This window comes from Idiotropiscis lumnitzeri, chromosome 7 (assembly GCF_059441095.1).
Source record: "Idiotropiscis lumnitzeri isolate Australia: NSW breed Sydney's pygmy pipehorse chromosome 7, RoL_Ilum_1.0, whole genome shotgun sequence".
Classification (NCBI taxonomy): domain Eukaryota; kingdom Metazoa; phylum Chordata; class Actinopteri; order Syngnathiformes; family Syngnathidae; genus Idiotropiscis; species Idiotropiscis lumnitzeri.
Window position 1 is genome coordinate 12,370,076 of NC_142397.1, and position 256,798 is coordinate 12,626,873.

At 39.4% G+C, this 256,798-nt stretch overlaps 10 protein-coding genes, 3 long non-coding RNA genes and 1 other non-coding gene across 27 annotated transcripts; 9 read left to right on the forward strand and 5 right to left on the reverse strand.

Annotated features, from left to right (window-relative positions):
- Positions 1–4,762: 4,762 nt before the first annotated feature.
- Positions 4,763–38,044, forward strand: LOC148333589 (uncharacterized). The gene is made up of 3 exons (XR_015844228.1): positions 4,763–4,821; positions 4,957–5,192; positions 37,784–38,044. It is a non-coding gene; the product is annotated as an uncharacterized LOC148333589 (long non-coding RNA).
- Positions 31,329–53,182, reverse strand: LOC148333590 (uncharacterized). Of its 2 annotated transcripts, XR_015844226.1 has the most exons (6): positions 52,976–53,182; positions 46,845–46,987; positions 45,152–45,255; positions 35,540–35,575; positions 33,340–33,379; positions 31,329–32,591 (listed from the first exon to the last, which is right to left on the reverse strand). It is a non-coding gene; the product is annotated as an uncharacterized LOC148333590 (long non-coding RNA). The 2 variants fall into 2 exon arrangements; XR_015844227.1 differs by lacking the exon at positions 35,540–35,575.
- scn2b (sodium channel, voltage-gated, type II, beta) lies at positions 40,665–50,394 on the forward strand. Of its 2 annotated transcripts, XR_015844225.1 has the most exons (6): positions 40,666–40,929; positions 45,306–45,466; positions 45,542–45,758; positions 46,866–47,058; positions 47,745–47,811; positions 48,337–50,394. XR_015844225.1 is itself a non-coding variant. In XM_088300418.1 (4 exons), exons 1-4 carry the CDS (start codon positions 40,848–40,850, stop codon positions 47,060–47,062), a joined length of 657 nt encoding a protein of 218 aa, XP_088156544.1. In that variant the 5' UTR covers positions 40,665–40,847. The 2 variants fall into 2 exon arrangements, 1 of the variants encoding a protein (XP_088156544.1); XM_088300418.1 differs by lacking the exons at positions 47,745–47,811; positions 48,337–50,394 and having other exon boundaries at positions 40,665–40,929; positions 46,866–47,062.
- Positions 53,183–57,205: 4,023 nt separating the features above from the next.
- Positions 57,206–147,759, forward strand: LOC148333592 (sodium channel regulatory subunit beta-4-like). 2 transcript variants are annotated; one of them, XM_088300128.1, is made up of 6 exons: positions 57,206–57,806; positions 63,234–63,409; positions 63,495–63,714; positions 63,798–63,927; positions 64,651–64,761; positions 147,702–147,759. In XM_088300128.1, exons 1-5 carry the CDS (start codon positions 57,746–57,748, stop codon positions 64,742–64,744), a joined length of 681 nt encoding a protein of 226 aa, XP_088156254.1. In that variant the 5' UTR covers positions 57,206–57,745; the 3' UTR covers positions 64,745–64,761; positions 147,702–147,759. The 2 variants fall into 2 exon arrangements, with proteins under 2 accessions (XP_088156254.1, XP_088156253.1); XM_088300127.1 differs by lacking the exon at positions 147,702–147,759 and having other exon boundaries at positions 64,651–70,438.
- On the reverse strand, positions 71,597–92,312 carry LOC148333593 (BICD family-like cargo adapter 1). 2 transcript variants are annotated; one of them, XM_088301287.1, is made up of 10 exons: positions 92,262–92,312; positions 85,577–85,804; positions 84,179–84,398; positions 78,904–79,016; positions 77,982–78,128; positions 77,070–77,240; positions 75,150–75,308; positions 73,432–73,544; positions 73,079–73,199; positions 71,597–72,649 (listed from the first exon to the last, which is right to left on the reverse strand). In XM_088301287.1, exons 1-10 carry the CDS (start codon positions 92,310–92,312, stop codon positions 72,440–72,442), a joined length of 1,533 nt encoding a protein of 510 aa, XP_088157413.1. In that variant the 3' UTR covers positions 71,597–72,439. The 2 variants fall into 2 exon arrangements, with proteins under 2 accessions (XP_088157413.1, XP_088157412.1); XM_088301286.1 differs by lacking the exon at positions 92,262–92,312 and having other exon boundaries at positions 71,601–72,649; positions 78,904–79,020; positions 84,183–84,398; positions 85,577–85,917.
- On the forward strand, positions 86,894–90,977 carry LOC148333594 (tRNA-splicing ligase complex subunit FAM98B). The gene is made up of 8 exons (XM_088300687.1): positions 86,894–87,076; positions 87,247–87,359; positions 88,169–88,294; positions 88,432–88,682; positions 88,763–88,843; positions 88,946–89,062; positions 90,337–90,483; positions 90,561–90,977. Exons 1-8 carry the CDS (start codon positions 87,021–87,023, stop codon positions 90,711–90,713), a joined length of 1,044 nt encoding a protein of 347 aa, XP_088156813.1. The 5' UTR covers positions 86,894–87,020; the 3' UTR covers positions 90,714–90,977.
- Positions 91,099–94,097, forward strand: chchd2 (coiled-coil-helix-coiled-coil-helix domain containing 2). Its single transcript, XM_088301288.1, has 4 exons — positions 91,099–91,287; positions 91,914–92,157; positions 92,499–92,673; positions 93,895–94,097. The coding sequence occupies exons 1-4, from the start codon at positions 91,238–91,240 to the stop codon at positions 93,903–93,905; spliced, it is 480 nt and encodes a 159-aa protein (XP_088157414.1). The 5' UTR covers positions 91,099–91,237; the 3' UTR covers positions 93,906–94,097.
- LOC148333596 (phosphorylase b kinase gamma catalytic chain, skeletal muscle/heart isoform-like) lies at positions 94,579–101,243 on the forward strand. 3 transcript variants are annotated; one of them, XM_088301347.1, is made up of 11 exons: positions 94,579–94,753; positions 95,273–95,376; positions 96,965–97,100; positions 97,802–97,980; positions 98,143–98,197; positions 98,307–98,372; positions 98,469–98,632; positions 99,444–99,534; positions 99,755–99,908; positions 100,007–100,132; positions 100,364–101,243. In XM_088301347.1, the coding sequence occupies exons 3-11, from the start codon at positions 97,018–97,020 to the stop codon at positions 100,628–100,630; spliced, it is 1,185 nt and encodes a 394-aa protein (XP_088157473.1). In that variant the 5' UTR covers positions 94,579–94,753; positions 95,273–95,376; positions 96,965–97,017; the 3' UTR covers positions 100,631–101,243. The 3 variants fall into 3 exon arrangements, with proteins under 3 accessions (XP_088157473.1, XP_088157475.1, XP_088157474.1); XM_088301348.1 differs by lacking the exon at positions 94,579–94,753 and adding an exon at positions 96,354–96,418 and having other exon boundaries at positions 94,980–95,376; XM_088301349.1 differs by lacking the exons at positions 94,579–94,753; positions 96,965–97,100 and having other exon boundaries at positions 94,978–95,376.
- LOC148333597 (uncharacterized) lies at positions 102,057–103,765 on the reverse strand. The gene is made up of 3 exons (XR_015844298.1): positions 103,492–103,765; positions 103,082–103,151; positions 102,057–102,749 (listed from the first exon to the last, which is right to left on the reverse strand). It is a non-coding gene; the product is annotated as an uncharacterized LOC148333597 (long non-coding RNA).
- LOC148333598 (small nucleolar RNA SNORA15) lies at positions 103,239–103,368 on the reverse strand. The gene has a single exon (XR_015844554.1). It is a non-coding gene; the product is annotated as a small nucleolar RNA SNORA15 (small nucleolar RNA).
- Positions 103,839–107,645, forward strand: psph (phosphoserine phosphatase). The gene is made up of 6 exons (XM_088300511.1): positions 103,839–103,978; positions 105,163–105,300; positions 105,382–105,516; positions 106,405–106,550; positions 106,851–106,999; positions 107,110–107,645. Exons 1-6 carry the CDS (start codon positions 103,908–103,910, stop codon positions 107,218–107,220), a joined length of 750 nt encoding a protein of 249 aa, XP_088156637.1. The 5' UTR covers positions 103,839–103,907; the 3' UTR covers positions 107,221–107,645.
- Positions 107,626–116,034, reverse strand: nipsnap2 (nipsnap homolog 2). 2 transcript variants are annotated; one of them, XM_088300507.1, is made up of 10 exons: positions 115,866–116,034; positions 115,378–115,514; positions 115,257–115,302; positions 113,732–113,826; positions 113,381–113,451; positions 113,139–113,279; positions 111,789–111,820; positions 111,264–111,358; positions 110,175–110,258; positions 107,626–109,429 (listed from the first exon to the last, which is right to left on the reverse strand). In XM_088300507.1, the coding sequence occupies exons 1-10, from the start codon at positions 115,955–115,957 to the stop codon at positions 109,365–109,367; spliced, it is 858 nt and encodes a 285-aa protein (XP_088156633.1). In that variant the 5' UTR covers positions 115,958–116,034; the 3' UTR covers positions 107,626–109,364. The 2 variants fall into 2 exon arrangements, with proteins under 2 accessions (XP_088156633.1, XP_088156634.1); XM_088300508.1 differs by lacking the exons at positions 115,257–115,302; positions 115,378–115,514; positions 115,866–116,034 and adding an exon at positions 114,567–114,808.
- Positions 141,981–194,156, forward strand: LOC148333601 (uncharacterized). Of its 5 annotated transcripts, XM_088300126.1 has the most exons (63): positions 141,981–142,199; positions 152,933–152,992; positions 153,763–153,858; positions 154,037–154,063; positions 171,969–172,034; positions 172,165–172,227; positions 172,938–172,985; positions 173,782–173,817; positions 173,912–173,986; positions 174,603–174,650; positions 174,738–174,800; positions 175,069–175,101; positions 175,182–175,247; positions 175,575–175,613; positions 175,705–175,791; positions 175,879–175,929; positions 176,028–176,225; positions 176,371–176,406; positions 176,511–176,669; positions 176,759–176,905; positions 177,021–177,134; positions 177,600–177,773; positions 177,835–178,017; positions 178,140–178,229; positions 178,615–178,740; positions 179,348–179,473; positions 179,619–179,765; positions 179,920–180,066; positions 180,222–180,368; positions 180,519–180,689; positions 180,852–180,986; positions 181,133–181,267; positions 181,386–181,595; positions 181,758–181,880; positions 182,027–182,161; positions 182,280–182,408; positions 182,502–182,630; positions 182,725–182,859; positions 182,933–183,064; positions 183,138–183,272; positions 183,843–183,962; positions 184,074–184,196; positions 184,308–184,430; positions 184,542–184,664; positions 184,776–184,898; positions 185,010–185,132; positions 185,244–185,366; positions 185,485–185,607; positions 185,705–185,782; positions 185,874–185,999; positions 186,083–186,118; positions 186,390–186,440; positions 187,378–187,410; positions 187,935–187,994; positions 188,236–188,283; positions 188,792–188,872; positions 189,005–189,064; positions 189,660–189,695; positions 189,894–189,962; positions 190,837–190,884; positions 191,677–191,712; positions 192,248–192,322; positions 192,828–194,156. In XM_088300126.1, the coding sequence occupies exons 1-63, from the start codon at positions 142,124–142,126 to the stop codon at positions 192,875–192,877; spliced, it is 6,165 nt and encodes a 2,054-aa protein (XP_088156252.1). In that variant the 5' UTR covers positions 141,981–142,123; the 3' UTR covers positions 192,878–194,156. The 5 variants fall into 5 exon arrangements, with proteins under 5 accessions (XP_088156252.1, XP_088156247.1, XP_088156248.1 ...); XM_088300121.1 differs by lacking the exons at positions 141,981–142,199; positions 152,933–152,992; positions 153,763–153,858; ... (7 more) ...; positions 174,738–174,800; positions 175,069–175,101 and having other exon boundaries at positions 175,185–175,247; positions 176,374–176,406; XM_088300122.1 differs by lacking the exons at positions 141,981–142,199; positions 152,933–152,992; positions 153,763–153,858; ... (8 more) ...; positions 175,069–175,101; positions 189,660–189,695 and having other exon boundaries at positions 175,185–175,247.
- A 1,404-nt stretch (positions 194,157–195,560) lies between these two features.
- On the forward strand, positions 195,561–234,953 carry limk1a (LIM domain kinase 1a). 3 transcript variants are annotated; one of them, XM_088300706.1, is made up of 16 exons: positions 195,561–195,741; positions 197,950–198,049; positions 213,618–213,756; positions 225,455–225,564; positions 226,826–227,041; positions 227,208–227,313; positions 227,588–227,808; positions 228,215–228,401; positions 228,958–229,044; positions 229,915–230,046; positions 230,163–230,222; positions 230,452–230,517; positions 230,795–230,963; positions 231,071–231,126; positions 231,781–231,938; positions 232,213–234,953. In XM_088300706.1, the coding sequence occupies exons 1-16, from the start codon at positions 195,684–195,686 to the stop codon at positions 232,379–232,381; spliced, it is 2,034 nt and encodes a 677-aa protein (XP_088156832.1). In that variant the 5' UTR covers positions 195,561–195,683; the 3' UTR covers positions 232,382–234,953. The 3 variants fall into 3 exon arrangements, with proteins under 3 accessions (XP_088156832.1, XP_088156833.1, XP_088156834.1); XM_088300707.1 differs by lacking the exons at positions 195,561–195,741; positions 197,950–198,049 and adding an exon at positions 204,196–204,362; XM_088300708.1 differs by lacking the exons at positions 195,561–195,741; positions 197,950–198,049; positions 213,618–213,756 and adding an exon at positions 220,036–220,284.
- Positions 234,954–256,798: the final 21,845 nt, after the last annotated feature.

A 256,798-nucleotide genomic window follows, 5' to 3' on the forward strand; every position in this document is an offset into this window, starting at 1 on the left:
GAATACTGTAAGGGGAACATATCTCTCTCTCATAGGAATGGAACCATAATTAATGTCATTGGTAACCCTTATGCAGCCCCGACTATTTATTCTTATTACGCCCAAATGACTGTGAACATCTCGATATACAACAACACTGCAAGAGGCCTATAGAACCTTCTCACAGTATTGTGTTTTTTCTTTTTCAGGACATAAGATGTTTAACCCCCGAGAGACGTGTAGTATAGTGCCTTAAGGAACTGGCTGCAGCTTTCTTCTATAATTCATGATGTCCACATGTGGCTTAAGACACCCAACTGCAAATGCGCAGGGACCTGCAAACGGTAAATTCATTCACAAGGCTTTCCAAATCATCAAAAAAAAAAAAAAAAAAAACACCCTGGAGACAATTATGTTCTCCAATTTACAAGAAGATAGGGAGGAGTAATTGAGGCTTCATTTCCACATGGATGTCGGCGTGAAGGTGTAGTTAAATGCAAGGTGAAGGGGTAGAGGGAAGAGAAAGAATTGGATTTTTAGAAAGATGGCAGCTAAATGAAGCTGTGGAGTGTGGCACAGATGGAGAATGGCTTCAGACACAAGGTAATTATTTTGTGGCTGGTGGAATGGAAGGAGCAAGGGCTCCATCATTAACTGGCTGTTCATTACTGATGGCTCAAGGGATGGACACACACTCATATGTGCACACGAGTGCACTGCGCACACAAATATTCAACATTCACCGCAAAACATCGGAAGCATTACATTTAGAAATCTTATACATAATTCTATACTAGATGACATGAATGTGGGGGTTTTTTTGCCCCAAAATTATATATCAAAACATTTGTTAAGTTATATACAAATTCTAGCATAGACATCAAACATTGGCCATAATTGTATACGGACACTTTCAGTGTTCACATTTTGGAGTAATATTTAGGACGAATGTGACTTGTGCTGGCAACTTCTTGTTGCAGTGAGTTATTACACACAGGTTTAGCCATAAATCTATAAAATCGTCAAAAAGCTTTTTCAGTAGCCACTGGCCAGTAATCATTTCTTGAATTTAGATCGGAGTTGAACAAATTAATCCCCTCATACAGCTCATTGAATAGAGTTCGTTTTACCATTGATCTAAATTGAGTATAATTTGAATGTTGGATAATACAGTTGTGGTTCGCAAAGTATTGTTTTGATCATGCTTTGATAACACTGGCCAACAGCAATTTTTTCATCAGAGATGGCTTTATGTCTCCCTAAATGGAATGTAAATGTATTTTTGATGATGATTTCTGGACCAGAATATTTTTGACGTATATTTATTTTTTTGTTTTTAATTTTGACCGACAAAAGCTTGGGCTACGGATTTTGCCATGCATTGTAATTTATAGCTCAGATGTTTCAGAAAAAATCCATGTGTTGCTCAACTTAACCGACAATTCAAGAATTTGTCCAATATATTATTATTATTATTATTATTATTATTTTGGGGGGCACAGTGACCGACGGTTCAGCGATGCAGGCTTTGATTTCGGCTCCGGCCATCCTGTGTAGTTTGCATGTTCTCCCCGTGCCTGCATGGGTTTCCTCCGGGTACTCCGGTTTCGTCCCACATTCCAAAAAAGGCATGGGTCGTTGATTGAACACTCTAAATTGTCCTTAAGTGCAAATGCTGGTGAGGAATGTCAATAACAAGCGTCCAGACTACATTAGGACTGAGTGTCGAACATAACCAATTGGTTCCAGTTGATGAGATGAGAGCTGCACCTAAAAGGTTCAAGTGGTTCAATAATTTTAGGATTATCTATGACTTGGGTAAATTCTGCCGTCAACTTCAGCATTTTCTAGTTAGATTTATGCTCAACTACAGACATTAATGGCCCCTGCTAGAAGGTTTAGGGAGAATATATCACCACACAAACCACACATTTGGTACCTTGCTGGCGTAGTGGTAGAGATGGCCTTTTTACACAGACAGAAGCGGGCATTCCCAAGCCTGTCGTGAGTTCTCATTAAACCGCTGTCGCTTCACGCATTCAAATAATTAGATGTGTGGCGTCATAAGCACTAATCTCTACAATACCGACAGTTTTTCAAAAAATACATAAATAAGAGGAATGGAGTCTTGGGTGTTTGTCCAGATTTGATGTGCAGCGTCTTCTGAGCACCCAGCCGGGTAGAGTCACATTAAGTTCATTAGTTTCAAAAAGGAGGTTTTAGCTTTATGTTGAGAGATGAGAGAAAGAGTTGGGAGGGGCGATGGTTGCCATGTTTATGCCTCTCATAAAGAGCTTGTCAGCTCTGTCAGCCCAAAGGAGACAAACCAATTTGCAAGCTGACACCATGTGATGTGTGTGTGTACTGTGTGTGCATTGCAATTGCCCGAAACTATTCAACCAATATTATTTAAATTGCCACCACATATGTTCACACATGAATAATACCAGATATAAAATGACATACCAGCTGCATAGTGTATATAAGGTGCAAGGAAACCTGAATGTGCACGCCTTCCCAACGTGGTGACACACACAAGCACACAAATAGACAAACAAGTTGTGAGCCTGAATGCAAATGAGTGTCAGGATGAAGGATGCTGCAGGCTGTCCATTTAGAAGAGTCATCACCTCTTTCCCATCTGTGATACCTGGAGACAACATAGTCAGTTCTCATCTATCTCATACCAACAGAGGTACATACAGTGCATAAACAAAAGGAAAAATAAAAGAACAGAGGAAGATGATTTTATTTGCACATGCAAGCCTCTTTCACATGTTTTAAAAATATCGGTTTGAACAACGGAGAATGAATATATTGTTGTTTCCTCATTTAATTTTATTTAATTTGTTTTAATGTATTTATTGTGGTGAAAAGTTTGAGACGTCACTGTGGCCAACTGGTGAGCAAATTGCTCTCATGGCGCCGAGGTCGTGGGTTCGTATCTGGGCTCTTTTTTTTTTTTACATCGCACTTTGTAAATGAATACTGAAGTCACCCAGGCTATGCAGCATCACATAAAGAATCACTTGATTTCAACTTTGCACACTCTTAGCTTTTGTCTCAATCAGTTTTATGAGGTAATCACTTGAAATGATTCTCCAGCAGTCTGCTACGTTCTTGAACTCCTTGCTCCCGGAGGTGCTGAGCACTTGTTGGCTGCTTTGCTTTCATTCTCAAGTCCAACTCATCCCAAACCATTTCAGTTAGGTTTAGATCACGTGAGTGTGGAGGCCACTGCACGGCATCACCCTCTTTCTTGGTCAAATAGCCCATACGTAGCCTGAAGTTCTGTTACGGCTCATTGTCCTGTTGAAAGACAAATGATTAGCCCACTATGCGCCCAAACTGGACGGGATGGTATGTTGCTTCAGAATGCTGGTGAACTTATCCTATGCAACTAAGTCTTGATGAAAGCCAGTTTCATCATAATCTTGGATAGTCTTTGTGACTTTACCTCTGCGTACTTTAAAAGTTCTTGACATTTTCTAAGTAGTTTTTGCCATAATGTGGTTTAGAACAGTACTCAAAAAGGGCCATGCACAGTAGGCCACCTCTACCACATCACAACATAATTCAGGGTCTCAAACACATTAAGAGGTCAAGAAATTCAAGTAATTGACACTTGATAATGCACAGCTGTGGAATGAAAGTCATTCCAGGTCATAAAGCATCGTCCACATCATAAATCCGACTGAGAAAACATCAAGATGTGCAAAGCTGTCATCTAGGCTTAAAATCTGAATTGTAAAACATATTCTGGTTTGATAAATAGTTTTGGGTTAATGAGTAGACCCATCCATTATTCTTCATTATGTCGATGACTTTAGTATTAATTCGGGAAATTGCAAAATAAGGAATAAGCACAGAGTTAGAGGATGTTTCCAAACTTTTGACTGGTAAACTTGGACAAATTCTAAATAATGATGGAAAAATAATAATACAAACCTTATGAATGGAGAAGCTGGTTTGGTCAATGATTAAATACAGTAAGATGCGGACAAAGATAAGGTAATGGGTAAAAAAAAGTACAAGATGAACTGAAAGAATAAAAATTAGGTCAGAGCTGGAAAAAAGATGAGAAGGTTGTTGCCTGCAGGAATGTTAAAATGAACAGATGGAACAATGGCGTGAGGCACTATCACATGTACCAAGTCAAAATTGTAAGTTCTTGGTCTTTGTGCGCCCAGTAATTTGCAGACGACCAGTCCAGGGTCTAGCCCACCTGTGGGATCCGTTCCAGTGGCCTAAAATATCAACTGAGCATGCACACAGGTGTGATTAATGAGTACATACGAACATTCCCACACAAAGTATGGGCTCATCAACTCGGACTCGTGCGTATCAATGTGTGATAATTGTATGTACGCACATAATCTAGTGGTTGAATAATGAAACTACATTTACAATAAAAGCTGCTGTCCAAAAACCCAACCCCACACCTGATTCGACTCTAAAATAACACCATGATGTGATATCCTGAATGGGTAGTGTGGTTTTCCTCTGTGAAAAATGTCACCCATGTGCTCAAAGACTCCCATAAATAGCCGCGTATGAGTCTTAAAGGGGATCGATTTGTTTCTTTAGGGCAGCATGGAGCGAGCCGCGGGCATTGGTGTGCATTGTTTTGGCCGTTATTATTTTTTCAATTGTTTATACTTAAGAGACTGTTGCATGCCATTCCCCTTTAAGTCCCAGTTTGGTGGTGCACTGTCCCTTTAAGAGAGTGTCAAAAGTCAGCGCGAGAACAAACGCTTCCTGCTCACACAAAGTCTGTTATACACGAAGCCAAGTAGCAGTTAGGTTGTGTCTGATGCTTAAGTCCATAAAACGGCATTCCCTGTAAGTGTTTTCCAAATATTTAACCATTGATTGATGCTAATTAGTAGAGTTTGTAAATCGCAAATTAGGTTGTGAACTATTTGCAATGCCGACTGTGCCGCCATTTTATTTATTGTTGTGATGTATTTGTTACAGTTTCACACCTGCCATATAAAGAGAAGGTCTAAACCCATCCTGCCGCCAGTGACTGATTGTGTGGAGGTGTTTAACTAACTGGTTAGCAGAAAGGTTCTGTGAGGCCAGTACATGCAGGTTGTGTCATCCAACTTCAACAGCAGTTTACAGCGGTACATGCAGCACATGGCAAAGTCTTCAGTCTCTGCAAAAAACAGCATTCTGACTCAATGAGGGTGAATTTGGTGAATTCGGAGGTGAGAGCAAGGCCAGCAATTGATTATCTCATAACTCAGCGTCCTCTTTCATATCTGCTTCTATAGCTCTAATTTAAATATTCTAGACGACTATATTTCTCTATCTACCGTCAGTGTAATGAGTGCACACGCGGCTCACTGCATGTTGCATATCATGGGCGAACATGCACCTTCGCAGTGACAAATGGTACACACATAGAAGATGACTAATCTCTATGAATAATGATATTAGTACTGTAGCTACAGTAATGATAATAAATTAGAGAAGCAAATACTTGCCTTATATTCTATCAATCTTATTTTCTTTAATGTTAATAATTCATAATATTAATCAAATATTTGTTTCCGTGTGAAAGTGGGGCTTATAGCTTGTGAAAGTTGATCAGGCTGGTCACAAAAGGACAACAAAATAATGAGCAATGTCAGTGTGGATTGCAGCTCTGACTGTTGAAGTTCACCTTGGTTTGACTTAAAATAACGTAAACACTGTCTGCTGCCCTCACAAATTTATTCCCTCTAATATTCTCTCACATCTCCCTCCAGTCTATCGCAGTGTTCTTACTATCTCCTGCTCGAGTCCAAAATGTTGTATTTCCACCCTTAGGATAGTGTTCATTAGTATGATAAATCACTCTGGCCCTCCATAATATTGCAGTCACTTTCTAATGAGACAAACACGCAGACCAAAACAAATCTTAAGGCAATAGTGTAATGATCAAAGTTTGGCAGCAGCCAGAGAATGCAAGGTAGCGCCCTAAGGACTTGTCATAAGAATAAATAAAAAAACATAGACCTTGAAGTTTGTATCAAAAGTTTCCCAATTTGGAGTTCAACCAAAAATATAGTAGATAGACCGACTGTCTCTATATGTGTGTGTGGTTATTCAATAAGTTCTGTGACTGTCCTCTTCAGTGAGTCTAGAGAGTCTGTGGAGAGTTGACGCTTCTTCAAGGGTCACTTCTAATAAATGAAAGAGTCAGAATATATCTTTTTGCCTCTCCTCCCTTGCTTACCTCTATTGCCTTCTTCAACCAGGAGCTTGACCCTTCCCAGCCACACACATTTACGAAATGCTTTATACTGTAAGTTACCTCCCTGTCACGCACACTTGAAACATCCTTTCCCTCAACTGACCCGGAGCTGAGGGACAGATTAACTGTGACATTGTGTTGCCCTGTCACCTGCGACCTTGCGCAAATTTCAGAAAGGGCATACCCTTAACTGTCTATTGAAATAGAATTACGAGATGATGGGTGACAGGAGATATGAGTGTGTGGTCGCGTGGGAGGGTGGGAAATAATAATCAGCTATTTTCTGAAGCTGAGCCGTTATTGGTCGTTATTTGAACCCTGAACAACTGTGATGTCATTTTCAGTCGATTGCAAGTGCCAAAATGGCCGCTACCCAAGATGTACAAAAACGGGTGGGTTTTACTGCTTAACTCAAATTCCACAAACGCATTATATTTTAGACTATTGAGGCTGTATTGGTCATATTATTTTCAAGAATTTTTGGGCGGGTGATTTCCCCTTTAAGACAAACAGCGCTGTATACAAAGTGCTGTACATGGAGCAAAAATAAGTCATACAACAACAAGCAATAAAAGAAGAGGGTAAAAACCACAAAAAAGTAAAACCAAAACCAATTCTCACGCTGTGTAAAAAGCCAAAGAACAAAAATGAATTTTAAGACGAGTTTTAAAGACGGGAAGCAACTGAAAGGCTTTTGATGCTGTGGCTTAGATCAATTGTGATTCATTTGTGTACCTCCAACCCTCCCATCCAATTGTTGCACTCCCTGGTTGTTTCCTTTGCCAATATTTACCATCTATTTCTGTCAGTGTGTGTTTGTTTCATAAAGCCTGCAGCAAAAGACAATACCAAGAAAAGTGTGGCTAAGTGTCACGAGTTCCGCAGAGTCCGCTAATGAGCTTTGTCATTAAATACAAGCCATTGGAAGATTTTTGGTTTGATTCAGTTTACTGATGGCTTACACCAAAATTAAAGTGTTTATATAAGTTTCTGTGGACGTTAAAACTTTCCATTATTACATATTCATGAATATCATGATTGCTTCTTTAATCCTCCTTTTGAAGGTTGTAAGAATCCCCTTTTTATCTTATCTCTTTACACATCTATATCGATTGGTGAATCGTAGTTCAGGTAGCTTTTATCAAAGGTGTGCAGAGACTTAGATGTAAGCCTTGATGTCACATTTTTCTCCCCAAGGGCCCACAGCACCTTGATAATCAGCATTATCAGCAATAAGATCACTTTGCCTGCCATATGGTATCACCTGCAATGCTGTTCACATTAATCTGTGTAAATTAATATAGGGCAGGCGTGCAGGGTTACAGCTACACAGATTGGCGTAACAGTATTTTACAGAAAATAAAATATGCCTTGACAAAGAAGCAACGTTGAGTTTTGATTGACAAGGAGTCCTAATATATATATATATATATATATATATATATATATATATATAAACCCTTTCAGATGTCTTTCAATTACATCAGCACACATCCGAAAAATGTATTTTAGTCTTCCGCATGGAGGGATATATAAATTATGTGCAGACAAAGACTACAGCTCCTCCGAAAATGCTGATTTCTTTCTTTCACACAGGCAAAACATTCTTGTAATTCCTCTTATGTATTAATCCATGCTTGTTGTGCCTGTCTGTCAGGACTATCAGTGTTTGTGTGCAAGTGCCAGCACATTAGCAGATATAGGACGTACAACCAAGGAAGGTTTTGTATCCTGGGGACATAATCTGACTTTAATTCCAATCACTTGCATGACTAGTTTAAACACACAGAGACACAGACACACACGCACACACTTCAATTAGGATTTGCTACTTTTTTTTCCAATTTCCTTTGCCATTCTGTATAGCTTTATTCAATAAGCTTTTTTTATTTCCTGTATGTTTCTCTTTGTTTTATTTAGGGATAATGCACATTAAAAAATGTTAAAATAATATGCTGTCTGTTGTCCCAATTCAGCAACAATCACACACATTCGCATATATAAATCCAACGAAAATACATCTTAATTTTTTTCTTAAATTCACCAGTGGGAAAAATAAAATCCTCTCAGCATCCCAAAAATGGACCCTACTCAAAATGGGGTTTCAAAGACTTTATGAAAAGAAAAAGCATAACTTGAATACTTGAAAAAGGCAGTTTTAGCCAAGTATAAAAAGTTTGAGATATTCCCGATAAAAAAAATCCCCGACATACAGGTATCAGTATAAGGATGAAGGTTCCCTTTTGCTAATTTCATTTTTAATTTCTAAGTCAATTTGAGCTCAAATTAGGCTTGTATTCTGCAAGATTTTTTATAAATATTCTCCAGTGAGTACATTTGTTGCTTTGCCGGAGTTCATGACCCCAAAACATTTCCTATGATTGGCCTATAAGCAATATTGGAGTCACGTGCAGTGATGACTTCGGAATGCGTCTCTGATCGGATTTAAAACATTCGGTAAAATTCTTATATGAAGCGTTGTACCAAAATGGGTCTTTCTCAGGAGCGAAAAGGTGCTGATTGTCTCAATTAGATGTCGTCTTGACGATTTACTCAACATGGTGCTGTAGCAACGGACTGTTCAATGTCAATTGATACAAACTGCTAGTATTAAATTCCGTACACAAATACATAGAATTTGAAATCACTTTTCCTCATTTCCAATATTATCAACAATATGTCTGCAGGTCCGATGGCTCCTGACCCTTGAGAAGTTGTAACTCTGTTCTAATGGTTTGAATCGTTTCATCTATATTTCAATATCAGTAAGAACAAAGTCACTGCCTGACTATAGCCCGAGAAAAAAAATGGATTGACCGCAACCTAACTTAGCTTGAATTGCTTGTCAATATTTCTTTTTTCAAAACTCACTCTGGCTAAAAAAAATTCTGACTGTCCCGGTTTGATGCTGAGCGTCCAGGCTGTGTTGTTTTCTCCAAAGGATTTTCTAACTGAGGAGCAATTGGTTTGATGATTCGATGACAAACATCAGAACGACTTGTTTAAGCACTCTACACCCCTGCAGCTTTGGCCTTAATGTGCCTCATGCCAGAAAACTAGCAGAAGAAAGTGATAATCATGAACCATTGGAAACTGCTGTGACTCAAAAGCGTTGGAAAGTCCACAAGTAAAAAATTCATTGATTAGTGGACAGCGCTCGCCGCTCATGCTTGTGTGAGACGGCATGTACTGAAACCGTCTGTTGTCAGTTTAGTGAAACTTTCTTGTCTATTTTCCACTTGAGATACTTTGAATTGTTGAATTAAATTTTGATTTAATATTATTTCATTTCATACATATATGTATGTTTGCATGCATTTTATATGTTTGAGGGAATGAGTGATTTTTTTTTTTTAATATTCCTTTTGGCTTTTCCCCAAGCGACAGGAGAGGGCCAACAGTATTTGCACTTGGGCAATTTAGACTGTTGATTTATTGTGACAGTGTGAATTATTGAAGGATGTCTTGATGATATTTGTCTTGTTTTATGTTACCTGCCAAGGCACTACGAATGTAAATTAGCTATTGCTACCTTCTGCAAATTTACACAGGTATTGTACCGGTGGTTAGTCATTAATGTGCATTGTCCTTTTCAAATAAACAATGAAAGGAAATGAAAATAAAAATTTTAATTGAGTATTTGAATTGCAAATTCTTGAAACGAGGTTACAGGGCCGGCTGACAGCATTTTAGGCAGGTTTAATCAGACTTGTATTCCGTGTACTCCCGATGTTGATATGTACTCCTAAATTCATGCTGGTTGAAGCAAATGACGCTTTTTCAAAGTGATTATAAGATGGTGAAGGTAATGCAAATAAAACGTACGTTAAATTGTATGTATGTATGTTCTGGGCTTCTGAGCCAAATTTGGTGGTTGTCTGCCGACATGTAATATTGTTTGCTGAGGGCATGTGAAGGGTTGTTGTAAAAAATGTTTATGCCGTTTCCCCGAATCCATTTTCTCCTATTTCTGAGAATCCGAGATACCCAGACCACTTCAAATATCCACTTGAGATATCTCAGAGATGAAACGTTATAGCCCAATGGTATGTCATCGGAAAACTCAGCTAAAAAGCTTGTCATTGAAATTTGGGTCACTTTGACTCATATTGCTCAGGCGGGTCACATGTGTGACACTTGCACAAATTTGGTACTTCACCAACATGTTGAGCTCAAAATAATCCAAGTTTTCTCATTATCTCAGCAATAGAAGCCAATTAATTAGGAACAATGCATCAACAACTCAGGTCATTAACTACAATTACAATTCAATAAGCTTTGATTTACTTTTGTTTTAATTAGCTGGTGGCACATGTTAACATCGACAACCACGTCCTTGTTGCTGACGTCTGTTGTCATCGCAAATGCAGTTGATATTGTTTGTCGGGTGATTTTGCTTGGCTGTGAAGAGTGTTCTGAAGAGGCCATCAATCTCCCCCTCCTCGCCTCAGTGTTGACTCTCAAAGTCCCAGTACAGTCATTCATAACAAGTGCGACTTTTGAAAAACAAGTCGAGCCTTTATTTATGATACTTTGTCCTACAAGTTTTTTTTTTTCTCTCTCTCGATTTGTGATTGTTAGAAAGTTGTGTAGGGAAACAGGAAAGAGTCATTTCTGCCTTGATAGGACATTCATTGTGAGCAAGCAACACAAGTTAGAAGCAGATTCACTGTATTACAAAATGGCTTTTTCCTCACTGGACCTTAAAATGAAAATGTTGAAGGAATGTGGATTGGATATGTTCAGGAAAGTTGGGCAACGGTTTGGCGGGAGGAATGGATTGATATTGACGGCAAGTGTAGGGGACTGAGGAATCTTCTGACCACCCACATGTAGTTTGCGCATTTTAGTGTTACTCATGTCTTCTCTTCGATTACAAATCCAATTTTCTCGCGTTTGTTTTCCTTGAAAAGGCAATCAGTTAAGTGTTCTCGCTTTGATTAGAGCTAAAGCTGCTGTCCTCTTACTTCATTTACACGCTTTGCTTCTTCTATTTTCTGGCTTTATTTTGAATAGCAATCTGTGGAAGTTACTGAGAAAAAAAATGCTTGACCCAAATACTCTAAGTTATTTTTAACACAATGCCACTTTTCCTGCTTATGCACTAATTGCCCAAGTCTATTCAAATGAAACCAAATTGCCATCATTAGCAGATTAGCCTGTGTTTCCATATGGTTTGTGGTCTAGACTTGTGTACTGGTAAATCAACATTATCCTTCTCATTTTAAAGGCCACCAAGTATGAGCAATATTTTTTTGTGAGGGACATGTTTTTGCATTGGACTTCTAGTTACCCCAAGATGCATTGCTTTACATTGTCAGTTTACACTCCAATTTGTCCATACTCTGTTGCGCTGTTCGTGATCTTAAGTGACTAAGACTTGTCGCAAGTCAGTTCTTGCAGATGTTACAGATGGCCTATGAAGTTTTGCAAATATTTTATTATAAAACTCTTAATGTTTAGTTCTGCAGCTCAGAAAGGTGTGTGTGTATTATAATAATTGCAATATGAAAGTAAATGAATAAAACCAAAGTACTGTTATTGGTTGCTGACCAACAGTAAGTATTCGTTTTTCATGGAGCCTGACACATCTCTATATATCTGAAGATTAATCTCATTACCTGTGGTGGGATCAGAGCACGGAGGGCATTTATTGGAGAGGATCATTAAGTCCAATTATGAGCAGTGCCTATGAGAATGAAAGTCAAAAAAAGAGAAATCTGAACTGTTAATTTACCACAGCTTCGTTACTGGATAAACGTGTCAAACACCTCACCTTTATATATATTTATCTTTTCTTGTGTTTTTGTATCTGTCCTGCAATTTCGAAAGGATGAGGATAAGCGGCTCGGATAAACGGATGAACCAAATGCAGAGTTTATGCAGTGTCAAACTGATTAGTATTTATTATGATGATTATTAATTGGTAACAAACGTGGTATAACAAATAAATATTCTGAAGCTGTCCGAAATAACAGTCAGTGATTTTATTTATTTTTTTATATTCCCAAGTCAGGTCAGGTCAGTTGAGAACCATTTATCATCTACAATAACCATAATTAACCAAAATGCCTGTGCGAGGTTGCTGCCAATCTGTTAAATATTAAGTACGGGTGAAAAGAAATTCAAATATAACGGTGTCTTTAGAGTTACTATAATCAGCGTGTTTTTATTTTTAACAGTACGTTTTGTTCATTGTATTGAAAACCAAATTCATGAAATTCATCAAGCGTTGAGCATTCCATGGCGAATAATCAACAGGGAGGAGGAACTAATGAGACAAGCAGGCCTGACAAATATGTAGAGCCAACTCTAAAGGATATTTTTGTTAAATTAATTGCCACTGATGGACACTTGAGAAAACGAATCAATGCAATAATCAGCATAATGAAGTAAATTGTGCCAATTAATTGAAGACACTGTAGTCACCTTTCTGTCATGGAGAACAGTTTAGCTTGAAAGGATACGTTTTGTAATTCTATATATCCAGATCTAATTTGGGATGTCCACTGTGGATTGATTTTTATTTATCTTAAATAAGCACCAAACTAAAAACAGCATCCTAAAGTGTTGGGAAAAAAAAACAAATAAGATATCATAAAATGATTGGGAAGTGGTGGAACCTTATCAAGTCCACCTCCCACCCCTCTTTCCATTATAACTTCAAAATTCCACATCATTGTTTTGTCACACAGCAGTGGCGATTCTCCGTTTACCATTCAAAAGATTGGATTTGAATATAGCACTCAAAGCTCCTAGCAGACCTTATAAAACTATGTGCCTCTGTCAGCTTTAACATTTTTCACACTTGGAGCTGTAGTTTGTCTGCCCATCTTTGAACTTGTTTTCCTTTGGGACTTTCAGCTTGTTACTCAATGCCCACACTGATCATAGTCACGCTACTTGAGGAGAAACAAAATCCCGGAGTGGTACAACACTCTTAGCTCAGTGTGACTAATGATGAATGCCCTGTCAGGTTGAATTAAAGTCTTTAACAGCACCACATACAATTTGCCTGGAGTACCGCCCAGTATGAGTACGGTAGTTCTGAGAGAGAGGGAGAGAGAGAGAAAGAGAGAGTGAGTGAAAGAGAGTGAAAGTGGGAGCGAGAAAGAGACAGAGTGGATGGCAAATGAAAAAAGTAGACACATTGGTAGGGCAGTAAAAAAATACAAAATGTGAGAGATAAAGGCAAACAGAAACAGAGATCAGCACTTTTGCAAAATTATATTACAAAAATAAATAGCATAAAAATTGTATTTCTATTTTAGTGGATACAACATTTTAATTTGCAGATATTTTTTTATGCCTTACCCCGGTACACAAAACGTACGTCCGTGGGCGTGTGTGTCTCATTAATGATTGAGTTTGTAAAGAAAGCTCCTCAGATCAAAAATTTAGCTGAATCAACAACTTCTGAGTGCATCTCACATACGGACGATGCAAACGCACACACACACATGCAGACGCCCTCTTGGTGTGCGAGCTCCTTTCATGTCTATCCCCCTGAAAGACCAACACCACTTTTAATGCCACAGTCCAACAGGAAGCGCTGATTCTGTTTGTTCAAGTAAATACACACACGCACACGTACCGGACCATATTAAAAAAAAAAAGGATAATCGTGTCCCGGCACATCCCGGTGAAAACAACTCCCAATCCGTCCTACTCTTGTTCAGAATGACTCCAAGACCCGTACTGCTCCCATTTTGGATGTCGGCTACAATCATTTTTTTTTTTGTTTGTCGCCCACTCTTCCAGTCCCAGCTGCAGAAAGAAATTACTTGAGCGCTCATTACATTTATTTTGGTGAAGTCACACTTCTTCAATCTAATTTGGATGTGTTTTAGGCTGAACAGTGGCGTTATGACAAATGTAACAGTACTCAAAAATATGATGTCACTTCAAAGTGTCAATTCAACCTACAATCTAAAGGACAAATGAAAAACTATGACGTAGTTCTGTGTGTTTTTATTCAACTCAAATGTTCTGCTTCAGCAGAGACATACGCACTAATAAATATAAGAAGTAACATCTAGCTGAGCAGTGAAATATAACATTCATGCGTGACGAGGCAACTACAGCAGCTGAAGAGCAGCATAATGCAGAATTCTGTACTCCCTTTGTGCTGTAGCTAACCCTCCAAGCATGAACGCTTACTTCAGTGTTCAGCTCAACATCAGTGTTTAAGGACTTTCTGTTCGCCGTCGTCACTTCTTGTTGTCCTGTGTTTTTTTTTTAATATAAAAATCTGAATGTCCATGATCTATTGGCATTCCTGCAGACAATCACGTCCAAATGAATGACTCTGTGACACAACACCTCTCCCTAGCCATCCGCTTTGCTTCTCCTAATCGCTCCCTATTCCGGGCGGGCATAGTCTGTGTCCTGGAATTCCTTAAGAACCATCGAGACGTCCTACAAATGTTTCGTGCCCTTGCACAATCATGCTCACAATGCCGATAGTGAGCTTGGTTAGGGTTCGGTTTGGGTTTTGGGTGTCATCCTCCGGTAGGATGATTTGCACGGATAGGACATTTTTAATGTGACAAGACGTGACACTGAGGGTGCATCAGTAGCTCATATGTAAGGACTTGGACTTTGGAACAGGCTTAATGTGCCCTCGAGCATTGCATCGTCCCCTCACCCTCCAGCTCAAGTGGTGCAGGACTGTTTGCACATCGCTTTCACACTGACATCTTTCCTATACATTGGAGTGTGAGGTGAATTTCCTCTTGAGGGATTTTAATGAGTAAAAAAAAAAAAAAACTGACAGCTCACTCGTTTGTCAAAGGTGAAAGCAATGACCTTAAAACCACTAACATGAGTTCCAGTAGCAGCACAATCAATCGGACTGTTTCAAGCACCAAGTGTGACATGTCTACATTGATGAGTATGTGTGTGTGCTGTGTGAGACACAAACGGACTTTGAATTTGTCACAGTTATTGACTCCACTACATGAGCAGCAAAAAACAGACCAGTAGGCTCATTATTTTGACAGTTACAAACTGCCTCTTGAGTACACACACACACACACACCCGCACACACGAGACACGTGGAAATAGGGCTTCAAAAAGAAATTTCCACAATTACTCACCAAGACCTTGATGTAAGATCAGCTTCCTTATGACGGCACAAACACCGCAAACACACAATGGCATAATTAGCTCCAGAGTGCCAACTTTCACTTTATTTTACTTTATTGAAGACGTGAACATTTGGGGTGTATCCAGCTTTATACTTGTGACATCTCTTGAGACAAAGACATTGGATTTCATTTGCTTGTGACAAACAGACTTTATGGAGACGAATAGTGAGTGAAGTGAGGAAAACAATCAAGAGGAATCACATGGTTGAGATTATGGGAACATCTGATTTAATAAAAGGGGGTGAAGATTCTTCATAAATGCAAAGGAGGGAATTAGATAAAGAAATATTAAGGTGTGAATTTCAGAAGATAAACAAAAAGAAGGATGCAAATACAAAAAACTTTGTTGGAAGACTCAAGAGCTTCTGTGTGTTCTTCTGGTTGTGTTTACTATTCCAAAGAGAATATAATCTGGAAACAATTTTCAAAAGAGGCAACTGGCATTTCTTATGTAATGACACTTAATGAGTGTTGGTTGAATAACAATTAATAAGATGTCAATCAATCAGCAGTAAGATGCTATTTTAGGTTCAAGTTCAAGGGGTTTATGAGTTGCCTGGATTTCCCTGTCTCTAGGCAACAATTCTTTGGAGCCCTTATGCAATTAAAGGAGCTTTTGAGGTCGTCAAATAGCGGTAGAAGAGCAAATCATATATAGTGGACAAACTGCCTGCTTTGTTTGGAAAACTCATTAGAATTTTTTTTCAGATGGGTACTGTTTGCTGGATTTCACAAAAAAATATGAGCTGATTTTAATTCAAAGTTACTTTCAGCATTATGAATCTCACAGATGATACATATCGTTGGCTCATTCTGGAGCTTCGTTATGTTTAAGATATCAAAGAGACAGTGATCAAATGAACATCATTGTGCGGGAACGTGTTGCAATGAAGAATTCAAATGGCCTAATCACATTTATGAGTCATGTTTATTCATAACAATAAATGTTCATAATGAATCATTCTCTATATTAAAAATTATATATTGCAATATGAAGCGCTGTATGTACGTACTCGTTTTATATAAATTGGTCTTATTTTTAGACCTGATGATGACTGTTCATTTCACGCAACAAAAAAAGGTCTTCATGCTGGGAAAAAAAAGTGCAGTACCATTAAAGCCATAATAATAGCAATCCATGTAACCATTGACAATTTCAGCAGAACAGCTAACATTTTACAATAGCACACAAGGCTACCAGGATTCTTTCAAGACACAAGCAAATGTTCTTTGCTATTTCTTGTCTGTGTGGAATGAGAAGAGAATGAGCAATACTGTCTAATCTTGCGAGCTATCCCCCCCACACCCACTTAGCTCTCTCAAACAGAGCAAAAATACGAACGTTGACAGTACAAGCCCAGTAGGATTGTGTTTCCTCACTCCACTGCGTTGGCTAGATTGTAGATGAGGAGTTTGAGTCACTTCACATTTGTATGAAGAAGTCCACAGGGGAGCAGCATTGTAAAATGATCCCACTGGCAGTAGATTAGTTCCTGCTTGAGCAATGGGCCCCGCTTCTGCTCACTCTGCTGTTCTAAATCAATTATACTACCTGCTAAATCAGCCTCTTACACCACAACACGCAGGTTTTCAATGCCAACGTCTTTCTCTTTCCCTTCCGGAACGGCTCCAGAATTTTTTTTTTTCTCACTGTGCGAAATTGTTGCTTGACCAAAACATACAAGGCTGAGAAAATAATTTGTAAATATGTATTAGAATACAAATAAAATACAGGCTGGCCCAAACTAGGGTTACACTCATATTTAACGGGGCTACAATGCCCCCTAGCCATGGTTCCTACCCTCTTATAGTATGTACAATGTTTGTTTTTGTAAAAAAAAAAAAAAAAAAAGGATCAAATAGCAATGGACCCAAGTTTAACTGTCGTTCTAGTGCCATCCACTGGCGTAAGACCAAGTTTGTGCTCGTGTCAATGGCAGTGAAAAGTTGTCTCCTTAGATCAGGAGCAGATCTAAGAGGGTGATCATTCACCAACCTGCTTCCTACATGACATTTTTACATTTCTCTGTTTATATTAGTTTCCCCCCAGAGACGGCTGAGGAAAACTTTTCATTCCGTTTGTGCGAAGAACTACATTATGATTGGTGTTCATCCCCTTCTGCGGGCACACTCAGTCATTTATACTTCGTCTAGACTGTCTCACTGTCCCTTTTTTTTCTTCCTCTCACACTGTGGTTTCTTTTTTAACTATACACAACAAAGCAAACACATTTTGCTGTGTAGTGGAATTTATTCAACGTAATATAGAGTACATTGCACCGTAAATTGATTCGCCCTTCAGGGAATGAAATCAAATCAAAATAATGATTCTTGAAAATATGTTAATGCGCTGCTGCATCTACACACCCAAACGTACAGAATAATTAGAGTAGCAGGGATATTAATGCTAATAGTGCATTAGAAAGTTTATCATTTCAATCTATTCTATCGCCACTAGTGCGGATAATTGAGATTGTGTTGTGATGTGTGAACACAACAGTCATCCGTTTGGATCAGTGATCTATATTCAGACAAAGTGCTGAGATAGTATTCATTTGCTTAACAAATGCAGACGAGCATGCTCAAACATAAAGGAAATGAATGCTAGCCAAGATGAAATGATTCTTTTGTTCTTGTGATTTTATCACACGTCAATATATTCTGCACCATTTTTCGTTAATTTATAATACTCATCATTGTATCTACAAGGGATAATAATAATAATGAATTAAAAAAAATGGAAAATTGACAAAATAATAAATAAAAAATATTTTTAAAAACTAATATTTTTTTAAATAATCATAAAAGAAAAACAAGGCAAAGACTAATCAGCCATGCCTTGGAGAACTTTTCTTTGTCCAATCAACATGTAACATGGATACAATGATAGGTTACATACATCTTCTTTTCTTTCTTCTTTTTTCATCACCTGTAAATTGTCTGCCAACAATTAATTTATTTTAAAAAAGATTCCGTGAGCTTGATCAATTTGGATTTCAAAAGGCAAAACGACTAACTAATGCAACGATAAAATGAATGGGAAATCTCGGATTTTTGGGAGTGAAATGGAAGCGTCTCAATGTCACCTTATGGCGACACTGACTCAACTGGAATATATACTCTAATATATAAACACAATTGTGTTCAAATCATGTAAACAGTATGATCTGAAAATTTTCTTGTTTGGGAAGTCAGTTATTGGCATCCCAAGAATGTGATTCTTAGTGACTCACATAGATCCCTTAATGGGTGGTTTGACCCTGAAAACACACACATGCAAACACACCCCTGCACACGCACGCTTACCACAAGCAAATATGGAGCTTAACCTTACACATCAAGAAGAGAGTAATCAATCTTTCAACTTAATAGCACTTCCCTATTTGGATCCAAATCACCTTGAAGGTCAGCAATGACAATAGTGTAATAATGTCTCATACAAACAAACATGTACACGTTAGTGGTGTAAAGTGAGCACATCTACATAACACAGACTGTTAAAAATACACGACTGCATGGTTTCTGCTTTGAATTACTTGGGAGACCTGATGTGAGTCGATCACTCAAGACAGGTGACGTGCCACGGTTGAAGTAATTGATACTGTCTATTATTGCCTGAAAAAGCAGCGTAGATTGCAGGTTGCAGTGTGTCCACGTTTGTCCCTTTGAAATGTTTTTAGATACATTAGTTGCATTAGAGAAGCAAGTTAACGGTTAGTTTATCTCAGGGATCACCAACCTTTTTCAAATTCAGAGCCAATTCTTGGGTATGGATCAATGCAAAGTGCTACCAGTTTGATATCCACTTCTGACATAATGTTTTGGCTCAAAATAATAAATAATAATTATATTATTATATATTTTTTCATGATCACCTCTGTATCATTGCTCGGATATCACATTGTCCCATCACTGATGAGCTATTTTTAGAAAAGGGTTGCATGCTCCTCATGTGGTCCTCAGTATTTTGTTGCCCGCAGGTGTCATGTTGGTGACAGCTAGACTTCTGACTCTTCAAAGAATCTACCGCAAGCTGAAATGAAAACATTAAAACACAACAAAACTTTCAGAATATAGCCCCATTTGCTGCCCCGTTCACCTACAGAGTACTTTTCTTATTTTCCACTTTTTCAAAAAAATCCTCTCACCCATAGGCATGGATGAGCACACCCATTAACTGACAGGAAAATAGCACCCTGACAACAAACAGACTTGGCTTCATCAGTTTCAGCCAGTAATCGTGTAAAAACACGGTGGGAGACCGTGAGCTTCAGGGTTTAAGCATCGAGAAGGAGCCCCTGATAAAGTGTAACACTTAATTGAGTTGAAAGAAAAATGAGCTCTTTACTGTTGTTTATCTCTCCGTCTTTTGTTTTTCTCACTTGTTGCACACTATGGGGTAACACTCTCACCAAATTCCAGATGAATAAGTAATGTAGATTTTTTTTTTTTTACTTTCAGGCATGGAATTGCTTGTATTTATTATTTTTTTGCATTGATTATTAAAACACTAAACAGAGTTGAATATCTACGGTTAGTTTCAAAGTTTTGTTTTGTCTGTGAAGACTGCATTGTTACTTGTTAAGTGGTGTAACCAACAGGAAAACATATGAACTAACCTCTGTCATTATAAAAGACAGATAAGCAACAGTTAAAGCAAACTAGTTGTTGGTCAAACATTGAAAAGAAGAAAGGTAAACAACACCCGTTGACGCAATATTTTCACGTCTGTAAAAAAAAAAAATGTTTGTGACATCAACAGGAATGTTTGTAGGGCAGAATTGACCGTCAGTTTTCAGTCTTTATCTAAGTTGCATGCAGTAACTTTTAAAATCCAACAGATGTCGCCAGAAACAAAACAACACAGTTGCAGCACAGTGTCGACACAGTTTGGGAAATGTGCCATAAACCCAATGAGGCCTTATTTACACTTGATGCAAACCATAAGAAACACAAGAAGAGTAGGAAGGCAACTCTGATATTTAATCAAAATAACAGGCAAGTACAGTTTTATGGACTGTTGAGACAAATATTAACCCAAAACATAAAGGCATTCAAGAAGTGAAAGGTTTTGACCCAGCGAAATCAATCCTCCAAACAAACAACCACTGAAAGAGGCTGCTGTGAAAGCCTGGAAAATCATCACAAAAGGACATTGCAAAGGTTTAGTGCTGAAGGCTTGACACAGTTACTGAAATATATATTCAAATATTCATGCATATTTTTTTTACAAGTGTATTTGATACAGTATTTTTTACTGCTCCAAAATGATGAGACCACGTTACAAAAAATGTTATATTCCAAGATGTGTGACACATTCAAATGGGTGGCAGTTCTTCTGTTTTAAATTCATCTTTTGAGCCCAAATGATTTCAGTCGACGGAAAATATCAAGGAATTTGCCTCACTATTCCAATACTTGAGAGTAATGTAAACATCTAAAACATGAACATAGCTGGCTTTGCAGACATTACGTCAAATTTATCCCTCTTTTCTTCCTCATTATCTTTGCTTCTATTGTGTTTTGATATCCATGCCAGTCCCAAATTCAATAACTCGGCCAAAGATTTCTCGACAAAAAAAATAATTTCCTATAAAGCCATGAACTTGTTGTGGGTATTTGTGCTGTTGTGTCTGTGAGAGGGAATGGAGAACATTGGGTTTGACTCAGGTGTATTGTTTTTCTCTCGAGAGCACAATTGTGAGTCATGCACATCATGCCTCAAAACACAACACTCATCTCTTGACTGAACTTGCGACCAGTGAGAAAGGAAAGAAAGAGAGGAAAATGTACTTTAGAAAGTCTTGTTTCTTGCCTTGGATTTTAGCCTCCATCCTCACACACTTTTCCTCTCACACACACACACGCACACATCCCAACCCAGCCTGATTCCATTAATGCACTTGGACCTCAGTCATTGTCCCGTTTGCCGAGCTGCAAGGCAGCAGCCAGAATCGCTAGAGGAAGGCAGCCAGTGCCCAGCACGTCTCAGACAGATTGTTAATCAGGATGTGCTACGTGATGTTTTCCACACTGATACATCTCCGTCCCTCATGGAATAATCACCCTAACACTGTTATGCTGATGACGCACAGGGTCAAAGAGAAGATCTTCTCAAGGGACGAGGCAGACAGAACCATGTGCATCAATGTAAATTAGGCAGAGTAAAAATTGGTGCAGAGAGGAGTGTTGTGAATGAGAAATATAATGTGCTATTATTCCACTTGATAATTAAGAACACGGCTTATTAAGTGATATTATGCCACTTAATTATATTATGTTGCTTTACTTACCTCACCGAGTTACTTTTCTTCCCTTCCACACCGAACAGTACAAACACAAGCACACATGCTTTTTCACAGTATCGGGGGCAGGCAGCAGCAATTAACACCTCACTTTTCCTTTGTTGAAAGGAATACAGCAAACGTGTTACATTATCAAATATGCAGCGCGTCACACACAAGCTGTTTTTCGTGTGTCGTTTGTTGTGTACATCTAGTCTCCGAGCACTAAATGATATTTGATGTTTTCTCTGTTACAAAAATAGAATGGCATTGTTGTTTTTTTAAAGGCCACCAATGTATTAAGGTTAAATGTCATCATTTTGGTGGAAGGAACAGAATTGCAAAAGCAGAAAGCAAGATTGTAACGCAAATCATTACTGTTCAATTACATAAAGTATCCATGCATCCATTTTAAGAGGCGGGATACACCCTGGACTGGCCTCCCGGGAGAAAAAAGCATTCACATTGACATCAATGGGCACTCTCAGTCTTGAATTAACCTTAAATGTGTGTTAGGTTCATTAACACAAGTAATTAAAGACGAGCAGAAAACATGCAAACTCCATACCGGAAGATTCAAACCTATTCCACGTTAATATGATAAGTTTTGCAGAAAAATTCTGGACATGCTGGATCAGCATCATTATTACAACACTGGCAGTCAGCACCTCTGGTAAAATGTATTTTTCAGATTATCACCATTCCTGAGCGCATTCGTTCTCATTACGCGTCACCACTCAAATCTTAGAATGCACTAGTTGTTCTATGATCCTGCACAAACCAAGACACAAACAGAACAAGTCTGGCCCTCATGCTCTTGCACGGTTCAGGCAGACTTATTGTGGTGGTATAGTAGATTGCAACTTTTAACTTTGTCAGAACACTTCACAAGACAAGGAAATGTACATGTCTTGGAGGACAATGCCATCATATTCCAAGCGCTGGACATAAATGACATTTTAAACTACAACACTCATCATACAAGCAAAATCATGACAATGCATCTTTATTAGAGGCATTAAAATTCTGAAGATATCAGTAGAGCGGATAGAGCTCCCTCAGCACAATCACTAGTAAATTGCTTAGCTATAGCATTTGGACAGAAAAGCTGCACTGCTGCGTAATACAGTTTCATAAATGGGCGTGGCGAATCTTACATTTCCATTTCCAGTTCTTGGATGTTCACGGAAGACTTCTGAGCTCCTCAACAAACTGGACGATGCAGCACCACTGTGTGACTTTGACACTCATGCATCTGACAGAATGTAGCTTAATTAAATCCTGTGGACATTTGGGACCTCGTACTTGCATATGCTAACTTCAAGAAGGATAAGGCTGTAGTCAAGCAGTGTTAGGATGCACTCTGGGAGAGTTGAATCACTTTTGGTTTCTTGCTGACTGTCTGGAGTATAATCTGTATAAAAGCACATTGGTGTTGGCTAATGGGTTCTTGGTCTGAGAAACTCAAAGTGGAAATGACACACAGTGAAAAGGCAGACTGGGTGAGTGATACTAGCAAGAGGAAGACTGACAAACTCTCAGAAAGACTAAAAAGGGGAGTGGTACATGATAGCGACTGATAATGGCTCACTTGGCGATCACACAACTGACTGTGTCATCTCCACTCAATGTCAGAGGCCCCCCTATGACCAGATGCACATGTCAACCATTAGACGCGTTCGCTCGCCTGATTTCCCCCCCCCCATCCATTCCATGCCCTTGCATACAATATTCAATGCTCTGTCATCATGTCAACCTCTGAAATCACATCAATATCAGACTCTTCCTACAATTTTCCAGCCCAGTGATTACGGTAAACAAACTAAAGAAGATATATTTATTACAGTGCAAACATTCAGGTCAGACAAAGTCCATTGTGGGATTAACACAGAAGGCTTTATTTTCGTAGACAGTTTACGTGCGCACAGCTGTAAAAACTATGGCATCTTGATTTTCATGCCAGTGCAAGCCTCCTTTAGCGCGTTAAGGAATTTCACGGACCGTGCCGTGCCAGGTTGGGCGTTTCTCTTTTGCCGCTGCTTTGGTGGGTTTGGGGGGGGGTCACGCATGGACACAAATGATCTGGTTGGAAGGCGGTTTCCAAGTGCACACTTCACGGCAGAGATCTGTTACTTGGACGAATTCAACAACAAGTTCATTGTCATCTTTCTGCAGTTCCTTATAAGTACTTATTTTGCTCGAGTCCAACACCTGCATAGCCTTCATCGGGTCAGTTCTTCCTCTGCCGTGTAGACCAATGCACCTCTCTTGTACTGAATTTAGAGGGAATGATAGCAAGTCAACAGTGGTTACGCCCGCAGCGGCGCAAACGGCCATTCCAAACTGCGTGTGTCTGTGAAAATACCAAAAGAATGAAAATTCCTCCAGTGCGCCCAACCTGACACCATACCATGCTCCCCATCACACCTGAACTCTGTTGCTTTTCTATTACAACAGGTGAAAATCAATCCAGACAAGTTTGGAGAGGTATCAACTGAAACGTGCAAGCTTCCACTGTACAGAGCACACACACACACACAGCATTTGGGTTTCTGCCATGCCAAGATTTCACCAATGTCCCGGCTTCTGGTTTTTCACCACAGACTGGTAAACTCGTGCAAGATCAGCACTGAAGTATTTGTTGACTTCACAAGTTAAAAATAAATCTTTTCATCATCCAACTATATAAACTAGATGGATTTTACATTAGTTTAATAGCTGCTATTATTTCCAGAGTTAGAAACAATTATTTCAGAGATAATGGTATAATCCTTAACTACTAAGCTATTTATACATTCATTTGCTATTCCGACTGGATGTGCAGAGACAATAATGCAATGATATAATGGCACAACATACATTTAGGGGAGACTTAAAGAGAGAACCAATTAAAATGAGATTGACGCCACTGTCCTAAATCGTGTTATGATCTGTCTTGCAGAACAATTCAACTGACTCCAGTTTGAACTGACTTGTAAATGGAGGCAGAGCAACAGTATACTCATGAGATTGAGTAAGAGGACGACTGCCGTTCCACTTTATTTATCTCTGTAAAACCTCTAGCACTCATTCAAAGGCAGTGCATTTTCAGGGTCACACTGTCACACTTCACAGAGCATGTTCACCCACAGGAAAGCACAAGGATGCATTTTCTTAGCCTCCACATACTTTGTCAAAATTATGGAAGCATGTTAAGGCTAGCATGTCCTTTCTGAATGAATTAAACAACACCGCTACTGAGTTGAAATATGACAGCCCATTCATTTTCATTAAAAACTGCTGAAGTCCCACAAGTTTTTGTGTGTGTAGAGTGCATACGTGGCCCACACTGTTGAGCGACTTCATTTTGACAGGCTGCTTGGACAAACCTGCAAAAAAAAAAAAAATGCCGGAAGAAAATAATGTGTTTCTAATAACACCACAGGGTGCTGTTCAACAGTTTATAGTTGATTTTAGGTCTTAACTGTGCAAAGGTGTAAGGTTTGGGGGGGCTTTATGTGAGACATAAATGAACTATTTGTAAAGTCACAATAATTGTGGGATCACTTTTGTAGGAATAATTCCCAATATTCAAATTGCATTAAAAAAATACTTGAATTACATACAGCACATCTTTGTTTTTTTTTTTATACATATCATTTCCATCCAGTGTATGTTAGTTTGACAGTCGACACCTTTAGCCTTCAAATCTGCCTGAAATCGTCTTCATAGATTCATATTCTGATGATCAATTATGAGAATCTCATTTTCTGGCACATCCCAAACGTGTCGAAATGCTTTTGAGAATGAAGATTGTGGAGGTCACATCATTACAAAGAATTCATTGTCATGTTCAAAATCTGACAGAGATCATCCAAAGTTTGCGACGTGGTGTATTATCATGCTTGAACTACAATAAAATGTCAGTCTGCTGTCAGAAAAGGTTGGACCAGAACAGTAATAATATTCAGGATCCCGATGTTAAAAGTCTAATTTAGCTAAAAAAAAAATTATTATAGTGGTTAGAGACCCCAAGTGTCACATTACTATGCTAACAGTCATGTTAATTGGTGATAAGAGGCGCCAAGTAACCACTTTTTTCATGTTTTTTTAGCATCAGATTATGGCCTTGTCTTCTGATCATTTCATCTGAAATCAAGACTCATCTAGACCAAGCAAGGTTTGCCCGATCTTCTCGCGTTCAATTTAGAGGTTGCTACAATATCCTGTTCATGGGCTTCACTTTGAGTTATTTAAACATACTACTTTGTATACAATGTGTTACTGTAGCAATTTGTCTGACAAGAGTTCAATTTTATTTGTAACCAATATCAACCTATTCCAGGATTTCTGAAAATATCATCTTAATTTATCACTGCACTACATGGACACTCCACTGTAAATTCCGTGTGAATCCCTTCTGAGGTATTCATCCAGAGATGTTTTACTTTGTGGGGAAACATAGAGGAAGGCATCAAGGTAATTAAAGGCCAGCACGTTGGCTCGGTTGGAGGAGCTATTTTCCAAATAATACTCATGACATCACAATTGCAAGCCAGCAAAGTGCACCTAAGCTCTTTCTCTAATTCTGGCATTCAAACCAAACAATTCCCCCATCAACCATTCAAGACTAAATAAGTTTGACCTTCGGACCAGAGAAGCAGGAAAAGTCAAATGCACCCTGTGACTGTCACCACATCCCTCAGCACTGCACCCACCCACTTCCTCACTTTCCGTCACCGCCAGTGTGGTACAAGAGGGACCTCTACAGGTCACTTGCGATAACAATATAGTAGATTACTGGCAGGTCAACTCACACCACGACAACCCACTCTGTCACTGTCTCTTTGAGTTTTTCAAGCTGCTTCTAGCTCACTGTTTATATGGCTTGTTTTGATTTCCAGAACACACAAAAGTGTCCCTGCCATGAAACCAATTGCACAATCCAGGATGGATGTAGAGTTTTATATCGATATGAATGCATGGGAGGATGGGGTCAGACTCCAATTGCCCCATTAAATATCAAAGGTTTAACCTTGCAGAGAGATGGAATCAATCAGGGGCTGTCTGTGTGTAGACAGTTTAAAGAGTTCACTTGCAGCTTCCAAGATTAATCAATGATCTATTTACGTGGAATAGTGCAGACACAGTCGTACGCCGAACGTCTAATTAGTTGAACCTCTTCAACACCGCTCCAGGCCGAGTAATATACGATAAAAGTTGTGTTGATACTTTGGGGGAAAACACAATGGGAGGAAAATATATTTTATTTCATCTGTCAGTGGTAAATTTTTTGAGGGAAGTCATAAGGTGACTGCTACTGCTGCTAAGAATAAATAAATATATTTTTTTTTTCCTTTGAAGAATTGTTTTAGTATTTTTTTTTTTTTGCTCTAAGAATTAAAATCTTATTTATAATTCACATCAATGGAGCAGGACAAAACATTTTTTATGGATTCGTTTTTTAATTTTAATTTAATTTTATGCATTTATTAGTAGTAGTCGCCAGACTTTGGGTGTGTCTAAAGTTTTGTGAGCGTTTACCATTTACACGCAGGACATGATCTAAAGGAAAAAAATTATTACTCTTTGTAACAAGAAATAAATTGTTAATGTGATGTTAGAATGCAAAATATTGACTACATATCTGTGTGGGAAAACTAAACTCAACCTTCACACTCATGTTGTTTTTGCTGTGATTGCTTATATCTTTTAGTGCGTTTATAAGTTCTTTTTTTTTCACATTTTTAAAATGCATTATCCTGAGCCAAAATATGACCTAACTTACAAAAGCAACACTTTCAGGCAACACCAGAAAGTCACAGCAATTACTGAGGTCCCATTTAACCTTGGTAACAACATCTTCCATACACCGTTTTTGAAGGGAATCACAATTTCCTCACAGAATGTATTTATAAAAGATAAAGATAAAAATGTCCTTTATTAGTCCCACAATGGGGAAATTTGATTTGAAATTTATCTTGTTAAATGTAATTTTCTGAGTTGAATGTGGCATTTACCTTGAATGTCTATTCATCTTTTGAGATATTTGTCTTGCAATAATATACTTTCATATAGCAATAGTGCTGCTTTGAATAAGCAGTCAATACATTGATTGCACAATTTCTAAGCATAATGAATTTCCCTAATGAATTAGTGTGTTCTGCCTTTGTCCTGTTTCATGACCTTGATATAATTCGCCTACCTATGACAAATGTTTTCTTAAAGTGTTGAAAATTCGAAACAGAGAAAAACAATCAGCAAAAGTACATTCACTTTCAGTCACATTTTACAAGGTCAACAAGTACGAAAAGTACAAGTATAAGAATATTTGGGGGGCTCGAGGCTTTCTGTCTGACTTGACTCGAGTCAGAGACTAATTTTTAGGATTTGCTTGCCAAAAACTTGGGAACAGCCTGACTTGACTTGAGACTTGAATTAAATGACTTGCCAAGTCAACTTGCTTCGACGCTTGACGGCAGCTGTCCACACTAAATACTGAACCCCCAGTTGCTCCTGAAACCTGTGAGATCAAAAGGTGAATGAGAACACAGTGTTAAAGTACCTCAAAGGTAGAAAAGCCGCATACAAATCTGAGCCCATTTCCGATCATCCGATTTTTTATTTTTTTTTTGTACTAAACTATTTTGTGTTACCGGTATTGTATCAAACATTAATGAATTGTTGCAATGTGGAAAAAGCATTAACAATGTAGGCTGTAGACTTCAGCAACTGCTAAGATTTAGTCATCAGAAATTGATGTCAGTGGAAGGACTGATCGTAGAATCCCGTGGTTGATTTAGATGTACGGGAAAATTATATTGGCATATGTAAAATAAAGCTTCAGTATTTTATTTTCTTGACTACTTGTTGAGCTTCATGCTTGTCGCTAAGCTTTTTATGTTGCTGTAGACGTGAACAGATCTTTCAAGTATTTGTGAGCGAGAACACGTTGCAAAGTCTTGCATCAGTCGTGATGACTTTGTGGGAAAACAAAACAGCCCACTTTGATTTTAACTCGCCTGTTTTTGCCTTGAACTCCAATTTCATAATTTCTAAAACTGACAACATCTTAATAGTGCAATATTAATTACCACAATCATCCGTTTGATGAAACTATTTCAGTAATACACAATACCCAAGTGCTATTATTCAGTTAATAGGGATAAGAATATTCAACATTCCTAGCATAGCTGAATTTATGATTAGCATTTGCATTTGCTCTGGCGTCACTGACGCCAAAGTGGTTAACTTACCTGACTTTAGTACAAGCAGCATTGGTTCAATTCCCACTTAGCGATGATGTGCATGTGAGTTTTACAGGCTGTCTATTTCGATGTGCCCTGTGGCTGGTTGGCTCAGTCAGCAGGGACGGGATAAAACTTCCTGCAATGTTTATCAATTTGAACTTGAAATAGCTTGTCTTTGTAGCTTATTCAGTTGAATATAGGTTGAAAAGGATTTGCAAATCATTGCTGGAGTTGCCCTCCTCCGAGGCTAACGCCCGTCGTCCATTGCCAGCGATGGGGTGGGAGTCTGGAAGCCAAACGAACACACAGACGTGGTTGCACTGCTGAGATGGCTTTATTTGCCGCTGCGATCATTCCTTGATGATCGTTAAAATCAGTATTTCTTTTCGTCCGCCTTTCGGCCAACGTCTGATAGGCTCAAGCGCCATCCTGTCATGCTGTCCAGGATGAGCGGTGTTGATGGCTGTCGTATAAACCTACCCTCAACATCTGACAATATACGTTCCAGCTTATGATATATTTGCCTGAACTGAATGCAATTGCTGCGTCATGGAGGATGACTGGTTAGCACAATGGCCTCACAGTGCAGAGGTCGCGGGTTCGATTCCGGCTCCGGCCTTGGGTTTCCTCTCACATTCTAAAAACATGCATGGCAGGTTGATTGGACACTCTAAATTGCCCCTGGGTATGAGTGTGAGCGCGGATGGTTGTTTGGCCCTGTGAGCCTGCTTGCGATCGGCTGGCAACCAGTTCAGGGTGTACCCCGCCTACTGCCCAAAGATAGCTAGGATAGGCTCCAGCACCCCCGGTGACCCAAGTGAGGAGAAGCGGTACAGATAATGGATGAATGGAGTTGTGATAAAAGATGATGTAATAAATAATTGTAGTTGACAAATGACACTTGTTACACGACGGACTCGACAAAGTGAAAAAAATTTGCAGAAACACCCCATCTGGGACGCGGAAGGTTTTACTTCAATCCACTAAATTTAAATTTGTTTCCTTTAAATTACTATCTTTAATAACTTTGTTATATGTGCCGGATGTAGTGTTAAACTTTTTTTTTTCTATTCCCACTTAGTATGCAAGTCTGCCACTGTGTTTTTTGTTCACGTTGATTTAGTGTGATCAGGAATGCCCTCAATCATTTTGCATTAATGAATAGTCTCCAGCATCATTCAGGATTATCAGGTACTGTATGTTCTCATCCCACTATCGATGGTGTTTGTGCAAAACAGGAGGATTAGCGAGCCCGGGGTTGCCAATACCAATCGTCATTCTTCATGTTGAGGAATCCAATCGTGCTCTCCTTTTCAGCCAGCAGGATGCGTTATGGATCAATATGCAATTCAGCACAGTCCACGACCCAGTTAGGAAGTGTTGTACTGATACTGCTCTTATCTTTCAGATGAGAAGCTACCTTGGAATGTTCTCTCCGAATGGCTTTCCTGAGTTACCATGTTTACTCGCAAAAGGCTGATATTTTTAGAGAATGGTTGTTCATTCCATTGTTTACTATTGAGAACAATTTAAAAACCGTAAGTGCTCAAAGATTGAATTGGTGCAGTCTACCTGAAGTTGAGCATTGTTAATTATATATTGCCAAATAGATGATGCTCTGATTGATTTCGTTTACCTCCATGTTTGCTCTTCAGATGTCTGACATGGTCTCACAGTGATTGCCGTGTTTTCTGATTGCTTCCGGGCTGTTTTAAAATGGAGCGCTGATATGCCACTTGTCCTCACTCCAGGTAGCGTTGATTATCTCATTCCGAGCACAAATGACAGTTCTTCTCAGCAGGAAGAGGTTTTGGTGCATTTATTATGATTGGTCTCCCCCTTCCACTTGTGTTTACTATTAAATGAGTCTTCAAGTCTCTTTTGATTAAATGCTGTTTATTCCTGATCAGAAGTAGAGTGATCTTTCACTGCTGACTCCGGATAGCTACTTCTTTTTTTGCCTCTTCTCCATTATGCGCCATTCAGAATGTTAATCTGACACATTGATTTGATTTCATGAGCCATCTTTATATACTTTTTTACTTTTATTAGTCAATCCATAAATAGTCTACACAGCAGTGTTTAAATGCAATTTTTGTGTGATGAGACCAAGATAAATAATTTCAAAACATTTTCCATCTTTCAAGTCACCTGTAACTTGTACATCTTTTTAAAAAATATATATGATTATTATTTGAAGGTGCCTTAAAACTCACTGAAATACGTTTGTGTTATGTCACCTGTAGCCCTCCGGACGTTAACTGACTGATCCCGCGAGAATTTGTTTCCATCGCCCCGCTGGCAGGACTGTTGCGAATTTGGCAAGCGGAGGATTTACAATAGCAGTAATAAAATTTGCGTTTTTCAGTCAATTTTACGTCCAATATAAGTCACATGCCCTTTTGATGAAAAGGACATAAAGAGATGCATGTGCGATCTGTGGACAGTTTATAACCACTGGTTGTTTTAATTTTGTCATCCGGTCAGACATTCTTGAACATGTATTGCTTCAAACACAGTTATAACAGTTTGATGCGAAAAATGTAGACATTTTTACATATTCGCATTTTCCCCAAATGAAAAGAAAAATCAAATTCACCGTACCCTGTTCCAAGTTCAGGTTGTTGTGAAAAATAAAACCTTTATTGCCTGTACAGGACCTACAGCCAATGTTTTTAGCAGCATTTTAGTTTATCTTAATATTTAATACAAATATAAAAACATGCTTTGCCAAACCAAAACAAATTCCAAAGGAATAAATCAATTCACCCGTTGATGTCATCTGGCAAATATTGTACATAGGGTAGACGAAGACGAGTGTTGCTTACAAGTGCAAAAACAAGTTGATGTATGATTAGTTAGGATGACAGCGGTGGAAGATTACTGCCTGGGAAGTAAGTCTCCTCACACAAAGATTAAAAGCACATGACTTTGAGTTGACTGTTGCATTTTTCTTCTTTTATTGACAGTTACTTTCTCTCACTTTGGCCATACTATACCGAGCAACTAGACAGAGAAACCTATACCACTTCATCACTACTACAGGCAAGATATATATTTACATAAATCTAAGACAAATATAGAGGGGTTTTTTTATCTTGAAATCCATGTTTTAACTAATTATTCACAAAACACACCAAACACGCAAAGGAAACATCCATAAAAACTGCATTTTCGACGTTGCTTCTTTTCACTGACATCATCACGACTCGTCAATCCTGATCACGTTCAATCCAACTCATCTTGACAGTATCATCTGCTTTGTTTTCTCACGCACAAATGTGCGCACATTTGTTATTTAATACATGTTGTTTGATCAGACAGAATGCTTGATAAATCTGTATGTTGAAGGCTAGAAGTGAGACAACAACATAAATAATTAAATCACTAACTGCTAATAGCAGAAGGATGATGGAGGTGGCAGAGTTGTATTGCAGGGTCTCTTCCATTGTCTTGTATTGTGTTGACTGGATAATGGGACTATAATAACACTGTTATTATACAAGTATAGAAGCTGGTGGTAGCAGCATTGTTGTTCTTCATGATTGTTCTTCTTCAACTGGAAGAGTTACTTTCAAGTCAAGGTGAAAGTATAGTTGAAAACCTTCACATCTGCTCTGGAAAAAAGTGTACTGAATAAACAAAGGTCTTTACATGTTCAAAGTTGACACTTGGGTCTCGTTCAATGCACAGCTGTGCACAAATCTGAAAAGGTAAACCAGAGTTAAAAAGTAAGGAGAGATTACTTCATTATTTAAAAAAGTGCATATATATATATATATATATATATATATTTATTTATTTATTTTATTTTTTTTAATTTATTTTTTTTTCTACAGGCAGGCTAATGCAAAGTTGTTTGGTTTAGTGCCAGTAGTCCTCATGAAATATTTATTCATTGCACACAAATTATATTGGTGTTAAAAGCTCCTCTAGTCTCCTCAGAAATGAAAACGATGGAAATGGATAAATGTGCAATGATGACAACTCGTGAGAGGCTTTTTGTGAAATTTGGGAGTATAATAGATGTCAGCGGTAGCCAACTGCTCTCATTCCACTCATGTTATTTCATAGTGTGGGAGAATTATACAGCTATTAGACTACAATTTTAGGTTACACTTTATTTCAAGTTGCCATAAGACTGTCATAATTATGACATGACACCTGTCATGAATGATTCCTTATGACAGATAGACAGTCATTAAGTGTCATTTGGTAAATTATGTCACTTTTGATGCAAAGTATGGTTTGGGTTAGGGTTAATGACATATGTCATAAGGATTCATTCATGTTCATGACTGGTGTCATATCATAAATATGACAGTCTTATGACAGTCCTACGAACAACTTCAAATAAATTGTTACCCAATTATACACTATTATAATAACAGACATTACAAAAATGTTCTCCCCAGGAAAAAAATCTTAACTCTGCCAGTGCCCGGACTCCTACCTCGCATTCAGTTGGAATAGGGTTCATTTTTCCTACGACCCTGAAAAAGATGAGCAGTTAAAAGGAAAAACATGGGATTTCTCAATAATTTTTCAATTCTTTGTAACCACAGAATAAAAGTCAATGAACAGATGAACACTGCATGAGTCAAAGTTCCATCGTCTTTTTAGTGTGACTGGGTGTAAATATAAACGACTTTTATGTAGACATTTTAACCCCATCTGAATTGCGCATCTAACGGTGCCAATATCACATTAACTCTGCCCTATAGCTGTCACCAAAGGGCCACAGTAGACACACTACTTGCTAACACGCCCACAAATACACGCTTCATTGTCTTTCGTCTCCTTGACTAATCACCAAACAAAGCTTTGAATGTTGGCTTCTGAAATTCTTTTCCTTTGAATTTTGTTGAGAAAAAAAATCCCCGGAGAAGAATAAGAGAAGGACAAAAGAAATGAAGAGATGAATGCTAGCCAATTCCTGCTGAGACCTCTTTGATAGATGCAAGAGTTTTCTGAAAGAAAAAAAAAGGAAAGGCGTTCCGTTGAGCTCCACTGAAATGCTGTAGGCACTTCATAATGTATGTTATGTATGCATGTGGACCTATATACACGATGTTTGTTTTGTTTTTAGCACTGTAACTGCACTGTTGTCAGAATGTATTTCTTTGTGTAATATGGATATTTCTAGGAGATAGCAAATGTTTTGTTCTCTCATTCATTTCATTTGATTATTTTAGGCAATCCATGTGATCTGAGTCCTGGTATCCTCACTGTGTAATCTGGCATGTATTCTTTAAATAGCAGCAAGACTCCCTTCATGTTTTACAATACAGCAAATTAGGCTTAGTGGAATTCAACCACTAATAAGATTACGCCACCCTTTTCATAGTTAAAGTGTAAAAAAAATGTGCGATTGTGCAGTCCTTATAAACTGACAAAGATGAGGATTTTTGGTATTACCCTTGTTGAAAAATAATTAGATCCAGGACTCGACATTAACACCGTGAATTTCACTGCCCCTATAGCCACTTTGGCAGGTTGTATTTCAAATCAGAATACTCAGCAAGATTGGGTGACTAGTCACAATTACATTGACAAATCAAAATCATCGACAATTAATTTAACAATAAGCGTCATTGATTAATTTTTTTTTATTCTTTTTTTTTTCCCCTCAAATCTGCCTCAGAAACCTCCCGCTGATGCCACTGTTGGCCACCGTTTGTTCTTGAGATACATGCACAATAATGGTAATCAGGGTGATGTAACCTGAAAAACCTACAGCTAACTGTATTAGAACGTGGGAATTTGAGCTCAAAGGTTTGAGCATTTTACCAAAAATTCTACCGGAATGTGATGTAGAGACGGAACTTGCCTTTCATGGCAGCATGACACGGTAACACAAACATTTAAAAAGCAAACAATTTATGGCTGATTAAGTTTCTGTCAAATAGAAACAGTCATCTGGATCAGCTATTTGGCCAGTTGGAAATATTAACATTAAATTAAGGATAACAATGACGATTTCATTTGACTTGGCACACAGGCAGAGGTGGCAAATCCAGGTCCAGAAAGTAAAAATCCAAGTTCATTTACCTGCCAGTAGAAGCACCTGGGGCTAAATCCAAACTATGCCAGGCCAAGGTTTTTACTTTCTGGACCTGGATTTGCCTCCTCTTCACACAGGTTATGAGTTTGATGTAACATTATTACCATAGATATGATTCGAAGACTGTATACACCAGTGTGCTGTGTAGCACCCCTGCGAAGCGACATGGTTGTATGGAGCAACTTTCCCATTATGTGCACATGACAAATAAAGATGATTCAATAAAACACGTCTAGATTGCTGGTACAAGCTGCAAAGTTTATTCAATGTTCAATGTACTATGTATGAAGCTGCTTGCTGTGCGATAAACTGCCATTTACATGTGATCCAATTCGTGGATTAATTCACAAAAATAATTTGAGACTTGTTGATTTTCAAAATGTCATTAAAATTTTAAAAATATATATCAGAAAAATTATATTTCATTTCCCCTCAGTTGACAATTGAATTTCACACAACAGCAGAACCACACCACCCCTCACCCCAGGTTGACATTTTTCTTAAAGTGAAAGTCAATATGAGTGTGACTGTTGACTTCAAATTACCACAGAGAAAGAAAATAAAGGGAAATACATTTTTCTTCACTCACCTTGTCTCATTGTTCTCCACCTTGTCATGTTATTCACTGCAATGCAATATGAAAAACTGAGATTTAATGAATGTGTGTCAAATGTATGAAGGGACCAGAAGTGTCTCACAGTGAGTCTAGTAAGACATTGGAAAATGCAATCCAATAGTATCTCACTGGATGACCTCCGGGTTTCTCACATCTGCTTGCATCTGCTTTGTGAGCTCAGTTGCCCTCGTCATTGTGTGTAGGTGACTATCTGACATGCAATATTGAAAAGCTATTGGCAAATAGTGGAAAGGTCAGTCTGAGGTCAGCCTAATAACCAGTGAAATAATTTAGCACTAACTACTGCCATCTAAAATGATGGCGAGTCATTCATAGGGAAAATGATCATATAAATATAACAAAAAAATATATATTTAACATAGTTATGCAACAGGAAATTAAGAGGAATATCTTTTTATCACATTGTCACTGAAAAGGTCACAAAGAATTTGTCAACAGAGATAAATAGAAGATCATGACATTAAAAACACCATATTTACCCTTACCTATCTACAAAGGTTGTTTTCTTTGGTATGAATGTTCATATTGGAGCAAATGGTGGAGTGTAAAATAAAACAATTGCTTACATTTTGAGAGATACTCGTTCAAGGATTGTGGTGTTGTGAACATAGAGTCACAGCACCATGCTCTGGCTCCATAAAGAACTACAATAAAAAGAAGCATGTGGCCACTGTGGTTTTTGCACCTACTTACTCAAAACACTGTACACGTGGGTGTCAAAAAATGATATCAATGGACATATATTCTAGCCATTTATTTCAATAATTTATTTGAATAAAAGTAAAACGAAGTGAAATATGTCAGCCTTTATTTACTGCAATTGTGATGATTATTGCAGGAAGACACACAAAAAAAATACTATTTCACAAAATTAGAATATCATGGAAAAAGTTCAACATAGTAGGCTGCCCGTGTCCTAACCTTGTCAGCTAATTAACTCAAAACACCTTCAGAGGTTTTCCTCTGTTTTTAAATGGTCAGAGTCTGGTTTAGTAGACTTGAGAATCATGGGGAAGACATCTGAATTTATGGTTGTAAAAGTGGCCTCAATGAGAAAGAATGAGAAAGCATCTCTTTTGCTCAGCAAGACGGACATACAGTAGATCTAAGGAAATACCAAGTTTCCTTGAGATGGTACCCAAAACGAGCAGATGCAATGAAAACAAAAGAGGGCACATAATTCAACCCTGTGGAACACCGCATGTTCAGTGCAGGACTCCAGAGTCCAAGGTTAACATAAAAAAGTTCTGTCAGCCAAAGAGGATCTTAATCACTAATGCCCACCTGGTGCGACAAACAAGCCAACAGAATACTGTGATCCACTGTATCAAACGCTGATGTTAGGCCCGACAAAAAAATTAAAGGCATTTCTCAATGAGTCTAAAATTTGAGAGTACATCTTGTTCTCGATCATGGTTTGGGCAACCATGTTGGTGATGCGGATCCAATGTCTTTTATCAAGAACACAGTCAACGCTGATGTCTACCAGGGAGATTTTAGAGCACTACATGCTACCTACTGCCGACAAGCATTTTGAAGAAAATCATTTTATATTCCACCTCTTGTCCACAAAGCCCAGACTACCTAAACTAAAGTTGCCTGACTTTCACCCTGTTGAAAATTTATGGGGTATTGTCAAAAGGAAGGTGAGGGAACAGAATCACGATCTGAAGGCCAATATCAGAGCAACTCGGGCTACAATAACACCTGAACTGTGCCAAAGGCTGATCGCCTCCATGCTACGCTGCTTTGATGCTGTCATTAATGCAAAAGGAGTAAAAGTGATTTAAAAAAAAACATAATAATAATTCTGAGGACATATTACTTCAAAGCATTGGTATCATGCAATATACATTTTTTCAGCTTTTAGCCATGTTAAAATTATAATGCTAAAAAATTCCCATAGTGGTGTTTTGTTTTCCTCCATTCACCCAGTTTAACGCATTTCTGGGGACCGTTTCACAAAGCAGGTTTAGTGAAAACTCATAGTCTGCCAACGCTGAAATGAGGGAAACACTCAAGTTTTCCATTTAAAAAAAACTTGAGGAAGAGAGGTCATTTTAGCCGGTATCAGAAAGTGAGACAACTTAAGCTCTCAGTCATTTACTGCCATACGTAACAGACTCGAGGAATCAAACCTGGTCAAGACCAGGTTTTTCTCAATGAACCATGAGGTTTTTTTTACGTCTTTTTCAGAGCCATTCACTCCACACTGCACAGTAATGCTGCACCATCCATGGGATTATCAACAGGAAATGTCACGTTTATCTCCACTGTGCCTGTCAGAGTCATCAAGCATGTGTTCCACAGAATTGCAGGTGAATGATGTAGAGTTCTGTTAAAATATTTTTAAATTATGTTCTCTTAGTGGCATCATGCTGTAACCTCAGACTTGGATTATTGATTTGAATTTATTTTAGTATTTCCCAGTGTGTTTGGCTGCATCGGTGGCACACACATTCCCATCATGGCTCCCTCCCATAATGACTCAGATTATGCAAATAGAAAGTCCATTCATCTTGACTAATATTTCAAAATGTTCGACTCCATCATAGTTCAACAAACATCTGTCATTCTCTGAAATGTCAGGATCATATGTGATGCTGGTGCGCTTCTCCCCTGCGAGTGTGCACTGAAATGAAATAAATGAATAAGGTTTCATTCAAGCAGTTTTCCCCTGTTATATTATTGCAAAGGATTACATTGAAATTTACGCATTAACCCAAGCACCAATGTTCTCCCACACTGTCTCTCTCTCTGTAGCAGCTGCAGCGGTGTTGCATCTCTTCCTTAAAACGTGTTCAAACTCGTCATATGAATGCATTAATATTTCAACTTCTAGTGGGATGAAAAACGCAGCCCTCCTCTTCCCCGTTGCCATGGTGACTGTCAAATCGGGGCTCCATTGATGTTGGCTTTTTATAGTTCACGCTCTTAACTTCAGGTGAAGACACACCGAGTTCGTTAAACGTATTTAAATCAACTGTTCTGGAACCTGGAACTAAGAGTTTCCTGTCTCAGAGGAGATCAACTCAGAGTTCAGGATTAGACTCAGAGTTCATTGAAACTGCTGTGTGAAACGGACCCCACCTCACAAAGCAGCAGCCCCTCCCAATCCAAGAAAATGAGTGGGCCCTCAAACTTTTACATAGAAGATAGAGGAGCCACCCCCTTACTGCCCCTGCAAGCTTACGACACTTTCTCAGAGGTACCGGAGTGAGTGAGTGAGCAAGTGAGTGAGTGAGAAGTTTGGTTAGTTGGTCAGGAGTGGACATTTGTTTGTCCGCCTGTGTGTTCTCACAACTTTCTCTCAACAGTGTAGTTATTAATGGTATCTTTTTATCTCTTTGCATAATCAGTTTATATTTTTGTCATTGGTGTCTTTTTCACTACAAAAAAAATCTTTAACCTATTTTAACCACAACCATACATAACTACTGCGTATAACACTGTACAATAAATATAAATCTGTGTAAGGTAATGAGGAATAAAGGAGTCATCCATCCATCCATCTTCTGTACCGCTTCTCCTTACTAGGGTCGCTGGAGCCTATCCCAGCTGTCTTCGGGCAGTAGGCGGGGGACACCCTGAACTGGTAGCCAGCCAATTGCAGGGCACACAGAGACGAACAACCCTCCGCACTCACATTCATACCTAGGGGTAATTTAGAGTGTTCAATCGGCCTGTTTTTGGAATGTGGGAGGAAACCGGAGTATCCGGAGGAAACCCACGCAGGCACAGGGAGAACATGCAAACTCCACACAGGATGGCCGGAGCCGGGATCGAACCCACGTCCGATGCTATCTCTCACTGTGAGGCTATCGTGCTAACCAGTCGCCCACCATGCCGCCATAAAGGAATCAATATTATATAAAATTATTTAAAAGGTTTTCTGAAAATAAAAATTTAATGCTCTTTAATGACACATTTAATGCAATTTAAAAAAAAATAACTTTCTCTAATAACACACATCCTATTGCGCATACACGGACACACACACACGCACACGCACACGCGCAAGCACAGTACGTACCACGTTTTGCCTTGTGTTCCTTTGTGTCTTGTCGGTCTCGTCATGCTTATTGAGTCCACCTGAGCTCGTTTACCCAAGCCCTTGTTGACCAATCGGTTCCCTCCAACCCTTTGTGTCCAGGTGTTCCTTGTCTTGTCAATTTGCCTGTATTTAGTACCCTTTTTCCTTTCACTCCTTGTTGGGTCATTGTCAAGCTCAGTTGTCCATACATGCTGTCGTGTTGGTGCCCTCCATCCCACATCCAAGTCCTTCTCCTAGTGTTTGTTTGTTTCTTTAATCATTGTTTTGTACTTTTGATATTTTTGGTTTTCCTAGTTCTTTGTTTGCCTTTTAATTTTCTTTTGCTAATTAAACACTTTGACTCATGACAATTTAGCGAGCAAGATTTGGGTATTACCGTCTCACTTTTTAATGGTTGCAAGTTCTAAGAAACGCTTGTACAGCACATCACCATGCCGCGAACGTAACCAAATAGCTGATGGTAATGTGAAGATCTGAAATATAACATCCAATCATTACCATAATTCGTTTTATATTTAATTCCAAAATAAGATGTTGTCCTTGACTGATCTGAACCATTAATGATGACTCTGACAACAAAACGTCAAAAAAATAAAACATTTTATTTCCAACACACATGGACAATATATTGCGAAGAACTGAATTGGGGTAGATTAATTTTTTGTTTGGTTTGCACGACTACTTCATTTATTACAAACAATTACAACCAGGGCTCTTTTGCATGATACCGTTTACCTTCCATTTTCTACCAGTATGCACAATAAAACACTTCATAAATTCACACATACAGTCACACTTCTTCTAATCTGATTTTACACTCACAGTCAGTAACAGTAAACCTACTGGATTGGTGCGGTGCTTTATATTATATTTTCAGTTTTGAAATATTAATATAAACGTATGCGGCTTGTGCAAAATCCTCATTAGGGGGAAAAAATCTTAAAACATCGTGATTAAGTTCATTGCTTACGTGCCGATGCTTTCGCCCTCCCGCCTCTGTTGCAAACAATCGGGCAACCATGAGACCAACCGTCATAAGGCTACAGACACTGCCAGCCATTTCCTGCCTGTAAACATATGCTGTGTATTTTTTAATTTTTTTGTTGCCGTTTAATTCACCCTAAATGATCTTTTTGCTCCGTTTTGTACCCATCATCATTTTCTAAAAGTGTAAAAACGTTGTGTGTGCTTTCCTAAGCAACGACCATGTGTGTTACTGCGCTGGGGGAGAGGAGGGCTGACGTTCGGATGCTTCTGTTTTCGGTGATGATGATGCTCTCGGTCTCCGGTAAGAAGCACGCCGCCCTACATTGACCGGAGGGATCCACTCAATAATACTACAATAATGTGATATTGTTATTATATTTATGTGATGAGTGTATGGGTTGCAGTAATAAATGATGTCGCTCCATCAATGTAGAAATCTTCTAAAAACAGCTGCCTTCGCCATGTTTTCTTATTTCTAAGGCCTAAATATCCGCTCTCGTCCCCATTTAAGATGCGCCCTACAAAACTGATAATGGAGTCTACAGGTTTCTATGGGGTCTGAGTTACACATTGAGCAACTACACTTCAACCCCCCAACCTTATCACTTAGTATGGACATCTAAGGTCTAGAGATGATCCTAATTACTCCAAGTCACATAATCGCTTTACCTGATTTACTGTGATATCACACGAATGCATATAGACGTAATATGCGCTACAAACTGCCTCCTTGTCTTGATAAATGAAGCTTCATTTTTAACAGCCTTAATACATTACCTTAAAAAGTCGATTTAAGTGGTATCTTGATATTGAATTGTTGGGAATTAGTGTCTGAAAATCCCCCATCCAAATAAATCTTATATGGGGTATATTAAAAAAAAACACAAATAAGATAATGTTCACGTGTATACAAAAAAAGGTGGGGCAACTCTGTATGACGTCTCCCAACTTCTCGGTTTCCCTCCAAAGCACAATACATGCAGGCGATCGGATTGGAAATCCTAATTTTTGCAAAGTGCAAAGATGGTCAATTGTCTGTCGTGCTGGACCAGGTGTTGTTTGGCCATCTTGATCTTTTTCAACAAGTAGGGTGCCTCACCCATTTCCGTCTCCATGACAACAACTCAGAATGTAGTTTTGTGGGAAATCTTGTGGTGTAATGCATACGTGGACAGCTTTTTTTTTTCTAAAGATGACGAAATGTATCAGCATTGTTTCCTCGTTGTGGTAGCCCAACATTCACTTGTTTTCTTTTATATCCATGTGTATGTGCTGCTCTAAAAGTTCAGATACCGATTGATGTCACTAGAGGGCAGCAACAGGCCACTCAATTAATTTACCTCAGCTTCAAGGTGGGTGTGCCTGATGTTTCAATATTTGGTAGTTTTAATAGGCAGTGGGAGTTTTAAGTTTAGTGGTTACCCCATCCTTGTGTACTAGTGGGTTTGCATAATTCAATATTTTGTGTACCCGTGTCGTGTGATGAGGTTCATGACTGGTAAAGCATTAACATAAATCAGATTTACGAATTTATGAACCAAACAGAGTGGCCTTATTTACTGTTAAGTTAGCTGCGAGACATTGAAAATTGGTTAAAAGCTCATTGCAATTTCTATCTTATTTAAAAAGCTGTTTATTAGATTAATAAATATTGAGCAAAAAATATTTTAATTTAGGCATTTACTAAATGTATTATTTTGTGTACATTTGAAACCATCTTTATTATATTTTAAATGCATAACATTCAATTGATGAATTACAAAAAAAAGTGTTCCAAACTTCAAGGAATAGTTTTTAATTTTAATTATTATTTTTTTCTATACTCTAATTTTATTTTGCAAAAATTTAAAATGTGTTACTGCCTTACCATTATTGTTGTTACTTTCCTGTAACCTACCTAATTTTCATCTTGGAGCTTCAAAAATATTTCCATCAAAGTAGAGATGATTCTAGTTCCAAGAAAGTCTTCTCTGATCAGTCTTATTCGAAATGAATGTTTTGCATCTTTTTAATTGGATAATGATCTTTCACAGACACTATTTAAGCTTCCACAATGAGTGGAAATAGGAGTAATCTCAGTCTCGATTCAATTCCTTTCGACCCAAAGGATGAGCCATACAGTATGATGAGAACAGACTGTCGAGACGCTAGGTGGCATTCTTAATCAGGGTGGCTGCCACGGCCACTCAAAACGCAGCTGCGTACCACAGTGAGGAGGCACAAACCTCCCGGCCTCCCCGAACGCTTTGTCAGCAATTTTATGCATTCAACAAAGCTAAATATATACCAAACACTTAACTATCAAATAATTTGCCTGAATATGGGAAATCAGAATCCCTGTTGAAAGTGTCTGGAAATATTATTTTGCAGACAAGAAGAGAGACAGAACAGGCACTTACCAATAGCTAAACTCCAACCGTGAGGCAGAAGTGATGTGTTAATCACTCATCCACCTAGCTGACCATCAGTGTAAATCACAGTGCTTTACAGACACACAATGAGGCTCCATTTCAACTAAGCTTGTCAAATATGGAATATTTGAAATATGGAATATTGGAATCGATCGGACTTGTGCAGAATGATTCACCTTCACTTTTCCTGCATTGACCTTGCATGTACGACATACACCGAATACTCGGAGACAGAAGAGGTAGACACTTGTAGTCATAATAAGGAGAAGGAGGTACCTAACATTTTGGGTACCAGGAGTATGAAGTAAGAATAGGGGGCAAGTAAGCTGGACAAAGATGGGAGGGGCAGAGGGACTGAGGTATGCATGAGGCTGCTTCACTGCAGTATTTCATGTCGTTGCAAGTGCCTCTGTCTCATAGTGTATCTGCCCGTCTTTCCCGTACAGGACTGCTGAGTCATTGATAGACTTTGTACAATGGATATAAAAAGTCTATACACCCCACGTTCAAATGTCAGTTTTTGTAGCATAGAAAATTGTAAGTCTTTTCAAAACCCTTTCCACCAGGAATGACCTTTAACCTGCACAACAAATTTGGATAAAAAGGAAGAGAGGGGATGTTAAAACAAAAAACTGAGATCCAGGGCCCTATTTTCGTTTTGGGCGCATGTCTAGCTGAAGGTTTTCATTGTTTTGGTATTTTGCTGGACTTTGCACCAGTAGATTTGGGTGTAACGTGTCAATTGTGTGGGATGGAATGTAGGGTTTTCACAGCCAATCATTGGGACATCCCTCATTGACATAAAAATCAGTACAGAGCGCATGCCCGATAGATCAGATTAGATTAGATAGATGGATAGATAGATAGATAATTAATTCAGATGTTCTCATGCCCCAGTCTCCTGCTTGGACTCCAGCGACTTGTAGGCCGAAGAAAGAAATCTCCCCTCATGCGAACAGTTGGACTGCACTTTGTGCGAGACTTGCGCTTGGCATGTAAATGAGGGAAGCATGCTGCATGCAGCATCCTGTTTTGGCGCTGTTTTTTTTTTTCAGCTGCACACAGGCTTTAGTCATAGTGAGGGGAACCACGAGCAGTTGCACATTGCAGTCAGTGTTAGCACAAAACCATCAGCCTTCTGCTTGAAAGCAAAATAGAATTGTGTAGGAGGCCTATTGTAGCTGCTAAATTTTATTTTGGTTTGATCCGATCAACAATTTACTGCGAATGTATAAATTTGTCGATTGCAGTGTATGCTTAAATATGTTGGTTCTAGCTGTGTCAGCAGTTATTGTAGGTCAGTATTTGGGGATGACAATGACATAGCACAGCTCGCTTGCTTAGCCCACTGCTGACAATGCACACAGTATTTCAGGGTGTGGATTCATGTGTTTGTGTTTGGGAAGGGAAGCTCACATTTTGTGCAGCATCAAAACACATTGGAGTCGAAGTGTATAAAAATTAGGGATGTACAATATTGGAAAAAACATGCTATATGGATGTTGAATCAAATCACCATTTTTGCTCATATTCCATCGGTTGAGATGTCAAACTTCCTCAGATTGTAAAAGGTTCAAATCTGAGATGATGTCCTTACTTGCTATTTGAATTGACTTCCGAGTTGTATTTCAAAACTTTTGAAAAATTTGGCGGCAAAGTAATGTTTTCCTGGTGCGGGTTGCTATGGATCTTTGAAAGATGTATGAGCCAAAACTTTAATCATGTTTTTCTCAGAATTTGGAATTGTGTCTTGTCAAAATAAAAATTTCTCTAACTTTGTACGTTTTTATGTACTTCCTCCCAGGTATTATACAGCATTTTGAAGGGCATTAAAAATAGAAATAAAATCATGAATATCTTAGTTTACATATTTGGAGGCAAACCTGATTTTGTGAAAAACCATCATCTATATATTCACAGCATATGTATGTTGAACGTGTGTGTGCGCGCGCATGCGTGCGTGTGTGTGCCTGCGCGCTGCAGAGAAGCAGTGGTGCAGCAGCAGTAGGAACCCAGCCAGAAATACCCGACTGCAGTAGAGAATGGTGCAGAGTCCATTCTCACGCACACACACACACACTTTCTGTCTAGGGAGTGCAAACTCATGCTTACCAAACTCATCGTTGTTCGTATAGAAGAATAGAAAATCATCGTTCAAACTCCACATGCCTTCATATTGTTGGATTTAACGATTTTTGAGGACCCAATGGAAAAGCCTAAGAAAAAACAACAATGAAAAAAACAAATGTTTTCTGTTAACTTTTAGGTTGTTCGAGCATGGACGTTATCGTGCCCAGTAAAATCAACGTAATGAATGGATCAGATATCAAAATCCCATGCACATTCACTTCCTGTTATAAGATCGACACAAACAAGTTTGTCATGAACTGGACCTACCATGAATCACTCAACGATACGGAAAGAATGGTAAGAAAGATAGCCAAATATGAAGAGTGAAATTTCCAACTGCATTTTGCAACTAAAGTTTCTGTCTTTCCATAGTTTTTGGCATATTACAAGAAGAAAGGAATGGTGGCTTTGTTTCCAGAGCGGTTTGGCGAAAGGGTGCTGTTTGCGGGAAACCTGGAAAAGAATGACCTGTCAATCACCCTATTAGATGTTCAGGAGGAAGATGAAGGGATTTACAACTGTTATGTGATAAATCCTCCGGACCGCATCCATGGACATGGAGCGATAAACCTGAAGGTTTTTACTGAACGTAAGCTACTAACCTTGCCTCTTGGACAAATAAATATGCACGCATCTTAATCGTAAACTTTCCCTGAAGATACAGCCAGGAGATCTCAGACGGTCGAGTGGTTGTGTTTCACAAATTTTACACATGAAATTCGCATCTTGTGTATTTTAACCTGGGCTTGTGAGGTTTGCTAATACCATGCATGACAGAAGTCTGACCTCGAATGTTTTGTGGGATAATGTTGGTCAAAATTCAAACGTGTGCAACTGTAAAAGTATCAAACTTTAGTGGCGCATTTGTATGCAATAAACATTATCTACATGCTTCAATCGCCTACAATCCGATCCCTTATATTAGGTGTATTGTCGACAATGGAAAATTCAATTTGGTACAATTTCAGTTTGTACTAAGATATTTCGGTAAAAGTCATTTTCCCGTAAGACTGACTCAATAGTTACATATTCTTTACGACCATGTAAACAGTCTGAGGGTTCTATTTTCATAGACAGGCGCACGTGCGCTTATTTTAAAAATTGACACGTCTTCATTTTCGTGAAGTCTAGTTGACCGTGTTTGGGAACTTGGAAGATTGTGCAACACTGTGGTGGACACACTTAATAAGTTGTCGACAGAAAGTAGACAACACCTTAATCCAACTAAAAGCAGGTCGAAGTTGTGGCGCAGGTGGTTTAATGCGATTTTGGTGGATTTGATCGAAGCGCAAGCAGACAGATTCTGCACTCCTCTAATATCCGTGGTGGATGTCATCGTATTTCATCCATAAATATGATAACAACATGCATCGAACCCTCTGGACTATTGTAGAATTGAATTCAGTGAATGCATTGTTATTATTATCATCTTCAATATTAAAAGCACTCCCCTGACGTGTGTGTGTTTTTGATGCTGTGAACCTTCTGCTCATGAGTCAGCTTTTTATTTATTAATGGCTGACGAGAGGTTGAACTTCGTCCCTCAGCATCTTTCTCCCACTCGCACACTAGCCAGGCTAACTCAGCAGCACTTTCTTTCCACTCTGTTTAATCAGCCCAGTCGAGCTTTTAGCCAGCACCGCACTCCATCTCTTGTCTATAGGATATACTTAACTCTCTTCTTTGCTTTTCTCAGTTCCCCCACCGAGAGACTCAACAATTGCTGTTGCAATCGGGGCATCAGTGGGCGGAGCGCTGGCTCTCCTTATCCTTTCCATGGTAGTTGTGAAATTTCTTCGTCATCATCTCAAGCAGGATCTGACCTCAGAGGAGAAGATGGAGGAGGAGGGGAAATTAGAAGCCGAAGGTGCCCCAGATGAGGGAACAAAGTAAGAAATCACAAATTCAAATCGGAAACTTTCACCAGTAGGATCGTAGCAAATTTTAAAGTGCACCCGCACTGTGTAACTGCCGTCATATTGCGCGCATACTGTAACTAAACCAACCATAATGTGCACATTTAAAAAGAGGCCAAGGACACGTTCTATATTTTCCAGGAGATTTTTTTTAATCCCTTTGTAACTACGGATGTCCACTCTACCGTAGCGAACCAACTAGCGCGCAAATTTACCTTCAACCTTTTTCGTTTCCTTTTCAAAATTGTATATTGAAAGCATTACTTGACAGCCTTTTATAATAAATGTCAATGATTTTTTTTTTCCCAAGATTTCAAATGGATTATGAGATAAATTTTCGAGACTGCATTTTTTTGCTCATTTCGAAAGTACTCAAGGTTTCTGAGAGCTTATCCTTCGGCTCGGTCAGCAGTAATGGCAAAAGAATTGATTTTGGTGTCAGTAAGTGGTTCCTTCTCAAGAATAGTCCCACTAAAATGGAAACGATCGACTGGAACTAGTCCAGAGTGTCTCTCCCAAAATCAGCTGAGATAGGCTCCAGCACGCCCGTCTATTTTACGAGGTCTTTATTATTCTGATCACAGATTGTAAACCAAGCTTCACACTCTCTAACCCTCTTTAAACAAACTTTTACTGAATTGACATCTCTTTTATGACAGACAACCTTAAACGGGCCATCAGAACAAACTAGTAGCCCGCAGAGCTGTCGACCTGGCACCTCCCCTGGTAAGCACCTTTTTTAATTGCTTTGCCATCAAAAACATGGAGGGACTGGTAAAATAATGTGTAATCTGGAATGTTTTTCCATGATTAGCTGGACTAATTGAGTAATTATAAATGCAATATATTGCTCGGTCTTCACATACAATTATTACATTTAATACGGTTCAGTATATTCTATAAAGTTGATATTTTTTAGAGCTTCGAGAGTACACAAAGGATAGATGTGGCCTAATGGATGGATGGATATAATATTTATTTTTCCCAAATTACTCACAAATACTCCTGGAGAAAATGTAATATCTACACAGCCCACGTGTCTTCAAAGCATTTATGAAGATGTACAATTCTTTACTCATCGTATACAGCTGCTTCTTAGTGTGTATCGTCCAAAATCTGTCACCGGCGGGTTTTTATTTATTTTTTTTTAGATTAACAGGGAAACCTCTAAAGTTAATCTCAGTTTACAAAAATTTTTCCCGGCTCAAACTGTCCCGACAAATTTAAAGGTTTGATTCCATTTTCTTTCAGATGATGCGTCATCGTTCCCCTGTCCAGAAGAACCACTGGCTGAATCATGAACCAACAAGTGCATCTGCTCCTGCTGTATGTTTGTGTGTTTCGGTGGACACGAGTGTGATTTTACGTGTGTATGTTTCAGAAAGAGAGAGATGTGTGCGTTTGTCTGCTATAGGCAGCGATTGCATCTTCATCTTAACTATTCTTCTATCTCTCCAAGGAACACATTTGTCATTGAACATCTATGACAGGTTACGGTTGTATGGTATAACCTCCGAAAACAAAAGCATCTAAAAAGACGAGGAAATTAGTTTCTAACAAAATATCTGTTTTGCATAAACACATTTATGCGGTAGAGGTCAGGGCTAACACGTTCTTCCACACCAAACTTATCCAATCAATCTTTTTTGAACCTTGCTTTGTGCACTGGGCCAAATGAAGAATTCAGATTCAGATGACAGTTTGCAATCATGTGTGAGAATGCAGCTGAAATCTACATTCCTGAGGCTCAGGATTAACCAGGTAAAATAATTTTTAGCGTATAAAAAAAACATATTTTACATTATTAAGTAAAATAGTCAATTTTAAATCAAGCTGATTGTAAGTGCTGCATCCAATAACATTATTACAGAACATGGATGGATCCGGCATTTTTCAGTTTGGTGGTCTACAATTTTACATCCGCAAGGGGTAATCTTGCAGTTTACCTGTATGAATGCATTTTGCACGTGGACCCCATTAAGTCGATTTCTGCTTCCACAGTGTGTGCTTCCGCCACCCTTATTTTAATGGGAATGGGGGGAACCACTTAGATTGGCCAGGAGGCGGCTGTTTTCTATCCCACAACGGCGCAAACACCCTCCACACCAATTATACCTGTGCAAAGTCTGAAAATATGAAAAAAAAATCGAAAGAAAACTCCACCCATGCGCACAGTGAGACAAGCGCGGTCTACCTGTACTCAGGGGTGTTTTCTTTCTTTTGGTATTTTCGTAGATGCACGGCAGCAGCAATGGGCATATGTGTCACTGTCACATTGAACACAGCTGACATGATTGCTGACCCATCAAAATGGCTCCTCTCATTCTCTTAAATTCGGCACAGGAGAGACACGCAGTCTAAATCCCAGCTTTTAATTGGTCTAAGGTCAAGATTACTTTATGGCACCTACTTGTCAGGTCTGCTTGGTGGCATGGAACAGAAAACACCGTCAGCCCACTGAAATGCCCCACTTTACAAATTTCCAAATCTGTAAATCTGCACAGGAGTGGGTTAGACTTTATTTTGGTATTCACATGCGGCTGTCTAAGAACATAGAGACCCATGTCCTTAAAAACACTATGTATACAGTATGTAGTCGTATTTGGTTTAAATCATTATAAAGACAACAAAAAAAAAAAAAAACACTGATTTTACAAATTTTCTAATCTTATGAAAATCCATAACACTTTTTCTTTGGGTCAAAGTATTTTGAGTTTTCAAAGGAGGTAACTAAAGGCTTGTTATGATAAACGTACCAAATTATACTTTCCTTGTTGTTTTGGTGCACGTGCATTGATTTTACATTTGCAGCATGTACAAATGTACTCTAATCCTGTGCTGGTTATACAATCTCATCCGTCGCTCTATAATTCAATGGAATTGAATTTCAGGCACATGTTCAACATGTACAGTTGAGTAAATCATCACATCAGGGTAGAGAGTAAAGAGCTCAAAAACATCACAGATTTAAGTGTATCTAATCTCGGCAGGTGAACAAACGCCAGATTTGGTTATGTTTAGTCACAAAAAAAGCATGTACAGTGTACGGTAGTCTATTTAATGCACGCTGTTAACACATTCCAACTCGTACCAATGTAAGTTATGTCAGAACGAGAAACAAACATGAGTTCATCTGCGCATGCTTAATCTTCTCGACTGTGTAACAGTCAGCACCTTTTATTGATAAAGCACTTATTTTATTGTGCTACAATTAATGTGTTTTTGAAAAGAACAAATTGCTGCCTAGATGGTTTATATCATTTTCTGTAGTTCGAATATCAATAAAAAAGTGTGATATAAGAACTCTAATCTCAATGGAGTCCAACTTTTGTCGAGATTTACATTCCAAATGCAGCAACGCAAAAGATGTGTGTGTGTGTGTGTGTGTGTGTGTGTGTCTGTTTGTGGTTTTTTTTGTTTTTTTTTTAAGTTTTTCATTATATACTTTCCTGTCTTGAATATCACGTCACTCTTTTTGCACATTGCCACATATTTAACGTCAGTGATTCTAAACTGGTGAGTCGGGACCCAAAAGTGCAGCTACCTGTACTTATATTCCAATTTTTTTTTCCAGAATCGAAGAGGTCTCGTGCACTTGTTATTTAACTACTCTGTAAACAAATGCAGTCCGGCTCAGCCTTTGACTTCAGAGCTCGATATACTTTTGGCTGTATGTCAAACTCATTTGAAACTGCATTTAATAAGTAACATACCGTATTATGTTTTTTTTTTTTTTAACAAAACATTGCTTGCTGTTTCGACAAAGTATAAAGTGGAAGATTAGGGTCCCTTCGTGACAAGAGTTGAGAATCACTGTTTTACATCATGCTGTATTTGAGAGCATGCAAAAAAAGTGTAAATGAGAAAAGCATATTAAAAGTTGTGTATGTAAAGGGTTTACCCGAAGGTGTAGACTTTGAAGTTAGAACATGGCATGGTGATTGTATGCTAAGGAAGATATGTTCTCCATATAACCTTAATTTAAGCACCGGGAATGAGAAAAAAAAATACTATCCAAATAAAGTATTTCATCATATTTGACTGTTTTATTATGTGACATCATGCAACCAACCCACAGATTCTTAACAAACAATAACAAAGCTCATGCTACATTAATTTTCTCAGATGGAAAAAGTACATTTAAGTATTTAAAAGAAATACATTTATTGTAATTATTTATTTTTTTCCCAATTAAAATTCTGCAGACACATTTTATTTCTTTTTTTAATCCAAAAAGATCACATTAATATTTATATAACTTCTGTCTTTCAGGATTTAAATAAATTGGTCACCTTGATATATTTAGACATTAACAGGGAAAAATCATTCAAGAGTAGGAAGCCGGGTGCGAAGAGAGGTTAGCACCATACCTCAAAGTTCTGAGTTTGTGGGTTCTAAACTGGGCTCCGGCCTTTCTTATGTGGACTTCAGAATTTTTGTATTCATATGGTTGTGAGATAATGGTACTCACAAAGCCCATCAGCGCTGCATTGTGGTTTTATAATACAACACTTTAGCTTCCTTCCAAAGTGCCCCATTTAGAATATTGTCTGACATTTACGCATATTTGGGCCTTATCACTTATATTTATGGGGTTAAAAAAATCACTTGCAAAATAAAAATATGACAGATGTTTGGGAGTTATGCTGCTTGTGTGCTGCAGTGCATCTAAGCAGTAACCACGACAGGCAAAGCCAAGCTGAGCCATGCTGCATTCAGAGGTCAGCTGGGACAATCTGCATTACTTTGCATTTTTGCACATGCGGATTTTTGTTTTCAACAACCTTCACTGCCAAGCGTGACGGACTTCAGCGTGAAACATATTGCATGCGTCTTTTCGACTTTATCGACAACAATATTGGTGTTGACACTGAGTGTCATGTTTGGTCTCAATTATTATGAGATTGCCTTTTTTTCCGGATTCAGTACTATATATCATATCCACCTGGAATTGTTTGTACCACATAATACTGTGAAGGACAGAAATTGACAAATTCAAGGAACACACATGCTCTTGAAAACTACAGAATGAATTTAAATAATTAAACTCAATATTTGCATGTTTGTGTGTGTGTGTATGTATAAGCCAATTTAAACATGGATGATAAACACCCGTAAAATCAAAGTCTACTTGATCGGTGTATTTTTTTTTTTTTTGGGATGAATGGTATCTGGAGTGGAAAAGACGTGGCGTGTCAAAAGGTCAAAAGTTCTGTTGAGATATTAATGATTTTTTTTTCTTCCATACATTGTCTATAGCACTTGTCCTCATTAAGGTCACTAGTAAGGTGGTGGCTATCCCTATACACAACTGATCGGCAGTTACTTGCTTGGTAAATGTAGACAAACAACCATTCACACTCACATTCGCTCAATTTAAAGTCTTAAATGAACATAAAATACACATTTTGGGGATGTGAGTTGAAGTTGGAGACCCCAACTGTTGGAGACCCGATCTGTGAGGCAGACTTGCCAACCACTAATCCCAGATGCTGTTCAAAAGCATTCTGAACAACATGAAATTTAGAAGTTATACAATGTGCCTGTATTAATTAAGATTTTAGATTAAGATAGCAATTCAACAATATTTAAAAAAAAAAAAAAAAGTAGTTTTAGTTAACATTAATGGACAAATTATAGTTAACAAAAATATTCTGTAAATGTAGCTGACAGTTTATTTTCATGGCAAAACATTCCACCTTTATCAAGTTCATCACATCTATTTTCTAGTGTACTTCATCGAAGGTCAAGCATACAAAGTCCGCAAAATCCCAACATAAAATCGCCGCGCACATGCTTAACAAATATTTCACAATGACTCTGCACTCAAGTCCGCAACTTACAGCTAACACTTGCAAAACTTTGTCTCTCAATTTCAATCCGGACTCACCTTTTTCTTTCATCCCGTTCCTCGGCAACTGTCTGATAAGATGGCCGGAGAGAATCGAAAAGACGTGGAAACCACAGAAAGACAACACAGTTGAGATGGTGGACCCAAGGGTCATGGTGAGAAGAGTGGGGGGGCGGGGAAGGATACTCGGACGGGGACAGCTCTGAAGATGAGGCTGAGACAGGGCCACTCAGGATGTTCTCTGAAATGTGCTCACTCACCGGCTGCTGCAAAGAGAGAGAGAGAGAAAGAGAGGGGAAGAGGGAGGGAGAGAAAGGAGAGCAGGCCCAAGTGTTAGGAAGGTTAATCAGACTGGGGGGTGGGGGAGGGGCAAGGTTGGGGGTGGGGGGGAGCACTCACATCCAGGAAGATGACGTCGGTGTGGTAGAGAAAGGGTTACGACCTCTGTCCATCTGTGCGTGTTTGTGTGTGCGTGCGCGGCAGTGATGTTGGCCATGTGGCTTTACTGCAGCATTTCAGCGCCTTGGCTGTCCCAGAAAGAAATCTTCCACACCCTCCCTTGCTCACTCCTTCTCTCTCCAGTTACTCCCTTTTGCCTGCTGTTACATCCACCCCCCACAGACCTTTTCTGCCTTTCCGCAAAATTCCTTCTTCCCTCCCACCATTATTTTCTCCCACAGCTCACTAATATGCCCCTCTCCCCTCCTCTCATCAGTGTAATGTCCTCTCTTGCTCCGCCTTGCAAGTGTTCCAAGGTCACCCCGACACGGAGCAGGTGTGTGTGCACATATGCCACTGCCACAAGCTATTACAGTGCACATGCAAAGACTCGATAGTCATTTGCCACCAGGCATGTTTTGTGTATGTTCCTCAATGGTGTGTGCGTGCGTGGTCATATTTGAATCGTGAAGTATGAACCTTGCGGTAAATAAATGAAAGACAAAATGAGAAAGAGTGGCATGTCAATGGCAATGACACTGCATTAATAGTAAGAATAATTTGATGGACACTCGCCTGTGCAGATTCAGATTCATCCAGAACAATAGTCTTTTTGGGATCAATATTTCGATGGCTTCTTGACCCAAATTCTGCATATATGCCTTCATGTTGTCAAAAAGATCAATTGACTATTCACTTAAAAAATTAAGGAAAATGTCAGTTGATAGTTTCGTGGTGAACGTTGATGACTTGTATGCAGGTTTGACCTCTACTCAATCACACTTTCAATGTAGCAATGTGACCATCTGATGAAAGGTGTTGGGGCAAAATCATGTTACATTCGATCACTCATGGTAAAGTATTAATACACTCTAATGTAATCAGAGATATCAGCCTTTTGTGGAAATTGTTAAGAGAGTAAATGACTTGTTTATAGCTATATTATTATTGTTATGTAAAACGGTATCGAAGCATGCATTATATACATGATTAATGTAATCTTTCAAATAATTTTTAAAAAAATTATTCCATGACATTCAAATTCTTGAAAGGTATTAATAATCTTTAAATTTACCCTATCTGGCACATTTCCAAGATTCTTAAAGTATTTAAAATAAGCACACAAAACTTACAGCGGATCTATGCTGAGAACAGTAAAAGACATGTAAGGATGTGGACGGCTGCTAGGACATACAGAACAAAAATACACCAGCCATTCGGGGAAATTCACTTATATTACTGAAATTCCCCAAGGCCACCCTGACCCTGGGAGCAAGGCTGGCGCGAGGTGTGTCATAAATCTGCCCGGAGGTAGGTTTGATCGGGCGGTGATAATTTTACACATTTAGAAAAGGACAGTTTGAGCCGATGTGGACGTGATCAGAGCCAATTTTATTTGCCAGCTCCTCTCATTCCCTTCAATATGTGTACGAACATCTGGCGTGGAGAGATCTCTGTGCCGAAAAGAGAGCAGTGATCCACGCGTGAATGGAGCATTGTCACTGCTTTTTGCCAGAGAGGCAACAGAAAACGTAAGGGGTGCCCTCTTTAAATACAGAATGAGCTGCTGTCAACTAAAATATGTCCATGTCTCTTTGTACCCCCATCTCAATGTGCCGTCTATGAAAATAAGTAAAGCTTTGGCCGTCCTTGCACACAGACACTGTGGCCAGATTGAGATTTTCAAATGCACCCTCCGAGTGTTGTAACAGGATGCCGTAATAATAGTTTATCGTGTTATCTGCACTTCCACGTTATTAAATGTTTTTCGATTTGAGGCGAGCGGAACTCCCTACTCGTCCTTACATCCCATCTCCTACTATGGATGTGTAAGACTTTGGCTCAGTAGTTGATGACGACATTGCAGATCATTAAACCAGGAAGCGATGAATCCCGTGAAGGAGGTCAGTCTGCACATTTAGGGTGTGGACCGCAATCGCTCACTGCCACTGCAGGGTTGTGTCGGTGGTTTAGTTGAGATTTATGGAAGGTCTCTTTGCATTGTGTAATCTTGGTGAAGGACTCATTTGATGGGTTTGAGTAGGTTCCTTTCAGACAAATCATGTGACCTCTGCAGCTAGATTTAAAGCTTCAGGAGATTTACAGATTGATGAATTTGTCTTTGATGATTACTGCCCGACGATGAATAAACACATCATTTATGATGGAGCAGTAATAGCTGGACTGTGATAAGCAATTTCTACGAGATCTGTGAGAGATCATCTGACGTCAAGCGGGATTATTTACTACAAATCCTGCATCTTTATTCATCCACATATCTATGCCAGTGCCGTAAAATAACAAGCAGAACAATTAAATCCTCCTTCACAAGATAGAAGAAGGTAAAACTGTTGCCATTCATACAATATATGATTGGACACTCTAAATTGAGTGTGAGCGCGGATGGTTGTTCGTCTCTGTGTGCCCTGCGATTGGCTGGCAACCAGTTCAGGGTGTACAATTGAAGAATGTCCTCCATGGAGAAGGTTCTTCCACTTTTCCTTTTCAGGGTCTCAGGTGAGAAGTTTAATATGTCAGCGGAACATTTCTGGCAGTGGAAAACTCATGCATTAACATGCTCATCAAATGACCGCGTTCCTGGTTCGATAAATATCAAAATCTATTTCATTTCCTGGTGTTAATGCACAAGGCACTCTATTTGTGAAGCAGTGATCTTAATGCAAGAAGCACTTAGTCATTGAGGTAACATTATGGCATTACAAATTCTCTTATTGCTTGTAAGGAATACTCAAAAACAGTATATACGATACCGGTGATGACGATAAGTAAGATCAGAGTCAAAACAGACTCCAGGGCTGTCTTTATGGTGTCTCAAAAGTTTTGTTTCCATACCGCCATAGTTCGGAGTGCAAGAGGAAGTTCAATTAGCAGTAAGAGCCAGAAATGATGTCCTGTGCAGTTGGGAGTCAACTTAGATCCAGTAGTTAGCTGCTAGTTGCATCCCTAATATTTTGTCTTTGCATTTTACAATGGTCACTTGACTTTTTTTTACCCCAGCGTCCCTTCACTGGGAGTACATTTTAGAGTTCTTTTTAAGATTCTATTATTAGTTTCCAAATATTTAAATTGTTTCACATAACCTTAGGTGTCGGAGTTCCTTCACCCTTAAGCACCAGACACTCTTAGAGGTACCAAGGACTACGAGAACCCTTTTCCGTTGCCGCTCCATCTCTTTGGACTGACATCCCGCTAAACGTTAGGAAAGCCCCCTCGATTCCCATCTTTAAAACTTTTCTTGAAACTAATTTTCATTCTTAGGCTTTTGAGTCTGCATGAGACTTGGTTGTGGTTATACTGTTTTGTTGTGGTTTTATATATATATATATATATATATATGTATATATATATATAATTCAACTTCTAAATCAGCCCCTCCCAAAACACTGCATATTTTATTAAAAATAGCACTGTATCATGTAAAGCCAATAAACGATCAATGAAGGATAGTGTTTCTGCCCACGTGCGTTAACAGTGATATTCACAAAGATCAAGATGTCTGTCTTGCCATTGAACAAGGTCGGATGGTGTCAGTGCAAGATAATGAAGTAAAAGATGCATTGAAGTGGAACAGGCCAAGAAGAAGACATTGAGTGGTGGTCATGACTGAAGCAAAGAACTCATCCTGTCTCCAACTCTCGTAAAGTAAGCCTGAGTCAGCCAAATTGTCCTGAATTGCCATGTCTGTGTGTGTGTATGTAGCATTGGTAATCACCTTCACCTCTCCAACACACACCCCAAGCCTCCCCTCCCCCCTTCTCTCTCTCTCTCTTTCGTCCCCTCTCTCCCTCTGCAGTACCTTCCGCACTCATTTCTCTCTTCGCCGGCCGTGGAGACGTTCGCTTTCTGCTTCTCTGCCTGGATGCTCTGCACCAGCATCCCTTTTTTTTGTGCCTCTTTCTTCTTCTTTCCATCCAGCACTCCTCCCGTCTACGTCTCCCCTCTGTGTGGCTTTCTGGCTGGTGCGCTTTCCTGACAGATCCCGCTGCTGCCAGAGTGTTGAGGCTATCTGACACCACAGCACGTCGCCAAACAGCTTTTGCCTTGCCTTATTTATTTATTTCATTTGCTTGCTGGATCGCCACTGAGTCTGCTGACAGAAGACAGGAAGAGAGAGAGATTGTGGAGGAGTGAGAGGGGAAGACGGGGATACGAACAGGGGGCGGGGGACGTGTTCTCCAGCCTGGACAGAACTCCTTACGTGTTTTTCTTGGGACAGGAGGGGAGTGTGGGAGGTACCGAAAGGAGGACCCAAAGACCTTTAAGCCACATTTTGTTTTTGCCTCAACTCAACTTTGACAGGACAAGGATAACATACAGAATTGGGAAAAACACAAGGAGATCATTTGCGTCATGGCGTCACTGGACAACACCGGTTGGAGTGTGCCAGGTCTGCTACTTGCACTGCTGTTAGGTGAGTTAGACTTCTCTCCATCGACCTGAAGGTGCTGATTTAGTGCATTTGTTGTCATTCCTCTGTGTCAGACTAATTGTATTCCAGGTGGTATAGTAAATCCATACCTCCAAGTCCAAACATTAGGTATTACTCACATCATCCTTCTAAGTGAATCTTCACCTCCCACACCTTCAGGTGCAAACATGCTGACGTCAAATTTGAGGTGCGCTTATCATAGTCCATAGCATTAACCTGTTTTAAGATCATTGGATTAAGTAGAATTATGCTGAGCTGGATTTGTCACATAAATGGACTGATGCCAAAATGATTCCTCCCGTTATACATCACAATTCATGCAATGAGGACTCCAGAGCCGTCGGCTTTCCCCACGGACATGAAGATTTTTGCTTGTAGATATTGAACAGATTTAATTTTTCAGATTGATTGCCCCAACCCATTTTTTGCCCTATTATTGGGACAAACTAACTCTTAACACACCTCGGGCCAAAAGACCATCTTACAGGAAAGTCTTTTGAAATATAATATAGCCTGGAGTTCAGACAGGGGCAAAATGACAAAAACATCCTGATTATCTGTATGGGTACCAGGACTGACCTGTATTGAAAAGACGCTGATGTTAGCCACAGCAGCTATGTTGGTAGTACCATTTATTCAAATAATAATATTTTTTAGGGGAAGAGTGGGTGTATAATCATTTTAAAAAATGAGACGAATAAACTTTTGCAAAGTCGCTAATTTCATGTCGATCCTGCATCCCAGTGGCCTGAGATCACCCACCTCTTTGTCGAATTCCTGAGGATCTCTGATTGGTTGTTTTTTCTTCAGGTGTGGTGGTTTCTTGCAAATCAAATTATAAGCACAAGATAGCTTTTTTTTTTTTATAGATCGTTATTCTGATGTCCTCTAGTCAGTTCGTAATTACAGTTTCAACAAATATAACAAAAGCATTGTTGTTATTTTTAATTGAAATCTCCTCCTTTTAAAAAACATCAGTATGGTCTTACAGCAGAGCCGCAAATACTGATTCAAATAGCCACATCGCAGTACAGTTCACATCTTAAAGAACTTTACGTGTATACCTTATAAATGTGCCCCAAACATATCACATGAGAAGCTTACTGCATCAAAAGACTCAATCTTATTTTAGCCATTCCTGGCCTGAGGCACTAGACATAGTCGAGGTGCGGGGGATCTCTGTGTTGTAGCCCACGGGTTGTCAGGAACACTTGGCTTTAGGGCTAACTCTCGTTTTTCACGAAGCCGTGCGGCGGACACTTTATGTGAGAAGCCAATTTTATTTATCATCTGCGCAACTTGCATACAGCAGCAGCAACACTCCGCCTCACGCTAGTGCTGTCTCTCATCTTCCTTGCTTGGCTCTGAAAGGAGCCGCTCATCACACAACATTTATCTTGTTTTACAACAGTAGCTAGAGCTTGTCTACTTGGGCTGCTCCTTCAGGCAGGTGTGTATATGATGTTTAGGAAATAAGCAGGGAACTACAGTATTAGCTCCGCCTCCAATGGTCCTGCAGTACAAGTAATGGGCCTTTTCACATCCACGTTTGGTGGCATGTGAACTTCATGTCAGCACGTGGGGACAAAAGGCCCCATTTACGGGCCCAGTGCAAGACTAGCGAAAAATTGTCGTAAACGTACACGTGTGTTTATGGGAGTCATCTTATGCCGGCTATATTTGTAACAGTAACTTTCACGCCCCCACAGTGCACCAGTGCAGTTCTTTTCATTGAGTCATTTCACGACGGCTGTCATTTTCGACTCTATGGGCATTCAGTCACTTTGGAAAGAACATTGAATTTCCCTTAACACTTACTGACCATCTTTCTCCTCCTTCCTGGTGACGCCCTCCAACCCATTTCTCACCCTCCCATCTATCTCTCCACTTTATTCTCTTCCTCTGTGACTATTCTTCCCAGCAGCACTCCCTCACCCCACTCTTGGTGTCGTAATTGTGTCCTCGGCCGGTTCTCTGTGGGTTTGCTCGGAAATACATTAACCCTTCAATATGTGGCCTACTTCAATAAAACGAGTCACCTTGACTGTCAGACAAGGGCAAGACATACGAACAGTTGCATTTTGTTGCATTAGCTGAACTGATTTAGATATTGATGTTTTGTTTTGACACTGGAGTTAATATCGCGCAAATATGCATGCATGCGCACTGAATGCAAGGCTATTAAATGATAAGAAATTGAGGAATGAGAGGGACGCTCCAAGATCGTCAGGCTACAATGCATTAGCAGGAAGGATAATTGTCACTAAGTTCACTTTGGACCCTCAAGTGTTGCGTGTACCATGAATGCTTTTTCAAACCAATGATTTTATTATAGAACAGTAAAAGCTCTGTCATCGAACACAATCTTTTGCAAGTAACTAGTTTTTTTTTCTTTTTTTTAAATTTCGGTTTAATTTTTTCCATTACCAAACATTAAACACAGTTTATTCATAAATGTAATCAGTACTCCCCATCAAAATGAACTAAAATTCCTAATTTAGTTCCTACCTGAACTAAAATTAAGCCCCCAAAAACTGCCACAATATTTTGCTATATGTTTTGAATAATAAAAAATATCACAGCATTGCATGGAATCATTGTCAAATATAACAAAAGAGAATCTAAAGAAATAAATCGTTGTATATAGCGTAATTAATGTACATTGGAAAAAGCATTATAGACTCTGGCTTCATTTTTTTTTTCCCCCCCTTTTTTCACAACTGTATATCTGATACTTGCTCATAGATAACAATTTAGCTCGGCACACAAAGAAAATAAAAATCAACCAACCGACTTGTATATAACTCCAAAAACACGTAATTTGGGGCACTTCACTTCTAAGTTATGATTGGAAAATTTAAAATCATGACGCTTCATGAACCAGTTGTATTTTTTGACACCTCTCGATGGCGCTTTCTGTTACACTCACTGTCTTGCCATTTCTTAAACCCCTTTTTGACAACAGTGACATCTAGAGGAGTCAAAAAATAACTGGTTCATGAAACATCTTGAAGCTTCATGTTCCCATCACTACTTCTAAGTCAAGGTGCCACAGAAATTAGATGAAGTCTCGTGAGGTATGTTGAGGTGTCTGGTGATGTCATGCAACTTTGGCGGCATTTTTTTCCCACAAGAATTTGACCAAATTACAAAAATGACAATTTCATGTAACAGCCTCGCTTCTATGGATTTACAAGGATACAACAAATTGTCAATTCCAGTATGTTGTGCAAAACTCTTCCCGTCTTGGAAACTTGAGTGGTTTTTGATACCACAATATCAGTCCAAAAATATTCAGGCAGACCACCTTGTCCTTTTCCTCTGTTGCACTGACATCGGTGCATGATGCATTGTCTGAACGATAAGATGTACAAGCTAAGAGGGACTAGAGCTCAAAGATAAGCAAAAGTTCGGTAAAAGAGACAAGATTCAGAAAGAGAAATGATTAATGTCGACCCTAGTTCATATTGCTATCGAAGACGAGTCAGACAGGAGATAAAAATATCCACTAGTAGAAGTCAAGATGAAAGATTAGGATCAGGAGGCAGAATTAGAACCAAACAACACGTACAAAGACATGAGCTGACACATGGTGTAATAGCAAAGACAGTTGTTTTTACACACTTAAAGACTACATTGATTTAGGAACAACAAAATATTTGAAAGAAGACTGATTTTCCAATTTCAACTGTAGAAAGTGCAGTTTTGCATTTTTATTTTTTTTGGAAGAAAAACAGGAACAAAACATTGGCATTGAAACACCAATTTCGAGGCGTTAAATGAAGTGAATGTGTTAATCCTAGTTTGCGCAAAGAGTAACGTGATCCCGTGATGGTCAGCGTTGAGAGGACAGCGTTTATAAATAGGACTCAAGTGTAGGCAGACGCCAGAATAATAATGTGAGGATTACTGCGGTTGTCATTGAACAAAGACACCACGTTGGCCCCTCGCACATAAACGCAAGAAGAACAATACTAGGTTAACAATTTTTACATCAACTCACTAAATATAACTTGCAATCATTTTGTACATTCCCCTGGTCATCCTTCTTCCAGACAAATGAAGTGTCATTTGTGTCAGACACATCTTTGGACACACCTCTTAATAGAAAAATCAACCAATCGGGTGTTTGATTAATTAATTATTATCAATTATTTATCCTTTTTTTTTTTTTTTTTTTTAATTCTGTGCTGCCTATCAGGCGGAAAAAGAAGCATGCTTGTGCTCCAGTGCTCACAAAATAAATTATATAAAGGCACGCTTGGATGAATTAAGTGAGGTGGAAGAACCTGACTCAATTGCTGACCTCAACCTTTGAAGCCGAAATCCGTGACCCCCACACAAATGCGTTTTCTTCCTTTTCTATTTGTTCTGAAGTTGTACTGGACACGTGCCCACACCTTCATCCATATACTAGTTGAGTCTTAAGACATTATGGTATTGTATTTGGCCTCATGTTAATCAACAAAATCTCCCGGAAGCAATTATCTACTTCATAAATTGGTATTCTAGACAGCATTGTAAAATATGGCGAAATATAATGTTTTAATTCAGGTTATGTTGATAGTGAGATTGTGGAAGTATAACAATAGCAAACAAATATTTACAACATTTTTTAAAACAGAAATGCTAGATTCCTTTTTTTTTTTTTTTTTTGCACTGATTCCAAATCTGCTTGATTTTCTCAGCACATCCGGTTTTAATCATAATAATAATGTACATAATAGCATGTACTGTAGTAATGATTAGGAATATGTACGAATGAAGGGTTAGGTTTAGCAAACAGTGGGTTTCTTTCCTGTGACATCATAGCTGTACTGTCACATGATGAGCGGGATTGGATTTTGAAGCAGACAGGAGACGAAAGTGGTGACGTAAAAGTCAAAAATTCCAATTCCAAGTAAAAACAAACAGGGCTGGATTCAGAAGACATGAAAGAAAGCTGACATTCTCATTCGCAGAAAGCTTGACGTACTGACAATGTGACACTGAGTAACTCGATCTTAAATACTTTAAATGATGAAGCCTTATATGACATAAAAGACCAGAGCAGAAAAGGACCATAGCAACTGATAGATTAAAATACGTCACAATGTTCTGTCATTTGTGGCCATATTAATTTAAAACCCCTATGGCACACCGCCCAAAAAATGGCAATAAAAATATGTACAATTCAAAAATTGTATGCTGAAACAATGTTGATCTTGTTTTACTCACAACAGGTGGAAACACAGGATTTTGGCACTTTCAGCCATATAGTGGAAGATCATTTAATCGTTCCGCCTTGCCATTATATGTCGCTAGCATTGATATATTAGAAAAAAACGTCAGTGAAATTTGATTTCCCGCAGCACATTTGATGATCTCTCACAGAGCACTCCATCTGTTTCATGCGTCCTACTCCCACAGTCTTTGATTCAGATGTGCTGCACGTTCATGGACTGGAGGTGACAACGGGAAAAGTGCCATCAATCGAAGCAATGAACGGCTCCACTGTGCTGTTACCGTGCAAGTACTCCTCCTGCATTGGCATTTACAAGCTCTACTTCAGCTGGCATTATAACAACAACGGCACTATGGACAAGGTACGGACGTCGCAAGCGTCACCATATTGGAAAAACCTTTCATGGTGAGCTTTGCGCAGCGTAACCGAGTCATGTTTTCTTGCAGTTATGCGATGGGGTGGTTCCTAACGACGGAGTGGAGCCTAGGGTGAAAGTAGAACACCCGCGAGTAGAGTTTGTAGGCTCTTCCAAGAACCACAATATTTCTATCCTGCTGTGGAATATCACCTTTGAAGATGAGGGAGAGTACACCTGTTTTGCCAAAAACCCCAAAGAAAAGGACCGCAACCACAGCACTATCTTCACTCTCTATGTGGTGGATGAATGTAAGCAGCATATTTTTTTTTTTGGTTTATTTATTTATTTATTTATTTACTACCTCTCTCACTCACTGTCTCTTTGCCCACAGTGAGGAAGGTTGACAATACTTTAACCGTCATCATTGTCTCTGTGTTGGGGGGAGTCATTGGCTTAGTGATCATCGTTATGGTGATAAAGGCCTTGGTGGTCCAATTCCTGCTGAAGGATGATGAGAAGAAGTAAGTTGTCGAGAGATGATGAATGGAACTTATCAGAGCATGCGTGGCTTATAATACAATACAACACCTGCCAATGAGGAAAAACACACATGATATCAGCGCTTGCACAAAATCCATCCAAGTCAAGTCAACTGATTTTTTTTAATGCAGGCCTAAAAGACAAAATCTAAATTATTTTAAAATTTCTACGAATCAAAATTACAACTCCGCCGATAATCCGAGCAAGAAAAAAAAAAAAAGGAAGAAGCCTTGAGAGCGGATCACAGATGGAGAGATGCCCCTTCCGGGATGACTGGGCAGCAATGGATGCCGAGTGGGCAGCATTGATCACTTGATAAAACTGAGCAGGGAGGGGAGTGGAGAAGCGGCAATAAAACAGGCCAAATTCGATATGTTTCATCGGGCTAGTTTCATTTCAAACTGTCTGAAACTCCAAACAATATCAAAGTAAAAAATTCCAGTGTTCTTTGGTTTTATGGTCGATTCATTGCTAAATACAATACTGTTTAAGAAATTGTGTTTGGCAGTTAAATTGGAAGAATTATTCAAAACAAATTCCTCTTCATTCTATACCATCTGTGAAAATGTTGAATGATTGAATCGCTCAGCTGTCAGAGATGGCAGCTGTACATCTATTTTGTTTCGAAAAGCTTATATCTCAAGTATCCATGTTGTTCCTGCTGCTTCTGTATGCTAATCTTTGGTTTCTCCCTCACTTTGCAGTAAAGAGTGCCTGGTTAACGCCTCAGGGAATGACAATACTGAAAATGGACCGACAGGAGCCAAAGCTGAAAACAAAGGAACGCCAAAGGCTTGAGCAAAAACGCAGCTGATGTTTGTATATATGTTACAACAACACCATGCAAATGTACAGTTAACTCATTGCTTGGAAAAAAAAAAAAAAAAAAGTCTGCAGAAGGCTGCGTCACGCTTGCCTAGATGGCAGCTCATTTGTTGCGGTGTTCACCATCTGTATCATCAAACTCTGCAGCCTTAAAATTTAGTTCCCTACGCTATATGTATTGAACTCGATTAATATATATTCTTTTCGGTGATTAGTTTTGAATTAATATGAAACGGAGCATTAATCAAACAGAAGAAAGATGCTCACTTTGGAAGAATTGAAGAGTGCAAAATAGCTGCAATGCCTCTCCCAAATCTGCGTTTAAATTTGAATCATAATCAATGCAAGTGTGCCTCACAGTCAAAGGTTCTTGGTTTGATTCGTGCCTCAGGCCTTTCAGAGAGGAGTTTGCATGATGTCCACGTTTTTATTTGCATGCACGTCCAGTTAGTTGAATAATCACAATTGGGTTGAATTGTTTTCTGGTTTATGTGTCCTGTGACTCACAGGCGACCAGGCCATTGTGTACGCCATCTCTCGCCCAAAGACTACAACTCACATACGCGACAGAAAATGAATGAATGGACCGATGCATGGATTAAGTATTTGCATTTTTTAAGGACTCAAAGTTTCTTGTCTCTTGTTATTTCTCAAAATTTACAAGCTTCCGGTGTATATTTATCCCACAATTATTTTTTTTAAACCTCCTAAAATTCTGACATTTGTATTAGAATGTCCAAGTCCAGATTCAATTCCAGTCATTAAATCTGCAAATCAGGGATAATACTTGGATCAGAAGGTCAGGTGCGCACGCACGCATGCATTCGCACACAAAATGGGAGTTTTACTGATAATGAGCATCCAGTCAGTTATTCAGTAGCACGTTGGCTCTATTATGAACTTATTAACATACCAAAAGTGTGCATCGCTTACTGTAATTCAAAACGACATAATAATAATGCGTTGGTTCTGAGTGGTAGAAATGAAGAATTTGCCACGTATGCTTGTTTAAAGTAACGCAGGGCTCCTCACGCAAGCTACTCCGCACACGTGTTTGGTTTGCCTCAGTGAAAAGAGGTGGAAGGGATCGGGCGGGTGTGAAGCAAATCATTTTTTGGGCTTGGCATGGACTGTATATTTGTTGATAGAATCTGTTTTTACTAGATAACGTATGGTTTTAAAACTTAGCTATTTTTTAATCTTTTAAGGACAGAGTGAACTTCTCATGTTTGTGGCGCTTGCATATATTTTAGGGGTGTTTCAGCACCTTTCACACCTATGCTGCAGTTGCATTTTAAGAGACTGCTTCCTGAGGCCAACGAATAATCCAGTTCTTCTAAGTTAATTTATTAGTTTGTCTGTTTTAGCTTTAGGTTATAAAACATAGTTGCCTGCTCCGCTTCTCGAACCCTCATCCAAGACAATCCCGAGACTGCCCTGCTCGCTAAAGAGAATGGAATGAAGTATGCTGCTTCTGAATTGTCTGTCGATTTATTCACGTTTGTATTTTAGCATGCATGCACTTTAGAAAGCTCCATAGATGTAAATGTTGTCTAAACAGCACAGGAGGAACATTTGCCTAAATTCAGGTTGCAAATAACACTTCATAAATTGTAAACCATGGCTGGCAATGCCTGATAAGCAAGTTAGGGGGGACAAAAAGCGATTATATGAGAGAAAGAATATCGATGTGAAAAAAATACAATACCTGCATTAAGTGACACTTAATTATAAGTTTCACAAACAGTAAAACTTCCAGCGCAAGCAGTTGCCACACACCTGAGAATTGGGGGACAGAAAGTAGACTGCGCTTGGCATAAAAATGGGCACGTCTCTATTTTTCTCCCAGGGACAGTCTACAGGGCGTTCTTGTAGACTGATGACGTCTTCTTTTACACTCCCCAGTGCACCCCCCAATTTGATTAGAAAAATTTGAGACCACCTGAAATCAGATCTAAAGGGTTGCGCAAGTGGTGTAATGTAATTTTAGTGGCTTTGATGGAGGGGCAGGCAGATGCATCCCTCCATGTAAGTGTATGGATATTTGATATCATTAGATGATTTCAGCGTGGGACAATCCCTCAGAATCGTTGTAGAAATTAATTCATGCAACAAATTATAATTATTCTCATTGTAGAAATATTGTAATAGCACAGATGGAACAAATATTGGGTGAGTGGCTGACTTCAACATCCGCAAGGGGAGATCTTGCAGTTCACCTGCATCAATGCACTTTGCGTGAGCCCATGTCATGCAAGATTATTTATTTTATAATGCGAATGAGGGGCTCCGCTACGATTGGCCAGGAATTGGTTATGCTCCATCACAAAATAGGTCACAAGGGCGCAAACGCCCCTGTACGCTTATTTCTACCTGTTCAAATTCTAGGAAAAAAAACAAGGACGAAAACCCAATCCAATCCAATTTATATGGCACTTTACACTCAACATGCGCTCGGCACGAAAATAGGGCCCTGAGTGCGAACCAACCCGTATAGTAAATAGTAAATTATCCTTTGATGATGTGGCAAGTCTTAGACAGCTGATAAAGTGACTTATCAAAATTTATTGTCGTCTTTTTTTTTTTCACAAAATGAACAACTTTATTCACAATACATTGTATCTTTTTCAGAGAAATATTCTTTATTTATTGTAATTTTACAATTTTATCGTTCAAAATGCCAACTAAATTCCATAAAACATTAGGACTTTCTGGTAATGTTACAGTTAAATTAAAAATATTACTTTTCTCCTCATTTCTTTTCAATTTTTTCCTGGTCAGTCCTGCTTCATAGTACAGTAAAGAAGAATGTCCATAAGATAAAAAGGTTGATATGGATTTAAGAGGTATGATTTGATTTCATTAAAAAACGAAAAAACATTTTAGAATGCCCCATAAATACCAAAATTAATGGAATGGTAAAGATTTAGAGCCATCCTGCTATTAGTCGCTTCACCTTGTGCCGTCTATGCAACTCTATCAGAGGTTATTTGAGAAGTTTGCACACATGACATGCCACACATCCTCACACATAGCTGGGATAAATAGAACAGCTGAGTGCTGCTACTCACATTTGCACTCATGCATGCACCACACACTTTCACACACGCACGCACACACACATATCTAGGTGGCCACATACCAATGAGTGGTGCACAGGCCTTGCACACAAACAATACAGCACTTTACCACTGTTCGGAGTGGCTGCACAAATCAACTTAAATCCATCTTGTTTTATCATTAAACAATTCGAAATCCATCCAAAAAAAAATCTAAATATTAGATTTGGCATATTTCAGTTTTGACTACCCCACGTGTCAACAGCCATGCATTTGTTTTATTGCTCACATTTTTCACTCTGGCCAGCTGGCCGTTTTCGGTTATGTGTTTTCCTTCTTGCTTTCAATGGAAGCAATAATAAAGAAATTGTTATGCAATTATATGTTTAAGGGCATTTTAGAAATGAAAAGGCCTGTCAAAGGCACTGTCAGTTATAGCCACAGTGATAACGTGTCTTAGTGGGCTGATGTATTGAATATATTTATAAACCCCATAAATACTGATAAATATTTTCCCAGGATTTAAGAAGTATAAGACGTTCCGACTCTATTAGCAATGCTAGTGATCTCTCACTTTACTTGAGATAAGTCAGCCCCACAATGAATATGGTTAGTTACAGATCGTGCCATAAATATCTAAAACGCAATCAAATCAACTTAATGAAAACATCGCCTTATTCTAACCATAAACACTTTTTCTCAAGGAATGTATCGAGCAGTGAATGTCAAAATGTAAAATCGTATTATTATTGTCCCACTTTTCATAGATACTATTGGACAAACGCATCAGAGAAGACTTATTCAATTAATTATATCCCCCTGAATGTCAGTTCTTCAGTTTACCGAACATGGGTGGTACCTTGTTTCAAACTTCCAACAAAACAATTCTCACAGGCATAATAGTTTAGTAGTGCAAAAGCGGGACTAACTAACTAATTTTAACAAGCTAATTGTGCACGTGTCAAGAATGTATTTTGAAATACTTTGCCAATATTTTTCTCATAAGAAAGTTCTACCACAAGCAAATAATGTGATAAGAGTACAGACCTCCCAAAAGAGGCAGTATGCGGTGGGGTTAAATATATGTCATATACCTCAAACGTATTGTCTGTCTTGCTGCACACATTTTTGTTGCTGATTTTTGTGTTGTGAACAAAAAAAAAGCCAATTTGGTTGTCTGTGGTGACCTCACATCAAAGTTCTAGCAAGGAATGGGTGCACTGCACATTCTCTGTCGTGCTGCTCATCCCGCAAATGCATGCTCCTTACAAATGGAGCTTCAGTTTTAAGGGAAAGAAACATAAAGACTTTCAAGTTGTATAAAATATATCAGAAAGATGCACTGTTATTACAGAGAGAAGGATAATTGTGATCATTAGAAGGCCAATGTTTACATCTACTAAAAAAATAGTCATATTGAATGATGTCATACAATATGTTGAGACGTGATTAATATTTAATGATGCCATTTGTGAAGGCAAACTCCCTCACCCTTTGTCCATTTACTCATTCTGACCCGTTCTGTCTTTCCGCAAAAAGATGACATGATTCATCATCAGCTAACTGTGTGAAACCATTGCTAATGTACTAAGTATAATATGCTGTATAATACCCATCTAGTCAAGTTGGTGTGAGAGGCCTGTTTTTTCTCAACTCAATTCGTTTGTCAATTAAATGCGTACATAACAGAGAACATATTGTATAAGGCAAAATTGTGTTTTTACATACAGTATACTTGGCTATAATACAAATGTAACAATGCATTGTCCAAGTTGTAGGAATTACTTCAGTGGCTCTTTTTGTCAGATTGTTTATTGTCACATGTCTGTGCCACATATTTTTTTAAAATTTGTACTCAATTTTAAGCTTATTAGGAGAAGGGACCACAAAAGATAGGGATTAAATCACTTCAATTTGACAGCTATAGGCATGCCTTATAGTGCAACTATTATGGCAAAATTATTTAGGAGAAAAAATGGCGAATGACAACTATGTTTCCTTACAGTAAATTGTTTAAACTGCCACAGCAGCTGGAGCTCATACTGCCAATCCAGGAGTCTCATGTCTGCCCAAACATTACATTGACACACGTCAAATGTATTGAAATAACCACTGTAACAACTGCTACTTATTTGTAACACTCTGCATGTCGCCAACTTTATCATTGACCACACTGCCAAGTCTGCTCCCACATTCCATTCAAATACTAAAATCAAATCACTGATCAATGCACTTCAACAGGAATCTTAACTATTAGAATAGAGGATGAAAACAAATGATAACACACAGTATGTCTACTTTACAAAATGTTCTTCATTGTAATCAAGCAGCGATCAGAGACTGCATGTTTAAACATAAACTGTGCAATTGTTACATATTCCAGCCAATTGTTTGTATTTTACTTCCTACCATACGGTCTATTGAATATTCATAGGATATGTCATCACCGACACATGCAACCCCAGATTTTCCTGGATTGTTCCTCTGAATGTCACTCAGTTTGTCTTTCTGCAATCATGCTGCTCATGCTCACCTCATGACTATGCACTTATAACTTGACTTGTTAAGGAAATATGATGTAAATAAAAATATTGCAATTGCCAGAGAACTCTGAAGTGTTTGTTCAACAACGCATTATTACACATCGTTGAGGAATCAATCTTTTTTTTTTTTATATCAGATAAAAAACTTTTTTTTCAAACCTTTTAGTGAGAGGAAGTAAAAATAAACAGATGTGATCATGTGGTTGCGCAAATAACCAATAATAAGTGTTGTGATTAACCACAAATTATCCTTGTACGTAACAGAAACGCGCTGTCTGGTTGGTAGGCAAGGGAGGCAATGTTTCAATGTTGCCCCCTGGTGTTCGTTTTTTCCCCTGCCTGTGAAGAGTAAAATGAAAACATTATATTTCATTCTAATTGTTCTTCGTTGTTTTCGCTTTCAATAATTTCAATTATTTAATCAATAAAATAGCTGAATTTCCACGGTTCCTGTTCAAATGCATGGGAAGAACAGCTGCGAGAGCACGCGAGTCCCTTCATGCTTGAATTAAACACACGCACATCATTTGTAACAGCCAGTGAGCGACCTCACACTGGAGATATTGCCGTTTCGTCATTACATCGCCAAGTATCGAATATAGTTCTCGAATGTGACTCAAAGTGCACAATGGAGTCAGATATTTACGGTGCCACAGTCAGCAGGTGGCAGTGTTGCGCTCCATTGGCGCAATGTGTAGACCATAGACAAAGGATATCTAGGAAGAGTCTTGGCTGTTAAAGGACATGCAAACATAGCCGCCATCTTGAACAGGGAGTCCGCAGCAAGCCTTTCCGTTCACTTGTATATGGGTAACTGTTTGACTCCGATAAATTTATCATAACTCGTCGAATTCTTCCGGATTTTTGGCACCGATTGGTTTGTCGGAAATATACATGCAGTTATGATACAAGACACCTAGGTGATTTAATAAACGGGGCTTTTATATACATTAAAGGGAAGACTAAATGCTTTTTATAATTTAAAAAAAGAGATATCTGGGGGACTTTACCTTATAATAAATATTCTTATGTTTTTCTTGTTATCATATTGTTGATCAGTGTGAAATTGATTGAAACAACCCCACCACCCCAAAAAAAAATTTGTTTTTACTTTATTTGAAAAATATGCCCCAGTAAAGTTCAAAATCTAAGTATAGGCTAATGTTTTTCCTAATCTCTCTATTTTGGGTTCATTTGTATATATGACTCTAGACAAGTATAGCTCCTCACCATTCATGAACCTCACCTCTGGTCACTGACTGAAACATTGTTGCAAACCCACATACTTGTAATGCAAATATGCCCACTGGAGGATTTGAAAATCAGTGCACTCTAACAGGATAATAAAAGCACTACTCCTACTAAATTAAAATGGCACAAGGAGAACACTTGCCACAAAACTAACCCTTTTCTCATTATAACCAAACACTTGAAACGGTTTATTAGGCATGATAATCAGAAATCATCCTATTTGTAGGCACGTTTCAATTCAACAATGCCATGATGGAACATGGCATGGTTATGGGTAAACAAAAAGATTGACTTCTTGAACGTGTTAAATATCTTTACAGAAACCCAAATGAAAATTGATAGGAGCTTTCCCAAAGTACTTTTCTGGAATTCATTGAGAATCTTTCACTTTTACCTTTGGTGGTAAACAAAGAGGAGAAGACAATGTTACTAAACTCGGAAAGTAAAAAAAACAATTACAGAACAAATGCATTGTGAAGACATTATTACCTGGCCATCATTTTTTCATGAATTCACAACAGCAAAACCTCAGCTGCCTCTGTGAAATACACAATATGAAGCAACAATGCAAAGACATTTACAAAATGATCAATAATTCAAAAATAAACAATATTTACAATCTAACGCAAAACCGTTGTGGAAGACAAAAAAAAACATGTTCCAGGGTCGGTCACAGTAGCTTAACTTCAAATGTGCTTTGTTGTTCATTTGCTCACAAGTGTCTTTATAGCTGCTTTTTATCAAGCTTCCGCCATCCATCATTTTCGACTGATTCTCCTGAGCAACAAGAAGGTTGCTGGAAACCGCGCAGTTATTTACTTGCTATATGATGCCCCTTTGCCTCGTCTTAACCAATCCCGCCACGGGGACTGGGCCTTGTCCTGATTGGTGTCTACACTCCAAGGGTAAGCGGTCCTGTTGGACTTGCGGAAGAATGACATTCCTTGTGAGGTGATCTTCTTTTGAGGCTGATCCGACTGCTGCTGTGACCTCAGCTGCTGGTTGATGACGATCTGGATGTCATCCTGGGGAAGCGCAGACAAAAATTGCAGATGAGAAGGAGACTGGCAGCTGTGTGTGATGTCATTGTCTGATCATTTGAATCAGATGCGTTGCAGCAGGGAGAGATGGAAAACAGGCAGATTTGAAGGGTTAGTGTTGCTTCTTTAGAGTTTCACGCGTCAAAGTCATGTGACTCTGTTCTGTTTGGCGCAGTAGCGGTATGGTTTACATTATGTGCACTTTATTAGAGTATCCTTAAAGGTATAAATGCTACAACAATGCTGTGCTCCCCAATCATTGTTTTGACTGTGGCGCTAGCCCAGGCAGAACAGAAGCAAACATGCATGTCCTGTGTTTGCACAGATGACCATTTGAGGAAACAATAACAATGTATTGCATTGTAATGTGACAAATGGTCGGAATTCATGTTAGAGGAGAAATGGAGACCTTACCTGCCAGGCCTCCAATTCCTGTGAAAGCTCCAGTTTACGTTGAATAGCGTCTAACAATTGGTTGTTCAGAGACATCATTTCGTTTTTACTCCGGACCAACTCGGCCTCCATCAGGGTTTTCCTGCAACGAATCAAACAAGTCAAATGAAAATGCAGTATTGCAACGTCGTGGATTGTGTTTGTGGCATTTGGAGGATGCGAACAGTGGATTAAACGATTAACTGACTCAGTAAGGATGATAAGGCATTCATTTTGGAGTTCAGGACTTTTTAAGGCTTTCTAAGGATCTGCATACACTCGGTACAAAAATGAATAGCAGGTTTTAAGAAGATTCAGCATTAAGGATGACTGACTTGGCAATGGCCTCATCTCGGTCTCTGATGGCCTGTTGGGCGACTTCAGCCTGCTCCTTGACATTCTGCAGTTTCTGCCTCATTGCAGCATTTTCCTGCTGCAGCTGCGAATTCTGGCGGGAAAAAGAACAGTCAAGTGCTTTATCTATTAATTTGCGGGAATTATAGCCTGATTTGTTGATATCGAGTATAGATGGGAATCCAATCGAAAGGGAATTCTAGTGTTAATAATCTTGGTGTTTTATTAAACGATATCAACAGTTGTATTCAAAGTTGATCCTTTTATTATAAATATATATATACATTTTTTTTTTTTTTTTAAATCATATTTACGCAACGCTTCAACCAGTTACAATGTCAGCACGTGTCTCACATGGTTAAAAAATGGACTTGTGTTTTAAGCAATAATAATAATTTCTTTGGATCAAAGATTTACCCTTTTTAAAGAATCCAGCTCGCACATTCAACTTTTGTCTACTGTAAATCGTACAATTGTGCTGCGCGTCTATGACGCGCACAGAAATAGGATGAAATAAGAGCACTCAGATGAGACCTCTCATAAAGACCCACTTGGGTCACAACCCTCCCCGGCAGCACTGCGTCACCTGATCTCCGAAACCAAACATTTCGCTTGAATTCTCACACTGATCACTCATCCAGACAACAAAGCATGATGCGGTTCCAGGAGCATACGGGAAGTAGACAAAGATCGGATGGCAGGAATGCATTTGTTCCAAACTTGCCCCGAGAAACATTCTGACGTTTTGGCCTATTTGTATGCTTTTTCGAGCAGACAATGGGGCGGGAAGACGGATTTAGTTACAGGGAGAAATTGTTACTGGTCATGTAGTATAAGCTCTCACCTACAATCAAGAAAGGCAGCATTTAACCTATCAGTTGTAATGATTAGCCAACATTTGCGTTACATAAGACCGCAGCGCCTTAAGTGACAAGAAAGTTGCTGTGTCAACAGGTATACTTTGCTCACTTTTAAAAGAGATGTGATAAGGGTAGCAACTGGATTTTTTTTCATCGCGAAAAAAAAAAAAAAAAAAAAGAATTTTTGCAGTTGTCTGTTCTAGCTACTTTTAACATGTAACACTGACTGCATCATGCCCTATTATTTTTTTTAAGTTAATTTTTATCAACTGAAGGTCTACAAACTGACCGTCTACACTCTACAGTATATCGGAACCTCTTAGGTGAAAAACACCCCGTTCAGGAACGCTGAATTATTTCTGATGTTCTATTTTCAAAATACAATTTCCCCTCAGATAACGATTGAAATAGAACTTATTCTACATACATGGTCTAAACATTTTGGTCACAAAAGCATAAACACAAATTGAATCACTGTTGATGCTAAAATGCAGAAACGATAAAAGACTTAATTTTAATGACAACGACGTAACGTGAAGATAAGTTGTGTTGTGGATGTCCGAGCATGAATGATTTTTTTTTTTTTTACAACTTAACAATTGTAAACAAATAAAGCTAACTTGACTCAGGTCCCCGTAAGGTTTATTCATGTGAAAGGAGTTTTACAGTGCTCGCGCATGAGGGGTACAATTGATTTTCTTTAATTCTATAAAGAGCATGGTTGACAACCTGCAACTACGGGAAGTGAGGCGCTATAGAAATACAAATTTCACATTAAAACATTGGACTTTTACAGGCATCTTTTCAGAAGAAAAAGCTAATTTGATGTTTTTTGTCACCTGTGTTGCAGACGTCTGTGCCAAACTTTGGGCTACTGTCTTCAGTTGGTGCAGAACGCTCTTTAGGCTCGCCTCTTGATCTATATCCGCACAACAAGTTGTGCTCTTCTGGGCCAGTGGCAGCAGTAACTGACAGATCAAGCCAATTTCTTCTGTAAGCTACATTTAAAAAGGAGGGAAGGCATATTACGTTGACAGTAATTCTCAAAGCATGCATCAGCCGCATTTCATACATTTGAATGTTGTCAGACAATTTACTTGGGTAGCTCAATTCAAAATATAAAATCCGTATAATATATGGACGCACTACAGGAATTGAAAAAAAAAATATTTTAGCTGTTTCTTACAGCAAACAAAAAACAAAAATTCACCCTCTCAAACAATATATAGATTTCATAAGAAACATTCTCCCCAAAATATATAACAGAAAAAATTATGTAGAATCTAACATTCTAAAAAATATATATACATTGCTCTCTGTTGAATGAATCTGTATGATTTTTTTTAACTTTTAGAATTCATCACATTTCTACACTGGTTATCCACTGGAGGGATGCGCAAAGCTGGAACCTGTCCCAGCTCACTCACACAGAGACAGAAAAACCTTTCATGCTCATTGAACCCAAGCTGCCTGCACTTAAGTCAGGCGAGTGAAGAGTTACTGGAACTGAATTACAAGAAATACAATTACACGCATCAATAGAATTATACTCATGAGCAACATTTTTTTTGTCTGTGGGTAATGTCTTACACGACATATGTCAGATTGTGTAAATTTGCAAGAATTTAAAACAATCTTTGTTTTCTCTCTGAGTAATATTCCAACCACCAACCCACTTGGTGACATCAAATGTTGATATTGTGTGACAATCGAATGGCTTCCATTCTAATATGACTTATTATTAGAGGTGCCACAAATCAAATAACAACCAATTGATTGGCATGAAACATTAACTATTTTGATCATCAACATTTACAAAAATTTTAAAAATCTCAACATTTCTGCCGATTTTACTACGGATGTTATGGAACAAACCAAATAACTGCCCATCATCAATTTATGTTTGTGCATTTTCAACACTGTTCATTTGAAAAATTGGAAGGAAGTAAATTTAAAAATGCTTTTAGAAATCAGATTTCATATATTTGTTGAGAAAGTAATCAACAGATTAATCGATTATTAAACATAATTATTGGTAGCGGGCAGCTGAAATAATTCAAAATGTTATGATCAGGTTGACAAACACATGTTCCATGCACATGTGCTGGAATGTTAAGGGAACAAGGAAATGCTTGAACAATGTGTCTGCCAAACAGGAAACTGGATGAATGACTGAGAAGTGTCGTTAAAAATCATAATTTACTGTGGTCAGAGCATGCATGAATCATTATGATTGGAGGGTTTGTCAATCTCAAAACTTTTTTCAGTTCGAACATTCAAAGTATTTTTGAAGTGTTTTGCACACCACTCTGGTGAACATCTTAGTATTTTAGTTTTGACAGACAGACATAAGCAAACTGGACAGAGGCAGACAAACCTGAAAAAGTTATTTAAATAATGCTTGCCCTGCAGAACATAACATTGATTGATCGCTGCAGAGCACAGAAGCCACAGGAATGTTAATAACCTGAAAAAAAATGGCCTCTCACCCTCATTTACCATACTGGCAAAGTATCAAACGTTAATTCACCAAGAGCTTGTTCAAGTATCTAAGTAGTTTAAATACCCCCCAAAAAAAAACATAATTAAAAAAAATGTCAATGTCTGTGTGTACTGTAAGGGATGCACAGTCAGAGTCTAATTGTTTCAACTGTGCTGACACGGTATCCACAGCTCTTGAGCAATATTTAAGGAAATACGATACGATATGCTGATCGTTGAAAAATTTTTGTCCCCATGAGTTCTGAATCTTTTGGTACCTCTTCTTTACTGACTCCCAGGTCAGCCATGTCCAACTCAGAATGTAGGGATGTATCACCAAGGCTCATGGATTCTTGGAGGGAGACCTGTTCTTCGAGTTGCTCCACCTGTGCTTGGAGCTGCTGTGAGCGACCTTGCGCCACCTCCAACTCCTGTAAAGCTTCAGTGAGCTGAAAAATAAAAAAAACAGAAAAAAAGAGAAAAGAAAACAGCACAGATGAGACCAAAATGACGATACGAGAACAACCTGAGAAGGCATCGTCATCTGATGATTTTAATATACAATTAAAATAACAATTGTTGTAACTGGAAAGCCAAGTTTCATCCAAATACAATTAAAAAACAAAACACAAACCAAACAGAAAAATATACTACGGGCAGCAGGAAAGCAAAAGTGAAACTGCAATGGCCATGGCAACAACAGCTCCTTTTAAGCATTAAACATTTTTTAGAGAGTTTTTTTCTACTCTTGTCCTGAATAAAATCAACCACTATTAACAAAACAATTTGAAATGTGTGATAAAGTCACATTTCAAGACTCAAGGTCATTTGGATCCTTTTTTAAACCCATGAACAACGCTTCCACTGAGACAAATACTGACATGCCAGATTCCAACTTCAAGTAAACACGAAACTTAAGGAACATGTGGAATCCAGACCTGTAAGTGAAAGTCGCACTAACTAGAACAACTTAGAAGTCTTGTAAGATGTGCTAAGTAACGCTTTTCAAAATTCAGCTAAAGCCTCAGCAGCACAGGTAAGTGAAATTGTTTGCATTTTTCTTAATTGGAAGTCAAACGCAATGTTCAAGAAATTTCATTAGGAGGAAATAACCTTTAAGGAACACTTAGATGTGGGTTTGCCATTAATTATCTTACAGGTTATGTGTGTGTGTGTGTGTGTGTGCCTACCCGTTGATTGTGCTGTTGGTTGAGTTGATCGTGCATAGCCAGACGTGCGTTCAAAGAGGCTAAGTTGGCTCTTAGCTCAGCATTCTCATGAGAAAGGTTCTCCAAACGCTCCTCCAGTGCCTGTTCCCTTTGCGTGAGCCGCAACACCTGGACACACACCCCCAAACAGAACTTTGAGATACTCCTACTGACAGTTATTTTATCACTAACCATGTCAACTGGAGTTTTCCAAAACAATCAGACGGTGTGATTTTTGTGTTAATAAGAGAATGAGATTCCAAGGGGAAAAAAAAGTTTTAATAAATTTAGATAAACTTTTTAGGGATATTTTTACAGGTTGTTGGAGGAAAGCTGGACAATATCAGTTTTTTTAAAGTTTTTTAATTCTTGCAATCATTTTTGGTTGTTTTTTTTTTCAGCCAAAAACAACACCGCCGCGAATGCAATATCAATCAGAATACCATGTTTAGACTGGTGAAGGCGCATTAGAACATTCTGTTTCAAAGATTTTTGGGGTGTTGACTTCCCTTTTGACCTTATTCATACAATACATTATTGATTGAGTCAGCACATACCAAACTGAACTGAGATTCAAGGCTTTTGTGAACTATTCCACCTCTATTTCCCATGATCTACTGTTCCTCATTCCAACTAGAATTGCCAACCAAATAGAACACACGGCAAGTGATATTTAATGCTATTAAGATTCTTTTAAATTCAAATCTGTTTGTGTTAAAACAACAACACTGTTTAATCTCTCAACGTAAAGCCTCACTCCATTGCATTTAATACATTTTCATGGCTGACAAGGAATCAAAAGAATTCAGCCCATTCATTGAATTACATTATGTTAAATTAAACCAATAGTTCAATTACAACTCAAATTTTTATTGATATTTGGTCTCGTGTAAGCTTTCCTTACCTGCTCTCTCATGGCGCTGATCACCTCCTCATCTTGAGGCCTGTTGTGAGTGTTTTTTTTCAGTTCTTGTTTCAGAGTCTCCAGCTCACTGGACATGACCCTCTCCACCTCCCCTGCCTGCAAACAGTACACACTACTTACTCCAGGTAATAAATAAATAAATAAATAAATATATTTTTTTAAACTTTTAGATGAGGAACATAAACAACACAAAAAAACAAAAGAACAAAAAAAAAAAAATACTAAAGGGAATTTGTTGGTTGTGGGGGCTCTGGGACCACAGTGTTGAAGGTTCAAAACCTGGTATTGGTAGAGTCACACAGGTGCAGAAGTACAATGTTAATTAAGAATGTGTTGTGCTATTCTATTTCTGTTCAATGTTATTTTACTTTGAAATCTGGGGATAATATGTTCGGTTAATCTTCTCTGTGCCGGGGCCCGAACCGTAATATAGCAGTTAATTAAAAAACGAAACATAAATGTATACATTTTCCATCTCTTTTTCCTGCTCGCTGGCCTTTGTTTGTGTGCTTGCATTCCACAACACAATAGAGACCTCATGCTGTTTCCCTGATGTTTAAGTTCATTACTGCAATAAATACACTCGGTTCCCTGCTGCAGCAACAAAAGAACAATACCCCCATGTAAAAAAAATTAAAATAAATAAATAAATGTAAAGTAAAGATGAATGAATGACATGTGGTGAGAAAAATACTAATTATGAAGGAACCACTAATACAAAAAATAGGTAAGAATATGAGTGTAATAGGGAAAAAAATAAATAAATATGTAAACTTAACACCTTTGTAGTGCGAGGAGTCATAGCCCGACTATTTTGGAATCTCTTCAACACTTCCCTCAAGTCTGGGACACTTTGTTTTACCTTACTTAGCAGTTTGTCAGGTCTAATAAGGGCCAAATTATACAAGATGAAAAGTGTGCCATTCGCCAGATGGAGCTGAGAACTTCTTGGTCTTGAATTTGACAATCAGATTCAGCAACAATGAAGCAGTCGTTTCAAATGTTGTACATTCAGGAATATAAAAAGTGAAAGCTTGAGCGTACGTGTCTGAAGGCGTGTAACTAGGAAGTGAGGGAGGTGCAAGTGTGCGTGTGTAGTAAAATATAGCACATGATGAACAAAATGCTTGCAGACGGACAATGAGGAAGAGAAGCCGGATTTGTGGAGATTCCTTAATTACAGACTGTTCTCATCAACACGGACCCCTCTCACAATAGAGGCATCGACCCGCTGAGAATAAGCAGAGACACAAGAGGAAGCAGAACGCTCCATTTGTTAGGAACACAAAGACCGAGATGATATCCCCTCAAATGGCCCCCCAGACCCAGGCCATCCCAAGTCCACGAGAGGCGCTGCACTATCGTGCAGATGACGAGCCAAGCTACAGCCAAGTCCCTCGGGGAATGCATGAAAAGGATGGCTTCCCCATGGGATGATCGGCCGTTTGCTCTTTGGATCCATCAAAAACAGCAAATGAAACATTTGTACCTCTCCCAACGTGTATGTTATTTTCCTTTCTATTATGTTTGGTTGCAAAGAGATTACTGCCCTCTAGATTTTACTCCTTATACTGTAGAAGAGAAATCCAAAGCTCAGGATTTGTCTCTAATAACAACACGTGAAATTGGAGTCTAAGATTGGATGCCAACATTTTACAGAACCAGATTTTACACAGTCACAGTTTTATACAGTTCAGGTTTGTAGACGTCGTATCATGGTGCATTCTAAGCAATAAAGTCAAGCCAGGGGGAAGGGACCGGACCGGCCCACCAATGGCGAAAATCCACACATAATTGCAGTGCATTGGGAATAAATACATAGAAACGTAATTTTTCACCATAACATTTCTTTTGAAACACCCTAAAAATCAGCAAAACAATAAAAAATAAAAAAATCAGAGAAGTCAGAGGCAGAATCATACTTCCACATTCAGACCCAAAAAAAGAGCAATACGTTCTGAGCTGACCTTGACAAGGAGCAGAGAATGGCGCAAACAATCGCGATTCACATTATTTGCTACTGTGACAAAATCATATTTATTCATTGGGATACTATGAATGTACATTTTGTTACTATTTAAGTGATTTGTGAAAGTGATGAGAAAGAATGTTTCTTCTTCTCTTCTACTGCCTTTCCACCAACTAACACCACATCGTGAAATGCAGGCAGAGGACTCGGGCCATGTCATTTGGGAATCTTATGCTACAGGCAACAAAATTTTTTTTTTTTTAAATGGAGAACACAAATGGCCCTGAGGCTGTACTTTGGATGCCAGTGTCCTAATTTAATTGTCCACTGACCATGTGTGTGTATGAGTGTATGCAGGACTCGACATCAATTATAAGAAAATGTCCTGCCAACTTAACAATCAAGTGCTCTAGAAACTGCGGCATTGTATACTTGCGTAATAATAAAGTTAATAATTTATCAGAGTAATATGAATACAAAATCTTTCATGTACGGTTAAAGGGGACAAAGTCAACCCCAAAAGAATTATTTGCAATAATATCTTCTATGCGCCTTCACTGGTTTAGACGTGCCATTCTGAAGTGTATCGCATTTGTGGAATACAAGTTAAAGCAGCAAAATCCACACGTTTTTTTTGCCATTTTCTCTCTTTCTATTCAAAATGGCATCACAGTTGCTCAGGACTCGGGTAACAATCACAGGTTCTCTTTTTTCTGAAGATGAACCGTGATTGGTCTTTATCTGATCCCAGAGAAACTGTGATGTCATTTTTAGTCAACAGAAGTGACAAATTGGCCACCTTCCTGTAATGTACAAAAATGGGTGGATTTTACTGCTCAACTCATATTCCACAAAAACAATAGTAACCAGAATGCAGTGTTTCGACTTGTGGCACTTCACAGAACATATTCTTGAAAAGAAGATTTTGCGGTTGACTTCCCCTTTAACCAACTGAGTACAAACTTCAAATGAAACAGAACTGTGAGATTAGTGTGCCAATATTAAAGTGTACTGTACTGTGATCTGTTACTTCTTTGGCAAAATCTCTAAATATTGTTCCATTAAGCAAATGGTTCGCTCCATATCAATATTTTCATCCTGGCTTAATCGTTCTTCTAGGGTGCAATGCATGCACTTTGTAAAGCTGACTACCTACACAGAAAATCCTTCGCAAAATCTAATTAATAATCACTTCTGTGATAGCGATAACAGGTGCAACCAAATATTAACTCTCTTGCCACAGGTAAAACAATTAAGGGAAAAGCGAACAAAACTGTGAGTAAATGCTCCCTCATATCTCACTGCATTCTTCTCAACACTTGAGCGACTATCTAAACAGTCACTGGTGCACTACGTGACACATTGTTTTCACACAAACATTTCCTCAACGCTATAGCAAAGCTTTCCTGTTCACGTCTGTTTTGCTGCTCCCTGGACACAAAGCAACACAAATCCACTCAAGGGGTCCAAATAGAACAAAAATCCCCTCCTGCAAACGAAATGGATCAAGTTCGGAAATGTGTGTTTGGCAGATGATTTCACCATTGTGCCATTATATTTTTTACTGTTGTCGCCCGAAAACAGTTGTGACCTCAACTCAAACAAACACTTGTGGCAAAGTTTTGCCGTGTTGCTGTGTTACAGGGACCAACACAAACAAACACAAATCGACATCTCCGTCAACTTTTCAACACAAATATCCAACCTTTTTGATTTGTGCTGTTACTATTAAATTAATGTGCCCAATTGTACATACAAAGCTACTCCAGTATACATTCGTACTCACCAAATCAACGGCAGAAGCACCTAACACCAAATCAGGTGACAAGATGTCATTTGACATTGGGATCCCTCCTGACACTTTCTCTAGCCTATAACTTTTACATAGCTGAGGCAAAGAAAACAGTTTCTCTCCTTCCTTTTTCCTTCAACAACCTAGATTTCTATCTAAATTGGCTTTTTCCTGCACTTCAAGGCGCCCTAGTCCCCACAGTAAGCCCTCGGATGGAAAGACATCACAGTCGCATTCTGTTTTTCTGCGGACCTTGACACATGGGAGGAGAGTGTTGTTTTGGATTATTTTTAACTAAGCAGGAACTAAATGGCTGCTCATTTTCTCCTGCACACAAAATGTCTCTTGAAACATAAATGTGACGTACTTGAACAATTTTACTCTTCCTTCTAAGGCTCATAAAGTACAAGCAGCGTCTTCGTATATCAGGTGATAAGAAGTCTTTAAATGTGTCACTGTTTTGATTATCCTCAAAGTAAGCACTGCTTCCGTTGCTTCGAACTATTAATGTTTGACTGACCGTAAATGATGTATCAGCTGTATACCACCACAGATATTTTTCCATTAGGTCATATGTTTGTATGAGAAACAAAGATAGCTGAAGACTAACACAGTGTACATGTCAGGTCTGCAATTATAATTTTTATTTGTCAGTTGTCATATTTTATCATTTGGTCTGTAAAGTATTATCAACACTCTGGATTTTATTTTTCCCCCTCTCCATATTACTTCCAGTTGAAAACTCATCAGTGTTTGTTTTTGTTGTATTGTGTTTGGTTCTAAATACCACAAAACGTTTTTAAGGATTTTTGGGAAACGGACTACATTATGGCACCAATCCAAATCCAAGGCTAGATTCATTTTGTGAGTTCAAGTACGGTATTTTTGGATATTTTCCTCATTTTCTTAGAAAGTAACTGATCATTCATGCTGGCAAAATTGAGGCATGTGCAATCTCGGAAGGTGTGTAATTTCTGCACTGATCTGAATGGAGTAATATACATGAAGCCCGTTCTAAGATGTCCGTATATTTCAATCAAATCTAACCATATACAGTATTTAAGCAAATGAGCTTTGAGAAGTTGAGAAACATCAACACACATATGTTATGGTGCAAGGTTTTGGCGTAACATGAGACTGTTCTAACATATAATTGGCATTAAAAGAGCTGCCCATGTATCTCACAAAAACAGGCTAACCTGTCTCGAATGTTTAAATGAATAATAAAATTAAAAAATACTTTATAGTGTGAGAGCACAAAAACTGCGTGGCGGCGTGCGTGGCCTTGCGTATCAGGCTGATACCCGAGAGGCTTAAAAAGAACACAGTGTCTGTGTGTGAGGTGGACTGGGTCAGTGCTTTTCTTATCTGTTTTGGAGCTTGAGTTTGTTGTTACTTGATCACCTGGAGGGCCTTTTATACAGACACAAGTCAATGATTCTCACACACAGCTTGACCTGTGTTTTTGTGTGTGTGTGGGGTGGGGGGTGAACTCACAGTGTTGAGCTTCTCCTTCAGTCGCTGTGTGTTCTCACTGTAATCCATCTGAGCTTGTGTCTTGTCCCTCTCAGCCTGGCACAAGGCCTGAGTGAGCTGCTGCACCTGAGCACTCAATTCCCTCGCATCCCTCTCCAGGTAGCCCACCTGACTCTCCCACTGAGACTGGCAGTTTTCAAGCTTCAAGCGTAGCTCATGATTGCTCTGTTCCAGCTCCTGAGGTGGGGGATAGAAACACCACATGAATCATAAACATGTCAACTTATTTAACTCTCCTGTTGCCCTGGGGTCAAAATGACTCGGCACTGTGGTAAGACACCCCAAAGAATCCCCTAAATAATATATTTTTTTAAACTTGAAATTGTATTACTTTTTCTGTATTGTCCTCAACAGTAGAAAATATAAAATTTTGCTTGAATTCACATTTCTATGTAAGCTGTGAAATGTGCCATTTAAAATTCAATTGAGCGACTTATGTGGGGGGGGGGGTTAATGAAGACAGATCATTTGGACCCGGAGGACACGGGGGTGTATACAGAAAATGAGGACAACAGGAGGGTTAAATGCAAAAACAATAAAATTAAAAAAAATAGCAAGTCTTGATTCACTGCAGTTGAGAAAGAGAAATTTTGCACTTTGGAAGCCACTGACACAGCAACAGCACTCACATGAAAATAGATTCTGTATTAGTCAGTCACATTTTAATGATTTAATTATTTTATTAGCTAAAAAGTACACACACCATGTTTATAGTTGAACACATTTTCTGCTTCAGCATATAAATGCCAATGATCAGAATTAGAATCAGAACGCCCTTTATTGTCATTATACTCAGTGTACAAAGAGATTGGAGAGCTCTCCTCTCCACCAGTGCAAATATAGCTAATAAAAATATGATAAGAAATGAATTAAAGAAAAATAAAAACAAACAAAAGAGTGTTGAAAAGTGAACTAGGTGCCACGCCAGTAATTTTTCAGTGGACGGACGGACAGATCATGGTGAGGTTGCAATAAAATGTTCCTCATTTTAAATGATTTTTGCCCTTTTCGTGTTGCTCAATAAGGCAGGCAAACATAATAAACAAACATCACCTATTGTTCAATACCAGTTAGAATAAAGGAAAAAGCTCTGCGTAATCACATTACCTGGAGTAAACACTGACGCGTTCCGTACACAGAAAGCCAGCTTGTAAAAGAGCACTTTACTTGTGCCAGTCCACAGCCCAAATTAAGTAAGCGCTCCAAAACCACAAAGCTCGCCTGTGCTGTCTCAGCCTTGAATGTTTAACGTTACACTTCACGGTAACTTAAATTCAACAACTGGATTTAAATGCCTCTGACTTTATATATATATATATATATATATATATATATATAAATAAAAAAAGTCTTACCTCCAGCTTGTCTGCATAGTTCTCGTGTAGTTTGTCGCTCTGCTCCTTGAGTTGACGGTTTTCCAGGAGCAACGCGTTCCCCAGTTGGGCAGCCAAAATAACCTCTTCCTCCTTTTGTTTCAACGTGGCCACTAGCTGACCGGGGTCTTGGTAATCGACTATTTCCTCCTCGCCGTAGTCAATGAAAAAGTCATCCTCCAGGCCCATTTGCTCAGCCGAGAAGCCCCACTTGTAAGGATTCATGGCTCCTTATCGCTCGCTTCAAAGTAGCGTAAGCGAAACGCAGCACATAGTGCGCTACATTACACCTGATGGTGCTGTTCTAATGTGGGGTGGGAGGGTGTGGGGTGTGGTGGGGGCAAAGCACGACTGTCATCTGCAGCTGTTTGCGCAGGGCGTCAGCTTGTATCACCTGGCAACGGTTAGCGTCCTTTCCAGCTTCACAATGCAGTAATTAAATCGACAAGCTCTACTTTGAATATTAATCGTTGACCCTAACCGTGTGGATGAATGCTTTGATGATTTAAGAATTAATTATTTTTGCATCATAATAATAATGACAAAATAAGAATAATAGGACAGCAAAGTGCACGTCTGTGTCACATTCGAATTTTAGCTCAGGCAGGCAGTCGTGTGGAGTTCGTATGTTATCCCTGTGCTTGCGAGGATTAACAGAATTAATTGCAGACTAACTTGCCCATACTTGTGAATGTTTGATTATGTCTATTTGCGCCCTACAAACTGACTAATAATAAGGGAAGGATAATAACCATAATGAGAAGTTGAAGAAGGTTAGTCAATTACAATAACTATGTCTTATTTCCTTACTGTGTCAGTGTATTCACCCAGCAAGTAGACACACAGTCTCTCCTCGCATGATCAAGGCTACCAAGTTGAAGAGATGCGTCTGTTTGCATTGTTTGGCGTGCTGCCAAGGGTCAGAGGTCGACCCCCAGAGCATTTTATTGAGACGGGGCAATCTGGGGAAGAAAAGGCAGCGCATCCTGACGCATGGCATAGCTTTGTTGTCTCTGAGGCGCAAGCAGCGGCATATGGCGGTGTGGTCCCAGGAGGGAGCCAGAAAACACACGCGATCACGCGCACATGCACACGCACGCACATCCACACACTGTAAAGGGGTCGTTATGTTAGGTTGAGTTACGTCCGATGCACAATTAACTACTGCATATTGTGCAGGAGTGTAAGAGTTTTTAGTTTCATATTATACTTTAGAAGTGTTTTAATGCATTTAAATTTGGTTTGATACTACTGGTACTTTATCGTGACAGTTCACTTTCCGGGCAGCAGGTGGCAACCAACCAATTTGTAATACATTCCCTGAAAATGAGGAAGTGAGGGAAGTACACTTCTTCAGGACTCAAATCATGTCTCAAATTCTCAATGCTTGCATGTGATTGACTGAGTTCTCAACGTGTAACAAATAATGTCAGTAAAAATGGACAGGAGTGTCGGGGTTATTTCTGCAATTAAAGCGTTAGGGTAAGTGACATTTTATTGCTGTTGTGTTTTCTGAGCGGTCCCGTAACTCCACATTGGTTAATCGTGCGACGTGTATACATCAAAAGCGCAATACTGGCTTTTTAAATGATGTATTTCGTGTTTCATGCTATTCTAGAGAATATAATGTATATGTATTATTCACTGCACAGGTACCAGGGTGGTTTCTGTTTGTCGAGATGTACATGCGATGAACTTCCATGCCCACTGTTAAACTGGCTTACATCCCAGCTGAGGTGTTCGTGCCCAGATCTTCAACAACAAGGTGAATGAAACATTAATTTCTACCCACTCCTGACTGAATTAGTCAGTAGTTATAACGTTTAAAACAGTGGCGTACAATTGCTCATAAAATTACTAGAGGTTTCATTCCATTGAACATTACTGTAAACCACTGAAACTTAATGCTCCGTTTGAAAATTCATCCTGCGCTTAAATATAATGTAAGACAAACCTCATGATTCAATTAAAATGTGTTGCACATAAAAGGCTAGCGAGAGCCCAACTAATATTTTTTGAGAAACTAATGGTACTTTTTGAGAACTACTGATATACTGTAAAGAGTAACAGTTCAAAACCACAAATTATATTAATCATGTGGCTGCTAATCATTTAGCTCAAAATGTCATATTTATACTGAACTAGTAAAATATGGCCTTGAGGTTCGCGCATATGTGCCACAGTCAAGACCTCCTGGGTTCAGCTCAGGTGTTGCTGTCAGTTTGCATTTTCTGAATGTCCGTGGGTTTTCTCTGAGTACTCTGGCTCCCAAAATAAGGTTAATCAAGGATTCCATTTCCCATAGGTGTGCATTTGACCGGTTGTTGTTGGTCTACATGTGCTCTACAACTGACTGGCGAGCAGTTTAGCGTTTACACCACCTCTAGACTAAAGTCTTCTCGATAGCTCCAGTTCACCTGCGACACACTAATGAGAGCAAACTGTATACGTGTGTATGAAACATGGATTTTAATTATTGCCACATTACTGCAAGCGGCTCCCTCGGTGTACTTAATTTTTTTCATTTGTCATCTCCCAAATGTGCTCAGTCAAAATGTTGTTTGCTTACTGCAGACTCAGGTGGGAGAGAGAGCGTCTTGCTAGTGAGAGAGCTAAGAAATATCCTGTTCGACTTAAAGTCTCCTCTTGCCGAGCTGACCTCAGAGATACTAGAGCCTTCTCACATCTACAGAATCACTGGTGAGAAACAATAAGAAGGGGCTTTTTTTTGTGTAATGTAAAAAGCTGCTGTTCTCAGTCTCATGTGAGTTTTGAATCATAGCCCAAAGCCTTACTTGATGTCATAAACCTCTACAATGTTGGTTGAAACCTTGCAGAGTTCCTTGTGTCAGAATTGCAAGCAGCGCACATAATCAAGTATAAAGAGCTGCATTCTGAGGCTAAACCCAGTGGAGAAGAGGCGGCAAAAGAGCAAAGAGTAGAGGAAATGACAGCGTATTGTCAGGAACATGAAGGCAATGGTGCAAACAATAACCAAAGGACGGCTGAAATCCAGGCGGAGTGGATATTACTACTTCACGCTCTTAACATGGATACATCCTCTCAATATCCTGATGTGCTGCAAGAGGTGAGCTGGTTTGCCGAAGAGAAGCTTAACTTACTTTAGCCATAAGAGACTGCCAAGATATAACATTATGTTCAATGCAGGTGGAGTCAAGGATTGCTCGTCTTCCCGATGAAACTATGACAAAGCCTCTGCTACACGCCATCCTCACTACTGAGCAGTGGGTATGGCGTTTGTACATTCTGCAGTTTATCCCACCAGAGTCCAGTAACTTTTTCTCCAATGTAACTTTTTTTCAATTCTTACTTATTGTCTTCATTCCTTAGAGGCAGCTGGAAAAGATAAATCGAGTTCTGTCCAAGGACTATGGCTGTCGACAGCAAATGATGGTCAAACGTTTTCAGGTTTCACTTGAGTCATTTGCATGGGGAGAAAAACAAAAGGTAGGAATGTCTACCATAACCCACAATTTACAGTGTCGCGTCAACTTCCAATTGACACGTCTTGGGAGTTTTTCAAGATAACGGACTGTTACACAGCACAAACACATGCACAGTGTTGTGATCGGTTAAATGAAAACAATATGGGACACTCATCATTGAGGTCTGTGGGACTGAAAGGAAACATTTACTTATTTGGATGCCTGTCACATGTGCCACACCAGCGTGTGATGTGGTACTGGTTAGTCTGTTCTCGACACCGTTTGGCTGACTCAAACCGACTGGCAAGCCTAAAATACTAACGAGAACTCACCGATGGACTTAAGCATTGACAAATACCCACCTCTGCAAAACACTATAGATGGGCTGGGGTGGTGTTGGTTGTCTAATAAGATGGCACATCAACAAACGCAAATCCACTGTGTATTTTTATGTGACTTAATATGGTCACTATTGTAATGCAACGTACGCCACAGAACAACAATAACATGCATGAACGAGAAACGGAAAAACTACAATATTACAATTATAACGTGAAGCCACATTTCTATGTAAGTATAGTAGCAGCACCCTTCTGAAATGTGCCATCATTAGGCACAACAGAAAAAGGCTATGAACATATATAACTCACCATAATGCTTTATCAAGAGGCGCTCACCGCATATTGTGCAAAGCAGTCTTTTTTTTTTTTTAGCTTGTGGATTTAATATTAGCGTAACGCATACGAAATAATGGCATATGCGCTAAGTGTCCATAATAGGTGGACGTAACGGAGAGAAGCCTGTCACTTTTCAAAATAAAATATTTTTCAGCCTCGGATATTAAATAAAATGGAAGTACTCCGATTTTTTGTCCTCTCATCTGTGCGGTGTGCCTGGTGGTTGGGTACCACTGGCATCATGTGCAAGTCTAGTGAAGATGGTATCTAGTGTTACCACGGGTTCTTTCTTTGCTGTCTTCGCAATGAACTTGCTGGTGTTATAATTTACCTCTGCGTGCTGTTTTAGCGCCCCCTAGCTGAGAAAACTTCCCATCCTCCATACGGCCTATCCCGGGGCCTGGTAAGAGTTCATCCTTCAGACTTCACCTGACACTGGTTTAAAATGGGTCTTGACTGTTCATTGTCACCTATGACCCTAATTGGGAGCAGCGCTATAGAGAATGGATGGATGGATTCAGACAGTTAGCCCCTGACAGACAAAAATAATACAAAAGACCTGTGCAAATGACAATAATGAATCTTTCTATCAGATGACAGTATCACTCTACATACACAGGAGCGTAGTAAAGCAGTCGCCTCAGCTCCTCGCCTTGCATCCATCGCAGTTTCGTCCAGAGTGTCCCTTGCACTTCTACTGGCTACCAGAGAGGAAAAATCCTGCATTGAGTCAATCAAAGCTGGAACCAGTACAGATGTCTACAAGGTAAAACAGATTATTGCTAAGAAGTCTGCAATTGTAAATGAAACGTCAACGGTAGATAATTCTTCTCTGATGACTAGAAAATGATGGGACATGTACCAGACAGAGGAGGACGGCCAGGAGAAATGGAGGCACCTATGCCTGCCTGGGCAGAGCGAAGATCGGGACATGGTGGTGGACGCCATCAGTGGCATAAAAATCCAAATAAAAAAAGGAAGGGGAAAATAGATTAGCAGACTCCCCCTTTAACTTGTGTGACATTTTTTTTTTCATGGGAAAAAGAGATCATGTTAAATAAGAAGTAATTATTATTAGGTTATAGTACACATTTGTACTGAATTATCTAGTTTTTAAACATGGATGTCATTTCCTGTTGTGTGCAGATATATGACCCAGTATGCTTTGTAAACTTTAAGGGTGGTTAAATGGGGATAATAATTGATTTTGTTTTTAGTATATTTTCACACATGCAGATTAAAGATGAATCAGAATTTTGACGTTTGTCGTGTAATTCATCAACGGTTATATATACAAATATGTATTTAGCTTTCAGGGTGAATACGTTACGATAAAAAAAAACATGTGACTTAGCAAAAACACCGGAAGTTACCCGGGAGATAAATGATGTAACACAGAACGTTCCGGAATCGCTAAAGGTCGTTAGATAAAAGCGGTAGCTCAAGACGAGCTGCCGAGTTAGACTTGAGATCTTATACAAACAACACATTGTAAAGAATAAGTTGTGCATTTTGACACCATGCCGAGAGGAAGTAGAAGCCGAACATCGCGGATGCCTTCCCCAGCAAGGTAATGTTTAAATGTTGCGGCTATGCATTGTTAAGGAACGTGACGACAATTGCGTCATATGCTAACGCGTGTCCTTCTCGCACTGTTTGGTGGACTGAGACTGCGAAGGAAAATTACCTCTTACACGTCGTTCAAATAGATGTTTTACGCTTTACAATTGCGTTCATGTTAATATTAATATTGTGTGGCATTTGGTCAAAGTGAAACAGTTTCATCAAGGTCATGCTGTTGACAGACCACATAACCAAAGTGTGACGCTGATTAAATAATTAAACCATATAAAAGCCTTTTCATTTAACTTGGATTTTTCTCCATGTACAAGAAAATCAAAGACGTTGAGAGATCTGGGTTATATCGCTTAAGCTGTCTGTCTGATTCAGGAAGTTCGTGACCACTAATCCATGATTGGGTAATCATGCTTGACTTCGTGAGCTAATATATACATGACAACAAATAAATTCAACTGACTCTGCTAAAATCCAAAACATCAACGTGATCCAGTTGCTTTTTTGGTGTACATTGCTCTGCAACTGTTCTGCATTTTCTTAATTTTTTTCCACAGTCAGTTGTTGCTACAGTAAACATTTATGGTGCCACTATTTGACCTTTTCTGTTTCTCTTCACAGCCGAGCACCGCCACCCCCGCCCCCACCCCGTCCTTCTCATGCACCTGTACCAATGCATGCACCTCCGACTGCTATGGCTGCTCCAGCGGCAGCACCCAGGCAGCCTGGTATGTTTGCCCAGATGGCAACAACCGCTGCCGGGGTAGCCGTGGGTTCTGCAGTCGGACACACACTCGGCCATGCGATGACAGGAGCCTTCAGTGGGGGTAGCTCAGAGCCTGCACGGCCAGATGTCACATACCAGGTTAATAAACAACACCTTTTCCATTTCTATACTAACTACAGGTCACTTTTTTCATATAGATGTTATTTTGTCACTACTGAATCTTATTGTTGTAAAGACAAAACGTTTTGATGCAAATCATCTATTGTGGCTCCTTTAAATGGGCAGGTGTGCATATTTTATGTCATGCATTACAAGGGAAACTTGAGTCCTAAAAGCTTAAGAGAGCTCAAACCTTCGTATTTACTTATCTATGACATTCAAGTACTTCACTGAGTTGTTAAAAGGCCCATAATGTCAATCACATTAACGCCGTGAAATGCTCTTTAATGGTTGTAATATTTTGCCTCGTTTTTTATTAGGAGCCCCACCAGGCCCAACCGTACCAAACTCAGTCGCCCTACCAGCAGCAGAATACCCCGCAGCAGGCCTGTTCCTATGAGCTCAAACAGTTCATTGATTGTGCTCAATCACAAAGTGATTTTAAACTCTGTGAAGGCTTCAGTGAGGTGCTCAAACAGTGCAAGTTTGCTAATGGTAAGTATGGAAGCCCGGAATTAGATTGCATAAGGAAAAGTATGCAAATTTGCATACTGTCATACTCAAAAGCATCGCCACCATTGAGCTTCTGTCAGGAGCACAACTTCTCTCAGAATTTTGTGGGAATTATGAATACTTCTGTATTCACATTTAGTTTCACTTGTGTTGGAATAATACAAAAAAAAAACTATGACAGAAAGCCAAATCTGATCTTTGCACACATAATTACAAAACTCTACTGGACAAAATTGCCATCTTATCAAAATTGTAACAAATACTTGTATTGCAAGAATGCCATGCTCCTTTAATTTGTAGTTCTACTCACCTATGGCAGTCAACAGGTGCTGGCAATTTAGAAATTACACTTGCAAGCCATTTAAATTGGGGAAAGGTGACTCAATCTTTGTGTTGGTTGTCTGTGTACCGCATTGATCATTGACAACAAAAAGAGCAAACAATTGTCACTGGAATTTAAAACAAAAATTGTAGAATCCTGGACAGTCTCAAGGCTACAAATGTGTCTTCCAGAGTTCAGAATGTGCCTTACTGCTTGCAATATGATGAAAAAAATTCACAGCCCATGGCACTGTAGCCGACTTCTTTGGATCGCGACAGACGAGAACAATTGATGAACGATTGCAACTACAAATTGTTAGAATGGTGGCTAAAGAACCTTGATCGACTTCCAAACAGTCACGCTTGCATACAGACACAAGTTACAACAGTGTTGACTGGCACTATCCGTCAGCATTTGAATGAAAAGAGATGTTATGGAAGGACACCCAGGAAGACCCCAATGCTGACACAAACACATTAAAAAGACGGGCTGGAGTTTGCCAACACATAGCTAGCTGGAGAAGTCAAAATCCTTCTGGGAGAATGTACGGTGGACAGATGACACCTAAGCTGAGCTAGTTGGTAAAGTACATCATTGTACAGTTTCCCAAACAAAATAATACTGAAGAATTTATTGGTGCTACTATTTGCTGGGAGACATGGCGCATCATCTAGAAGCACATGAGTGGCAAAGTTTTTGGGCATGACTATCCAACAATATGTTTATCTTGTGTACAGCCCACATTTGCATAGTGGCCGTAGTCATCATCTGATGTAATATGTTGACATTTAAGTGCACTAGAGATGGAGTAGAATGTTTGTATTGCTGCATTTAGATTGTCTTATTTTATTATCAAAAAACTGTTTTTGTTCATCCAACAGGGCTATCTTGAATTGCATCCAGAAACCTTGAAGGGGAGGAGACCATAGACTCAATACTGATGGGCATCATAAAGTAATTAAGATAAATGTACTTTGATTTCAGTTTATCATCTTCAGTCAATGGCAGTCCATTCAATTATTAGAGACTGCAGAAGAGCTTGTAGTCACATGTTGATAAATACATTCATATTTTGCTGTTTTGAGTTTGTCTTGGTTTCATTTCATTCGCAGTGCTAGACATTCCTCTATTCTAGAACGATACCACCACTTACTGCTTGCAAGAACTTGCTGCTTGAAATAATAACATTAAAGTATTTGAATCATGAAAACAAAAAACAAGATTGTCTCATAATTTATGGGATTACATGCATTTTTTTAACGCCACATGCATTCAAATGTGTCGACACTCCAACCCCAAGAGGACAAAACTAGTACCTGAACCTCACCTGCATATTTGTATTGCTATTATGCATACAACTTTCCCATTCATCCATTATTTTAACTGCATCTCCCCACAAGGGTTGCGGGGGGGGGGGCTGGAGCCTATCCCAGCTGTCATCGGGCAGTAGGTGAGGTACACCCTGAACTGGTTGCCAGCCAATCGCAGGGCCCACAAAGACAAACAACCATCTGTGCTCACATTCACACCTTGGGGCAATTTAGAGTGCCCAATCAACCTGCCATGCATTGGAACGTGGGAGGAAACCGGAGTACCCGGAGAAAACCCACGCAGTCACAGGGAGAACAAGCAAACCCCGTAAGAAGGCTGGAGCCGGAATCGAACCTCTGCACTGTGAGGCCAACGTGCTAACCAGTCGTCCACCGTGCCGCTCAACTTTACCATATCGTTACATAAATGGTTGGTACTCTGTGAATTTTCATCTCTGGCATAGGGGTTCTTGAATGTGACGCACATGAGTGATGGGGAACTACTGAAATGTTGATTCCATGACAGTCATGTAGGACAGCTTATGCAATTCAGTCATTTTAGACTGCACAGTTCTGGTAAGAGGGGTTGGAAAAGACCATTTAGTTGGCGAGTGTGCCTGATAGCCAGTCTGATGTGAGACGATGCGGACAGCACAGAAATATAAAGTAATTTTTAGATGACTCAATATAAGTTGTTCAGCGAAATCAAATATTGAAGAAAGCAGAGCAGTCATGTACAGTTATGTAAAGCCATTTTAAAGTCATGCAGATTGTATTGTTGTCACATAACTGGAATACTGTATGGCGATCACATGTAATACAGTTAATAAAGTTATATTTCAGGAGCTCTGCTTTTTAAGCAGATACCTATCTGTAGCAGGAAGAGTGGTCGCTTTGGAAGTGACAGTTTATTTTGGGTGTCTTGACATTGGAGCTCCTGTCATGGCAGCGACCCCGCAAAGCTGTGGCAGCGTCGCTGTTCGCTGTTGTTCGTCTTCTTCCTCGGAATGATGGATAACCTTTAATAGGAGGGACTGAGCAAGACACAACGCGGTGAGTGGACCGTCCTTTCTTGTTACTTTCACTCCAGTTTGTCCAAGCGAGTAAAACGGACTCGATAACGTGCGATTCTGTAGCTCGTACCAATTCTGCCATTTTAACCATCCAGTTAACGTTTTAGCAATTAGCTTAGTAATGGAAAGGGAAGTTCGAAAAGGGCGATATATGCCGAACATATTCTAAAATTAAGTGAAAACTAGCTCCTCACTTTTTGTTTTTCTTACTGCTACATGTAAAATGCAGAATATAAACTAATCCCCAAGGTTAAATAGTTTCGTAGGCGAAATCTTACAATTTAACTGGTTATTTGTTTACTTTTGTTTGTTCTTTTTACCCACACCTGTGACCATCAACAGCTTGATTACAGGACCGCAACTCTTCACGTCTCTCTGGACATGCGGCGCGTCTACGTGCCCTGGTGGCGATAAACTGAAATGAAAACCTCATGGAGGGCTTCGATACACAGTTTCTCCCGTTGTGTGATAAATAGAATTAGTTATTTCTCATACAAATATTTACTGTCGGGATTTATTACCGCGGTAGCGAAGAAGCGATAGGCTACGACGCGGAGTTTACGCGTTCCGGTTACGTCGCGGGTGTAGGAACATTGTCGTAAACTGAGGACTCCTGAAAACTAAGTCTTAACGTGGACAGTTTACTCTCGGTAGCGGGCGAGGCTGTTCTAAATATAGCTCACCGGTAAAGACATTGCGATTTTCTACGAATATTTGATAAATTATCATTTAAAAATGTGTACACTCGCAGAGATTTATAAAAATCGTGTTGCATATGATTTTTTTTGGTATAACAAATATCACATTAAGTCAAGTGAATGTATCACTTGATCACAATGTACCCCTTCATCACAAAAGAGTCTCAATGTGCTTCAGTTGACAAATGAAAATAAAATTCCCTGATTTTATAACCCCACAGTAGGTTAAATTGTAATTTGAGCTAATGTGTCATTTCAGAAGTACTATCAAATTAGTAGCCAATCCCACAAATCGGCCAAGAAGTAGCTCTCACTTTCAAAGAGGTTGGTGACCCCCGCCCCGGAAAACTTTGACTTTGTTGCCTCTAAAGCTGAAATAAACAAACGTGGCGCTACTCATCATACATTACCCAAATGTTGCATACCTGTTGGGTAGGTTATTTATTTTTTAAATCGCCACATTTTAAGTAATAAGAAAAACATGAAAAAAATGGTCTAGGGCTTTAAGGTGCAATTAACTTTATACAATCGACCACAACAGATTCGCGGTTCGGCACCCGCGGATAGGCTTTTTTTTTTAAGATTGAAGTACCTTTGACGAACATTTCTTTGCTGCATGACTTATGCTTAATTGCATGTCCATAGACGTGTATTACAATGTTTGTTTTCTGGATGGCCAATTATCATCTCAAGTTTTTGTTTATGATTGATGAACTCAAGTAAGTGACCATAGCCCACTAAAACTCAGATAAGCTGTACTAAAAATAAAATTTAGGGTTAAGTTCCAAAGGTTCAAAATGATGTGAATCACAAACCACCTTTTTAAAGACATTCTGCGGAATTATGATTAACTGTCACACTTCTGATTAGTTTCTCTGTAGCGTGGATGACTAGAACATAGCTGTTGTTTCGATCACTCCATCATGACCAAAGAGGAGGAGATCCCCGACTGGGTGGGTGCCCAGGAGTTTTATGACAACTATGAGCCTAAGGAGATACTGGGAAGGTATGTTCATAAGGCATGTGACATACTGAATACAATTAAATTTGAGATTGTGATTCAGAATGCTTTTACGTGGTTTTAATCAACTATCAATTATACTTTTCCTGAGGGCCAATACACGGCAGCAATGAAGCTCCCTCACAATTGAGATGCCCGGGTTTCAATTCTTGGTGTCTGAAGTTTGCATAGTGCCTTCTGCCCATCAAAAAAATTAGCCGGGATCGGCTCCAGCTCACCCGTAATCTGATTGAGGAAAAGTGTGATAGAAAATGGATTGATGGATGACAATCCAATATAAGAGCTGTATGTATTTGAAATGGATTTTACAGAGCTATCCATTTAACAATGTTTATTATATTTTAAACGATGGAGAACTATACTGCATTTATACAGAGTGGAATTTTCTGCAATTGCAAAAATAAATTAGGATAGTCTGGCAGAATCCTAGGGGATGTCTTTTTTTCCATTTACTTTCTTTCCAATGTGCTGGATAGTTTATATTTAATACAGAGTAGTTATTCAGTAACTACGATTGGCTGGCAACCAACCGCTTCTCACCCAAAGTCACCCATGACACTAATGAGGACAAGTGTGTGATTCACTAGTGAATTCAAAGTGTATGCTTAAACCGGCCTCAGAGTAATTTCTTTCAAACATTTCTGGTAACGGCACATTGATTGGACTTCAGGGTGTTTTCTCCCCAGGGGGGTGAGCAGCGTGGTACGTCGTTGTGTGGACAAACGGACATCTCAGGAGTATGCCGTGAAGATCATCGACATCACGCCCTCGGACAAGATGACCCCGCAGGAGATCGAGGAGATCAGGGACTCTACGGTGAAGGAGATTGATATCCTCAAGAAAGTCTACGGACAGGAGAATATTAGTAAGTTCATTTTTAATGCATGTAAAACTTACTCCACCCTCGTTTTTGGGGGGAGTTTTTATACTACCAACCCATGCTCAGTGGTCACTTATTAAAAATTTGGGCATTTGCTATCCTGATAACAGCAGTCGCATAAATTGTTTGACGTATCTTTCCCTGCAGTACAACTAAAGGATTGCTATGAATCCAACGTGTTCTTCTTCCTGGTTTTTGACTTGTAAGTAAGAACAAGCAAGAAATCTGCACTTTGAAACTTATTCTATACTGTTAATTGACTTCCATAAATGTTAATCTAGACTTGTTTTACTTCGTCTTCTTCGTCCCAGGATGAGAAAGGGTGAACTTTTTGACTACCTCACAGAGAAAGTAACTCTGAGTGAAAAGGAAACAAGGTCACTGAGTAATTTTTTCCCTCTGCAAGAAAAACAGTCTCCTGTCATACCTCAACCACAACAAGCATTAATAATTTCTTGATGTATCGGTTGTAGGAACATCATGCGTGCTCTGCTGGATGTGGTTCACTTTCTGCACGACCAGGGCATAGTCCATCGAGATCTCAAGCCTGAAAACATCCTTTTGGATGACCAGATGAACATCAAACTCACAGACTTTGGCTTTGCCGTGCAAATCCAATCGGGACAGAAGCTTAAAGGTTAGAGCGCAACTCATAAAAATGATCAGGTTATGCCGCCAGGGGAGCCTGTTAGACACATTCAGAGTCTCCTGTCCTCCACAGCTGCAGAGATATGTTGGTGCTTTATTAGGATATCATTATATAACGTTGACTGACACCAAAACATGAAGACAGCAGACATTTTAATTGAGAATGTTTGCACTCTCGAAGAAAGAAATGTAACAACTTTTCAAAATGTCCCAGCAGCTGTCCAGAGTCTGGTTGCACATTATTAAGTTACAAAGGTTGAGATGCAACAAGATACTCAAGTCTATCTGCCATAGAGCAGAGAGTTGCTTCAACATTAAATCGTTACAAATTGAATAAATAGTTTATTTAGGTTACATTTCTGAACCTGGTAGAATCAATGAATACAATTTTATTTATATAACAGCTGGAGCTATAACAAAGCGCTTTCCATATGCCGTCAAATTATCATGGAGAGAAAACAAGCAATGGTGCCACTATTTATTGTTATGTTATGACAGAACATGAAGCAAACGTGTCCAATCAATTCACTCTGCTGTCACACTAATACTTTTTCACAGCTCAACATTTGCATTGAAAGAAAATAATTTACTCAGTATATAGGAATAGATATGTTGTGAGTATAAAACGTCCTAATTCTTAGTTTGACAACAGTTTCTCTGAATTGTCTACAAATGCCCATGCTTTTGAGGACATTTTTACACAACAGAGCTATAGTCAAACACTGATTTGACACCACATAAAGACACTTGTTGTTTTAAGTTGAACTTGTTTTATACTAAAACGTTTGTCTTTCCTGCAGAGGTGTGTGGGACTCCTGTGTATCTTGCTCCAGAGATCATCCAGTGCTCCATGGACTCCGGCCACGATGGATACGGAACGGCTGTAGACATGTGAGAGTCACATCACAAAAATCAAAACAGTAAAAAATATATATATATAATAATTACATAAAGAGCATTGACTGATATTTCTGATGACTGGGTTTATGGACTTAAATGCCCTTGCTCAACTCCTCTACATCCCTTCCAAGAAGTCACTCGCTCATGTAAGTGATATGAAAGCTCCTGCCGTGCTAAATGCATTCTTCCATGGTGCTTGCCGTCTGTGCAGATGGAGTGCGGGTGTGATCATGTACACACTGCTGGCTGGCTCCCCACCCTTCTGGCACAGGAAACAGATGCTAATGCTGCGCATGATTTTAGCGGGAGATTACAGCTTCTCATCCCCTGAATGGGATGACCGCTCTGACACGGTCAAAGATTTGGTCAGCCACTGTATTCCTGTTTTCTCATTGGTTTACTTCATCTGTTCCATCTAAATTGTCCTCCAGTAAAACATACGCTCATTTGGGTGTTTTATCAGATCTCTCGGATGCTCGTAGTGGACCCGAGGCAGCGTTACACAGCCGCCGACGTGCTCAACCATCCGTTTTTCTCCCAGTACGTGGTAGACGAAGTCCGACAACTGAGCCCGTACAGAAAATTCAAGGTGAGGTCTTAAGAGCTTAGAAAACTACATTAAATACTTGAAGAAACAAACGCTTAAATGTTCCACCAACACTTTTTAATAAGAGCATCAGAATAGTTACCAAGCTACGTAATACAGTTGTCCACTGTGATTGATTTACACGTATACCCCTAATTACAGAGGACAGAAGTTTCATTGAATAATTTTATATCATAAATGGTGCTTAAATCAAACCTGTCACTTTTTCACCAGGTCATCTGCCTCACAGTGCTCGCCACCATGCGCATCTACTGCAGCTATCGCCGAGTCAAACCCGTCACCAAGGAGGTGATCAAAAGTGACCCATATGCGGTCAAGCCCATCCGCAAGCTCATTGATGCGTGCGCCTTCAAGATCTATGGCCACTGGGTCAAAAAGGGTCAGACGCAGAACAGAGCGGCACTTTTCGAGAACACTCCCAAGGCCATCCTGCTGTCCATAGTGGCAGAGGCGGATGAGCCAGTCCAGCACATCTGGTAATAAAGCTGGTCCTTGAGGCTGCGTTGGTGGATTAGTGGATCAGCAGCACAATTATAAGTGGAAATTGTCGGGCGCTGACCAGCACCCTAAAAAAAAAAGATTTGTAATACTTTATGAAAAAATATATCATTTTTTGCTGGCTTGCATGCGCACATCAAAGTAAACAAAAAAAAATGTTACTTTCCTTGATCACATCACGTTTACGTAGAATTGACGAATAATGCTAAGTTGCACATTGTGTCACTATTAACTCACTGCTGTTTCTTTTGTACCGAACACAGCACCATCTGCTGGATCTGGATAGACGAGACACCACACCATGCCCATAGTGTTTGTTAGACATGTAATGCGGTTTAATTACAAAATATTAAATATTTATTTTAAACGTAATGATAGCCAAATATATCGTAAAAGTGCTGTAAAATGTTTAAAAAAAATACAAATAAGTGTTCACTGTATCTTTACGATAAACTGAGCCAACTGTTGTCATCAACTTGTATTGATTTCGTAATTGATGCCATAATATAATTTTGCTACCTTCTATCGTGTAATTTCTTGAAATGTAGTAGCTTTTAAAATTGGAAGTGATTAAACATTTTAATATTACACCGAACTTTTAGTATCTGCTTCGTTTCATTCAACCACTGAAATCACTTTAAGTGGAAGTCAAGTAAAAAAAAAAAATACAATACATTCAATATGCCCCCACTTGTCTAAAAAACTGCACTCTGATATGGCTTTTGTGGAACACTGATTTAGCAACAAAATCTACTTTTTTTAAGAAATTCATCTCAGGGAGGAGTAATTTTGCCTCTTGCTGACTTGACATAAGTGCTCGGGGGCCTAGGTTAGGGCCCACGGGCACTTATAACTGGATTTGGTAATGTGATATTTGCAAACTGAGCCACAAAAATTGTATAGAAAAAAGGTGAGTACCTTCCCCTTTGAGATTGTTTTGGTTATTTGCAATAACTGTCAATGCCATAGAGGAAATTAATCAGTTCCAAAATGAGACGGTGAAACTGAGTGACGTTTGTGGAGCCGAGTAACTACAAAAAATTGTTCAAGAACAGAACTGCATACTCTGACACCTCTACTAGAATACATTAGTAGTCATACAGATATAACTAAAATGGTTATACCTTGTGGTAGGTACCTAATTGATCTGTCACACAAGTACATCCCCTAATGGCTGGAGTATAAGCGGTTTATAAACATGTTTATAGAAATGAAAACCACACAACCTGTCATGCTAAACTTTATCAACATTTATTGTTACACACATTAACAATTACTTACTCATTCAACATCCCAAAACACAGAAGCCATGACTTTGTCACTGGGCGGTCAGTGTTGAACTTTTTGGATGTTGGCGAGCAGAGGGTGCTCCCCCTGAATGATTTGGCTTCCGGATCAATGGTGAACATGTTTTTCCAAGAAACCCTCTCAGTCCACACAATATGCAGTCAAAAGATCCTGATAAACAATTCCCCTTGATCACTTCTGTTTCTCTGACAACATTCTGGGAACCTATCTCACTGACACCTTGCTCATTTTCAATTTAACATGAATGCTTTGTTCTACTGATGATTATGGTTTGTTGATACCACAAGTCTTGGCTATACCTCTGACAGTGATTTGTCTGTCTTTCATGACTGTGTCCAGCACTGCATTCACATATTTAGGTGATTGTCCAAGACTGGCGCTCAACTTTGTTGTTGGTTCTGCCCCGTTTGAAAGCGGCACACCACACTTTCACTGTACTCTTTGAAGGCTGTATTTGTGCATTTTGTTTGGAGTCATTTTTTTCCCAAATACAAGTACTTACCTGTAATCACAGTGTGGAATCAGTTTTATTTTTGCACAAGAGCAGAGGAGTTCTTTGAGTCACAAATGGAAAAGTATTGGCTGTTGATTCCTGGTTTGTGCATTTGTTTTCAAGGTGAGGCCGGAAAATTTTGGGACACCCCTTGTATAAGTGGGTACAAGAAATTATTTGTTACACCTTGAGCGTATGTTTTACATCCTGTTGCAATGGACATCAGAAAGCCCGCCATGAATACACACATTATCCAGTATGACTGTGGCCAGTAGATCATAACTCAACCACTCTGAAGCCCTGTTGAAGAGAGGGGAAAGGGAAAAAAAGACAACTAGTTATACAGAATAATTAGGAGAAGGAAAATGAGTCACAAGAGGATCAGTGTACTCATTTCTTTACTGCTGGATGAAGATGAAGATAATTCATCCGTAATTAAAAGAAGTGAGGCAATACTCTTGCATGGAGACCCCCGTATCCACCACAGAGCTGGAACAGATTTCAGCCATGCTGTCTTAAATTTGACTCCCATCAGCAATATTAATCCCATATTTTATACTGAATCATATTGATATTATCATTTGTCATTTAGTTGCTTTTATATTGGTTTCCAATTAAGTGTAAAAGCACACCTTATGGCCTAGCAGTGGAAATGTTCACATGGCATGGTCTTCAGCTCACAAATCAATATTTGCTGATTTTCTGGGGGAAAACGAAAAGAAAAATCTGTCACAGTTAATTGTAAGAGGCAATTATTTGCTTATTATACAGGAAATGTTTACAGAATGAAAATGTAAATCACTGACAGCAGAATGAGCTACAAGGCTGCTCATTCATGGTTAAGTCTGTGTGAAAACTTATTTCGCATGGTGTCTGACTGAATTTACCACATCAAAAGTAAATCAGAATTCGGCCATGCATTCAAACACGTGTCGTCTACCAGTTAAATTCAATTACAAAAATACAATGTATTTACATGTGCGTATATCACAATTTTATTAAGGATATAATAGTTTCATATTTGCTATAGGATAGCTTTTACCTGAACACGCGGCCCAGTTGAGGCTCTTCGGCACGTTACGAAACAAAGGCTAATAAGCTAAAGCTAATTCCAATGCAATTTAGCTCGGAGTTAACGTTTCTTTTTTAATGGGAATACACATTCCCCTTTCTTCCCGCAGCACCAACGGAACACAAACCTCAAACGGTGTTCGCCTTTAGTGCCAAAAGTATGTTACAGCAGTTCTTTCATAGTCTCTTTTCACTTCCAATTCGAAGGGCAGCATGGTAGAAGTAAGATCGTCTGTTCAGGCGTAGGGGCGGGATCATTGATATCCGAGTCCTGGTTGGTCATATGTTCTGACGTCCTATCAGAGGAGAGTGGGCGGTCCTTCACCGGCTTCGCTCTGATTGGTGCAACTCGCAGCTCCGCTCTTCTTCTGCATTTTTCGCCAATTGATGCGTCTGTGCAGAGTAGTGCAGCTCTTCCTCAAGCTGCCTCCTGTCCATTTACACCGTTGCTATTTTCCGTAAGTATTATAGAACGACTTGTGCTTTTGCTCGATTTTCTCTTTCCCGTACGCCACCATTGTCCCGTTATTCGTCTCACACCAACTGCATCTTTTAACAGCTGGTGTCAACTGATTACACAGCGAAAACAGAATGGATTGGGTTGAACATAACCGGTTTAACTTTCTCAAATGTCAGCGGTTCTTCGGAAATGCATTGCGGTGGAATGTTTTGTTATCAGATTTTCTGCTTGATTGCATGATTCTATTTAGTTGGTTCTTTACTTTAACGGTGTCGTACATCTTTTGCGTACGGTGAGTGAGGGGTGACGCAACAGTGGCAGATGATGTCCACCATGTCCCCTTCATATGTTTTGTTTAGGCGGTCAGCATTATGCAACGGATATTTGGCACTCACTCCTTATGGTCAGAGGCGTTTTGTCATTTGTCATCCGCTTCACTGGAGGCCAGACATTGATTATCATAATTTTCATCATCATTTTGTTGACCATTAGATGTCACGTGTAGGTCATGTTAACGGTGGAAAAAGTGCTTGCACTTTAGTAGAAGTGCATTTTTCAGGTCAAAGTAGAAGTACTGATCCAAGAAGAATAAAAGATAGAACATATAGATAGGCTCTGACACGTGGTTAATTATAAAACTACAAATAATTGTTTACTGTCAATTATGTACCAATTTTAATGACTTTGCACAATGAAAAAAACCGTATCTAAACACAATAAGTTATGTTTTCTTTCATGAACTTTTGAAATAAGGCAGCGATTGGGGAAAAATCTTGCATTTTAGCATTTGTTTCCTGGTTTACGTTGATCGAAGTCAACGCTGCAGGCCTATTTGTTTTTACTGGCCTCCCCCCAAACTGGCTATTTTTTTTATGTACCATCATTTACAACAAGGCAATTTTAACAAAGTAGAGTTTGAGAAAGTAAGTAAAAGTGGAAAAGTTGTCAGAAAAATAAATGCTCAATTAAAATACAAATACCACTCCAGATTAATGCTAATAGTTTCCATTAGTTCTGTTCTCAGATTAACTTTCACATTTTGACACATGGATTATTGAATTATGTACCAGTTCTATTTATTTCACAAAAACTTTGACCGAGTATAAGAGTCCTACTAAAATTGTTCCTCTTTTTTGATTGTTTAATCCTCTCATGCTGACTGCACCGTATTTCTCTTCACAGCATTGCAATGTCACAAACAAAGGGACTTTTTAGAAGAGCAGAAGCCGTCTGTTTTGATGTTGACAGTACAGTCATCAAAGAAGAAGGCATCGATGAACTGGCCAAGTTTTGTGGCGTGGGGGATGCAGTCACTGAAATGTAAATACATTGTTGTGCAAAACTATGTTTCCCCCGATGTTTTCGCATCACATGAGACTAGATTTAATTTGTACATTTTAGGACTCGTAAAGCCATGGGTGGCTCGATGACTTTCAAATCAGCCCTAACTGAGCGCCTCGCCATCATCAAATGTTCCAGAGAACAGGTCAACAAACTGATCACAGACCACCCGCCACAGCTGACCCCGGGTATCAGGTACGAGAAGCAACCCCCGCTATGAGATTTCTTTAATCTCACTCACAGCATTCTGATCACCAAGAATTCCCAGAAAAGTACAAGAAGTTCTCAAATGCTTTGGGAAAGTAATACAAGTCGTTGAAAGCTTTGGGAAGGCCACCCAATTGTATTTTGCTGAGAACGTTTTCTAAGGTATTATTGAATGTTCAATAGCATTGCCGACAATCCTTGTATACACAATTTGTTGTTGTTGTCATTTTCGTTCTCTTAAAATGTTAATTTATTGCTTTGGAAGTCTTTAAATAATTAAAACAATTGACAATTTTAAATCCGTCATTTAACGCAAGTATTTTTTTATTCAAATCTTCTATCAAGTCATTCCATGTGGCATTAGCATGTTCTCCTCGTGCTTGCATGGCTTTTTGCTATGTTCTAAAACCATGCATGTCAGCTTAATTGAACAGTTCAAATTGTCAATCGGTGCGAATGTTAGTATGAATAATTCTTTGTCTTTATGTGCCCTGTGATTAAATTTGAATTTGTAAGATCAGCTGTCACAGCCAAAAGGGCATAGCTCACGATCTTTGTTCTAGTTTCTCCCAAACATGTTTGATGGGGTTTGGCTCAGGATTTTGTGCAAGTTGAACATTAAATTGGCCCGTTTATGTTTTTAGGAATTTGTCTCCAATATATATTTGTCAATCTAACCATCAGACCTCGTTTCCGTAATGGGGCTCTGTCATGTCCTGACATAAATATGCCTTCCCCACACTTACAACAAAGTAAGCAAGCGTGAGTCGTGCCCAACTGCTGTTCGATTCGCTAATTTATTTGGGGTGTATTAAATCAACTGTTTGACCATTAGTGATATGTATTATATTGATATCCATTCATGTTCATATCCAGGGAACTTGTGGACCGCCTACACCAGCGCAACATCAAGGTGTTCCTCATCTCAGGTGGCTTCCGCTGCATCGTGGAACACGTGGCCACTCAGCTAAACATTCCTTTAGAAAACGTCTACGCCAACCGACTCAAGTTCTACTTCAACGGTAAGAGTACACCCAGTGAGTTAGTTTTATGCCGTAAATTGATTGATGCTGACATGGAATTGTGACGCACACTCACCGGCCATGACATAGGTCGAATACATGGCAGTCTTACAGTTTGGAGTTTGCAGGTTTTCCCCGTGCCTGTGTTTTTTTTCCCAGGTACTAACATGTTCCAAAAACATGCATGTTCGGTTAATTCAAGAGAGAATATCAGCCAGATGTCAATGACTGCCCTCCCCCAAACATGTCCCAACATGTCTTTACTTTTTTAAGTCATAGATTAAATGTGGTTTTGTTCAGGCGAGTACGCCGGATTCGATGAGAGCCAACCGACAGCAGAGAGCGGAGGTAAAGGGAAAGTAATTAGCATGCTGAAGGAAAAGTACGGCTTCAAGACAATGGTGATGATTGGAGATGGAGCCACCGATCTCGAGGCCTGCCCCCCAGCTGTAAGTGTTCATGTTAATGCCATGCGGGCTCATTTAAATATTCAGGCTTCTATTTATATTAATTTGTTTTTGAAAACCATTGTGGTTGATTTTTGTTCTCACCTCTTCAGAGCGCCTTCATTGGATTTGGTGGCAATGTTGTGAGACCACAGGTTAAAGAGAAGAGCTCATGGTATGTTACAAGTTTTGGAGAGCTGCTGAAAGAAATGGAAAAGATTTGAAAACCCTAAGTAGAGTACATTTTCTATTTTTTTTTAAAACTACTAATGTTATTTGCACCAAAAGGTGTGTATCTGATGGTTTTATCCATTGTGCATACTCCATTTATGTTGACAAATTTTAAATCAATGACCATGTTTACTTTAATCTGACCAATTCTACCATCACATGGTTTCTACCATCCTGATTTTCTCCACGACACCACACTATAAAAGATCCATTGCCTGTGCGGAGGTTAAACGTGTAATTTTTGTGTTTTAGGCACTTTTTTCATTTCAGACTGACTCCTACACAATGGGAAGTGCAATGTGAAAAAAGATTTATGTATGGATAATTGTAATGTGTGGGACAGGCTGTAGTGAATTGTGTGTTAAAACTATGAGTATTAAACACAAACGGGCTACAAATACTGTTTGAATTTCTTTAATTCTGTGTCATTATTGCCCTCGATAGACAAAATAAAGACACGTCCTTTTTCCTGAAATAATCTGACAATATGTAGTGGCGTGCTTGCCCATGTTGCGGTTTGTAATTACTCCCCCTGAATATACCTTTATATTATTTTAAAACAAGGCATGCTCAACTCACATAAGCGCAGAAAGTAACAGTCACATTTACAAACAAGACTAGGAAACTTAACGGGTTGTGTAAAATCCAGGAAAAAACAGCAAATCAGGACACATTTCATTCAAAAATATTTTTGAAAATGAATATGTAACAAACTTTGATACAGTCAACTTTGGAACACAAAGTTCAGATGTTATCCCAGCTAACATTTAATCGGTCAACAATGAATATTAAACTAATAAATAAAGCCCCCCCGTGTTGCACACTCTAGTGCGCTCCAGCAGTTATGATACGAACAAGAATATTAACATTTACATACCATACAGCTGCTTTGTTTTATAATCAAGTCACTTTGGTAGTATCTAATCTTTTTCATCAATGATTGGCTTACATATGGCAAGAATAGATGTTTGAATAAATGACCAGCCAGCGACGTACTGCAGTGGAGTTGCAAGGGCTTGAGTCAAAGCAATTCTTGACATTTACAAAATCCTAATACTGAAAAATGACTTGACCCCAATGTTTGCTTTGACAGTTTGTTGTAAGGTACATTGTGTCTATACAGATGCATCCAACCATCCATTATCCAAAGCACATAATATAAATATTGCAAAGCATCATAAAGAGAAGAGTATTTTTGAGTTCACCAGTTATGGGCATTTGTTGATTAGTGTGCTGCGCCATCATTTTAGTGAGTACGGACTAATTTACGGGCGACACGGTGGATGACTGGTTAGCACGATGGCCTCACAGTGCAGAGGTCGTGGGATCAATTCCGGCTCCGGCCTTCCTGTGTGGCGTTTACATGTTCTCCCCGTGGCTGTGTGTGTGGGTTTCCTCCGGATACTAAGTTTCCTCACACATTCCAAAGACATGCATGGTTGGTTGTTTGGGCACCCTAGGTGTGAGTGTGAGTGTGGATAGTTGTCTTTGTGTGCCCTGCAATTGGCTGGCAACCAGTTCAGGGTGTACCCCTCCTACTGCCCAAAGATAGCTGCGATAGGCTCCAGCACCCTCGTGACGAGAAGTCGAACAGATGATGGATGGATGAGTAATTTACATGTGCACTCAAAATATTGAACCCCTATTGTTAGATTTACTTGTAAAATTTTCTTTGAAATAAGCCAAGGATGCTAAAGCTGTTTAAATAGCGCGACACAAAGATTTGCCAACTATTGAGTTGTTTTGTTAATACATTTAGCAGATGTAATTTAGAAAGGGGGTTGAATAATTGTGAGTGCGACTGGAACAACCAAAAGACACATTTTGGCACAGCAATGCAAACTGGACAACATGTCGTAAATACTACAAGTACAATTACTGTTGTTTTTTAAAAGTAACTTCAGCCCCTGCAGTCCCATGCTATGCCACTTGAGGCTCTCACAATATGTAATTATACTACTTTAGCTGTCTTTATACAGTATCTTTCACCAAGTTGAACAATCCTGAAATGACAATAATGATGAACGAAACGGGTCATATAGTTTGGCGACACGAAACCGTATGAAGTGATGCTCTTGGGTTACTCATTTGAAAGGGTAGCACTCAATGCTCAGCCTTGCAAGAGGCTCTGGTCTTTTTACTTCAGAGGCGATGCCTTGGTTGGGATCATAATCCGGGAATCCATATGCTGGATGAGAGGAACTGGAAATAAGCATACAAGCAACACACACATTAGAAATAATTTGCCACTGCAAGTTTGATTCAAAAGTCTTCAAACTCTGATTTCAGTTTCTATCCTAAAAAAGCATTTGAAGTTTGAAGGCTGTGTGATTTGGCCTTAAAATAAAATCTGTTTGCCAAATTTAGCTTTTTTGTTTTTCCCCTTCTAAGATTTTCTTATTTTTTTTCCACAATACCGAACCATTGTTTAAACATTTCCATTCCACTTTGACATAGTATATATATTTTTTTCCTGACGTAAAATAAGGCAAGGTCTCTTCATTAAGCTTCATTTTAGCACGTCATAAGAGACTCAAATATAGTGCCCCCCATAATTATTGGCACCCAGGTCAAGAAGAATCCTTAAGATAAATTCCAGTTTTATTGCAGAAGCATTCTTTTTGTTTTGGTGCCGCTTTGGTGGCAAAAAGGCATTGTAGTAACATCAGGGATGCTAATGATTGTGACATCATTTCATGTAAAAGCATTACTACTTAATGAAGGATTTTTTTTCTCACAGAATAAATGCACTTGAATTAAATGATGCAATTGTATTTGTTTTACTTCCATCTCATATTAGAAAAAAAATATTACCAGGAATTCCAATGATTATGGAGGGCACTGCAAGTGCTCATTCTTGGAAAATCGCCCTTTTTGTCAAAACATGCATGCTAAAAAAAAAAACTGAGCTGTAAAACTTGCATTTTTTTTTTTAAAGAGTACCCACCTGTATAATAGACCACCTCGTGCCAGCCTTCCTCCTGCCATGCACCGTTCCTTGTGTCCTCTCTGGATTGCAGGTCTTTGTAAGCTGCAAGAAACAAAATCTCTTACAGCCCATTCTCTGCTGGCACCCGGCATTGTGTAACAGAAGCTGCCTTCACACTGCATTCCCACTAAATAGGTGGCTCAGAGCATTAACCGTAGACCCAAGCTTTAGGAGAAGTGTGGGTCCACGCAGCTGATGCGGGATACTCCGTTAGTATATTTAAAAGTGTGTCTTTAAAATGCTTGCAACACACAAGAACGTGGCCAGTCGATGTAGTTAAATTGACGACCTGTACATAGGGAAGCTTACAAATCACCAGGTTGACTTTAACGCCTCCCACCCATCCCACAAGGTGAATATGGTTCGCCTGAATGGCCGAACACTTCTCAATATCTCAATCTGGCTGCTGAACCTAAAGGAAAAAAAAGAGGAAATGGGAAAGAACAAAATGTATTTATATTTGACAATTTGTTGCTCATGACTACGCCCATTTATTGACTGCACTCGTGCATTTCTGTGACAGACTCTCCAGCAGTGTGCTTTTTTCCATCCACAAGTATATGTGAAATTATAAATACACCTGGGTATTATTGTAAAACTCAATACTGTAGTGTATTGATAAGTCTGCACGCTAAATTAGATGCCACTTGCTACACAGAAATATTTTTTGTTGTGAAAGCTTTTGTGTATTTGGCGACAGAAACTTTACTGTAAAACTCTATTCTTTATTATATCTTATTGGTACCGCTTAGCAATGGTGGCGGCCATCTGAATTTCATATAAAAACAAATTTACATTTTGGTTGCTGTCTGGCTGTTACATCTGTGATGTTATGACAATTAAAATTTTGAATCGCAGCCAACCCCTAGATGACAATTGTCCACTTATGAACGTTAGTTGCCGAACCCCTAACACAGCGCGACAATTCAGTCAGTTTGGGCCGTGTCCCTCGGTGCGTGGTGACTGGTGAGCCTTAAAAAGAAATAAAAAATCTTTTCTTTCTTGTTATATACTATTTTCCTATCGAGGGGGCTTTCTTGACTTTACCCCAGAGGTGATGAACCATGTAGAGGTTCCCGATCTGTGAGAAAAACCCTCCAACGGCTTCACTGTTTTGCTGGCGTAGTCGGATAGCTCGAGCCCTGCCAAAGACAACAAAATAATTTATGTCAAGGGGGGGGGGAAATCTGGTCAGTGTACAAAGAGGAAGAATAATCAGTTATTTGGTTAAAAAAAAAGGTGACACTTCCTTTATTACAGTTATGGATTACATATAGAAATTGAACTGACAGTATGACTGATGATGTTTTTTTTTTTTTTTTTTTTTAAATGGTGGCACTCATTGTACAAGTACAGCAGACAAAATGCTGCCAGACGCACACAAAAAAGATCACCTCCTAATTGTAATCTATTACAACTGACTCCATTGCACAACATTACAAGAGTAATATTGTCCTGATGGCTGCAGTGCTGTACCTTCATTTGTTTGATCATTAAACTGAACTCTGTGTGGGCTGTTTTTAAGTCGGGTGCGACAGGTTCTGTGAGTGTAATTAACTCATGCTGTCTTACCAGTAATTGCCCCACTCGATCATTGTTCCTGGCTGCAGAAGAGAGAACAATGGGCTTAGTAATAGTAATGATAGTCAGACCTTCCCAAAATTGCTTTTTACCAGGCTTATCTCGTAAATGATGCAAGAGTGAGATGCCACTCTAAGGATAAGGACAAGTACAACCAAAAGACTTCTCCAATAACTACTGAAAGTAATCTCTGCCATGATATAATACATCATGCGGAGGTCAGTAAGATGTCACAAGTAACTGCAATGCCATTAAAGTGGCACAGTCTTTCAGTAAATCTTTATTTGCTGTTCTTTCCAAAAATGTGTCTGTAGCTACATAATACCACCATTACAAGTTTCTTTATCTGTGACATGCCGGTTCGGCTGGGCAAAGATCCGCCATTTTAAAGCGGCAGCCAGATTCCAGCCATTAGACAAGAAAGCACAATCAAGCCAATGCCAAAAGGCAAGCAGAGTAGGGCTGCAACTAACAATTATTTTAATAATTCACTTAATGTGTATTAAAGTTTTTCATTTGCTCGATGAATCAACGAAAAAAAACTTTTTTTTTAAATTTCCAGCAGTCTATTCAATAACAGGACATAAAACACTAATACACTATAAGAAAATGATGAACAAAAAGTAATTAAAAAAATGTACCATTAACCAATAAATGGGAACATACTTGGTCAATGAAAAACCTTTTGGTTTTATTATATACTAACAATGAGCTGCTTAACACTGCATTTCTCTAAATATCCACTAGGTGGCACACTAAAGCAGAGCTGTAGTCTTGGTACAAAATAGCATTAGCTGAAAGAATGATCACTGCACACTAATAATAAGTAGCCCATGCTGGATTTGTTTCCTGATGCGTCTCCTGCCTGTGCACATGCACAGATCCACGACAAGTTACAAGTTAAGCGTGGCTGCTTGGTGATGAAGTGCTGCAACCATGAGTGAAAATACAAATGATATTCCTTTATGAGGGTATATTTGCCTCTCCAGACTCTGAACAGATTGTAAACATTTAGTAGTGGTTTTGTGGGGTGAGTGTTGCTCATTTGCATGAGGCTAAATTTTTAAAGACAAGAACAATAGTGAAAAGGTGTGATTTAATTATTGATCCTTATTAGATAAACTCTCTTCAAAAACATGGAAATGTTTTTAATTATGAAGAAAATGCATAATATTCATCAACTCCTTTTCAGTATTAAGACCCAAACAGCTCCAAGCTGAAAGCATACCTGGCCCTTTTAAGACTGTTGGTAAGCAAACCAAAACCCCACCTGGACCATGCAAGGTCACAGAGAAAAACAGAACCAATGACAAAAAAACACAGCCGTGCTTTAGCACTCACCCTGAGTTGATAGGATCTAAGCTCATAAATGTTGGGTCCCTCTCTAGGCACTGGCTCGTTCCAGAAACTGAACTCCAGTAGAAGCTGGTTTCTACGAGACAACAGCATCTTGCCACGCTCCTTCCTGTACTCTATGAACTCCTGCAGTTGGGATAAACATGGACCAGTAACAGGCTGCATTCTACCCGACTACTATCCTGATGGTATGCAAAACAGAATAGGCATGAAGAAATTCTGCTGACCTTGTTCTGACGTAGCTTGTTCATCACCTCTGTCAGAGCTGGGTAACCACCTCTGTAACGCCACAGGTGAACTGGGCAGAAAATAATGCATAAAAATTTAAATATCTTGACTAGGGTGGCCATCCAAAAATGTCACACAAAGTAAATGTAAAGATTTGTAATAAATACTCTTGTCATCTAGAGGAGTAATTCAATTGTTCACTTGGAGTAAATTATTTTAAAAAATGTATCAATTTTATTGTTTCTAACGGCACACCTGATGATCTCAGAGCACACTAATGTGGCAACTATACATTGAGAAATTTTGCTATGATACAATATACTTGGTAGCGATGACATAAGCAATCCTACCAGCCTGGTCCTGTTCTCCATACCAAGTATTCCAGGTGCCCACCAGCTCACAGGGGTAGTACTTATCAGCATGGATGGAGGGTAAAACTTCCTCACTGTGACAAAAAAACCCCACAAACAAATCAAACAATATTGCCTACATTCAACCAGGATTTTAACACTAATCAAGAATAGCATTGCAACTATGCCTAACATTACAATTATGTATTGTCTGTTACATGCCAAGTCATGTCTATGGTTGCAGAACCAAAATAGAAGCCAACTACAGTGAACCCTCGGTTATCGCGGTTAATGGGGACCGAGACCACCCGCGAAAACTGAAAATCCGCGAAGTAGCGGCGCACCTTCAAAAATGCTTAAAAATATATATATATTTATATATATATGGGTAGAGAGAGAGTGAAATTCATGTTTTAACAAAAAAAAAATTATTATTAAAACATTTTTTTATTCCCCAGCCATTATTTTTGTATTTATTCAATGACTTCTTTTTGTATTTATTTAATTACTTCGACTTTTACCTGCTGGTACGCCGTCCGATGTGCCCTGTGAATGTTATGATCCTCCAGCAGAGCTGGAGGGTTGAGCAGGACTCTCCAAACGCAGACACGGAAAAAAGGTGGTGATACAAAGATATTTCTTATAATCACAATATAGTCAGTATCCAATTTCAATCTAGGACTATGAGGGTCTATCGGCTATAATATATACAAGACCAATCTATCGGCGGAAAGAACGTAAAGCGCTGGTGGAACACTCGCACCAGGAAAAGGGAATAACTATAGAACGAAAAACGCTTGCAAAAGGCAAGGAATGACTAACAAAGATTGCTTACCACGGAAGGATAAGAGGAGACCAATCATCGACAGAAAAAGAGAACAGAAAACGAGCCGAGCTGTAGCTGATAAGGAAATGAAAGAAAAACGCGACAACAAGAAAAACTTGAATAAGATAACGATCGAAGTACGGGAGCATGAGCAAGTAGGATAACAATCCGACGCCAGGTAGTCAGTGTAGGTGGATTATATAGTGAGTGTAATCAGTGAGTGAATGGGAATCCAGTGCGGGGCTGGTGGGCGCGTCTCGCAGCAGCTGACCGCATGGCGCGAGACGATCGCTGGAGGAACGCCCACACAGCTGAAAAAACAAAAACACGCGGCATGACAGGCACGGATCATGACAGTGAAATGACGCACGCCGGCCGTCTAACCGCTCCAGCGCCCCGTCGTGCCGCTCGGCGAAACTACAAAGCCCCCGAATATTTTTTAGACCCGCGAAGCACTGAACCCGCGAAAGGTGAACCGCGAAGTAGCGAGGGTTCACTGTATAAGGATTTGGCATGTTGACATCTAAGGTATGTGCAGATTACTTGTGGCATAGCAGCTCCTTAAACACCTCACAAGAATAGAACACGCTAATTTATTTTTACTGGTTGCACAACGCTTGGCACGCTTGGCCCAGTGTTACAGTTGTAACTAATGCTGAGTAAATTGTTTTGGATTCAAACAATAAAAATAAGCCTTACCAGAGTTTGTTATATGCTTCAAGGCACTCCGGCTTGACATTGTGAACTAAAAACAGAGGTCAAGTTCAACAATTATGCCAACTTCAGGATGTTCGTTACTGGAAATGTGCAATCTACTTACACTGGATTTTGTAGAGGTTACTTTCCTCATTTTTGGTTAGTAGAGTTGAATGTGCATCTTTCCTGGGATCAACTTTCCTGACAAAGAGTGATTTGAACCAGCTGTCCTCTTTGGTGATGCTGGATGTGGAAAAGCCTCTGCAAAATAACGATGAGTAATAACGGAGGGAAATGCTTCATGCCAGTTGCATTTTTGATAGCATCATAACATGATGACCTTGAGCATCTGACAAACACCACGACACAACTTTAAAAAGTATGTTTCTTAGGAATAAGTAAATACACAACGTTAATCTAATAACGTAAAATAAGTCATTCCACGGTAAGTGTTTTTCATGTAGTTTACTTTAGATGGACCGCTCCGCAACCTAGTTTAGCCCGTCGGCAGCTAGCTTGCACACTTACATCGGGTCAACCTCCGATGCGAACACACAAATAACAGCCTACACCAAACAAAAAACGTGCAATGCATCTTGATGACTAGCCGACCTGCTCCAAACGAGAAGCTGCCCGGCTGACGGGGCCCCGCTTTTAGCCCGAGCCAAGCCGGTGCGCACTCTCTGAAGGACTCCTGTCGCCATCTTCCAAAAGAGCTGGAGCCTAGTAGGCGCTATTCACACTTTTGACCGACAGGTGGCGATGGAGTCCGTGTAAGGGCCAGAGGGCTCACACATGGTGGCGGTGAAGTAGAACGAACCAGGACGTGACGTACAGCTAACATCACCATTTAGGCTCATATTTGAAACTAAAAAAGGAAAAATAAATCAAAAATATATATATTTTTAATCCACAAAATGTACAAACAACTTGGCCCAATTAATATAACATGAAAACATCGTATGGAAAGACACAAGCCACATAATGAATCAACAACCATCACACCCCAAACTCAAATCAGAGTGAAACAAAGATAAAAAGCACATTAAATGAAACATAATAACAATAATAATAATAATTATAATTATTATTATTATTATTATTATATTAATAACCATAATGATAATAATTCTAATATTACTACTACTACTACTACTACTACTACTAATAATAATAATAATAATAATAATAATAATAATAAATACATTGCTTTTAGTTTAAAGTTTATCGTAAGGCAGTGATTCCTAAAAATGACACTTTCTTTCACATTTATGAAATTTCAAATATTAAAAAAAAATACAGGATCATGACGTGTGTAATAGTAGAGACAAAAGTAATTAGCTTTAGCAAAACTAGTTAAAAAATATTTTAAATACCAAATAGCTCACTGCACACCCCCAAATAGCTCTTGCCTTCCTCCTGTCCCTCCATACTGATGATCACCAAACAGTTACTTTTAATATAACAGATAAAATAAGTTTTTATTCTAATTTGTCAACCTTGAACATCTTAAAAACATTTAGTTTTATTGCAGACATTTCTAAATCATAATTATTCTCTGAAGATATGTCCCTCAAAATATATGCAACCCTAGTACTTAAAGCTTTTTAGTAGAGCAACATGACTCATGACATAATCAAGCTCCGACCATTGACAAGACAAGTCCTTGATTCTATTTTCCTTATTCAGCCAATGTTTTCAACCATAATCGAGTGAGTTTGATCAATAAAAGACATATTCAAGTCGAACTTTTACACACTTTTTTAATTATATACCTAACTTTTTTTTGCTGTATACTTGATCAAAAACTTAAGCATTAGCAATGATGTGCAACCCTGTTACTTGTAACCCTGTCACTGTAGTTAGATTAATACTTAAATTAATATTCAAATCAAGCTGAACGTTCTTTAGTCAATTATAAATGGTTTATTTAACAAATGTATGGTTTTATTTTGTTAAATAAATGCTTTTCAAATGCATATGTATCAGTAGCAGGTAACACAAAAATATAAGAGATTACATAAAGGTGCAACACTGATGGCTGAGCTGGACTAATCAATTATATCAGGGTTTACTGCCTGTTTATCTTGAAATCATACCTAGAAATTATGTGAGAAACGGTCTTTCTTTTTTCATTTTTTTTTATATAAAGAATGTTGCTGTCTGAATTGTCTTCCAGTCCTGGAGAGACTCTGTAGTGGATAAATGGATAAAATTTGAAAACACAATCCCAAAAAACCTAAGAAATAAACTCTTCTTCTTAGGCCACATTTTCCACACTTCCACCATGTTTAATGAACGTCACCCAGGTTTTTCTTTTAGTATCCCGGCATCATACAATCTACAATGAAAACATTTACATTTGTCTGATTTATTGCGGCTCACCAGAACTTGTCTGACTGTGTTTAATTGTACAGGTGGAAATATCTCATTTATCACTGTAATGTGTTCAAGACACTGGCTGACCTAATTCACCTCACGCACGGGGCCTCTCATTTGTCACAGAGGGAAGAACACGGGTGTAATTGATAGAAATAATCATGATTGTGATCTGTGCAGGTGATTTATGAAGCGTGATGATAACTCAAAGCTGGAACACACATTGTACTGCGGTCTAATTGGGGTTATCCATTACACTTGTGCTTATTTGCTTTGATGATTTGAGATAATACACTGTATGTTAAAACAACAAACTAATAGTTATAAAAGAAAAACAAATTTAAGTCACACCTGTTCCGCACTGCCTCTAACCTGCAATAACGATACTTAATGGAAACAGAGGCACCACCACCTAAACCACTTAAACTGTAACTCTCTCTTAATCGTTCTACACTACATATATCACGTATACCCTTGATTAAAAAAAAACATTTGCTTTTCAAAATGTACTGTTTTGTTTTGTTTGGTTTATGTATGTTTTTCTAGGTATTTTTATTTATTCAATCATCTAGCCATTCATTCATTTTCCAGACTGCTCCTTCTAATGAGCTTTCTGGCACATATCCAAACAATGGTGACAGCACTTTGTTGTTCCTGAAATAAATAAAAAAAAAATCACTCTTCGTTATAGAGTACAATAATTTAAAAAACACATACCACAACGGTACATATGAGGGCGCTATAACTCAAGGTGTGAGGTAATATAAAGTGACTGCATTGAACGTGGAACGTTTGCAGCTCCTATCAAACGTAAGTCTAATGAATATAACTTAATTCAGATTTGTCACCTAATGCTCAAATTAACGAATGTATTTATTATCATGATGTTTTACATTAACACCGACGTATTTAATGTGTTGGTACGACAATAAAAATGAATTGAATCCTCGAAAACTCAGCTATTACTATAACGAGCAAGAACAACGAGAAAATTAATTAACAGAAGTAAAATAAAAAATACAGTGAAATCATAGCAATAAAAAGACATTAAAATAATAATTTTGAAAAAAAAGTATTTGTTCCTGCTGTGCGGCCATTGGTCTCTCAGAGGATGTATTGTGTGTAGCACGCATGGAGTAAAACACTTAAAATGAGATACGATAGAAATAGAAAATTGCGATTGAGCTCTATGAATATAACTAATTTTTCACAAATTAGGAATAATATATGCCTTTGAGTAATGTTATATTACCTGTTGGCGTGTGTGTGAATCCTCATTGAATGAATATCCCTCACTTCAGTCAATGCTAATTTCCTGTTAGCGGGTCAATTGGATTTTACATTGACTTTAGCATAAGCATTGGACAATTTTGTATTTATTTATTTATTTGTTTTAAACAAAGCATGTTTTTGTTTTTAAATATACAATGTGTTTAATTATTTTTGTTGTCTGATTAGCTTTACAGTTAAGCCTTGTTTAGAAGAATCACATAACATTATATATATATATATATATATATATATATATATATATATATATATATATATTATTATCATTATTATTATTATTTTAAATTTTTTTTTTTTAATTTTTTGGGACAACTCTTCGAACAAATAGAAGCCGAAACTTGAGTATTGTGATTTGCATTTTTTTTTTAATGGAGTAGACCATGAGAACAGGTTCCAAATAAACGAAGGCTGTGGTGGTGGGATCGTAACCACTGTGGAATTCAGAACAGTTGAGACTGATTTATTATTTGATAGTGTGACAATGAAACTAACAGGTTCCACATTTTCAAAGCCTCGTTGGCTGTAGGATAAACAAGACTTGAAATTTAGTAACTATGAATCTCTTTGTCTTAAGTTCAAAACATGAATCACAGAAGAATATATTTCTCAGTAAAAGATTTTTGAAAAACCAAAAGCAATTTGCCGACTTGTCTGGGAATTCCAAGTATGATCAGACATTTTTTTTTTTTGTTCTATCAGGGTGATTTTTGTCAGGCAGGAACATCAAGTTTACTTTTGCGTTTCGGGAGTTTAAATGGCATCTAAAAGGATGCCTTGTTTCACTTATTTCCAGTGTTATGTCATTAGTAGCACCTCACAAAACGCCACAAACACAGCAGAGCACTCACAACATCTCCATTAATTTGAGTGGCCTGATCAGTGCGCATTTGGGTGTGGAAACTTTCACAAGGGGGCTCATATTAGTAATGGGAAAAGTGAGGTCAACATGAGACAAAGAGCTCCTAATGTACCCTACATATACTGTGCAATAACCGGTTCACTTATGCATAATGCAGGACAAACTTCCACCGTTCCCCGAGACATCGCTCTTGCATCATCGTCTGAAATGTGCTCATTTGTTGAAATAGTTTAATGGGACAATAAATATGTTGCTGTGTATTTTGGCAAATGAATATTTTCAGAACCAACAGTGAGCTTTCACACTGTCCCGCCAAGTCTTTCATAGCTAAAGCTCTTGATAAAGAGTATATATGCATTGTAAAGCTTTCAAAGAAATTAGCAAAAGTACCTCAAGCTGACAATTTTGTTTGACCTGTACAACGTAATCAAAACAGAACATACTGTAAAATACCTTTTATGGAAATGATCATGAGCGTTATTGTAGTTGGAAGTAGCGCTCAATGGAAATAGAATATACAGGAATCAACACTCTTGTAATGAACTGTATCTGGGGATCTTTTGCAAATGGATGCAAATTAATGCTAAGAACAATGTCAAAAAACACTCACAGGCTCCTTGACCTTGGCATACAGATATGGGTTTTTGAAATGATGTTTATTTTATCGCAGGTATCCCATTTCTCTGTTGAAATTGCATCTTAGAGCACTCTACTATTTGGTAATGGACACATTTAGTACATTCTTGGTATGTCTAAAATATCATGTTAGTGCTGATGGTCTGCTTCTATGTGACTCTAAAGTCACTTCAAATATTCTCATATTTCATTGTTGGACACAATCATTTTCTATAAAGCAGGCTCAAAGAATAGCAGCTGTGAAAACAGAAGACACGAATCCTCCACTAATGCTCCAGAAACCGCAAATGCCATTTATCAGTTTAGAACCCATGTGGATAAATCCTTCACCCAAGCCTCTCAAACTCGAATGTTATATCTCATGCCAAATGATTAGAGCTGTGCAGACATCTTTAGTTTATGTTCACATGGAAATTCAAAATATTGGCTGATTAGACAAGAGTTGCCAGCCACAAGTTGAGCTTGAACATTGAAAAATCGGTGAGACTGAAAGCGGTAAACCCTTATTCATAAAAGTACAACACAATCTATCGAATTGTTTAGTAGGTCGAATAGGATGGTGGAAATTCCTTTTTTGTTACTATGGATACTCTAATCAGCGAACCCAACAGTCACCCTCAGCTTTCTCTTATTATCTTTGGCGTTGGTGTGTATGTGGGATTTAAGAGCTCTCCAAGAAACACTGTTGAACTTATGAGAAAACACCGTGTATGTGTTGTGAGTCTCCACTCCCTCCCAAGCTTGTCTGGGCGCCACAGCGAGGAAATGCAGCACTGCTGCACACAGTGGCACTTGGACATTTGTTTTAGTTGATAGAGCAGACTAAAATCATGGAAACATTTCTGCTTGTACTCGGATATAATAGTATAGATAAGAGATTACTACTTAAGAGAGCATGCCCAAGATTGTTTTTTTTTTTTTTTTTGGAGGGGTGGGAGGTCAATTGACAGACCGTGTGACTCCAACGACGTTGGTCATAATGATAGTGAACACCACATCATTTAAGATCTATAGCCCTTCGCTTTTTCTATTAATAAGACATCACCTCACGTCATTGGTCGTGAAGGGTCCCCCGGCTGAGATTTATGCAGTTCTCACTTCAAGATCTTGTGAAGTGAACTGAGATTTCTTCTCTAAATACATTATACATATTTGAAGCTAACAGATGAAAATGTGCTAGGAATGAGAAATTTAGTGTTAATCTATTTTTCATAATTTTAGTTGTTCTGATTTTTTGTCCCCTTGTCTGCACTAGATAAGAACTATTTATCATTACTACGCCCAGGCTTTTGCAGATATATTTTATTTTTGCAGTTCAAACATGTAGTGATGTGTATAATGCCGTGAAAAAATATTTGTTCTTTTCTCAATTTCTCAACTACTTACATTTTTGTGTAGTTTCCCCATTTAAATGTTCATCATCAAACAATAAATATATCAGATATATATTTATATATTATATATATATATATATATATATATATATATATATATATATATATATATATATATATATATATATATAGAGAGAGAGAGAGAGAGAGAGAGAGAGAGAGAGAGAGAGAGAGAGAGAGCAATGTGTTAATGTTAATGTTTCACTTAATAATTGAAAAACGCCAATTTATACCTGGTTTATCTTAGTCTTATTTTTGATCTTAAACATTAAAGTGGGGAAACTCTGCAAAATGTATGAATTCGAGAAGAGGACAAATGCATGCGAATTACACAAGCGGAAAAGTATCTATCTCTCAGGGGTTGCGGATTCACGGATTCTGCTGACAAAATCATAGCGTCTGAGAACGGAGACAAAGGCACAATGCTATTTTTTTTTTTAATTATACAAATTTGGCTTGGTTGTTAACGAAACTCATATCTGTGGTTTGTGAAATTTATTAGAAATTTATTTTCACTGTACAGAGACTTTCATGTCCTATTCAGAGCTGTCCTACAATTGGCTAATAGTTCTCGTTGCAGACTGCCTTTCGCCCTAAGTCAGCTGGGCTCGGCTACAGCCCTACATGATACTGAACAGGATATGTGGAACAGAATATAGATGGATGAAAGACGCCATGACTAAATGTTTATATCCAAATCCATGAGCCCTCTTTTGGTATCCCCCAGGTCTTCTGTGACTTGGCTGAAAACAAAAAATACAATCAAGTAAAAATTACAACATACTGAAAAATTGCATACTGAGAAATGCCGTGGCTGGTTGATAAATAGAAATCACAGGGTACGATGCAAATATGACCCTGGGGCTGTGAACAGCAAAGAGGATGCAATCAGAACGAGCTGATTGGATGCTTGGTAAGTGCTGATTGTGAGGTAATGTAGTGACATCATTGCCACATTACTTAAAAAATTGCTGTCCGATGACAAACGGGACTGCATGTCTCTAGAGTAAGAAAAAAGAGCAATTCATAAACACTCACCACTGCTCTTCGCAGCTTTAATGCCAGAAACAGAAATCTATTGTTTCACAGGCACTGACAGTGTTTCCAGTGAAAAATTGCTAAAAGTGGTCAGAATTAGTGGCAACGAAAAGTGGCTGCCCTCTGGCTTCAGGCGTGAGGGTCCTATTTGTCGTTCATTCATATATAAGCCCGGCGCAAACACTCGCAATACTTCATTGCTCAGTGAGATAAGGGCTTATGTTTCCACAAAGCTCATGATGTCATCAAGGCGTTGAAGAAATATTTTTAATCAACTCAATATATAATGCGTGCACCAATCAGATTTGGTTCAATAAAAACACCTTTTGTTCCTTAATTGCTGGAGCCTATCCCAGCTGTCTTCGGGCAGTAGGCGGGGTACGCCCTGAGCTGGTTGCCAGCCAGTCGCGGGGCACACATAGACGAACAACCATCCAGCACTAAAATAATAGCAATAAACTTCATTGTGATGTGAGTCTTCAAAACAAAGTGAATCGGTGAGATTTGTACGTTCACTTTCTTTCAAGGACAATTCTTATACCAAATGTAAAAACATTATCAAACATATTGCCATTGGTTGTTTTACGGCACAGCCACAAGAATACAGTACATTAGATTAAAACTCTGTAGCATTAAAGCAGACTTTGAAGTGAGTAAACCCCAATCGCTTTTTTTAAATAGAAGGGGGCTCTGGAAAATATTGTGCGAATGTTACGCTGATTCATTTTGTTCAACACTGTCAATCTTTCCTGTTTCAGTATTGCACTTTTTCTTCAGTTGACGTGCAGATTTGAATGAGGGAATTTTGAAGGCTCAGATGTCGACAGCCCTCTTGAGCCAGGTCTTCTTTCACATATATCATGTTTGCCTGGAAGCAATTTAGACTTTACCTCACAACAAAAGCGCACAAAAAGTTATCCACAGATTGGTGTTTTTTCCAAACAGGCTCTGAAGTCAGATTTAAATGTTTAACCAAATAGCAAATAAAGTACAAGGGATGTCGTCACACTCCTCAGAGCAGACATTTTCACGGAACATGTTTTCAAGATATGATGGATGAATTTGGGCCTTAAATATTTTCTCATCGTTTCCATCCCAAACCCGTGACTGCAGACAGCACGCTTTCTCATGATTTTCCCGGAGAAATTTTACATTTTTAATTTTTTTTACCACCAGCAAGGGGATTAATTGGTTTGGTTTTCATTGCCATTTGTTGCAAGACCATGCAAAAACTTAGTTGAGCCACACAATTTCCATGGAAAGTGTAAATGCTAAGCACGACCTCCATGCGCCCTATTTTAGTTTCCGGTGCTGGTCTTGCGCGAAACTCAGTCTAACTGTGCGCTTTTGGTGTTCGGCTAAACTTTGTATTGGGTCTAACGAAGCCTTTGCGCCCATGTGTGCCATTGTGGAATGGAACATAAGGTTTTCTCAGATAATCCTCGCTGCATCCCTAATTTGCATATATGTTTTTGCAAACGGGTGGAAACAGTCTGCGGTTTGCTCTGTCATCCACATGTCCCCTGAAGTTTTATCATAAAAACGGAAAATCCGTCCGCAGTTGAGATTTGCGGATATCTCCAGGTCGCGTTTGTCATTTCTCTGCGACAAAAATTCTGTGACGTCACTTACAACATGGATGCCCGCCAAATTATGATGGTGCTTACAGCCATTCTCCTGACACATTTTTCTTGCTTTGCAACCAACTACTGCTTCTCATTGAACAGCAGAGGTGGAGTGATGTCATAGGATGGTAGTCCCTTCTGATTGGCCAGATTTTGCTGCTTAACTCATTTTCCGCATTAATCAGAAGGCCATGTTAAGACTAATGAGGCCGCATAGAATATTTTTTTGCAAGTCATTTTTTGGGGTTGACTTCACCCTTTATGAAAATATGTGTATATCTCACCATCTGTTCAAAGAATCGTGTGGAATTTCAAGCATGGATGGAACACCTGTTCCCACATCAGGAGAAATGATTAATCTGCAATCCTCATGCAACTGCACAGCAAATTAAATTCTGAAGTTCCTCTCAGGAATATTAGCCAGAAAACGGCTGGATTGTCTGCGGCCATAAAAGGAGAGTCATTCCGTGATTTGCTGTGAATAAACACTTTCTCCACATTGTCGCTATAAAGTCTTACTGTAGTGATGTAAGTTGGGAGATGAGCTGAATGATGAACTGAATGTTCAGGGTCTCATGGATTTTGAGCCCTTCCCAGCTGGTATAAAATGAATGGTTGGATTCTGCAGTAATGTCATATCCCTTAACGCTGGGTTTTTGTTACATGGGAGCCGATAGGAGCCAAGCCCCCATGAAGCGCACCTCAGCTCCCATAAAAACAGTAAATTCAAATTTATCAATCTGCTGTTTTTTTTTTTTTTAATGTAAAATATCAAATTTTTTCATGATAAAAAATTACTAATCATATTGATAAGTCGTATAAGAAATGCACTAGTCACTCGTGGATGACGCAATGATACATGTACCCTGTCAGTGGTTCTCTTCAGGTTCTTTGCATTTTGCACGAACATCTAGTTTTACAAATGAGAATCTACCGGGGTTTCATAAGCGCCATAATGATTCAAACTGCTCCTTTAATAGAGGCGGTCATATAACTTGTTTCCAATAATGTGATGCCAGGACAATTGAATCAACACATTTTTGGAAGACCAATATAAAACAAATAATGAATGACAAAACTTTGGCAAAATTGAATCCTGGACATTCCACAAAAATGCTTCCAATATCCAAGAATGGTTCAAACTCTCGTATGAACTAAAACATTATCAACAAAACGTGTGCCTATCTTTATAGCGTGTGTATAACGGTATTGGTCGTAGCTTGTTTTGTACGCGTATGGTATTTTGGAAAATATGGAATCGATATCGCTATCTATCTTTGTGTCTGCCTGTCTGTCACGCTACCCATCCATCATCTTTTATAACTAGACTTCATTGACTGTGGAGTAAATACCGAATCTATTTGTATGGTACAAATGAGTTCTAAATTCGGAGTAATTTTAATGGTCAGTCATTACTTAAGCAAGACCACATAGGATGGCCTGTCAACATGTTTAGAAGTCACCATATTATCCTTCTGTCAGCTGAGTGTTTGCAGCAGTCCTGCAAGTAAGTATACGTTTCCAAAACATGGAGCAAGACATCTGAATGTGATTACCTAAAAACACTGGTTCCGTGAATGAAATTAAGATGTATAGGGAGTTAGCTCCGTTGCAGACTTTTTGAATCCGCCAGCTCCAGCGAGCTGACTGATACGTCTGATGTCGTGACATGAAACACCAGGATTTTTTTTTTTTTTGGGGGGTGAAAAAAAAAAAGATTGATCCAATTGGCGACACCGGGGAGCCTAATGCGCTCATGCAATGTCAATCTGTGCGTCATGTTGTCTCCCAATCAACCCGCATGTACTTTTCTTTACAGCCTCAAAACCTTGGCAAAGCACCACGTTCTTATAGTTGCTTTTGACTTTGGAGCCAGGTTCAAAAAGATAATCTGGATGTCTACAGTGATTGATTAGAGATAATGAAATTTATTTTTCCTGTGGAATTTAGCAGAGTGGAAGAATGGAATTGACTATAGATGGAAGCATAATGTAATGAGTAGGTCATACGTCAAACGTTACTACATTACTGCTACACATAATGGAGAACTGTGACAGCGTCTCTCTTTATGGTGTGTTATTGATACCCCCACCACAGAGTGTATTACATCTGTGAAGGGCATTCTCGAGCAAAATATGCTATCAGCTTGGTCCATGCTTCAAGTCATGGGTTATCCAAAAGGCGATAGGGTCGAAAAGCAAAGCTGAAAACACTCAAGAATGGATAAGAACAAAACATTGGACTATTCTGAAATTTACTTTCATGAGCTCTGAAGTCAACCCTATGTAACCTTCGTAGAAGGTACTGAAACATGCCATCTGACGAAGACACCCTTCAAATGTGAGTTTGGAACAAAATCAGAAATCATTTTGATTTCAAAAGGTGATCATTTTGAGTAGACCTGTTTAATTAGATCGTTTATAAAACACGATTAAGATCGGGGGTCTCAAACTCCTTTCACAGTTTAGCTTAGGTATCATGTGCGTTATGTAAATGAAACAAAAATATTAGAACACTGCTCAGCACGATACAACATGAAGCTTTTGGCGACTCTCAAGTTGTAAGGTATCAATAATGCTCAATAAAGAGGAATGCTGTCACAGTTCTCCATTCTGTGTCGCAGATAAAAAAACAGATGGTTTTACTTGAAGAGGAAATCCCGCCAGATTTATTTTTCTATGGCTTGTGCTTGTTCGATAAACTTCTCATGTTGCGTCATGTTTATTGTGCAGATACAAGCATCTTTGGACCAACAGGGTTTTCCGAAAAGCTTGTGAAAGGTTTCTCCAACTGAGAAGATTGTATCAATATCATGGAGGGGTGGGTGGGGGAAATCATCTGACTGACTGTGGTAAGCATCACCTCCATATGAGAGTGATTTTCTTCTTAAGTCAACAGCATCACGAATGAGGGGGGGGGAGCTCAAATGGCCATAATTCACATTTTCTGTTTTTGAGTTTGAGTGTACAGTAGATACATTCAATATACCAAATAATTACTGCAAATCTGACCGCAGGCAGCAAAACAAACAACTTGTTTACATGAAAAGTATGAATAACGAGTCAAACGTCATGCTTCGTGACTAGGACTTGACGCGTGTGTCCTATTCTGCGTTTGAAAAGTTTGGTTATGAGCCTCGAACAGAACAGGTCATAATGTGCTTTTAAACCGTTGTTATTATTGTCTGCAATTTAACTACTTTCAACAACTTTTGATAATCTGAGCTAGCCGCTTTGCCCATTTGCATTTCTCAACCAAGCTTTCAGGTTAGTGTCGTCTTGCAAAGCAAAAGCACTTATAATGATATGCAACGTGTGTGTAATTGCTTCATCCGATTCCGTGCTATATAAAATCTGCAAAGCTATTTCTTGGAACAGGACAGTGATGTCTGTTTTAAGATCCTTACGGCTAAATATTGGGAATGGGCCTGTCCTAGAACCTGCACCAATTTCAATTGGAGTTTTTGTTTTGATTGCGAAGTTGTTGGGCAGAGAATTAAACAGCACCGTTTTGTCTGTGAAGCCATTCCCAAAGTGTACGGAATTGTGGCAGCTGCCGGGGGATGTTTTCATTCACCAAAATTGTCTCAGCTCTCAACTATACAGCCAATGTGCAGCATGTCCAGTTTGTGTTCAAGTCTCATTTTTCGATCAAGAGAGAGTGGAACATTCGGAACAGGTAACAATGCGTATTGCAACACTTTTTGAGATTTTGAACGTGCGTCAGCTAATTTAATGAATTATTAGTATACTTTTTTTTTCTCCGCACGTTATTTCATTCGTCCCTGTTGAGGCAATTGCTTCTTTTGAAGAAGCTACATCAAAAAGACAACATTGGCCGATGAAGTGATTTTTCATGAGATAAGTCGTCAATAAAAGAATGAACCTGGAGACTCGTGGAGTCATATTCCCCCCCCCTCAGATTTGGTTGAATTCCAATTGTACTTGTAATTGTTTTGTTGGCAGCAAAGAGTAGTCATCTTAAAAAACACTGAGAATGTATGATTAGACATTCTGTTTTCACTTAAGCGCCGATGGAGTAACTAATTGGCATGTGGGATTTAATAGTACAATTCTATTTATTTTGAACTGAAATGGTGCGCAATTTGTACTCAGGTTTATCAAAACATACAACATTCTTCAGGGATAGAATTTCTGGATGTTTTCTGAGCGATAAGTGGGCATATGCCTTCTGCCAGTCTGCAATTGTAACATGGAAAAGGCCAAACATTTAGACGGATTCGGCGTTCTGTGGTCGACAACAAAAAAGACGGAGTCTTCATCCATTGTGATGCTACACAGATGGTAATCGTTTTATTGTGCGCCTGTATTCCCATTTTCTACATCACTTGTTTGTCTTATAAACATTACTCATCATCAAGTTAGATGACGCATCAATGTCAATGTTTATTTTTATTGCACTACACACGGACCTTTTATTCAGCTCATTTATTAAACATAAATATTTTGTAAGGTTTGCACGTATATTTATGCATTCCACCTTTAGCGTTTTAGCCAAACCTTGGTAAAATTGGCTATTGAATGTCATGTTGTTTTGTGGAATGATTGCTGATTTGCATAAAGTCAAATCCCCCCCCAAATGGATTTTTTTACATCATGATATATTGTATGCTGAGTTTTGACTTCATCATTTCATGTATTGAGTGATTAAAAACTCATCATTGCATTCGGTAAGTGATGATAGCATTACCTATTCAACATTCCTTTTCGGAGCTCAATCCAGATACAATTGTATGACGTCATTACAGTCAAATTGATAGAATTCATCCAACCATTCGGTGACGTCATTCATCATCAGTATATCCTGTGCTTATTTTTTGTCCTTCCAATGAATTAAAGTTAAATAAGCATATGATGTCAAGGTAGAAGCGGTAAACTGCATATTCCAAAAGTATATTTCTTTCATGTGTGTGTTTGGCTTATTTATTGCTATCCTCCTTGACATTAGAAAAAATAACAGCACTTTAGGTGTTTTGTGCCACTTGCTTCGCCAATACTGGACCTGCTTTGTGATGATTTAAGAGCTGAGGCATGAGCGGACACCGAGAGGTTTCCAAGTGATGATGTAAAGACAGGAAACAGGGGCCTTAAATTAGGCCACAAGCTTTCCACTGTTGTTTTGCACCTTGTTCAGTGAGGTGACAGAACTCTGACAGTTTTTGCCTGTGTTAGCCAGGGACCTCCTTAGTCCGGCATTGGATTGCCAAAAGTAAACAAAGCACACATTTTCTGTCACGGTGGCTGGCAAAACATTTTAGCACCTCTAAACTTTCAGAATCGCTGTTTGTAACCCCAGTATCAGTGCCCAACATATGTCTTTAAGCTAAATACATGTTTTTCCTTCCTGTCAAATTTCATTTTCATTTTATTAACCAGGCTCATTATCATAGAAATATCCTCTACACCCGCGCATCCTTGCAAGTGGAGAAGTGAAACAACTGGAGCTTCCCCAAAAAACGATTTAAATATCATTTAATGAATAGGGATGAAGTTAATATGAGAGGAGGAGGGGTTAGGACTCACAGTTGTGATGTTGGGGGCTTGCGTGGGCTTCTATAGGGACTCTGGCATCCTCCCACGTTCCAAAACTATATTTCCTGAAGATTCTAAATTGTCTGTAGGTTTGTATATGAGTGTTAATAGTTATATGTGCCAGTATGTGCCCTGCAATTGGCAGGTGACTAGTCCTAGGTGTGTCCCTCCTCTCACCCAAAATCAGCTTGGATAGGCTTCAGTACACAATAGTGAGGATAAGCAGTACATAAAATAGATGGATGAATTCCGGCTATGTTAAATTAAATGCAGTCAGAACCTGGTTGCAATGCTTGGCAATTTGTCTACCTCTAATTGAGAATTTGCAATGAAGACAAACCTGTTAAAATTACGACCTAGATAGTCATTGAGAGGTTCGAGTACCTTGGTCAAAATAAAATGCAGTTTCTTTTTTTTTCTCCGGGTACCCATTTTTTATTGATGTAGTATTTATTTAGTGTGCACCACAGGTGTCAAACTCTAGTCCTGGAGGGCCACTTTCCTGCATGTTTTCCATCTCTCCTGGCTGCAACACAGCTGATACTTATCAGGCATCTTCAGAACTTGCTGATGAGCTGATCATTTGAATCAGGTGTGTTGCAACTGGGAAAGATAGAAAGCATGCAGGAAAGCAGCACTCCAGGATTGGAGTTTGACACCTAGGGAACTGTACTCTGGCAAGGAAAAGTCAAGCTAACAGCTGCAACAAGTGTTCATTCTACCTATAACAGTAACAGTGCCAACATGGTGGGAAGGCCAACTTCAAAACGAACTGTACCTTACCAAATAACATATGGACTGTGATGTTGCTTTTATTCGGAATTCATATGGCGCCTGTTGCGTTCAACAGCGGCTCCAGCATCAGCGGCTAACAGATAGCTGCTAACAAAAAAAAAAAAACATAGGTTGGCGAGAGTCGCTGGATTGCTTTTCAAAGGTAGTTTAATAGGCAAAAATGATTGCAAACTTTGATGCTGACAGCCTGACACAGTTGCCGTTACCTTTTGAGCAAGCAAGGCTTACTCAAATGCCCTGTTTTATAGAGGACGAAATCACTTTTGTGGTTGTGTCACTTCGTCTCACATACCAAAATATGGGGAGAAATTTGGCTAAAATCTCATTGATTCGATAAGCAGAATGTCTGAATTCAAGTAAAAACATGCGGATTATTCAAAAAATAAAAATGAGTTGCCTGTTCAATATCAAGTGAATTTGTATTGTGTCATCCGTATCTTTAACCAATCAAAAAAAAAAAATATTTTTATATTATTATCTGAATACTCGATGATTTGATTGCATTTTTAGTAGAATATCTGAATAACAAAATATTCAATAGCCCTAAACTGATCACTTGCAGAGATGAGAGAGGTGATCACACGGATGTGTGAATATCACTTCATAAGTCTAGGAAGTGTGCGTGGCTCATCACAATCATGACTAAAGTGTTAAGGGTGTGGACTCACATTCAGAGAGTTGGTGGGTCACAGAGGTGACATCCAAGAATAATAGCCTTGACACGTTTGGTGCTTTTCATGTTTTAGGATCCATCGTTCTTTGTAGCAATAAACACTTGTGCATTGTTTGACCAGTGCTCGTATATATTTTATCTCCTTTTTAGAGACCCCATATTTTGGTTGGAGTGTGATGATGGAGCCTTGTTTTTCAATTATTTATAAGAGCCCAAGCTGGTTAAAAAATAGGCAGTAAAATTCTGTACCCCTGCAAACGACTGAATTTGTACCACTGGTGATATTATGGAACTAATTGGATTGTGCACTCGCTATACATATACAAAACAAGTAGAGCAAAATTTTAAGAAGAAACAAAAGAGGACCTACCAGTGTTTACAATTATAGATTAGCATAATTTCCACTGGATAATTTATTAAATTTATTCATATTTGTTTTCCACCATCTCACTTTTGTATGCTCATGTTTCCCTCTTTCTTGGAGTTATAATTGCCTTTGAATAATAAAGATATCTTTAAATATTGACATTTTTGCATTTCATAATGACCGATTAAAAATATTTTGGCCACATCTTGAAGCTCTTTTTTTTTTTAATATGTTTTGTTGACAGCCGCTTGAAAGAAAATTACTAAATGTGATCCAGATGAAACTATACTCACAATTTTCACTAGATTTATTTGGGTTACACAACAGAAAAGTCCCTTTTCTCCTATAATAAAGATGAAAGCTGTTTTCTGAGTTAGGCCTACTGAAACTAAGAAAACATCTTTTCGATGAAAGTTTATTCTTTTTGTCCTGGACATTCGTTTTCTAAACAAATATCCTTCTTTATTGAACTACAGTAATAACAAACGGTTGTAGCAAATGAGCATTTCTTAAGTTGCTAAAACTATCTCACACTGTAATTTAGCGATGATGTTAGGATCATGTCTACAAATGGGTGGTTCCGATATGTGAAATATTTCAAGAAAACCCCCTAAATACCTATGGAAACATCAAGAAGATCAAATTAAAGGGTGGACATCTGATTATACTCAATGTGTCCACATGCTGAGCAGACCAAAAAGCGCTGCAGACCGAGCGCTGTGTTGGGAAAACTGGGGTGTTTTCATTTCTCCAGTCACAACAATCTCACTTACATTAGACGTATTAGCGAACAATGATGCCAAACCCTTCCTGAACGCTTTCAGAGGACCGTTCACATACATGATGCAGTGGTTGTGTCTCATTAAACATCCATATCTCAGTGCCAACATCCACATCCAGAAATGAACATGCCAACCCAAAGTTATCTGAACGTGAGAAAACAATGTGGCCTATAAAAGGTCCGGAAAAGGCCTTCACAGCTGAAAAGGCCGTGTATTCCATTGCCTTAAAAGTCACACAAAATTTGGACTTAATGGTACCCGAGATGACCAGCATATCGCGGGAAACTTCAGCAAAATTCACAAGACCTCAGCAATAGATTACCTCATTAAAGCGCAGTTCTCCTATCATTAAATGATTTATGATGCACATGTTTGGATTTTGATTTTTCTTTTTGCGACACTACTCCATTCCAAATAAAGGACCAGGAGGACCACCATTTTGCGAGAAAGACATATCCACCTTGCCACCAACTGATAATGTTACAAACTTCAACTTGTACCTCAGTTGGGGAGGAATCTTTATGATGGCAACAGTTTCAACCTGGACAACTGACCTTAGAGGTTCCGTTGTATTCATAAAATGTCCTATCTTAATATCTCACACTAAAAGCTAAGCCATTGCTTGTGTGGTAAATTCCTCCTTCTATCTGCCCCAATAATTCCGTTCAAGGGCGGCATAAGGAAGTTTTAACAATGTCTAGGAAGTGTGTTTGTCTGCATGAGGGAAATGAGTGTAACACTACTTAAGCATTGCCAAGAAGTGGTTCAAGAACTGCAGTCCAGTTCTACACTATAGTTTCCATACAATGTAAGCCCAATTTGTGACGGACGAGGAAATTTTACTGTTATCCTCTTATGATAACGTCACTGTTTTAGGAGAATGTTTTCCCATGTCTCAAGTTACCCCCACAATGGCTTGTCACCATCTCACTTAATGATTAGGATATCTTAAGTGTGTCTTTCACTGGACACCAAGTGACATGATGAAAAGCCATTTCATCAGTGCCTAAGAATTCTCTCTCTCTCTCAGACAATCTTTGTGGTGTATCAAACATTCCTAGATCTGATTACTTAACCGAAGGCCTGAGAACTATGATAAGGCCAAAATTAAACATTCTCCAATTATTAAAACATCAAATACTGCTGAATGGAATCCAGCACATTTGAGCCGTTTACATGTGTTTATTAAAGAAAAATGGCAATGCTATGATTAATAATTGGAAGCACCATCATGTCAAAGCCAAAAAGATCAGTCAATGTCAATTTTATTTGGATAGCAGATTTCATATGGCAAGCCTAAGCCTGATGTCCTTCAAGACAAAAAGCAAGGCGGCAATATTAAAATAAATATTAATTATTAATTATAAGCAAATGGAAATAGATATGTTTTAAGATTATATTTAAAGGATGATATTTTAGGAGATGAACCGAGTTCCAAAGGTAAAGCAATCCACAGTGTGGACCATAACACATAAAAGCTCCTTCAGCTGATTTTGAATGCACATGAGGTACAATGAAACAATATATTGGTCTATGAAAAACCACAGTCTTTAGAAAAAAAATATTAACAAGGTTTATTTATTTAATTTTTTTCAAGTTCGGCGGGCCGGATTAAAACGTTTAATGGGCCGCATGTGGCCCCCGGGCCGTAGTTTGCCCACGCCTGATCTAAGGTTTCTCTGTGATGCACAGTTAGCGACTCGGAAATAAGGCGGGGCAGCACCATTAAAACATTTAAAAACAAGTAAAATCTTGAAATCTATTCTGTATTAACCTGAAACCGATAAAGAGACTTTAAAACTTAAGTGATGTATGTGTTTTCTTTTTTTGGGGGGATAGAATTCATACATATTGAGGCAAAAAACGCCATGACCCAGGAAACAGAAATAGCACATGACATTTAGTGAGGTGGTCGACTGGTTAGCACGTTGTGTCTCGTCTCGTCTCCCTCGTGTGATTTAAGTCTCGTTGGCAAAGATATTTCATCCTAATTTTTGTTGACAACAGCAACACTAATTGTTGCTATCATCATAAGAAGGCTACATGTTATGTTGTTGCATAATGGAACCAAGTGGGAGCATGTTTAATTTTAAACTCAAGAAGGCCAAGAATGAATCTCTGGGGAACACCACACAAAAAGATTACATGATCTGTTTGTTAGGCGAATGTGCAACGACACTGTCATTGAGGGTTTTATTGTGCAAAGTGTGTCATCCAAATATTTTTAGAATTACAATCAAATTTCATGCCATTTTTTTAAAACATACCTCATTCTCTATTCTTGGGAAATTTACAAGACTTAACATAACATGAAAATAAGACTTGTTTGATGCTTCATGGTTGGGATTGACCTCATTCTAAAAACAAATTATTGGTTTAATTCAATGTAACTGCACATTTACTTGATACATGATGGATCTGAGGATCAAAGCCTAACCCACAAAACGTAATCGCAGACAGTGACCAACCAAAAACACTGCATAAAATCAAGCAGCGTTTGAGGAGCTCAAAGTGCAAACTTCTATGTTTGTACTTATGTCATCTTAATCCTTATGTTTAATTTTTATGTGAATAAACCCATTAATTTTGAAGTCTCATTTTGGAACCCATTTATGACTTAAATAAATAATTAATAATAACCATTATGACATGCACAACTTGATTCCGTGAGTTCTTTTCTTTGGACGCATATTAAATATAATCACATTCATTAAACAAGTTGGACTCATAGAAACTTGGATGTTCTGCTCAATTGCATGGATGGCTTTCCTGCAGGTTGTTCTTGAAAATGTTAATGCCAAAAATGGGTCACTCTGTGGCCAAGTCTGGCCCTAACAAGAGCACATCGGTTTTCCCCCGGTGCCTGATGTTCACTACCCCATCTGGAGCCTTGTTTGGGTTTGTATGGTCACCTGCCAAAGACCACTCCACTACCTTTTTAGTTTTGGAATAATCAAAGCAGTTTATGGGAATCGTTTTCACTTGTGGATCAGAAAAACTATTTGGCCATGTGGGGATGCATAACCTGTTTCCCGAAAGCAGCATGATTCGATCGAGTTAAGCAATTAAATTTTTGGTTGAAGTGTTACACTGCAATAATTGCAATGGAAATTTTGAGAAAAAAATATATTATAAGATGAAAAATTATACAAAAATAAGCAAAATTATCTGCCAATAGAAAAAAAAATTTACTTGACAAGATTTAGAAAAATAAGCAAATAATACCAGGCCCATATCAACCTCAGCAGTCTTGAAATGAGAAATTTTAAACTAAAAAACAAGTAATCTTGTCATTTTTTAATCTGAAATATTTAGAACAATTTTCTTAAATATAAACTCCACACAGAAAGGCCGGAGCCCGGGATGGAAGCCGGAACCTCTGACCTGTGAGGTGAACGCCATAGACAGTCGGCCACCGAGCCGCATGGGGGGAAAATGAGCTCAGTAAGTAAAAAAACTGGAACAGCACAAGAAAATGCTTAGCGTAAAAATTTAAACTTTAAAAAAAAAAAAAGTCAACATGTCTTTCAACATTTTTTTTTCTGTAACCGTCCAGGTATGCAAGAATCAAATTCTGACTAAGAGTATCAGTGTTTCAAAATGGATCAACTGATGAGCTTCATCATTGGAGTACATTGTAATGCAACAAAAACTGAGTGTACAGTCGTTGTTAAGTCAAATGAATGATTTGTTAAACTCGTGTTAAATCAAAATGAAGAAATAAGCTGCAGTGTTGTATTATTGTTTTCATACTTTAAAATCTTACATATGAAACGCCACTTCAGGTCCTTTGATTGTTGGTCATTCATCTTAAAATGTTGATTTATTTATTTATTTTTTTTAAGCCTCACGGAATTTAAAACTCGCTGTGAACACTCAATGCCAAGACTGCAAGTTTAAATAAGATAATTAAGTCATAAGTATCATTAACCAAGCAGAATTATTGTATATGACAATTTTAATTTAAGCAAAAAAAAAAAAAATCACAGCAAATGGTAACTGACTTAAGATTTCACTTTTTGCAGTGTTAACACTTAAAGGGGTACTTCTACCTACACCCCTCCAATGGGATAGGAATCCCAATATCTTAGGGTGGCGCTTACATAGACAAACAGATAGTTTCATGGAGATGCGCCAACGAAGACAGAACCCATTCAATGGAGCTGTCCACACCACAACGGTATACCACATTTGTACTTACGAACCGTTTCCCATATGGTTATAGCGCTGACAATACTAGTACTGTCGCTGACACAGGCATCACCATCCCACCTCCCCACCCGACAGTAGAAATGCAAGCCAGATCAGTGTTTACGATTCCAAACGGTGTCATGTGGAACCAAATCCAAACGTGGTGGGAACCAGACTATGTTATATAATATGACTATAGAGCTGTCTACTGAAAAGCAGAGTGGGGATAATGTCACTCGCTATCTTAGTAGTTATCCAGTACACTCGACTGGAAAATGCAAACACTCTACCAGTGAACAAGGGCGCATTGTAGCAATAGCAACCCACATGTGCAGTGTTACACAGCAATTTCCCACTAATGCTACAAGAAGTACACAACACAAACGGGAAACAAGACAAAAACAACACCATCTGCACAAATGCACTTGTCATTTGAACATGGCTTGGAAGTTTGATGTCTGTTGATGCTACCAATAAAGATAATGTGTTTCTGTTCAAGGAGCAGATGTTGGCTTCATCCCATATGACCTCATGTTCATGCATTATGCTCGTGTCAGAAAGAGAGAGTCGATTGAATAAAGAATGTTGTTTCATGCTTTAAACGCAAGCATAATAATGCACGGTCAACGTAAATACCAATATTCCATTGCCTTACGTTACAGCAACACGACAGCCATAAAAAAGTCCTAACTTACAGTGCCGTAAATTCCACTTTGACCTCCCCCAATCCTTCACTGTTCCGTTTAATCAGAGCCTTTTTGACAAAAACAACATTCAACTTTGCCGAAAGGAAGGGGACCAGACTGAGCTTAAATAGGGAACGAATGAAAGAGGACAAACACTTTTCTCGTCCAGAATACACTTGTGCCGCGACTCAGCTGGTCCAATTTGTCACAAATCAAACATGGAAAGAATGGTCACATGCAGACTACGGCATTTGGTCAATGGCCTCCCTGTGTTTTGGTTTCTAATTCATGGTTTACTGCAATCATATGAGCTTGTTATTTCATGCAATGTTTGTGTTCGGAATGTCGTGCGGCACAAGTTGGGATTGGCTGAAAATGTGGTAACCTGCAGTGGGACTTTGTGAGTAAAATGAGTTGAATTGTTTGATTAAATGTCATAAATTCTGTTAAGGTATATAACACTTCTGCAAAGTTAACAACCAAGTCTGTGAACGCGTTTTATGTTTTCGCTGCCACCTTATTTGCTTTTCATGCAATTATCTCATGTTGAGTATGTTTAAGTAAGGCGTCATGTCTCACTTAAAGAAAAAAATTGGAACTGAAATAAATTACAGGGAATAAAATGCAGGATATACATGGATTTATACTAAATACAGTGACTGGATAGTGTTAAGGTAACAATATGTCAGAATTGTTTTACATCAAAATAATATTCACCATTTGTTTTATATAAATCAAGGAACACCAATAATTTGCGATTATAAAACTTAGGAACTGAAAACATCTTGTAGCTAAGAATCTCCGGCATCTCTGGGATCAACAGAATTGATTGGATTCCATATCCGGCTCTTTTTGGATCACCACACTCATTTTTACTGGGAATATGAACCGCAAATCTTTTATTGGCTTTTGTTAAAGTCAAACGCTTCAGCTCAAGCTAAAATGTGACATTTCTTTTCATTGTTAGCTTCTTCGCTGAATCCTCAAGGTTTTTGTGATTTGTTTATGACTAGGCCTTCCAGAAGTACTTAAGTTTGTTTCTGTGTACTACATTTTTTTAGTTTTCTCTTTCAATCTTGTGTAGACTCGATTTCATTCATTGATGTACCTTCCTTCCTCTGAGGCTTTTTTTTTTTCTTGCTAGCAATTTTAATAATCGTTGGTCATCAACATTTTTGTTGAGTTGGTGTAGGGCTGTTGTCTCCCATATTTTGTGCAACATTTGAATAAAGACTCTGTTACAGTTCAAGACTTTTTCTATCTGCGTTGTGGTCCATTCATCAGTTAAGGCCATTGATGACACTTGCACTTGCAACATCCCTTTTGGAATTACGTCTAAAATGCTCACTGGTGTACTTCACACGGAGTAATCCATAATCAGAGTTTGAAAGTGTCTTATTTATTCTGAAAACAACTTTTTTTCAAAAAGTCTGTAAAATCATCACAAATTACAAGGATATTACAACTTCATATTTCTTGATTAACATTCAAAACAGAATTATCAGACAAGGTCATTGAAGTAAGCACACATTTGATTTCTTCTGGAGAGGAACGAGAGTTCTCACCTCATAACATACCGTGCATTTAGTCTGAACAGTTTTGGCCCAACGTTGCATAAATCAGCATGAGGAAGTGTGAACACTAACAGCGGATGCCACCACTATGACGAATGCTGTGTGTTTTGGAAAGCACATCACATTTGCTTTCGTGCAACTTACAGCTCTGTTAGATTTGTGTCTGTTGGAGTAATGACACTGTCTGCAGCATTTGCCAGTAAAAAGTATCTCTACTTTGTCTCTTCTATTTTAAGTTCCAAAGTGATGACAACGATATGGACTATGACATTCTTGTCAGCACTGAGTTTTTTCCTCACTAATGCAAGGATTTTGAGTCTATAGTTGTGCTTGGAATGGATGTGCATATGTCCTGCTGTGATGCAATGGTGCTGAAGCGGGTGCAAATGGCATCTCCTTCTTGGAATGCACTATTTTAGAAGTGGCATTTTTAAATATGTGCTTTTCTTTACATTTACAATTGTCTAGGAAATTATACTTGTTCCAGGAATCCAAACTATACCCGGTCGCAAACATTCTGTCCTCTTCCCGGTTCCTCTCATTGAAAAAATTTGGTTGATTGCGTTGAGCGATCAGGTGATGATTTTTCTGTCTTCCCTGTTTTCATCTTAGTGACTGGCCTCATCTTGAAATCTAGTGGAGTCACTCGAGTTATGTTCTGTAAGTTCCCTGATAGTAGGGCTCTTCACGAATTGCTGGTGCAGAGCCCTACTAATGAAAGCAGAATCAGAACGTTCCCATTTGAGTTAGAATGTTTCATAGCGAATTCTCGTTAGAGAGGAATGTTTAGATGGCAATGTGTGTGGGGTGCGCATACATCAAACGCGGTTTGGACACCCGACACCCTAAGTGTTGTGCATGTATGGGAATGTTTAACAGGCTACGGAGCATTATATTTAACTGTTTTTGAACTGTTAACGGTTGTGTCGTTGACTGTAATCAGCCAATAATCTTGGCAATGTGTGCCATTGTCCTTATTTCGCTGTTGGCCTCCGACTGGGAGTTTGCAAATTGGACACTGGCCCGGTAAGACAGTTAGCTTAGTGCGAGCTAGCTGTTGCGACGGAACATGGATGGATTTAAAACCTTAGCAAAAGTGAAAAAACACCCCGGCATCTGCCGTTGGCCAGTGTGCGGAGGTTATAATAAAGTTATTTCAAAGGAAAACCTTTGCGTAGGTTGTTGCAGCTGTGCGTCGCCTCACCTATGTCCACTCTATGATTTTCAAAAATGTGAAATGCTTGGTAAAGTGCCTTTACTAACATAGTGTCAATAAAGCGTATTCCACTTACCACTGTGATCAAATTGGACTTTTATTTTTTTGGACTATTAAGATGGATTTTTTGGGCCAAAATTACAATTAGTAACCCATTTGAGTGAGTTCAGGATTTGGTGGTTAAATAGTAAACGAATATGCAAACACACATTAGATGTTCCATAGGTATTTCTTGATAGGATTAATAATCTCAGTGGGAATGAGTATCACATATAACAACAGACACTGTCTTGGAAAACTTTCACACAACCAATTTCACAAACCAACCCCAGAGAATGTGATGAGCAACCAAATTGGAATTTCTTGCTAGCACCAAGACTAACACTCTTTTTAGCTAGCTAACAATCAAAATTGTAGTTTGTCCTTCGCACTTTTCACGGGATGTTTGGTCATAAATGTCTTTGCAAAAGTCTAGAAGGAAAATAGAAGGAACTTAATATTTAAATAGGAAAAACACTAAAAAAAATCTTCTAGGCTCAATCTCCATCTTAATCAAGAGAAGACAATTTAGATTAGCCCTGATCCAATTTCCGTAAATTTCCCAACCACAATTTGAGAGACAACGCCCTCTGGTGCCAAGATGTGACATATATGAAAAGTGGCACCCAACTGGGGAGACAACTAACCCACATTTAATCGCCCAAAGTTCCTTTGGTGATACTGCACAGTAAATTTCATCGAGTAATTTTTACTCTAAAAAGACTATATTTGGGTCTCATTAAACAGAGTAAAATTTGAGATTAACATATCCAGTGTAAATTTTGGTGTAAAATTTACTTAGACAATATTACGCAGAATATTTTACTCTGAAATTTCCCCCTTTTTACTGGGACCAGATATAGTCTTTTTAGAGCTAAATTTACTCTGCGAAATTTACTGTGTGGTGACTTTTGATCCTCACGCAGGTCCTCATGTTCTGGCACCGCATTGCACGCTGTGCTTTAGAAATGATTCACAGGCACAATGTGTTAATGCTCTGCTCCGTTGTCCGACGGTCTCCCGAGTCCTTTAAATATCACAATGGACTAAAGCTCTGCCTCAACTTATGATTCTTGTTATCAGACTGACAGTTGCCATTACTTTAACAAACCGACTCAGGATTACAACATGAGACAGGCAGGTTGGTGTATCATTCAATTGGCATTCTTATCTAAATTTGATGCCAATAGTGTCCTCACTACCTCCACGACGGCTTTTCACATATGCACTGCCAGTCAACTATGTCTCTGATTGCTGTTTCCTCGTGCCGAAGGTGACTTCATAAGGTCTCGTATTTAGTTACTTTTCCCTTAGTAACAACTGTTAACACGACAAATCAAAGCCTCTGAAATTGTGAAGCCATTCTAAGAGTTAATTGTCAGGCTGTGGGTCGCTGCTCCTCAGACTTGTAGCTGACGCTCTCAGATAAGTATGCTTTGTATCCAAGCAAGTGTTTGGCAAATAGTTCAATTCCTTCTTGATGGGGGACTTTCTCTCTCCTACAAAATGTGTCTCTTTGACTCCCCCCCCCTCCACCCCCGTGTCCTTGCTGGCAACAGCACTAGTACTGCTGGCAAGAGTGACCAGAATAAAAACAGCAACAACAGACAGGGTGGAGGGAAAAAGCAAAGTGATGCATTGAAACTGAGCTTTTGCCTCGCTTTAATCCCATATCATTCTCCTTTTTTTCCTCACCAATACTCAACTTGTGTTAATTAGGTAGCGGAGAATAAAACCAGCTCATCTGGAGAGGGGTGGTGCATTTGGGAGCGAGATGGCTAACGGAAAGGTTCGTCTGCTCCTCCATGGACTGTTCCTCGTAGCAGCGATTCAGCCCACTCTGCAAGGAGGTAAGCATGTGTCACAGGTCGATGGAACTCTTAGCTGCACATGCCTGTGTTAGAGCAGGTGCAAAGCTCGTGATGTTTGCCCTCTTTAATATAGGGAGAACGTTTTAATTCTGTTTTCGGAGAAAAATAACTTTTCAGATAAGTTTTCAAATCAAAGTGTTGATTCCTCATTTTAATTTAAATGTCAACATTTCTGATCATAGTCAAGATTTATGAACATTAATGATTTTTGTCTGTTCTGTATACTTGATGAATCCCTGAGTAGTTGTGAAACCAAACCTCAGTTGAGAAACACATTCTTGTTAATACTTTCATTCTTGGCAGTGTATCCATATACACGCTGCTAATAAGTTGGAGATGAAGGTCACTGGTTTCCTGGCCTTCTCTTTGCTTTAATAGGTGTGCTAAACACATTAAACACATCAATCACTGACAGATTGTTACAATGAACATTTTGTTACCGACAAAACTGCCCGTATTTTAATCTTTTTTTATTCCCTCCAGTATTGGAGCAAGATGTAACTGAGTTCTGTGCTCGTCTAAAAAAATATGCTCTGATAACAAGTGTGCTGAATGATATCCAAGCAAAAAACTTTGACAATAATCCAAAAACTCTGTTTTACCACTCTAATAAAGAAATTATCTCTGCATGCTCGTAAAGTGTGTCACACTGTTTACTTCAAGCATGCTCAGTGAATTACTGCAGGATCCCTCCAAAAAATGTAGTCTTCAGATAGTGGAAGATCTCTGATTTACTTGCATAAAACACTTTTTCGTCTCGCCCACAACTAATGTAAGTCATAAAACAAACACTTTTTATTTTATGGAAGGTGTCTCCCTAGTGAATTTCACATCTCACGTTACCTTTTGAAATGACAGATTAATAATGCGTTTTGACTCTACATCTGCTGTAACTACACCTGCACCTGAGCACAATAATAGAGCCTCTTGAATAATCAAATGAGTGGTACCAGAAGTTTTGCCTTCGAACAAGCTAGGAATGCTTTTTTTTGATTGACAGTATTCAAGAGGTCTTCATTTAACAAACGTTGACTGTGTCAATCAAAATCAACCAGCCATCCATTTTTGGTACAGCTTATCCTGTTCAGAGTCACGGAGCTGGAACCTATCCCAGCTGACGTCAGGAGAATGTTAGACTACACCTCGAAACAGACAGCATTTCACACTCACATTCACACCGTCACTGAGTGGGATGAATCCTTGCACCGAAGTCAGGCGAATGTTCTACTCCATCAGGTGTGACTCAAACACAAATCATCATTATCATATTTAGAGATGAATTGCTCCTGTATTGGATCTGATTTGATTGCGCAGGTCTACCTAAAAACCTGATGGTCAAACATCATTTCACAACATGGTCACAAAAAAGAAAGACTTTTGCTATCTCTTTATTTCTTGTGGCGCACCCTCCATCACCACCATCTGTCTCATTGACTTTTTTTTTTATCACCAATTTGATGTTAAACAGAAGCAACGTGCTGTCATACGTGGAGTGTTTTCTTCACAGTGGCCAATATTCTTGTTTAATTTCACGTTTTTATTATAAACTAAAAATCATTGTAGGTATTTACCTCCGACATATACATATGCAGACAGCGAATGTAGACCATGTGTGGAGCTGTAACACGTGGGTGAGACAAAGTGTCCTCCCAGCCAGATGGACGCAGGGAGAATGACATACCTTTTTAAAGGGTTCATTTCAAGAGCTGTTTGACTTTACAGCTTATCTATTTCAGACAGAGAAAGACATTGTGTGTGCATGCCTTTCCTCCCACTCTCACTCCGTCTGCGAGTTTGCTTTTTACGCCACTTTGGTTAAATTGGGCTTTTCATCCATCACTGAAACACCGTCTCATCTAAACTAGGTACACAATAGTCCAAACCAAATTGTATTGCGTTCATTTTATTAGTATTACCACAAATGCTGTCATATTTCAGCATTTGTTTTGAACTGGATGGTTTTTTTTTTCACTCATCTCAGTGGAGGCATGAAACATGAGCCAAGAAAGGAACCATTAAATTTGGAGCTCATCAATCATCAAGCATTTTTCACACAAAATTATGATGGTTCCCTCCCTTTCCCAACAGGATTGTAAGGATTATGTGGAAACACAGCTTCCTTGTTAGAGGTTTGCGCTCTCTGGATGCTTGTCCTCATCCTCATTTGGGTCCAAGCGGCATTTCAGATGTCAACATATTAAATTGTTTGACTCTAAAAGAAAATTAGTCATCCATGTAAAGTAGCTTTTTCTGCAAACCTTCTTGATTCCAGCACACGTTTGTCATCACTCTGTGTAGCAGGTTATAGGGCAGTAATTATCAGCACTGGCTGAACCTATTCAACATCTTTATTAAATCCACACATAACATCATATGTTTCTCAAACCAACTCCATCTGCGTGTGCACTAAAACTAATGGGAGGAATCACAGAGCCTGGTCCTAGGGTCAAGTATCTATGAATAACATGAACATTTTAGCAGTCCATTGGACTTGTTTCATGTGCTCAGAACACTTGAATACTGATCGAGTGAAAGGCACGTCTGACTGTTTTCCATTGACAAGTGTAAATGATTTATGGTCCCTGCGGAAACAACTGGGAAAGGATTTGTTAATAAATATGTCCACTGTCTTGTAAGAAAACCATGTGGTGTGACTGAGTATGGTAATTTGTTTTGGATCACAAATGTAAAGTATTAGGTGGATTTGGCAAGACAATTAAAAAACAAACCTGCCAACAAACTTTTTAATAACAAGTATAATTATTCCAGTTCTGTCTTAAACAGAAAGATGAACTATTTGTAAAGAAAAGCCACTAGGCGTCCTTTGAAACTATAGAAGCAAAAATTATATTTACTTTTCAATTGCTGCATTCTCTTGATAGATAGAAATGTATTCCCGTGTCCTCTAATTAATCACACATTAATCAATCTTAATAATTAATTGGTGGACATATGCAAACGTGATCTAAACCTTACATTTTCTAGAGCAGGGGTGCCAAACTCATTTTTGTCGCGGCCACACTCTGTTTTGCTGGCCGTTGACTGTGAGCCCAAATAAACGAATGATTCAAATACGATTATATTTATTTTAAAATGAGGATTGGTAAATAAAAATAAATGTAATACACATGCTTGCAATATTTTGTAATTTTGGTGTTTTAGCAAGAAACGATACACATAATTTGCTTTCTCGAGCCACAAAAATGATTTGGCGGGCAAAATCTGGCCCTGGGGCCTTGCGTTTGACACCTGTGCTTTAGAGCCTAAGATGTGAGCATTGGGCAATATTGGAATATTGAAAGAGTCTTGACATCTGCAGCAGTCGTTAGGTGTAATATGTTTTTCTTTAATTCTCTCTCTCATCCTCATAATTCTATTCTTCGAACATTTTTTGGTCACTGTGCATATAGTAAATACCAAGACTTTTTAATACAATATATTCACTTGTACTAAATTTCACACACAGATACATTTCTGCATTTTCAGTTAGAGAAATCATATTTTGGACAATTTGGAACTCACTTAGGTTACAACATTAATGGCAAAGGAATCCGTTTGTGACTTAGAACAATATATATGTCACCCCTCCACAATGTTTTGCCGAATTCAGTTGGTTTTCTTTGTACAATGCAGCGGAATAATACACGAATGCACAAACAAAAAAAAAATTGTCTCTCATGTTCACGTTTAACTGGGACAAACTACATTTCATTGACGGCTTAATAATAGAGGCATAGCGAAGGACAAAATGGAAAATGGGAGTTTGGTGACTTCACTATCCTAATTGCAATTGGGCTAGTTTCACACTACTTGAAGTTACTTTGGCTCATTTAAACCAATCAATGGAGATTGTACGGCATATCCTTGCGGTCCAAAAATATGAGGGAATCCAACATTAGCTCAGGACTTCTGGTTGATTCCCAAATCTTGATTCCCAAGGTCAGCAGTGCTTCAGGCTTTATTGATAGAGACTCGTGAATCCAGGTCTCAATCCAATTTTGGCTGGCGTGAGAGGGGACCACAATTTATTGGATTCGAGTGATGCACTGGGATCACGTTGCTCATCAGGTCGACTCTGCAATCAGAGAAACCATCAACAGAGTTCAAGATACAGGTTTGTCTCCTGCCTTATAATGCTGCATTTGCAAAGGCTTTTCGGTTTGATGACATTTAGCGGCTGTGTGATTTTGGCTCCTGTTGCCAGGAGCCTTGAATGACTTGGCTATTGTGAAAGAACTGTTATGAACATTTATGTTTGCTTGGCCCTACCTCTGCCCTGGGTAAGTCCTGGTAGATTTGACAATTTTATCCACAGCATACAGTTTTACTTTAAAGCTAATGTCCTCTGGCTAAAGTCTCTACAGCACTAGCCAGAAGTCATAAACATTTTGGCAAATAGATTTTCTTACCACCATGACTACTGTGAAAGGTGTTGCAGGGTTCAGACCGGTGGTTTGGTCTGAGCTTTTTTTCATAGTGCTTTAGGGTTTATGGTTGTAGGGATAAATTTTCATAGTGTCTGTGCGGTCGATGTAAAAACTGGAACAGTTGACCACTTTTGGGAATTTGTTGGGCATTCCGGCAAACCAACGGCAATTTCTTTCATATGTCCCTGGTGCACCTGGCAATTTGGTGACAGAAAGTAGACTAGAATTTTGACCAGCTCGGTGCAGGCCTCAAATGAGGCACAGGTGGTGTAACGTGATCTTGATGGAATTTGATCGAGATTCAGGCAGATAGCTTCTACGCTGCACTGATGCGTGTGGTGGATGTCATCATATTTCTTTCATAAATATAACAGCGTGCGTCGAAACCTCTGAATAATTGTAGAATTCAATTAATTGAACGCATCATTATCGTCTTTATTCTAATTATTAAACTATCCCCATGGGCCGCTGTATTGCTATGCGGTTGAGGGGGAGGGAGGGTCATTGAGGTCACCCACTTCAGAGTGATAATCTGTGGTGATCGCCCTGGCCAACTACGTCATCTACAAGTGGAGGTCCCTTATAAACGTACTTTGCACGCTTTGATCTTCTGTATCGACTCCAGTGAGTCTGTTTCTGCTTGCACAACGTCCAATCTTAAAGACTGTGTGCAGACTTTAAAGGGAATGAGTGGAGCCGCTTTCATTGGCCAGTAACTAAGTCGGCTGTGTTCATTCCCACAATGGTGCACTCACCCCTTTATACCTGCGGCTATCTACGAAAATACCAAAAGGAAGGAAATTCCACTCAAACGCACAGTCTGACTGCACTTTGCACCAGACTTGCGCTGGGCACGAAAATAAGGTTAAAAATGAACGGTAAATGTTTTATATATATATATATATATATATGTATATATATATATATATATACAGTGAAGTAAAGGACTAAAGTTTAGTCAGAAAGCCTAGCAGATTTAAAATAGTTCAAAAATATTTCTATGGCACCGGATCATCACCATTCCCCAATGACACACAGCAATGAGTAATGCCAGGATGGCCGAGTGGTCTAAGGCGCCGCGTTCAGGACCCAGTCTCCCCAGGAGGCTTGGGTTCGAATCTCGAATTTCCCCATTGTGGGACTAATAAAGGGAATATTGTTATTATTATTATTATTATTTATGTAGATTTCATTCAAGCTGATGTCAAATTGATTGCATTCTTTCTGTTGGCCATCAGCAGGTGTAAAAATAACTGGAAAGGTTCCTGATATTCTTTGTATCATTATAAACTGTACAAAAACAATCATCCAAAAGTGTTCTAAACGAACGGAACCCGATATAAATTGGGAATTGCACTCACTTCAATTATTTTTACATGCTTGGTTCGAATCAACTCAACCGTGTTTCATTCTTTTGTCATGTCCAACTATGAAACAAACAATAATGATTAAATCCTCAAATTTAGTTTTCCAATCATAGGCTGCATTACACATTGAGGTTCAATTGAGACAATTCAGATTTTGTATGGTCCAGTTCAGATGTGGGAAATTGGCAGTGCACGCATAAAAAAAATGAAAGCATGAAATTGTATATCCTCAGATCCAAATCAGGTCTCAATTGTACATGGGTGAAAATCTGATAAAAGAAAATCAGATAGTTGCCAGTGTGACCGCAGTGTAAGCAAAGAGCTCGGCTAGATCCGGTCATTGCAACCTGGACGTCATTGAAATGGCATATACACAAGTCTACCCAAAGAACAAGCCATGGAAAATATAAACTACAGCAAAACTCTGCGGAGCATTAGACCATTAAATTGGGTCGACATCTGCATCCAGTTCTAATTTTGTACTATTGTTGCCCAATCTTGCCTTTTTTTTCTGTACCAGTGTGGAGTTTGTTACTTGCTCTTTGGGTGCATATGCATGCAGGTGGTTTCTGCTTTTCACTAAATGCAAGCACTTAATGTCTTAGATTACTTACATGCAGTGGACTTTACTGTACTTAAGTAGATTTGTCAGGTATCAACACTGTACTTTTTACCCAAGTGTTGATTTTGGAAGAAATGTTTTGTTTATGTCTTCTCAGTACGAAAGGTTACTAAAAGAGAAAATGTTTTACACAGAGAAGTTTTTGTATTGTACTTGTAAAGCATTGTCAGTAAAAATGTAATTTTACTTTTGTATTTCAATACATTTCAGATTTTTTGCATTTTTTATCTTTTATATAAATATAGAAATTCAATTTGTACTTTTTTTTTCCATACGCATTTGTATGTATGAATTTCAAGTATGTGTACTCCTGCATAAGTTAAGTGCACGCATACTTTTGTCACCTCTGCATAGAAATTCAAGGAAACAGCATACACAGTGGAACCTCAAGTTCAGATATAATTTTTTCATGTTTGCTGGTCAACCATTTGTGATTAAAGAGTGTTTTATTTAAAAATGGTTTTCCAATGTCCAAATTGAGACATTTGAATGTGTAATGTTGGTCCAGTGCAGCCACTAAATTGGAATTAGATCTAAAAATTTACAGTGTAAACGCAGCCTTAAAAGTGTTGCCTTTCAAGTTCAATTAGGATCATGTCTACACATGATGGTGACCATGACGTTTGCTTTTCCAGTGCATGGCTCACACTGATGCTCCGTCAGAATGTCGGGTCAGATTAGTGTGTCACGATAAGATGAGTGCGTACATTTTTTGAACATTACATGTTCCTCACACTGTCGCCCTTCCTCTCCCAACATGCAGTGGAAGGAGTGACAAGATAGCAGGACAGAAGAGCTGTCACATGCTTGATAATGTAAGGGTACGAGGATCCACGCAATTTATTCGACCATGCTGTTGTTCTGCTTCGAGAGCAATCCTTTTATGGGATTGAGGTTCTGGATTAGTGCGAATCCTGTCCTAAATGTGTACTTTTGTTGCTAACACATTTTATTTTGAATCTATAAACAGGCCGCATAGAGCAAGTGTTAGGTGTTTCTTTCCCTGATGACGTAGACCTGCGGCTTACTGATTATGCACGGATTTGGCCGAAACAAATAAAGAGAATGCTGTTATTAACTTGTGTGAGGTCGCCCGTGTGAGCAATGTGCATGTGTTTTCTCAAGTTTTTTTTTTTTTTTAGGCAACATGCAAACTGTTCCATCAGCTCTTGAGCTATTTAATACATGAGCGGGTTATTGCACAACCGCAGCACGGAGTGGTGGAAATGGCCCATTACTCACTAGTTTGTTCTGTAAATGAAGCGAAAATTGCACTCTTAAAGGTCACAAAGAGCAATTGTGACAACTGTCATTAAAATGGGAGGCACTTCGGAAAAAAAAAAAAACGTCATTGCAAGTTGTGACTTACATTTTCCTACTCAGTCATACTTCAGTATGTGGCCCCAATATACATATACATCATGCACCGGCCATGTCAAAACATTCGAGTCTCAGTTAATTATTCTTGCCAAATGTCAGACATGATTGACACCAGCTCACCGAGCAGTTGAGAAAATAGAAAAGATACAATGAAACCTGTATAGTGAATGTACAATGCATTTTCGAAAATATTTGTTCATTCGTCCATCCAATTGAGAATCATGGATACACCCAGTCAGATTGCTCGCCAGTCAGTCGCAGGACATATAACACACTTATAACACAACAACCATCCACATTCGCCATTTAGAGTCTTAAATGAATTTAGCATACACAAGCAACCTCCATACAAAAGGTCAGAGTGAGTATTGAAACGCGAAACTAGAGTTTGCAGATTATCTAGCCACACTTTAATAAGAACCATTAATTTTGTTGCGCAAGTGTTATACAGTGACGTGCAGGGAGGTTCATTAATGGCGAGGTACTACTCCGCTGGAGTCAGACATAAAAATATGTAAATAGAAAATTATCTGCCTCCCCTGCTGAACCTGACCGCATGTCCCTGGTTTTGAAATGATCATTGCAACCTGTTGTACCGTCTGTTTGTTGTAGGCAATTTATTTGAATCTTGAAGCAGCAATTAACATTTGTGTTCAGTGGTCCAGCTTTAAGCAAAATAATTGATCAAACAAACAACCCATGAACCACCTACTTACTTCGTACTTCTGTCTCATAACATGATATTTCCCTAAGCCTCACCATGATATTTCGTGCAACAATGACCCAAAGCACATGAGTAATACTCATGGCCCTTAGAACGGTACAATAACTTCCAGATAAGATCACCAGTCGGAATTTTGCCTTACACTCTAAGTGGTCAAATAGTTTTTCCGCCGACATTATTCACTCAATGTTCAAAGTCGGCTATGCAACCGTGGAAGATTGTTCTGATGAAATTGATCAAATACATTCTGACGTGGATTAGATCACACGATGGTAAACGGTGAACTTGATAACCTTTGTTAAAATGGCACAGTAGCCCAAAACCGGAGGCAAATTGGGGCATACGAATTCCATCTTGCTTCGCGAGCAAAGCCCAGACAGGAAATCCTTTTGATTGTGTGACGACGGAACAACCTCTCCACCCTGGTTGGGTGGTACATGCACCTGACACATCTGTCATGGTGGCAGTGGCACTGACACATGATACACTCACACACACACACAAACACACAAGATTGCCCAAACTTTAGATCTAACTACATAATCAAGCTCAGGGATGAGCAACTCAAATGCTGGAGAGGGCCATAATTTTTCATCAGTGCTACTCGGGGGCGGAGCACATAGGACCACACACTTCCTAACGAGATGCCACGACTGCTATTTTTAAATATGGACAAAATATGCGCACCATAGGTTCTATCGCCATATTTTATTTTTGATCATACATTTTCTGAGCTTTGCAGTCATATTTTAGTTTGCAGTATTGCAGAACATCATGGTTGCACTTTTAAAAAAAAAAAAATATTTTATGACCTTAAACTGAACAGAATTATCTTTGTAAATGCAGCTCTTGTATTGGAACTCAATAGATTGCATAAGTGTGCCGAATTTGTGGCCAATAGGCGTGTGTGATTGTTGAAATACGGTAATTTTGTCAAATTAGTCATAATGCGACAATAAAATATAACTACCATAATTTAAACTGAACAAATGTATTTCTCACTCAAATTATGCGACCAAACCTTTGATTATTTCTGTATGTTCACACATGTTGGTGCCTAGAAAAAAGTATAACGTCATCAAGTGTAACAAAAATATTCTTTTCTCATTATAATAATGTCCAGTCGATGTTGTAGTTTCCTTGCACCACAAATTTCTCCATCTGCTTCTATGCTAGGCACTTCAATAGTTGTCTTCTTAAGTGTTGACATGCGTACTAACCTCAACAGTAACAATGAAAATAATATTGACGTTATTATGGCTGAAACATAAAGTACTTCACAACTTATTAGTGGAAGCCCTCTGCAGTGCCTTGGATCATGTTTACATTTTTGGATTTCTCTTCTGGCACTTTTTCGGTGGCTTATGTCATAGATTTTCATTTTGCTGGTTCAGACACTAATGCCTTGTAATGTTCTTGCACTCCCCCGGTGTCCATGCGGACGGAGCACAAAGCGCGGCGTTCACTCAGTATGTGTTAATAAACACACAAGCGCCTTTGACATGTGCTTTTAATTAATTGGCCTCCTAGCGAATGTAAAAGGCCATTAAGCAAAATCACTGTGTTCCCCTTAGCACAATTCTCTCCATTGTGCTGTGTTTGTGGTGATACAAACCAGCTTTCTTCCTCACAACATCGAATGTTGTGACATGGGTCTGAGCTCATGCACCAGTCCCTTTGGATTTTGTCCTTTGCTGCCCCGTAACAAAGGGAATATATTGTTTAGAATTCCCCCATTCTTTTTATTCCTGTTGTTGTTCCCTGACCCTCTCAGTAATCAGATGAGAGTGGATTCCAGCGGTGCTGCAGGTGGGGGCCAAGGCGCTCCACTGTGGAACTCTCTGAAATGACTCTTCCAAATGCAATACCTCATCAAATGAAAACTAAAATGTTCTCCTGAACTTTGCCTCATTTTGATACAAACCTTTTTATCTTGATCCTCACAGGAGCTGTTCATTTTCAACGTAAGCCCGTCACAGTCATGACCTGAGATAAACTTTATTTTAATGTCTGGGTCAAAAATGATAAATGTGTTTTGGAATGTGTGTATAATAAATGAGGTCACTAAATGGTCAGAAGATATACTGTTACTTTCTTTGCTATGAAATCTTTCAATCGTTGCTCTCTAACTTTTGGCGGAATACGTGCAGGTGACCAAGAATGACCCTTTGCTCTCTTACTGTGTGTTGCAGGCGTGTATGTACCACCTGGTGCAGGGATAGGCACTGGACCAGGAACTGGATTCTTTCCAGGTAACAAGGGCTCCTAAGTCTGCTGGGATACTTTAGAAAAATAAACTACCCCAGCCACAACTCATTGCACTTCGACCACGTTGCTGCAAATCAGACATTTTACTACGCTGACGCATACATATTAAAAAAAAGAACTCAATAAAGCATGAAAGTGAACCAAAAGTTCAATTAAATGTAATACAGAAATATAGTTTAATGGAAATGATTTGGCAATGTTAGATATGGTCCAGAAAAGTCACAACTCATTTTCCCCTCTCATGATATACGGCTTATAATTAAACTATACCAGCACACTTTCCAGGACTGATAACTGCACTGGCCACACATTGTGACATCTGGTTGTACTTGACATTTGTTAGATCTCGCGCTACCCTATAGTAAAAGTTATATAGATGTAAAAGTTTTGATAGTCCCCGCCTAACAAACATACATTATTCACAAACTAAGCGCATAGACAAAAGTGAAAGGGGATTCTGTGATGTTCTTTAAAGAGCTTTGCCCTTCATCTAGCTCATGCTATTGCCTCGGATGGAGCTTGGTTTTGAACTCACAACATTACATAGAAGAGATGTGATGAGAAAAAAAATACGCATAGAAACAATGTTGGATTTATATTCCTAAATTCAGCCGGATGAATCAAGCCATATGGACAGTTTTCTAAAAAAAATAAAAAAATAAAAAATACATACAATTTAAACACAATGCCAATAAAGAATGATAGCAAAGAATGAAATTGTCAGCAATACTAATCACAGACTGGTCAATCTTAGGTGGTTATGGAGGTGGAGGGCAAGGCAGAGGCCCAGGAGGTGTGGTGCCAGGAGGCGTTGGCCAGACTGGATTTGGTACAGGAGGACTTGGAGCAGGTAGGAATTAGTTGTTAATCAGCAACCTTCTGCTGTCAGTGCTCATGAAAATTCAGTGCCAACGATTGTCAATACTTCATCTTAAACCAATCTAATCCTTAGTTATTCACTCTGTGAAGTTGTATTATAAATCAAAATGTGAGCCAATGTATAACCACCATTTTTTAACCCATTGTAGGACAAGGTGGGAAAGGACCAAAACCAGGTAAGATAAAACATTTAAAACATTGGACTAAAGCTACACTAACAGCCACAATATTTGGTACACTGGCACAATCTTATGATAGTCAATACAGTCTTACAGTGTTAAGAATTTTTAACTTCCTTCTTATTTGTGAAAATTTCATTTTTTTTTCACTTTCTTATATTTACTCTACCTTATTTAGTTCCACCAAGGGATCAAACTATTAACATTTACCTCATAGTATAATTCAGTGCCGGTCTACACCACTTAAGACTATAACGATACAAATAGGTAAATAAATATCTTTCCAAATGTGTCAATCAAAACTACATTACTATCTTAACTCCCCCCAAAAAATGTTTTGCTCTCATTAGTGCCAGGCCAGAGAATTCACTTTTGGGTATTTTACAATTATTTTCCAGGATTTTTTTTATATCCACAGTTCCCCTCATCACTCATGGGGTGCATAAAGTGAATGTGTATCAGCGTTTTGGGGTGACTTTGTAAAAATTCTAAATTGTTTTGCTTGACTTTGCCTCTGATATCCTTGACCCCCATCCCCAGGGAACAAAATCCTATCTCCACCACTGGTATATAAATATATTTGTTTCAAGAGAACCTTGTGGTGGGATTATAATATTTAGACAAGTGACTAACCCACATGTGGTGTTCTTCACTGCCCATATAGCTGCGACTAAAATGTTTGTGCTGATACTGTACTTTGGTTGGAAGTGAATTCCAGCCCATATACATTGAGTGTATTTATTTGGTGGATAAAGCTGTATACTCTGCATTATGTTCTCACACTCATTGCCCAGACACTAGACAAAGGTAAACATCCATTCCAGGAGTTGTCACCAAGCTGCCCTTATCACCCAATGTTGCAGGTTTACATTAGATTGACCACTATAGGCATCTTGATTAGGTGAGGCTTTACATAGATTGCACTGCTCTACAGCTCTGTTGCATTAGTGAGTGATGATTAATAGAGTATGGGTGAACATCCACGCCTGCTGAACAATGGTGCCAGAGGACTGATGGTGTTTTTTTACCGTCGAAAACTCACAATATCTGGAAACCTCCCAGTAGAATTTGCCCCGGGCCTTTTATTCCAGTACTGTACAATAAATATTTTCCATTGCTGTATTTTTGTCTGCACTTCACCAGTAGCTTTAGTGACTTTTTACCATCGTTTAATTTCCGCAAGCACTTACTGATACAATCTGAGCATACCTCTATGTGTTCGGACAGATAAGGAAGCAAGCCAATGTCGTACTGGCCTGATAAGAGAATGGTCCCTCTGGAGTGCCACACCCAGCCCTCACTCGAGATTGGCAGGGCAGCCACTTTGTGTAAATGATCTCATTTCCAGTGCTGTATTACGTGGAAGTTGATTTTGGCAGGGATTATTTGGAAGATATTGACTTTTCGTACATGCAGGTCACTGTCACTGCAATTAATTAATTTATTCTATTTATAAATTAAATTACTTTATCTTTAGAGCTTTTCACGCCACTGCTCCAAGTGCTGGTCCATATCAGGAATTGTTTGGTTCCGATTTTTTTTTTCCAAGCTCTAAGGTGAGATCACAATCACGAAAGCAGTGATGTGGAAAATATGTCACATCATTGGCAGAAGATCATAATATCTAATAAATGAGGAAACGGCTTGGATAATGGATGGATGGATATTCTATTAGATTGCACTGATTATCATCCACTAAAATGCTCCCAGCCCCTATCGTAGACATCCACTGCAACATCCAGGACCTGAAATAAAGTGCAAGGCCCAATGTCTAACTGAGCACATGGGTGGAGTTTTCTTTCGTAGATTTTACACAGGTAGAATTTGGCATCACGGGGCTTTGGCAAATCCATAAAAATCAAAAAGAAGAAATAGACTCAGTGGGATCTTGAACTGCAAGATCTCCCCTTGCGGATGATGACGTCAGTATAAGTAATATAGAAAGTACATGTAAAAAAAAAAAGAAAAAACCTCTGCATTCTGTTTTTTGTGTGACATTTTGTGCAACAAATTTTGCTTTTCGCCAAATTGGACATTTCACTATATTCTCCATTTCACGTGTATTATCCAGCTTTATAATAGAAATTCTAACAATCTGGTTGGCATGAAATGTTGTTCCTGCACCTAGAATCATAAGGAGCGGCTCAAATTTACATTTCGCCAGAGATAAACAGCAACGCTATGCTACGATTACAAAGAGAAAACACAGGCTTGAGCACTTTTCTCTACAATTGCATGTCGAACTCTTAACTAGGTACACTTTGTGATTTTATTGTCACCAAAAAAAAAAAAAAGCTTCTTTATTGAAGACATTGCATCATAGGTTTAGTCTTGAAACTCTTAGTTTTGAAACTCAAGATATACTTTGACTTTGAGGCTATTAAATTAATTTTTGAGGTTAGCGGTTAGAATCTTACGGAGCCCCTTAGGGGACATGGAAGAGAAAAAAAATAATTTGCGTTCCCTCGCAAAATCTTTGCGTTCCCTTGCAAAGATTGCGTTCCCTTGCAAAGTTTGCGAGGGAATGCAAAGTTGTTGTTTTTTTCGAGTGAATGTTTATTTATTAATTTTTTTAATGCGCGTTTATGTACTTCCGGGTCAGTTTGACTACCCTTGCCTCGAATGCGCTGCCGTTCAAGAGACGACAGTACGTTGGAGGCGGCACTAATCATGGAGGAGAGCTTGGAACTGTGTTTCACTTATTTGAAAACCGTGCTTAATATCAAGAACTGATTTTATTTCTTTGTATTTCAAGACAATTTCAAAGTAAAATTCAATTAAACTTGCCCACGGGTTTACACGGAAGATGACCCGGAAGTACATAAACGCGCATTAAAAAAAATAAACATTCACTCGAAAACAAAACAAAACTTTGCAAGGGAACGCAAAGATTTTGCGAGGGAACGCAAAGTTTTTTTTTTCTCTTCTGTGTCCCCTAAGGGGCTCCGTAGAATCTCAGCTACCGCCATCCTGGTTGGCGTTTTTTTTTTCAGTTTTCTTCCTTCATTCCAAAAAGAGCATGGTTAGCTTCATTCAAGACTCTAAATTGTGCGTATGGTGTGAATGTTTGTTTGCTTATATGTGCCCCGTGAAAGACTGGCTCTCCAAAGTGAGCAGGGTTAGGCTCCTGCTCACCTGTGACCTTAATGAGCATAATCGGTACCGCAAATGGATAAATCATGAATGGATAATGTGACCACTGCAATTGCTTGCCTTTGTAGCTTAATAGTTGCTGTCAGTCTTGGCACGCTACAGCAATTTTTCAGCTCTTGCAATTCCTGAGGGGATTTTTATTTCGGGTTCTTTCTTAAGTTGCCGGCTTTATAGAAACATTTGCAATCAGTGACGAAGCTCTAACATACTGTACCTGAGCACACGGAGAAACCCTGTAATCATTCTTTTGTTGAAGCCCAGTCGTGACGCTGCATTCCACTGGCAAGCTCCTTGTTTGACCTGCAGGGTAACAGCTGGTGAAGTGAGTAGCGTGACGATCGTGAATTTTAGCATAGCTCATGCTAAACTTTGTAGTATCCAGTTTTGACAATGCTCTGAATCCAGGAAAGAATCTTCTTTTGATGGGCACCATTATCTTTCCTGCGTTCTTTCAAAGGTGGATTCAAGTCTTGATGCTGTAATTGCCCAAAATGTTTCATTTACCGCTTTCAGGCTCTTTCAAGGAGCGAGACGAGGTAATAGGATTACCTTTTCGTGACCTTTATTCTAAAAGAAGGACGTTCAACCTGAAATGCTAAGAAATGATTGGGTAAAAAGAATATAATACACCAGAAAAAGTGTGACATAATCAGACTCCCTTTCAATGGAAGACTCTAGTGTGACCATATGCACTGTCACCTCTTATCAAGCTAAAATTAGATTTTTTTCCTACTCTTTTTACAATGGTTACAGTAGATTTTGATATAAATTGTTCAATACCTGAAAGTCTTTTGTCATCCATTAGCGTTAATACAGTGTTGTTTGTACTTGTTTTTTTTTTCCACAGCGGTTGACATTTATGACAGTTGTGAAGGTTAAAACTACGTACTGGTCCATTCATCGATTTTATTTACATCTTCCCTATCCTTTGGGTGATCGGCTCGGTAGACCCTTGATTGGTTGCCATTCAATTTCATAGGACATACAGACAAACAACCATTCAGACTCACATTGACTCAGATGGCAATTAACCTGAAAAGCATATTTTTGAAATACGAGAAAAAACCTAAGTAATCTCATCAAGTATAGAGAGAACATTTAAACCCCCCTCAACTGGACTTGACCACACAGTTAATGGCCTATAACCCAAAATAGATTGTTTGACTTGAGAGGTTCCAGTGTGCTTGATCAAGAGAACCTTTGCGGGCGGTCCTTGGGAAGTGAACTGTCACCTCCGTTGAACATTTCCAATTGCTATATATGATGTATGTCGTGGTATTGGTCAGTTTTTGAACTTCTGGTATCCAAGCCATTTTTTAGACTAATACATTGAGACCTCATTTACATTTGCCCGAACAATTTCTCTTTTGTTTTCTATCTCTGATACCTATAGCATTTGACAATTCTTGACAGTTAGAAAGGAAGCATCACTTTTTGGAACTTCTTTGTGTGAATACTGGTGAAAGCAATGTAATGAAATGTCACAACACATTACGTCAAAAAATTTGAAGAGTTGTTACATCTGGAAGCTGTTTTGTTTTCGACTTCCCCTGCTGAGCTTATACTGTACTTGGCTGAAATTGCATATAGTTGCCACAACTGTTGGATATATCTGCAATAACCTTTTTGACAGTAAAATATGATGCAGAGCAGCTGCAGATTTTTTGGGGCAGCTTACCTTTACTTAATGTCTTTGTTGCCTCCCCAAAAATTGTCAAAGCAATCAATTTCAAGATTAAAACTAATATTTTTACAATAAAGCCTGAACTGGAAAATCATTTTAAATTGATGATAGATACTACTGGTCATTGAAGTCTTTCCGTGGGAGTAGAGGGGAGCCCAGTCTGCACTAAAAAAACAAAAGCTGTCACATCACTTTCGACAGCCAGTTTTCACACTTCCCATTGTTCCAAAACATCATGTGCCAGTTTGAATTATACTCCAATCCTCAAATCGTTTCTTTTGTGAAATTTGGATTGAACGTTGTGAGTGCCGTTGTGTGATTTGTGGCCCAGAGCACCTGTTTCAATTACAGAACCCACTGGCACACGTGTCAGGATAATTTCATGAAGAAGTATATTACATTTCTGACTGCTAAGCAACGGGCTGAGCACAGGATCAGAAAATCAATTCTATATGTATTTCTGCATAATAAATGTTCTCAAAATTACATTACATAGTAGATCTTAAAAAAAAAAAAGACTACCCCAAAATCCTCAATGAACACCATTGTCAGACAAGTATTTTTGTCATTAACATTTATTATTTATTATTACCAGTATATCAGGGAAATTGAATATTGTTTGCAGAAAAACACATTTTTGTTGTAACATTTGCATTTTATGTTATATAACTTCTGAGTAGTTTTTTTTCCCCATCAAATGGTCGAATGTTTAATGAAACACGACGACTTAGGTACAGTAGAAAACTATACCCCACTTGTATTTTCATCCACCTTGTGGGATATTTTATAATCATGTATAACCATGCATCAGTATTTAAAAATTATTTTGTAGTATGTATAGATGGTATGGAGAAGTCTTTATACTGACAACGTTGTACTTGGTCTCTCTAAGTAGCTCCTTGCGAGCGCCATTTGATGTTATTTTAGACCTGCAAATTTCAACCACAATATTTAGCATATTGTTGAATGGTTACTTTTCAAAATTGTCCATCAAATCAGGAATTATTCTAATTAATTCATATTAATTATTCCCCTTTGTTTCATACAAATCTTGTTTTGGATTTCATGTTCTTTCTCAGGTACAGTACACCAAATGACACGGCCAGTTTGTACTGTAGATCACATTCCTATACCTAACACTTGCATACAAAAGCCTTGCAAAAAGACAGACAACTTGTGATGAGATGCAGAATGTTGCAACGGAAGATGAATTTGGCCAGGATGCGAGTCTCCCCGAATGTTTATCATTAATGCAGCTCAGACGTGTCCACATGTGAATGCGTCTGACTGACAGCTTACGTTGTGTGAATATCTTCTTGATCCCCACAAGCCTCATACTTTGTCAGCACATCTGCTCACACAGAAACGTCAATAGCGAATATGTTGAGGACATAAAGCAGGCTGTCTTTTAGGATCTGATTTAGCGGTGCTGAGCCACTAATCAGAATATCAAGCATGTAATGTAGAACTGTATTTTTTACCTTAAATTCGTAAAACAACAATCCTGAATGAAAATAATGTACTTTCTCAAATGGAGTTCCAACCACAGAATACAGTTATAGTTAGATCTATATTTAAAAAAGAAACGCAGAATAGGTAAATGCTAGCCTACACCACCCAAACATGTCATTTTATTTAAGAGCATTTGCAGCAGCGTGTAAAGCGGCTAAATCGTAAAGCAAATATTTCTGTAGTTTTGCCGTTTGTTAGGTCCCCAAAATCTGCACATTGTCACCCCCCCCCCCTCACACACACACCGTCTTTTTATTCCCACTTCAAAATTTGTTTCCGAAAAGGCTTTCTTGAGTGATGTCAGGAGCATCTCAATATTCTTAGCCAATATTCCCAAGAAGTATAGTAATTGAAAAGCAATTAAAGTTAAGTTGTGGCTTTTATTAGTTTTTGTTTGTGTCTAATCAGTTTTGCATGCTGCACGCCTCAGTCTCCGCCTGATGTACTCTCTGTGTGAGTTGATGAGCCATCCCTTGGCAAAGTCAAGCGAATCTTCCAGCTTTTGTTTTCCAGTAAGTCTGGAGTATGAACCTCTGTCCTTGTCCATCTGGCAATATTGTCTCTGGGTTGTTTAGACACAGATGGAGGTTTCTTTCTCACTCTCTCTCTCTCTCTCCCTCTCTCACTGTTGTTCTTAAACTGTAAATTAAAACCCACAACCAGCTGTACTCCCCAGACACAACTATTGGACCTTTTCATATTTGACTGAGTGTTATGAACTACAAAGGCAAAATGCAAATGAACACAAATATTTACAGTTCACAAAAATGTACACAAAATCATCCGATTTCCTGGCCGCGGTTTACAGTTTAGTGGTCCTTTCATTGTCCAAAATAACAAATTACATACTGTAATTGCACATTGTTACACATGGGCGCTGTTGACCAAGTTAGTGCAACAGCTAAAGCACATGTTTTATTGCTCTAATTTGTAATTTTCTACTTAGTCATTTTTAAACCCGAGCACTTAAATCATCTTTGAACCTTTAGGCTAGTATATTATTCTTCCGCAAAGTAGAAGTGAGCCCAACGAGGCCAAGTACTGAATGTTGTCCAATGCACATGCACGGGTTGAAAAGAAAAACATTTTGTAGACCACTATGATATTAATCAGTATGCCCATTCTCTCACATACTCACACACACATAATTATACAACCATTTACAAGGGCCATGCCTATTACTTATTTTGAAGTTGTGCTCAGCTTTTTACAGCCCCAGCTCTTTTCGAACTGGTGTTTCGGGCCTGATAAAAGGGCAAGAATGACCCTCTCTATCTTTTTTGTTAAGTAGCTCGATAACCCGCTCACGGAATTGAAAAAATATAGTCTGCAAGGGGTCATTCACAGCTATTTGTGTGCAGCTGGTTTCAGATTAGTTTGAATTTAGCGCCTCATTTATAAATGCCCAATAATTGGCCAGTCCAAGTTGTTGTCCGCCATTTATCTCAAGTCAATTGGAAGAGCTACAAAGAATGGATGGGTGGATTGGGTCGCTGACCCTAAACTCACAAGTCACTAAGTTGTCTCCATGGATTCCCTAGCTTGTATGAAGGTCCACGATAAAACAGGTTGACAGGTTTAAGATCGTTTAACCTTCTGCAGCCTATCAAGAAGTCGTGTTTTTTTTTTCAACACAAGAAGCAGTTATTCTTCAGGGTTGGACTTGCTTGTTTTTTCGTCCTCCATCCGTGACATAATGTATCTTTGTAAATTCTTTCACTTAGTCTTCACTTCCCAATGACTGTGACATGCAACAGATGGCTGCACTGTGTTAGCAACTTTTCCTATGACGGAAGAACTTGGAAAATGCTTTCGAGCCTGCGCATCCAGCGTCACTGTTTCAATGCGCATGTTAGCAGCCGACCTGTCCAACATTGGTCTCCTTCTTCAACCCTGACTTGTCAGAAAAGTATTCAGTGCAATGGCAGTCAGATGCACATGTGGACCATCTGGGAGAGGAAACACAATTGGCCCAACGGTGCATACCATGCCTCCAGGCTTCGCATTTTGACATGAGTTCTAACCCGGTTCATAGTTTGTACAATTAATCTCTGGGATGGCTGATCAGATCTGTGATGTTTTTCCTCACATGTTCCATAATCTAATGCTTGCAATGTGTTTCAGCCTTGTCTGAATGCCTTTGTTGAACATGCTGCAGGTTTGTGTGCCAAGCTCACATGGTCGATGAGCACTGAATTGGAGATACTCCTCAGACATGTTCAGGGGCTCAGTGTTGGCAGAGCAGCTGGGACATTCCTTCAAAGTGGATAAAGAGTAGCAGATCCTCTCAGTTCTAACAAAAACCAGCAACGGGCCGAACGCTCTGGTGTGGTTGAAAGCGTACGGTCTGCTGCTGTCGGCTTCGTATGACTTGAAGTGTAAACAATGACATCATTGACTCAATGGATAATGGTGGAATGTGAGGTTTACAAATTAGAACAGTTTCAAATCTAAACAGGAACAACAACTGTCACCACAGCTGGAACGACAACTTTGCCGAGTGGAAAATAACCTTCATGGGGCCAAGCCATTCATTTTGTAATTGAAAAATCTCATGGCACGCCACCAAACAAAAATGTCACAAAAAGTATGAATACCAATAATCTTGTCTCAAAAACCTGTTCTGCACCCAGGAAACCCAGAACAAAATCTGCTGTATGAATGGCAACTGGTGGATATGCAGGCAATTTGTACCTTCTGCCATGTGACAGATTTAATTGTTCTGCATTTCCCTTGATGTCTCTGGCACAGATATATGAACAAAGATATACAGTATAATTAATAAATATTAATTATCAGTTCAGTTAAGAGAAATTGGATAATTTTCCACAGCACCACTGATGAGCTCTCATGTTGCACTGTTGTGTTATGGCAGTGGCACCCCGGTTAGGAATTACTGATCTACTACATTCAACAAAAATATAATAAAAAAGGTACAATAATTGGATTTTTTTTTTTTATAACGAATGAGATCCTTTTTTTTAATTTAAAATTTCCCAAATCCGTAGAATTTCTTTCTTTTTTCTGTCTCAACATTAAAATTCTCCATGAAAACACACTAATTATCGTAGTGTTGAATCAAAATAAAACATTTTCTTTTGCTTTGGAAAGTAATGCCCGAAATATTTCCAACATTATAACGACCAAACCAATGACTGAATCATAATTGTTTATGTTTGTTTTTTTTCTGCACTCAATTTGAAATAATTTCCTGTTTTTAAGTTAAGGGATCAAAATTCAAACATGTTTTTTGTATCCAATTAATCGCTTAATAGACAACATAATCAACAAATTCATTGTTTATTAAAATAATAGTTAGCTGCAGCCTTTGAATTACATCATCATTATATCATCCATCCATCTATTTTTTTTTTTTTCACTTATCCGGGTTTGGGCAGCAGCTTTAGTAGAGAAGTCCAGACTTCCATCTCCCCAGCCAATTCTCCCAACTCTTCCAGTGGAACATCATGGTGTTCTTAGCCCAGCCGGTAGACATAGTCTCCCCATTAATGGGTCGCCCCCGGGGGCCTCCTTCCAGTGGGACGTGTCCAGAACACCTCACCAGAGAAGCATCTAATCAGATCTCCAAGCCACCTCATCTGGCTTCTCTTTGATACGGAGAAGTCGGAACTCGACTCTGAGTCCCCCCCCAGATGACCAAGCTTCTCATTCCATCTCTAAGGGCGAGCCCGGATACCCTGTGGAGGAAACTCATTCCAGCAGTTTGTATCCGGGATCCTATTCTTTTGTTCACAACTTACAGCGCGTGACCATATGTAAGAGTAAGAACATAGATCGACTGCATCACTGCAGATGCCGCTCCGATCTTACTGTCGATCTCCTGCTTCATTTTTCCCTCCCTCGTGAACAAAATCCCAAGATACACGAACTCCTCCACTTGGTGCAGGATCTCATTTCTGACCTGAAGAGGGCACTCCACTATTTTCCGAAAACCACATTCTAAGAATTAGAGGTGCTGATTTTCATCCCAACCAATTCCCACATGGCTCCAACGAGAGTTGGAGATCACTGCTTGATGACGCCAGCAGTACCACATCATGTGCAAAAGGTAGAGATGCAATACTAAGGCTACTTTAACATCTCTTGCCAAAAATATTTTTAATGAGTCATACACATTATTCCTGACTGAGTTATTACTCAATTCACATGTTTAAGTGCTGTGAATGTGGCTCATTGAAAGTGCGGATGTTTATTGTGGGAAATGAGTCTTTCCCAGTGTGTGTGAGGAGTAGCAACACTTAGCAATGACCTCAAGTGTATTAGTCATATTATTCCCCCCATTTTAATACTTTGGCGTGCAAGGTAACAGAAAGAACAGTTACCTTTGGAAAGTCTGCAGACAGGCAGACTAACAAACAACTCCACAAAATAAACGGTTTAACGGAGGCAATTAAGGCAGAGCATGAATAATTTTACATAAAGTTGTTTGCAAAGTTGTTACTCAGGTGAGGTCACACAACGGCACAGTAGCACGGCTTGCAACTAGAAACTTTCACATTTACTGTTCATTTGAAGCCATTGGAACGTTTTCCAAACCACCGTAGGAGGGAGATGTTCTTACTTACACCTTGCGGATTTTTCTTTGTTTTCCATGCATGTGTCTGAATGCTTATCACACAGACACATTAATTCCACAACAAACCCTGTAAATAGTTTGGTCTGCATTTTTTTTTTAAGTAGTACTGTGTACTAAAATAGCGGATGCATGCAGTTACAAACATCCTTCCAATGGGGTAACAAGGACAGTGCTGCAGTAGTGTCAGAAGTGTTTGGGTGGAGCTGGAAAAGGTGCGTACAAAGGTACATCTCTCTGTAGGCCAAAATGATTATATATATAATTATGGCACATTAACGATACAGCAAAATGTGATATACTTTGTTCCCTTGTATTTAACCGTTTGTTTATTGCAGCTTCAATCCATCACACATTTTCATTTGGGAAAAAAAAAAAACACATTTAATGCGTCATAATTTTCATTTGTGAAAATGTGCGAGGACGACGACACGTCCACTTGATAACTATGATAAGGGTTTTCTTTTGATCTTAAAATGGCTTACCTTTAACAAAATCCTTTTTTTCCTTCCGTACTTCCAGCGATATGTTGCTTCTTCTAAGGATTTACAAGGCGCATCGATTCACCAGGATTGTACCCTTGCTACAATCCGATACAGGATTCTGGTTAGGGTATCACATTTTATGATTAAAAAATAAATAAATAAAAAAATAGGCAAATTTAATATTATTAAACTAGGGCTGTCAAAATTAATGCGTTTACTTGAGATTCTTTTTTTTAATGAATGCAATTAAATATTTATATATATAAAGTTATAAAAATAAAACTCAGTACCATATTAGGTGTACATCTTAAGCACATCATCTCAGAACAAAACACCCGGCTCAAGTTACCAGTGAGCCTTATAAAGCAAAACTGCTGGAGTGTGGTGCTTGTTGGCAGAATTAAATGTACTGTATACATTTTGAGAATTGTTTCTTAGGAAAATGCCTGTAAAGATGACGCCATTTAGATCGTATTCAAGGATCAAAGAAAGCTATTAGAACAGTCTTTGGTTTTAAATATACTTCATATTTGGTGATTTTACATTAATCACAAGATATTATACAAATTAATATCTGTTACAAGCTACACAAAAAATAGTCGTTGGAAGATGTGAATCATCAATTTTGCAATTATTTAGTTAAAAAAATGAATAGCCTGACAGCACTATTATAAAGCAAACTTTTCGTCATCCTTGTGTGCTGTTTATTTTTGAATGAATCCCATAATAAACAATTCTGTATTTATTCTACAGTTTGTATTTTAAAAGTTATATTTATTAAGTGTGACACGTTTATAAGGGTGGAACTATATAGGGGAATTTTTAATCACAATAGATAGAGCTGTAAAAAAACAAATAAGACATCCTCTACTTAAATTAATCCTATCATGGAACATTTCACCAGCGAAAAGGGGGGTGAACACTGAATTTGAGTACATTTCAGGAAAGCTGAGCTGAAAAAAGTTTGGAAATTCTAAAGATTTTCTTTAAAATAAGAAAAAAAAAAGCGAACTTTGATGAGAACTGGGCCACATCAGAACCATTTCTATCAGGAGGAACTCACTTGGGGCAACAAATCGTTTGATTGAGCACGTTTGGAAGCTGTCATTGATAGTGTCATGACTCCATGGAAAAATTTAATGAAAAACAATAGGAGGCATTCTGCCTAAGTCAGCAAGCTCACGCCATTAAGCAAAGGAGAGGCATTATGTGCACTAGAGTGTGACCATATAATTAATTCAACATGTATGCAACCTTGTGTCTCACAATTGGGTGCACATAAGTGATGGAATAGGGAACCTGGAAGTGACAAGGACAATTGGAGGTCACGGGAGAAGGGAGGAGAGGGAACGCAAGGAAAGTGTCAGTGTGTTACGCTTGTGTCTCACGCAATGTGGAATTGCTACAACCCCTCACATCACTCTGCATTAATCCAGCTAGCCCTGCATCACCTCACAAAAATGCTATCTATCCACCAACTTGGAACAAGTACAGCATGATAATTTGATACTGATAAAAATTGTGCGTGATGACTACGAGGGACATAATGATGGGCTTAGTTTATAAAGTGAAAATGTATTTGGGACCATAGCCGAGGAATCAAACCCACTTGTCACTCAAAGAAAAATGCTGAAACTTCAGGGAATTCACTGTCTTTGAAGTTAGTGAGAGGATTTTCCATCACATTACAGAAAGTGCCGCACTTGTGCGTTGCCAAAGCACGAGTCTGCATTCCGTGCACCTTTTGGTGTTAATGATGTCATTCTTAGCGCAAGCAAGATACAGTATGTGTCATACTTCACACTTTTGCACTTTAACCAGTTTTTACACGCAATGACAGAATGAAAGGGGAATGAGTTCAAATGATCTCTAGCTTCTTTAAGCTAACAGAGCAAAAAGAAAAGAAAATAGAAAAATGCATGTAAAATATCTCCGAGCCACTTCAGAAGTCTGTCTTCCGCTCTGCTACCATCAGTGGTTTTGAATGACAGCCCAAAGTAGAGAGCGAGAAGCGGAAAACCAAAGAGATGGGAAGCAGTGAATGAATTCATCCGTCACTCACTCATGTTTGGCTCCCTCCTACTGATGCCATTAGCACCTCGTGTCTGCTCTCCATAAACTTGTAGAAAGTGTTGGGGCTGAAAGATGTACAATAAGGGAGATGGAGAGCGAAAGAGGAGCGAAGACAGTGTTTTGATTAATGGCTTTTGTATCCCTCGGTTCTCAAACGACATTGTCTGACCTCGCCCCAGTGGAGAATGAGCGAGGTGTTTGAAGAGTGAGATTGAAACCAGATATTTCTGTTCACTGGCTCAAATCCACCACTTGGGTTGAGAACATGACCAGTAACTGAGAGTCTTAGCCATATTGTCTGGCCATTGTCAAGTCGTATAGCTACAACAACGATTTACAATTTCTTTTTTCATGTGTTTCCGACAAATACTTCCTTGTAACTTTTAGGGCAACAATTGTCACTGGCATGTACTTAAAAAGGCACTTAATTTAGCGACTTGGTAACGTATCTGTACATTGTAGGCTCTGCAAACCGTAGAAACAGAAAACCTGAAATCTTCCCCCCTGGACTCTTGCTGCATCACTCGGTCTTGACAGTGCCCTCCCATCTGTCCACTTGGCATTTATCGCTGATTTTTACAAAATCTATAAGGATAACACATGAATCTACAAAAATCGAAACTTTTTGGTTTGGGTGCTCTTTTGAAATGAATCAAAACAATTGCAAACGCTAAAACACTGAGCTGAAAAAAATGCCTGAAAACCCGATCTTAACCCAAAGTGGTTTATGAATGTGCTCCTCTGCATATATAAAGATTAGATTAGAGATTGATTCGAGTACTGGGAGTTGTTGTTGTATAAATAAGCATCTTGGATTGGATCTTTGGCCTTTTGTTAAGATGTTCTGTCCATTTTCCAAATACAGCTGAGTTACAGAAGTGGTCCCATGGGTTTCCTGTTTCGCCTCGAGCGGTTCACATAGAAATGTATCTATACCATACAGCAGGTATACAAAAATCCTTCAACTTGTCAGAAATTAAATACTGAGGAAAGCACCAAAGTAAATGATTTGATATCAGGGCTATTGTGTATTTTTTCCGTGGGTGGTTCATTGACACCAAACAAAACTGATGTAGAGTATATTTTCTATAATCTGCAATTTATGAGGGCCCTATTTGTGTGATTTGATGTTGTGCCATAATACGAGTCCAAAAAATATGGTTCTTTAGCCTGACAACGTGTTGAAAATGTGGCCAAACAGCGATCTCTTGTTCAAAATGCCTTTGTATTACAAATAGAAAACATATGATACATGCCAAGCCATCGAATACATTTCTTTTCACAACTCAACAGTGTCCTCTGTAACCCCTAAAATGAATTGCATCCAGGTGAACAAATCTAGCATCTCCCATGCTCCTCGGAGCCACGAGAGAGCATATTTGCATGTTATCTGGTCATTCCTCAGCATTCCCATGCAGTTTCTAAGGGAATATCGATTGTTTCATTTTGACTTACTGCATTTTCTCTCTGTCAAGTAATGTCAGAACATTGTCTGAAAACGGTTTATGCTGACAGCCTGCTCTCATGGTCAGTCACATCATCTTGGACTCACTTGTGTGTGTCTGCATCCCATCTTGTGATCTCAAACCAGAGAGAGTTCTCTGATGCAGGTGCAGGCTGACCTTGAGCGCCATTGGTGCAGACAAGCCAACTCTCATACGTGAAAACAAATGATGATGATTTGCTTACTCATCTATGACATAAAAAACACTCCTGTTTCATCCCTCATTGACACAAATGTAAAGCTAAATTAAAAATATGTTTGAACAGCAGCCAGAAACGGTTCTGGCCATTATAGTCAAAACTAGATCAGAATGCTTATTCAGTACAGTAAAAAAACGTATTGAGTGACAAAAAGTAAATGCCGAACTCTGTAAAAATTAAATCCTATCCACATCCTCATCCCCCGTTTTGCCCATCAGCCTGAAGACCTCTCCTGAGTGCAGCAGAAAAGGCTGAGGTAGTCTTCACTTGCAGATGGTGCTGGTCTCGGCTGCCGGTCTCCCCAATGACCTTCCGCAGGTGTTCTAGATCCATACTGGTCTCTTACAAGAAATAGCTACCAGTCAGCTGCAAGTTTGGAAGGTTATGAATCTAGGTGGTGATGCATGTTTGTTTTCCTTGACTCTCTGAATCCTCTCTCTGAGGACTTTGACATTCAACCAAGATGTGGTTCTGGCTCCACATTGACTGTAGAATAAGTTGTCTTCCTTTTACCATAATTTCAAGTAATTTAGGCAGAGGTGTCAAATCCTGGTTCAGAGAGTAGAAACCCTGACAGAGTTTGGCTTTAGCCATAGGTCTTCTTCTACTCAGGGAGCCCGTTTACCTGCCAGTTGAGTAGAGGAACCTGTGGCTAAAACCAAGCTATGGGGTTTTAACTTTCTGGACCTGGATTTGAGACCTCTGATTTTGGAGTGGGTTAGACGTCTGCTGCAGCCTAAAGTTCAGCTTGTCCTGATCGGTACTCCAGAGCTCCTTCCACAACAGTGACCTCTCGAGTGCCTCATCCCACTACATCCGACGGTCCTTGGGGGGCTAGACCCACTGCTTTAATACAATAGTCCTCTTTAGTAGTCCCCCGGATCTTTTGCATCGCAAGTTGTCTTCTTCCTCAGCCTTTTACTTCGTGCCAACTCATGTTACAGTAATTTTCAATGACTAGGTGCCCGAGGCACGTGGCGCCAACAATTTCCTGGGATTTCCTTTACGCTTCCGTTTTCCTCACTGCCTTGTCTTGTGTCTATTTCCGGCCACACTTGGCATTGCTTGTATGCCGTACTTTCGCATCCTTAGACGGTAGCAGAGTGTAGATGGCCATTGCCTTGGCGAGCTTTGAAGACTTGCTGCAGGCCCTTTTAATCAGGAGTGGCCACAGCGAGTTCTATGCATGAATTGTTTGGCACGATTTTTACGCCAGATGCCCTTCAAGATGCAACCCATCCACGACAGTGGCTGGGAAATAGCAAATAGCATAACGGGTCTTGCCGAGGGACCCAACTGGATGCAACCTTTCGACTTGACCGGGATTTGATCCCCAGTTTCTGGTGTTCAAAGTCACTGATGATACAAACTGAACATGTAGCCGCCTCTTTCTAATTCAATATACTTTTTGGAACATCACTTGTACCCTTACCCATGTCCCATTGGACCGTGGAGTTATTATAGAGTTATTAAATTAATTTGTGCTTTTTCTTCAGCTTCTAGAACACTGGCGAGTCAAAGTTTGCCTTGGAGTTAACTTTGAGGTGTGCCTGCATGTACACTTCATGTCTAAGAAGGAGATTACTGAGGAACTCTTAGCTCAGCGCAGAGGCTCGTGTTGCATGCCTTGTGTGTTTGTCAAGCCTTTGGCAGGGTTCATCGTGCACTGTTGCTTTCCTCACGCATTCCTCCTCATCATCACTTATCATTGTCATGACCTTCACCCTGAGCAGTACTGAGTGCACTCCAAGGTCTCGTCCTGTCTGTCTTGCTGCCTTATTCAACTTGCTTCCCTTGTTCACTTGGTCTCACTTAGACCCTTTTTAGGTGTTAGTGTGACAGTGTCTTGTTTGGCTTGTTCCAAAAACATTCACAGTTCCAGTATGCTTGTCTCAGCTCAGCTTGTTGAAATATAGTACCTGCATATTCATGGTATTCTCCTAAAACCGTACTTTGCCACTGACAGTGACTCATCTTACTCTTATAGTTCAATATATCCATGTTTTACTTCTTCTTTACGGTTAGAACAGGTCAGAGCCGTGATTGGACTGACAAGCAAGAAGTTAACTCAAAAGCTAAAGGGTGCTGACGCTTGAAGCTAGGACGTGTTTAAATACCACATAAGCTCTTCATCTGCTTCAGGGTGTTTTGTGTCTGTTGAGCAACAACAACAAAGCTTTCCTGGATTTGACAATCGGCTTGAGTTAAAAAATCGGGAGCTACGTTCATTGATGCATGTTTATGCTAAAACTGAACAAAACTGTGCCTGTGTAATCCTACTTTGATGTTTGAAATAAAATGCTCATTTTTGCACGTAACTAACTTTGACTAATGTATGCATTAAATCTTATTAGCAATGCAAGAAGTTTCTTGGCGGGTTTCACCGGTATTAGGCCAACATACTACGACTAAATGATAACAAATGACTTGAGAGTTTGGCAATGAGGCAAACAGATTATTATCTGACTTTTAGATAAAATTACAAGGCTCTTGTTATGGTACGTTATGTTACATTACGTTATGTTATGTTAAGGTACAATTACAAGGCTTAATACTAATATGACTGTCACGTTGATCGTCAACAAATGGTAAAAACATGAATGGAGAACTTTAAGTATCACTATATGCCACCCATAAAGCATTCTTGTACAGTTTATTTGTTGCTTGTTTTTAAAACTCAAATATATCCCTTTTTAGGTTATGGCAATCTAGGAGCCGGGGTTCTCGGAGCTGGCGGTCAAGGAGCTGGAGGCCTAGGCGGCGGTGAGTACTACAGGATGTTATGAAGTCTGGATATTATTTTCTCACCAACAAAACCAATGCGAACCAGCTTATGTCTTTTGTCCAATATCGGGGATAGTCTAATCAGCAACTATTTCTTCTTCGCACAAAGGTGGTTATGGAGGATATGGTGGGGTCCACGGTGGAATCTTCCCTGGAGCTGGACAGAAAGCTGGTAAGAGAGGTGCAATCCTGACTCCGAAATAATGTAACTGTAACAAAGAGTACAGGTGTACATACTCACCAGCCAGGTACATTCAAACAAGGTGAAATCTTAGCTAGAGAGGTAGTTGATTGGCATACTCGTGCCCCGTGGGAGAAGTGACCATGCACACACTTGGTCTGCATTTTTTCACTTTGCATGAAATGACTGTCACATGACCAGCAAAGCCACCAGAATAACTAACTTAAAAATTGATACTGTTTTAATCACAGTTTTGTTTTTTTTGCCAAAAAAGATCAAATAATAGGGCTGGGGTATAGAGAAAATATTTACTTTATGAGTAGCACACTGCTATATATATATATATATATATATATATATATATATATATATATATATAGAGAGAGAGAGAGAGAGAGAGAGAGAGAGAGAGGAACCGACTGAGGGCCTATGAGCTAGAACATGAGGTCTTGGTTCAGTTTCTAAATGAAACTGTAAAAACAAAGGAGTACCTTAACTTTGCTGACTAGTAATGACGTGTATGGTGCTGTTGATGTCATACTTTGAATGCGAGTTTGCCTAATTCACCTTATTTGGGATCTCAACAATTGTTATTTAGCATTGTTGATATTGAAGATTGTCCTTCATTCAAACAAACTTTTTTTTATGACTGCAGGACAAAAACAGGCAACATAAATGGTTGTCTTCTTACATTTTAACAGATATTTCCCCCATCACAGGTGCTGGCGGCCATCTGCTACCATATGGAGGTAAGATGTCAGCTGGTACACTGATGGATTACTACACAAACACTGACAGAATGATTTTAATGGTCCGCATTCTTGTCTATTAATAACAGAAAGGCAAAATAAATTCATCACATTAATAGTAAATCAGCATGAAAAATAATGTTTTGGACAGAAACATACTCCCGCAGAGCCTACAGTGACCTCACTGTCTGTGCTGTTTATGTCCATATGATTTACTTTAAATTAGGCAGCTTGATGAGGCATGGACTCCTGGGTCCACTCATGACGAGGGCTTTGGCAAACAGCTTACTCCTAAATATTGGTTGGCAGAAAAAAACTTCCCTCGAATAAGTCTGGGCTTTCTTTTTTTCCTGCGATACTCAGAATAACATCTCATTCCCCTGAAAGCGCAAAGATAAAACAGTATTCTTTTGCCAAAGCTTTCCTCAACAAATCTCCACAGGCCACATACCTGCAGGTAGTGCGCAACGTCTATTCAGGCAAAGTATGTGGAATTTAAGAATTTAAAAATGAAAATAGGAGTTGAACAAATAAACGATTGTGTCTTTCCTGCGGCCAAACTTCCCTACTTGTGAGGCTGACAGCTCATTTCTTACATGAGCGGTTCGCCAGTGAAATGAGGCATTTGATGAGCACAGCTAATGACATTCGTAGTGACTGCCTCCCATAATTATATTCAAAGTCAGCCATGTCACTTTTGATCATGAAGGTATTTCACTTCACATTTGACAGAGTAGAGACACAGTTTTCCTAATAAATTACTCTACTGACTACACTACATTTTATTATATTGCAGGAGCAGGAACTGGAACTGGAACTCTTCCTGCTGGAGGCAAGACACACAACTTTGTATATTGTTGCCTTCACTTGTGCTTACGTGAGGGTTTTCTTACTCACCTCCTCTGACATTGTGTCCTTATTTACAGGTCCTGTTATGCCCCAGACAGGCTTGCCAGGAGGCGCTGGTGCAGGATCAGGAAAGAAAGCTTCCAAAGTACCAGGTATTGTATAATCAAATCATAATCTATTCATCATGCTCTTGGACAAACCGGATATTATTTCTATGTAATCTATCTACGCGGAAGAAATCACGCCAAATTGGTCTTCTTTTGCATGGGGTATGTGTTGTCGTTTGTCGGAATGACGATTCACATGAAATTGAACACGGGAGCTGAACAGGTTAGCACGATGGCCTCACAGTTCAGAGGTCGTGCGATAAATTCTGGCTCCGGCCTTCCGGTGTGGAGTTTGCATGTTCTCCCCGTACCTGCGTGTTTTTTTTTCCGGGTGACCCGGTAAACTCCCACATTCCAAAAACATATTTGGTAGGTTGATTGAACACTCTAAATTGTAACTAGGAGTGAGTGTGAGAGCGGATGGTTGTTCGTCTTTGTGTGCCCTGCAATTGGCTGGCAACCAGTTCAAGGTGTACCACACCTACTGCCCGAAGACAGCTGGGATAGGCTCCAGCACCACCGCGACCCTTGGAAGGAGTAGCTGAACAGATAATGGATGGATGGCCCTTTCCCTAAACTCGGGAACTTGATCACCTATTGCAATTGACAGACTATTGCTGTGTTTTCATCCGCATTGATATTGTACCATTGGTTCTGGCAGGTGTGAGTGTACCTGGGCTTTATCAAGGTGGATTGGTACCACCGAATGGTATGTCACTCTCATTGATCAATTACACGCAGCTAAAGGTGCTGTACTTGTAATTTAATGCACCTGTTTTCTGATTGGTGCCTTCAGGATTTGGTAACCGTGGAGTTCTTCCAGGAGTTGCCACTGGCAATGGCCTCAGTCAAAAATCACGTAAGAATTTTCTTGTTCCTGAAGATTATATAGCAGTAAGAAAAAAAACCAAAACACTACTGTACAGATAATCATGACACTTAAAATCCTTAAATGATGACATTTTCACTTATCAACAGAATTGGGGAAATTGTTTTTCCTGGTCTTGTCCTACATGGCCATGACCTTTTGTGTGCTTGGCAACCTTTAGAAAGTAGCACTTCAAATTAAAAATATTATTTTACACCATCTACACATCTGACTGGATGATTTGATGTTTTTTTTGCAGTTGGAGCAGGGGGACAGGGTGGGGCGGGAGCAGGTCAGTTATTCAAACGTTTCAGATTCATGTAGAGCATGACTATATCGCTTGAATATATTTCAAATGTATTCTTTAATCAGGCTACGGTGGGCAGATGCAACCCGGAGTGTTCCATGGATACCCTCTGAAGTCACCCAAAACTCAAGGTGTGAATGTAATTTATAGGGGTGAATTCATTATTTTTATGTAGTACTCTATGAGGTTTGTTATATATCCGTTACGCCATTTGTTGTGTAACGGTCGGCACAATTATATAGGCACTGCCTGCCTTGATCGATCAACAATATTTAGTTTATTACTTGTTACGATGTTTTGTACTGCCATCCGTGTATAATATTCTTGCCCAGGAAATATCTCAAGTATCGCTGGAGGTGTAGATGACAGATAACTGTATTTTTATACACTTGATATTTTACCTTCAATGTGCCAGTGAATCTTGTATCTCTCATCACGGATTGTTCATTTATCCTCAGGATATGGAGCAAAACCTGGAGGCGGAAAACTTCCCTTTGGTACAAATGCTCATAATTCAGTGGAACAAGGATTTGTCGTAATCACGACATCAGCCAGTTGTTGATAATATGTTACGTTGCAATGTTTCAGGCTACGGGGGGTTTGGCAATCAAGGAGCTGGTCTTCCTGGAGGTAAAGGTGGTCCTGGATCAAAGCCTGGATTTCCTATTGGAACTGGTTGGTATTCCAAAGTCTTGTTTTTCGAACATGGATCACAAAGCAGGAACCATGTCTCATAATTGGCTTTTGTTTTCTTTTTGGCAGGAGTGGGCACTGGTGGCATTTCACCAGCACAGGCTAAATCTGCCAAATATGGTAAACATTAACAGTTACTACCTAGCAGGGTGTTGTGAGTCACCTGTCACAACAGTGTTTACTGTATTATATTCATATTTGTCTTTACCTTTCTGTAGGTTTGGGTGGTGCTGGTGGTTTTGGCGCTGGTGGTGCTGGTGGTTTTGGCGTTGGTGCTGGTGGTTTTGGTGCTGGTGCTGGTGGTGCTGGTGGTTTTGGCGCTGTTTCTGGTGGTGCTGGGGGTTTTGGTCCTGGTGCCGGTGGAGTGGGAGGTTTCGGTGGCACAGGTGGACTATATCCAGGGCAGATTCCAGGAGGTAGCATGTCTTGATATGAAGTCGATATTATGAAATGATATTGGTCTTTTGTTGTGCTTTGCATGTAAAATGATTTAATATTTTAACATTAATTTGTTGTCTACAAAAATGCTTTAAAATGCATATTTTTGTCGCTGTTTCACAGCAGGCTCTGGACCTGGTTCCAAAGCTGCTAAATATGGTAACTAGAATTCTAGCTTTGTTATGTGTTATGAAAAACATTTAAACAAACAGCAGGATGCTACTCATAAGGTATCTTTTCTAAACTTATATTCATATTGATAGGTGGTGTACCAGGTGGTGTACCAGGTGGCGTACCAGGTGGCGTACCAGGTGGCGTTCCAGGTGGTGTTCCGGGTGGTGTTCCGGGTGGTTTTCCAGGTGCCGTGCCTGGTAGTGTTCCAGGTGGTGGATATTTACCATCAGCAAAAGCAGCTAAATATGGTAAGCGCAGCGTTAGCAGTTTAGTAGTGCTGATGGCAAAGGTGGCCGCTACCTGGAACATTAACATTAGTTCTTCTTCTCTTTGACAGGTAGTGTACCAGGTGGTGTACCAAGTGGTGTACCAGGGGGTGTGCAAGGTGGTGTACAAGGGGGTGTACCAGGAGGTGTACCAGCGGGTGTACCAGAATTTGTACCAGGTGGTGGATATTTGCCATCAGCCAAAGCTGCTAAATATGGTAGGCACAAAGCTCTAATGGATTTGGTAGTGCTTGTGGTAGCCTTTAACCATTGACAATAATGATTTATCATGACTACATGTCGTTAACGACATATCCTTGTTCTCCCTGTAAGGTGGTGTGCCAGGTGGTGTACCAGGCGGTGTGCCAGGGGGGCTACCAAGTGGTGTGCCCGGTGGTGTACCAGGATTTGGTGGATATCAACCATCAGCCAAAGCAGCTAAATATGGTATTGACATTGCCTTGCAAATGAAAAATATAAAAACGTCCGTCAATGTAATTCAAAATTATAAATATTTGCCTGTGATTGGCTGGCAACCATTGCAAGGTGTCATACACGTATATTTCACTTGGAGTCAAGGTCTAGAGTTACATGGCTGCCACAAGGATTAAGCATTATTATTATTATTATTATTATTATTATTATCATCATTATTGTTGTTGTTGCTGTTGTCTTGTTTGTAACTAACTAAATTAATATTTTACATTGTTACTTATATTACTGTTATAATTATAAAAGTATTATTTTATACATAAAAACATCTTTGCCCAAAAAGTACTGAAACATTGAACGTTGTTTCACATGTGAATTCAAAGTGAAGGTCTTTTGTGTTCGTCTGAAAACTTCTAACATCTACTATTCCTATAATATTATGAGTCGTGTATATACAATCAAAACCGGTCTGTGTGACAGGTGGCTTACCAGGTGGTGTACCAGGAGGCCTACCAGGGGGTGTACCAGGTGGCGTGCCTGGTGGTGTACCTGGTGGTGTACCAGGGGGCCTACCAGGGGGAGCACTGTATGGTGTACCCGGGGGTGTACCAGGAGTTGGCGGATATCACCCGACAGCAAAAGCAGCAAAATACGGTATGGGCACCACTCCTAATATTTTACAGTAAAAATCATCTAACTTGGGTCTCTTCAACAGGATTACCAGGCAGCGTACCAGGTGGTGTACCAGGTGGCGTACCAGGTGGCGTACCAGGTGGCGTACCTGGTGGCGTACCAGGTGGCGTACCAGGTGGCTTACCTGGTGGCGTACCTGGTGGCGTACCAGGTGGCTTCCCGGGAGGTGGTGGATATGTACCAGCAGCCAAAGCAGCTAAATATGGTATACTGCTCTGAGTTCTAAATATTTGTAGCCTATGTGTCTTGTATCAAGGGCGACTGCTATCAATATATTCCATAAAAATCATACCTTTCAACACAATTTTTGTTTATTCCCCTTGACAGGTGGTGCACAAGTTGGTGGACTAGGACGTGTGCCAGGTGGGGTACCAGGATTTGGTGGATATCAACCGGCTGCCAAAGCAGCTAAATATGGTCTGGACATTGCTCTGTTCGTAACATTTTTGTCTACTTGTTATTGCTGATGATGTTCTGATGGCACAGAAGGAGTATATCCACAGGAGGTTTATTCATTCAATATTATCTAATCAAAGCTGCTAATTATATGTGCACATCGCCGATGTTTGCAGTTGTATTGTGGTATTTTCTTCACAATTGTATTTGTAATTGTCGTTGCTAGAGGTATTCAAATGGTACAAGTGAAATATATTTCACCAACGCTCAAAACACTATAATACTACTTTGCTGATCGTAATTCACAATGTTGGTGGCACTGTTCTGTGTCGTTTTTGTGGCATAGGTGGACAACAGCCAGGAAGACACCATGATGTAGCCATCATAATGTGTTTCTCTTTGATAGGTGTTCCAGGTGGATTACCAGGTGGTGTGCCCGGAGGTGTGGCAGGTGGTGTACCCGGAGGTGTGCCAGGTGGTGTACCAGGGGGTGTGCCAGGATTTGGTGGATATCAACAAGCAGCTAAATATGGTACGGGCTAACCACAACCACTCGCGCTCACAACCACACCTAGGCACAATTTAGAGCTTTTGTTTTTGGAACATGGGAGGAAATCAGAGTACCATGAGAAAACCCATACAGGCTCATAGCCTGGATTTGGACCCACAACCTCTGGACTGTGAGGCCAATGTGCTAATCACTGTGCCTTACTTTGTATCATCCATCCATCCATATCTGTTCCGCTTCTCCTCACGAGGATCGTGGGGGTGCTGGAGCCTATCACAGCTGTCTTTGGGCAGTAAGCGGGGTACAACCTGAACTGGTCGCCAGACAATTGCAAGGCACACAAAGACAAACAACTATCAACTATCACACACACTTAGGGACATCTATCAACCTACTATGCAAGTTTTTGGAACGTGGGAGGAAACCGGATACCCGGAGAAAACCCAGGCAGGCACGGGGAGAACATTCAAACTCCACACAGAAAGGCCAGCACTGGAATCGATCACACGACCTCTGCACCGTGAGGCCAAAGTGCTAAGCAGTCGGCCACCGTGCGGCCTACATTGTATCATGTGTAATAAAAATAAAAATACACATAATCAACACGAAATTTCTTTGGTCTTCTTTAAAGGGCGTGTACTAGCCGGTGTACTAGGTGGAGTACCAGGAGGAGTACCAGGAGGAGTACCAGGTGGAGTACCAGGTGGAGTACCTGGATTTGGTGGATATCATCCAGGAGCCAAAGCAGCTAAATATGGTATGGACGATCCTCCAATGGTCCTAGTTTTAAATTTTTGTTGCCGGTGATGTTGATGGCACAGGAGGACTATATCCAATGCATCATATATAAAATTATTTTAGTATTCATAGAATTAACAACGTATTTCTTGTCTCCTTTTCAGGTGGCGTACCAGGTGGGCTTCCTGGTGGCCTCCCTGGTGGTGTACCTGGAGGGGTACCTGGAGGTGTACCTGGTGGTGTACCTGGTGGCGTACCTGGCGGGGTTCCAGGTGGTGGATATTTACCATCAGCCAAAGCAGCTAAATATGGTATGGGCACTGTTGTTACCGGCACCATTATCAGTTCTTGCTAAATTTATGTCACAAGCTCATTGTATCCAAGGCAGTTGTATCCATGTTTCTTGTGTAAAATTATGTCAACCTGCATACAATCAAAAACAGTTTAATTGGGTCACCTAAACAGGTGGTGTACCTGGAGGCGTACCTGGTGGTGTGCCTGGAGGCGTGCCTGGTGGAGTACCTGGTGGTGTACCTGGAGGCGTGCCTGGTGGCGTGCCTGGGGGGGTTCCAGGTGGTGGATATTTACCATCAGCCAAAGCAGCTAAATATGGTAATTGGCAATGTTGTTCCTAGCACAATTATCAGTCCTTACTAAATTTCTGGCACAAGTTCACTGTATCCAGGGCAGTTGTATTCATGTTTCGTGTGTAAAAGTATCACAATCTACATACAAACCGAAACATTTTACTTGGGTCACCTTAACAGGTGGTATACCAGGTGGTGTAGCTGGAGGCATACCAGGAGGCTTAGCTGGTGCAGTTCCTGGTGGAGTTCCTGGTGGTGTACCTGGTGGCGTACCTGGAGGAGTTCCAGGTGGTGGATATTTACCATCAGCCAAAGCAGCTAAATATGGTATTGGCACTATTGTTACAGGCACAATTAACTGTCTTGGCTAAATTTATGACACAGGCACACTGTATCCAGACTAGTTGTATTCATGTTACATGTGTAAAATTATCTCAACCTGCACACTATCAAAAACAGTTTAATTGGGTCTAAAAGGTGGTGTACCTGGAGGCGTACCTGGAGGAGTTCTTGGTGGTGTACCTGGAGGCGTACCCGGTGGTGTGCCTGGTGGCGTACCCGGTGGTGTACCTGGAGGCGTGCCTGGTGGAATACCTGGTGTCGTTCCAGGTGGTGGATATTTACCATCAGCCAAAGCAGCTAAATATGGTATGGGCACTGTTGTTCCTGGCACAATTATTAATCCTTCCAAAATTTCTGGAACAGCCTCACTGTGTGCAGGGCAGTTGTATCAATGTGTCATGTGTAAAATTATGTCATTTTATGTGTCATGTGTAACATTATGTCATTTTATTTGGATCACCTTAACAGGTGGCGTACCAGGTGGCGTACCAGGTGGCGTTCCCGGTGGCGTTCCCGGTGGCGTACCCGGTGGCGTTCCCGGTGGCGTTCCCGGTGGCCTACCAGGTGGTGGTTATTTACCATCAGCCAAAGCAGCAAAATATGGTATGGGCATGTTCTACTGTCACAATTTTCTAATGTAGTTGTGTTGTTAGTGGTGCATGGAAAATACCATTATATATCATAACCTAAATTCAAATATTTTGACCCAGGCTTTGTTTATTATGAACGCATTTATAAATGATCTACAGGAGGTGTACCAGGTGGTGTCCCAGGAGGTGTGCCAGGTGGTGTGCCAGGTGGGGCACCGTTTGCAGCACCAGGAGGAGGTCAGAGATTTCCGGGCTCCGGGCCATATTCACCAGCAGCCAAAGCAGCAAAATATGGTATGAGCAGTTCTTCAGCAGTCAATATTCTATAAACCTGCTGGAGTAATCCCCGAAGGCAAAGGTTCAATCAGAGTGTAAACACCATCCCTCTTTTTTTCTTCATTGGGATTTACAGGAGGACAAGGTGCAGGGTTCGGAACAGGAGGACTGGGAGGAGGAGCAGGAGTAGGAGGGGTACCTGGTTTGGTGTCAGGAGGAGTTGGAGGTGGACCCGGTGGTGTACCTGGTGGCGTACCCGGTGGTGTACCTGGAGGCGTGCCTGGTGGAATACCTGGTGTCGTTCCAGGTGGTGGATATTTACCATCAGCCAAAGCAGCTAAATATGGTATGGGCACTGTTGTTCCTGGCACAATTATCAATCCTTCCAAAATTTCTGGAACAGCTTCACTGTGTACAGGGCAGTTGTATCAATGTGTCATGTGTAAAATTATGTCATTTTATGTGTCATGTGTAAAATTATGTCATTTTATTTGGATCACCTTAACAGGTGGTGTACCAGGTGGCGTACCAGGTGGCGTTCCCGGTGGCGTACCGGGTGGCGTACCCGGTGGCGTTCCCGGTGGCCTACCAGGTGGTGGTTATTTACCATCAGCCAAAGCAGCAAAATATGGTATGGGTATGTTCTACTGTCACAATTCTCGAATGTAGTTGTGTTGTTTGTGGTGCATGGAAAATACCATGATATATCATAACCTAAATTCAAATATTTTGACCCAGGCTTTGTTTATTATGAACGCATTTATAAATGATCTACAGGAGGTGTACCAGGTGGTGTCCCAGGAGGTGTGCCAGGTGGTGTGCCAGGTGGGGCACCGTTTGCAGCACCAGGAGGAGGTCAGAGATTTCCGGGCTCCGGGCCATATTCACCAGCAGCCAAAGCAGCAAAATATGGTATGAGCAGTTCTTCAGCAGTCAATATTCTATGAACCTGCTGGAGTAATCCCCGAAGGCAAAGGTTCAATCAGAGTGTAAACACCATCCCTCTTTTTTTCTTCTTTGGGATTTACAGGAGGACAAGGTGCAGGGTTCGGAACAGGAGGACTGGGAGGAGGAGCAGGAGTAGGAGGGGTACCTGGTTTGGTGTCAGGAGGAGTTGGAGGTGGACAATACTCTCCTGCTGCAAAAGCAGCCAAATATGGTACAGAAAATACAGTAACACTGATATTGCACATTCATATATTTACAGTTCTTCCACATCACATGTTTTGTTTCTATTCATTTTAATTTACAGGAGGGGCTGCAGGGTTAGGAGGCGCAGGGCAGGGTGCAACAGGTGGAGGTATTGGAGGAGTGCCAGGTTTAGTCCCTGGAGGAGTTGGAGGGGGACCATACTCTGCTGCTGCAAAAGCCGCTAAATATGGTGCTTTGTACAATAAATGACGCAAATAACACACCTCTGTGTAAGATTGATATATTAGCCAGAATTCTTCATTCATCTGAATCTTCGGTTACAGGAGGACCAGGGGCAGGGTTATTAACAGGAGGACTAGGAGGAACAGGATCAGGACTAGGCAGAGTACTTGGTTTGGTTCCAGGAGGAGTAGGTGGTGGACAATACCCTGCTGCTGCTGCAAAAGCTGCCAAATATGGTACAGGAAAGCTTTTCACACTCAGAGGAATGTCTATTATATGTGTTTACGTACCCGTAATTATGAGTTACAGGAGGGGCAGGAGCAGGGTTTGGAACAGGAGGACTAGGAGGAACAGGAGCAGGAGGAGTACCTGGGTTGGTACCAGGAGGAGTTGGAGGTGGACAATACTCTGCTGCTGCTGCAGCAAATGCTGCCAAATATGGTAAATTAAACTTGTAAAAATCTATCAGTTAATTTAGTTAATTTAGTAAACATTCTTTGTTTATCTTGATTAGGAGGAGCAGGGGCAGGGCTGGGAGTAGGAGGACAAGCTGGACTCGGATCAACGTTAGGAGGAGTGCCTGGTTTGGTACCAGGAGGTGTTGGAGGTGGACCATATGCTGCTGCTGCTGCAAAAGCTGCTAAATACGGTATCAACAAACACATACAGTGCCATGAAAAGTATGTGTTCCCCATATCTTACCAAGGCATCCCAAGTACATACAATATTTAGTTTATAAATGCAGATTTTATCTATTAATGACAAAATTCCAAACCATGTAAAAATGTCTCTCTTTTTGTTAAATCATGAGTTATCTGTGATGATCCGCAGTTTTGAATTCAATCTCACTGACCACACCCAGGTCTCTTTACTGTCAGATTACAAATCACCTGTCAGTGCTGTTAGATGGAATGAAATAGGCTACAAAAAGAAATTAATCATAACATCTAAAAGAGTTCAAGAACATATATGAAACAAAGAGATTGGAATCAATATCAGTCTGGAAAAGGTTGCCGAGTCATTATCAAGGCAAGAAGACTCCAGCTAACCACCGTCAGAGCCAATATATACAAACGTAGAAAAATACCGGGAACAGTGCTGAACCTTTCCAGGGGAGGCCGGCCAACCAAAATCAGTCCAAGAGTGCATTTATTTATTTATTTATTTATTTATTTATTCATTTTTAGTATCAATCAGTCATAATTGTTGTGGTTTAAAGGAGGTGCAGGAGCAGGGCTGGGTGCAGGAGGACTAGGAGGAACGGGTGGACAAGTACCTGGCTTTGTACCAGGAGCTGGAGGTGGACAGTACTCTCCTGCTGCAAAAGCTGCCAAATATGGTAAGTCAATAAAATAAATACTATACATACCTTCAAATGTCTGTAGATGTCTCAGTCTGATTTTATGTTTATCACAATCTTTGAATTGGTCTTAATTCTTTTGGTTTACAGGTGGAGCAGGAGCGGGGCTTGGAACTGGAGGACTGAGCGGTGCAGGTGGACAAGTACCTGGTTTTGTTCCCCAAGGAGCTGGAGGTGGACAGTACTCTCCTGCTGCAAAAGCTGCCAAATATGGTAAGTCAATAAAAGAAATACTATACATACCTTCAAATGTCTGTAGATGTCTCAGTCTGATTTTATGTTTAACACAATCTTTGACTTGATCTTAATTCTTTTGGTTTACAGGTGGAGCAGGAGCAGGGCTTGGAACTGGAGGACTGAGCGGTGCAGGTGGACAAGTACCTGGTTTTGTTCCCCAAGGAGCTGGAGGTGGACAGTACTCTCCTGCTGCAAAAGCTGCCAAATATGGTAAGTCAATAAAAGAAATACTATACATACCTTCAAATGTCTGTAGATGTCTCAGTCTGATTTTATGTTTAACACAATCTTTGAATTGGTCTTAATTCTTTTGGTTTACAGGTGGAGCAGGAGCAGGGCTTGGAACTGGAGGACTGAGCGGTGCAGGTGGACAAGTACCTGGTTTTGTTCCCCAAGGAGCTGGAGGTGGACAATACTCTCCTGCTGCAAAAGCTGCCAAATATGGTAAGTCAATAAAAGAAATACTATACATACCTTCAAATGTCTGTAGATGTCTCAGTCTGATTTTATGTTTAACACAATCTTTGAATTGATCTTAATTCTTTTGGTTTACAGGTGGAGCAGGAGCAGGGCTTGGAACTGGAGGACTGAGCGGTGCAGGTGGACAAGTACCTGGTTTTGTTCCCCAAGGAGCTGGAGGTGGACAGTACTCTCCTGCTGCAAAAGCTGCCAAATATGGTAAGTCAATAAAAGAAATACTATACATACCTTCAAATGTCTGTAGATGTCTCAGTCTGATTTTATGTTTAACACAATCTTTGAATTGGTCTTAATTCTTTTGGTTTACAGGTGGAGCAGGAGCAGGGCTTGGAACTGGAGGACTGAGCGGTGCAGGTGGACAAGTACCTGGTTTTGTTCCCCAAGGAGCTGGAGGTGGACAATACTCTCCTGCTGCAAAAGCTGCCAAATATGGTAAGTCAATAAAAGAAATACTATACATACCTTCAAATGTCTGTAGATGTCTCAGTCTGATTTTATGTTTAACACAATCTTTGAATTGATCTTAATTCTTTTGGTTTACAGGTGGAGCAGGAGCAGGGCTTGGAACTGGAGGACTGAGCGGTGCAGGTGGACAAGTACCTGGTTTTGTTCCCCAAGGAGCTGGAGGTGGACAATACTCGGCTGCTGCAAAAGCTGCCAAATATGGTAAAGTCAATAGAATGTGTACTGCATTAGACAAATCATCAGGTGCAAATGGAAATAGTAGTCTCGTTTTACGTTAAAATAATATATTTGAATCTGTTTCAATTGTTGTGGCTTGCAGGAGGAGCAGGCACTGGGTTAGGAACGGGTGGACTGGGAGGAACAGGTGGGCAAGTACCTGGTTTTCTCCCAGGAGGAGTTGGTGGTGGTCAATACTCCGCTGCTGCAAAAGCTGCCAAATATGGTACAGGAAATAGAAACATTAACCACATTTCTCTTGTTTACAGAGTCCTATGAGAGAGATAAAGACAGATCTAATTCAGATTGATTATTTATATTAGGGGTTGCAACAGGAGGTGGAGCAGGAGATGGAGCAACAACCGGTGGAGGAGGAGGAGTCGGACCAGGAACAGTTGGAGGTGATGCTGCAAAATATGCCGCATTTGAATCAATCAAAGAAAAATTCAACTAAGCATTTCAGTTATCATTTTATTTTGTAACCTCTCTTAGGCGGTGTTTCCGGAGTGGGTCTTTCCTTGCCGGGAGCGACACCAAACACTGCAGTTAGCGGACTCCCGGATGGTTCTGCTCTTGCCGTGCCAGGTGGCACCGGCATTACCGTTGCTGGAAAACCACGTAAGGCGCACAGGATGATCAGTTATTCTCTCTCATGAGTTTCTTTGTACATGTTTTCACTCATCTTGTTATTATTTCCATAGCAAAGGATGTAGGTCCTTCTGGAATCCCTGTCCCAGGTACGCTTAAATTTCATTTACTTCTTATTGAAAGCAGTACCTTGACTTATGAGTGCCCCAACTTACAAGATTTTATATTCAGCCCTTCCCCCAACAAAACAAAAAACATAGACCACTATGCTTTCTGGTCTCACCCGCTACCAGCACTCACACAGTCACAGGACAACGCAGCCACCTTGTATTGCTTTTCTTCTCTCAGCTATTTACCACCTCTATCTGCTAACTTTAACTTTTCTAGTCAAACCACCTGTGCTCCCGTTTCTTTTGGCAGGCCCCACCCCTACTGCTGCAAATGGCAAGGCCACAGAGCTCCCACAACCCAGTAAGACCAACCATTTGCTTGCAATCTTTCTTTATTCATTCGTTCATCATCTGCATTGTGCTTGCGCCGGGTGACGAGAAATACGGTGTTCCTGCAGAGTTGTTGTAGAACATGCAAAGCTAATTATTGACTGTCGCACCCACAAAGGATATAACAAAGGGTATCAGTAATGATAAGAAAGAAAACGGGCCCTGGTAAAAATAAAATAAAAATCACACAAACAAATCAATGTATATAATTAAAAAAACAAACAAACTGGTAACTATGCTAAAATTATTACCTAAAACATTGCATTGAAAGTATTTCACCGAAAATGTTTTATGAATCAGAAGAAATTAATACATTTGTTGTTGCGTTGGTCCATTTCAGTCTAAAGACAGCTTTATCTGATTATGAGACAATATTTGTGCGTTCTGTTTGGTGGGTGACTGCCCTTTTTCCCCAACACAAATTGGCCAATAGTGAAAATATAATTCAGAGTGGTAACATTAAACTTCAACTTGATGTTTGACACTGTAATTTGTCTTTTATTCCCTGCTTGTTTGAGGCTAGGTTGAACAATCAGGACACTTGCACTTGCGCTGAACAAGTTTTCTTTATGTAGGCTGTGCTAACTTTAAAATTCTACAGCAGGAGCTTTTCATGCTTTTGTGACACAGCATGTCACTCAATTTACTGTTTGAGATCGCGACTGGAGCTGTGACGCCCCTGCTGCAATATTGGCATTACATTGTTTTAAATTACACTCTATTCCTTTGTCACATATACTATTGTCCTAAACAACATCACATATACAGTATATTCAGTAATATTACACCTCCACCTACGGGGAGAGAGAGAGATAGAGAGAGATTCTGTGCATTTTTTTTTCAGTAATTGAACCTTAATCATACTGAGAATAAATGATTGAGTTTAACTATGTCAATGTCTGTCTCAGTTTTAGCCGGTACAAAAGGTCAAAGTCCAACAGGTAAGTGTAAACCGTCTCTTGTTATTATTCTTTTTTGTATTCCCTTCAGAACATGGCCTTGCCATCACTCATCCAGAACCTCTCATATTCGATAAAGTCATGAAAATTCGATACAGTACACGCTGTCAACTTAATGAAAAAAAAAAGTCAAACAAAGAAAGGGATTGTATTGAATAGTAGATATCACGGCAATCATAAAAAAGTTTGTACAGGGTCTGTCTCAAAATGCATTGCATTAAAGACATCACAATTGATTCTGTAAACTGGATGGAGCCTACAGAGCGTAACGTATAATGTATTGTAACACAATGAAATACACCGCGAAAGAACCCAATAACACGGACTCTTCTGTCCTACTTATTTCTGGGGGAGAACTGGAACATAACGAGTTGGAGGTTGTACTGTATGTGGACGTTTAGGAGATGCAATACATGCTGTTGTCCACATGGTGGAGACATAGACAATGAAAGCAGCTCCGTCTTCTCTCTGACTTAACATCGTTGATGTGATCATACTTTTTGCAGGTGTGGGTGCTGGTATTGGTGTTGGCACAGCGAGCAAGGGACTTAAACCAATTCCACAAGGTACAAAGGATATTTTTGTACTTAATGTCTAAAAATACACTGCACATAACTATATTCTGTGTTTGACACGAGACGAGTCCAAGGACATAAAACATTTTAAACAAAATTTGATGCACAAACAAGCTAAGCATCTTGGAAATTATTGAGCAGTTTAACAAAATCAGAAACACATACTTTTTCATTCCTGCATTTCATTTCAAATAGTACTTAATATACTTCTTGCCGGTCTTCTGCTCCACAGGCACTGGAGCAGGCGTTGGTCCAGGCGGAGTAGGTTACCCTTATGGAGGCGAGTGATCCATTTGTATTTTATTTAAAAAATATATTATTTAGGTTTTACGAACTTGTCTCCAGTTCTGTGCAGGTGAAGCAATGTTCAGTCATTTGGATGCCTATCCTTATTTATTATCAATTACTTATCGTCAAATTTTGTAAAATGTAATATAACTAGACATATAGTGATAATATATATATATATATATATATATATATGTATATATAGGTATATATATATATATATATATATATATATATATATATGTATATATATATATTGCCATTTGTATATCCATAACACTACGTTGCTTTCTGTTCAATTTTTTAAATTCATGAGCAATATTACTAAGTATATGCTCAGAGCAGGTCTCGTCTTTCTTAAGTGACACTTTGCGTCTCGCTATCTTGGGCGACAGTCATTCTGATGTTCACTAAATAGTTTGGTGTGACTCAAATATCCATTAAATATCCATTTTTACAACAGAGTATGTCTTAAATACCCATTCTATTCTTTTCTATAGGTCCTTATGGGGCTGAAACTGGTATTGGAACTGGATCAGGAGCTGCAGTGCTGCCTGGTGCAAAGCCTTTGAAACCGCCCAGTGTGTATTAGACTAAATGCAATTTAAAAAAAAAAAAAATCTGAAAATCCATTACTCATTTCGTATTTCGACAACATGGTATAATGCCGTGTCTCTATTTATTGCTTATTTGTCTCCCTTTCACTCTCATAGTCGTGGGGGGAGCAGGAGGTGGAGCAGGAATCCCACTGGCAGCAGGAGGAGGCTATCAAGGTTAGACATTACATATGCTGTTTTTAAAAAAAAAAGATCTTCTATTGTTGGGGGCTAAAACAGTCATTTAAGTTGAAAGATTTTGTGGCAACCATGTTAGTTAGCAGAACAAAGCAAGCAAGTTGTTTGCATCAAATCATTTTTCTGAGTTGTTTTAACATATATCTTGAAGTTGGGGGACAGTACAGGGGACAGTTAGTTCTGTAAACTCATATTCTTTGTTGTGAAATACGGGAAAGCCAATTTTCACAAAAGCCAAATGTAACATTTTTGAATTGCGCAACACAGAATTTCTTTAACTTTTGTTGCCTATAGAAATTTTGAGTCTCATTCCTTTTTTTCTTTTTTTTTTACCGTGTACGTTTGTGTTCTGCAACATGAGTTGTTCTTGAGTTCAACATCAAAAATTTAGTTTTTTGTTGCTGTACACAAGAAATACAAGCTCAACAGAGTTGCGCGATATGAAAATCTGAACAGGAACAACTCCGTTCATTGTGTATATGCAACGGGGTCGCAAACACATTCAGTACTTATTATGGGAGGTTGGTTAACCAACCGTACAATAATGCCCCTTTTTTGTGTCATCATGATTCAGTGGGATACAGTCCATATCAACGTGGGTATGGTCAGGGTATGTATGAACAAAAACCAAGCAATGTTCTCCCCAGTGACTGAAACGACAGTTGGTCAGGAAGAAGCCATCACTTTGGCATTTCCTGTGCAGGGAACTGATAAGATTTTTTTAATGGATGTAAAGCCAGTAAGACCTAATTGGCGTTGCAGACATTTGTCACACTTTCATATCTGAAGCAAGTCTCCTTTTCCATAGGTGGTTTGCCATATCCTTCTGCAGTCGGGCTGGGTGGTGCCGGGGGAGGAGCTAAAGCCCCCAAACCAGGTAGCTTTTATACATGTACCTTCTAGCTGAGGATGTCCTTGAATGGGACAAGCAAAACAGTTGAATGAAGGGACAGGTTTTACTTAAACTATACTTATGTTTATTTTCACCGAAATTAAGTTGATGACTATAAGTCAAGATTCAAAACTCCACCACATTGTTAGTCAGGTAACGACGGCTAGGGTGATATAAATTCTCCTAGTAAAGGTAATAACAGCCACAAGACATTAACTAGAGCTGTGGTGTTGATTAATCCCTTCCAGGGTCAAACTGGCACCATCATAAAACTTTTAGTACAGGCAATTTAACTGAAATTTTTTCTTACATTCAGAACTGCCCAGCAAGTGTAACAATAACTGGGGTTAATGATAAAATAAAATACCACATTTAGTGTAAACTTAATGACAAATAATAATAATCTGAAGGTGATTTCACTGACATTTAAATTTTAACACTCCCAGTTATCAGACAATCGTAAAAAATTAAGTTAACAACACACTTGGTTGTCATCTTTGAATGACTTTTGTTGATGTCATTTCTGGTGTTATTATTATTCCCTTGTCATCCCGCCCAGTGCTGGTTTTGCTCCGTTTTGAATGCCATTTGATGCTCACTAAAATGAGCTCACATTGCAGTGATTTACAGTTTGGACCAAGTGCATGGCATCATTTCCCATTGGCCTGTGATTACTGTTGCACTGTGCTCACTGCCCAGCATCAAAGTGTGACTCTTTGAAGATAACACCAAGCCCGGGAGACTCATGACGTAATTTAGCCAAAGTAGACCAGAACAAACTTGACTCTGGTTATTGAGTGAGTTCAGTTGAGATTAGGAGACAGTCTTATTCACTTGAACTGTTTTCTAATATGAACAGGCTATGGAAATCTTGGTGGTGGTGGTGGAGGTTATCAGCCCCAGCCAGGTGAGGACCTCCTCAATTTATGTAATGTCCCCCCCAACACACACCCACACACTTTGTCCATTACCAGTGTCAGGATTTTACACAGACTGATTATGGCCTTAATCCTCATCCCAATATGACACAGATGTCATCAACTACAATAGCTAAATATCTTCTGTGCACATTTACCATACTGTGTGTAGCGTGGTAGGTCTTGCCCAATACCTCTGATTACAAATCTCAGCATATACACATACTGTGTCAGAAAATCCGAATACAATCGATCCGGCAAAGATCCGAAAAGATCAAGGCAAGAGGTTACTTTGCTAGTTGTTGATTGATGAATAGTTAGTTGATTAGTTAGAGCTGAGAAATAAAAAAAATACATTTTGGTGTAGAGCCAGATAATGGTGCAGAAAGTGGAATCTATATTCCTACATGTACAAAAACACCCCCACATACACACACACACACACATACGCATATCGTGGTCAAGCCTAGATCCAACACATGGCGCTGGAGCCGGAAATGTTTCACTCCCATTTTCACGCTTTTTAGCACCACCTCCAGGAAGGGAGGTGCGCATTATTGCTATATAGTAATAGTTGAAACATCCTGGATCCACAGCAAAATGTCAAAGTATTGCAGGATAAGTATGATAGCATTTGTCTAACCCTCATCACCACCTAGCACCCAGAAATAAAATACGATACAAAATAAAATGAAGTAAATAAAATCCTAACCTCCTTTTTAATATGAATCAATCTAATTCTACTTTTTTTTAATTCTACTTTTCCCCCTGTCTGTTTACAGGTGGATACGGCCCAGCACCACTGACTCCTCAGCAAGGTAGCAGATAATCATTTATGATGATGATAAATATATGATGACAATATAATCAGGCTCTCAGTTCTTTTTCTAATTTCCCTCTGTGATAAATACCAGATTATCTGGATGAAATAGAAAGACAATGCAGTGTGTGTGTGTGTGCGCGCGTGTGTGTGTGTGTGTTCAACTGTGCAGATGGCTTGACACAACCAGTGTGTGAATGTATGATAATCTGCAGTTTCGTGAACATTGGAGATTATTGCTGGTGGGATTATTTCAAGGAGAGCATGTCTGCTTTCTTAGTTTGCTGCATTGATGTTTCACAACGTTGGGGGGCATCCACGACCAACCATATTGTCCGCCACTGTACAGTTCATGGTGTCAATAATATCATTCTGTATTTCGATTGCTCGAATAATAGCAATCGGTCAACTGCCAGTCATTGCCATTACAACAAAATATCAAGATCGAAATTGCTCTCAAACTCCTAACCAACCTCGTTTTGCTGCCATAAATCATGGTTTATTTATCCTATTCCTGTGTTTCTTTTTTGCAGCTAAAGCAGCCAAGTACATTGGGAATCCATTGCAAGGCTTTCTGGGTGGTGCAGGAGGAGCAGGAGCCTACAGAGGTAACAGACCTGCATTTCACAATGACGTCTTGAATTTACAACATGATGTGTGTACTGTATTTGTGGATAAGTGGGACAGAGAATGGATCGATGGATGTATACATTGCATATTGTCGGCATCAGGGCATAATGCCTATTCCTCTAAAATCATCACTTCTCAGGAGTGCAAAAATAAAACCGCAGTGTTCGTACGTTTGCACTGCATGGTGAAAGAAAAAAAAAATCAACACTTCAGATTGGTCAATGTTTTGTAAAAAGATACAAACACTCACATTCATGTCATAGTTCACCGTTTTCTGGGATTGCGCATGTGATGTTCGCAATGCAAGCCCGAGGGTACGTGATAAGAAATAGAAGCACAGCAGTATGGCATATTTTTTTTCCCAATAACTGTCGTAATTGTCATACAGCCACATTTTTTTTAAAGCTGCAAGAAAAATGTGTTCTCTTCTTTAGGGATGTCGATGCTAACATGTCTTCTATACATGCTGCTTGTTTTCTACAGGTGGAGCAGCAGCACCATGCCAGGGCAAGTACTGTGGCAGGAGGAAGTAGATGTGACGTGACCTGAAGTAAACCATGGTGCTACTGCATGAACTAGAATGTACATTTTAAAACACAAAACGTTTTGACGTACTTGACTTCAACGTCTGCTCTTATGCAAACCCACCGACCAAGAGTTTTGTACTTTTTCTTTTTCCTCATGTGACATGTATTGCTGACAGTGCCTTTAATCGGAAATGTGTGAGCCTCACATTGCTCTGTAAGTCCCCCTTTTATGCACCCATGTACTTCAAATACTGTATGTGTGTCAGCTCGTGCTCATTCCCATGCATGCTTTTACAACTGTGTGTTCTTCATCTGCCTTGGACATATGGTGGCACAGGGAAAGACTGCTAAAAAAGGTTTTCTGCCAATGTGACCTGTGCAGGATGCTGGAGCGCCATTTTCAGTCTTGAAACGAGGCAAGCTGAAATGTTGCAACACACCCCCTCTCTAACCCGTGAGAAGGCTGCTTTTGGTGGCCAGATCGCAACATCGTCTCGGCCCTCCTTCCTCACTGCTATTTTTAGCCCCATTGGGTATAAAGTAGTGGGAAATGGGACTCCAGCCAGCCCATCTGTTCTTGTTAATGTTTTTTTTTTTTTTTTTTGCTGATTCTGTTTGCCCAAGCGTTTCTAATTTCAACAAATGTTTCATTGAGATCTGTCTCTAAAATTGTGTTGCCTTGTATACTTTTATTCTTCCAGTGTATTTCTGGAAAGTTTGCATTTTTGCGCATTTGCTTAGTGACGCTTTTTCCTCAAGTGTCATTCCAGGAGTTCTTTACATTTATGTAATAAGGTTCATTCAAGCTTCTAACTCATATCATGTTATTATAATTGTGTGAACATGCAGTAAGACCAAGCATTTGCATTTATTCATAAATTGTAGTACAGAATAACACTTTTGTTCAATGGGTGCAGCCAAGCCCCATTGTTCATTTACTTGAGCTGCTTTAGAGGAAAAAAAGAGGAAAAAGCTTAACTGACCAAAGTTTCATGGGTGCTGTTGCCAAGAGGCCCCCTTTGTTTTTCTGTACTGTATTTTGTACTAATATGACGGTTGTTGGCATTGGTTTGTCCACTCCGAGCACTATGAGCCTCACTGGGTCAGACGTGCTGTGGGATACACTTCATCTTTATTTAAAACTATTTCTATACGGAGGAACATTGTGGTTTTGCACTTTTTAAAAAAATGTTTCCAAACACACATGCACACTCTCACATGACTTAATATATCCTGCCATGGTATTAGCATCATCAAATAATTAAATAAAAGGTGTTTAAAAAAAGCGCATGTCGTCCTGTTTCAATTAATGATGTTGCATAAACTACACGAGCCATAAGTTGGCAACTTCTTTGAAACAAATTAAGATGTCCTTTTGCATCAGCAGGGTAACTACTATTTTTCGGGCCATCTGGAAATAATAAAGCACTGAGCCATGATGCAGACATTACATAAGTCTGGAGGACTGCTCACAGCGGGTATCAAACCTGTGGTTGCAGGCTACATTCCTAGCCACTTGGCAGGCTAAATAGTGTCTTCTTTTCACTTGGAAAAAATAACTGAGACGTATTAGGATTTTTTGGACAATTTCAAACAGTTCCCGGATGTGTTAATAGAATGAATAACTTGGGTTAAGGATAAAGAATTACAACATATTTACACGTAATTATTTAAGCTTCCTGAAAGTTAGCTGATTTTGAGGGGGTTGTCCTTTCTGAAGAAGCCAATGCCAAGAGCTGCTTTCATTACAATGACAAACAGGTCAACTAACTCAACATATTTTTCAAAAAGTAGGTCGCAAAGTGCACTGATAACTAATGCGCATTACAGTATATTATCTAAGAGCATTTGAGTATAACGGGTGAACGCATTTCAGTATACATTGATTGATTACTTTTTATTTGAACCTGAAAACATGTAAACAAGAAAGAAGAAGGAAGGAAAGAAAGAAGTAAGAAAGGATGAGCAGCAATAAATTTCATCCTGTGACACAGTTTCCATGTTTAAAGAGGTGAAGAAGAAACGAGAAAAAAACGCACTAATGCTCTTTTGACAAATATTAAAATACATTTAATCGGGTAGTCATCCAAAATAATCCATCATACAACCTTGTTGAAATATAAGGCCGGTGTATAGACCAACCTTTTTATACATATATTCGTATACTGTGTACAAAGAAACAAAAACATTTGCAAGGCTTGCAATAAGACCAGTTCTGTTTAATGTTAAGCATCACAATATATCACGAGAGCAGTACAATGTTAGTACGGAATGAAGTATGAGAACATTTCAGTATGGTATATGAGAGCAATTTACTATGTTAAGTGGGCGCATTTCTGTATATTGGTGTGAGAATTTGAATTGCACGTGCACGCATCCATTTTCTTCCGTTTTTGCACCTTGTGTAATCCTGAAAATCACGTATCCTATTTTAACATTGCCTGATAAAATTACAGGAATGCATGTGTTTTACGTTACTTATGTGCCTATTGATCAGTTAAAAGGACGTTTAAATATTAAACACACAGTATGTATCAAGCAGGCATTTCTCTACTTCCTGCCCGCCAGTGCCCCACTGAACCGTGAAGGGAGGAGCCCAACCGTGATTGACCAATCAGCATCGGCCTGTGACCGGCCGAGCAGTTTCATTGGTCTGTTGCCCTCTTGAATGAAGTCCAGCAGAGGCGCAGACCCGAAGCGGGTAGCAGGCAGGAAAACTCTAGCCCACCGCCGCTATAACACCTCCGGCGCGAGGTGGTTGGGCACCGGTTATCCGTCGACCAGAGTCCACTGGCTCTCTATCGGAGAGTGAATGCGGTTGATGCTGTTCTGCTGCACCTGGAAGTCCGAACGCATGGGAGAGGAGGAAGGTAAAGAAATAAAATACAAGGTGTGTTTAGGATGCTCACCCAAGTACACCGACCGGGCGGGACTTGCGCTGGCGTTGAGATGCTGGTGGGCAAAACAAGTCGAGCATTTTTTTTCTACTGTAGTTTGCTTTTCTTCCAGTATGTGTTGCATTTACGAAGAGTATCAGGCTGCTCGTCCAGATGGTTGTCTAAATGAGGCCATGTTGCCTTCTTCGTCATGCTTGCGTGCAATTGTTATCCCGGTGGTGAATCCACATCTATCTTGTTACCTTGCTCATATTCATTCATTCTATCTTGCTACCTTAAGTGCTGCTTTTTTTCAACATATTTGTCACACTTTAATGTTTCAGATCGTAACACAATGTTAATATCTTCGACAACTCAAAAAGTATATATTTATTTTAATTAATATTTTATTTAACAAGGGTAAAATAGATAGATACAAATCTATCTGGCCCTACTTGATTGCTGGAAACCTGCAGGGTTTTCTGGTAGACAGCAAAATGTGTCGTTCCCATTAACCACAGGTGACTGACCAGGTTCTGAAGTAACAGAGCAACCCCAGACCATGACAGTGGCACCACCATATTTAACTGATGGGCACAATGTTGTTGTTGTTGTTGTTGTTTTTTTGTTTTTTTTAAGCAACTGCTAGTATTTTTACGGCAGATGTAATGGGCCACATAACTCCCAAAAAGTTTAACTTTAGTTTCGACAGTCCACAGAATATTACTCAAATGTCTTGGGGTTCAGCAAGTTGTTGTTGTGCTGACAAATGTGAGATGAGCTCATATATTTGTCTTAATTATTCAATTATACAAGCTCCCTAGGTAGCGACCCACTTACCTTGACTCGGGTAATGTAGCACTGAACTGATATAAGTCACTGTGTGTTTGTGTGTTAAGATCATAGAGATAGTCCGACAAAATGTAATGTTTGCACTATTGTGTGTTGTGTATTTGCTTGTCTTTTTTCTGTGCTATTAGAGTCTTTTAGTGGCCGTTGCAGACACCACAGTCTGCAATAATGAGCAAGTGAAGTGCTCCATAATAAAAAGACAAGGTGATAAATATGAATTAATGAAGAGCTGAGGTGGAAGGAGAGTGGAGAGACATTAGTGGCATCATCAACACTGCCCTCCTTGTCAAAAAGATCAATAAAACTATATTAGAGCAAAACATTGAATAATCAGTATATACAGGTAGTTTTAAGTGGTGGGCACTCAAAGATAATAAATATCTTATTTAGGTACAGTCATACAGTATATTTTTATTTGTTTGATGCCAATAGCCAACTGTGATCAGTTTGTCACATCAAATGGATAACTAAATTCCATGGTATATAGTCTACACAAATAATCAAATATATACACACAAATGCTCAGAAGGTGTTGTTACATTCCCATACCAATGATAAATTTGTCCTTAGTAGTCATGAGTTTTATGAAATTTTCACCTCAATAGCCATTACTGTGTTGTATATGTTTGCTTAGCGGGAATTACAGTTATTACCACTTTGCTTAACTGCAGTTACCAGTTTACATTGATATTATAATGTTATACTTCCACCGAGTAGTCATTAATCATTATAAGCAATTAATATATTGTTAGTTTTCGCCATAGTGATAGTCAGTAATAATTATTATTGTTACATTTTCACTCCTGAGTCATTACTATGTTGTTACAATTGACCAATACTCCTGTTCGATTCATTTAAACTATGTTGTAATGTCATGTAAAGCTTAAGACTACGATGGCCCGTGCTCTCCGAAGCAAAGCAACATATTGACTGATCATGATACAGTCCACTAACATCTCTTACTCAACCTCTCAATGCATTTATGTCTTCAAGGCCTCAGATGTAAAAGGAGCGAGTGATGTGCTTTTAGATGGATTAACTGTAAAATGTGCTTAAGTGAACTGTAATGCCTTGCTGTCTGTTGCTCCCACTTCTTCCTCCTCCACCTTTCCACTGAAGGTTTAATCAGCATTTCTTTCATGCAAGCCTGAATAAGCATTCCTAACACAGCTAATGGACTTCTTTCGGACAATACGTTAACTCCATTTTGAATGACGGGATGATAATGCTTTGCTTTGATTGACACTATTAGAGAGATATGACTTTGTTTATCTTTGTGGTTGTTGTGTAGTGTCTAACCGCACCGCATTGTACTTACTCCCCTTGTTCTGTATGGCAATCGCGTTGCAGCTGGAGGAAGTTTGCCCGTGTGTGCTGGGTGCAAACAAAGGATCTACGATGAACAGTATCTTCAGGCTCTCAACTCTGACTGGCACACCGTCTGCTTCAGGTACAATGCATGTATTAAGCTAGGGAGTCCATTCATGAAGCTACAATGCGTGTATGGAGTACTAAATATTGATTTTGTAAATAGTGCACTATAGCAGTGATTCTAAGTCACTACGTGGACTCTCTAGTGGTATATAAATAAAAATATATTGTATTGTATTGTACCTGAAATGATCACTGCCCGAATACAGTTCAGTAGTATTTAACTTTTACGTTATACAAAGTGTTACAACACTATATAGGAATAAAACCTGTGTCTTAGACGACTATGCTCACATATTTGAATGGTGGTCATGACTGTGTGTGTTTTTTTTTTTAGATGGTATTGATTTTAAAATATTTGCGAACCACTGCACTATTGGTACCACATTTCAGTTTCATGGATTTTGGTGCTTTGGGAAGCTGTCTGTGTTCAGCCTCAGAGATTTATGAGTATTTTGAAAAGACAAATGGAATGTTGCATTTATGTAAAGCACTTCAGGGTGCTTCTTCCACTCACATGCGCTCCCGAGGAGCCATTTTTACACTTTGATAGTGGTTGATGGTGGCGGTAAGTTGTCCAGTATGTCCTGAACACACGGAGCACATGTGCACGGATGGGTGGTGTTGAGTGCATGTGTGGCTTTGTGTGTACCAAATCTATTCATGCTTTCTGAACCATGTAATATGCACATAGAAATACACATGATTTAATTCATTAAGACTACAATAGAGAAATGCATACGTCAGGAAAGTAGTACCTTGACTTACGAGTTTAATTCATTCTGTAACCAAGCTCTTTACTTTACTTGTATATCAAATCAGTATCCTCCGTTGAAATGAAATGAACTGAAATGCCATCAAAGCATTCTGGCCTGCAAAGAAATGCACTTGTTTTTCTTTTTCTCGTGAATTTTTACTGCTGAGTCACGAGCCGGGAGGAAAGAGTGGCAAATGAAGAAAGAATGAATGAAAGAATGTCCAAAGCTTGTGATCATTTCAGTTAGGATAGACAGCGCCGCTGGTGCTCTTTCTATCGTGTTATTGATAAAATGTTCACGAAATGCAGGGGGAAAAAAAAGAAATCCCTAAAAATCTTTTGGTCAACCTGCCGATCGCTTCAACCGATGTAGTTACTCTACACACACATTCAATAAACGCTTCAGCCAGTTAATAGTAGATCGTTGTTCGCTCACTATCTTGCCACTCAACAGTTTAGGCCCACCTTTTAAAGGCACACACACATTGAAGGTCACAGTGTTGTATGCAGAATGTGAGGTTGGCGACCACAAGAGAACAAAAATAATAACTGAACTTCTCGTGCATTTCTTGGTTTTTATATCCAAATAACACCCGTAACCTGTGGCAACTTTGCATGTTTCGTCTATTGCTGGGCTGGTCTGTAATTGAACCCCCTCAATAAATGAGGTGTAACTATACTGTACAATGGCACTAGCCAAAAGTCACAGCAAGAATCTTTTTAGCGTTGTATGCGTGTCTTTAAGGGCATGGCCTTAAAAGTGACATCAGAATATGACTGCCAGTTAGTCTGCGTGTGAGTGTCAGGATGGCAGTTTTGACCTGCTGTACTGAATTGTAAGTGTTTTGAATTTGTATTTGTGTTTGACTCGTTATCCCGTTCAGGGTAATTGGATAGAGTTAAAAGAAATTTTAAAAAAGAAATTCACCAAGTACTGGCCCTTAACTGAAAAATTTGTAAGTCAAGGTAGCATTTTATATTGCTTTCCCAGCTTCGGTTCAGTTTCCGCCTTTCATACTACTTTACCTTCTCCTTTCACATTTAGTTTATCTGAGACGCTCAGCAAATTGACTCTCGCTGTGTGGAAAACTCAGCACTCAGTACGTCACGAGTGAGTTCCATCGGCGTGGTGGTCTGAATGGGTAACATGAGGAGGATATCTGGACGCGTGGCAGCAAATCCTTTGTGCGTGTGTGCCGGCCTCGCTTGTGAGTGCGTGTGTGTCTGTGTGTGTGCCTGTGGCTTCACAATCGATGTTCATTAATGGCTCTCTGCGCTGCTTTGTGTCTCTTTAAAGTAGGCTCTTGTCACCTATTCAGCCCTGAGTGTTGTCAGCTCCTTTACAATCATTTGCAGTGTCATGTATCAGCCATGAGCGTCTGTCCACTCTGCTTGAATAAATATCAACAAATGGAATGAATTAATGAGGTAAAAGCTAGAGTTGCGCTTATCATGGGCAACAATGTCATTCGTTCTTTTTTTTGCAGATTTATTTATTATATTACATGTACATACATACATATGTTTAGTTTTTTTCCTGGTGAAATTACTAAATAAAAAAAATTAAAGAAGATTTCTTCGCAAATGCAAACTAATATAATTTATCTGATGAAAAAATGACATCAATTGAGCTTGTTCTTGAAAAATGGAGCATGATCAGTCGGCTCTATGATTGCTTTAAGTACTATTACAATGTTTACCTCACAATCTATTAGATTCCACAACTAAATTGCTCTTTAAAACATAGTCAATATATTTGCAAATTTTAGTCTTAATACTGCTATTGCCGAATTATTACAGAATTAATGAATAAAGTGGTAAATGGGCTTTTACGATAGTGCTTTTGATTTTAATTGACCCAATTGAAGTGTTTGCAGATTGTTATCCTACATTTATTAGGTACATTCTAAAAGTTGCTTTTTTTTTTAATTAATTTTTTCCCTGGGTAACACATGTCAATTCTATAAAAATATGTGGTGTCGGTATAATTTACCTTTTGTTTTCTCATTTTAAGTGCCTAAAAAAGTTTGGTACATTTGAGATGATTTTCATGGATCCGCAATTGAAAGAGTTTTGCGCTAGTTCATGGTCTTAATTATTCAGTTGTTCAATGCAATGCTACCCGCCACCATGCTAGACAGTTGCTGCAGTGTTGAGGCTTCAAACTTCCCCTTGCCTTAACTAATCAAAACATACTTCTTGTCATTGTGGCCAAAAAATTCCACCTTTGTCTTGTATGACTCTAAAACCTTTCTCACACATTCCATTCTAAATTGAAGATGTCGATTTGAGAGATTCTTTCTTGCCAGGCTCTTTCTGAGTCCATGGTTTGCTTCCATGTGCGCAGTAACACATATCGTCATGGTAACTAAAAGTGTACTCGAAATTTACATGCGATTGAACTGCCCACACAAAACGTAAAAATGTGATTTCAACCACAGTGCTGCAAATATGTTGTATATTTGGAAGATGAAAGAAAGCCAAGTGCTTCCATAAAATGACTTAAAGACGCGTGTTATAATGTATAATTATTCCACTGTGGAAAAAGAGTCGCTCAAATTATTAGTTAAAGTCCTCCAGTTAATGTGACACTCTTACCTATTATGAGTGTTTGCAAACTTCTGATCACGACTGCCAGTAGGCAGGTGACTCCTCCCTCCTTGGAAGCTTATTTTTTCTTTAAATATGCATGCTGTGCCCTCTTGAAGTGGAGCATGTTATTTAACTGAAGGATGCTCTGTGAGCAAATTTGCCTAAAGGTGACAGGCGACAAAAATTTGTTTAGGTCTCCCAAAAAGAAAAAAAAAAGCATCGTAAGTAAGCCGGACTGTATTAATAATTGATATTGGTTTATTGACTTATTTTTTAATTACTATTACATCAGTGTTGTCAACATCGCCACCAGCATCAGTGCAACCGCATTAACGAATGTTGCTGATGATTGTCGGTCTTGTCAGTGCATAGTTTGTCCACCAGAGGGCACACTGCTACTCCCCTTTTGGAACAGAGCAGGCAAGTGAGTGTGGTAGTGTAGGACAAACGTTACAGGGACAAAATCTTCTACAACTCAGAGTCAGCAATCTTTGAAAGAAACAACTTGATTTTGGGCTTTATTTCAAAATGGAGGTGGTGGTTTTTCTCTTCAACATTGGAAACCTAAACCACACATAGGATATGTCCCATGAACTGTGTCATCTTGTTGAATTGGCATAACAGTAGTAACACTGAATAAAATCAAATCGAATAGAATGCCTTTATTGTCATTGTGCATCAGGTATGCACCGAATGGGCTGCCCCCTAGAAAAGATCATTTGTCCAATGTGTGTTTTTAAAATGTTTTGCAGCAGCTTGTTGTGGTGCAGTACTTCAATGCATCATATTGTTGCTATTTAATATTCGTCTTCCGTTTGCTGAGAGCATGTGTTCCATGTTGCAGTGATACTGCATTAAAGCGCAGCGGCGTCCGGCTGCATTAAAACTAACACAGCTTGACACCCGGCACTTTGACAGTCATCCCCAAGGACTGCAAAAGCTTTGGTTTGCACTTCTCTCCTCTCTGCATGGCTACAAAGTGTGCAGGGGAGATGGAATGTGTGTCTTCTGATCATAGAAGCAACTTACAGCATAAAAATGTTTGTTGCTGCTTTGAGACACTCATTCACACATTTTTTTTCTACATTAGAAAATGTCAAAACGATGTTGCTGTGGTAACAGTGAGGATCGCCACAGCAGGAGAGAAGAGAAAAGGCTGCAATGACTCAGCTGTTTCTGCTTGCAAACCAACTCTGCATGGCAACGCAAGCTGCAGCACACGGACACGAATTAGTGAAAGGAAGAAACCGATAAGCGGCATGTCCCCATAAGCTCTTTTTGCGACCAACCCTCAACTTGTTTTAGTATTGGCTGGGAAAAATGAATGTAACTAAACTGTATAGTGACTTGTAGATTTAGCATTTTGTACAATTGAAGGTTTTCTTGCCTAGCAGACTGTGCCACCCGGGTGCAGCTTGGTGTGAGCTACATTACAGTAGCGTTGCCACAGTGACCAGAGTTCCTCACAGCTTTCTTCCTCAATCGTTTGCTATCTTTTGACTCCACACATTTACATTCGCACGCAACATTATATTAATACATTTAACTTGAACTTTTTAACTATTGTAAAAATGTACCGTACATGGTTCCGAGGAATTTCAACATCTGTGAGGCAGTTTTTATGAAGGGCACATATTCTGGAAAATCTGCTTTTTCATTATTTGAATTAAAAAAATAATTGGGTTGCAGGGGCTGTTGCACTTAATGCAACCAAGCAAATCATTTGGATGAGCAAGAATTTAGCACATTTAAATAATACCACCCTTTTGAAACTGAGATTGTCTGTCCATTGGAAGCCACTTGGCACCTAGGCTGAGCAAATACAAAGATCCAAGCAAAACGTAGCAGGGGTTAAAAGTGTAATTTAAATGCATTTAAACTGTGCAGCAGGGGTAAAACAAAAAAAAAATATTCTACATGCTCTATCACAGATTCATTATAATATATCCGCGTACTAATCGACAAGTGTATTTCTGCAGCTTGGTGATGATATGCCAACTCTATGACTGAACATATAAAAAAAGCTTTTGCTGTCTTTATGTCTGCTCGCTTTTATAATCACTATATACATTTTTTTTTACATAAAGTACATTTCAAAGTATTCAAAGCACTTTTCAAAGTCCTTAAAGCGCCTCTTCTTTTCTTGCCACTTTTGTAATTAAGTCGCTTGCCTTTTTCAACCCTCCCCAGCTTCACCCCGGATGACTTTTGGCGTGATTCCTGCCATAGAAGCGAGCTGCGGTTTATTTGTACACCACAGGACCACCCCCTCGAAACAGGCTGATTTCACATGGTTGGGAAAAAAAAGACTATTTTGATGAAAGCATGTCACAGACATGTTACGACACCTGGGAAATGTTTGAAATTTGGCATGTCTGTTGAAGTTCAAACACAAGACAAACCTAAAAACTTTCAGAAAACAAATAACACAGTCTGTTTTTTTAATGAATATTACTCTCACTATTTCCTATTTTCTTAGAGATTGGGTCGGTCAAATCAGCGAATAATAGATATCCGTTGAAGTGCATTGAAAAATAGATATATTATTATTTTTAATCCCAAAAAGTCACGTTTTGACGGGTGTTATTTTAGTGTGTTTGCGAGGCTATTGAGATAGGAAAGGAGGAATCAAGGCGGAAATATGATAACCCCCCCCCCAAAAAAAATGATGTTTCAGTGGTGGAGCCCATGATGTCACAGAGTCAAGTGTGTTCTGTTCCCAGAGGACAGACCAACAACAGGAAGTAGTTGAGGCCAAAAAGGCAGCTGCACTGTGGGAGGAAACAAAGGAAGGGAGAAGCGGAGTTGAGAGTGTCATTGATGACAGTGACTGCCAGGCTGTGAGTCTCGTCACACTTTGCGAGGTCAGCATCAGCGCAGCGGACATGAGTGTGGCTTTTAAGTGTCAAAACGACACCTTCAGTCCTGTGGGGGAAATGTCAGCAAAGAATCAACACAGCAGGAGACAACTTCAGCACACCAAGTAAGTTGAATGGCTCAAGTGATGTGCGGGATTGACCTTTTTAACACGTTGAGGAGCTGAGCAGTGGAACTTCTGATGAGCTCTGCTTACTAATGTCCTTTTATCCACTTGATTCTAATCTTTAAAGAATGTAAATTTTATGCTTTGAATTTGTTCTGTTAATTATTATTTTTTTATCTGAATTATTGAAAAGCCCCCAAAAAGACATTAGTTTTTTTTCCATTACTCATACTTAGGTTATTTTATTGTATTCTGAAGTGTAATCTGTGGTGACTGATTAGTCAGGTGACAAACATTTGGCTTTGTTGCTTCATTTCCCTTTGTGGGTTAATATGCAAGTCATTTTAACTGATTTGAGTAAGGTGGCGAGGGAAAACATGCTTCAAAGTGTAAAATTAATTGCTTTCAGCCTCTGAAAAATATTTAGTCAGTCTTTCTATCCGAAGGTTGTGGCATCTGAAATGTGTCATTGTTAACATCACATTGGCAACTCACTTCCTAATTTTACCAGGTGTCACGTCAACTCTTAACTCATTCGCTCCCATTGACGAGTATATACGTCAAAAGGTCCATTCCTTTTACCGATGGGCTGGCCGTGAATGTTATGTCTGGATTCAAATAATTCAACAGGGTTATTGTCTTCCTCTTGTCTGTCATAGGTTGACGCCTATCATATGTGGTTTTTTTTATGCTGCTAAAGCTTCGTCATGTGTCTTCTGATGTTTTTATTCAAATTCAAATGATTTTCTTCTGCCAAACAGCATAGTGTTAAAAATGTGCAGTGTGAATGAAGCAGTATGTGTGTATGTAGCTTTCACAAAATTAGTCGGTAGCGGCACTTTCCGAGGAACAAAGTTTCTTTAAGAGAAACAAGTAACTTTTATCGATTTTCATAAAAACAAACATTGTGATGTGCCTAAATTGCATTTAGTAAAAGGTACTCAATAGTCAGTCATTATATCAAAACGTAGCAATACAATGACTCATTTACCTTACCATTGTCGTAAACAGAGGTGGGCATTTTGCAAAATCTTGCTGGTCCATCAGCAGCCAAGTAACTGTCCGTAATTCATTCAACTGAACTGTAATCATCAGTCAAGTCCGTCGGTCCGTCAGTCTGCCCCCTCCTGCCCCACTGAAAAAAAGCACAAAAAAAACCCACAGCAAAACAGCGGTGACGGTTATTGACGATTACACCGCCGGGTGAAAACCCACTTCCATCATTCATATCAGTCCGTCATTTTTTAAGAGTGTCCCATCATTCGTCAATCATCAGCAAATGACCTAAGATTAGCCTGGGAGTCTGTAGGATTTTTCATATTTTACTGGAAAGCTTAAATCAATTCTCTTGTTGATTATGCTAAAACCTTACTTCTCAAATATGCATCACTGCCTCATTTTGTTATGACCTATGATCGTCTCTAAACTAACATCAGGATAATAACAAAATTGTACTGAAATCACCAACTGTTTGTTGCTGGAAGCTTGGAGTGTCTGTGTTAACTGTCCTGGCCGGTTATGTGCAGTGTTCATATAAATCTCGCGAAAATGGACAGTGTCTGCTTTCAACTGTCTTGTATCTTTGGATGTTTCTTTGTATTCTGTAGCAATGTGGATTGCAGGTCAATTACAATCCATAAGTGTAGTTTCTTTCCTACTTCTTTTGGTTGAATTAAAATGGTCTGCTCTGTTGTATTCCAACAATGCCATGTCCTTTCCATAGTTCATTTTAGCTGATAGCACTTGCTGCAGAGGGAAAGAGTGAGTCGTCCATTTTGTCAATGTTTGATTTATAATCAACAAGTTGACGGACCTCTGGCATTACCATCGCCAATCCCATTTCGAAAATTACATTGTTCTACCTTGGTGGGAGATAGATTGTCTGTTTAAATCGTGTATCATGTGATTAATGCATGTTTATGATTCATTTACACGGCCATATTTGATGTCCATGCATTCTTGAACGAGGACAATCACGAGTCTAGTCACACACTAAAGTACAACACTAACATGTTAGTTGCACAAAAATTAAATGACTGTGAACAAAAGGACAAACTGGCTGCTTGTCCTCACCCGTCTCGGGGGTTAGCTAGAGTCTTTGCAAGATGACCGGGGAGAGGTGGTGCACATCCCTGGACTGGTCCCCAGCCAATCACAGGGCACATACTGCCTTCAAATAACCTAACGTATGTTTTTAGCGCGTGGGAGGAAGCCAGCGTTGCTACTTGGAGAAAACCCATTCTAGAACTGTAAGGACATGCAAACTCCATATACATATCGAAATTGTTGAATTTTAAAGACTACCGAAAATACTAGGATCTCAAATTACCTTTCCCCATTGAAATGAGTGGAAATACCATGAATCCATTCCAAACGTCCCGAAACTTGCAACAAAACATTTTGTGGCATGTTTTTTAATATAGCCATATTGTATGTAATAAAACTATTCATTAATGATGTGGTAAAATACAATGTAAACCATTTGAAAAGATTGTGCGTCAGAATTTCATGCATTCATTGTGCAGCTTGTTTTATTGTCTGTCTGCATGTGTTGCTGTACTAGTTGTGTTCAAAGGTTTGTTGCGTGGAAGATTTATACACAGGGATGCACATAAGCAGTGTGTGGGTGTGAACGAGGCTCGAGGTGCATGTGTACTGGAAGCGAGAGCAAGCGATGGGCTTGTTTTTGATGATAATAATAATAATGGCATTGCTCATTTAAATTTGCATTTGACGGTCAATTTCTATAAAATCGTATAATTCCAAACGAGAAAAAAAAAATCGACCAAATGACAACTCATGTTTCAAAAAACTTGTTCATCCGGTCTCTCTCAAGTCGAAGTACTACTGTACTTCTGAAGTTGACAAAAACATATAAAGATCAATTAAAAGATACTAGGATCTACACTTGACTGGGAATGGGTTCAGTTGCCATTTTTCCATAGTTTATCAAGTTAAGTAGTTAAATGGCGTCACGCAATGGAGATCTTGTTTGTCTGGCTGAATGAGTAACGTAAGTAAAATAATTTTAAAAAATAAAAGTAAAAAAAGAAACACCATGGCATATTTTAGAAACTAGTCCAATCACAACAAGCCTGACTCAAACCTTTCTCTAAATGCTGATGAGCAGACACTCTTCTGTCTCTCCTGAATCCCGCTGAACAGCCATCAGCTTCCAGAGCTTTCTCTGATTGTTCCCTAGCCAGTGAAACAAGTGAGAAGTTCCCAGACTGAGCTCGCAGCTTAACACTCACAAAGCAAAATGCTGCCGTGCACGGCCTTTACTCAAAGGCTGCCCAGACTCCTGTTTACCAGCTGAATAGTGCCACAAATACAGACATTGTCACCCTGTAGCGTCTGTTCGTGCCCCCGAGTTAAGGCAAGGCACTGCTGTTTAAAATGCACAGCTTATGATCCTCCGCTTGGTGTGAATTCTTCCAACGGAGTAAATGTTCAACCACGAACGCAGATTTTCACTCGATATTGCCAAGGTCACAGGAGTCTAAACCTCCGGGATTTCCTAGTTTAATACTGCCCAGTAGAGAGAAGGTGGAAGGTCAGCATGGTGAGCTAATGTCTGTTTTCGGACAGAAGGCTGACATCATTGCTGTGGCATTCTTGGTTGCCATGGAAAGAGAGAAAAGGTGAAAAGATGGGGTTCAAAACGGGGCACAGTGATCCTTGGATTTGTGTGAGAGCAGAGCGACATTAAAACTTGAATTCATTTGGCGAAATGATTTCCCATCAGGAGTATTATTGTCTGTGTTAAGGAATCCTGCTGGTATTTTCCGTCATGCAAATGTGAAGGTTTTGGCACAGATGCCGTAATCCCTTCAATTTGCATGATCCTATGGGCGGGAACAAAGATGTCTTCCCCGGGCAATGTGTGTGTGTGTGTGCGTGCATCTTTGTCGGTGGGGATTTCAGCTTTACAAGAAACAATAGTCACACAAAACTATATTCTTAGCAGCAGACACATGTGCTGTCATCACCATCAGTCAGATAAGTTGAAAAGGTCTTGGTATTATTATCTAGTCTTGTTTTCCCTCTTGTCCTTGACATAAATTGGCATATTGATCTGAACTCAGCAGCATTCCTGCATGCCTTGCAGATTGAGGTGATGGATGTCCCTCTGCGTGTTCTAGAAGATGATGGAAGCTTTAATAATTCATTAGTAGCCACATTTCTGTGTGTCTGGTTGTTTTCATGATGCTGTAGCGTTGTTTCACAACCTTTATTGCGCCAAGGCACATATTTTACATTGGGAAAAAAGCAAAAATCTCCCAAAACGTAAATGCACATTATGGAGCTTCTCGCATTTAGCCAAAGTTCCTCCTGTCACTATATGTCACTGGCATAGATAAACGAATGAGGAAATATCTGCTTTATTTTATTAGATTTAAACATTTTAATGCAACTGGTGTAAAGACGAAGAGGAAGGGGAACAATGTTATCTGAATCGAAAGTCAAGGGTGTGGGTGTGGATATGGGTGCGTGTCCTCGTAAATCTTTCAGATATACATCTGTCATCTGATGGCAATCCTTGGCTCACATTGAGCAGGTCCATTCGGTTCCATCCACTTCCTGCAGCAGTGTCAATGTGCACGTCACATAATGGCCCAGGGCAACAACTGTACACACAAACTTGCTTGAGCCTTAGCTTCCTCATGACACATTTGCCATCTGTCAAATAGAAGAGAACATTTTAATCATAAAAGCAAATAATAGACTTATTAGCGCATACTGGATGTTTTTGTTCTATCGTTATTTTCCCTTTGTCACCCAGCTTTGTTAAAGCCAAAACATTCTGCACATTTTCATTGCCTGTAACAAGTTTTCCTCATCCAACCGTCACTCATTCATATGAGCGAGGACAAATGAATCATGTTCAGTTTTGACCCTTCTGGCGATCCAGATGATTAATAGGATGCACAGATGTTCCAATATCTAATAACATTCCCTCTGGGGGCCTAATAAATATGAATGACGGAATGGGCAGATAAAGCGCATATGGAGGTCATTATGGATTTAGAAATGATTTTAACTGCTGCAGCACACGTACTCATGAAGGTAATTGTAGGTAAGAGTTATGGTAGATGTCTCATTAAAATGTAAAAAGTAATAACTGCTTTGTGGTGTGGAGTAAAACAAGACAAGGCCAAGCAGCTTTATTTTTCCCATATTTTGTGAAACATACGGTTTAAAGGCGTGCTTAAAATCCTTTAATTTTCTAAAAAAAAAAAAAAAATGACAAGAGTGCCTTGTAATGCCGTGCCCCCTACGTGTGTCTTTAATTTAAATTCCTTCCTATTACATACAACTTGTCATTCTCATCTGCAATTCCATTTCATACAGAAAGTAACTCAATGTGCTTCATATAATTTATCAAAGTAGAGCATTTAAAAACATTCCCAAACATAAGATCTGTTATATTCACAAACTTAATAAGAATCTGATTCCCCTTTTAAGCTTTCCATCTATTTAAAAGTGACTTTTTGCTCCAAACAAATAATGGTCAAGCAAACCATAACAAAAGAGAGGGAACATTTTAAAAAATATTTTGTGAAATCTGAAGTGGTTGAATTATCGTGGGGCGTTGCACCGTGGTTTCTTCCGGGTACTGTGGTTTTCCTCCCACATTCCAAAAACATACATGGCAGGTCTAATTGGACACTCTAAATTTCCCCTAGGTATGAGCGTGGGCGCAGATGGTTGTTCGTCCATGTGTGCCCTGCGATTGGCTGGCAACCAGTTCAGGGTGTACCCTGCCCAAAGCCCGAAGATTGCTGGGATCGGCTCCAGCACCTCCCGGGACCCTTGTGACGCGAAGTGGTACAGACAATGGATGGATGGCTTGCTACACTTGAGCACTTGGATGCTAGCAGCCACGCCACAAAATTATATAGCATACTCTATAATAATTCTGCCCCATTTCAACTATTTGAACTTTAAAATAATTTCCAAATTTAGAGCTTCCAACTGGTTCCAATTCATCACTTGTTTAAATTTTAAAAAAGTATTTTTTTTCCCCTCTTCTTAAGTCAATGACGTTTTTTGGTTTACCTGTGCGAGTTCTTCAGTAAGTTTTGACGTCATATTTTGTTGTTTATTTTTTTTAGAAATCCCATTCTCAGGGTCCTACAAAAGCAACTGTAATATCCAAGTCGAACTCATTTGCAGACCAAAATTGCAGCCTCAGTTACGACCAATCTCCAATTTTGTACAGTGCCCCTTAAGTGGGCAAAAGGAATGGAAAAAGGAATTTATTGCTCTGTCAGACACTTAAGTTAATTCCATTGAGGATTTCAGCAGGAGGCAGGCGACAGATTTAGATTTACCGACTTGACTTCTCCATTCCTATGGCCACAGCTATTGGCTGTTTTCAGGCCCCTGGGGGATCCCAGCTGGGTGTCTCAAATCTGTTCTGAGTCCCTTTTCCTTTTTCCATGGTCAGTAATTACATCTTATGATGCTTGTCTTTCACGAGTCATGTGCATTGAGTTCAACAAATCACCCCGGTTCTTGATATTTTCACATTTTGAATGTGCGTGTCCGCGTACGTTGGCGCATGCTTGTGTCGGTGGGTGCAAATGCATAAAGTCAAGACTCTTGGAGTATTTCATGGTGATAATCCTCTTACAGTCTATGCAACTGCAAATTCAGTCACGCAAAAAATACACAAATGGGAGCTTTTAGATGCACGCCCAAATTACTGCAATAATGACTGAATATAATCCGTTCCCCCCTCCACTAATGAAGTACTTGATTATATCCAGTTTTGAGATTCTTATCTTAAGGGCATCACAATCGGGTTGCCGCAAGTGTATTCACTAAGATATTTAGTTCTGCCGCTTCCAGCTACTGTATATATGTTTGCTTGGAAAATGAAAGCGATCACATTTGTCTCAGGACATGCAGGTTTGCAGTGTGTGTGCGTGTGCGTCTCATGGGAAGTTATTCAAGGGCGTAGGCTGAGGATAGTAAAGTAGCTTCTGTCTGGATGCTGCTGACATCTCCTGAAAGCCTTGACCCACTTCCAAATCTCATCCCACCAAATCTGCTGCCTACTGAAGCAACTCTGTCGTTGTGCTGTGAAGCATTGCATGCAGATGCTCAAGAGAGAGGGTGTGCCTGCGATGAAGCGCCGTGTGAATAAATTGTGTATTCATGCAGGGACTGCATGGCGAGTGCGAAACAGCATGCTTGCAGACAGACGACCTTGACCAAAGTCAAAGCATGAAAACTGCTGCACCAGCAAAGTTTATCAACACCTGCGCTGGTTTATAGCCAGACACATGAGGAACCAAGCTCAGGAATGCCAGTGAAGTGAGGAACGTGATCATGTGTGTTGGAAACTGGAAGGAAGTGGGGGAGACACTCACTTAGTCACAGCTGGTAGACTCACAGATTTAGACAGATTACGAACAAGAAAACATTTTTTTCACATGCACACATTAGTGTATTATACAAAGTGGGGATTAGCACACTTCAGTTTTGGACAAGCTGAAGTACTCAGGGTGTATTTTAAGGCTCTGTCTGCAGACAAAAGAGGAAAAAAATGTTCCAGTGGGAAATAGTTGTGAGTTTTAACTGATCTAAAGTTTTAATATGAAGGTCTCATTTGCATCCTACAATATGTGTTAATTTTGCATGTATTGTTCCTAATCCAATAATCAATTAGAAGCTACCTTAGCAAGAACCAAATTTGGTGCAAATCAATTTTTTACAGTTAAGTTTTGTTGTTGCTCTATGGTCACAATGCAACTACAATAGTCCAATATATTGTGGTGGATTCCAGTTCCAGAGTCACCTGTAGTAATGTCCAAATATGCGGCCTGCTTTGAACACATTATTGAAACACACTTAAACTTAACACAGCACGCTCATAATTCCGATTCCGACATGTGCGTCTGCACGTGCTGATTGCCTGTGTAAACTCTATAGATTTCATTTATTTCTTGTCTTTGTTAATGAATGGGACAGAGACCTTAAAAAAAAACTTGCGAATGACATTACAATTGCAAATACTGAGGAAAAAATAAATAAAAAATATTTTTCAAAATCAACCTTGTGACACAACGTGCCACGAGAATGAAGGCCTGCAACTCTTAAAGTCAAAAGCCCAAAGAAGACCTCGTAAAAATAATCGGACAAAAATCGGTGATATCACGGGGGCGTTGCCCAATAACTGCAATACGTCACAGGAGGACTAAGATGGATATAAATTGTAAACAAGTGCTCACTGTGCTACATCCACACGATTCATGAGCCACGCTGTCATGCACATACAGAAAGATATCAGAGTTTACACAATTATTCATTAAGAGATCAGTCTTGATCTTGCGGCTATAGTTTAATTTCTTTCTTCCTTTTGAAATGCTTGTGCCAAAATTTGGCATGTGACCCGGCGGAATTTGGCTAAATCCAGTCTTTTGCTTGTGAAGTTACAAGACAAGTCCAACCATACTTTTCTGGCCCTTGCTTTGAGCCAGCTGGAAACAGAAAAGATTCTTTCTTGAAAACATCCTTACACTTGATTGGTCTATCCAATCCCCCTAAACATCCCATTTGTCTTGTCCCTGGTCCATAAAACTGTGGCATCATTCACTCAGGTAAGTAATGGTCTCTTGGCCCAACCCAGAGGAGGAGGATTCATCAAATCAGCTATGTAAAATTGAAATGACCAGTAATATGCACACAGGTGTTGGTAAAATAAATATAAGACTGTATCGATGTAGCATTTTTTTTTTAATTCTGCACTCTAGTCGCTATGATGTTGCAGATGAAAGCATTGCTTTTGTCTTTGAGAAACAGTCAGAGTAGACACATGAGCACAAAGGCCCAGTCATAGCTGTGTGTTTTTATGTGATCTCATTTGTCTTGTCTGCCCACCTCATTGGTGGAACCTGTGATAGTCCTTCCTTACAAAGACGCACATTTTCACCGCCAGGACTATCTTTTGGGTTTTCGTAAAATGTAAACGTCAAGGACATTGAAACAGCAGATTCGTTTGGCTTTCACCCTGCCGGTGTTGGACTCAGATGTTGAAAAATGATGCAGTGAGGCAAGTTTTCAGTAAGATAATTGTCAACAATAAACATGACTTTCATGTTTATATCCAAGAAAGTAAGACACAGTCATATTTCTCCATTGAATACAATGTTTCGAGAGTGTTGCACATCGATAAGAACCAAATGAGAATATATTCTTATTTTTCCTCAAAGGTGTAATTTTCTTTTGTATTTTCTTTGTTAGGTGCTGTGAGTGCAGCAGCTCGCTGTCCCACTGGTACTATGAAAAAGATGGACGTCTCTTCTGTAAAAATGACTACTGGGCCAAGTTTGGGGAGCTGTGCCATGGCTGCAATGACCTTATCACCACTGGCCTCATTATGGTAAGAGGATTATACTGCTAACACTCATCTTTCTGTCCCTCCAGGGCATTGGTTTATACAGTACTTCGCCATACATTTTTTTTTCCAAGCTTTTAACTTGCTCAAAAAATACATTTTTGTCAAGATTGGAGAATAAATCCTTGTGGAGTTTGTGATGAAGGGAAGAAATACAATTTGCCAGGCTCGAAAGTAGATATGAAAATGAGGATTAAAAGGGCAACGTGTAGTCAGTCTACTCTGAGTTCAGATAAGAAGTTTATTATAATGGAAGTGATTTGCATTCTCCGAGTGTCACTCAGTTTATAGTTATAACTTTTTGCGCGAACGCTAAATAATTATGCAAATAAATGCTTTTGTGTTTGAATTCATGTGTATTGTCTGACACATAGGAAATGGATGCCTCAAATAAAACAGGCTAGAGTCACTACACTTGATGAAATACAGTAGCTTGATTGACATGTAGTGTGTGCGCGTGTCTCCTTTGCTGTGCCATCTCAATAATTTAACATTGCTTAAGTGCAGTGGTTACAAAACAGTTTTTGCACTGCCGACCCATTTGGAGATGAAATTATTTTCGGCCGCCTCAACCTGTGGTGCAGGGTTCGAGTCCAGGCTGCGGCCTTCCTGTGTGGAGTTTGCATGTTCTCCCCGTGCCTATGTGGGTTTTCTCTGGGTACTCTGGTTTCTTCCCACATTCCAAAAACATGCATGGTCGGTTGATTGGACACTCCAAATTGTCCCTAGGTGTGAGTGTGAGCGTGGATGGTTGTTCGTCTTTGTGTGCCCTGCGATTGGCTGGCAGCCAGTTCAGGATGTAACCCGCCTACTGCCTGAAGACAGCTGAGATAGGCTCCAGCTCGCCCCGTGACCCTTGTGAGGATAAACCGTTTGGATAATGGGTGGATATTATTGGTATAGGTACTATTTCCAGTGGACTTTGTCTTTAAGGCTTCAAGTGAAGGGCAAATAGTAGTCACATTCCTAAATTCTACTGCTTTTGTTCCACTCAACTTTTTATAAGCTAACAAGTTTCTCCACACAGTTTGCAATGTTATCACAGTCTTGCATTACTTGTCTGATAGTTAAATCAACCTAATTATTAGGCTAACCGCAAATTGAGCCACTTGACTTTGACTGTAAGTGTAATTTGGTTCAGCAAAAATTTAGTTTATTATCGCTCATCATCTTAAAACAACACTCATTATTTGAGGGTGTACAGTTACAGTAATATAATTTAGGAATTTAAAGAGGCTCTTTGTAATTTTTTCAATCAGGCTTTAGTCTTCCTGCAAATAAAGTTGGGATAACTGACTTTGGCTGCATTTTGATAGACAGTTCTCATTCTCATTCATTTTAAGATGCATGTCAAATGATTACCAAAAGTCACCCAGAGTGTTACAATACTGGCAAAAATAGTCAAGCAATAGCAATCAGTCAATTAACCAATTTTTAATTTTTACCACAGTCACTCAAGAGGATGCCTACTTACCATACAATGCTCATAAACCCCACCTCCACAGTATGCACTTGTGAAAATGTGTTGGTTTTTCTCATCGGCGTCTGTAGAGAGCAGTAACTCACTTGTCAGATACCACTCAAGTCGTTTATGACCGTTCCTGATGATATATGTGCACAACGAAGACTTTCACTATAGTAATTGAATTACCGTATATCCTGTCCCACCCTCACTCTTCTGGTATTGTTTTTCTTTGAGTTGACAAATCTGCAGACGTAATAAAAAGCTGCAATTGCAAAAAAGAATGCCAAACAATGGAATTAGATTTGTATCTCAGTGGTTCATGATGAGGAATTATCTCCATTCTTAACAGTAAATGTCATGAAAACGTGTTTTAGTTGCATATTTTCCCCACTTCAAAATCACTGAGCAAATTAAAAGATCAGAGAAAGATAACCATGAATAGATTTTTTTTTTAATGGTGGTTGGATTTATTAAGGGGAGGGGAAGCATTCAAAGTAGGTCTGCCAAGATTAGTCGACCAATCTTGACAAAATCAACATTGCAGACAATTTAATTGTTGAAACAGATGTAATGCTTCATCTACTGTTTCAGGTGCAGGAATAATAACTCATATTTTTTTTGATACAATAAAATGGCTGCATGGGAATAAGATCCATACAGACACAGGCAAAGGTCAGGAATACCGTTGATCTATGTAAGCAGAGTAACAAGACATCAAAGCTTGAGAACTGTCAAAATGGCGGCTCTGGGAGTTCTAGTGTTTAACAAAGATGCAGGTTTGACAGCTGCATTATTACATTGGTAGGAAGAAAAAATGTTGAGAACAGACTTTGTTGCTATCTGTAACTACAAATGTACCCCTGTAATTATTAATAAACCACTGCCTCATCTGCTCATCAAAGCAGAGTTACTCCGTGAAGAACCTGAATATCTGCGCGGGTACACAGCAATTATAGCTTAATGTCCTGTCTTGACTAATACACGCAACCAGTTAGTTTATCCGATCTTTACATTTGTTTGGTTGTCTTCAACGTTAAAGTGGAGAAACTGTTTAAAAAAAAAAGTGGCAAATACTTTTTCCATGTCACTACACAATATTTGAGTTAGTATTTCAACCTCAAAAGTTTTGTTTATTTGGCACAATCAGTGCTGTTGCATTTAAATGTTGGTACTTTCTTGGGGATATTTTTAATTTGTTTATCATCTCAAATACCCAAAGAGTGGAGTGTGAAATCTAAAGTCACAAGATTTGTCAGTGAATGAAAATCCAAATCACATGCAGTGCAAGTCACATCATGTACTTTCTACTTGTTGTTTCTGTTTTGCTCTGAAATGAACTAGCTGGGCTCTGTGTGTGTGTGTGTGTCTCATTCGTAATTCAAGGACAATAGGAAGAAATTCTAAATCATTTGCAGTAAATTGCATCATTATCAGTTTGTGTGAGTGTATATACGTATAACAAATGACAAATTCAACGTGTTCATAAGTAAACTATAATCCATAAAATATTTGGTTTACAAAACAGCATCCTGTTGTTTTTATGTTTGGTACTTTTAATTTCACTTTCCTTATCGTGGGTGGTACACGAACACACAGAGTACGTGTGCTTCAAAATGGGAAACTGTGGCCTTCAGATTAACCAACGGAAATTCCCAGACGTGAGACGTAATATTGTAACCTTCTGTGGGTGTGAGACGTGTGTGCGTTTCATGGAATGTGTTTGTGATGCCTAACGACATGGAAACATACAGTCTTGGCTTTTCATTGTTAAGAAATTGTATTTGATGAAATGTGGTTATCTGATGAATTCTTGTAGTCCTGCATAAAATGATCATTTCAATACTGGTATGCGATGTGAATGAAGATGGTGATAGTTAAAAAACACTTGGCTTTTTGGAAGTCATTACACACTTTCCTGTGCAAACTTTCTGAATACAAAATACTATACTAACGTATGCTCCAAAACAACAATTGTAACACTGTAGCATTAATGGGAGCACTGAATTTACTTATTTTTAAAGAACTTGTGCTTTTGAACTCATCTCAGCAAAAATGCTCAGTCGATCACCCTACGACTGAAACCATGTAAAAACAGCACAGCAAATTGTCGCTGTCCTGTGAAAAACACGTATGTCCATTTTTTTCCGATTTTTATTTTTACATGAATGAGACATACTGAGGCTAATGTTAACATATCCTGAAAGGTGTCCAGGCTACTTCACCTTTATTATACGCCATTAAAGTAGTAGGTGATCTAAGGTTAGAACGGACAAGGAGACTCTAATTAGAATCTCCTCTTTCCTACGTCAGTACACCATCAAAATATTAGTAAAATTAGTGCATGAGTCAGATGTTTTTAAGCAGTTCCCCTTTCCGTAAGAATTTGTGACGATCATCTGCAAACTAAAAACCCAGATGGCAGATCGGTTTCACTTCTCAAATGTCGTTTGATTCCTACCTTATTCTATGGAAGATTTCATAAGGTCTATTTTAGATGTTTTTACATTTAAAATGAATAATTACCGTATATTTTTTAGTATATGTATTCTATTTATAATTTTTCATGACCGTCTTCTGGCCACATGACTATTGGTCAGAAATAAAAAGCAGTCATAATTGTTATAGGCCTATTCCCCCAAGAAATTCACAAAAAGTTCCTTGGTCTTTCAATAACTTGTCTGTGACATGCTTTTAAAATATCTCCAAATATCCCACAGATAAATAATTAGTGAACACTTTGCTTTGTGTTTCATGTTTCATGTATGAAGTGAGGCAATTTTTCGCAGGATCTTGCAGGGCCAATGACAAGTCTATTTTTTGTTACCTTGTGACTGGTGACAGAGACCCTTGACTATAGTGGCTTCTACTTGCGGAAGCACACAGCCCAGAGTTTGGAGTAATTTGAGCACACATCGAGACAAGAGGCTATTTTATTTACTCATACAAGAAGCACGTCTACACTAAGTGTGTGTACAGTATTTGTCACATTGACACACCAACAAATATGAATAATCTCCACCGCCACTGCATCGACACTTTCCCAGAGGAACCAAGTCTGTGACAGCTCTCAGTACAGGCAACAAATCTTGATCCACCAGTGCTCACCTTTACCATTTGAGGTGAATGCATTTTTTTAGGTGGTGTGGGGCACTAAATTAGCCGCATATTATTGCACGTTTTCAGAAAAAGGCCATCAATATAAAGATTTACTTTATTATTTAATTCTCATTTGAAGGCTGACCCAGGCACTCAGAGACACAGTTCTTTTATGTATAAAGCAAAATTTCCGTAATAGATCCCCTTTAAATTTTCTTTTTGAATAGTAGATTCTAGAATTCCTACTTTTGAGAAGCCGACTCAAAAGCCAAAGACAGAGCATCGCTTGTAACTTATTCATGAATCCTCAGCCGCCACATATCTGCAGAAGTGATGTGCAGTGCGTCTGGCTGCCTATTAATACCTCAGCATTGAGATGGCCTTGAGCTCGCGCCTATAACAAGGGGGCGGGGTCAGCGCGCTGAGTAGACAAGGACAAGTGAGACGTTGATTTGGCGTAGGAGTGACACAGCAGTGCGATAGAGATTGGACGAGAGAGGAAGGACAGTGATAATAAGATTAGCGGATCTCACTCGTGTATCACATGCCTGATGACAGCATGGGTACAGTCCAGCAACCCTGTGACTTTGTGTTTACTTCTTTGTTTACTCATTTGGTGAATTCCTTCAGGACCTGTTTGGTTTTTGTGGGTAGAGGAGACTTCCTGTTTATTGTAATATGGAGATCTGTATCAAAAACTGCACTCAAAGTATTATTATTTCAAAAGCTGTATTTTTATAGATGTAACTTCTTAATGGGAGCTGTTAGGGCTGCGTAATCAATCAAAATTCAATTACGATTACACTCAACGATTACAAAATTGGCATAAAAAATTATATTGTTTTCATTTATAATTGTTTTGTACCCCCCCCCAAAAATAATAATCCTCTGAGTAAACATGATTTCAATTATTACTAAAATAATCGTAAATTTCTTTTCATAATCGAGCTGCCGCAGGAGCTATTTTAAATGTATCTCCATTTTTCCACCCAAATGAGATATCTCTTTCAGAGTGTCAATACTGACCCATAACCTTGTGAAGGCTGAAATTGTGTAATGTTTTGTATAGCCTTAAAAATGCATTGTAACACTTCAGAAAATAAAGCATAAAGAACTATTGGCATTGCACAGCTGTCAGCAAAACATTTGAATACCATAGTATAAAGTCAATCATAATTTTGTTCTTACAATAGTTTCAAGACTTGTCTACTCAATTGATAATTCACTTATTATGCCAATCTCATGTAAGAAGTTGTCAGTGACCGGATAGTGAAAATTGTGGAATCTTAATATGTAGATGGGAACATTATTGCACAGTAGAAAATATTAGTGCGACGTTCAAACAAAATGTAGGCATGTAGTTTCAATATCAGGATCTGATTGTCATGGTGTCAAATCAGACTAAGTAGTCGTAATAATAAAAATAGTTATATTGCCGTAAGAAACGCCACATGATTTTTGTTTTACATTTCAACATATGAGTCACTCTGTTGTGGTCAAAATGTGCCGAGGTGGGAGATTTGAAAGTAAGAATAGTCATTTGCTGATGACAACCAGTGCGTGTATGCGTGTGTGCGGGTTTGTGTGTGTGTTGGCGGGTGTGGAATAGCCTGCCGGTGCATGTGCAAGAGGGGGCGGGCCCAAACAGGAAGTGATGAAGTCATAGCTAAAGTAGGCGCGGAGGGGGGTTTGGTGGAGGAGGTCAGACAGGAGGGATGAGCTCAGCTGCAGAGGCGTAGGTTTGCTCGCCTCCCACCCTCCCAGAGCAGCTTCAGCTTTGAGCCGCTGTGACCGCTGCCTGCCAGTGTGTATGTTTTGTGCACTGAGGCCGCTTGTTCTCTTTAGAATGCACTAGAACAGAGCAGCGACGCCGGCTCTTGGTGGCTGACATGGTGGGAGACTTGTTTTTCTGGAGCTTCTGCTGTCTTAGGCTATGGAAAAGAGACAAGAAGGTGAGTGGGATGCTGATGTGGATGATCTCGACTGTAGTATGCATGAGCCGGGAGAAGGCAAGTGGTTGACGTGCTTTGCCGGCTGCTGCGTGCACTTGCCTCCAGCTTTTTTGCCCTTTTAAATTCAAAGCCGATACTCCGTAGCTGCGGAATATGTGTCATTTCAATGTGGGGCACTTTAACGCTGTGTAATTCCAGAGCTCTCCTCTTTTCTGAGAGGCGCTCGAGGCTTTTTTTTTCTTCATGTAAAACTGATGAGCCATGGCACATTGTCACTATTTTTAGAGAGAATGGAAGTCCTGATTGTGTGATCATTTAAACATTTCATTTTTAACCTGTATCTGTGGCTTTCCAGGCCATAACTCCCTTGTACCACCTTGGATGTGATTTCTGCAGTTAGACGGAAAGGGCTAAATACATTAGCAGGGTCTTTAAAGCCAGGCCTGTATGTTACTAATCTGGACTGTGCTGCGGTACTGTTCGGGATCGAAGGGGCTTTCCATTCTTAGCATCAATGTAGCCTACTGTATTCTCTGCTGCTCTCAAGCTAATTGTTTCCTAAATAATGTCTTCTATAACCCTGAAGTCCAACATCACTTCTGATGTGGAAGTGTGATCTTGGTCATTTGGTGGGGGTTTACACAGGAAACGATTTCGACACTTTTTCCAAACTTGACTGAGATTTCACTTTCTTTGTGGTGGAATATCTGTGAGCAATTTAAATGTGTTGTTTTGGTTTTGTTGCCAAAAGCGAATTTATGACTTTATTGAAGCTGTGAGCGCACAGATGTGTTGTCTTTCATGACGAATTTTGTTGCGGTCTTGATGTTGTCGACAAGTTTATTATACAATGAGTTTAAGCAAAGCCAGAACCGCGTTTCATTTGTTGAACCCGTTGAGAAACATTGTGTCAGCTGTTGATATGAGATCATTGTCTTCCATACTAAGTCAGACTGTCTGACTGGTGCTAAGGGAAGGGAAGGTTATCTTATCCATAAACCCATGTGTGTTTACAAACATTGTCTCATCATCTCATACAAAGTATTATATAAGAACATAATTTCCTGTTATGGTCTTTGTTTTTATATTTTCTTTTTCTGCCGCAAATGTTTGACCTCAGCAGGATGCATATTGCCCAGACAAGTGATCACTCAGTGAATGCCACCATTGGTGACTAATAGTGTGAAGGAGATGTCAAGCACCTCTTGACATAGTCGTGCCCACATATTTTAAGTTGGACATAAATTAGACCGGTTGCTGTAAAATTGTCCATCCACATCCCAAAGACACGCAAAGGTCATGCATATTAATTATTTAAAAAAAAAAACACTTTAGCTAATTCCATACCAGCCAAGTACAATAAATGGATTTTTGACGTCTTTGAGTTAAGGTGCATGAAACCAACGCCATAGCGAATGCTAATGTGTGACCATGTTAAGATATTAAGAATGAGCTGTGAGCACATGCGAATCAAGAGATTGATTGGACTTGCGCAGTCTTCCTGTTTCCAATGTTGATTGTAGTCATTGAGGCTGAATATAATATGTTAAAGAGATGCTCTACAATACATCCAAAGTTTAGAATAAACATTTCCTTTTGTAAGTCATGATAATAGAAATAGTCTATTTCATGATCAAAGTATTGCCCATCATGAAACGGTCTAGACAAATTGTACTGTTATTTGCAATGTCAAAACAAGTTTGAGTCACTTGGACAGGAATGTCTTGATTTACGGGTTCAATTCTTTCAGTAACCACACTTGGAATTCAATACTTGTGTCTCAAGTTATTTTTTCCCTATTGAAACAAATGAACGTGTCATTAATCTGTTTCCAGCTCAACACCCAAAACACCAACAAATAAAACTTTATAAAATCTAAAAGAAAATAGCAATATAAAGTATTGTACTTGGTAAAAACAAAATATTTCATAGAATGTAAAGACTTAAACAGTTGATGAGTCCAATTAATGCTACGCTCAACAATAATGCTAAGTTCCACAAAAATGGCTCATCACAAGGAATTTGTTTTTTGTTCCTTAAAACACATTATGCAAACCTGCCATCATAATTTGCTTTATTTAGAGAAATTGTGCAATATCTTCTCTTCAAAGGAGTTTATACATTTTACCAAATAACTGCATTTGGGGAGATCGCTGCGGTGGCATATCCTCACCCGGTACAAATCATATTGTGTTTCATGGAGTTTTGCATCCACAGTCTGTGTCTCCATGGGGGGTGATATTTTTTCTTCCACTTTGCGACTTGGCATTCTGGTGGACTTTTCCTAGTTTGAAGTTTTCAAATTCCAACTCCCCACTTTTCTGGAGCGCAGCATCCGCAGCAGTTCAATTATTTTTTTCCGAACATATCGTGGTTTGGTGAAAGAATATAGTGCCTTGAAGCATGCATGTGGCCTTATTTTTTTTTTTTTAAACAATCTTAATTATCTGCCGCATGTTGGGAAGTGCTCTGTTCATAACTCAAAATTTTGCTCAGAAATCAAGAAAACAAATCTTGAAACAAGTCAAGGTCTCACCGTACTGTAAATAAATTATCGCAACATGCACTGTGTGTGCCTTGGAGGTGAGTCTCTACAAATGAAGACTAAAACTGGCTTACTTTCCAAATGTAAATTTCCATTCTTTTTCCCTCATTATTGTCAAATAATTTACGTTTCTCTTTAAACACTACGTATGAGGCGGTATGTAGGGTGCCTGTACAACGCTGACCTACTGTGCAACAACTGAAATCTCTTTAAACAAAGGGAAATATAATAAATGCTACACTAGCCTCAAATTCCGACATGAGGGCCGATGTATGTTGAAAATGGAAGAAGCAAAACAATTAGCTCATAATGCCCTGTGACCCAAAGCCCGGCAGCCATTGAAATAGAAGCCAGTGTTGCAAAATAACAAGCTTTCCCTTGATATTTGTTCACAGTTTGTTGTTGAGCGATGGAGCCACAAGGCCGCATACTTGTCAGACGCAACTACGAAGGCAGTCACACACGCCAAACCATGATGAGATCATACGCAGTTGATAGAACACAGCAGTCTGAACAGACATCAAACTATCTCATTTAGTCGAAATGTGATGTGATGGTTTATCCAAGTGATGTTTCAAATCTTTCAGTTTGGTCAACAGTCACATGGTTGGCACACCACGTAGGAGAGTATTGCTTTTATTTACAACATTAAAACAATCATTCATATCTTCCACCTTTATAATTGCCACCCTGGGGTTGATGTGTTTCCTAATCATTACGACCACAGCTGTCGACTGTCATATGTGGTTTTAGTGTGTATGTTTGTGTGTGCGTGCTTGTGCGCGTTTAAGCAAATGGCAGCTGCGGTGTCATTTCGTACAGAGCCACACACCCTTTTCATCCCTGTCCAGCTGTCCTCTCTTCTTCCTGTTTACCGTTTGGCGGCGTACACACACACACACACACACCCCCACGCACGCGGGTCATGTTTCCATCACTACAGAGACATTGCCATTATGTTAAATTTCCTGACTCCCTTATTTGATTAGTTATCAGTAATAAATTACTTCTCTACGGGTCATGCAATAATGAATTTCCATCACAATATGACTCAATTTTACAATTTCTTCTTTCCTTCATAATTTCTAATCATATGAGATAGCGTTTGCATCTGATAAATGGCCAGCCACTGTTAGAAATTAACATTTAATGCCTATGCCTTAGATTCAAGTCAAGTTTATTTATTTATTTATTTTTTTTAATATAAATGTGTCAACAATGGCCAATATGTTTGAGCGGAGTATTGCTCCTGCCTTCTCAGCATATGCATTTCCGTTGTCAGTGCTGCTCTCCCAAGAGGGTGGGGCAGGAGGCATGTGGCTGTGGACATTGATTTAATTGATTCTACTTGGACTGATGCTGCCCATGTTTCCTCCTCTTTGTCTCCGGTTTTTGTTTGTCTTTCTAAAAGTGACTGTTTAGTGGTACTTATTAGGGTAAATGTAACTAAATATATTGGTGTATCTGTTGATGACTAGTAGAGATTATTGTAATATAAATTGTATATAGGCTTCATTAATCAATGTTTTATTCTTGTTCAATGCCTTTCTCTGCCCAATGTATTTAGTATTACTCCTGCTAGTAGATGAGCGAGTAGCTCGTATTGATCCCATACCAGCCTTATTTCAAGGTTCACGATACTTTAGGCAAAAAACAATCATAAAACACATTAAATTAGCTTAGTGCATCAATGTGTGTCAGAAAGAGAAAGATTTTTGTTCACACTTACGTGTATGTATATTAACAGAATTATTATATAGCGAAAGGAGTGTTGGTATCAGTACTCGGTATTGGTGAGTACTGAAGAATGAATAATTGTACTGGTCCTTCGTATCAGCAATGTTACTTCTTGCATGGTTGAATAGTTAAAATAATTTTACTTTGCATAAACTATCTTTAGGAAAACATAGTATTTTGTGTCATCTAAAATCAACAAAAATATTTTCAAAATAAAAAATAATTACTCAATCCTTTAGTTAACCTAATGATCAATCACTAATCTGTTAAGAGAATGTTTCAATTTTAAACACTCATAAGATGAATTTTTGACTCGATAACTATAGTTTGTCTTTGGCACTGAGAGCAAATTAAAGCCAACCTTATGTTTAATCAGGCCGTTACAATCTATTGAACGCTTTAGCTTGAAAAGTACGAAATAACAAAGAGTCTACGATGCAATACAATGCAGACCCTCGATATGGATATGTGGCGTTTATGTCCATTTAATAATCAATGTCACACTTAGATTGAATATGTAATGTTAAACCTGGGAGGGACAAAACACCATCAAATGTGAGTCTTATATATGTCTTATGTTATTTATTTTATAGTTAGTGAGTTAATTTCATTTCTCAGAATCAGAATGCCCTTAATTGCCATTGTACTGAGTATACAACGAGATGAACATGAAATCTGCAGAGGGGCCAGATTGAGTCATGTGCTCATTACCGCCTCTGTTTTTGGCCTTAACTCAATTCTCTAAGCTCAAGAAGAGATCTGGCAGCAGCAAATCGAATCTACCAGACTTTGCCCTACTTCTCACACAAGTCACAATCCTTGTTTTGCTTCCTTGATTTAGGACAATGTACCCGCCTAACATTGCATTTTGTTTTCTCTCCATCACAGGTCGCAGGGGAGCAAAAGTATCACCCCGAATGCTTCACTTGTCTGAATTGTAGGACATTCATCGGTGATGGAGACACATATGCTCTGGTGGAGCGATCCAAACTCTACTGGTGAGAACTGACTTTTGAAAAAAAAAAATCTTTTTCTTTTGGCAGTATGGCAAAAAGGATTACAGTATATTGTTCTTTCATTTACCACATAATTCGATTCACCAGCACAATTGAATAACTTCCCACACATTTTCAGGAAAAGTTTTTGTGACTTTTGGCTTGTCCTGTCAGGGATCACCAGTGAGTTACTTCCAGTATTTGTATAGCACTGTTATAAGGGAATAGCCAAGTCCAAAATGTTCTTCATAATATGTTCTATGCACGCCTGCTAGTCTTAAATACAGTATTCTGGTTAACATTATTTTTGTGACGTTGGCAAAATAAGCGCACAAGTCCTTAAAAAAAAAAAAAATCATATTTCTTAATTTACTACTTTTAATTATGCAAGTATCCATCTGTGAGCCGGCATGCAATGGAACGTACCAGTAACTGAATCATAATCTATTAAATAAAGTAAAAAAAAGTTTTATTATCTGATTAAGTGAAATTGTCACATACAGTTATTAAAATAATCACTAGCTGCGTCTCTTATTGTATTTCATAAGACTGTGCAAGTAGGCATTCTAGCCGCCGAATTCCTACAATGTAACTCATGGTGTGGTGCTTCGTGGCCGTCTTCGTAAAATACCGCAGTATTTATTTTTAGCTACAACTGTGACAAACTAAACTCAAAAAAATATATGAAAAAAAATTCTTGAAGCCCTTTGAAGTGCACCCAAAACCACAACTAACGAGCAGTAGACTAAAGAGAAACTTAATCGAATTTTCGCTTGAGAGCCCTCTTTTTAATCATGCTCAAATAAGGAACAGTTCCAAAGACTTTGTGAAGCCACATAACATCTTGAAATCCATTAAAGGCGCTTTTGAAACTTTTAATTTTAAGAGTTTTTGGTGCCCAGGGATGTTTGCAAACACAAAATAGGTCTGCATGAGTCATCTGGACACTGTTTGGATGTGGCAGTAATTGAGCTTGCAGTTTCACAAAATCTTGAATATGCCATGGAGGCTTTCAGTATGCGTGTCAAATAGTGCTCACTGTTAGATTGGTTAACTATGTGTTTGTGTGAGTAAAAATAAATAAACACTCACACAGTGGAGTGGTTTTTGTGAGAAAATAGTTGCAAATAGAAGTGACATCTAAGAAGTATTACGTAACATGAAAAAAAAGGAGTAGTGTGTTTTTTTTTTGTTTTTTTTAGTCACTAAGTCAATCATGACGAAGAATTCTGTATCTCTCAATGTTACTCCGCCCCCCTTCCAGTGGTCACTGTTACTACGAAACCACCGTCACCCCCGTGTCGCTGCCGGACTCGCCGTGCTCGCGGATCCCCCACACGGTCACGCTGGTGTCGATTCCCGCCTCTGCCGAGGGCACCAACGGGCGCAGGGGGAGGGGCTTCTCAGTGGCTATCGACCAGCCGCTCAGCCCAAATGAAGACTGCAGTCCTGAACTCGGACGCACTGTCAGGGTTTCTCAGTGAGTCTACAAGTCCATGGTTTTGAGAGAATAAGGAGTCATCAATAAATATGAACAGAATTAAGAAGTGATACTTAGAAGTGGCAGAAAGAAGGGAGAAGAGATTAATGATAGTTTCTGAGAACATTTACCCCAAATAAAAATGTTTTGTTCCCCCTTTCCCCAGGGTGGATGCTGACTGCATCAGTCCAGATGTCAAAAATTCCATCCATGTGGGAGACAGGATCTTAGAAATCAATGGGACGCCTATTCACAATGTTCCTCTCGATGAGGTAATCACCACACAGCCCACAAACCAATTTATTAAATGGATGCCACTTACGGATTCATAGTTGAACATAATAATCATCGTCGAATTTGATTTTGGGGAATTTACGGCAACTGATGTTAAAACTGTTTAAAACCTAAAAATGATTCATCGTGGTCAATACATTAAAAGTTAGCAGACAGACAACTAGGACTCACTTTGAACGTACCATCTGCTCACCTAGCCACAATTACGTTTATTATAATTTTAGACTGACCTTTCAGTGCGATCTTTCCCAGATCGACTTGCTCATTCAGGAGACAAGCCGCCTGCTCCAGCTCACCATTGAACACGACCCTCACAGTCGGGTGCAAGAGGAGAGCTCTTCAGAGATGGGAGAGCAGGTGGATGGTCCACTGTCCCCTCCACTGTCGGCGGGGCCCAGCCCCATCTTGCCCATCCTGCCCATTACCCAATCGCCCATCCCCGACATAAGCAACCTGAAATCACGCCTTGTCACGTAAGATACTTTATTTTCTTACACATGGTTATTTTTAGATAATATTTGGACTAAATTTACTGTTTTGTTTGTTTATGTTAAGGGACTCTTTATGCTCTTCTATACAATACAACAATTTAATATTGGAATTATATTATTAGTTCTTCCTTTAAAAATATGCACTGTAATGCTCTGTTTGGGTTGAAATGAAAAAATTGTTACTGGATACTGTAACCATGACAAACATATTGAAAAACCTTCTATTGCACTTTATTTTCTTCACATTTGTTTGGAGACAGAATTTTGCACACAGCTTTTATGTTAGTTTGCATCACGTATGCCTATTGTTGCTGCTGTTGAGTGCATGCACTTTGCCAGCACTCATAAAAATCACAAATGAAAAAGGCTTATTAATGAATGTCTACAGGCGGAGCTACAGCATCGATAAGTCGCCAGGCTCCAGCAAAGCTGCGTCCCCCATCTCGCCGAGGAAAGACGTCAACCGCTCCGAGTCGCTTCGAGTCGTCTCCAACCGGACACACCGCATCTTTCGCCCATCTGACCTCATCCACGGAGAAGTGCTTGGGAAAGGCTGTTTTGGACAGGCCATCAAGGTACATTTCATGCTATTAAGATTTAAATGGAGCACAATGTTGAGACTGTTTTGTAGTCACATCTAAAAAGTCCTGAAAGTGGTAATATAGTGATTTGTTTTTTTTAGAATGAGAGGATTAAAGATGTCCAAATTAGGAAGACTTGATGTGAATGTATGAGTGTAAACAGGTGTTTGTTGATGCCATGCTTTTGACTGCTGAGCAGTTTAAGGGTGACCTCACCCAGTCAAGTCAAATTCATTTATATAGCCCTTAATCACGATATAGTCTCAAAGGGCTTCATATTCCTCACAAATATTGACGCCCCATGATTTTAACCCCAAGGAAGGCAAGGAAAGAAAAAAAAAAACACTTGGGGGGTGGGGGTGAGAAACCTTGAGAAGGGACCTCAAATGGGACAATCCCCCTTCCAGAATGATCAGGCTGCAATGGATGCCGAGAGGGCACTGGGTGGCATAGGCTCCAGCTCACCTGTGAACCTAATGCGCACAAGCGGTATGAAAAACTGATGGATTATCCCATGCTGAGGATTAATTGGATTTTCTCTTGGCTCTAGGTGACCCACAGGGAGACAGGAGAGGTGATGGTTATGAAAGAGCTGATTCGCTTCGATGATGAAACGCAAAGGACATTCCTGAAGGAGGTGAGTGGATGAGGATATCCTCCTTTCCTTCATTATGTACAGTAGATGTGATGACGTTTGTCTTCACTTCTGGGTGTAAAAGGAACACAATTGTTCGCATCGCATGACGGCGACTCAAGTGAAATGGCGTTTTACTATGTTGTTGATTCAGCCCAGCCTCCATAAAGAAGGAGGGGCGTCCCCTGAGGGCCACATGTTAATGATGATGGTTTAGTGCCAAAGAACAGAGGAGAGGGAACCTCCTCGAATAATATCCTGAAATGGTTGACAAGGAGGAAGTAGGCTCATGTAGTCTCATTAGTTCTTCATTGGAGACAAGACAAAAAGTGCCACCTAGAGGCAAACAAATCATTGTGATTATTCGTGAGTGAGTACAGATTAGAACTACGTGTTGAAATAAATGAAAAAGTAATGCTGATGAAATGAAATTGTTCCATTTCTCAGCTTCAATAACATTGAGTCGATTGTTTCATTCATTAATAAGTTGTCAGAAGGTGAAGTCAAACTCTTGAGGGTTTGGTTCGTAATAAATTGTATTGTTATTTGTCATTTAACTTATTTTTGCACGGATATCCCACCCTTCAATAATTTCACCTGGTTAGCTGTAAGCACAGTTTGTTGGGTTTATTTTTAATAATTGTAAGAAAAATTATACATTTATTTAGAATCGATGGGAGGAAATAAACATGAGTAGGCTACAAAACAAACCCTGCAGTGGTGGTGCAGATGAATACGATTCAAGGGAGCTCTCATTGTGACATCACCACAAGAACTTTCTATTATTGTAACATTAGTTTGGGAAGCACCTCTAAAATCTAAACTTGACCGCGGTCGCATAAGTCCTCAAATTGTTGTGTGATGTCCCATCAGGTGAAGGTCATGCGTTGCTTGGATCACCCCAATGTCCTCAAATTCATTGGCGTCCTCTACAAAGACAAGCGACTGAACTTCATAGCAGAGTACATCAAGGGTGGCACCTTGAGGGAAATCATCAAAAAAATGGTGAGACGAATTCATGCGTTTGAAGGAAAAATGTCAAATGTATGACTGGTTTCTCAGGATAGTCAATCCAAATGACAATTTATCCGCAAGCACTAACAATGAATTTCCTCTCCCAGGATAGCAACTACCCATGGAACCAGAGGGTCAGTTTTGCCAAGGACATCGCTGCTGGCATGGTGAGTTGTACAAGCATAGCAACACTTGCTGAATTCCATCCGGATTAGTTCATTGTTGTGTATTTGGCTTGCCATTAGCACAATGATCAATGTCACGCATGACTTGAATTCCTCCAGTCACAATGTTGGCCTCTTGAAGGGGAACAAGCCACTTTTGTTCTCTTGCTAGAGGGTTTTGTTATTCTTTTAACTCACTCTACAAATGTTTGTTTGCTTGTCTGTCATGTAGTCATATCTGCATTCCATGAACATCATCCACCGAGACCTGAACTCTCACAACTGTCTTGTCCGGGAGGTAAGAGCTCTTGTTTTCAAGGATGTGTTTTCTTTGCATATTCAACATTCAGCTACTTGCAAAAACAAAAGTTAGCTTTGTTAACACAAGCTGCTCTACACTTCTTCAAATACACTTTTCAAGTTGAGCAGGTGACACTCTACTGTAGGAGCTAAATCACAAGTAGCATATTGCATCTTAATATGCTTCTATCCCCATGATGATTTTTTTTTTTTTTTAATTCAACCCTCCAATGACTTTACCGTACTGAATAGAGGAAATGTGTGTGTTTGTGAAGAACAACACAGTGGTGGTGGCAGACTTTGGATTGGCACGCCTCATGGTGGACGATAAACACGAGGAGAAGTTTTCTCAGGGTAAACTGTCGGGTCTGAAGAGGCCCGATCGCCGGAAGCGATACACGGTGGTGGGGAACCCTTACTGGATGGCTCCTGAAATGATCCATGGTATGAATGAGGAAACACAAATATGCATTTTAATGGCATAATTGTTAATTTTTTGGCATAAACATGCCCTCTGAACTGAATCTATTTTTGTTCTTTTGCCTTCCTAGGAAAGAGCTACGATGAGAGGGTGGACATTTTTTCATTCGGGATTATGCTATGCGAGGTGAGTCATCTTCCAGGCCATCATCGTTATATTGTGGGGACGCTACATTAAAAACGCGGGAGGCAATTCTAAAATATATTTTATGAGTAATGCTGATCAATTGGCAAAGAATGTTCCTACGTAAGTCTGTTCAAGACACAAACAATTGTCTAACCTTCCGTTTTTTTCTTGTTCTCCACTAATTGCGTCAACCAAGGCAAAATTACAAATTCCATCGGACCCCGACTTGTTACCTAACTCCACTCAGTTGCAGTGTTATGTAATTCACATTCAAAGAGCCACACCAAATGTAGCCAGTGGTTATTTGTTAATCATTCAGTCATGTTTGGAGAAAACTATTGGGAACATTTCCAAAGAACTAAAAACTATCTGCTGGTGATGCAACTGGTGGTTTTGTCCCTGGCTACACTCCATTAACCAAATCTGGGGTAAGTTAAAAGATGGCAAAATGACTTTTCCAGAGGGGACACTATTACATGGAGAATGGCGCGGGCTTAAAAGTTGCCTCATGTGGTAACTGCCAGAAAGGCAAAATGCAGCTACGGTCTGCTGGAAACAATCAGCTTTGGTCTGGTGGTTTTATTTGCTCTTCCGCTGCGAAAGGGCAGATTTTCGTCTTTTTCTGCTAACTCTTATTTTCGTGTGTCCTTTCAGATCATTGGCAGGGTCAATGCTGACCCTGACTACCTCCCCAGGGCGGTGGACTTTGGACTGAATGTTTCGGGCTTCCTTGAGCACTACTGTCCTCCCGATTGCCCCACGGCCTTCTTCCCTATTGCTGCTGTTTGCTGTGACCTCGATGCTGATAAACGGTCAGATATCACTTGGAATGAGACAGTACTAGTTGGAACTTGATCCACCTTAAGCCACTTGATACTTTATTTTGTACTGCAAATTATAATAGTAAAATGACTCCGAGTAGTGCAAGGGTGGCAAGAGTTGGTCAAAAATGAGATGCAATCATGAACTTTAGGGAAGTCACTGACAGATTTGTTTTGAGCTCACTGTCCTTTTAATACATACAAGAACTACTTTTTTCAAAATGTCTTTGCATTTGAAAACTGACCATTCCTTTTAAATATGTAGCCCGGCTTTCTCCAAACTGGAGGAATGGCTGGAGAACCTGAAGATGCACTTGGACATGGGCCTGCCACTCGTGTCTGACGTTGAGCAGCTGCACAAGGCCTTCTGGGAGAACAACAGCATCCCTCGGTCCGAGAACGGCCTGCACGTTCACCCTGAACAGCAAGAGTAAGGCTGGATGGGAAAGGAGAGGAGGGTCCAAGCGACAGCCAGCCCCCGCTGTGGTGACCGAATCATGTATTGTAACTCTCTCCATGCCCCAAGCTGATGCAATACATGCAGCTTGGCTCAGGCTTTGGCAAGTTGACTCAGGGGGACAAACAAGCATCTGAAAAGCCACTTCTTCAAGAGGAGCACGCATAATCTCTGTCCAGTGAAGATACTTGCCACTCTGACAGCTGGATTATTTGCTGCACATGATGCTTAAATAGAGCATGATGTATGCAATCAGCATCCACCTTCAAATCATAACGCCACTCTTGTATAATGTTGATATACATTTGCAGTTATGAGAGAATATATTTACGTGGCGAAAGCAGATCAACAATAAGGCATAAAGAGTCTTAAATTTGGACCTCTACTGAGAAAAAATGTGCACGTGTTTAGCAAGTGCATTTAGCAGATTGTCTCGTTTGTCACAAATCAAGCTGAATTTCAAATGTTCTCTGAGCGCTGACTAAAAGAGTGCATGCGTGTACATTTTGGTTTCATTCTTATTCATCACGTCCCCAAATCTTTAATGCTGATTGTGTAGCACTGATTCAACTGTGAGGTACACGCAAACACGCACGGTTATGGCTAAAATGTGTTGTAGTCATTAGCATCTCTCCCTGGTCATGGGATATCGTCGATATTTCAACGTGCACTAGTGTACATAGGTGGCAACATTGTAAATGTGTTAAATACTGTAAATGTAAAGACTTATTTTCTATACGTATTTGCATCATTGCCATATTTTTCTTGGCTTAATTATGGAGATTGAAAGGTTTTGACTGCAGTTTACGTGGGTCAGCATTTGATAGATGATTGTTACTCCACTGCCCTCCATTTGATCTCATGTGGTGTTACAATGTGTAATCCAGTTTCCGGTTGGCTGTGTCCTCCAATGAAGCTTTCCCCTTACTATTTGGAAACGGATTAAAAAAAAAACACCCTTTGAATTTTGAAATGCTAAAATAGCCATGTATACTGTATACAGTATATCTTTATATTGTTCATCGTTTACTGGCTCATGTGTGTGTCCACCTACTGTATGTTTACATGTACATCCTGTCTGTAAATATCACTTTACTACTGTGTCTTTACTCAGCTGTTTGTCTATGTCCATGGCAGTTATGTACACAGTGCCACCGCTTTGGATATGATCACTTCAACAAAATCTCTCACTTGCAACCTTTTAAAATCTCTTAGCTGTAAACTAAAAAGTTTTTTTTTCTTTTCTGGCTTATGTTCACACAAGCTGCATGGTACAATTGCTATAATTGGTTTGCCTTCTAAGCCTGAATATTGTGATGTTAAATAACATTTTTAAATAGATATTAAACAAAACAGCATCTGTTTTATATATAATTATATGGAAACCACTGAAATCTTTTGTATAGATTTTCATTTGCACTATATTAACCAAACGGCGGGTTTAAGCCATGTTTCATTTTATTTCCTTCTTTGGGCTATTTGTGATAGTAAGGAAATGTTGGTTCAGGTTGATATAATGATGCAAGATACTGGTTGAGCCTTTTAAAATGTTACATTCAGGAGAATCCATCCTCTTGTACTCAAACTGGACTTGATTAGTAAAATGATGTAACAGTTTACACCTTTCATGCTCCTTTTTGATTGAACATCATCCGTTGACAATTTCGAGTTTACAATGTAGATTTTCATGATAAAGCGTGTCCAGTTTGAAAGCTCCAGAGGATGGTTTTCGCCTGTGTCAGCTCCTCCGAGGATGTGATGTCCCAACTCTGCTTGCTGCCTTGCTCAGTGGTCCTTTGTCAACCATGCTATGTGTAGTGTCTAATGGCTTGGCTGCAAACGCTGACTTAAGGGCTTTTGCCCAAAGCATAACTTAACTTTGGCCTCTTCATCTTTGGCTCAGGGCCGTCATTTCCTGGCGTTCTTTCACCATGAAGTCAATCCAGAATGCCATAACAGTTAGATGTGAAGAGCATGTGATCACTATATAGGCTGCTACTAAAAATTGCTTATTCATAGCAAACCATTCCGCGGTGATGTGTTACGAGTGTACATGTTACTATCAAATTCCTGTGTGAGCCATGTGAGCATGTTGATGTCTCGGTGAGGACGATGTGATGATCAATTAGAATGTTGCCGCAGCACTTCTCTGCAAAGGATCAATACCTCTGATCAATGCTGTGCCTTTGTTGTAAGCTAGCCTTGCCAACGACTTGAAAAATGACCTTATTTCCTGATTATTCTTTTTTTTTTTGTATCATACATGCATGCTTGATTTCAGTGGACTGAATATCATTGCTGATACCGTTTGTATATGATTTTCTTGTCCTTGCTTATATTTATATTTCCTGAGCTTCACTCTTGTTTTGATATTTTACTATTCCAGTTCTTTTGTTGTCTTATTTAAGTTTTACACAAGCTGTGAAAACAATTCTGCACTTTAAATCCTGAACGTGAACATTCGAACTCTTGAGGAGACAAGTGGTCTTTCTTTTTACTTTTTTCTTTTTTTTTGGTCACGGCTGAAAATAAAATTGTTGCTCCTTAAACCTGTCAGTGTTCTTTTATAATCAGAGAGGTGTATATATACAATACAATATCATGGTTTCCAATGTCGAGGTCATTAATTTTTTCAGACCTCTATTCCAATCGGGGCACGGGTGAGCCAGTTGACTTGAGCAAAAGGTTAATACAACGTACAGTTGATGTATGTACAGTGTAACCTTGTGAAACCTTGGGGGGGAAAAAGCCACAGTAGTCGTGCTTCGATTCAACCACAAGGTGTCGCTATCTAAAAAGCCCAATTTGTGGCTCTCAGCGCCGCAATGAACTGTGACGTTTTAAAACCACAGTAAGATGCTTTTGACTCTGCCATTTTTCGTTGCACTATAACAATAGTTATCTTGATTGAACTTAAAAGGTACATGATAAAAGTAACGGTCCTTTGTAACCTTGAGTGATTTTTTTCTAATGGGCCATGTGTTTTATAAATCAGGTAAAATAAAGTTAAATTAATAAGGGTATGAATGTCAAATGTGCGCAATTGTTGAATGAGAAATCTTTAGCATGCTTGTTAATAATTAATATCATAATTAACCAATAATTAATTACATTACGGTCCAAAATACCCTTAAGTGTTTGCTGTCATGGATGCTCATTTTCATGGTGGTGTATTTATTTATAATTTATTTTTTTTTTTGGTGCGTGCACGTGACTCTGATCGCATCTTGTGCACGTGCGATTGTTTTCATTCCGACGCAGCTGCGGCAAGCGCCTGTGTCCCGTGACGTCACAAACCCGGCAGAAGGCGAGCGAGCAAGTCAGTCAGGACTACACGCACGCACGTACACACACGCGCACGCATACACGCGGAGACACGGAAAGGACGGGTTTGTCTGGTCGGACACGACAAGTGTCAAGGTCTTTACGGCTGTATTGGGACCGAGTGAGAAGGACGAAAATAGAGGAAGAAAAAATAGGAAAAAGCGGGAGAGAAGAAGGTTGAAGTGAAAGTTGACGCGATGGAGTACCCGTCCAGCCTCAGCCGCCTTCGCTCGGCGATGTTCAACCACGGTGAGTTCTTGCCGTCTCATCTCACTGTTAATTTTCCGTTTCAATGGCGTCATCACCGAGTCAACGCTCACTGTAGACTGTCAACACATTTTCAGGTGTTTCATTCTGCCCTCAACCCAAATCCGCAAGAATAAAAAAATAAACATGGCACTTTCCCCGTAATCCCCCTGCAGTTATGCAAGAGTAGTAGCAACGTTCACCACACTAAACTATGACTAGAGCAAAGCATTTTATACTGCAACATATTCAGGGCTGCAGTGGGATGTGTGCAAGTGTGCACAAAGACTCCGCTTGTTTATTCTGCAGTAATCTCCAACACAAGAGAGATGTGTTCGTTGGCGTTTAAGAAGCGCCACTCAGTACAACAAGATCTGTGCTTTAATTTGAGCTCATTTTGTTTGCTTTGAATGAGACATTGTAGTCATTCCGATGAACTGACCTGGAAGACAAACCTTCTTCCATGTACAGGGAGTGAATGTAATGTTGGAAATTTGAAGCCTTCGTTTTTTGTGTGTGTGTTTTGTTTTAAAAAATAGGCCTTTACAGTATGCAGGCAAGTCTGAATTTCGAGTTGTGTGCTGTGCATCGCTGATGTTTAATGCAACAGATGCAGGTAGTTAACAGAAGAAGAGGCAGAGAAGGTCCCCAACTAATCTATAGCAATTATTGTTCCAACAGAGCAGATTATATGGCTATCAGTATTGCTGTTAATTCTATATCTGCTGCTGCTCCATGTTAAAGTAGCTCTATTTTGAAGGTTTATTATCATTGCAGCGTTTATGCAAATTTGTTTTAGCCCATCAATAGTTTTTTGCATTAAAAAAGTAGAGTTGATCGCTAGTTGGAATTATATGGTTTGGTGGGACATTTTGCTGTTTGAATAAACAATATTTAATTCTCTTCTTTGGTTGTATCTGTCAGTTTTGCAGTACACTTCAACTGGGAGTGGCAAATAGCTTGAAGCTTGCACGTTTCCCAATTATTTAGAGAGCTGTGCAAGCAAAAGAATGAACATGGTTGCTAAGCGATACATCAAAAAGTGTGTTTAAAGCATGCAGTTGGAGGGGGACTATTTTCTTTTGTTTCTTTTTTTTTTTTTTTTAATAAATCTGACCTCTATATATCGTGGGTCTGGAACATATCCTCAGCAATAAACAGGAGTTAACCATATTGCTGATGTACATTCCCTCTGCTGCATTCCACTACAGCTTCCTCTACAGAATCTGCCACACACTAATATTCCATTAAGCTGCTTTTGGTATTTCATTGTGGCATACATTCACTTGCACATCATTGAGATAATCAGGTTTTTTTTTTATCCTTGCTATCAATTATTTCAAAGTATCTTAAATGAGCTATTCACAGTCAAAAGTCTTTTCGATGGGGTAACAGTCTCTTCCCAAAACTCGACTCGCATTGTGTCCACTTAAGCTCCCGTAAAGGACTAGGGCTTTGGAACCAGAGGGTCACAGTTGACCAAACATTGATACCAACAAGTTATTGTAAAAGTGCTAGTCTACTCCCTAACTAATCACAAGATGGCTCTTGTGCAAGGCACCGAAATCCCCAACGCTTGCTCAAGGAAGGCAGTACGATTTGTGTAATATCCCTCTATGGATTCCTATTTGGTCTGCTTCTCTGTTTAGTGTGCAACAAAAATATAGAAAATAGTATTAACTAAAAGTCTCTGTTAAGTATCATAATCGGATAATAAATATTTATTTTAATAATTGACAGTTATGACATAGTTATGTATGGCTCAAAATTTGGAGTAGGAGGGCTGCAAAAGAAGTAGTAGAAATTGTAGTACTGTGCACTTGGCTACTGTGTCTCGCAAGCATCTGCCTGTCAGTTTCCTACTCTCTGTCCGTCATGGGAGTCGCTCTTTGAGGTCCAGACAGCAGTCGTTCTTATATTTATAATTCATATGTATGTAAATGAATGGTGTCATGCACATTGCATCAAATAAATTTGATGTGGCTTATTTAACATGCTTGTGCTGGCCTGTTTTGACAATCTGCGGTTTGATGGCCCCAAAACAAGGTTGTCAGAATAAGACACTGTCGGCTTACTGGCCGCAAATTTTGCTTTTCCATCCGTCACATACACTGCTGACTCAACTCATTTCCTAATTGAGGTGATGACTTTTTCACCAGGCATTTCTGCATTGCTACTCCATTTCAAGCCACATTTAGGTGGCACCAAATCATATTCACTTGCGTTTTATCATGTTACAAAACTGTTAGCGCTCATACGGGTCCCATGAGATCTTCATGGGAGGAAATGATAGTTGTTTGAAGAAGAGGAGTCTCGTGATGCAGAGGCAGAGGCGGCCGGAGTCCTGATGAAACATACAGTGTGGTCCCAATCGGAAGTACGTAGGTGTTGGTTGGATGGAGGATAATGTGGAGATGAACAGAGCCTTACCTCGGAGAGTGGGCGGAGGTTTTTGTAGATCAGGTTCGTCATGGAGATATACTCAATCAAATAAAAAAAATATATATATATTTTACAAGGATAATAATGCTCTGTTAATATTGGCTCATGGATAGGTCTCAATTGAGCAGTGTTTGTGATTGTAGCTGTAGTTTGCGAGTTTGCAGTAGTGTTGTTTTAATGCCATGGATTTCGTTGCATGAGCGAGCCTAATATAATCATGTGATGACATCAAAGAAATCCTTATGCTTTCATTTTTGTGGCCCCTTAAGGTTTGTCATCTTAGTGGTATCTTCAAACGTTAGTTTTTACATGTCTGGCTTTTGGGCGTGTGCGCTGGGACTAATCCTGAAAACAACGCTTTGACGAAGATTATGTGTGACATTTAGTTCCACAGTTGAGACATGAATCTTTCTATCCACCTGCCAGGAAACACTTGCAATCAAGAAAGTGGTCTTGAAATCAAAAATGTCACATAAAATACTTCTACATAAATAAAGCAAGATATTCATTTCTAGCTCGAATCTTCAAAAAAAATATAAGTATGTCTGGAAAAGACAATGTTGAATGGTGGCACAGTGAGCAGTGGCATTTTGAAATGTGACCATCCTTGCATGCCGTCTGTGGCTGCCTGACAGCATCGCTGGTGGACGATCTGGGCATGTAGGTCAAGGGAGGGAACGCCGGGGAAAGGAACAAGCCAAGCAAATTGCCACCGTAGAACAGCTCAGGAATGTCATGTGGACCACATGTGGTGTGTGTCCCTTATGAAATGCTATTTTGTTGGCGAGTATGTTCAGATGGTCGTATGTTAAACTTGTTTATTCACTTACATGTCCTTTTACCAAATACGTTTATTACAAAACTGATCTGACGAGACGCAGATGGGTGATATATTTTTCTTTATCTTACTAAAATCATGTATGTCAGCGATCAAAGTGACATTTAGGTGGGGATTTTTCTGTAGGGTTTATTCTTTCTGATAATGAAATGTACATCCGCATATACACGACTAGTCACGACCTTATGACGACTAGCCCAGTAGAATATGTTGCCTATTTTCCCTATTTTTTTTACTCTATTTTTAACTTCTTGAGTTAACAAAAATATTAGACAGCTCTAATTATGACGCAGTACGGTTCATCACGACTGCAAACTACAGGCATGTTAATAACATGGTTACACCATTGCCTTTTTTGAATGTATAGTACACAGCCGTGTTCAGAATAGTTGCATTCTGTTTAAAAAGTAAAGATCCAAATCCTTCATAAATGAATCACATCCACATGCCTGTATTTTTGACAGCGATATTAAACATTTACAATTCCTGCAATGGTTAATGTTCTGTCTAAAGTTTCTCTGATAATGACCTAACAAGTTTGTTTCCTAGTGCCTTAAGGGCATGCCAATAATAATGTTCAAATGATTAATGCATCATCTTTAAATTCATTTAATTATTTCTTGGGCCATGACACACTTCCATATCTTATTCTTTTGATTGATAGACTGATAGGGATATATCTGAGCTCGCTTCCATTTTCTTTCAATGTGTACCATTAAAGTGGTTCAAAAAAAAAAAAAAAGTCCTCATAATAAGGCTCAAATGAAATTGTCAAGTGTTTATTACTGTAAATGAATTGACTTGAAAACTATGACCCCAGGAACTGTGTTTCAAAAGCTCGTTTGTGGTTTTCAGATTCTGTTTTAACTTGTTGCCATTATTGTTTCTGCTCTTCTCCCATGTTGCTGAACACTTTGGATGTGGATCTACAAATCCGTTTGGTTGTTTATGCTCCAACCCTTGACCAGATGAGGAGGTAAGAAACCACAGTTTTACCTAATCCTGCCTTTTGAGGGCAATAAATATCTGAAAAAAAAAAAAAAAAACACAACCGTTGAAGGCTGACCGATCACAATACCCACTGATACCACTTCAGTAATTGTTTTGCAACCAAACTGCGTATGTGCTGTGGGGTGCTAAATTGTCTCCTCAGAGAAAAGGTGTGTTGTCAAAGCCCAGATTTTCTTGTTCCTCATTAGAGACGGTGACATTCTGTTTATGGGTGCGTCTGCTTAGTTTGTCTACCTGCTGACTTGTTGCATATTTGGTTATAGTCCCAACCAGCAGTACTGAGGTACAATCTATTGCAGTTTGGTAGTCATCTTTCTGGTGGGTAACAGCTCACTGCCACCTCCCTGTCAAGCCTGCCCTCCCCAATCCGCTTCCTCGCTCGTCCTCTCCATGATGTCAAAGCTTGACAGCTGTGTTTGGACGCTGGATGGCTAGGAAAGGGCTGTGTGTTTGTTTTCCTAAACCGTAGCAGTTTCACAGGTGGGCGGAGAGGAGTGGATCTATATGGCTTTGACAAACGCACTCTTTCCTCAACTACATAACAAACCTTTGCGACAAAGCTGTCATGTCTGAGGCAGGAACACAAATATGGTATTTTCATTATTTTTACAGCATCCATTGCGTTTAATTTCAGTAGAGCCATTTATAATATACTGGTCTGAGCTGGTAGAAAAAAAGGATGGATGGATGACAGAGAGTCACATGCTGGAAGTTTAGATAACGTAATTGAGGACTCATTTAAGTCAAATTGATGGCTCTGATGATCGGAAAACACATTCAGGACATAAAATGTCAAGAAGTGTTCCTTTTTTTAAATCAACTTTTTAAAAATGTAATAGTTTTATATCCTATATCATAATCATGCCACATGGATAACTGCCTTTTTCTGTGATTTGTATTCCTAAAAAAAATAAAAAATAAAATAAAAAAACACAACAGTGGGCGAGACAGAGAGTCATCATTGCTTTGCTTTTCGAGTCGAGATGTCGCCAAAGGATCTTTGAGGGGTACACCCAAATTAATAACCCATTCCAGAAAAGGCGCAAGTGTTTCTTTTTAAAGGATTGGCTGAAAGTCTCTTTGGGAGAGGCAACAGTGAAAAGGTATTTTAGTGGATACTTTCTTGTTGAAAGTTCTTGCTGCTGCTGAGTGGTGAAAGCACTCATCATATTTGGTCTTGGGACCTGTATTGACTTCCTACAAGAGGTCTTAGTGCCCCTGTGGACAGTTTTCACTCTTAATCTCTGCTCTATTTCCTTCTGAAGCTGTTTGATGGGGTTGGGGTCAAGTTGTCAAACTCATCCAAGCAAGCCTTGATGGACCTTGCTTTGTGCACTGGGGCGCCGTCATCCTGAAAAAGAAAAAGGGCCTTCCCCTCACTGTTGCCACAAAGTTGGAGTCGTCCATGTAACTGTCGAAAATGTCTAAGGCAACCCCGGACGGATTGTTTGAGTGTGCCGTGTGCCCCAAGATTTGTTTGCGTATAGTGTATGTCATCATTTGCCGTTCTTTTTGCCAACTTTTGAAGTGAAAAGCATGCAGAAGGACGGCGGTTGTCTCTGCGCTGAACCACACATTCACAGTGATGTGTTCCGCTGTGGCTTTTGCTCAACTAGCCATTAACTTCCCTTTGCCTTTATTTGCTGCCGCCCACAGCATCCAAACTACACTTCAGTATATGACAGATTATACATGGATTTTATTAGCCTATTAGCTTGCTGATGGTTGTTGCTGTAGAAGCTCCAGTTTTTCTTTATTTGTAATTGCCAACCAGCAATCATCCTTCAAACTGGAATGGCAGAATTCAGAAATATGTAACGCCACACCCTATCAACGTCACTGACATCACATTGCTGAACCAACGCAGCCAGCGTTGATTATGAGGAAAGCACCACCTATGATTAAACCAAGGAAATCATCATGCACATACCACACTCCGGCAGCAGCTTCGAGTTAGTTGAATAAGAACTTGCAGTTCGTCCATACGTCTAGTCATATTTATTGACAAGTCGGGACTCAAAAGCAGTGACACAGTTAGCGATGCAGACAGTGTCGGCAGTGGGGTTTTTTTGGCCTGCGGGATTGGCTCTGACAGGCGACCCTGTGGGATTTTGCTGTTTGATGAAAGGACAAACAATCGGGTTAGGGAGCCGGCACGCTGCGCCTCAATGAACACACAGCCGCTGTAACAACAAAGACATGGTGAAGGACAAATGTTTCAAGACGGGGCATCCTTGTGTGTTCAGTGTTCTTTTTTAAGGGCAAGACATTTGCCATGAGTTGCACTATCCTGTTTGTGTGTCCTACTGGTTTATATTTTGTACTTGTAGGTATTGCAAAAAGCCAGAAACAAGTTAATACTGTGACGATTTTAACACAGATCTTGCAAAATATACTTGAGAAGTTTTTTGGGGGGGGGTTCATAAATGTCTGTCAAGTTGTATTTTGGAAGAGGCCCTTCTTGAATACAGTCCTTTGCTGACCCTTCCTCTAGTGCAGAACCTATTGCTTCCATCCACCCTCTGCTGGACCTGGTCCTCGTGTCCTCGTCCGTCCAAAGGTCCCACTTGAGCCTGAGCTATTCTCACCTCAGAACTCAGCAGAAATTCTGGTCAGAGGGCAACCTTGAAAATTCCTCCAAAGCCTCATACAGTAGATGTAGCTCTTGTCCACTATAAATAATCCCAGCACATTTCCCATGCCCCCCCCCCCAACTGGTTCCTGCTGCTCAGTTAGCAAAGCACAAATGCTGTACCTGTATCTGAGGAGCAGATCATCTTTCCTCCCAAAGACAATTTACCGTATAAAAGAAGGCAATAAACTGCATGAGGTCACACTAGAAGCTTGTCCAGCCAGTCTGAAAGAACAATGCAGTCCTCACACATGTCTTATAATGAGAAGTTCAAAGATCCAAGAATCTGTTTTTTACATTTTCAGACATAGTGGTGGAAATGACTTCACATTGAAATTTACACCCCTAGTGGGTTTTTTCTTCACACCCACAGTCCATGTGCACAATGTTCAAGTATTTATAGAATATATTTACAGTGGAATTCCATTCCTGACCTCTAACCACTCTGGGATTACTCTCAGTTCTAAGTCTTTCAGTCTGGAACTTGGAGTTCATGCTGAGAGATGGATAGACATTTTCAGCTTTTGACAAGAGATTGAGCGTTAGTTGTGGTAAATGTAGAATTTTCGAATTCTGCTGAACGTTTGTGTGTATAATATCCGCATCTTTGATCTTGGCTGATGATAGATAACAAATAAGGTGCACTATCAGAAAAAGATGCAGCATGCTTAATTGGTAGAGACCTTAGTAAAAATGTAGATTGTGTTCCTTTCAAATATTCTGTTGAGTAAAATCAGCTGCATGTCACACATGGAAAATCAATGAACCTTCATTTTATTTGCAAATTAGGATAAAGCACACCACGTGGCCCACCAAAGCTAATATGTGCATCGCGTTCATGTTTCTTGCTAAAATGCCAAAATTATAAAATGTCTTCACTCTTAAAAACATTGACAGTTTGTCACCAATCCCTCTTTTAAAATTAACGCAATATGTGATCTAACTGTTTTACGAGCCTCCTATTTCAAAACTACCTTAAATAAAACACATTACAAGATTTTTACTGAAATCGATTTTCTTTTATTTAATCCATTTTAGACAGCTCCTAGAAAACATCAATCGGGCACAATCCTTATTCTTTCATTTTCATGTGAAACATACCCGTCATGCCAATCATACAATCAGGTCAGAAACACCAGTAACGGTAAACAAGTACTACGTCAATTCTAAAAGCACTCAAGTAATCATCAAAACCCAAAGTAATAAAATAACATTTGTTGTCAAAAGAAATGCCTTATCGTCATGAAGATGTCAACAATTTTCCTGAAAGTAGGAAATTCCTTTTCAGTACCCACGCATACAAACCTTCCACACTGGCATTTAGTTCCATAACTCCAACACCTAATCTGTAAAAGTAAAAAAAGTGGCCATAAATTTGACAGGATAACGAGTATCATAATGTAAGCATGAAAACCAAAATACATTTAAAATCACAGTAACATTGGGAAATGTGTGACATAAAATATTTTTGTTAAAATTGCTGCAAGCGTGTGTGATTATGATCAATCAACTTTATTTTGGAAAAATATTGGCCCAACTTACTCGTTTACCAACTTCGCCATGCCATCCCTCACTTTTCATGCCAGTTGTAGAATGACAATATAACAATGAATAAAATGCTCAAAGATTAAGTCATTTCTGTTGGATTCTTTATTGAATTAAATGAAGGATCTATGTACATATGTGTAAGCATTCCAGAGGATCTCAAATTATTGCTTTCACAGTGAATTTCCATCAGAAAAATGCACTTTATCAATGGAAATCATGATGTTGTCCAGAATTATTTATTTCAAAGCGCTGAGGGTTATTGTAGCTTTTAGAGTCCAAATTAGTTTTTACTTGGATAAACATGCATGGCAGGTTGATTGACACTCTAAATTGCCCCTAGGTGTGTTTGTGAGCGCGGATGGTTATTTGTCTTTGTGTGATTGGCTGGCAACCAGTTCAGGGTGTATCCCGCCTACTGCCCGAAGACAGCTGGAATAGGTTCTTGCGGCCCTCGTGAGCGGCTCAGATAATGGAAGCATTGATACGTAGTAACTTGCACATTTTTGCTGTCCACTAAGCATTAAATATATGTAATATGCACTGGAAGAAAATGTAATTACTAGTACTAGACAATCTTGTTAAATTACCAATATTATTTTTGTTGACTTAACAGATTTTAAATGTGATTCTGTTGTGATTTTGAATGCCATAAATTCGTGTACGCCTTTGTTCTGTAAATTATGGTGCAACTCTATTTTTTACAGATTTTTTTTTTCCTGGTAACCTGGCTGCTGGAAAGTTTCCATAAAATCAACAGTTTTGTTTTTTATTTATTTTTTACAATGTGGTTTGGATAGTGTATGATATGTGTGGCTTCATTTTAACACTGACAACCGGCTGGTTCGCCAAATGTTTCATCATGGACATGCATTCGTCACATGATGGCTGTTCAGATGTTGAGTGCACTTGCAGAGTCTTTAGGCCACTTTCAAATTCACATGGCAGCAGAACAGAACAAAGAATTTGGACACAAAAAAATGAACATTACCTACTCCAGTCCATTTCCTGTATGCCTATATGGCAAAATGAAAGAACCCGAGAGGTTTGTGCAACTCAATAACATAACTAGTTGGTGAGGCCTTGTCTTCCAGACTGGAGAAAGGACTCTTGGCTTTTCATGTCATTTCATTCACATGTTACATTTTGTAAACTAGGCATATTGTTTGTAACGAAGCTGACAAATGATGCTGATTAGACTAAGTGGAGTCAGCTGGGCTACTCACCAAGCCACACACAGCGCGTTGGCAGGTTTTGGTGCGGTTGAGTGCTCCTACAAGTTAACACGTACACGAGATTTCATTTGAAACATATTTCAGGCAGAGTAAAAAGAAAAGTCACAGATGAGTTTGAATAAACGTGCAGCTCGTCACTCGACGTATACCTGCTTGAACCAAAACTTGTGAAATACCATGTAAATGAACCTGATTGGCTGTGTAGCCCATGTGATCACATGCCATCACAGGAAATACAACTATGATTGGCTATGTGCCCCATGTGACTGACACAGATCTACAGTATACTTTAAAGCAGGGAGTAGTAGGAGGAAGTAGAAATATTTTGGGGAATTGTGGCGAAGTTTTCGATATCCTTATTTCATGAAGATGTCTATTAAAGATGACATGTTATTGTGTATTATTAATGAAGCTTTTGAATTATGGGCTTTTGATGACGTGTATGTCCGATACATGCGACCTGGCCGTTCAGACTGACATTGCAATGTAAAAAATCGGATAAATGTAGGACCACTTATGAATTAGAAAAAAAATTGGAAATGAGCCGTGCAGACCGTCATGAAAAAATCTGATACAAATGGGCAAAAAAATCTGATCTGGGTCAATTTTGCCTGCTGTCTGAACTTAGACTACATCGGCTATTTTATTACTGACTGGTGTTATTCTGCTTTTAACACTCTCCCCAAACCTGTCGATTTGCAGTGTACGTGCTTGCTTTGATGCAAAGTGATAAGATGAAAGTTGTGTGTTCAGACCCTGCAGTCTTCAGCTGCAGCTTCTTTCACCCCTTTAAGAAAATAGATCCAGATGCCCCCTTGATGCCTCAGGACAGTCAGAGGAAATACCAGACAAGCCAAGAGGAAGAGCAGGAAAAGATGGTGAAGATGTAGTGGAAGATGTTTACGTCTGCAGACAAATCATACTCTTTTCTCCCAGTTGATAAGACAGGGAACTAATTGACCTCATGTCTTCATCCAAGATCTTGGTAAAGAAAATGGAAATGAGTGAACTCCGTCGCCTTGTCATCATGTCATATATAGGCGCAATTAGTGATTCATGCTGTTGTATTGCTGAATTTACCATATTGTTGGATTGAATGACTCAACATCACCAACTGACAACGCAACTGTCAGATATAAGCACTAGTGTGTATGTAATTGAGTTAGCATGCTAGCATGCATTTGGTACTGTATGGTGATGCACAAAAAGGAGATGCAAGCACAATCGCAAAACACGGGCCCAGTCTGTCCAGGGAATAACTCAAATTTGCCAGCGTCCTCTTGTAAAATGTTGCTCAAAAAAGAGGAATAAAGATTTAGCTTCAATTATCCAGGTATTGATTTCTGTCATGTATTGTGTTGACACAAGACGGCATTGGTTTTAGGGACTCCGTTTAATGTGAGTGCAAGACCAAGGGAAGAAAGTCTCAGAATGTGCTTCTGTGAGTGTTGTTGAGAATTCCAAGCTACAGCATATGGGTCTTGTTGAAGGATCAAAGCAGTCGTGGCCCCTGCCTCACTTGGTCCCTTTTTGAGCCCTACCTTCTCTCCTTTTTTTGTTGAACTTGTTTTGCTTCTCCTCTTGTTTTTGCTCGTGTCTTCTGATGGAGCGCCAGAGTCTCTCCAAAATAGTCCATCCCACTTACAGGGATCAGTCCCTTGAGCTTCAGGGCTGTTTTCTTTTAATGTCCACCTAAACATGGTCACGTACCTGTGGCCTGTGTTGACCTCCGTTGGTTTTTTTAAATTACTGTTTTATTTGAAGAGAGAGAGAGAGAAACTGTTCACAATTTTTAAGATCGCTAATTCCATTTTGCCAGCTCAACTCTTTTTTTTTTTAAATTAAAATTCAACCCTTGAAGCGGCAGCTGGTTTGAGTTCAGTCTAGCATTGCTACAACCAAACCATAATTGCTGTATTTAAATATTTCTGTCTTCCAGAAAATCACACACTCATTAGCTGCTGCTCAGTGTGTGGTAGTTTTAATTCCAGGTGTTGACTTGATTTTTTTGCGTGCTTGTGTGTAGTTTGTACGCTGTGCGAACCGCCAAATAAGTGTGCATAGCGCATAGCTAGCCATTACTTGAGTGCTTTATCGAGTCACCTCTTGTATTTAAGTGCCATAAGCAGCTAATGACTTCCTTATTTTTACAGTTTGAAAACCTCTCCCAGTCTCCTTTCGTCTCCCAGTCTGAAGGAAGGAGAGTTGAAAAACATCCGGTAGTTTCAGCAGATGAACCGGTTGCCATGGGTAACATTTTCCGGCCTAATCTATTGTGACAGCTTTTTTTCAGTCCATCTTCTGGGAATTTTGTGTATTTTAAGTGTCTTTTTAATTAAACATTTTGACCCAAAACAGAAGACGGGAGGGGCTTGCTTTTTACATCACGTGAACCAATCACATTCTGTTGTGAAAGCACTACAGTATCGAAATAAAGTTGAGTTAAGTTAAGCTGCCTCTCTTGCTTGCGTGCTTTGTGCCATATCTGTGGCACTTTTAGAAGTGGAGTGAACAACATGATCATGGTCAAAGTAGCAACAGGCCACTGTGGCTAATCCGCATTCCCAATCACAAGGGATTGTTTTCAACTTCAAGAAAGAGGGGGGAAAAAATTTTTTGTTGTTGTGGAAAAGATCAAATGTTGCTTTGTCTTCACAAGTATGTCTGTTACAAATTGAAGGTACTATTTTTAATGAATGAAGGAATTTGTTAATGGAAAATTATTAAATATTTTATTTGTAATATAGTACGACTACTCCTCAGCGGACTTTATATTGTTTTCCCAGTGGGCACAATGTTGTCAGTTCACCATCAATATGAAATCACTTCAATCAATTTTAGGTCATATTGATGTCTAATTGATATCAGATGCCCATTTGTGAATTGTCCATTCGAAGCACGCCGGACTGCTAATTTATTGTATGGAAGACCTTGTCTGTCTTTCATTGCGCTGTCAGATTACGTTTCAACTGATCCACAACGAGCGCTTATCACAATTTTCTGTAGGAGTTTTGTTTTTCAGTGGTTGTGGACACAAAAGCCTTGTGTCACTCCTCTGAATGAGTAGCCACAGTGTTGCAGAGCCGTCCTTCTATCTCGCTCGTCTCTCTTGTTTTGCTGCCCAGTCTCCCCGGGACTTGTGCCAGCAGGGGCGCCCCTCTCTCTGCAGCATCGCCATGAGAGGGAAGCATAGAAAACCTGGTCATATCATTTTGAAAGCATGCACTTGTGCTCTCGGTTCACCTCCAGATATTAACAGCATGCGAAATCCATGACCATTGTCATGTACTGTGTTTTCACTTATTTTGCTGTGTTGTGGATTCTTGCTCAAATGGAGGTATGGTAGTAGAGTAATAGCGGAGGTTGGAGGAATGTCGTTCCGATTCACAATTTTTACTTTTCTTCAACAACTTTGCCCAACTTGAGCCAAACTAAAACAAGGACTGGTGAACAAGGTCCGGGTGCTGAATTGGAAGTCTTCTGCTTGCTAGCGTGAAGGCTATTATTAGATTTAGCCTGAGAATTTAGACGAAGGTCAGCAATCAGATTCCTGCTCCCAAATGGTGGAAGGCAACAAGTAAAGACTGTAGCTCTGAGAAATGATGCATTTTTCTACAATGTAAACTCATGAAAGCGAACCAGTCCTTCCCATGTCTCACTGTGATGTGTGACTACCTGCTCATAATTATTTTCATATCCCCTCTGAAAGTGACTACAATTTTCAACTTCTCAAAGGCATTGATTTCCAATGGTGTGCAGTAATCCCCCCTTTCTTTACATATTCACTATTCACAATTTGACCTGTTCTTTTTTTTTTTTTTTCTGTGGAACCTGTCTACAGCTATTCGGTGGAAAAACTAACCTACAGGATTAGCATATGTGTACTTCTGAAATGCCGCAAAATGCAGTCAAACCACTGCCTGAGTAGCAAATTGGTATCAAGGACGTATGTTGAAGTGAGCCGTCTCAAGTTACTACATGTTTGTATTTTACGGAGGAGCTCATGACACAATAGCGGAGCTAAAATGTTAAATCACTTTCTTTTCTTTCGTTTTTTTACACCCAACAACATTAGGTGTGGCTGGCCAAAAGTGGAGTCTGTTTTGCGTCAGTGCAAATTCTCCCGTTTAGTTGGCCTCTTGCCTTGTAATTACACAATGCCCAGTGTCACACACTACTTACTCTGCTGACCATGTTAGTGTGACATCTGACACATGGATACTAAAACTGACAGCTTTATAACTCACCACAAGTCCAAGTTTTAAAATGTAGCGCTTTACCAAAATGCCTTTTTTTTTTTTAACCGTTTCGGGCAAGTGTACCTCTCAAAGCAAGTAGCATATTCCACATTATATTGAGATGAAATGATGTTTTATGAGATATCATTGTCATTAGTGTGTGTGGGTGTGTGGGCTTTCATTTTCAATTTCCAATATTGAATTGTCTCCTTCTATCCAAATAGATTGACAAACCTCGCCAGTCTCTTAATCCAGCAAGCCAGTAGTGGATTTACTAGCATGCTGTCTGCTAAATTGTGAGGGCCTATACACCAGATACATGGAACATGAACATCTGGAGCTAAACTTGGGGCCACACATACACGCACACAATCTATCACACCTAAAGCATAGCAATCAGTCCTCAGTCACATATGGCCTTCGTGAACCCAATATAGCCTCCGTTAGATTAGTGGAGCAGCTGTTGCACTTGGGATAATTTATGCAGCATCTGGGACAAAATGATAGTGGTATGTCACATTTTAAAGCGTTTTTTGGTTTGGCTTGTGTTATATGTAAATATTATAATTATATTGAATTGTTTAATCTTAACTGTAGGCTGCTGCCACTGTGTGTGACATCAACAGGCTACTTTTAGTTTATGGTGTTTGTACAGGACTTGGAAAATCAGTTGGATGTTCTGAAAGTGCCACAGTGCTGCTATATGCCAACGGAGATTTTTGTAAAACTCCTTCGAGTTATGCACTCTTGGCTTGTTTTGTGACCATTACAGCCGTTTTTAACTTTCTAACTGGAGGGTTGAATTCAAGTATGGAATGTGAGCTTTATGAGTGTTCTTCATAGGCAAGCCATTCATTTTTGTCCTTTTGGGGTCATGTTTGCCGAGGGTAGTGTGTGTGTGTGTGTGTGTGTGTGTGTTAAGGGGAAAAGCATTCTCCCACTATTCTCTCATTCATTTGTGATTATGAATCCTCTCTAATTTGCCCAACATCACTAGCCGTGGTGCCATCTTCCATGCCACATCATCAACGATAAAGCCTTGAAACTTATATCTTTCCAATAGGGGAATCCTTGTTCGGTTTAAATATAATTTGTCAGCATTTGGCTTTGTTTTTCTTACCCCGGTTGAACCTGTTTCAAACCCAGCTGCTGCTGCTGCACCTGGCCTTTGCTGCTCAATAAAAGTTTAAAAGTAATTAATTAGAGCCGTTTGCCAACCTGGATTGAGCTCAGGCATCCATTTCACAGGAGTCAAATCTCACTGCACTCCGCCAAACAAAAACGTCACAAAGCACAAAGCAAATGATGATGGTCTCTCTGTTTACCCGCAAGTTGACTTACTCAGTGGGAAATCTCGTCCCGTTTAATTGAACACAAAGGTGATGTAGTCGCATGAAGCCTGTTGTAAAATGCACCTGGTGGATACCGTGTTTGGTTTTATTGTGCCTTCTGCCATTTAACGGAGGAGCATTTTATTCTTCTGCCTTCCACTGTACATTGTGGCATAGATAGATGAACAAAGATATATTTGTATTTAATGAATGCTAATTTTCAGGCCAATGAGGTGAAATTTAATAAATTCTCACGTCACCCATGGCACATTGTTTGGGAATCACTGAATTGGATCATACATACAGATGGTGCCAGTGAATGAAGTGATGTGGTCATTGATAAAGTCTTTATTGCTCCTTTGCAGACTGGAATAATGAATATTCTCCCTTTGGTTTATAAAGTACGTGGGAAAACGGAACACTGGTGGTATCCCTCTGCCATCTCTTTTGGATTTTTACCAGAGGTTAATCCCATACAGTTTGTCAATGTCTGGACCCACTCTCTCAATATCCACATATTGGCTGGAAGACTCTTTTGGTAGCAGAGAACAAGGCCATGTAGTTTGCTTCTGGAAGACAGATGTTATTTTAAAATAAATGATAGTCTACATATGGAATTGAAAGCTTCAGATGTGAGGGGAGAACAGCTTGTTGAACCGCAGTTAGTGCAGACTTTCTAGTGGTGGAGCAGGCTGCAATTCCACATGAACATGTGAATTCAAGATGTTATAAGCGTGGACTTTGTGCAGTGTTCTACTGTAATGCCACACGCTTGAACACACTTTCATCCCTCTTGTGGGAAGGATATGTTGCCAAATATTGATCTTATTTTTCCTTACAACTTCCTGATTCTGTTCATATAGCTCCGACTGAGCTGTCTGAACCGTTGTGTGATGCTGACTTCGGTAGCTTACATTTGCGTTGGCTTTTAACGTATCAACTGAGTGATCTTTTCGCAAGTGGGTCAGTTCGGTTGACCGGCAGCTGCTCTAAAACATCTGCAGCGCACCCATCCGTTCAGCTGCAGTAGCTATTGTCTGCAGCTTATCGTGTTCAGGGTCACGAGTGAGATGGGGCTGATGTCATGTGACTTTGGATGAGAGTGAGCACATACTTTGAGTGATGTCCAGTCAATCACAGACTACTTCTAGACAACTACTTTCAGTCACATTCATACCTATGAGCAATTTAGTCTCTTAAATTAACTTTAATCAGTTGGTACTGTAGTTGTCGGAGCGCAAGGGCAAGTCCCGGTCTTTGTTTTCAACTTCTACTATAACGCTTTGGTTTATGCGGTTTAAATGTGGAGCAAACTTGAGGGAAACTTTCTTTTATTCTTTATGTGTAATGAACTATAAACCTCCATCTTTGCCTGCCCTAAGGACTGCTGACTCCAGGTTTCTAATCTACTCATGAAAAAGTAATGAATATGAGAATAATTTAGCTGCTTAATGTTTGTTTCCACTCAACTCGGCACCTTTTGCAAGGCAGGAAGCTCATTCCAGACACTGATGTAATTTCTCATATTGAATCTGCTCGAGGCACAATGCACACTCTGTTTCAGGAGATCTGAGACTCGGATTTTATTTTCATTTGACATCGTTTTACTTCAATCACGTTTTGATAAGACAACACCAAAGGTGGTTTAGTGTTGGTTTTAACACAGGACTTGGATTGACTGCGACCTGGAAAGGCCACTCACCAGCACATTGACTTGCTTTCGCCTGAGGTAGTGAATTTACCACCCAGCAGTCGTTTTGAATATTTTTGTGTGTTGTTCACTTATCGTACTATAGTGACTTGGTCAGAATTCACTAGAAACACTCACTGTGCCATGCAGGGGCACCAAAAAGAGGGGAATAAGGAGAAGGATTCTAGGGGGTCACAATCGACACGATCCCCAGAAGGGCCCCTATTAAAATCATAACCCTGACAAAATAATGCGGCCTTCTGAAAAAAATATATATAAAAAATGTAAAATCTAAACATTATTGAAAGAAAGAGATGGTTTGGGGATATAGTGTCTCAGACTTGCAGCAAATAATTTCATCTCCATGAATCGCATTATATTTCACATAATAACTGTCTTATTGTTTTCACAAATATGGAAATAGTCAAAAATATCAATAAAATGCATAGTTTTATGTAAAACCATTTTAACATTTTCCTGTGAGAGATTTCTTTTCATGGGGCCCAAAATCCCTGGCAGCTCCCCTTGGTGCCATGTGACATTCTGTGCATGCTTCTGCTAATGATGCAGTCAGAATAGCCAAACATTAAAGATTACAGTTCATTACTTCTGAGTTCAGATGGTCGGCCTTGCTGTTCTCGCTGGATAATGTTGCTAAATGAGCCTTAGACAGGTTGTGTGCTGGCAGGTGATCACACTCCGCAGGAAGGGTGCATATGGGTGTCAGTGGGCACAAAGGCTGGATCAGTCACAAAGTGATCACAACCCACGCAAGGATGGACACAAACTCCAAAATCACTGCATGCACACGAGGCAAATGGGAATTTCATTGCTTGTTTTTTATTGTTGTTGTTTAATCTACATAAGCCTTTTCTTTGAGCCATCAAGCGGAAGGCTCCCCTCTCCATACACAATATGAGCCATTGTTGCACCATACCACCGTATGTTGTGGTGGGGGCGAGGGGGAGTTCAGTGTGATAAAGTGCTCTCGCACCTTTCCAGCAGGAATGTCAGATAAAGGAAATTGATAGAATAGGGCAGGAAGTGTAGGAAGTGTAAGTATGAGAGATTCTAGTCTCCTGGCTTCTTGCTATTGTAAAACAATATTTGTGTTCCTACAAAGGTGGTGGAAGTCTGCTTGAGAGCTCATTCACATCCACTGCATTTTACTGTGCCGCAAAGCGTCTGCAGAAGCTAGAGGAGAATGTTTTGTCTGCATAGTTTTCAGAATTTACAAATATGCTGATGGCCTCACGTCTGTCCAAATGATACCTGCAGCAAAATAAAAAATAGGAAGTGTGCAGTGACTTTTGCGACACCATCGTATTCATTCGAACCTTCATGTTTTAAATCTCATTGAGGCCACGCTGCGACATAAGTGGCGGTTGCATCTTTGACAAATGCAGACAGATCCTGCATTTATGAGCAGCAGGTGGCACTGTCCTTCCTTCTCTGCACTCATCCTTTTGGAAAAGTGACCACGCTGCAACATGGAGAGAATCCGAGAGGTGCATTTGGGAACGTTGGCCCTTGCTGCTTGAGGGTTTTGCTGTGGTTCACTGGAACTCCCTGGCTTGTCTTGGAGCCGGGCCACATCATCTTACAATGTAAGCAAGTTGCAATATGATCCCCAGAGCCGCAGACACAGAATGTCACTGTCTTTCCATCTCGGACCCAAGTGGGTGTGTGTTGGTTCCTGTGCGCATGTGTGTGAGTGTGTGTGGGCACTGTCAGCCCTTTTCGGCAGTCGACTGTAATCACCGTCATGAAGGCCAGAGGAGGATTAAAGTAGAAAGGAAGTAAGATCGCCTCAGTGTTCATGCACTCTGCCCTCTCTCGTCGCTGTGACTTCTTTTCATTTGTCAGAAATCAGTGGCATTGGTTTGTTTAGTTTTGCTGACGATCCCGTATGTGCTGCACCTTATGTTAGCTATTATAGCAGCGCACTTAGAGGAGCTATTAAGATTGAGATCAGGTTGCTTTTGGTTCTTCCTCCCGTGGGTTAAAAAATGAATTCTCAGCAGAATTCCGCCGCTGTGCGCGTCCCTTTGCGTTTAAACAAACAAAGATAAATACGCAATTAGAGCGTTCCTAAACACTTCCGCTGAACTTGTCCAAAAAGCACTGTCTGTCGTGTATTGTTTTCTCTCTAATCCATCCTGTCAATTTTGTTAGTCTAATCTTACATCAAAACTCAGAGTACATTCTCATCCCATATAATTCATTGGACCTCTTTGAGCAGCTTCTCCACAAAACCCAAATGGCTTTAAACTAACAGACGTGCACACACACATGGCAAAACACACATTTATCCTAAATTATTTTGTGATTGAAAGGTGATAAAAAAACAGTAGTTCTCACTCTTTCTAATGATGTCAAAACATTTAGATTGGCACTGTAATGCGGCAAGTTAATGTGATGGACCATTAGGCCCACACAATAACGTTGTAATATGCAAAGACTAAAGTTTTTGGCTTGTGATCCGACATTAAGAAAATAGAATTTGACAATAATATATTTTTTTTATTATTATATTTTATTGTATGTGAATGATTCCATTGCGTTGCGTTGCACACCCCTCCTGTACAATAAGATGCCATTTTACTCCACTGCAACCTTCCACCGATAAAAATCTCTGTGTGTCAAATATCTTTAAAATGGAAATTTGGAGACAGGTTGTTGCAGCTGAATTCACGTTTTTCATTCATTTGACTTGCATGGCAGAATATACTGTACTAACTAGTTACATGGAAACGTTGTTGAACTCCAAATTTGTCGGCATGTGCGATAGTGTTGCGAGACTGTGAAGGCCAACTCCACATAGCATGCGCTTTTCAAACACGGCTGACTTCACCACCTGCTGCCGGCCTCACCACAAGAAAAAACACCCCACTGGTATTCATATTGTGTACTCACAATTTGTTTTTTATGAAACAACTCTTCATAGATTTCTGTTCCTGTTGCTCCTCCGATGGTCACTTTTGTCTTCAAGGCGTGTCCATCAAATAGTAACCATGTCCCTTCAAAAACAATTCTAAACTATTTAGAATTTACTGATTAGTCATCTAGTAATTATTGTTGTGGGATTGTAAATAGGTCAATCAACCGTGTTTGCTCCAGAGCTGAAAACTACTTTCATCATACGTTCAATAACATGTCATATCGTTTCATAATGACTTTTGGCAGCTTTGGCTTGCATTTCCCATGTCATAGTTGGAGCATTAGATGTGGGCTTCCCCTTGAGAGCTGCCACAAATCATCGTCTATCAGCACTGCTCCAGCGAAAAAGCCCACTGGCACCATCCAACAGTAACAAGGCACCGCAGTCAACCTCGCAACTCGTTTATTTTCGACTCGGGCTTCTTGTCCCGCCATTGTTTCTCAGGGCCCATGTGGGACTCCCATCATAAACATTCCTACGTGTTCCACATCTCTCTATCGGAACGCTACTCTGTTCAGTCCACAAGGAACTGAAAATGGATGACAGTATGGAGTTGGTCCTCTGATTGCAGCCAAAGACATTTCTATTCAACTCTGAATGCTTTCGAAATGATTTTGGTGTGCGACTGTGACATTTATTTTACTACAACATATACAACAATCAAGCCTACATTCGCTTACTGAGGGTGAGAAAGTTCATCACTGCATATGATGCATTATTAGCAGCTCCACTGATTTCAAAGGCACAGTTACCACGACATGAGTTTCTTCATTGGGCCTGACTGTTGCTTGAAACATTGCCGGTAGCTAAATAAGAGCCGCTTAAATGTCAGTTGGTCCAGTTTGGGGAAAAGGTAATTGGTCCATGTCTCCGATGAGACTGGCCGCCGTGGGAGCCCGTGGTTGCCATTCTAATTAGAAC

Bases quoted from the DNA above. Each gene is read 5' to 3' on its own strand.
- scn2b (XM_088300418.1), top strand. From the start codon at position 40,848: ATGTGTGTTACTGCGCTGGGGGAGAGGAGGGCTGACGTTCGGATGCTT. The intron at 45,467-45,541 runs GTAAGAAAGATA...GTCTTTCCATAG, and splicing joins TCAACGATACGGAAAGAATG to TTTTTGGCATATTACAAGAA. The intron at 45,759-46,865 runs GTAAGCTACTAA...TGCTTTTCTCAG, and splicing joins CCTGAAGGTTTTTACTGAAC to TTCCCCCACCGAGAGACTCA.
- LOC148333601 (XM_088300126.1), top strand. From the start codon at position 142,124: ATGGCTAACGGAAAGGTTCGTCTGCTCCTCCATGGACTGTTCCTCGTA. The intron at 182,162-182,279 runs GTATGAGCAGTT...TGGGATTTACAG, and splicing joins AGCCAAAGCAGCAAAATATG to GAGGACAAGGTGCAGGGTTC. The intron at 191,713-192,247 runs GTAGCAGATAAT...TCTTTTTTGCAG, and splicing joins ACCACTGACTCCTCAGCAAG to CTAAAGCAGCCAAGTACATT.
- psph (XM_088300511.1), top strand. From the start codon at position 103,908: ATGCGTCTGTGCAGAGTAGTGCAGCTCTTCCTCAAGCTGCCTCCTGTC. The intron at 103,979-105,162 runs GTAAGTATTATA...TTCTCTTCACAG, and splicing joins TTACACCGTTGCTATTTTCC to CATTGCAATGTCACAAACAA. The intron at 105,517-106,404 runs GTACGAGAAGCA...GTTCATATCCAG, and splicing joins CAGCTGACCCCGGGTATCAG to GGAACTTGTGGACCGCCTAC.
- LOC148333594 (XM_088300687.1), top strand. From the start codon at position 87,021: ATGTCAGTAAAAATGGACAGGAGTGTCGGGGTTATTTCTGCAATTAAA. The intron at 87,360-88,168 runs GTGAATGAAACA...TGCTTACTGCAG, and splicing joins CCCAGATCTTCAACAACAAG to ACTCAGGTGGGAGAGAGAGC. The intron at 88,295-88,431 runs GTGAGAAACAAT...GAAACCTTGCAG, and splicing joins TCACATCTACAGAATCACTG to AGTTCCTTGTGTCAGAATTG.
- nipsnap2 (XM_088300507.1), bottom strand. From the start codon at position 115,957: ATGGCGACAGGAGTCCTTCAGAGAGTGCGCACCGGCTTGGCTCGGGCT. The intron at 113,827-115,256 runs GTAAGGCTTATT...TTTTTGTCACAG, and splicing joins GAAGCATATAACAAACTCTG to TGAGGAAGTTTTACCCTCCA. The intron at 110,259-111,263 runs GTAAAGTCAAGA...TGTTTCTTGCAG, and splicing joins CATGGTTCATCACCTCTGGG to CTTACAAAGACCTGCAATCC.
- LOC148333593 (XM_088301287.1), bottom strand. From the start codon at position 92,312: ATGCACACCTGCCCATTTAAAGGAGCCACAATAGATGATTTGCATCAA. The intron at 84,399-85,576 runs GTAAGACTTTTT...CCCCCACCTCAG, and splicing joins ACTATGCAGACAAGCTGGAG to GAGCTGGAACAGAGCAATCA. The intron at 75,309-77,069 runs GTACCAAAAGAT...TTTTAAATGTAG, and splicing joins TGGGAGTCAGTAAAGAAGAG to CTTACAGAAGAAATTGGCTT.
- LOC148333596 (XM_088301347.1), top strand. From the start codon at position 97,018: ATGACCAAAGAGGAGGAGATCCCCGACTGGGTGGGTGCCCAGGAGTTT. The intron at 98,198-98,306 runs GTAAGTAAGAAC...TCTTCGTCCCAG, and splicing joins TTCTTCCTGGTTTTTGACTT to GATGAGAAAGGGTGAACTTT. The intron at 98,633-99,443 runs GTTAGAGCGCAA...TCTTTCCTGCAG, and splicing joins ATCGGGACAGAAGCTTAAAG to AGGTGTGTGGGACTCCTGTG.
- LOC148333592 (XM_088300128.1), top strand. From the start codon at position 57,746: ATGGCGTCACTGGACAACACCGGTTGGAGTGTGCCAGGTCTGCTACTT. The intron at 63,410-63,494 runs GTACGGACGTCG...GTTTTCTTGCAG, and splicing joins ACAACGGCACTATGGACAAG to TTATGCGATGGGGTGGTTCC. The intron at 63,928-64,650 runs GTAAGTTGTCGA...CTCACTTTGCAG, and splicing joins CTGAAGGATGATGAGAAGAA to TAAAGAGTGCCTGGTTAACG.
- chchd2 (XM_088301288.1), top strand. From the start codon at position 91,238: ATGCCGAGAGGAAGTAGAAGCCGAACATCGCGGATGCCTTCCCCAGCA. The intron at 91,288-91,913 runs GTAATGTTTAAA...TTCTCTTCACAG, and splicing joins CGGATGCCTTCCCCAGCAAG to CCGAGCACCGCCACCCCCGC. The intron at 92,158-92,498 runs GTTAATAAACAA...GTTTTTTATTAG, and splicing joins GGCCAGATGTCACATACCAG to GAGCCCCACCAGGCCCAACC.
- limk1a (XM_088300706.1), top strand. From the start codon at position 195,684: ATGCGGTTGATGCTGTTCTGCTGCACCTGGAAGTCCGAACGCATGGGA. The intron at 213,757-225,454 runs GTAAGAGGATTA...TCTCCATCACAG, and splicing joins TCACCACTGGCCTCATTATG to GTCGCAGGGGAGCAAAAGTA. The intron at 230,518-230,794 runs GTAAGAGCTCTT...GTGTTTGTGAAG, and splicing joins ACAACTGTCTTGTCCGGGAG to AACAACACAGTGGTGGTGGC.